We start from the raw sequence: 250,176 nt of genomic DNA, 5'->3' as shown, positions 1-250,176 counted from the left end.
AGGTGCAACATCTGCCATTAATGTCTTTTTATTCTTCTCTGTCAACTGTGCAGGAGGAGATGAGCCTTTAGAATAGTGCCAGATGGAAGAGCTATCCCCTGTAGGTTACAGCATTTCATTTTGAAAGTTTTGGTAATAATCTATAACGTGGGTTGTGGATGAGGCTGTTGACTTGCATGATGAGCTGGCTTGCTTTAGATCAGACATTTCATCACCACACTAGGTGACATCGTCAGTGGAGCCTCTGATGAAGCGATGTTGTTCTACTCCGCTTAGGATTTATACCATCTGGTCCATTATGGTAAGTCGTGTCATTTCTGGTTTTGATCTGTATCATTTATCAGAGCAGGTAAGCCATGTGGAATACTTTCATTTTTGCTAGAACCTGTATAATACACTTGTATAAAGTCCAGCTACAGAACTGTGTACAGTTCTGTTCACTGCATTACAGGAAGATGTGTTTGAACCAGAAAAGGCACAGGGGAGATTTGTAGTGATGTTATCAGGACTTGAAAAGCGATGTTATTCTACTCCGCTTGGAATTTATACTCTCCATTCCAATATGCAGAGTGCTGTTATTTCTGGTTTTGATCTGTATGGGGTCCAATTCTATATGTTTGTTGATTGAAGTGTGGGTGAAGAACCATGCTTTTAGGAATTCCCGTGTGTGTCTATATTAGGCTTGGGCTACTATGGTTACTTTGTCCCAGTTAAACTGATGGCCTTCGTTGCCTGAATATGAAGGAGAATTCATCATGCCATTTTGCTGATGGCTGATGTTCGTGTATTCTGATGGCTAGTTTCCTTCCTGTCTGTCTGAAGTAATATTTGTGGCAGTCGTTGCGTGGTATTTTGTAAACCATGTTTGTTCTGCATGTTGTGGGAATGGGGTCCTTAATCCTTGGAAGCATTTGTCATAGAATGGTTGTGGGCTTCTAAGGTTTTGGAGTAGATTTGTAGCTCGGGTTGTTGATATTCAGGTTGGTTGGCTCGCCGAGCTGGTTTGTTTGTCCGCAGACGTTTCGTTACCGTGCATGGTAACATCCTCAGTGGAGCCTCTGATGAAGCATTGGTGTGTTTTCCCGCATGGTTTTTAAACTCTGGGGTCCGTTATGATGGATTGCCTCACTTCCGGGTTCCTCTGTAGTGGAATGTATATGGGGTTGACTTCAATGTGGGCTTGTGGGCACCATGATTACTAGTGGTCTTAGGAGTCTTGTTATCAGTTCCAATATGTTCCTGATGTAGGGCAGTGTGGTCAGTGTATTAGGTCGTACTGTGTTCTCCTGTTGTTATCTGTTATGTAGGCATCTGTGGATGAAGTTGTGGGGATATCCGTTTAAGGCAAGGATCTTGTATAAGTGTTCTTCTTCTTCCTGGCATAGTTGTGGAGTGTTGCAGTGTGTCCTGGCCCATTTAAATAGTGTCCTAATGCAGCTTTATTTGTGGTCGTTGGGGTGGTCGCTGTGGAAGTTGAAGATTTCATCTGTGTGAGTTGCTTTCTGTATACTGAAGTTTAAAACTCCCCATTTGTCAGTCGTTCTACCTTAACATCCAGAAATGGAAGTTGATTGTTGGTTTTTCTGTCCCTTATGAACTTAATCCCTGCAAATATGCTGTTGATGAGGTGGTGGTTATCTTCTAGTTTGTTGTGTTTCATCATGACAACAGTGTTGTCTATGCACCGGGTTCACAGTTTAGGTTCAGTGTGGGGAAGGGTGGTGTGTTCTAGTCTTTGTACGACTGCTTCTGTGATGAGTCCTGAGGTGGGTGACCCTTTTGGTGTAACATTGATCTGTGTGTATATTTGACCATTAAAGACAAAGTGTGTGGTGAGGCAGAGGTCTAGTAATTTAAGTATGTTGTCCTTGCTGATGGAGTTGCTGGTCTGCGTTACTGTTTCCTTGAGTAATGTGGCCACAGTTTCTTTGGCTAGCAGGATGTCAATTGATGTGAATAAAGCTGTGACGTCAAAGGATACCACAATCTCGTTGTCGCTGATTTTTATGTTCTTGGGGGTATCAAGGAAATCTTGGGTTGAGTGGATAGAATGAGGTAATCCATCTGCTGCGTGTTTCAATCTCTGTTGTAGGTCCTCGGTCAATTTGTGTGACAGTGTGCCTGGTAGGGGGACAATGGATCTAAGAGAGATATCTGGCTTATGTACTTTAGGCGGTCCATGGAAGCAGGGCGGGGGGGGGGGGGTGTGCGGTGTTTGTGCCTTCTGGTTTCATTCTCATGAAGCCTGTCTTGGTTATCAGTGTGCATTCTTCAGTTGCTTCAATGTCTGGTGATCTTGTGACTGAGATTTGGTGTTGGATCTATTGCCACTTGTTGGTAAGTGGTTGTATCTGCAAGCAATGTCTGTGTTTTCTTAGCATAGATGATGGGAACTGCAGATGCTGGAGAATCCAAGATAACAAAGTGTGGAGCTGGATGAACACAGCAGGCCAAGCAGCGCTCCTAAGATGCTGCTTGGCCTTTCTTAACATAGTCTGGTTTGTTCATAATGATAATTCACAAGGAAAGAAGAAACCAACAATCAACTCCTTCATGCAGAGAGTGGTGTGTATGGGTTCATGAAGGGTAGGTCATTTTTAACTAATTTGGTGGAATTCTTTGAGGACTTTACTTGCACAGTGGACAATGGGGAACCTGTGGATGTGGTGTATCTGGATTTCCAGATGGCATTTGACAAGGTGCCACACCAAAGGCTGCTACATAACATAAAGTTGCACAGTATTACAAGTAATGTATTGGCATGGATGGTTGACCAGTAGAAAGCAAAGAGTAGGGGTAAATGGGTGTTTTTCTGGTTGGCGGTCAGCGATCCCTCAGGGATCAGTGTTGGGACCTCAATTGTTTACAATTTACATCGATGACTTGGAATTGGGGACTAAGTGTGGTGTCAAAATTTGTAGATGACACTAAGGTGAGTGGTAGAGCAAAGTGTGCAGAAGACACAGTCTGCAGAGGGATATAGATAGTCTCAGTGAGTGGGCAAAGGTCTGGCAGATGGAGTACAGTGTTGATAAGTGTGAGGTCATCCATTTTGGTAGGAATTACAGCAAAATGGACCATGTTTTAAATGATAAAAAATTGTACCACGCTGCTGTGCAGAGGGACTTGGGTGTCCTTGTGCATGAATCGCTGAAAGTGGGATTGCAGGTGCAGCCGGTAATTAAAAAGGCAAATGGAGGGATGGAGTTTAAAAACAGGGAGGCTATGCTGCAGCTGTACAGGGTCCTGGTGAGGCCACACCTGGACCACTGTGTGCAGTTCTGGTCTCCTTACTTGAGAAGAGATATACTAGCACTGGATGGGGTGCAGAGGAGATTCACTCAGTTGATTGCCGAGTTGAGAGGGTTGGATTATGAGGAAAGACTGAGTCGACTGGGATTATACTGATTGGAATTCAGAAGAATGACGGGAGATCTCATAGAACCATATAAGATTATGAAGGGAATAGATAAGGTGGAGGCAGGGAGGTTGTTTCCGCTATCAGGTGAAACCAGGACTAGAGGGCATTGCCCCAAAATAAAAGGAAGCAGATGTAGGACTGGGGTCAGGAGGAACTTCTTCACCCAAAGGGTTGTGAATCTGTGGAATTCCCTGCCCAGTGAAGTGGTTGAAGCTATCTCACTGAATGTTTTTAAGGCAAGGCTACATAAATTTTTGAACAGTAAAGGAATTAAGGGTTATGGTGAATGGGTGGGTAACTGGAGCTGAGTCTCAAAGATCATCCATGATCTTACTAAATGGTAGGGCAGGCTCGAGGGGCCAGATGGCCTACTTCTGCTCCTAATTCTTGTGTTCTTATGTGTATGAAATGGGCTGCCAGAGAAAGTGATTGAGCCAGGTACAATAACAACATTCAAATGTACATGATGGGACAGGTTTAATTCATAGTTCGGAAAATCACTACAGTGTGGAAATAGGCCCTTGGCCCAACAAGTTCACACCAACCCTCATAGGGTTCCATCCCTGTGTAACCTACAGAACCTACATATGCCTGAACACTATGGGCAACTTAGCATGGCCAATCCACCCAGCCTGCACATCTTTGGACTGTGGGAGGAAATTGGAGCACCCGGAGGAAATCTACGCAGACACGGGGAGAATGTGCAAACTCCACACAGACAATGACCCAAGGGTGGAATTGAACTCAGGCGCTGTGAGGCTGCAGTGCTAACCACTGAGCCACCGTGCTGACCCTTTCAGTTTTAGAGGGATATGAACGAAATGTAGGCAACTGGAACTAGCTGAGTGGGCACTATGGTCAGTATGGAGCAGTTTGTGCCAAAGTGCCTGTTTCCATGCTGTATTACTCTATGACTCTAATTTTATTCTATAGTTTCTAACCACCAGGAAAGCATCCATGTGGCTAGTGAAACATTAACAAGCAAAGTCTTATAATTGCAGTGCTTGCATGAAGAAAGTGAAGGGGGAGAATCGGGATTAGATTAAAATAGAATTGGAGGAGGAAATAAAGCACCCTGTGCCCTGTGGTGCCCACCTCTCCCTAAACTCTCCAGTTTATGTCAGGAGGGCCTGTTAAGCTCATCTAATCAGGGAACTCACATTCTTGTTACAATCGCTACATCCCTACCCACTATGTAAGCCTGTTCTTTTTCTGCGTAGCCTCTCCTGGGATGTTTTCACACTGGATCTGGTTCCCCCGACTCAACTTTGGATACAGGTAGCATGTACTAGACTGTATCCTGCTTCTTGCACCCGGAGTGTCCCGAAAGAAATGCATTCTTTTCTTCAAGCAATAAAGGCACAAGGCTGCAACATCCACCAGACTCATACCAGTCTCCAAGGCTTCTTCAACACTTAGATGAAGGAGGAGAACCCACAGGTTCCAACAGGGGCCGGGCATGCTTTGCTGCCGTCCCATTTGCGAGTTTGTTCAGGACCACCTCACCAACTGAATTTTGCAAATCACAGGACCTGACCTCGTGTTGACCACGCCTCTTATCCATGTAGAACTATTGCCACGGTTTTGGCACCAAACTTTAACCCCTGGAGTGAGCTGCCTCTCACTTACGGGAGTCTTCTGTCCAGCATTGGCATTCCTGATACTGCTTCAACTCCCACCCTGGGCTGGGAAGATCAGATTTAACTTGGAGCGGAGTCTACTCCCCATTAGTAACATTGCTGAAGCTATCCCTGTAGTTGCATGAAGTGTGGTCTGATGATCAAACAAGAACCAAAACAGTTTCGTGTCAAGTGAAGCTATAGGCTTTTTCTTTAAGCCTGCCTTCGAAGCTTGGCTTGCTCTTTCCACTGAATATTGGACAGTAGATAGTATTAAACTGTCCTTATATGCCAAATGCCATTCGAGTTTAAGAAATACTCCAGTTCCCTGATGGTAAATGATGATCTGTTAACCAACACTTCTGGGAGCCCGTGCCTTGCAAAAGATGCTCGCAGCTTTTATATCGTCATGTCAGTGTTAGACGAATGAACTCTCTGCATGTCCAACCACTTTCGGGGGGCCTCGACAATGTCTAAGAGCATAGATTCCATGAAAGGATCAACAATGTCGACGAATGTATAACCAAGCCCAGAGTTTACCCAACCATTCCCAAGAATGTGGGAGATCCCCTGGTGTTAATTTTGTCCTTCCTGGCACTCTGGGGCACTTCCCCACTAATGCCACTATGCTTTCATCCAATCCTGGCCACCAAACATAACTTCTCACTAACATCTTCATTTGGTCACTCCTGGAAGACCCTGGAGTTTAGCCAAAATCCGATAGTGACCTTTGCTCAGGACAATCGCTGTTGGTTTCCATAATGAAATGCCACCCTCTGTGGTGATCTGGTCTTGCCCTGTCCAGGAAGATTTCTATTCTGGATGTGATGGCACTTTTGCCCCCCCATCACCACCAGCTGTTTCAGTTTTTCCCAGACCAGATCTTTTTGTGTTCACAGTCTGATATTGTCAGCAGTGACTGGAAGGGTGTCCAGGAAGGTTAAAACCATTACAGACTCTTCTAGTGGCATTACCACCAGTGGTTTATGCGCCAGTGGGAGGCAGCTTAAGGCATCTGCATTGACCACTTGGCCTCCCAGATGGTGTTCCAACTTGTAATTGCACACATTTAGAATAAGGGCCAAATAACAAATTTATAACAAATTTATGTCCGTAAAGATATTGATGGAACTTCCTTACACCAAAGATAACTGTCAAACCTTCCTGCTCTAGCTGGACATATTTGCACTGTGCATCAGCCAAAATCTAGCAAGCAGGGAGTTAGGTCAGCAGCTAAAAAGCAGGACTACCAGTTAGTAATCTCAGGATTACTACCCATGTCACAGGCTAGTGAGGCGAGGAACAGAGTGAGAGTGCAGTTGAACACGTGGTGACAGAGCTGATGTAGGGAGGAAGGGCTTTAGATATATGGATCCTAGGGATGTCTTCTGGGGAAGGTGTGACCTTGAGGACAGGTTGCGCCTGAACTGGAGGGGAACCAATATCTGGGCAGGAGGTTTGCTAGAGCACTTCGGAAGGGTTTAAACTGGTGTGCCAACAGGCAATGGATAGCAGTTCAGTAAGTGCAGGGACTGGGGATAAAAGAGAGATATGCATAGGGCAGAGTAAGAGCAGGCAGAGGGAAGTTGCAGGGCTCAGACAGACTATCCACATTAGACAGTGCATTTACTTCAATGCGAGAGGTCTAACTGGTGGGGCAGATAAACTAACAGCTGGACTACTGCATGGAATTATGAGGTTATTGCTATTACAGAGACATGGTTAAAGGAGGGACAGGACTGGCAGCTTAAAATTCCAGGATATCACCATTTTAGAAGGAACAAAAATGGAAACAAAAGGGGTGGGGGAGTTGCATTGCTGGTTAGGGATCACATCACGGCTGTGTTGAGGGAGGACACATTGGAGAGATCTTGCAGTGATGCATTATGGGTGGAGCTCAGGAATAGAAAGGGTGAAATCACAATGTTGGCAGTTATCTACAGACCTCCCAACAGCCCTCGGGTGACAGAGGAGCAGATATGTAGTCAGATACCGGAAAGGTGAAAAAAGCAGGGTAGATGTCGCGGGTGACTTCAACTTTTGCTCTTATTGTACTGGGACTCCCTTAGAGCCTGGCTTATTCAGATGGAGAGCAATTTGTTAGATGTGTCTGGGACAGTTTTTTGAGACAGTATGTTGACAATCCAACCTGAGAAGAGGCCATATTAGACTTGGTACAAGGGAATGAGCCAGGACAGGTGATCAATATTTCAGTAGGAGAGCATTTTGGGCTTAATGATCATAATTCCATAAGGTTTCAAATAGTCATGGACAAGGGCAACAGTAGCCCTCCGGTGAGGCCAATTAGCTTAGATTAGATTCCCTACAGTGTGGAAACCAGTCCTTTGGCCCAACAAGTCCACACCGCCCCTTGATATATCCCACCCAGACCCATCCCCCTATAACTCTCACACCCCTGAATACTACAGGCAATTTAGCATGGCCAATCCATCTAGCCTGCACATTTTTGGACTGTGGGAAGAAACCGGAGCACCTGGTGGAAACCCACGCAGACATGAGGAGAATGTGTAAATTCCGCACAGACAGTCGTCCGAGGCTAGAATTGAACCCGGGTCCCAGGTGCTGTGAGGCTGCAGTGCTAACCACTGAGCTACTGTGCATCCACATTAGACAGCAACTGGAGAATGTGGATTGGGAACAGCTAATTGAGAGCAAATCTAGGTCTGGCATGTGGGAGGCTTTTAAAGACCAGTTGATTAAAGTGCAGGACATGCACGTCCCTGCACAGCTTAAGAATAGGAATGGCAGGATTCAGGAACCATGGATGACTAGGGAAATTGTAAACTTAGTCAAAAGGAAAACGGATGCATATGATAGGTCTAGGCAGCCACAAATTAGTGAAGCCATTGATGAGTATAGAGAAAGTAGGAAGGAACTTAAATGCAGAATTAGCAGTCTAAAAGGGGCTAAAATGTCTTTAGCAAACTGGGTCAAGGAAAATCCCAAGGCTTTTTATGCATATATTAAAAGGAAGAGGGTAGCAAGGGAAAGAGTAGACAAAAGTGGAGAGTTACATGTAGAGCCACAGGAAGTGGGGGAGATCCTTAATAAGTACTGTGTATCGATGTTCACCAAGGAGAAGGGCATGACTGGTGTTGAGGTCAAGGCTGTGCGTGTGAATGCTCTAGAGAATGTCAATATATTGAAGTAGGAAGTTTTTGGTATACTAAATCGCATTAAGATAGACAAGTCCCTGGGACCAGATGGGATCTATCGCAGGTTACTGTGAGAGGCAAGGCAAGAAATAGCTAGGGAATTAACAGATATCTTCATATCCTCTTTGCCCACAGGCAAAGTTCCAGAGGACTCGCAATTAGCCAATGTTGTTCCCTTGTTTAAGATTAAGAAAGGAAGCAGGGATAATCCAGGAAATTATAGGCCACTGAGCCTGACATCCGTTGTGGGGAAGCTCTGAGAAGATACTGAGGGACAAGGTCGATGTACATTTGGAAGAAAATGACAGGCAGCATGGTCTTGTATGGGGCAGGTTATGTCTCACCAAACTGATTGAATTTTATGAAGAGGTGACAAAGATAATTGATAAGGGAAAGACTGTGGATATAGTTTATATGGACTTTAGTAAGGGATTTGGTAAAGGCCCGCATAGCAGATTTGTACAAAAACTAAAATTACATGGGATTTGGGATGGGCTGGCTAGATGGGTGCAAAACTAGTTTGGTCATAGAAGACCGAGAGTAGCAGTGGGAGACCAATAACTTGTGATGTTTTTCAGAATGGAGACCAATAACTAGTGATGCTCCACAGGGATCAGTCTTAAGTCCTCTGTTGTTTGTAGTACATAAAAACAATCTGGGGAAAAATGTGGGAGGTCTGATTAGCAAATTTGCAGATGACATGAAGATTGGTAGAGTTGCTGATAGTGCCAACGATTGTGAAAAGATACAACAGAATATCGGCTACTTGGGCACAGAAATGGCAGGTGGAGTTTAATCTAGACAAATGCGAGGTGATGCATTTTGAGGGATCAAATTTCAGTGTAAATTGTACTGTAACTGGCAGAACCCTTGAGAACATTAACGTACAGATGGATCTGGGTATGCAGGTCCACAGTTCCTTAAAAGTGGCAACACAGGTGGCCAAGCCGATTAAGAAGGCATATGGCATGCTCAACTGCATTGCCCCGGGCATGGAGTACAAGAGTTCACTAACCATGTTGCAGCTATGTAAAAACCTTATTTGGAATATTGGTTGCAGTGTTGGTCACCACGTTACCAGAAAGATGCGAAAGCTTTGGAAAGAGTGCAGAGAACGTTTACCAGGATGTTAGATAACAAAGTGTGGAGCTGGATGAACACTGCAGGCCAAGCAGCACCTTAGGAGCACAAAAGCTGACGTTTTGGGCCGAGACCCTTCATCAGAAAAGGGGGATGGGGAGAGGGTTCTGAAATAAATAGGGAGAGAGGGGGAGGCGAATCGAAGATGGATAGAGGAGAAGATAGGTGGAGAGGAGACAGATAAGTTAAAGGGGCAGGGATAGAGCCTGTAGAGGTGAGTATGGGGGGGAGGTAGGGAGGAGATAAGGTCAGTCTGGGGAGGACGGACAGGTCAAGGGAGTGGGATGAGGTTAGTCAGTAGGAAATGGAGGTGCGGCTTGAGGTGGGAGGAGGGGATAGCTGAGAGGAAGAACAGGTTAGGGAGGCGGGAACGAGCTGGGCTGGTTTTGGGATGCAGTGGGGGGAGGGGAGAGGGGAGATTTTGAAGCTTGTGAAATCCACATTGATACCATTGGGCTGCAGGGTTCCCAAGCAGAATATGAGTTGCTGTTCCTGCAACCTTTGGGTGGCATCATTGTGGCACTGCAGGAGGCCCAGGACAGGCATGTCATCTGAGGAATTGGAGGGGTAGTTGAAATAGTTTGTGACTGGAAGGTGCAGTTGTTTATTGTGAACTGAGCAGAGGTGTTCTGCAAGGCGGTCCCCAAGCCTCTGCTCGATTTCCCCAATGTAGAGGGAGCCACACCGGGTACAGCGGATGCAGAATACCACATTGGCAGATATGCAGGTGAACATCTGCTTGATGTGGAAAGTCTTCTTGGGGCCTGGGATGGGGGTCAGGGAGGAGGTATGGGGGCAGGTGTAGCACTTCCTGCAGTTGCAGGGGAAAGTGCCAGGTGTGGTGGGGTTGGATGAGAGTATGGAGCAGACAAGGGAGTCACAGAGAGAGTGGTCCCTCCGGAAAGCAGACAAGGGTGGGGAAGGAAAAATGTTTTTGGTGGTGGGGTCGGATTATCGATGGCGGAATTGTCGGAAGATGATGCATTGGATCCAGAGGTCGGTGGGGTGGTATGTGATGATGAGGGGTATTCTCTTTTGGCTGTTATTGCAGGGATGGGGTGTGAGGGATGAGTTGCGGGAAATGCGTCTCTGTAGCCCAATTAAGTCACTTGGGGTAGCTGGAACACACATCTTTCCCTTCTGAGGCATTTGCCCCCTTGGACAATGTCTATGGACTGTATATCTAAGTTTTCCAAGTGCTCTTTATTGGTCTTCCTTGTTATTAGCATATCATTCAGGTAATTGGCAATCTGGATAGACCTTCCTCTTTCTGAAGAAGGGTCTCGGCCCGAAATGTCAAACTTTCCCGCTGCTTGGCTTGTGTTCATCCAGCTCTACACCTTGTTATTTCAGACTTTGTAAAATGTTCTTCATCATCCGCTGAAAAATGGCACAGACTGATAGTACCCCAAATGGCAGCCATGTATATTGGTTCAACACCTTATGGGTACTAATTGTCACATACTTCTGGGAATCCTCATCTAACCACAGTTGCAGGTACACATTGCTCATATCCAACTTCATGAAGCACAATCACCACCTCACCCCACCCACCCACCAGTTTTGCATACAAGTCCTCTGTGTGAGGGATTGAGTATTTATGCAAGCATGAGTAATAGTTTACTGTTTGTTTAAAAGCTAAACTGAGCCATCGGGCTTCACAGTCAGTATGACTGGTGCTGCTGCAAACCGCACAGGTTTGACGATTCCCTCACTTTCCAGCCATCTGCTTTCTGCCCTTACTTTTCTACAAAAACAATGGCAGTAAGCAGGCCTCGCTGAATTCTGGAATTGAATTAGAATTAGAATCCCTACAGCAGGGAAACAGGCCCTTCGACCCAACAAGACCACACCGAACCTCAGAACATTCCCACCCAGACCCATCCCCCTTATAACCCACCTAAGCTACACATCCCTGAACACTATGGGCAATTTAGCATGGCCAATCCACCTACCCTGCACATCTTTGGTCTGTGGGAGGAAACTGGAGCACCAGGAGAAAACCCACACAGACACGGGGAGAATGTGCAAACTCCAAACAGTCACTTAAGCTGGAATTGAACCTGGGTCCCTGGTGCTGTGAGGTGATGGTCAGAACCTGGCATTTGTGTGGTACAAATGTCACTTGCCAGCCCAAGCCTGGATATTGTCCAGATAGTTTCATGTGAACACAGACCATTTCAATATCTGAGGAGTGACAAATGGTGGTGAACATTGTGCACTTACTGGCGAACATGCCAACTTCTGACCTGATGACAGAGGTGTCACGGATGAAGCAGCAGAAGATGGTTGGGCCAAGGACACTACCCTGAGGAACTCCAGCAGAGATGTCCTGTTGCTGAGATGATTGACCTCCAACAACCATGACCATCTTCCTATGTGGAAAGTATGACTCCAACCATCAGAGTTTGCCCCCAGTACCCACTGATTCCAGTTTTGCTAGGGCTCCTCGATGCCACACTCGGTCGTACATAGCCTTGATGTCAAAAGCTGTCACACACTCACCTCACTGAGCAGGTTATGGCTGAGCAGTTCCAGATAGTGGAATCAAGGGTTATGGGGATAAGGCAGGAACAGGATACTGATTGTGGATGATCAGCCATGATCATAATGAATGGTGGTGCTGGCTCGAAGGACCGAATGGCCTACTCCAGCACCTATTGTCTATTGTTTCCTTGTCCATGTTTAACCTGAAGCCATGAGACTTCATGAGGTCCAGAGTCAATGTGGAGGACTCTCAGAGCAACTCACTCCCAACTGTATACCACAGTGCTGCCACCTTGCTGGGTCTGTCCTTCCGCTAGGATAGAACATATCCTGAGATGGTGATATGGGTGTCTGGGATATTGTCTATATGGTTTGATTCCATGAGTATGGCTATATCAGGCTGTTCCTTGACTGGTCTGTGAGACAACTTTCCCAAATTTTGGCAATAGCCCCCAGATGTTAGTGAGGATGACTTTGCAGGGTCAGCAGGACTGTTTCCACCATCTTTTCCAATGCTTTACTCAATGCCAGGTGATCAGTCTAGTTTCATTTCTACCACTAAAGAACCCTTTATTAACATGCACATAATATTGGATACTGGGCCAGGTTACTTCAAGCCAGCTTTCAGAGTGAGCAGAACCTCTGAATTCCCGTTTATATCTGTCTCAGCCACAGCTCATATTCTGAGGTCCATCTGGCCAATTCTGTTATAATCACTACGGGTATCTACCTGACAACATGGAATATTGCCCAGATATGTCCTGTCCACAAAGAAGCAGTAATAATCCTACCTGACCAATTACCACCCAATCAGCCTACTCAATTATCTGTAAAGTAACAGAAAGGGTAGTTGACAATGGATCAACACTTGCCTAACAATTACTGCTCAATGAAGCTCAGTTTAGGTTCTGCCAGGGCCACATTCCTGACTTCAATTTTTCCAGGTTTGCACCATAGCAACACAGTTGAATGGAGGTGAGAGTGACTGTCCTTGACAGCAGGGCAGAATTTGACAGTATTCCATCAAGGAGTCCTAGCAAACCTAGTGTTAAATGGGAATCGGGGGAACTCTTTGCTGGCTGGAGTCATTCCTGGTTTCCTGGAATCAAAGAAAGATGGTGGTGGTCAATCATCTCAGTCAAGATATCACTGCAAGTGTTCCTCAGGAAAGCATCCTACAACCATACTACAGAGGGCTGTCATTGTTGGGTTAACTATGTTCAAGGCTGAGTTAGACAGATTTTTAAATCAGCAGGGGAGTCAAGTGTTATGGGGAAAAGGTAGGAAAGTGGAGTTGATGATCATCAGATCAGCCATGATTTTACTCAATGGGCTGAAGAGACTACCTCTACTACTAAATCTTGTGGTCTTATGGTACCCATCTTCAGCTGCATCACTAATGACACTCCCTCCTTCTTAACATCAGAAGTGAATAAACTAATTAATGATTGCATAATGTGCAGCACCATTCAACATCACTCAAATACTGAAGTAGCCATTGTTCCAATGCCGCCAAACCCAGACAATATCTAGACTTAGACAGATAAATGGAAAGTAATGGTGCAAGTATCAGATACAACAAAAGAGAATCTAACCACCCTCTCCTTGACAATCGTGGCATTATTATGCCTGAATCCCCTCCACCAAGATCCTGAGGGTTACTATTGATAAAAAAAATGAATTGGACTAGCCATATAAATACTGTGGTGACAGGAGCAGATCAGAGGCTAGGAATTCCTTGGCATGTAACTCAGATCCTATTTCTCCAACACTTGTCCACCACTAACAAAGCACAAGTCAAGAAGCGGAATACCATTCAGGATTAGCCTTCCATTCACCAACTTCAACACAGATGCAGAGACCCAGCAATACTGAGATGTGTTACAGCAACTCATCTGACTCCTTAACAGCACCGCCTACAAGTTGCCCTCCAAGTCAAACTCATTCTTATTCTAACTATATTGCAGTTTCTGGTCTTTTCAGCAAAATCCTGCAACTCCCCATCCTAACAGCACTGAATACCTACACCTCCAAGTGGTTCAAGAAGCTCACCTGTCAAGGGCAATTAGACAGATTGGCAATAAATACTGGCCTAACCAACAATGCCTACATCCCAGGAATGAATTTTTAAAAATGTACTCCAAGTCTCTCTAGATACTGATAGGAGTAGAAAAACAATTCTGTTCAGTATTTCTTTGCATATCATATGATCAGGAATTTCAGGTGTGAAATATGATCAATTTTTGTAACATTTGATAACTTCTCAATGTTGCTCCCTACAATACCAGAAACAATAAGGGACACCACCAAAATCTGCAAAACTGCTCTGTAAACTACCTTCCAATCTCAAAAATTACACCATTACCATTACACTTTGCTCGAAACCAATTTTTATTCCAACCTGCCAAATATCCCAATTCTTTAAACTCAAGACACATGGCAAGAAACTTCCAAGTAGTCTTAGCAATACCTCATAACCAGAAGATTTTTCAGCAGAAATTTATTCTAGAAAGCCCTTTCAAAAATACAAAAGAACACGTGAGTTTTAGTTGCAAGGGTGGTTTAAAATCTCTCTCATGGGAGTTCGAATTTTGCCAAGAATTGGACAATAATAAACCAAGGGATTCAAGATATTATGGAGACTGAGGACATTTCTGCTTGGTGCTATTGTCCCCTATTATACACCGTGGTCCTATCTCAGGTTAATTACTGCAACCAAAGAATACCATACAAAAACAGAAATTGCTGGTGAAACCCAGCAAGTCTAGCCGCATCTGTGACAAGAAAGTAGAGTTAACGTTTCAAGGCTGGTGACTCTTCATCCACAGTGGGATGAGAGACAAATGAGACTAGGTCAGATTGGAATATTTGGTCAGCATGGACAAGTTGGACTGAAGGGTCTATTTCCTGTATCTATGGTTCTAAAACCTTCTTCAATATCCCACAATCCAAACTGAGGAACTGCTGATTTCACTCAAAAAAAACATTAAAACATCAGTGAAACCTCAAAATGGAGGACAAATTTTAAACCATAGATTCACATGACAGCACTTTAATTGTTTTGTCCAATTACATCAGGTTTAATGTATTCTCTATTGCTTATTATTTTTGCTGAAGATTGGAGAATATTTAGTGCTGGTGCTCTCAAAGTTCCCATTAATGAGTGTCAAGTAAGTGCTGGTAGCCAAATAGACACCATTGGTAAGCCCAACAGTTACTGTCAAAATTACATACGTAGGGGTTGCTGCTGAGAGTGTAGGAATATTGTTCTGTTCATGTCATTTGCTAAGGATATCAGGATTTGAGCAACAAAATTAATTAGGCCTCTATTTTATTCCCCCAACCCAGTCAGTCATCTAGCCTTTATCAGTGCTGCAGTACCAGTGCTTCTGCTGTTAAATTTGGTACAGAAGCAGCAATGTATTGTCTCTAGATTATAAATTTTCAAATATGGTGCATTACAAACTGCAGTCTTCAAAGCTCGTTCATAAACAAAGGTTTATTTCACAAAGGAGACTGCAACATTAGATACAAGCTACCAAAAAAGCCAAAGTACAGCATAGGCAGTTAAGATTACAGATTATCCAATTTTCCTGTGCCTCTAGGAGCCTAAATACCTGCATTCTGTACAACAGCCAAACTTGAGAAATTGTATCTGGCCCTTTAACTCACAAACCTGTTATTGCTGAGATAAATAAAACTAACCTACAAAACACAAGTCAGAATCTCTCTAAGATTAAGATACTTGTACTGAATAGAGGACCCCATTTAAAAAAAGATTTTTTGGTGTTTGCATGTCTTCAACACCCAATGGGATTGGGTATCTATGCAGGCAAGTCTCAAACTGAGGTATGGCATTTTTCAAAGAGAGCCAATTGCCTCCATAATGGGTAGAAAACCCTGGGTGTAGCCAGCATCATACACTTTCACAACCACAGACAAAAAGTTCTTACAAGAATGAGAAAGTACAAAGGTGGAAAAGTTTGAGAGTTCTTGTAGATGATCCCATGAGTAGAGAGATATAGCACCATTTGTGGGTTGTAGAGATACCAAATCCACTGATGTGATTTATTAGCACACCACCAAATGCTAGCCTTGGCCATTCTGCTTCCTGCTGTTCTGGTCTTTTACAGTACAGTTGATGCAGATATAGTCCTCCTTTTCTGCTGTTTCGGAGGAGACACCCACACAGATCTGGTGGAACCACTGGTTGCAGCTGCCATCACACTGGACCCAGTCAACCTATGCAAAAAAGGGAGACACTGTTTAATACCAATATCATTACAACTCTACTTCATTGTTCCAATAATGTGTTTTATGAATCAAGAGTTTAAAATCGCAAGATAAGAGGTTTTCATCCGTAAATAAATAGATTATTGCTCTGGCACTTCACAGTTCCCTCAAGTTACTTTTCAGGATTTCGACGTGAATTTACTGATGCCGATTAACAAGGGACCCATTCCCAAAGGGACTGTGTGTGTCTGTGAGAGCGCGCGCAAGAGAGAGCGAGCGCGAGCGCACACGCAAGCGCGAGAGAGAGAGAGCCCACAAAGAACAAGAGGCATAAATTGGTTGAAATCAGCTCACACATCTCTTCCATTTTGTGATCCACAAGATCAGGTCCAGGGGAATGGTTAAAATTTATGCGTAAAGTCTGCACAAAGTTCATTACAAGGTCACCCCTCAGCCTCCAATGCTCCAGGGAAATTTGCCCCAACCTATTCAGCCTATCCCTATGCTCAAACACTAATCCCAGCAATACCCTTGTAAATTTGTTCTGAGCCCTTTCTGAACAGCATCTTTCCTTCAGCAGGGAAACCAGAACTGAACCCAGTTTTCTATAAGTAGCTTCACCAATATCCTGGGCCGCCACATGACATCCCAACTACTACACTCAGTCACTGATTAATGGAAGCAAATATGCCAAATGCCTTCTTCACTACCTTATCTACCTGCGTCTCCAGGATCAAGGAACTGCGCACCTGCACCCCGAGGTGTCTCTGTTCAGCAACATGTCACAGGACCCTACGATTAACTGTATAAGTCCTGTCCTGGGTTCTTGCCAAAATGCAACACTTCACATTTATCTAAATTAAACTCCCTCTGGCACTCCTCAGCCCACTGGCCTATTTGATCAACGTTCTGTTGTACTCTTAAATACCACATGCTAAGAATGTCTGTGCAGAGTCTGCAGTCACCCAAGAGTGGAATTGAACCCATCTCTCTAGGACTGAGGCAGTAGTGCTAACTGTGCTACCCTTTGTAGCATACTTCAATGCTGATCTATAAAGAGAGGTGTTTCTTTAGATAGACAATGCATCACTCAAATTCTGAAGCCAAATAGGCAGCAGCGTGCTGAACTATTTACCTCAAACTGTAAGTAAAGGAGTTGAAGACTCACAGTAAATATGTCACTGTAGACAACAGACAGCAGGAAAAAGTGTAAACCAACCATTTCCCTTGTGAATTTTGGGCATCTTCGGTAAATATGTCAGTAATTTACAATGATTGAAATCTTCCGTATGTGTCAAAAAAAGGAATTCTTCGTAATGCCTTCCAATGTAATGTTCTACCATAGGTTCTACAGAAAAGTTGCTGACACTTAAAACCTATATTGTTCAGTTTATATAGTATTGTTACCCAGTGTTTGCTGCACTAAACTGGGCTGAACAACCAGTTTTGCAGACAGACTCCACAGTTAACTTACCTGAGGACTCAAGTCGCAGAAACAAAATTATATTCCTGTTTTCTGTATATGGTGACACAGGATAAATGGATGGAGGGGGCAAAGCAAAAAACCTTAACCTTTAATTCCTCATCCAATCTTGTGACATGAAATTGCAAGTCAATTATTGTAGTTTGTCTTGATTCCTGGCAGTAGAGAGCTGCAAAGGTTTACTACACAAGAATTTGGCCCATTATAACTGCCAACTCAGAGCTACGCAAAACTAACCCTAACTGGTCCACAGCTTTGAATCTTATGTTTCAAATATTTCCCTATATTTTCGTTGAAATATATAGGTGACTACGAAACCATGGATGCAAAGAGCTGGGAAGAAGGTGACAATCTGACAAACTAAGGTCATCGGAAAACAGAAGAAAACAGATTTAGAAAGGGAAGTTTATATGAAAATCAAAATCTATTTAATTTTCGATTAGCACCAGCTGCAACGTTGAGGGCATGTCACCTCATGTAGGGAATACTTAGAAATGTCTGGAAAAAAGGAGAGGTAAACACCATGAGGTGTGGTGATCCATGTCAAAACATGGAAGATATTTAGCTCGAGGAAAATTAGGACTTGGGTGTTGAATTCAAAAGGAGAACTACAAAGCTGGTCATTTCCAGCTTACCTGAACCAGGTATATTGTGCATACAGCTAAATTGATGAGAAAAATAAATGCAACTCTGTAGGTTTCCATTTCATGTAACAGCAGCAATACAAGGTCATGAAGGACTTATGTGACTGGAATTGGACTTTAAAACCAGTAAATGTGAGTGAGTACGAGAGAGAGAAAAAAAAAGCACGCGGGGGGGGGGGGGGGAGGAGAGAAGAGAGCACGAGGGGGGGGAGAAGAGAGCGCGGGGGGGGAGAAGAGAGCGCGGGGGGGGGAGAAGAGAGCGCGGGGGGGGGAGAAGAGAGCGCGCGGGGGGGAAGAGAGCGCGGGGGGGGGGAAGAGAGCGCGGGGGGGGGGGAAGAGAGCGCGGGGGGGGGAGAAGAGAGCGCGGGGGGGGGAGAAGAGAGCGCGGGGGGGGGAGAAGAGAGCGCGGGGGGGGAGAAGAGAGCGCGGGGGGGGAGAAGAGAGCGCGGGGGGGGAGAAGAGAGCGCGGGGGGGGAGAAGAGAGCGCGGGGGGGGGAGAAGAGAGCGCGGGGGGGGGAGAAGAGAGCGCGGGGGGGGGAGAAGAGAGCGCGGGGGGGGGAGAAGAGAGCGCGGGGGGGGGAGAAGAGAGCGCGGGGGGGGGAGAAGAGAGCGCGGGGGGGGGAGAAGAGAGCGCGGGGGGGGAGAAGAGAGCGCGGGGGGGGAGAAGAGAGCGCGGGGGGGGAGAAGAGAGCGCGGGGGGGGGAGAAGAGAGCGCGGGGGGGGAGAAGAGAGCGCGGGGGGGGAGAAGAGAGCGCGGGGGGGGAGAAGAGAGCGCGGGGGGGGAGAAGAGAGCGCGGGGGGGGGGGAGAAGAGAGCGCGGGGGGGGGAGAAGAGAGCGCGGGGGGGGGGAGAAGAGAGCGCGGGGGGGGGAGAAGAGAGCGCGGGGGGGGGAGAAGAGAGCGCGGGGGGGGGAGAAGAGAGCGCGGGGGGGGGAGAAGAGAGCGCGGGGGGGGGAGAAGAGAGCGCGGGGGGGGGAGAAGAGAGCGCGGGGGGGGGAGAAGAGAGCGCGGTGGGGGGAGAAGAGAGCGCGGGGGGGGGGAGAAGAGAGCGCGGGGGGGGGAGAAGAGAGCGCGGGGGGGGGAGAAGAGAGCGCGGGGGGGGGAGAAGAGAGCGCGGGGGGGGAGAAGAGAGCGCGGGGGGGGGAGAAGAGAGCGCGGGGGGGGGAGAAGAGAGCGCGGGGGGGGGAGAAGAGAGCGCGGGGGGGGGAGAAGAGAGCGCGGGGGGGGGAGAAGAGAGCGCGGGGGGGGGAGAAGAGAGCGCGAGGGGGGGGAGAAGAGAGCGCGGGGGGGGGGAGAAGAGAGCGCGAGGGCGGGGGAGAAGAGAGCGCGAGGGCGGGGGAGAAGAGAGCGCGAGGGCGGGGAGAAGAGAGCGCGAGGGGTGGGAGAAGAGAGCGCGAGGGGTGGGAGAAGAGAGCGCGAGGGGGGGGAGAAGAGAGCGCGAGGGGGGGGAGAAGAGAGCGCGAGGGGGGGGAGAAGAGAGCGCGAGGGGGGGGAGAAGAGAGCGCGAGGGAGGGGAGAAGAGAGCGCGAGGGGGGGGAGAAGAGAGCGCGAGGGGGGGGAGAAGAGAGCGCGAGGGGGGGGAGAAGAGAGCGCGAGGGGGGGGAGAAGAGAGCGCGAGGGGGGGGAGAAGAGAGCGCGAGGGGGGGGAGAAGAGAGCACGAGGGGGGGGAGAAGAGAGCGCGAGGGGGGGGAGAAGAGAGCGCGGGGGGGGGAGAAGAGAGCGCGAGGGGGGGGAGAAGAGAGCGCGAGGGGGGGGAGAAGAGAGCGCGAGGGGGGGGAGAAGAGAGCGCGAGGGGGGGGAGAAGAGAGCGCGAGGGGGGGGAGAAGAGAGCGCGAGGGGGGGAGAAGAGAGCGCGAGGGGGGGGAGAAGAGAGCGCGAGGGGGGGGGAGAAGAGAGCGCGAGGGGGGGGGAGAAGAGAGCGCGAGGGGGGGGGAGAAGAGAGCGCGAGGGGGGGGAGAAGAGAGCGCGAGGGGGGGGAGAAGAGAGCGCGAGGGGGGGGAGAAGAGAGCGCAAGGGGGGGGAGAAGCACGCGGGAAGAAGAGGTACGAGAGTAAGCGTAATAAGCTTATTACACTTAATATCATAACAATGAAGTCAGTACTAAAAGATGAAAATAAATACACCAAAAGCAAGGCAAGTAAATTAATTGAGTAAAATAATTGAACAAAAAAGTAAAATTAAGTTGTCTGAACACCAAGGTACGGAGCAGCAGCCAACAAAGGCTGAATCAGCAGCAAATTTTGAGTTGTGCAACATCAGGTGGTTAAGGTGCAAACAGTTACATAGAAACGTACAGGCAGTAGACCATTCATTCCATCAAACCTGCTTTGCCATTCCATATGATCACGGCTGATCATCCAATTTGGCACCCTGTTGCCACTTTACTCGCCCCATACACCTTGATCCCTTTCGTCCTAATAATTATATCCAACTCCTTCTTTAAAGCTTTCAACATTTTGGCTGCAACCACTTTCTGTGGCAGTGAATTCCATGGGCTCACCACTCTTCCTCTAAATCCAGCAAGGATCCGGTATCCTTAAGGCTGTGACCTCCAGCTCCGGAACATCAGCAAATGACATCAGGAACATTTTTGCTGCGTTTAGCCTGTATAGTCTCATTAGAATTTTACAGGTTCTTTTAAATCCTCTCCTCATTCTTCTAAACTCCAGTGAACATAGCCCTAACTAATCAAGTCTCTCTTCATACATCATCCTGCTATCCCAGCAAACAATCTGGGAAACATTTGTTGCACTCCCTCCATAGCCAAAACATTCTTCCTCAAATACGATGACCGAAACTACACACAATACTCCACGTGATCTCACCAGACTCCTAATACAATTGTATCAAAATACCCCAACTACAGTGTTAGAATCCTCTCACTGTGAACGCCAACAGGGCATTTGCTTTCTTCACTGCCTGCTGCATCTGCATGCTTACTTTCAGTGGCTGGCGTACAAGGACACACAGGTATTGTTGTACTTCTCCTTTCCATATCCATCACCATTTTGATTATAATCTGCCATTCAGTTTTTGCTAACAAAATGGATAACCTAACATTTATCAACCTTATATTTCAACTGCCATGCATTTGCCCACTCAACTTGTCCAAATTACACCAAATAATCTCTACATTCCTCTCAGCTCACCCTCCCAGCTAGCTTTGTGTCACCTACAAACTTGGAGATACAAGCGAGCGTTTCATTAATTGGCAACTACAGGATCCAGGTGTATGTGGGTTAATCAAATATTTCAATTGATCAAGAAATCCACATGCTCACATGTAAAAATACACACAAAGTACTGAAAACGTAATGCAGGGGAACACACACTGTTCTACTTTATTTACATCATAAATCACTTTATTAATGCAACTTGATCTTAAAACAAAAAACTTATTGGCAGACAAAAAAAATTGGGAACAAAAACAAAGTTCCTGGAAAAGCTCAGCAGGTCTGGCAACATCTGTGGAGGAGAAAACAGTTAACATTTCGGGTCCAGTGATACTGCCTCAGAACGGCAGACAGCCTTCTCACTCGCACCCTCAACTTATTACTTGGATATTGAGACAATACAGTAAACTTCTGACATTTCAGGTGCATAAGTTTTGCAAGTTTATAGAGACTGCCAGTTAAAACAAAGTTTGTTGTATTACATTTAGTTCCCTCATCAAAATCATTAGTAGACATTGTAAATAGATGGGGTCAAACCACTGGTCCTTGCACTACCCTACTAATCGTTGGCTACCACTCAAATAATAAACCATTTATTCATACTGTGAATTTTGTCTGAGCCAAACTGATCTCCATCCATGTCAGTTACTTTCTCCAATCCCATGCACTTTAAATTTACATGTTGATCTGTTATGTGGGGCCTTATTAAAAACCTTCTGAAAGTTATGTTAACCACATCCACTTTATCAACTCTACTAATCACAACCTTGAAAATTCCAGTTTTGGGGAGCAAATATGAAGGGAAGTTACAGAATAAGAATAATAGGGTTGTAATTGGATGGGATTTTAACTTTTCAAACATTGAGACTGCCATAGTATTAAGGGTTTGGATGGGGAGGAATTGTTAAGTATACTCAGGAAAAAACATAAATGCCCCTACCAGAGAAAAGGGCAAAACTCAAATCTCCCCTTGGGAAATAAGGTAGGACAGGTGACTAAGCTCTTAGTGGGCAAGAAAAAGGAAGAGGCGTATGCTAGTTACATACAGCTGGGATCAAATGCATCCCTTGAGGAGCAGAGAGGGTGGAGGAGTACACAAGGGAAATCAGGAGAACAAAAAGGGGATGAGATAGCTTTGGCAAATAAGGCAAAGAAGAATCCGAAGAGATTTTACCAGTACGTTAAGGACAAAAGAGTATCTGGAGAGAGAATAGAGCCCTTTAAAGATCAACAAGGTTGTATATGTATGGAGCCACAGGAGAACAGAGAGATTCTAGAATGTTTCTCATCAATATTTACCATGGAGAAAGCTAGGGACCTTGGGGAAATAAATTGTGGTGTCTTGATGTCTTAAAATGCATAAAAGGTAGATAAATCCCCAGAACCTGATCAAGCTTATCTCAGGACATTTAGGAAGCTAGGAAAGAAATTGCCCTTTCCACTGCCCTGGTGACATGTCCATACTTGGCTTCCTCCACTGTCAGAATGAGGCCAAACAGAAGCTGGAGGAACAACGCCTCATATTTCTCCTTGGGAGCTTACAGCCCAATGGCGTGAACACTGACTTTACCAGCTTCAAAATCTATCCTCCCACAACCTCTCCATTTTCTGACTCGCCCATCTGCTCCATCCTTCCCACTGACCAGCCACAATAACACCATCGCTACCTGCACCATCAGCTTCAATATCTCTCCTCCCCCAATGTGTCCATCTTCCAATTCACCTATCCGCACCACCATTCCCACTGACTAAGACCCCCTACCTGCAGGCACCTATCTCTAACTCACTTACCCTCCCCACAATACCCCTTTATTTCTGGGCTCCCCTCCCCGGTCCTGATGAAGGGATTTGGCCCAAAACATTGACTTTCCTACTCCTCAGATGCTTTCTGACTAACTATGCTTTTTCAGCTCCACATTTATTGACTCTAGCTTCCAGCATCTGCAGTCCTTTTTGTCTCCAAGAAATTGTGGGGCCTGTGACAAAGGTAACTTACGGCCACAAGTGAGATGCTGGAAACTGGAGGGTGGCTAATGATGCACCATTATTTAAGAAAGGCTACAAGGAAAAGTCAGGAAACTACAGACCAGTGAGCCTAACATCAGTGGTGGGTATATTGTTGGAAGAGATTGAGACACAGGATCTACAAGCATTTGGAAAGGCAACAAATTAGGATAGTCAGCATGGATTTTTGTGGGGTAAATTCTCTCTCATTTGATGGAGTTTATTGAAGAGGTAACCAAAAAGATAGAGGAGGGTAATGCAGTTGATGTCGTCTACATGGACTTTAGCAAGGCCTTCGACAAGGTACCGCACGGTAGACTAGTAAGGTTAGATCACGTGGGATCCAGAAGTGAGCTAACCAGTTGGATACAAAATTGGCTTGACGATAGCAGTCTAGAAGATGGTAGAGACGGTTGTTTCTCAGACTGGAGGCCTGACAGCAGTAATATGCCACAAAGCTTGGTGCTGGGTCCACTGATAAATGTTATAAAAACATAAATATTAAAAAATGTTACAAATATAAACCATTTAAATGAGATTGTAGGAAGCATGGTTAGCAAGACTGCAAATAACACCTGCAAATGACACCAAAATTGGTGATATAGTGGACAATGAAGGTCGTCATCTAAGAGTACAATAGGATCTTGATCAAATGGGCTAGTGACCCAGGAATGCCTGATGGAATTTAATGCAAATGAATGTGAGGTGTTGCATTTTGGTAAGACAAAGCATGGCAGGGTTTGCACATTAATGGTAGTGCCCTGGGAAGTGTTGTCAAACAGAGACACCTAGGGATGCACAGTTCCTTAAAAGTGACATCACAGTTAAGTTGATAAAGGTGGCTTGCTCTCAGGCGTTACAGCATCGAGTCTGGGAGTTCAGGTGTCATCTTCCAGCTGTACAAGACATTGGTGGGGCTACATTTGCAGTAACGCATACTATTCTGGTTTCCCTGCTATAGGACGGATGTTACTAAACTGGAAAAAGGGTGCAAATATAAGTTACAAGCATGTTACTGAAACTGGAAGGTTTGAGTTACAAGAAAAGGTTGGTTAGGCCAGGACTTTTGCCCCCTGGAGTGTTGGAGGCTGAAGGGTGACCTTACAGACATTTATAAAATCACAAGGGGCAAAGATAAGGTGAATATACAAGGTCTTTTCACCATGGTAGGGGAGTCCAAAACCAGAAGGCATGCGCTTAAAGGGAGAGGGGCAAGATTTAAAAGGAATTGGAGCTTCAAGTTTTTCCACATAGAAGGTGGTGTGCATATGAAACTAGCAGCCAAATAAAAAGTGGTAGAAGCGGATAACATTTAAAGACATTCAGACACATACATAAATAGGAAAGGTTTAGAGGCATATGGGCCAAATGCAAACAAATGGGACTAGTTCAGTTTAGGAAACCTGGTTGGCATGGGTGGGTTGGCCAAAGAGTCTGTTTCCATGCTGTATACCTCTATGACTCCATAACAGTAGATTTGTCAAGTCGATTTCCATCTTGTGGATCCACGATAACTCTGTCCAACCTACTGCTATTTTTCAAGTACTGTGCTATGAAATCATTCGTAACGAACTTTCACATTTCCCCCACCACTGATGTCAGGCTATGCAGAAGATGATTGCATATTTTCTCTCAACCTCTTTTTTCCATTAGTGGGGTTACATTAGCTACCCTCCAATACATAGGAACTGTTTCAGAGTCTATAGAATATTGAGAGATGGCCACCAATGCATCCACTATTGCGAGGGCTACTTCCTTAAGTACTATGGGATATAGATTATCTCGGCCCTGGGGATTTATTGGCCTTTAATCCCATTAATTTCCCTACAAATTAACATCGCTTCCCTACATATACCAATTTCCTTCAGTTCCTCACTCTCACTAGACCCTGCTTTCCCTATCATTTTTGGCATGCATTTTTCTCTTGTGAAGGCAAAGCCAAACATTTATTGATTCCTCCTCCTGCTCCTGCTCGGCCTGCTGTGTTCATCCAGCTCTACACCTTGTTATCTCATGTAGTTAACTAGTCTGCCAATTGTGTTCCACATTATAGCCTCTCGTTTTTGAAAGAGACTTGCATTTGTCCTCATTAAACTTTTTCAAAAACGCAAATTACGTTTCAAGCATAAATGCACATACATAACAAATAAGATGGACAATCTAAAAGCTTAAATTCAGCACAAATTGATTTAGTAGGTGTAAAGATATCTGGCTATAATTTGGTCATGGGGAGCCAATTCTAAAAGGAAGCAGAAGCAGTGAGCAACTAAGTTTGCAAGCAGCACGGGCATTGAAAAATCAACAAATAACACCACAGCAGAAGGAGAGTTGATGAGGTACAAGCTGCAGTTAAATATAGATTCCAACTATGACAAATTGGATCAAGCAATTCATTAAATTTTTTTTTAAATGCTCAGTTGATTATTTAGACCGGATTAGATTCCCTACAGTGTGGAAACAGGTCCTTCGGCCCAAGAAGTCCACACTGCCCCTTGAAGCATCCCACCCAGACCCATCCCCATATAACCCACCCACCCCTGAATACTACAGGCAATTCAGCATGGCCAATGAACATAGTCTGCACATCTTTGGACTGTGGGAGGAAACCCACGCAGACACGGGGAGAATGTGCAAACTCCACACAGTCACCCGAGGCTGGAATCAAACCCAGGTCTCTGGCACTGTGAGGCTGCAGTGCTAACCACTGAGCCACCGTGCTGCCCCTTATATCTATTAAATTATACCTATAATTTAAATATATGATACAAGCTTGGATCAAGTCACCATAGCCTTACCAGACGATAGGGCTGCTCTCATTACAGAAACACGATTGGTGAGGATTTATTCTGAGGGCGACCACACCTCAGGCAAGGGGAGAGGTTGAGAAGGAGTGCCCTTCATGGTAACCTTAGCCAGTACAGGAATTGAACCCATACTGTTGGCATCATACTGTTTCACAAACCAATTGTCCAACCTATTTGGTGGTGTGCTCCAACTACAGCACGTTATGAATTCAGGCATAATCCTGCATAACCTGATTTGTACTAAGTGGGACTTTTAGAGGAACTGCGACTCAAAGAACAGAAGTAATAGATGTGAACTAGGATGTGTCCAACCTTTCCACACAAGCAGTCACACATGATTTTCTTTTCCTTAAGGAGCCAAAATGAACAATTTCAGAAAGACATAGTTTGATATGATATCAAACATGAAATTCAAATCAGAAGTTGAGGCATAAACATAAATCCCTTCAACAAGAAACTCAAAGTAATTTAAAAACTGAGTAATCAATTATGACCATTAAGGATAAAAGTAAAAGTATAAAAAAAAACTTTTGTTGTTTTTTACTTAAAAACCAGCGTTACAGAGCTAGGCCTGACATCAAACCCCAAATCACTGGGCAAACAAAAAAGGACTAAAATTCACATTAAGAGTTGGCTTCAAATCACAGGAACCATGTTTTCACATCTGGTGGAGCACACCGAGCTGGCCTTGGTGGAACTCATATGAGAGTTAGGTTCAGAAACAGGAGAACTACCCATGTTGAAAGGCAGCCTATGTCGGTGTGTTTTGGGGGGTGGGGGGGGGGGAAGAGACATTTTAGCAAGTGATCTCATTGAAACATAGAAGATACTTAAGGGGTCTCTGAGGGTAAATGCTGAGGAGTTATTTGCCCTCATGGGAGTGCTCAGGACCAGACTGAATCATCTCAGAATTAAGGGCACCAATTTTAGATTCAGATGACAAGGAATTTCTTCTCTCAAAGCGTTGACCGTCTTTGGAACTCCTTGCCACAGAGAGCTGGTTTCTTTTCTGGTGGTGGTGGTGGTTGGGGGCGGTGGGGGGGGGGGCAGGGGGTATGGTGAGGGAAGACTCCTTGTACACATTTAAGTCTGAGATAGAATGTAGGAAAGTGGATGAGGGGAATATCGGATCAACCATGATCATTTTGAGTGGCGGAGCAGGCTTGTGGGGCCAAATGGCCTACTCCTGTTTATATTTCTTATGGTCTCACGGAAGCAGAAACTTGTATCTGTATGCACGTGTACACTCACTGACTCATCACTCTCACGCACAGACATTTTCACTTATACTTGACAGCAGTTTTGCAAGGTTGAAAGCTTAACTTCTCCACCTACTGCATTTCTCTGCACTCTCAGACCTTTTCCTGACCAGCTCATGACAGACCCTTGCAGACTTGCCATCCGTGTTCTGGAAACTAAACAAAAAGTTGCAAATACTGGAAATCAAACGTAAACAGAAACTGATGGAAAATTCAACAGGTTTGAGTTTAATTCATTTGTGGGACACGGGCATTACTGGCAGGCGAGCATTTATTGCCTGTCCCTATTTTGCCATGAGAAGGTCGTGGTGAGCTACGTTCTTGAACCACAACAGTCCATCTGTGGGAGATAAAGCCCACAATGCTCTGAGGGAGGGAATTCCAGCACCAATGAAAGGATAGTGATATACTTCTCAGTCAGCTATGAGTTTGGTTTGGAAGGGAACTTGCTGGTGGTGGTATTCCTATTTTATCGCTTCCTATTTATCTGCTGCCCTTGTCCTTTTAAACAAAAGTGGCTGTGGGTTTGGCATTTCTACAATGCAGCTTATAGATAGTACATACTGCTGCATCTGAATGTTGGTGGCGGAAGGAGTGAATGCTTTTGGATGTCGAATGTTTTTGGATGTCAATCAAGGGGGCTGCTTTGTCCTGGATGGCGTCAAGCTTCTTTAGCTGGAGCTGTTGGAGCTGCACCCATCCAGGCAGTGGGGAGTATTCCAACACACACTTGACTTTTGCCTTGCATTTGGTGGACAGAATCTGGGGAGTCAGAAGGAGAGTTACTCGCCGCAAATTCCTAGCTTCTGACCTGCTCTTACCACCTGTGTTTACGTGGCAAGTCCAGGGGAGTTCCTGATCAATAGTAACACCCCAAGGATATTGATAGTGGAGGATTCATTGACAGAGTGTGGAAGCAGGCTATTCAGCCCATCGAGTCCATACTGCCTCTCCAAAGAGCATACTACCCAGACCCACCCCAGTACCCTATTCCTGTAGCCTTGCATTTCCCATGGCTAATCCAGCAAGCATGCACATCCCCTGAACACTGTGCAATTCAGCCAATCCAACTAACTTGCGCATCTTTGAACTGCGGAAGGAATCTGGAGCACGCAGACAGAGCGAGAATGTGCAAACTCTACACAGGCAGTTGCCTGAGGCTGGCATCAAATCTGGGTCCTAGTGCTGTGAGGTAGTAGTGCTAACCACTAAGACACCGTACCATGATGGTGACACCACTGAATGTCAAGGGGCGGTAATTAGATGGTTTCTTATTGGAGATGGTCATTGCCTGGCATGAATGTTACTTGCCATCTGTCAGCCCAAGCCTGGATATCGTCCAGATCTTGTTGCATTTGAACATGGACTGCTTCATTATGGACCGAAACTCTGGAACCTAAAGTTGCCTGTCTTGTGCTAGCCTTAAGAAGAACTCCTCATGTCTGGGAAAGAAACTGGTATATATTGTAGTACAATGAGTGAAATATTACAGTCCGTATCAGAATAGTGATTTGGGTACAAATAGGCAAAGTAAATCAGGAAGACGTAGAGTTCAACAATGAACCTTGGCAAAGCAGCAATAATAAAAAAAAAACTTTTCTCTGGTTGGAATCCTAAAAAGAAAAATGGTTGTGGTTGTTGAAGATCAATCATCTCAGGCCCAGGACATTCCTGCATCAGTTCCTTGGAACAGTGTCCTAGGCCCGGAGAATCATACAGTTGTGAACAAGTCCTTCAAGTCTATTGAGTCTATTCTGCCAAAAATTCACAATTTACACCCGTCCCACTTAACAGCACCAGGCCCATAGCCTTGAATGTTATGACATTTCATGTGCTTATCCAAGTAGTTTTTAAAGGTGGTGAGGTTAGTTGCCTCAACTACCCTCCCAGTGCATTCCAGACTCTTATCACCATCTGGATGAAAGAACTTTTCTTCAAGTCCTCTCCAAACTGACCTCTTACCTTAAAATTATGTACCAAATTATTAAGCCTACAACTGAGGACCACTGCTGCTTTCTATCCATCCTGTCCAATTCCCCTCAAACTTATACACCTCTACCAGGTTTCCCATCAACCTTCCCTGCTCCAAGGAAAACAACTTGAGCTTATCCAGCTTCCCCCCCATAGCTCAGAAACTCCACCCACAGCATTATCCTGATGAATCTCTTCTGCACCCCTTTAGTTCAATCACATCCTTCCGCAAGTCGAGAAGATATAGGGGCAGAATTAGCACATTTGGTACATCACATCTGCCCATCATTCAATCATAGCTGATGTATTTCTCAACCCCTTTTCCCCCGCTTTCTCCCAGTAACCCTTAATACACGTACCAATCAAGAACCACCTGGCTCTATCTTAAATGCCCTCAATGACTTGGCTTCCCCAGCCCTCTGTGGCAACGAGATCCACAGATTCATTACCTCCACATCTAAGTTCTAAAGGGTCTAAAGGGTCTCCCTTCACTCTGAGGCTGCGGCCCTGGGTCTTAATCTCTCTGACTAGTGAAACTTATAGAAGATGTTTCCAATCAGATCACCCCTCATCCTTGTAAACTCCATTGAGTACAGACCTAACACTCCTTGTATAACAAGGCTTTCATTCATGGGATCATTCTTGTATACATGCTCTGGACCATCTCCAAAAGCCAACACATCCTTCCTTAGATATGGGACGCAAAACTATTCTCAATATTCCAAATGCAGTCTGACCAGAGCCTTATAGCCTCAGCAGTATACATCCGTTCTGGTATTCAAGCCCTTTCTAAATAAATGTTAACACTGCATTTGCCTTCCTAATTGCCAACCGAAACTCCACGTTCACCTAAACAGAATCCAGAGCTAGAACTACCAAGCCCATTTGAGTTTCAGATTTTTGAAGCCTTTCCCAGTTTAGAAACTAGTCTACACCTCTATTCTTCCTACCAAGATGCACAACTTCACATTTTCCCCACACTGTATTCTATCTGAAACTTCATTGCCCACTCTCCTACCCTGTCCAAGTCCTTCTGCAGACCCCCCTGTTTCTGAAATGCTCCCTGTCCGTCCACCCATCTTTGTGCCATCTGCAAACTTAGCAATAATGCCCTTAGTTCTTTAGTCCAGATCATTAATGTATAACACAAACAGTTGTGGTCCTAACACTGACTCGAGGAACTCGACTAATTATCAGCTGTCAGCCTCACAAAGATACCTTTATCGCCACTCTTTGCCTTCTGCCAATCAACCAATTCTCTATACATGCCAATACCTTACCCAAAAGCCTTTGGGCTCTTAACTTACTTAGCAGCCTTCTGTGCCATTCCAGAAATCCAAATAGAACATGTCTACTGACTCTCTTTTGTCTAACTTGCTCGTTACATCCTTAAAGGATTCTATCATATTTGTCGAGCGTGACTTCCTTTTGACAAATCTGTGCTGGCTCTGCCCATTTTACCATGCACTTCAGTACTCCGCAATCTCGATAAATGTATATTAAAATCCTACTAACAACCAACATCAGCTCAATGGTTTCTTGTATTCTGCCTCCCTTCCTTCTTAAACAGGGGTATTACATGACACATTTTCCACTCCTCCGGGACCCTCCTTGACTCCAGTGATTCCTGAAAGATCACCACCAATGCCTTCACAATTCTCTCAGCAATCTCCTCCAGACATCTGTGTGTAGTTCAGACATTTCAGCTTCTCTAGATAGCACATTCTCGTCAGCAATGGCCACCACACTCACCTCTGCTCTCAACTCGTAATTCTGGTATGCGTCTTCCATGAAAACTGATGCAGAGTACGTATTCCGTTCATCTGCCAATTCTTTGTTCCGTTACAACTTCTCCAGCCTCATTTTCCAATGGTCCAATGTCCATTCTTGCCTTTCTCTTACCTTTTAGTTATCTATAAAAACTCTTGCCGTCTTCTTTTATTTAATCTCCCCACTTATTAATTTATCAGTTATCCTCTTCTCATCTTTAAAGGCTTCACAACATTGTATTCTTTATCTTTGGCTTTCATGCTGAACCTGATTTCTTGTCAGTCATGGCTTCCTCATCCTTTCCTTAGTCTGTTTCTTCTTCCTTGGGAGAAATTCCTGCTGTGCCTCCTGATTTACTCCCAGAAACTCCTGCCATTGCTGCTTCACCATTTTCCCTGCTAGGTTTGCCTTACAATCAATTCTGGCCTGCTCCTGTTTCACATCTTTGTAGTTACTTTAATGCAACTCTAATGCTATTACATCAGACTCCAGCTTCTCCCTCTGAAGCTACAGGATGAATTCTACCACATCATGCTCACTGACCTTCACCACCTTATCAAGTTTGTTTCAATATACATCAATTCCAAGATTGCCTGTACCCTAGTAGGCTCTATCACGATCTGCTCCAAGAAAAAAAACAAACAAACAATCACGTGGCCATTCCATGACTTCCTTTTCTAGAGATCTGCTATACCAATCTGATTCTGCCAGTCCACCTACATTCTGAAGTCGCCAGTGATTGTTGCAAAAGTGCCTTTCATATATGCCTTTTCTAACTCCTGATTTATTTTCTTCCCCACAGTCTGACTGTTGCTGTGTATGGGAGGCGTGTGTTTGTCTGTCATGTATATAAATGATTTGGATGAGAATTTAAGAGGCACGGTTAGTAAGTTTGTAGATGCCACCAAAACTGATGGTATAGTTGACAGTGAAGAAGGCTATCCAAGATTACAAAAGATCTTGACCAATTGGGCCAAAGGGCTGAGAAATGGCAGATGGAGTTTAATTTGAATAAATGCGAGGTATTTCATTTTGGTATAACAAAAAAGCCCAGCTCTTATACATTTAATTATAGGGACCTGGGTAGTGTTGTCGAATAGAGAGACCAAAAGGTTCAAGTACACAGTTCTTTGAAAGTTTCATCCCGGGAGACAGGGTGGTTAAGGTGGTGTTTAGCATGCTTGCCTTCATTGCTCAGACCACTGAGTATAGGACTTGGGACTTAGAAAAGATTTACCAGGATATTGCCAGACCTGGTGGGTTTGAGTATTAAGGTAAGGCTAGATAGGCTGGGACTTAGGAGGTTGAGGGGTGACCTTGCAAACTTTAAAAATAAAGAATGAGGGGCACAGATAAGGTGAATAGCAAAGGCCTTTTCCCTAAGGTGGGGGAGTTCAAGACTAGAGGGTGAATTTTTAAGGTGACAGGAGAAAGATTTAAAAGACACCTGAAGGGCAACATTTCCACAGAGTGGTTTGTATATGGGGTTGATTGCCTGAGGTACACACAGGTACATTTATTTCAGAATCCCCTTCCCCTTCCCCATTTCTGAAGAAGGGTCCCAACCCAAAACGTCAAGCTTTCCTGCTCCTCTGATGCTGCCTGGCCTGCTGTGTTCATCCAGCTTCACAGTGATACCTCAGATTCTCCAACATCGGCAGTTTCTACTATCTACATGCAGGTACAGTTATATTTAAAAGACATTTGGATAGGTATATGAACAGGAAAGGTTGAGGGGGGATTTGGGCTAAATGCAGGCAAGAGGGAATAGTTTAGTTTGGGAAATTTGGTTGGCATGGACAAGTTGGGCTGAAGAGTCCGTTTCCGTGCTGTATGACTCTATAATTCTTATAACTTCCATCAAGGTCGTCTTTTTTGTGATTCCTCAACTCTATCCACACTGATTCTACATCTTACAATTTTATTACTTCTTGGTCAATTTTTGTTTAAACTAACATGGCAACACCATCCCTTCTGCCCATCCTTTTGCTTTAGTACCACATAATCTTGGATATTTAGTTTCAGACCCTATACCCTTGTAGTCACACCTGTGATACCTGCAGCATTTTACCTGCCAATTTCAGCCTGAGCTGCAAGCTCATTTACCTTGCTTTGTATATAGCGTGCATTTAAGTACAACAAATTCAATCGTTCATTGACTGCCCCCCCTTCTCATAGGTTTCCACTTATCTGCTGTGCCTGTAGTTAGATTCCTGATTCTTTCTATACTCTCTGTCTTAATACTTGTTCTGGAAATACTCGTTTCGCTCATGTGAGTAGGTGTCACTGGCCGCAGTCCCTTGAGGAATAGTGCCCTCATCAGCTTTCAAAACAGAATACTAAATCGGTGAGCAGGACCTCAAGGAACTCCTGCACTATCCATTTGTTCCTCTTTGACAGACTGATGCTCTCCCATTCCCTGGAGCTGTGGTGTGACTTCCCCTCTAAACTTGCTGTCCATGTAACTCTCAGTCTTGTGAATGTGCCAGTGTCTCTCCATCTGCCACTCAAGCTCCAAACCCAGAGCTCAAATTTCTACAGTGCACACATGATCATTTTAGATGCTGGTGGGGTCCATGGACTGGATATATATGACAGGTCATACATTCCACTTGACTACCCTTGCCTGCCACAATTTAAACTTGTACAGTCTTACTGGCTAACTTTTCTAATTATCTAGTCTAAAAGACAGTCCCCTTTTCTTATTCTGGCCGTTACTTATTGCTCGTGAAGTTACTTCTCAGTTGATTTTTTGCTTATCTCCAAGTGATTTTAATACTTTTAAATAAATGCTATCTAGGCTTAATCATGAAAGGTAGTGCCTTACTAGTCAATCAGCTGGCTCTTTTCCTGTGATGTCACTCCTTTTTTATTTTTCCTATTTATTTCAATCTGAAAGCAATTTATTACAAAAATAGTTAAATTAGCAACTATTACCAATGAGTTTTTGGTTTTCCTGTGATATCACTATTTTGTGATGAGCCCCAATACTGGACTTCAATTTATCCTGTTGAAAAGATCTCACAAACTATGAATCGAAAATGAAACAGCACCTCTTCCCCTCTGCACCAAATTTTCCTCACTGCTTCAAATTTCCATAAACACACTCACTCAGCCTGTGCCTCAATCAGATGTGATCTTTCCTAGTTGCTTATGAGAAGTTTACATCTTCTTCAGCACCCTCAAAGTGCAGATATACATTGATGATTACACTGTTAAGTTTCATTCCCGACTCTTTAGACAACAACGCAGTCTGTGCACATGCCACGAGCTTGGAGATGTGCTAATGTCAAGACTAACGCAGATCTTATAAAATCATGACAGACACAAAAGGTGAGTAGCCATGGTCTGTTCCCCTGGATAGGGGAGTCTAAAACTACTAAGAGGGAAAAAAATTGAAGGGACCAGAGGGGCACCTTTTTTCCCCCCCACAATGGAGGGTGGTATGTATATGGAATGAGCTGCTAGAGGAAGTGGTAGAGATCCAGGTACAAATACAACATTTAAAAGACATTTGGACAGATGATACGTGGAAAGGAAAGGATTAAAAGGATATGGGTCAGATGCAGGCAAAAGAGACCTGTTCAGTTTAAGAAACCTGGTTGATATGGATGAATTGGGTCAATGACTCTAATTAATGACCATCCCTAAAGATAGAATCAGACTATCAAAAACATTTTTAAAAAATCATGGCTGAATCATCATGGGCATTAGCACTGACTAGAATCTGAATAAATAAATAACATGAATAAATAAATAACTTATAAATAAATAAACAATTTATAAATAAATAGATAGATAGATAAATACCATAGTTACAAGAACAGATCAGAGGTTTGGATTTCTCTGCTGAGTACCTCACATTGTGAACTTAAAAATCTCTTCATGATCTAGAAACGGAAAATCAAGAGTTTGATGGGAATATTCCTTACTTGTCAGGATGACTGCAGCCACAACAATGCTCAAAGTCTTGGCATAACCAAGAATAAACTAACCCATTTGCGTGGCATCACCTACACCACCTCAAAAATATAAAAGTGCACAGTAGCCAAAATTCAGACACTGAGCATTGACTTCTAGTCTTCTTTACACTCGGGGGGTGGCGTCAGGGGATTGAAGAATTGCAAATATTACACTCATTTAAACTTTGGCAGTGTAGCTTGCGTCCAGATACAATTGTACATTTTGAGACTCCTGGACCCTGCAGGGACCCTCACAACATTTAATAACTGTAGAACTATTCTGATGAACACTTGAAATGTCACAGCATACAAGGCTACGAGCCAATTACTGGAAAATGGGATTTATAACATAGAGCCAAAATAGTGTGGAGCTGGAAGAACACAGCAGGCCAAGCAGCAGAGGAGCAGGAAAGTTGACGTTTAGGGTCAGGACCCTTCTTCAGAAATGGGGAGGGGGAAGGAAGCTGGGAAATAAACAGAGAGGGGGGGTGGGGCTAAGGCTAGGGAAGATAGGTGGGATGCTGAAACACGAATAGAAATTGCTAGAGAAATTCAGTAGATCTGGCAGCATCTGCACAAAGAAGGCAGGGTCAACATAATGGGTCCGGTGACCCTCCTTCAGAGCTCAGAATTCTAATGAAGGGTCACTGGACCCCAAACGTTGACTCTGTTTTCTCCCCACAGATGCTGCTAGACCAGCTGGGTTTCTCTAGCAATTTCTATTTTTGTAGCCTGGCCCCTAGTCAGGTCTTCAACATCTACTCTATTAAATAATTCCCAAGGCACAACAGAAACTTCTGTTTCATAGCTCAATTCATTTACTGAATCTTTATGCAGATTGAAGTCACCTATGATCAGTGTTGCACACAGTGCAGGTTTCTATTATTTCATGTCTAAACTTTGGCAGTGTAGCTTGCTTCCAGATACAATAGTCTACCACTACTGTTTGGTGGTTTATAAATAACTCCAACTAGCGTGTTGCACCTTGCTGTTTATTAGTTCCACCTAAACAGATTCCACATATTGTTCTTCAAATCAGAGATCCTTCCTTCTGATCAAACTGACCCACCTCACATTATTAGCACAACAGCACCTCCCTTTCTTTATGGTCTTTCCTTCCTGAACACAGAGTTTCTTTGAATATTCAGTTCCCAGCTCTTCTGCTTTCTGTTCCTCTCATAGCTTCCTTCCAATTTGGGTTACCCCTCAGGTTATCATCTCCTATCATGTGAGTTTAAACCAGCCTTAGTAGACCCAGCAATTCTCCCTGTGAGGAAACAGTTCCACCCTGTTAAAATGTAACTGACCTAGCTGCCCTAGAACTGGCCCTAAAGCTTCAGAAATCTGATACCCTCCCTCCTACACCAGTTCTCCAGCTATGTGTTCCTACGTTCACTAACACATAGCACTAGGAGCAATCCGAAGATTAAAAACAAGCATCTTGAGCAGTAATTTTCTTCCTGACAAATTCTACTTTGAGGACTTTATCCCTCTTCCCACCTATGTCATTAGTATAAATGTGGACCACAACTTCTGATTTATCCCCTTTTCAGAGGGAGTTCCTGCAGCTGCCCTGTCTTATTCATTTGGTTTCCTTATTCACTGGTAGACTAGTTAGTAAGTTTAGATTACATGGGATCAAGGGAGATCTAGTCAATTAGGTACAAAATTGGCTTGATGGTAGAACACAGAGGGTGGTAGTAGGCAGTGTGCCGCAAGAACTGGTGGTGGGTCCACTGTTGTTTGTCATTAATATAAATAATTTGGATGAGAACATAGGAAGCATGGTTAGTAAGTTTGTACAGAACACCAAATTTGGCAGTATAGCAGACAGTGAAATAGATTATCTAAGAGTATGAGATCTTCCTCAATTGGGCCAGTGGAACGAGGAAGAGCAGAAGAGTTTAATACAGACAAATGTGAGGTGTTGCATTTTAGTAAAACATACCAGGGCAGGACTTACAGTTAATAGTAGGGCCATGTGGAGTGTTGTCAAACAGAAAGACCTGAGGGTGCTGATACATAGTTCCTTGAACGTGGTACCACAAATAGAAAGGATGGTGAAGGTGGTGTATGGCATGCTTGCCTTCAATCAGTCAGAGCTTTGAGTACAAGAGTTGGGAGGTCATATTACAATCGGCACAAGACATTAGTAAAGCCACTTCTGCAGGATTGCCTACAATGCTGGTTGCCCTACTATAGGAAAGATGTTTTTAAACTGGTAAGAGCAGAAAGAAAAGATTTACAACAACATATTATTGAGACTGGAAGGTATGGATTAGAAAAAGCTGGATAGGCTGGGACCTTTTTCCCTTGGAGGCTGAGGGGCAACCTTGTCCAGGTTTGCAACATCATGAAGAGCTTGGCTAAGGTGACTAGCGAAGGTCTTTTCCCCTGGGTAGGGGAGTCCAAAAACTAAGGTGAGAGAGGAAAGATTTAAAAGGGATCTGAGGGGCAATGTTTTAAACACAGAGGGTGATTGTGTATGTGGAATGAGCTCTCAGAGGAAGTGGTAGACGGGGGTAAAATTCCAACAAAAGAGACATTTGGACAGATACATAGATAGGAGCGGTTTAGAACAAAACACAGGCAAATTGGACTAGCTCAGTTTAGGAGACCTGGTCAGCTTGGATGAGTTCGGCCAATAAGCCTGTTTCTAGGCTGATTAATTCCAAGACTCTTGGGACATGGGCATTGCTGGCTGACCAGCATTTACTGCCCTGTCCTTAGGTGCCTGAGAAGGTGGTGTTGAACTGCTTTCTTGAATCCTGGAGTCACATTTCATGCGGCAGAAATATCTGTCTTTATGCCATTATCTGTCATTATGAAATCGCCTATCACACTGCCCTTCCATTCTTCCTGCTTCACTTTTGAATGGTACAGATCAGATACCCTTGGTGACTTGTTATTAGCTATATTCCCTTGAGGAAGCATTGCTTATGTTATTTTCCAAAATAGAATACCCATTAACAAGATAAGAATTTGGGGCGGGTGGTGGTGGTTGGGGGTGGGGTGGAAATGGAGGGAGGAAGAGTCTCCTGTATTACATGTCTGGTTTTCTTGGATTACATGATAATCTTCCATTTCCTCACTGCCAAAATGTTTTTAATTATCAATGTAATCTCCTCCCTAATGCGCTACCCATATAGTCCTCTACCTTTCAGAACCACAATAGTTACACCCGTCACTGCTCAAATTTCAAAACCCAGATCTGTATAACTAGTAACACTTCTGGGGCACGCAACATGGCCACGTCTTCACATATAATGCAGGATGTACACTCAACCTATCCCTATAGGCTTGCTGTCCCATCAGTCCGAAAACTATTTGTTACCCCTAACTTGCTATAAAAACTTTATTTTCCTTTGGTTTTACCTTATTATTTTACTTAGATTTCAGGAAGAAATGCTACCACAAAAGGGTAAGATTAAATAAAGTCAAAGCAGCTGCCCTTATTTTAAAATTGTACCCCCCCCCACCCAATTTTAAACTATTTAGATCAGGTCCCTAACAGCAGCTTGTCACCAATTAATAAACTTGAGTTGTGTGTGACATTTCATTGGATTTTCCCCCCACATATTGTCTCTCTCAGCACTGTCTAGAATGAAGCTATTCCCACTCCAATTTGTTTTTTTTAAAAAAAAACTTGTTGCCTCCTATCTCAGTGCTACGGTCAGAACGAGACCGCTTCATTCTGCGCTCGTTTGTTTTTGCTGCTCCTCTCAGAGCTGCATTCAGCATGAAGCCAAACATCTAACTTCTGAAGCACTATTAGGTCTTTTAAATTGTATTGCTTTTACTTTCCTTCATTTTATACTGGACATTTTCTTATCTCTTAAAGCCTACTTCCTACAGTTGATTGTGTCTTTGATGCTGCATTCTGTTATTACTGGGTGGGGTTATTTTACGCTGGTAGGCAATTAAATTCCTATTCCCTTCATTAAAGAAAACCTTGTATTTAGCTCCTCCAGTTTGGCTCAGACTATATTTTAATTGAAGTGTTCTACTACAAGAACTATTTTCAGATGATACTTCATATTTTTGAACAGTCTGTTTACAATAGCCACTACAAATCATGTGACCTGGAACATTCTGAGCCAGATTGTCCTGGATGTTTAGCAAATAATAAAACATTCATAGCCAGCCAGGAAATTCTGAGGAAGGGTCACCAGACCCGAAACACGAACTGATTTTTCTTCACAGATACTGCCGGATCTGCTGAGCTTTTCCAGCAACTTCTGTTTTTGTTCAGGAAATTCGCATATCCCTTTAAGAATAGGGGGGAAGAAAGATCAAAGAAGTTGGAGAACTGTAGCATTCCAGCCAAATTGTCTTTCTGGTTCATCGTAAACAAAAGAAACATTCAAAGTGTTGCATCAAAAGTTGAATGCAAAATGGATCTCATCGATTGTATTATGAATGGCCTCTTATGCAAACTAGATAGGAGGAGGTTGAATGTGTCAAACAGCAAACAGGATAAACAATCAATGCACCACACTTTTGGAAAAAAAAGTTCTTTGAAACTGTATAAGTCACATGGAGGAAGTCAGTTTCTTGTTTACTTTAACAATAACAGATTGTAGAGATGGAGTTCTTTTAGAGTCCATCAGGAAAGCAGTTAAACCAGCTGCTAACCAAGGTACTTCCAATAGCAATGCCTTGAAAGTGGGAGACAGATTCTGCCCAATCTGATTGAACTTCTGACCCACACGAAAACCAACTTCCTGGCAACGTGACAACCAGAAATCTCAAACTTCTGCTCTAAAATTGGTGCTGCTGGCTTGAAGGGCCGAATGGCCTATTCCTGCACCTATTGTCCAAATTAAATTCACTTCAATTAAAACATGTCTGGGATAAATAACACTGATTTTCAAAGCTGATGAAAAAGTTTGACGAAAATATGTAAATTGGACAATCATTGAGGGTAAAAAAATTCACATGAACACCAAGAAAACACAAGTTCTTATCACTTCCATCTAGAAGGACAAGGGCAGACATATGGGAAAACATCACCACCTCCAAGTCACTCACCATCCTGACTTGGAAATATAATCGCCATTCCTTCACTGTTGCTGGGTCAAAATCCTGGAATTCCCTCCCTCATGGCACTGTGGATCAACCCACAGCAGGAGGACTGCAGCTGTTCAAGAAGGCAGCTCACCACCACCTTCTCAAGGGCAACTAGGGATGGGTAAGAAATGCTGACCAGCCAGCAACACCCACATCCCACAAATGAATAGAAAAAAGAAATCTGTGCAAAGACTGTGTCAAGAGATAGCATTAATATGGGTGGACCTATAAAGCAACAAATTGGTAGAAAACATCAGATTACTCAGAAGGAGTAATCTGCAGGCCCACATTGCAGTTTTGGTGTTAGGCAGATTAGAGGAATGTAACAAGCAGGATACAGTAACAATTGCAGATTTTAATCTATACTTTAGATAAACTTAATTTGCAGTAATAGTTTTGAGGAAGGTTCGTGGAATGCATGAAAGAGCTTGCTAAATCAAAACGGTGAGAAAGCATGCAAAGAACAGTAAGATCCATGTAGCTTTATGTAATTAAATTAACTAATCATCTTAAAAAGGAACCTCCAGGGAAATTTGATCATAATAATGAATTTATGCTGGTTTTGAGAGAGATTTAAGTTCAAAAATTTGAACACAGCAAACAGAGGTACAGGGAGTGAACTGGCCAAGGCAGATCACAAAACTAGGCTGATACAGAATGCAACTCCCCTAGTTCTAGAAGAGCCCCAAAGTTGTGGAAAGCAGCAAATATAAAACTTGAGAAATGGAGACAGGGAAATATAAAAAATTAATTGTTTAAGTGGCTTGAAATCAGTAGTAGGGAAATGGTTGAATCTATTGTGAGTAATTCATTAATGGGGAGCTTTGAAAAGAACAAAATACAGGAACATAGGAATAGGAGTAGGTCATTCAGCATCTCGAACCTGTTCCATCATTCAGTGAGATCATGAGTGATCTGTGGGCTAACTCCATATACCTAGCTTTTGGTCTATATACCTTGTACCTTGTTTAACGAAAATTTATCTCTGATAATTCAACAGTTGCTTGTGGAAGAGAGTTTCAAACCTCTGCCACCCTTTCTATGCAGAAGTACTTCCTAATACAGATTGATAGAGTCTACTCCCATTTCAGTAAAGTATATGATGTTTGCAAATACGCTAAAGTTTTTTTTGGAGGATATAATTGTGAGCACAGAAAACTGAAAGCTACTGAATGTAATTACTTTAGATTTTAAAAGCGCAACACAAAAATAGGGCTAGATAACAGTGTGGAGCTGGATGAACACAGCAGGCCAAGCAGCATCTCAGGAGCACAAACACTGACGTTTCAGGCCTAGACCCTTCATCAGAGACTCTGATGAAGGGTCTAGGCCCGAAACGTCAGCTTTTGTGCTCCTGAGATGCTGCTTGGCCTGCTGTGTTCATCCAGCTCCACACTTTATCATCTTGGATTCTACAGCATCTGCAGTTCCCATTATCACAAAAATAGGGCTCACAGGATTCATAGTAATATATTTCTATTGACTGAGTTTGGCTAACTGCAGTTAGTAATGTTCTGATGTGTCTGCTACCCTTGTCCTTCTAGATAGAAATGGTCATGAATTGGATGGTGCTGTCCAAGAAACCTTGGTGAATGTGCGCAGTGCATGTTGCAAATAGCTTACATGCCTCCTACTGAAAGTTAGTGGTGGGGAGATTGAATCTTTGAGGATATGGTGCCAGTCAAGTGGGGTGCCTTACTTTCAACAGTGTCGAGCATTTTAGGTGTTGTTGGAACAGCACCCATCCAGGCAAATTAGGAGTATTCCATTACACTCCTACTTGTGACTTGTAGATGGTGGATAGGCTTTGAGGAATCAGGAGGGGAGATACTTGCTATAAGATTCTCTGACTCTGACCTGCTCTTTTAGCGACAGTATTAGTATGGTGAGTCCAGTTCAGTTTCTGGTCAACAGTAGGCCCAGAACAACCAACTTTCTTTGTGTCAGGTGTGATTACAAACAAGATTTTTAGGCAAGAGGCAGAGAACTTGGAGGAGGAGGGAAAAATATCTTCACCCAGAGGATGGTGGGGATCTGGAACTCACTACCTATAGGATGGTAAAGGGAGAAAACCTCATAACATTTTAGTATTTAGATATCCACATGCAGCACCAAAGGCATACAACGCCATAGACCAAGAACAGGAAAATGGAATTAGCATAATTAGGTGGTTGCTTTTGATTGGTGTGTATGAGATGAACTGAAGGGTCTTTTTCCACACTGTATATTTCTACGTCTCTATAGCCAGCCATTGAGTGCCTACTGTGAAGTCTTTTGGTGTTATTTTTCCAATTCACCCTAGCCAACTTGTTTCACATATCTCAGCTTCCTTTGTTCAGATTCAAGACTCTGATTTCAGAAGGAACTATCATATTATAGTATTTCCCAAAGGCTCATTTATAGCAAAGTTATTAATTAGCCCTTTATCATTACAGAACACAATTCAAAATAGGTAGATCCCTAGGCAGCTCCTTAACATACTGTTCAAAGCGAGTTTTGAGAAGATTTATAGCTCAGGTTGAGGTTCTGGATGTGAGTTTGCTCGCTGAGCTGGAAGGTTAGTTTTCAGGTGTTTCGTCACCATTCTGGGTAACATCAGTGAGCCTCTGACAAAGCCTTCGGGCCAATTTTAGCGTATTGCACCCATAGGTGCTAGCGAGTTTTGAGAAGATTGAGGAGATTGCGAAGAGGCTTCGTCGGAGGCTCACTGATGACGAAACATCTGAAAACTAACCTTCCAGCTCAGCAAGCAAACTCACATCCAGAATACTGTTCAAAGAAACCCATATCATACAGGAATTCATCCTACACAGCATCAAACCTGGTCAGCCTAGTCTATATGTAAACGAAAGGGACATAATATTATTCTATTATCCATGTTCCATCCGTCTTTAATTTCCAGATTTACAGCATGCCCAAAACTAGTACTTCAGTTTTGTATTTATTAATAACTTCAACCAACGTTTGCTTGCCTTTGCTGTTTTAAATTCCACCAACACTGACTTTACATCTTAATCCTTTGATCAAGATCTTCTCTACGTTATCAATCATGTGTGCTGCCCCACCTGCTCTAATCATTTTGTCTATCCTTCCCAAACACAGAATGTGCTTTGATATAGTGCTCCAAATCTCTGGTATCCTTAGCCATGTCTGAGTAAATGGCAATTAAATCACATCCATTTACCTTAATTTGTGTATGGGATTCGCTGATTTACAAACATCCAACTTGTGAATATTTGTACTTAGGACTGCAATCCCATAAAAGGGAAGTAATTTTAAAGATCTGACATACAAACATTTCTTGTACTTATGAACGGCTACTTTATATCATCTTGCATTGTGTTCTGACTTGCAGTAAAAATCTTTTTACAAACTGATTCATGAACGCCATCCAGGGACTGCCTATGGTTAAATCAATAATTTTGCATGCTACATGCATTCAGACAAAGTATCTTCACCTCAGCACTTTGAGACATTTTGATCTTATTTGGTGCTGGTCATTGCTTCATTGTCTTTTTGTTTTTCTTACTTCGTTTTTTATCTGTACTAACCTCTCTTGAATCGGAGTTCAGCCGGAGGTTCCCACCCCGCTGCAGATTTAGTTGAAGCTCTCTAGTCCCAAGGCCTCAGAAATCTGCCCCCTACCTCCAGTTTCCAGGCATGTCTTCAAATGCTCAATTTGTCCTGTTTCTATGCTCTTGGTATTGGTAGTAATCTTGAGATTATTGTTTTGGAGGGCCCACTTTTCAATCACCTTCCTAGCTCCCATAAATCTGCTTTCAGGACTTCATTACCCTACTTCCCAGGACATTGGTACCAAAATGGACCATAACACAACCTCCTGATATTCATCCTCCCTCAGGAAAAGATGCGACATCATGATTCTGGCACTAGGGTGGCAACCTGAGACCCTGGAGTCATGTTTACAGCTGCAGAAATGCTCATCTGTTCTTCTAAGATGTAGATGAGTAGGATGTTCATGTCAGAGCTTCTTTACTTTGCCTTTTCTTCTGTTCCTCCTTTTTCTTTTTCTCTTCTTCTCTCCCCTCAGCACTAGAGCTGGCAGCAAGTCCAGAGAAGTGAGCCCTCGTGCCCTGGAATACCACAAGCAGTGAGGCTTGTTACAGTGCAGAGAAGAGCCCTGCAGCAGCGCATCTGGAAGCAGCCCAGAGCACCGCACAGGCAGTGAGCACGAGCCAGTGACACGAGCAGCAGGAGCCTGGGGCGGCCAGTCGGTAAGGGAGCAGGTGATGGAGGGGCTGTGTTCCCAGAGTGATGGAGGAGCGAGGTACGAATCTCGGTTGCTGCCGAGTGCTGATGAGCAGCAGACTGGAGCCTGCAGCAATGCAGGACAATTGCTGGGCTAGGGCCTGGTGCCACATGCTGAGCTGCTGTTATTGGACTGTAATTTAAAATCTTTTCAACTATGTTGTAACTACCTCTGAAAGTAATGCTTATGCTTCCCTTCAATCCTCATTGTGTAAGACCACTTTTTTAAAAAAAGTCTAAGATTTGTACCTTGGTACTTGTAGGTGGTGCCAATAAAAGGCAGCCACTGCAAAATCTTTTCAATACACTGCTATACTTCTATGTTGTTGTACAAGTGACAATAAAGGATATTCTATTCTATATTAGTAGTGCCCTTACTCTCTTCTGCTGTTTAGCTGAGCTGCTTCGATGCTAGTTATTTGCACTCCTGTGAAAACCCACGGCCCTCACCAGTAAAACCAATAACCAACAATCTAATAGTCTGCTGCAGACGAACAGTAACTTCAACTCTCCTTGGGTTTTGGAACTCGAGCTCAAGTTTGCGCAGACAGTGACTCGATGTGCAGGTCTGCACATCTCGGACATTCATGGCTACCCACAGTTCATAACGCTAGCCAATCTGCTCTGCCATATTTTAATAGTATTTTGTTGGAAGTAGAATAGATTATAGTTTACCAGTTAGTCCCCAAAAGTTGCTTCTGTCACAGAAGAAAAGAAATTAAGAAATGCACTCCTTTCCAACTTCAACTAACTCACCATGAATTAACCTCAACCCTCTGCTTAAAATCTGAACTCTGCTTGCAAACAGCAAGATGTCTGTATTTCTACTCTTTGGAACTACAGACAAGAACTAGACTGAACTGGTTTACCAAATCAGCTACCCTCCAAGTTAAGGAAAAACAAGGTGTAGAGCTGGATGAATACAGCAGGCCAAGCAGCATCATAACAACAGGAAGGCTGATGTTTCGGGCCTAGACCCTCCACTTCTGATGAATGGTCTAGGCCCAAACCGTCAGCCTTCCTGCTCCTATGATGCTGTTCAGCCTGCTGCGTTCATCCAGCTCTACACCTTGTTATCTCGGATTCTCCAGCATCTGCAGTTCCTATCATCTCGGATACAATTTTAACCCTGCAAGTAAAGGTTGTTTGCGCTGACCAAGACCTAGAAGAACAATTTTTTCTGGTACTGCCTCCAAAGCATGAATTAGAACAGTATCAATATATCTTTATTGTTGCTGGTTAAGATACTTGAACTCTCCCAAGCAGGACCTGCACCACTAGAACTGTAATGGTCCAAGAGAGTAGTTCTCTCCTGACTGCTCAAGGACATTTAAGGACATGCTATAACCAGTGAGTCTGTCAATTTTTTAAAAATTCACTATTGGGTTGAGGCCGTCGCTAGCTAGGCAGCACTAATTGCCCATCCCTAATTGCCAGAGAGCAGTTCAGAGTCAACCACATTGCTGAGAGTCTGGAGTCATAAGTAGGCCAGACCAGGTAAGGATGGCCGTTTCCTTATTAGTGAATCCAGATGTTTTTTTTGACAAATCGACAGTGGATTCATGGTCATCTTTAGATTTTTAATTCCAGATATTTTGCAGAATATCAAATTCCACCATCTGCCATGGCAGGATTTGAACCTGGCCCCCAGAACATTATCTGGGTCTCCAGATTAACAGTCCAGCAATAACACCACTAGGCCATCACCTCCACATTTCCCATAAAAGGACAATCTAGAAGATTAAACATGCAAATACAGTTCACAGAGTTGATGGTAATATATTAGTATGAATGGAAATTGATTAAAACAGATAGGAAGAGGTGAGTGGGGATAAATGGGCTTCTTGAGTTGACAATTTGTAAAACTAAAGTGCTACGATCATTGCTGGGTTTCAGTTATTGACCTTCTATATTAATGACTTAATCAAACAATAGCGTATCCAATATTTCTGATGATACAAAGCGAACTTAAAACTTAAGTAAACAGGTTACAAAGAGATACAGACAGATTACGAGAGTTGGTAAAGCAACCGATGGAGAATAGTGTGGCAATATAAGGTTATTCATTTCAGAAACCTATACATGTTGCTACTCAGTCCTTTAGTATACTCATACAGACGCAAGATTGATGTGTTGGTACAGAAGTTGATTAGGAAAGCAAACAGCATGTTTTATGTTGCCCTGGCATTAGAGAACAAAAAATAAAGTTTTGCTATAGTTGTTGAAGTTTTATTTATCATTTGTGGGATGTGGGTATCGCTCACTGGTCAGCATATATTGCACGTCCCTGGTTGCCCTTGAGAAGGTGGCGGTGAGCGGTCTTCTTGAATTGCTGCAGTCCACCTGTTGTCATTTGACCCACAATGCCACTGGGGAGGGACTTCCAGAATATTAACCCAGTGACAGGTATATTTCCAAATCAGGAATGGTGGATGGCTTGGAGGGAAACTTGAAGGTGGTGGTGTTCCTATATATCTGCTGCCCTTGTCCTTCTAGGTGGAAATGGTTGTGCATTTGGAAGTTGCCATCTAAGGATCTTTGGTGAATTTGCAGTACTTGGGAGTACTGTGTGAATGCATGGGTAAATTCAAACAATCTTCACTAGGCTGATGAAAGAATTACATAGAATGTTCAAGCAGTTTGGGCCTACACTCTTTGGAAATTCTTTTGAAACAAAATTTTGAAAGGGCTTGACAGGGTAGATGCTGACAGTAAGTTTCAATTCTAAGGAGAATTGAAAAGGAGAAAGAAAGAAAAATGGTCAGTTTCTTCTGAGAATTGCTAGTCTTTCAAATCCTCTACCCCAGAGAGCAGTGAAGGCTGGATCACTGAATATATTCAAGGTTGGATTCGAAAGATTTCTATCTACAAGGAACCGTAAAGTGGAACTCAAGTCACAGTAGTACTAAGAGAAGCAGGACCCTTTAGGAGCATTAATATACAGAGGGATCCAAGTCCACAGCTCCACGAAAGTGGCAAAGTAAGGGGACAATTGGTAAAGGCAACATGGGGCATGCTTACTGCCATTGGCCAGGTCACAGAGTATAAACGTTTGCAAGTCGTGTTGCTGTGGTATAAGATTTTAGCGAGGCCACATTTGGAGTATCATGTGCAGTTCTGATCGCCACACTATAAAAAGGAGGCTTTGGAGGGGGTGCAAAACAGGTTTACCAGGACACGTGGAACAGTCCCTCTTCCGCACCTACACAGGCCCCAAACCCCACCTCTTCCTCCGGTACATTGATGACTGTATCGGCGCCGCCTCTTGCTCCCCAGAGGAGCTCGAACAGTTCATCCACTTCACCAACACCTTCCACCCCAACCTTCAGTTCACCTGGACCATCTCCAGCACATCCCTCACCTTCCTGGACCTCTCAGTCTCCATCTCAGGCAACCAGCTTGTAACTGATGTCCATTTCAAGCCCACCGACTCCCACAGCTACCTAGAATACACCTCCTCCCACCCACCCTCCTGCAAAAATTCCATCCCCTATTCCCAATTCCTCCGCCTCCGCCGCATCTGTTCCCACGATAAGACATTCCACTCCCACACATCCCAGATGTCCAAGTTCTTCAAGGACCGCAACTTTCCCCCCACGGTGATCGAGAACGCCCTTGACCGCGTCTCCCGCATTTCCCGCGACACATCCCTCACACCCCACCCCCGCCACAAGAGGATCCCCCTCGTTCTCGCACACCACCCCACCAACCTCCGGATACAACGCATTATCCTCCGACACTTCCGCCATTTACAATCCGACTCCACCACCCAAGACATTTTTCCATCCCCTCCCCTGTCTGCTTTCCGGAGAGACCACTCTCTCCATGACTCCCTTGTTCGCTCCACACTGCCCTCCAAACCCACCACACCCGGCACCTTCCCCTGCAACCGCAGGAAATGCTACACTTGTCCCCACACCTCCTCCCTCACCCCCATCCCAGGCCCCAAGATGACATTCCACATTAAGCAGAGGTTCACCTGCACATCTGCCAATGTGGTATACTGCATCCACTGTACCCGGTGCGGCTTCCTCTACATTGGGGAAACCAAGCGGAGGCTTGGGGACCGCTTTGCAGAACACCTCCGCTCAGTTTGCAACAAACAACTGCACCTCCCAGTCGCAAACCATTTCCACTCCCCCTCCCATTCTCTTGATGACATGTCCATCATGGGCCTCCTGCACTGCCACAATGATGCCACCCGAAGGTTGCAGGAACAGCAACTCATATTCCGCCTGGGAACCCTGCAGCCATATGGTATCAATGTGGACTTCACCAGTTTCAAAATCTCCCCTTCCCCCACTGCATCCCTAAACCAGCCCAGTTCATCCCCTCCCCCCAATGCACCACACAACCAGCCCAGCTCTTCCCCCCCACCCACTGCATCCCAAAACCAGTCCAACCTGTCTCTGCCTCCCTAACCGGTTCTTCCTCTCACCCAACCCTTCCTCCCACCCCAAGCCGCACCCCCAGCTACCTACTAACCTCATCCCACCTCCTTGACCTGTCCGTCTTCCCTGGACTGACCTATCCCCTCCCTACCTCCCCACCTACATTTTCTCCACCTATCTTCTTTACTCTCCATCTTCGGTCCGCCTCCCCCTCTCTCCCTATTTATTCCAGTTCCCTCCCCCCATTCCCCTCTCTGATGAAGGGTCTAGGCCCGAAACGTCAGCTTTTGTGCTCCTGAAATGCTGCTTGGCCTGCTGTGTTCATCCAGCCTCACATCTTATTATCTTGGAATCTCCAGCATCTGCAGTTCCCATTATCTCTTTACCAGGACATTGCCTGGATTGGCATGTATTACCTATAAGGAAAGGTTGGGCATAGATTTAAGATGAGAGGTGGGAAAGTTAAAAGGAGATGTGCGAGGAAAAGTTTTTTTTAAAAACAGTGGCAGGTGTCCTGAACATGCTGCCAGAAGTGTTAAAAGCAGACATGTTAGCAAGGTTTAAAAGGCATTTAGACAGACTGTACGCAAGCAGATGGAATTAGTTTAGACTGCCATCATGGTTGGCACAGACATAGGCTGAAGTGCCTGTTCCTGTCCAATGCTGTTCAATGCAATCAGGTCAGCCAGGATCTTACTGAATGGCAGTACAGGAACAATGGGCTGAATATGCTACACCTGCTCCCATTTTCCATATCACTCTGCTTTATTTTCAATATTTGGTCTCCCTACTGTCTTCCTCATCTGGTCTCAAACAGGCAACTTCTCTGGCACTAGTCTAAAGGGTGAAATTGTTATCACTTGCCCCAGTCACAATATCGCATCTCCACTGGCTGTAGAGCTGGATTTTGCAGTTTCTATGGCCACTCAAGATAAAAAAACCATACAAACAGATATTCAGAACCGTGATCAGAAGCTTCGCCATACCGTTTTTGAAGAAGCATGCAAGAGAAAGAAAGATAGATAGAGAGCAGAGAGAGTTATGGATGAAATTTCAGAATTGAGGACTTTGGAAGCTTCAAGACATGACCACTACTGGCACAGTAATTAAAAAATCGGGGATGTTCATGGAGGAGTGCTCATTTTGGGGAGGAGTGAAGCTAGAACAGATTCTGCAGTTAGGAGCGAGGTGATGAAAGCATTTGACAAAAGGAGAATTTTAGCATCAGGCACTGTTCAACTGGGGCCAACGTGGCACTTGGAAGAAGCTGGGATAAAGACAGTCAAGCTTGGGAATAGTTAAAAGTTACATAGGGTAAGAAATGGCAAGCTGGTTAGGAGTGCATTAGAATTAGTCATATTTAGGAAAACAGGGAAAGAAACTTCATAGAAGAAAGAATGAGGCTTCTTTCAAATTTGCTTCTTTTAAGCAATTTTATATCTTTTGATGTCAGGCAATAATGAAGTTAAATGGCTTGTATCTGAAAATCCAACAATTAGGATTTTGTATGGACAATTCTGCAGATTTGTGATTGATGCAATCAGAAACAAATACAAATTCAAACATCACCCACCATTTCCTGTACTTTATTCTGCTAAATATAGCCCTTTCAATTAAAATATTCAAAAGCTATTATGCACCTCATTATAGTCCAACGTAGAAGAATAACCGTATGAATACTGAATACTGACCTCATCCCCCTCTGGCTGCTGGCAGCTTTCTGCCGGGCAGATTGCATCTTCATCTTCAGAGTCCTCTGGCTCAGAGTATGGAGGCTCCATGATCACTGACAGTGCCTCATGAGGCTGCAGAAATTCCAAATACTTTTCTGCTTCTATTCTCACCAAACTTAAATTTTTTGTTCTTTCCTGGTTTAATTTGACATTTCCCTTTTTTGGATTGTTTAGTTTTTTCAATTTTTCTCTCTTTTCACCCACTGAACCATCTTTTTCAAGCCGTCTCTTCTTTTTCTCACAGTTTCCTTCTCCTTTCATTGGCTTTAAACAGCAACCTTCACCCTAAAACAAAAAAAGACAGTCAGTTCAATTTACTCCATTATACAGGAAAAGTCTGCTAAGTTTTCAGATCCTTCATGGTATTATTGTGCATGTGTACTTGATGGCTCATGGGTTCTTGTGGAAAACTAATCTCATGTATTCTCTCTGCTGTTTAAACAAAATTAAATCCACAAAACTTTGGTCACAAAGACTTTATTTTACAACTATTTATGATTTCAGAAATAATAATTCAACAGGAATTAAGTCAACATGTTCACCGTAATTCAACATGTAACAGGTTTTTGAATTTCTCATTGTTTTAAACCAGGCCCTAAATTCTAAAACCTAATTAAATTTAAATCTGATGGTTTTGACAACCTAGAACCAATCCTATTGTAAGAAAGTAATAAGTCACAAAGGGCATAGAAGAAGAGGGCTTTTGAAAATTGGTGAGTGAGCGAACTGTCATCTGAACGTAAGTGAAACTGGCTCTCACAGAAATCTTTAAGCTCTCAGAGCAAGCACCACCTAAGGTACTGCAGCACCCTTAGCTAGTATTCCTGACACAAGAATTCAACAGAGAAAGGTGTTCCTGACTGGAATACTGCAGAGAAGGCATAGAACATTCTGGAAGACTCATCCTGGCTGTAATTTCAACAGACTAAGTTTTAATCTTTTTTCTGATTAATTTGATTTATATAAGTGAGACTGTTACTGATTGAAACAGCATACCATTAGAATTTTGTTTTATTTGCGAAGAGTTAGCATTAAGGTGGTAATTGTTTGGTTTGCTCGTAGTTCTGTTAATTTCACAGAAACACAGAATCCTTACAGCGTGGAAGCAGGCCTTTTAGCCCAACAAGTCCACACCGACCCTCAGAGCATCCCACCCAGACCCATCCCCCTATAGCGCCCCTAATCTACACATCCCTGAACACTATGGATAATTTAGCATGGCCAATCCACCTAGCCTGCACATCTCTTAATTGAGAGAGGAAACCAGAGCATCTGGAGGAAACCCACACAGACAGACATGGTCAGAATGTGCAACCTCCACACAGACAGTCGCCCAAGACTGGAATCAAACCCAGGTCTTTGTTCACTCGGAGTTAGATAAATAAATTGTTACTTGTTGCTTATAAAGTGCACATCAGGGATTTCTTTCATTTAACCATGCCTTTGTCACAAATTGGGGGGAGAGAGACAGGTTATACCACTTTTCACACTTTCTTTAACAGATCACAAGACGAGGCAGGCTTCTCTGGGTGTTTCAGTTTTAATTGAGAGAGGAGGGTGACACCCCTCAAACAAGAGAATCAATATTTCATCTCCAAGATAGCTCAGATATCAAAATACTTGGTTTAACTACATTGCTCCAACATTTTGATATTAATGAGACCTGGATGTGTAAACCTGACTCTCAGAGATAGGATTCCTCCTAACTGGCCTGAGAAAATCAGGGGCAACAATCTCTTAGGGTGGACTCAAGCATTTCTTCCAGCCATGAGTTCCATAAGATGCCATGACTTCAGTTCCCTTCATAGCCTATCCAGTCTTGACTGAGAAGGGGTGGTGGTCACTCCTAATGGGAAGATGCATCACTATCAAGAAAACAGGAACTCTACTAGAATATATTTTTCTATAAAGGCAAAATACTACATGCGCTGGAAATCTGAAATGAAACAGAAAACAGTGAAGATATTCAACAGATTTGGCATAGCATCTGTGGAGATAGAAACAGAGTTGATGTTCTGAGTCCAATTACTCTTCCTCAGAATTCAGTTTCAATGAAGCATCATGGGACTGGAAATATAAATAATATCTTTTTAGGAATTTGGTTTGAAGACTAAAAAAATGCAGATGATAAACGCAGACAGCCAAAACCAAAAATCACAGCAGCATCAGATGACCTCTAGGATGCTCCACATCTTTTCATAATCTCTTGGTTTCCTCAAAAGCTTGGATGAAGCTGCCACCGAGTTCATCTAATCTAGAAAAAAAACGTCATCTGCAGTATGTGATACTCATTCATACACAATTGTCAAACACACTTCAAAATATATGCACACTTTTACAGGTATATTTTGACAGTATTTATACATTAAATAACCAAATATGGTGCTCTGATAGAGTCATTGATGCTCTGATACTGGGTTTTTGCAGTTCCATACCTCTGCTGTAGAAGCACAGGTCTCTGCAAGACACTGCATGACCTCCACTGGTTTGCAACTCAGCAGTTCAGATCGCTGCTGGTGGCTTTCCACTACAGGGTACTGGGCTGCACAGGAGATCTGGTAAATGTGCTGCATCTCAGGCAGTGACACCTGCAGTAAAAGAGCCTCCATGATCAGCTCATCAAGTTGGGACCTCACATCATCAGACAGGCACAATCCTGCAAAAGCATACATTTAGAAGATTAAATTTACTAACCAGAATTTAGTTTCCATAATAATTCTGATCATTACATCTTCTATGAAGAACTTTCTCATTAAAGGACATTAAGCAGCATTTGTGGCTGATATTACATCTTAATACAAAGACAGCAATCAAAACAATAGTGAATTTCTGGTATTCATTGAGGAATTAGTTTATAGATTGTCTTGGAGACAATAGGAACTGCAGATGCTGGAAGCTAAAGTCAATTAATGTGGAGCTGGAATAGTACAGCTGGTCAGACAACATCCCATGAGCAGGAAAGTCAACTTTTCGTGCTGAAACCCTTTGTCAGGACTGGGGGGTGGGGGTAGGGATGCCCAGAAATAAACTTGGTGGGGGGGGGGGGGGGGGAGGTGGTGGGGGGAAGAAAGAGTAGGTGAGATGGAGACTGATGGATGCAGGTAGGGGGTTACTGTGGTTGGTCAGTGGGATGGGTGAAACAGATAGGTGAATCAGAAGATGGACAGGTGGGGGACGATAGATTTTGAAGCTGGTGAAGTCAGTATTCGGGCCATTTTGCTGTAAGCTCCCAAGGCAAAATATGAGGTGCTATTCCGAGTTCACATTTGGCCTCACTCTCTGGACAGAGGAGGAAGCCAATGATGGCCATCTCACCATGGGAGTGGGGGGGGGGGAGGTAAGTGGGTAGCAACCATAGTTCAGGTTGGCTGGTGCGTGCAGAATGCAGATGCTCCACAAACTGGTCCCCAAGTCTGCTTTTGGTTTCCTCAATAAAGACGGGACCACACTGGGAGTAACACCTGCCCCTGCACCACCCCTCTCACCTCCGTCCATGGCCCCAAATAATCCTTCCAAATCCGGCAGAGATTCACCTGAACTTCATTTAACCTCATCTATCGTATCTGTTGCTCCCAATGTGGTCTCTTCTATATCCAGGGAGTCAAATTCAGACTCGGGGACCAGTTTGTGGAGCATCTGCACTCTGCACGCACCAACCAACTCGACCTTCAGGCTGCCACCTACGTTAGCTCACCCTCCCACTCCCCTGGTGATGTGTCCACCCATGGCCTCCTCCACTGTCACAGTGATGCCAAATGTAACCTGGAGGAACAACACCTCACATTTCGCCTTGGGAGCTTACAGCCCAATGACCTGAATATAGTTTTTTAAATTCATTTGTGGTATAAGGGTGTCACCAGCTAGACAACATTTACTGCTCATCCTGAATTGCCCAGAAGGTAGTTGACTCTCAACTACATTGCTGTGGGTCTGGAGTCACATGTAGGCCAGATCAGGTAAGGACGGCAATTTCCTTCCCTAAAGGCACTAGTGAACCAGATCTTAACTTCACGAGCTTCAATGTCTCTCTCCTCCCCCAGCCTGTCCACCTTGGCTCCACCCTTCCCACTGACCAACCACAAAAACCCCCTACCTGCATTCATCTATCTCCATCTCACCTACCCTCCCGCAGCCCCACCCCTCACTATTACTTTCTGGGCTCCTCCCACCAACCCAGTCCCGAAGGAGGGTTTTGGCCCTAAACATTGACTTTCCTGCTCTTCAAATGAGGTCTGACTGGCTGTGCTTTTCCAGTTGAGCAGTTCAGAAGGATAAAAGGAGATCTAATTGAAATTACAAGATGTTAAGGGAATTGACAAATTAGACATATAGTGGATGTTTCCTCGTGTGGGGCAATCAAGAACAAAGGGTCTAGTTTTGAGATGAGGAGTATCAGATTTAAAATCGAGAAGGAGAAATTACCTCACTCAGGTGTAACTTGTGGAATTCACTACCAGTCTGCAGTGGATGCTGGGAAATTGAGTAAGTTTGAAGTGGTAGTCAGATTTTATTAGTAATGGGTCATAGGATTATGGAGAATGAGCAGGGAAAGAGAGGCTGTGATTATATAAAATAGCAGAGCAGGATCCAAAAGCTGAATTGCCTACTCGTTCTCCTAGTTCTTAGATTCCAGGCAAGTTCCACACATCTAACATTAATGCCATTTCTCTCTCCACAGTCCTGCTGAGTTTCTTCAGCATTCTGCTTGAGATTCCAGCAACCACAGTGTTTTGCCTTTCATTTAATGTCCTGGTGACACTGGTTCAAATCTTACTACAGTAATTGGTGGCACCTGAATTCAAATTCAAAACAACCCAAAATAAAATTTAATGATGACCATGAAACTATTGTTCAATCTTCATAAAGTGCACCTAGTTCCCACTTGTCCTTTTGGGAAGGAAATATGTCATCTATATCTCATCAAGACTCTAAACCAACAACAATGAACAGCCTGAAAATGAATTAGAAATGCACTCTGTCGTATCAAAGTACTTAGAAGTCTCAAAAAACACGGCGGGGGGGGGGGGGAAATCGAAAAGGACCACCTGAGATCAGAAAAAGATAACGTCAGTCCTGTGGACCATATAAAGTCCTTCACAAAAGCATCTAGGGGCTAGTGCCAAAATCTGGACAGCTGTCACACAGACTAGTCAACTATTAGCCTGAAAAGTCACTCATCGAATCATATCTTCTAGATCATGTCCCAAACAACACCATCATCCCTGGTATATTCTATCCCACCAGCAGAGGTTGTGACACAGTAGTATACAGTCAAAGATTTGCCTTCAGTCTTCAACATTGACTCTGGATATCAGGGCGGCACGGTGGCTTGGTGGTTAGCACTGCTGCCTCATAGCACCAGGGACTCAGGTTCAATTCCAGCCTTAGGCAACCGTGTGGAGTTTACACGTTCTCCCTGTGTCTGCGAGGGTTTCCTACAGGTGCTCTGGTTTCCTCCCACAGTCCAAAGATGTGCAGGCTAGATGGATTGGCCATGCTAAATTGCCTGTAGTGTTCAGCGATATGTAGAATAGGTGGGTTATAGGGGGAAAATTGGTCTGGGCAGGATGCTCCGAGTGCCAGTGTGGACTTGTTGGGCCAAAGGGCCTGTTTCCACACTGTAGGGACTCTATGAATGTGGGTAAATTGTTGGGGGTGATTTTTTAAAAAAAAATGGGATTTTGACATTTAGAGAGGCAATAATTGAGTAGGAATAGTCAGCATGGTTTTGTGGGAGGAAAAACCTGAGTCTTTTTCAGGAAGTTAGCAAAAAGATTGATGAGTGCAGAGCAGTAAATGTTGTTTACTTGAACTTTACTAAAGTCTTCGACAAGGTTCAGCAAGACAGACTAACAAGTAACATTAGGTCACATGGGATTCTGGGTGAGCTTGCCAGTTGTATACTAACTAACTAAATGGCAGGAAACTGAGTGGTGATGGAGGGGTGTTTTCAGGCTGGAGGCCTGTCACCAGTGGTGTCCTACATGGCTTCATTATGGGTCCTTTTCGGTTTGACACTTACACAAATTATTTGGAGGTGAACACAGAAGGCATGGTTGGTAAGTTTGTGATCAACACCAAAATTGATGGCACAGTAGACAGTGAAGAAGGCTTTTTTTAAAGATTACAAAAGGATCTTGACCTGTCAGCTGTAACATGGCAGATGGAGTTCAATCTGGATAAATGCGAGGTATTGCATTTTGGGACAGCAAAGAGTGGTAGGGCTTGTACAATTAATGGTAGGGCATTGGGTAGTGTTGTAGAGGGGCCTAGAGGTTCAGGTACCTAATTGTTGAAAGTTTGTGTCACATATAGACAGGATGGTCAAAAAAGGTAATAAATATGCTGGCCTTCATTGCACAGTCCTTTTGAGTGCAGGAGATGGAAAGTCACGTTGAGGGTGTACAGGACACAAAGAGGCCTCTTCAGGAATACTTTGTCCAGTTCTAGTCACCTGGTTATAGGAAGGATATCATTAAGCTGAGGAGGGCTCACAAAAGATTTACCAGGATGTTGCCAGGTATGGAAGGCTTGAGTTATAAAGAAAGGCTGGATAGGCTAGGACTTTTTCCACTGGAGCCTAAAGAGTATAAGAAGTGACCATATACAGGTTAAAATCATGAGGGATCCAGATAGTGTTAATGGTAGAGATAATGGGAACTGCAGATGCTGGACAATGAGATAACAAAAAACGTAGAGCTGGATGAACACAGCAGGCCAAGCAGCATCTCAGGGGCACAAAAACTGACGTTTAGGGCTTGGATATCTCTTCCCTAGGATAGAGGATTTCAAGACAAGGGGGCACAATTTTAAGGTGAGAGAAAAAAGATTTAAAAAAAGACATGAGGCAACATTTTTACACAGAGGTTGGCTTGTGTGAGGAATGAACTTCCTAAGGAAATAATGGATGTGGGCACAATTATAATGCTTAAGACAGACTTGGACAAGTACATGAATAGGAAAGGTTTGTAGGAATATGGGCCAGGAGCAGGTAGGTGGCACTGGCTTAGTTTCAAATGATGCTTAGCATGGGCACAAGGGTCTGTTTCCATGCTGTATGACTCTGTCAAGTCTCATAACATCAGGCCAAACACTGGCAAAAATACCTGCTGCTGGTATAAATACACTACTTATAGTAAACACAGAAAATGGAAAGGGTATAAAATATACAGAGTGGGAGATTCGAAGTTCATCAACGAGACTGGTAGTACCGTTAGATCTAAGCTGATAGTGTTCCAAAAGGAATAGTGGTGGGAGGTGATGGATCTGAGTTGACACAAGGGCTATTAAGGAATACAAGGTTGACTGGGGCAAAATGGGGCATAAGGCACTGTGGAAGGTGGGCACAGGCTAACATGAATGAGGAGTGAGGGTGTGAGAGAGATTTTTCTGTTTTAAATCTTCACTTTTAACTTTGAAAACAATGCTGAAGTCCCAAGACAGATTTTCTACCCAGGCAGTCTCTGGAACTAGGTGGCCTTCTCTGGCCCAATTCTTAACAGATGCCCCTGATGAAACACCATTTTCAACAGTCAACTTGGGAACAAAAAACAGAGCCACAGCGTCTGGTATTAAGTGAGGGCCAAATGATAAGATCAGTTAGGTCTGCAGGTGACAAAGCACAGAGAAGACTTGCAATAACTTAGAGATAGACTAGCAACAGCCAGTGTGAAATTTGGAATGAAGTGAATATCAGCAAAGCCAAAGTCATTTCATCCCATAATCTCTTCCAATACATATCCAATGTTGATGTTGTACATAGCTAGTACTTTCAAGGTGCATTTTTGAAGATTTTGGTCTCATAAACACGGTATTTAATTTTTTTTTAAAAATCAGCATGGTACCTTCCAAGCTGTTGGTAGTTCTGCATGCAAAGCTTAATAGGAACACCACTCTTTGCCCTTTTTATATATGTTTTCAGTTTGCACTCCACTTTATATTCTACCTTATTTCATATTGTATTCTATAACTCGTGTCGTAAATCTCAAGTTTTATCTTAACCTTTATTTTCATTGCCATCCAACTGGCTCTAGCTTTGAATGCTTACCTTTTCTCCAATGACATTTGCTTGGCTTGCACTCAAAGTATCTATTGAGTGGGGAGCAGGTTCAAGATACCAAACTGCCTACTCCTGGTCCAATTTCTTACGGTCTCACGTTTTCAGAGACCAAAAAACTCACATTTTTGCATTAACCCAGTAAATAAGTTGAATGCATTTTCAGTAACAAAATGCTGCACTTGCATCAGTAGACATCCGTAACTTTTCACCTCAAATGTATGTTTTACTTGCATTGTAAATCAACACGATCAAGCAATTAAGCCATGTACAAGTTTAATATACATACTATGTTCAGCATGGCATGTGATAAACAGAAATTAATCCTCCAACAAAATGAAGAACAAAACTGTTGTGCAACTACAACTGTCAGCATCTGCTAAATAACTGCACTAAAATAGGGAAATATGTGTTGTTGAACAATTAGTGCAAGATCAAAAGAGAAAAGATTCACCCTGAAAATGATACCCAAGATCAATTGCAACAGGGACTAGCTGCTGCTCTGATCGTAAGGATCATGTATCCAAATGGATCCTAAAAAAAGGATCAAGCTCATCACCAGAGGTGCAAAGAGTATATGTGCACGTAAGTGAACTAAATAAAACCCTAAAACCAAAGACTTCAAACCAACATTATAGCAACTTTATGGAATGAAATGTTGCATCTGGACATGAGGATTGCTCAGAGACCACTAAGGAACCGCAATGCAAAAGTTACAGTGGCAAAATAATGGATACCCATTGCGTCATATTGGCAAAATGAATGAAGGCCCTTAAGTTAAAAAGTCAGAATGTGAAAGGCATGATTCACAATGGCACTAACCTGCACGGTCAACAAAAGTCTATGGCAACCTTTTAAATACAAAGCCATGCAAGTGATGAGCATCAAGTTCCCTGCAGGGGACCTCTGTGCATAAAACAATTGACATTTTTATGATAACAGTGTGAAGCTGGACGAACACAGCAGGCCAAGCAAAGTTTGACATTTCGGGTTGAGACCCTTCTTCAGAAATGGGGGAGGGTAAAGGGATGGGGTTGCTGAAATAAATAGGGAGATGGGGGAGGCAGCTAGGAGATGGATAAAGGAGAAGATAGGGTGAGAGGAGAGAGACAGGTCAAAGAGGCAGGGTTAGAGCAAGTGAAGGCGAATGTAGGTGGGGAGTTAGGGAGGGAATAGGTCGGTCCAGGGAGTAGGGGCCGGTCAAGGAGGTGGGATGAGGTTAGTGGGAAGAAGACGGGGGTGGGGCTCAAGGTGGGAGGAATGGTTAGGGAAATGGAGGCTACCTGGGCTGGTTTTGGGATGTGGTCGGGAGAGGGGAGATTTTGAAGCTTGTGAAGTCCACATTGATACCCTTGGGCAGCAAAGTTCCCAAGTGAAATATGAAATGCTTTTCCTGCATCTTTAGGGTGGCATCATTGTGGCAATGCAGGAGGCCCAGGATGGACATGTTGTCCAAGGAGTTGGGGGTGGAGTTCAAAAATGGTTCATAACTGGGAGGTGTAGTTTGTTGCAACCTGAGCGTAGGTGTTCTGCAAAGTGGTCCCCAAGCCTCCACTAGGTTTCACCGATGTAGAAGAGGCCACAACGGGAACAGCAGATACAGTATATCACATTAACAGATGAGCAGGTGAACATCTGCTTGGATGTGAAAAGTCTTTTTAGGGCCTGGGACGGAGGTGAGCATGGAGGTATAGGCGCAAGTGTAGCACTTACTTCCGTTGCAGGGAAAAGTGCCGGGGGTGGTGGAGTTGGAGGGGAGTGCGACGTGGACAAGAGAGTCATGGAGAGGGAGTGGTCCCGAACATCCCAGATGTCCTCCGTTTTAAAAACGCATCTGCCGCATATGCTCCCAAGAGGCGGCATTCCTCTCCCGAACATCCCAGATGCCCTTTTTCAAAAACTCCAGTCCCACCACCCCTGGCACTTTTCCCTACAACCGAAGCAAGTGCTACACCTGCCCCTGTACCTTCCCCCTCAACCCCATCCCAGGCCCTATGAAGACTTTTCACATCAAACAGATGCCCACCCGCACATCTGTTAATGTGATATACTGTACCCACTGTTCCCATTGTGGCCTCCTCTACATCGGGGAAACCAAGTGGAGGCTTGGGGACCGCTTTGCAGAACACCTACACTCAGTTCGCAACAAACAACTATACCTCCCAGGTGCAAACCATTTCAGCTAACTCCTCCGCTCCTCCCCCCCACCCCCCCCCCCTCTGATGACATGTCCATTCTGGGCCCTCTGCTTTGCCACAATGATGCCACCCGAAAGATGCAGCAACAGCAGCTCATATTTCGCTTGGGAATCCTGCAGCCCAAGGGTATCAAGGTGGACTTCACAAGCCTCAAAATCTCCCCTCTCCTGACCACATCCCAAAACCAGCTCAGCTAGCCCCCGCCTCCCTAATCATTCCTCCCACCTCAAGCCCAACCTCCATATTCTTCCCACTAGCCTCATCCCGCTTCCTTGTATTGTCCATCTTCCCTGGGGCCTATCCTCTCCCTAACTCCCCATCTACATTCACCTTCACTGGCTCTAACCCAGCCTCTTTAACCTGTCTCTCTCCTCTCACTCTATCTTCTCCTTTATCCATCTTCTATCCCCCTCCCCGTCTCCCTATTTCAGAATCCCCTTCCCCTCCCCCATTCCTGAAGAAGGGTTTCGACCCGAAATATCAAACTTTCCTGCTTCTCTGATGCTGATTGGCCTGCTGTGTTCATTCAGCTTCACACCGTGTTATCTCAGATTCTCCAGCATTGGCAGTTCCTACTATCTCTGCGACATTTTTGGGAGCATTTTTGTAGACTTCAAAGATTTAACTGTGGACAGAGTACAAAATGTGAAAGCTATTTTAATGTGACAAGAAACACAACATGGATAATTTATATGTTTTTAATCAGAGAAAAAGAATGGGATGTTAATACTCCCAGTTATTTACCAGCAACTGAAGAAGCTCAAATGAACATTTTGATCCTATCTTCCTCAGGTGAGGAAAGCTTCAGGTTGATAAGCTTACAGATACTCCATCACAGCTAAAAAAATGCTGCTATACTATTTCTCCACGTGGAGATACCACTGGATGCAGATAGTGTACACTCTATCATTCTTCCTGTTCATGATACTGTATACAGCTACCTTTTATTTGCCTGGGTTTGGCAGTGATGCAACCACACATGAACTGAAGAAACATTAACAGAATTACAGCTTAGCTGGCAGCTTATTGTTGCCATCCACTCAAAAGGATACTAGTGGTTTTGTATACCATCTAGGTATGCTCACCAAACAATGCTAGTTGCATGAAACCCACAACTAGAAATCAAACTTTAGATCTACTCTTTGAAAGCCTTGTAAAGAAAGGCATTTCTCATTGCCATTGTCGTCACCACCACCACCAATCTGGTACCCATTACAGGTGTATCTAATTAGCACACCCTTATAAACTTCCCAGGCTGGAAGTAAGACAGGAAAAATAGCATTTTTCAAACAAAATTTTTTAAGATGGAACACTTATGACTGCAGCCACAGAATGTGAATGAGAGATGCGACATTGTGTTAACAAGATGTGTTAACAAGTGAGAATATAACCCAAATACAAACCTTGAGCTGGAATGCAGGTCTGCCATGGAGGTCTGTATCTTACAATCTTCTCCTTTTCAAATGGATTGGTATTACAAACTGCAGTAATAAGCTCACTCTCATTGCCAGAATTCACCTGAATAGATAAGAGTCTTGTGTGATACATAAGAAAATTAGCTTTCAACTAAGTGGATTAGTGAAGGCAGAAGATAAAGAGAACCAATATTAAAAGCAGAAAGTGAGGGAAAGCTCAGGCCTGGGAGCATCCAAACGACAACATATTAGACTTGGAATGTTATTGCTGCTTTGCTCTTTGCAGCTGTTATCAAACCTATTGAGCATCTTTGCAATTTGTTTTTGTTCCAGATTTTCAGCGTTGTAGCGATTTACATTTAAGAGAAAGAAGTGGTCAATCACACCATATAATCTGACAGCAGTTAAAATTAGGTTAGCTAACAGTTTTGATGAAAAGTATGTGAAAAGTTAACTTTTTTCCCCCCTGCAAATGCCACCCCAACTCATGGTGGGAGAAGGGGTAGGCAAAGGAGGGGCAAAAGGAAACAAAGTTGCAGAGGTAGCCCACAATTCCACAGACAAATGGATATACCAATGCAATGAAATTTAAACAGAAAATTTAAAACATCAAGAATTGCACAATATATAATCAATTAAGATTATGCTCATGTAGACAGGACCCAGAAAACTCCATCTGTCCATTTTGTACAAGCAATGTGCATTGAGGAACTTTGTTTCAATTTTGCGTGGAGGCCCATACAAAGGTTGCTAATTTAAGTGAGGTTTCCTCTTCAAATGGCACTCTATGGTACCAAGTTGTTCATTTACAAATTCTTATGTGCCTTCCCTCTTAATATCAATTACTTTTCTCCACTAACAATTTTACCCACTCCCAACTCTGATGTGAATCTATACTGAATAACCATTTGAATGCATTGCATCATCTCATTTCTTTCTATCATAGAACAGTACAGTACAAAAGCAATCCATTCAACCCAGTGAGCCTTTCTGAAGAGGAATGCAGTAAAGTCCTCAACCACCTCGCCCTCTCCCACCTAAGTCTTTGATATGCAATGAAAATTTTGTTTTTCATTTTCAAAGCCAATTTCTGCATGCCTTCCTCAAGTCTAGCTACTAGCTACCAAGGTTTTCCCCTTGAATCATACAACAGCACTTTTAAACCACTGTATGGCTCACTATTTGCTGAACATTTCCTTCTGCAACTCAACTCTTTAAAAATAAATCAGGCTGTCCAAAACTTCAAAACTGCTCTCTTTGGGACATCTTTTTTCTTTTGTCTGAATAAGTTTTCTTCCCTCAAGTGTGTGCAGAACCACAGTTCTACGGTTACCAGCTACCATATCTTATTTTGTCTAAAATACTTTCTTCACAGATGAGCCTAATTTACAAATATTGACACAAATTCACGTTCATTCATACATTTCAAGAAAATATAGCTGAACAAAGAACACAAACAAGAACAGAGACACAGACAATAATTGTGTTGCCTCTACTCCTGCTATGAGTGAGCCAAACAAGTTTGGATAGGATCCAAACTGGCATATTCTAGGCATTTTTTAAAATCAACCTCATCAGTTAGGAGTTCTGGAGTAGATGGGACTTGAACCCATACTTTCTGCCTCAAAGACTCCACAAGAGTCCCTCACTGGCTTATACTGTGATTCAACTAGTCAGCGCTTTAACCTGGTGATCTTCTGGAACGTGTCTCTTTGTGGTCCAGGGGTCACATCCTTACTTCTGACCTGAAAGGCTTGGAATCAAGTACGACCTGCTCAGAGGTGTTTAAAGAGTTTGAGAAGATTTATCATAACATGTCTGAATTGGTTGATTAAAAATATCTATAATTCCTCTGTTGTTCATATCTTTCCACAACACAAGAAAAATTTATCCTTTGACAGAGAATTCCCCTGATCACCTTAAATTCCTACAAATCTCATCTCTGAATAAAGTTTCACATTTTGATGTTTGTTCAGTCCTACCAGGGCATTTCTGAATTTTTTCAATCGTCCTAATCGGCATGCATCTTTCGCAAACACACTCAAGATCAAATAATCAGCCAGCTTTGGGGTTCCATCTTTGTATTGGAGTATGTGCAGTATCTAGTCTTATCAAAATTAAGTAGAACTGCATCAAGATTATTTTCAAGCAAAACGCAGATCTTTAAATTTAATTAACACCAAGTTATAGAAGTTACTGTAAAAAGAAATAGAAATAAGTATTATTTTCGAGGAAAGAGATAGCCTAACTTCAAAGTATTTCCTTTAGTCCAGTCTTACCTCCAAGTTACCTTCAGCCACTCGTTTCTCTAGTTCAGTGGCAGCCATTTGTTTTGTCATTCCTTGCCATGCCTGGATTGCTACTTGTGATGTTATTTGGGCCAAGCGGAATTCATCTCTGCTAAGAAGCTGCTCTGTCCGATGTTGCCAGTTCACAGCTCGTTCAAAAACATAATTTAGTGCTTCACCTTCTGGCAGTCTGACAGGAATCTTTTGTACTGTTGTGAGCAATGGGAGGATTTGCTCTAAAGATGGTTTTTCTGATCGCTGACAAAGTGGACAGAGCCAGGGTAGCTCCCCATGGTGAGCATTCACCATTGAGACACAGCTGCTATGGAACCAGTCTTTGCAAAGCTCACACTGCAGCATGGAGCCAGTTGCAGTCTTCTGACAAACACAGACCTTTGTTTCCACGCAGTCCACATCAGAGAGAAATTTCATGGAATTTGCTGTTTGGAGGGAGCGGAATGACTCCATTTCCTTTAGTCTGGCTTCATTGAACGATGCCACCTATAAAACAAAAATAAATAATCTCGCTATCATTTTCTGACAATAAGACGATTTCTCATTGAATTGTCACCACCGTCAGGTTTACATCAATTACTTATCGCTTCGCAACACTAGAACTGATTCCCTGATATAAAGCAACACAATAACACAATATAATTGACTTTTTTTTCCTGGGTACCAGCTGTAAATGAAAGGAATCTGATGATATTGATATAGTGTTAAATGCAACTCAACACATCAGAAACCAAGGTAACAGTATAGAGCTGGATGAACACAGCAGGCCAAGCATCAGAGGAGCACAAAAGCTGACGCTAAGATGCTGCTTGGCCTGCTGTCTTCATCCAGCTCCACACTTTGTTATCTTGGATTCTCCAGCATCTGCAGTTCCCATTATCTCTGATACATCAGAAACCAAAAGTAGTTTACAAAACATTCATCTTAGTTCATCAGTACTGGAGCCACATTCAAAACTAATCTCATTATTTTGCTTTGTTTCCAGAATATTGTACCTTCATCCACTTCAAAGATAAGTCCAATAATCCCTTCAAAGAATCATTGGTGGTAAAGTATTCCAAACTCCAACAATACTGTGCAAGAAATTTTTGCAAAGCTTACAATGGGCTCTGATTATTTTAAATCACTAAGAGGAAACAGTGAAAAGCTATCAAACTCTTCAGACATTTGAAATCCTATTTCTTTGGACCCTGTTTCACATACATTTGATATATATGAAACCTCATCTTAAGTTGCTCTGCTTGAAGTCTTTCCACTTCAACAATGCCGACACAATGGCGTTGGTATGCACACAAGATAGGACCTTCTGGTTTAGTGTCTATCTTACATAGTTTTCTCACTCATGCATGATCCTAGTGAAGCCACTTGATAAAGTATCTCTTTCTATAACAGAGTGCTCAATACTTATGGACTGCTAAAAAATCTAGCCAACTAACCTATTAGATAAAATTTACTTCCACTATCTTCCTCATACTCATACGATATGTATTTGTAAAACTGAAAATTCCACAGGACTTCACTCTTCCAGGGAATTAACCACTTGAACTTTTGGGGGTCTCAATCTACATCATCCTCCTTCCCATTTCTGTGACCACAACCATTCCTTGTTTATTTCTCCCAATGTTTATCATCTCACATTTTGTTGTGATGCAAGATATTTAATCAAATTCCTTCTGAAAATTAAAGGAACATTTGGGCTATCTTTTTACTTTTATGATTTTAAAAACTGGGAGCTAAATGAGAAAGAACTGTTATTAAAACCAGCATTTGAAAGAATGGCTGCAGTTTGGAAAGCAAGTAACCTGATACCCATGGCAGGCACTGTAAACAACAGGAGGCAGACTCGGAAATATGGTCTGTTGCCAGTTCGTTTACAGAAAGCCTACAGGGCAAGAACCAAAAAAACTGCAGATGCTGTAAATCAGAAACAAAAACAGAAATTGCCGGAAAAACTCTGCAGGTCTGGCAGCATCTGTGGAGAGAAAGCAGAGTTAACATTTCAGTTAGAGTGACCCTTCTACAGAACCTCAGTTGTAATGAAGGGTCACTTGAGCTGAAGCATTAAGCCTATAGGTTCATTGGCTAGTATTGGGAAGGAGGAATTTGAAGGCAGAAAGATCAAATTAAACAGCAGACCTGGCACAAATGCCTTCTTATGACTGAATATTAACTGGCTGAAGCTTATTCTGTTCAGAATGATGAAAAGTCAATAAAACCAAAATCTATAAAACAAGAGGAAATGAAACAGAGAAGAAATCATAGGTAGCAAGGTTCTGAAGCTTCACTGGACTCGAAACGTTAACTCTGCCTTCTTTCCATAGATTCTGCCAGGCTGCTAAGTTTCTTTCGGAATTTCTGATTTTGTTTCAGACTTCCAGGCATTATTTATTTATTACACAATGCGCTCAATGGTTAGCACTGCTGCCTCATAGTGCTAGAGACCAGGGTTTGGTTCCACCCGGGGGGCGACTGTCTGTGTGGAGTTTCCATAGTCTCCGCGTGCTCCGGTTTTCTCCCACAGTCCAGGCATGTGCTGGTTAGGTGGATTAGCAGGGGGAAAGGAAGAGTTACAGGGATAGGCTGGGGAGTTGAGTCCGAGTGGGCTGTTCTTCAGAGGGATGGTGCTGACCTGATGGGTCCACTGGCCTGTTTCCACACCCTGGGATTCCATGATTCTAATATGCATTATAGATATGTTGGTTATAATTTTTCAAAACACGTGTGTTTCCAGGGAAGTTCCTTCAGATTGGAACAGAGGCAATGTAACTCCTTTGTTCAAAAAGGGAAGGATAGGAGAATGCATGAAATTACAGCCCAGTTAGATTCACATCTGTCAAAGAAAAATAATAAAAGCTATTGTTAAAGTCACTACAACAAGGTATTTGGATAAGTTCAAAGATAATGAAGCATATTCAATATGATTTTGTCAAAGGGATATCACATATTTAAATAATTTATTGGACCTCTTTAGAACAGTAACTTGCACTATAGATAAAGGGAAACCAGTAGATGGACTGTACTTAGATTTCCGGAAGGCACGTGATTTTGTGTTGCATCAAAAATTACTGAGAAGATAAAAGCTCTGGTATAGAGGGTTAACACATTGGCTAGCTATAGAAAGCAGTGAACAGGAGTAAACTGGTCTTTTTCAGGCTGGCAGAATGTCATGAGTCATGTGTCACAGCATCAGCATGGGGAATGCAACTCTTTACAATTTATATAAATGGTTTTAATGAAGGGACCAAAGGTACAATAGCTAAATTTGCTGATGACTTAAAGACAGGTAGGAAATTGAGTTGAAGAGGGCAAAACGAGCCTACAAGGGATAGAGATACGTTAAGCGAGCGAAGATCTGGCAAATGGAGTACAACTGTGGAAAAGTGTAAATTTGTCCATTTTGACAGAATTTTTAAAAAAATCTGAATGTTGAGAGTTGCAGGGCTCAGATGTCAAGCCCCTTTCACTAGATTGTCTCCTACATTCCTTCTTACTCACCACCTCATCCCGAATGACTTTTTATACCACAGTGCCACGATCAGACAAGTCATCCAACCTGCAGTCTTTTATTTCATCCAGACAATCTAAAAGATACTCAGTCCAGTTGGGCAACTGCAAAGGTTTAGGCTGCAGCCTTCTGGATTCCCTTTCCTACTTCATTTGTTGTCATATTTCACTGTCCCAGAACAATGATAAAAATCAGACAACCCCACCCTATGTGGTGCGACTGCCTCTGATAGGAGCAATGTAGATAATTTTCACCCTCCCTAATGGGTTGTTGTATCAGTAGTTCAGACTCTAGCTCAAATTCCGAGTCAAAGCTGCTCAAACTTACTGCAAATGTGCTTGGACCAAACTGGTATTCAGGAACATTCATATGCTAGAATCGTAGTCCATCACCTATCCTGAAATCCTTAATGTGTTTTGAGGAGCTACTTAATTATTTGATTCGATTTTATATTTAGCTAATGTCATTATGTATTTTATTAACCTTACCACCATTTGATATGCTATGTTGAACCTTACAACAGAATTTACTTACTGTGTACTCAACAAATAACCAGTTTCTTGTAGCCAAGTAAAGTTAAATCCCGAGCCTAAATAAAATGCAATGCAAAAAATCAACAAACACCTTTTTCCCTTCCCTTATATCCCCTAAGCACTTAACTCTGGAATGGTATTGTAGGTTGCTTTAAAGTTGGCTAATTTTATTAGCTCCTAAATTACAAGGCCTATCTGGCTGACTTAATGAGTATCCAGTTTCAGCTGCTAATCAAGCTGCTCTCTCACACTTTATCTTATCACCAATCACCCTGCCACAGTTGCCTGTGTCTGTGACAGTATCAGTATGTATTACTATCAGACGGCTTTCTGGAAACATGGCCAATCTTCACGTTGTGCATATCCTCCATCGCATTTTTATGGCACTGTAACCTCACCGAAAGAAACAGACTGAATAAACAACTTTTAGCCGGTGACAAGTGGTATTCCGCAAGGGTCAGTGTTGGGACCGCAACTTTTCACTTTTATACATTAATCTAGATGAAGGAATTGTGGGCATTCTGGCCAAATTTGCAGACGATACAAAGGCAGTACTGGGGAGGCTGCAGAAGGATTTGGACAGGTTAGGAGTGGGAAAAGATGTGGCAGATGGAATACAATGTGGGAAAGTGTGAGGTCATGCACTTTTGGTAAGAAGAATAAAAGCATGAACTATTGTCTAAACGGGGAGAAAATGCAAAAGTCTGAAATACAAAAGAGACTTGGAAATTCTAGTCACGTTAAACTTGCAGGAGGAGACAGTGGTCAGGAAGGCAAATGCAATGTTGGCATTTATTTTGAGAGGACTTGAAATATAAAAGCAGGGGTGCACTACCGATGCTCTTTAAGGCTTTGGTCAGGCTACATTTGGAGTATTGTGTGCAGTTTTGGGCCCCATATATCAGGAAGGATGTACTGGCCCTGGAGCGGGGGCAATGGACATTCATGAGAATGGTCCCAGGAATGGAAAGCTTAACATGAGGAACCTTTGAGGACTGAGTCTATACTCTATGGAGCTTGGAAAGATGACGGGGGGATCTAATCGAACCTTACAGAATACTAAATAGCCTGAGCCAAGTGGATGTTGGGAAGATTCTTCCATTGGTAGGAGAGACTAGGACTCGAGGGCACAGCCTCACAGTAAAGGGAAGACCTTATAGAGCAGAGATAAGGAGAAATTTCTTCAGCCAGAGAGCGGTGAATCAATGGAATTCACTGCCACAGAAAGCTGTGGAGACCAAGTAATTGAGCACATTTAAGACTGAGATGGACAGGTTCTTGATGATCAAGGGTTATGGGGAGAAAGCGGGAGAATGGGAGTGAAGAACTTATCAGCCATGACTGAATGGCAGAGCAGACTCAAAAAGGGCCAAATGGCCTAATTTCTGCTCTTTTATCTTTTGGTCTAAATCTAATTCCAAGTCTGAACATCAACAACGTGCTATGGAGCACCAGAAGAAACATAACTTTATTCCAGCACAATCCGTAACATCACATAGGCTATCCCCTATTCTATCATGACCATCAAGCCTGGAGGTGTTCCAAGACTGCTAGAAGAGGGGAAGAGGACATGCTAGGAGCAGCCACAAAACAGAGATCGTAAGAACTGCCAGTGCTGAAGTCAGAGATACCACAGTGTGCAGCTGGAGGAACACAGTAGACCAGGTAACAGAGGAACAGGAAAGTTGACGTTTTGGGTCAGGACCGTTCTTCAGGAATGGGGCAGGGCCAAACTGGGATGGCCTGAATGTAGACAGGAGTCCAGTTCCATAAGCAGGTACTGAGAAAGGCAATGTGGCTTTGGTGCCTGGTTTGCTTCAGAATGTGGTCAAGCAGTTTCACGGCTGAAGAGATTACCAGAGGGTTGCAGTGGGAGAGATCCACTGAGGTCTGTCTGGGGGAGGAGGATAACTTCAAGGTGGGCATCCTCAGAAGAGGATGCTTCGCAGTGGAGTTATAATTCACTCAGAGGTAATAAGAGCTACCAATGCTGGAGTCAGAGATAACATCAGCGTAGGGCTGGAGCAGCACAGCAGGCCAGGCAGCGGAGGAGCAAGAAAGTTGACATTTCAGGTCGGGACCCTTCTTCAGCAGATAATTCAGGCTGCTTGGAGCTTGCGAGTAACTCACTTGCAAATTCCCCAAAGCCTGTCCACATTCTACAAAGCACAAGTCAGGACTGTGATGGATTACTCTCCTTTTGTCTGAATGATTGCAGCTCTAGCACTCAAGACTTTGATACCATCCAGGCCTAGCAGTTGTTTGATTAAAACCACATGGTCAAACATTCATTCTTTCCACCAATGCTCAGTAACAGTTGTGCACAATTTATAAGATGCACTGAAGTAATAAACCAAAGCTCCTGAGACAGCACTTCCAAAACCATAACATAACCATTGCTATCTACAAGTATAAGGGCAGCAAATACATGGGAACACCATCACGTGCACATTCCCCCTAAGCAACTAAGCATTCTGATTCAGAAATATACCAATTTTTCTAGTGTTTCGAAATGAAGATGGTGGATCTCCCTTCCTAATGATATTGTGATGTGCCTACACCAAACAGATTTCAGCAACTCAAGAATGTAGCTCACTCACATTTTCTCAAGAACAACCAGGAATGGGCAATATATGCTGGCAAGCCAGGAATGTCCACATTCCATAAATAATAAAAAATTACTCCAGCTAATGTGCCTTACTGGACAAGTCGGATATCAGAATTAAACTAGGATTCAAATATCATACAGTTAACTTTTGCAGTTGATTAATGTGGTGGTTGCCATAAGTATAGTCATAACCGGCAGAAGTTCTTTAAGAACATACCTTTATCATACAAAAGAAATAAAATGTTGCAATCTGTTTTGAGTGGCATTTTCGGTCCTTTTTTTTGAAATGAAGATAGTTTGAGACAGAGATAAAGAACAGCCTGTTCCAATTCAATAAAGTAACCTGCTTGGCAGGCCTTGGGCTTTTTTAAAGTAACGTTGGAGCAGTAGAAACAGTACTAGTCGGTGCAGTACAGCTCCCACAGAACCAAGGTTTTAGTTTAACTTTCAGTAATTGCTGGGGTTTGGAAGTTAGCTGTGGAAGATATTGCTCTTTCCCTGTTGCAGCTAAAAAGCTTGCATTCTTTCTCTCTGATTAATAGATTATGTTTCACACGATTCTGACTGATTTTGCCTTAACCGGGGCGGGGGGGGGGGTTTATGGGACATTACTATATTGGAACATACTATATTGCTGCTTGGCAGTTATTAATCCATCATTCTGTTAGGTTTTCAACTAGAGATAGTTACAACAATTCCTTTTCTTTTTGTTCATATTTTAACTAAAGGGTAAGAATACAGTGTGTTTTGCTAAAAGCCAAATAGTGTAACCAACTGAATTACATCTGAAACACAACATCTTAAACACAACATCTTAAACTTGCCTTTAAATAGGATTTAAAAAGTTCCGGTCTAGGCCACTTCCTTGAAGGCGGGGGGGGGGGGGGGGGGGAGGCATGGAGGAGGAGGAGGAGGAGAGAAAGGGTGGTCTTGTCCATAACAAAACAAACAAAATATAGAAGACAGAAAGATCTTCACATCAAAACAATGTTTCAACCCATTTCACAATATCTTCTGTAAAATGGGTTTAATCACAGAGAAATATCACCATCACAATTAACACCGGCAGAGGGGATGCCAGTGACCAGCAGCCTGGTGCAGTGCATGGTGGCAGTGAGACAGTGGAAGGTGGCAGTGCCAGTGGAGTGCGGCAGCATACATTGGTCAGACCACGTGGAAGGCCTCTCTGCTGGTCTGGTATGGACAGAAACTGCAATATTTGACTTTCAGTCTTTTCTGACTTTCTGACCTATGACTATTCCATGTATAGCTTTAATGTAACTTTCTCTCCCCTGTTTCTCTACTTCGTAAATAAGGACTGCACCTTGGTATGCTATACTCGAGATAACGCTGTGTTAGTGACATCATCACACTAACTACTCTTATAACTGAAGGTGGTGTACATACGTACCTTAGGACCTAAGATGGCACTGCAAATGATGACATAGCAATTTTTTCACTGTACTCTTGAGACTGCTGGAATAAAACTAATTCAATTAAATTTTAAAAAAAAAATTCAAGTTATTTGGCTCCAACTACAGAGACAATTTTAAAGTTCTTTTAGGAGTCCTCTAACACTGGTCAGTCAATTCTTTTGCTCTAAACCTTTTCAGCTCTGATGACAAAGATTTTCATGCCACCTTTCGTGCCTGAATTCTCATGCCTTGGAAACTCTTTGGTAGAAACTACTTCTGCTGAGGGGAAAGGTTATCTGCTTTGAACTGAAAAGAAAACTTAGTTCTGCTAGGATAAAACAACCTCTTTTGAAGTCAATGGAGTCGTTTTCAATTAAAACTTTGAACCTTCTATTACGAAGTGGAAACCAAACTAACTGCTAATAATGTTTACTCTGTTAGTCATAATCCAAACAGTGTAAATAGTTTATCCATTAACACTACTTCAGTAACTTTCTTTTTTTTTGATACAGATGTATTTAGGTCACTGTTCCAAATGGACCCCCAACCTTTTAAAAGGATCTTCACAAAACTGATCCACGACGTATTATCACAGAATCAACTCTGGATCAATGGAGAGTGCAGGAGGACATGCCAGGAGCAACATTAGGCATACCTGAAAATGAGGTATCAACTTGGTGAAGCTACAAACAGGACTGCTTGCATGCCAAACAGCAAGCGATTGACAAAGCTAAGCAATTCCACAATCAACAGATGAAATCCAAACTCTGCAGTCTCACTGAACAATACTCGAGAGATGGTGGCACCACAAATAATCCCAACATCAATAAATGGAAGGGCCCAATACATCAGGGTTAAAAAGAGTGCAGCAAATTTCAGCCAGATGTGCCGAGTCGACGATCCATCTTTGCCTTGCAGAGAACTTCAGCATCACAGGTACTCACCTTCAACCAATTCAGTTCACTCCACACAATATCAAGAAATTGGTGAAAGGCACCTGACACTGCAAAGCTTATGGGCCCTGACAACTTTCTCACAGTAGTACCAAAGATATGTGCTCCAAAACCTGCAGCACCTCTAACTAAGCCATTCCACTTCAGCTACAACATTAGCATCTACCAGACAACATTGAAAATTGCCTAGGTAATTCCTGTACAGCAAAAGCAGGACAAATCTAACATAGCCAATTATTGCCCCTCGGTCTATTCTCAATCGTGAGTAAAATGACAGATTGGGTTGTCAAAATGCTATCAAGCATCTCTGGTTTAGCAATAATGTGTTCACTGATGCCCAGTTTGGGTTCTGCCAAGGTCACACAGTTCCTAACCTCATTACAGACTTGGTTCAAATATGGACAAAACAGCTGAATTCAAGAGGTTTCCTCAGAGTGACTGCCTTTGAAACCATTTGACCCAGAGTTGTATCCAGGAGACCTAGCAAAACCTGAGACAATGGGAATCAAGGGGAAAAACACTCAACTGGTTTGAGTTTAACCTGGCACAAAGAAGATTGTTATGATTTTTGCAGGTCAGCCATCTCAGTTCCAGGATATCACTACAGAAGTTCCTCAAGGTTGCGTCCTCTGTGCAATCATCTTCAGCTGCTTCGTCAATGACCAAACCTTTATCAGGTCAGAGCTGGAAGTATTTGCTGATATTTGCAACTTGTTTAGCAACATTCATGACTCCTTAGATACTAACATTTTCAGAACCATCTCCAATTTAATCATATCCTTTCTAATAGCAGACCAACCAGATCTGTACACAGTAAATGATCTGGATGAGAACATGGTCAGCAAGTTTGTGGATGAAACCAAAATTGGTTACAAAGTTTACAGTAAAGGAAGTTTTCTAAATTTACAAAGGGATCTTGATTAAATGGGTCAATTGGCTGAAGAAGTGGCAGATGGAGTTTAATCTGGATAGATGTAAGGAATTGCGTTTTGGGACAACAAACAAAGGTAGGGCTTATACAATTATTAGTAGGGCCTTGGGCAGTATTAGAGAACAGAGGGACTTAGGATGCAGGTACATCAATCTTTGAAGTTTGCATCATGTGTAGACAGGGTGGTTACAAAGGCATTTGGCCTACTTGCCTTCATTGCTCAGTCCTTTGAGTATAGGATTTGGGGAGCCATGTTGAGGCTGTACAGGTCATTGATGAGGCCTCTTCTGGAGTACTGTGCCCAGTTCTAGTTGCCCAGTTACAGGAAAGATATTATCAAGCTGGAGAGAGGTTAGAAGATGATTTACCAGGATGTTGCTGGGTATGGAAGGTTCGAGTTATAAACAAAGGCTGAATAGACTGGGACCCCCCCCCACCCCCGCCGTCACTGGAGCATAGGAGGTTGAGAGGTGATCTGACAGAATTTGATAAAATAATGAGGGGTAGAGATAGTTAGTGGTAGTTGTCTTTTCCCTAGGATGGGACATTTCAAGACTTGGCGCATTTTTAAGGTGAGAGGAGAGAGAATTAAAGACTTTTTTTTACACGGAGGGAGGTTAGCACGTGGAATTAACTTTCTGATGAAGTGGTGGATGCAGGTACAATTACAACATTTAAAAGAAATTTGGATAAAACACCTGAATAGGAAAGGTTCGGAGGGATTATGGGCCAGGAACAGACAGGTGGGACTAACTTAGTTAGATATTGATTGATTGGATTGAAGGGTCTGTTTCTGAGTTGTATGACTCTACTCCAAAATTCTAATGTCCTCTACTGCCTCAACATAACATCCTAATTCCTTTATTCAAATGTCTGAGCAAAGAAGGCAAGTGTGCTAAATGCTTTCTAAATTACCTTACTACGTGATGCAAACTCGAAAAAATTACATTCCTGAAACTCAGTCTGTTTTACAACATTACCCCCCCAAGGCCCCAATTATAGTTGTACAAATTTTGCTCGTTTGTTTCACCAAAACTGAATACCTCGCATTTATCCAAATTAAACTCCATCTGCCACTCTTCAGCCCATTGACCCAACTGATCAAGATCTCTTTTCAATCTTAAATGACCTTTTTCACTGTTCACCTGTACCACCAATTTTGATGTCATCCGTAAACATACTAACCATGCCTTCTATATTCTCATCTAAATCATTTATATAAATGACAAAAGTATGCAGCCAGCACCAATCCCTGTGGAACACCATCACCTGCAAATTTCTCTCCAAGTCACTCACCATCCTGACTTGTAAATAAATCACTGTTCCTTCAACATTGCCTGTTGAATGCTGGACCTCCTTTCCTAATGGCATTGTATCTCTACCTACAGCCTATAGACGGATGTAGACTAGAATGCAGCTCGAATGCAACTAGGGATGGGCAATAAATACTGGTCCAGCCAGCAATTCCCCTGTCTCTTGAATGAAGAGAAAAGTTATTTGTGCAAGTATGAAGAGGCAAGATTGGTGAGCTAGTTCCACAGACAAATTATCCACACACACGATTTAGAGACAGAGCGACCAACTTGCTTCAAAATACTACAAACTTTATAGTCAGTCAGTTACATTTTGTTAGTACAACATCAATCACATTGACTCATTACCCAGGTTAACTTACACTTTGTAGCTTTGGAACTTTCCCTTTTCCATTCTGTGAACTTTCTTTTGATTTCTTCATTTTCTTTCTGAATCCAGTTGCACAAATGTCTGACCTGGGACACAGTGCCTAAAACAATAAAAATCCTAAATTTACCAAGAACATTTGGGAAGAGTAGAAAATGTCAAAGTTTGTTTCTCTATGAATACTACTGAATGAATCAATTAATCAAAAGATCCTCTGATACTGCATCATCATAGGAGCACGTAACTTGGGAACAAGAATAGTCATTAGAGATACAAGATCCACAATCTGGAAATTAAGGCGAATAGATGATCTTCAGTAGAGTAATGTGTTCGTCCTATCAGATATGGCACATTAGGGAGAATTTCAATGTTCCTGACAATTTTGTCTGCAGGAAGTGTGTTTGGCTGCGAATCCTATTGGATCACATACATTGGATGGAGTAGTATTTGGAGGCAATGAGGAATTTACAGGAGCCAGGGACTGTGATGAATGGTAGTTTCAGGAAGGTAGCAAAACCACAGGTTCGGTAGGGTAGGTGAGTTAACTCCAGGAGGAGGAGGCAGGAAGTGGAAGAGTCTGTGGTAGCCATCTCCATCTCAAGCAAGTATGCTGTTTTGGAATCCATTTGGTTATGGGACTCTCAGGGGAATACAGCACGTTTCTAGTACCAAACCAGGATTCAGGTTCCAAACAATTAATTGTTGTAGGGGACTCCCCTGACTGGAAGCACAAGCAGACATTGCCGTGGCCGAAAACGATACATTAGAAAGATTTGTTGCGTCCCTGGTACAACAGTCAAGGATGTCTTGGAGAGGGTGCGGAATATTCCCAACGGGCAAACTGACCAGCAGGAAGTTGTTCTACACATCGGTACCAATGACACAGGAAGAGAAAAAAGGACAAGGTTCTGAGGAGAGAACTTACAAAATTAGGCAGAATGTTGAAAAGTAGGTCGAGGGGAGTAATGTCTAGATTACTGCCAGTGCCACGTGCCAGTGAATAAGAACTGAAGGAGAACACAGGTGAATGAGTGGCCGAGGAAACAAAGATGATAGGTGTAGGAGAAGGCCATTTGGCTCTTCAAGCCTGCTCCACCATTCTTCACAATCACGGCCGGTTGTCCAACTCAATAGCCTAATACTGCTTTCTCTCCATTACCTTTGATCCCATTCGTCCCAAGTGCTACATCAAGTCGCCTCTTGTATACATTCAATGTTTGTGCATCAACTACATCCTGTGGTAATGAATTCCACAGCTCACCACTCCTTGGATGAAGAAATATTTCCTCATTTCCGTCCTAAATAGTCTACACCAAATCCTCATACTGTGACCCCTGGTTCTGGACAAACCCACCATTGGGAACATCCTCCCTGCACCTACACTGTCCAACCTCAATAGAATTTTATAAGTCTCTCTGAGAAGCCTCCTCATTTGTCTAAATTCTAGCAAAAACAAACCCAACCTAGTCAATCTCTCCTCATACTTCAGACCCACCACCCACAGAACAAGCCTGGTAAACCTTCACTGCACTCCCAAGAGCAAGAGCATCCTTCCTCAGAAAACAGGAGAAAGATACACATTTTTGTTCCATTGGAATCTTCTCTGCGGTAGAAGTGGCCTGTATATGAAGGATTGGACTAAAGTACTGACAGGAGATTTGCTACAGCTACTCAAGAGGACTGAAACTAGCAGCAGGGCTGAACAGGAAACCGGGAAAGAGAGCGAGAGAGTGACAGCCCCAAAGAGATCGTGAGAAAAGAAATCAGCCTGAGGCTGATGCAGTTGAGAAAAGGAGAACACAGTCAAGGCAGGAAACGAGGCAGAGAACGAGGTAAGACTGATAAGTTTAACTGCATTTATTTTAGTTAAAGATGCCAACCAGGTAAGGCAGTCAGGGTAATGGTAGGGAACATGGGACTGGGATATCACCGCTAATACAGAAATTTGACTGAAGTATGGACAGGACTGGCAGCTTAAAATGTTCCTAGATGTAATAGGAAGGATAGAACAGGGACAAGAAAGTTAAGGGAGTGGTGTTTTTGGTTAGTGATAGTGATACCATTACAGCCGCGCTTAGGGAAGATATTCTGGGAGTACACCCAGTAAAGCTGTGTGTGTGGAACTGTGAAGCAAGAAAAGGGATGATCACCTAATTGGAATTGTACTATAGACCCTCCCAATAGTCAGCAGGAAATTAAGAATCAAGTTTGTAAGGAGAATTTAGTCATCTGTAAGACTAATAAGGTTGTAATAGTAGGAGATTTTAACTTTCCCACCAGACTGGGACTGCCGTTAGGGTTAAGGGCTTGGGTGGAGAAGAATTTGTTAAGTATGCACAAGAAAATGTTCTTATTCAGTATGTGGATGTGCATACCAGAGAAGAAGCAAAATTTGATCACTTGGGAAGTAAGGCAGAGCAAGTGACTGAGGTGCCAGTGGGGGAGCACTTTGGAGCCAGTGATCATTAGTTTTAAAATAGCAGTGGAAAAAATGGACCTGATCTGAAAGTTAAAGTTCTAAATTGGAGGATGGCCAATTTTCACAGTATTAGGCAGGAACTTTCAAAAGTTGATTGAGAGTGGATATTCACAGGTAATGGGATGGGTGGACAGCTGGAAGTCTTCAAAAACAAGGTAACAAAAGTCCAGAGACAGTGTGTTCATGTTAATGTGAAGGGCAATGGTGGATGACAAGAGAAATTGACAGTCTGGTCAAGAAAAAGGAGGAAGCATGTGTCAGGTATAGTCAACAGGTCAAGTGAATCCCTGGAAGAGTATAAGGGCAGTAGAAATATACTTAAGAGGGAAATCAGAACTTGGGAAAATAAATAATGTTACCTTAGGAAGTGTACATATTATAAAAGGAGTCGGGTCAGGCACCTTAACGCACAAAAGGTTTATAAATCCCCAGGACTTGATCAGGTGGACACCAGAACTCTGTGGGAAAGTAGGAAGTGATTGCTGGGCTCCTTGCTGAAATATTTATATCAATTGCCACAGGAGAGTACCAGAAGACTGGTGGTTGTCTAACAAGGTGCCATTATTTCAGAAAAATTCTAAGCAAAAGCCAAATAACCTAGATCGGTGAGGCTGATGTCAGTGGTGGGCAAGCTGTTGGAGGTGATTCTGGGGGACAGGATTAACATGTACTTGGAAAGGCAAGGACTGATTAGGGATAGCCAACATTGCCTTTGCTGACGAATCATGTCTCACTAACTTTTTTGAGTTTTTTGAAGTGTTGATGAAGGCGGACGAAGGCAGAGAGGTGGTTGTTGTCTATATGGACTTCAGTAAAGGGCTCAAAAGGTTTCCACACACTAGACTGGTTAGCAAGGTCAGGCCACATGGAATACATGGAGAGCTAGCCACTTGGGTGCAAAACTGCCTTGACAGCAGATGATGGTGAAGGTTGCTTTTCAGACTGTAGACCTATGACTAGCAGTCTGTCGCTAGGATCGGTGCTGACTCCATTGCTTTTTGTCATTAATATACATGATTTGAATTTGAATGCAGGAAGTACAGTTTGCTAGTCTGCAGATGAAACCAAAATTGGAGGAGCAGTGGACAGTGAAGATTACCTCAGAATACAAGACTTTGATCAGTTAGCCAAATGGGTCAAGGGGGTGGCAGATGGAATTTAATTTAGATCAATGAGACATGCTGCATTTTGGTAGGGCAAATCAGGGAAGAACTTATACACATATTAGTAATGTCCTGAAGAGTGTTGTTGAACAAAGATATCTTGGAGTGCAGGTTCATACTTCCTTGAATGTGAAGTCACAGGTAGACAGGGTAGTGATGTGGCATTTGGTATGCTTACCTTTATTGGTCAGTGTACTGAACACAGGAGTTGGGATGTCATGGTGCAGCTGCTTAGGGCACTGGTCAGGCCACTTTTGGTATACTGCATTCAGTTCTGGTCTCCTTGCTATAGAAAAATGTCATTAAACTTGAAAGGGTTCAGAAAAGATTTACAAAGGCTGTTGCCAGGGTTGGAGGAAATGAGCTGTAGGGAGAGGCCGAGTAGACTGGGGCGATTTTCCCAAAACGTGTTGGAGGCTGAGGAATGACCATATAGAAGTTTATAAAATCATGAGGGGCATGGATAGAGTGAACAGCCAAAGTCTCTTCCCCAGGGTAGGGGAGTCCAAAACAAGACGGCATAGGTTTAAGCTGAAAGGGGAAAAAGATTTAAAAGGGACCTAAGGGACAACATTTTCATGCTGAGGGTAGTGTATACATGGAATGAGTTACCAGACGAGTTGATGGAGGCTGGTACAATTACAACATTTAAAAGGCATCTGGTTGGGTATATAAACACAAAAAGGTTTAGAGGGATATGGGCCAAATGCTGGCAAATGCCACTAGATTAATTTTGGATATCTGGTTAGCATGCACAAGTTGGACCAAAGGATCCGTTTTTGCGCTATACATCTCTATGAATCCATGCATATGGCTTAAAATCATGGCTAATTTGGCGTGGTCTCATCTTTACTTTCCCATCTTCATCCCATCTCAACTTCTCTATCGAAAAGTCGTTTAACTTCCCTTGAATACTTTTAAAGATCTTGCCTCTGGGAACAGAATTACCCACTAATGAAATTTCTTATTGCTCTTAAATTATAGTTCTGAATATTTAGGTCTGTTGGCTCTCGTAATAGCTAAGACTCTAGAATTCCTGAAGCTGTGTGGTTTGAAAACCTTCAGTAAAACATACACATATCCCTCACTTTATCAGTTAGCATATTCACAGTTGCAATCTGTTTTGAGCATTATACCTTACTGACAATGACTTGCATCAGCTTAAATATTTCCAACTAATTGCTTATTAATCACGTATGTAATGGTGAAAAGAAATCGCTGAAAGTGATGGGGCATAGTTTGGGTGCTAATGTTTTAAGAATATTTTCTGCATGCCACAACTTTACAATTATCCATCTCAAGCCCTCCATCCCTAACTCTGCTCAGGAAAACTCATGCACACAATGAAGGTAACATAACACTCAATGCTATCATAGCATTCAACTTTTCAACAACTTCTGTCCTGAAACGTTTGGAAACATCCACGATTTACAATTGCTTTCTCTTTTCTGACAGTCTGTTAACTGCTGTTTAATTCCACAATATGCACTCATCCACCACACACAATACTTTCCCACTAAGGATTTAGACCTTCCCAATGTTCATTTGTAAATGTAGACAAAACAGAAATTACATAATTAGTATGAATATAATACCCAGTGACTTGAGTGACTCCAATTGGAACACGGCCAGCAAAGGTTTGGGTAGAATGAAATTCAGGTCAGGCAAAGGTTTGACCATAAATGGATTCAGATCTGCCAGTTTGGAAAGTTGAAATTCTGTTCTGACATCAGGGTTTGAGAAGAACAAGATTAAATCTTCCAATCTTGCTTATATATTAGGGATGGTGCCGAAGGGGTGTAAAATTGCAAATGCTATATCGTTCCTTACAAAATGGTGCAAATATAAACACAGCAACCACAGCCAGCTCGTTTAACTTCAAAGCAGCACAAAAGCTCTTAAAACTGATCATTCAGGACAAAGATAACAGTCATTTAGGAAAGTGTAGTTTAATTAAAAGAAAATCAAAACAGTATTGCTGAAGGCATGTCAAGTTTAGTGAATTGAGTATTTTTGATTAATTAACAGGGAGGATTGGTGAGTGGAATGTGGCAATTTCCATAGACCTACAAAAGACAGGTTTATCCCAAAATGAAGCCCATGAAATAAAAAGGGGCAATGGCAACATGCGTATAAAGTTGGATGAGTGACAAGGAAGAGAAAATAGTAGTCAACATTTTTGGATTGGTGGAAAATCTGCAAAGGAGTTTCTGAGGGGCTAAGTCCTAAAGCTGCTAAGTTTTTCTCATAAGTGGCCTATACCTGGATATACAGAACACAACAACAAAACTTGAAATATTGTGAATTGCAAAGGAAAGTGACAGATTGCAAGAGGACATAAACAGCTGGAATAGGCAAACTTTTGGCAGGTAAAATTTAACACAAGTAGTAGGCAGTGATGCCATTTTAGAAAAAAAGAACAAGAATGAGGAATATAAAACAAATCGTGTAATTTAAAGAAAGAGACAGACAAATAACTCTACAACGGCTGGTATCCTGTACCAATTCACCCTTTATTCATACATACATAGCGCGCGACACAACCTAGACGCTTACGGTCAGTTCCAAGAGTGAGCAGAACCCCTTACACTCCCATTTGTGTCAGTCAACCAGAATTTAGACTGGACCAGGTTAACAGCTCCAATCATGGAACTCTTTCTAGGAGTTGGCTGACCTCATTCCAACTACAACAAGTACTGGAACATAGGCCTGTTCTTTTTTTCTGTAGTTTCTCCTAGGACGTTTTTGCACCAGATCCAGTGCAGCATATACCGGGCCACAGTCTGCCTCTGGCGCCCAAAGCATTTTGGCCAAACCTAACATCTTCAGAATGTAAAGTAGTCATGGCTGTGACATCCACTGTATCTATCTCATCCTCAGGTTTCTTCAATACCATGTGGTGGGCTCTGACAGCAGCCTTGCTGAATATTCTGATAGGCCAAGTATGTTTTGCTCCTATTCAGTTTGCAATATCACAAACTTTCGTATGGTCCATGTGCTTGTTCAGGACTGCCTCGCCTACCTGAGGTTTGTATGTCATGGGACCGGACTTTGCATTGACCATATCTCTTAACCAGGCAGGGCTTTCCTGTGGTTTCAATACCAAACTTCGTCTCCTGAAGTAAACTGCTTCTCTCACTTAGTCTTGCGCCAGACAGTGGCACTCCTAATGCCCCAGGTCCGGGAAGATCAGATTTAACCTGGTGCTGAGTTGTCTCCCTATTATTAACAACTCTGCTGGAGCTAGCACTGTAGTTGATTGAGGAGTGGTGTTGAGTGAAGCTGTAGGCGGTTTCATCAAGCGTGCCTCCCAAGTTCTACTCTTTTTCAACAAGACCACTGGACGACAGATGGTATGGGGCTGTTCATACACAAATGCCATTCAACTCCAGGAAATACTCAAATTTTCTGGCAAATGGTCACTGTCTGTGACCAACACCTGAGTCCACGTATTGCAAAAGGTGCTTGTAACTTTTCAATCGGGTCCCCATGTTTGATAAATGAACTCAATACATGTCCATCCACTTTGAATGGGTGTCCACAATAACTAAAATCATACTGTCCATGAAAGGGTAATCGAGTCCATGGTTTACCAGGCCATTTCGACAAATGTGGGGGAGCTGCCAGTAGCAATTTTTATCCTTGCGGTGCTCTGAGCATTCCCCACCAACACGGCTATGGCAACATCCAATACTAGACACCAAACATAACTTATCATTTTGAAAATGTCTGGATGATGCTGGTGGAGTTCAGCCAGTACCTGACAGTGCCCTTTGCTCCAGCCAATCACTCTTGCTCTCCATAAGATGCTGTCCTCTATGGTGAGCTGGTCTTGTCAAGTCCAGAAAGATTTTAATACTGGATGTGATGGCCCTTTTGCTTCACCCATCACCACCAGCTGTTTTGTTTCACCAGGACAGGATCTTTTTGTGCCCACAGTCTGATATTGTCAGCGTTGACTGGAAATGAGTCCAGAGGCAGCACCATTGTGGGTGTATCCTCCAGTGGGAGGCAGCTAAAGGCATCTACATTTTCCACATGGCCTTGCAGTGTTCCAAATTATTATTGTGCAAATTTAAATTGACAGCCTACTGCTGAATTCGAAGCAATGGGCAGCATGGGCCTATTATCGTTAAGTAGCTCTAACAGGAATCTGTGGTTCATTACAAATTTCCACCAATACCTTTATGGATGTAACTTTCTCACACCAGAGATGACCACCAAACCGTCCTTCTCTATCTCAGCACATCTTTGTTATCAGCCAAAATCTGGGAAGCATATGCTATTGGGCATTCCTTTCCATTCAGCTACTGGTGAGGCAAGACTACCCCAATCCCAATGGGGAGGCATTGCATGTCAGCGTTACATCTCGCTTGGGATCATAGCGTGCCAACACAGACAACAAAGCTGCTTCTTCACTTGCCTAAAGGCTATATCTTGCATCGGAGGCCATTTCCAAGGCTGACCCTTTCTCAATAGCAAACGTAAGGGTGCCAGGAAGGAGGCCAGGTTACGTATGAATTTTGTGTAATAATTCACCAAACCAAGGCAAGATCAAAACTCTGGTACAGACATGGGGAGCAGGTGCACTTTTGATCACCATTATTTACCTTCTAATGGGTGTAACCTGGTCTTTTCAACTCTGTAGCCCAAGTGGGGTGCCTGTAACACACATTTTTCCCCCTCCCAAAGTGTAAACCCACCTTGGAGAAACATCTAAAGGACTATGTCCAAGTTCTCCAAGTGCTCCTTATTGGTTTTCCCCTATGTTAGAACGTCATCTAGATAAATGTCAACCTGGGGTAAACCTGGAAAAATGTTCTCCTACATCTACTGGAAAATGACAGTTCGATGACCTCCCAAAGGGCAGTCTTGAATATTGGTACAAACCCTTATGGCTTCCCTGTAGTATACTTCTGAGAATCTCATCTGATCGACTGAGTTATCATGTGTACTGAAGTACAGTGAAAAGCTTTGTTTAAGAGTGGTACACGCAGATCATAGTAAACGAGGATGTACAGATCAGAAGGACTATAGACAGGGGTACAGGTTATGTTGAACAGGGTGCGCACTAAGGGAGACCAACATTAGCAAGATCGTTTATTATTTGATGATAGAGAGTCCATTCATCAATAATGGCTGGGAAGAAGCTGTCCCGGAATCTTCTCGCGGCATTTTCAGGCTTTTGTATCTTCTGCCTGATGGAAGAGGTTGTAGGTGGTCATTAGCGGCATGCAATGTGTCATTGATGATGGCTGCCTTTCTGTGGCAGTGATCACATAAATGGAGTCTGTAGATGGAAGGCTGGCTTCTGTGATGGTCTGAACTATGCACACCACCTTCTCTAGTTTCTTACGGTCCTGACACAGCAGTTGCTATACCAGACTGTGATGCACGTGGACAGTATGCTTTTAATGGTGCATTTGTACAAGGTGGTGAGGGACTTCATGGATGTGCCAAATTTCCTGAACAGCCTGAGGAAGAGGTGTTATTGTGCCTTCTTGGCTGTTGCACCTATGTAGGCAATCCAGGACAGGTTGTTGGTTATCAGAGGGACTTGGCACTCTCCACCCTCTCAAGCTCAGTTCTACTGATGCAGATAGGGGCGTGTTCTCCTCCTTCCTTTCTGAAGTCAACGTTCAGTCCTTTTGTTTTGTCAACACAGGCTGTTTTCACTGCACCATGTCACCAAGCCCTCTATCTGCCTTCTGTATTTTGACTCATCGCTGTTAGTAATCCATCCCACTACAGTGGTGCTGTCAGTGAACACAGATGGCATTCATTTGGAATTTGGCAACAGTCGTGGGTGTTCAGGGAGTACAGTAGGCAGCTGAGGACACATCCTTGGGGGCCTCCAGTGTTGAGCAACTGCAGATATGCACAATTCATGTCCAGCTTCATGAAGAACAAACCCCCTCCCCAGCCAGTTTTATATAGAACTCCTCTATACAAAGCATTGGGTATTTATCCAGTTGCAAGAAGTGGTTTATTGTTTATTTAAAAGCCCCACAAAAGGCGATCCAACCCTTGAGTTTCACAACTGGCACGACTGGTGCTGCCCGTTCCATAAAGTGCACAAGGTTTGATTATTCCTTTGCTTTCTAGCCTCCTGATTTCAGTCTCTACTTTCGCACCTAAGGCAAATGACACCTGGTGGGCCTTGCAGAATCATTTCCTGGTCAATACGTAGATGGTCTTGGTCCCTTTGATAGTCCCTAGGCCTTCCTGCAAAACTGCAGAATTTAATTAGGACTTCACTCAGGCAGCCATTTTCTAATCAAAAAAAATTGAGCCATTCAAGTTAAATCTTTCTCAACCAAATTCACCCCGTCAAACTTCAGCCACAGCCTCTTACTACAATCAGCAGTAACTGAGCCAGCTGTTTCTCATAAGAGATCGGAACCGAACTTGAACCCAATCTGTAGGAGGTTCCCCATTATATATTCTCAGCTTGGTCAAAGTCTTAAACAACTTGGACCAGGATAACAGTCCCAATCAGGGAACTTGTATTCTATGAAACCCACCTGGCTGACCTCACTCCAATGAGCAGAGACACTTGCGGCTTGGTTGCATAAATTGATGATGATGGCAGGGCAGGTTGTGAAAGTAACCAGGAAAGAATACACAGCCTTTTGGGGGATAGTACGCAGAACATTTGGAAATTACAATGAACCACCATACAAGACTGGCTTAGTCAAAGCTCTTATATTGTATCCAGTTCAATCTACCACGCTTTCAGGCACGTTCAGAGAAGATTTATTAGAATGAGCGGAGAAGCTGGGTTGTTTCATTACAGCTGAGGAAATCTGATCCAGTTATTCAAAATCATGAGGAGTCTGGACAGAGCAGTTACAAGATTTGTTCTCATTGGTGGAGGGATAGGAGGGTCTAGATTCAAGATCAGGTGATAAAAAAACAAAGGCGACATGAAGGAACCAGTGAGTATCTTTGATTTAGAATGAACCACCTAAGAGGGCAGCAGATGCAGATTCTACCATAGCTTCTGAAACAGAATACTTACTTGGAAGTGAGACAATTTGCAGGGATATGGGCCTAAGGCAGGATAATGGGCATTAAGACAGGACACAGGTTCGGGCAGGTGAAATTCAGGTCAGGTGAGGAAGGATGGGATTTCAGGTCAGGAGGAAGGTTGACTCAATTGTGAGAGAGATTAAACGTGTTGTTTCTGCAGGTAAGGATGAATAGTGGGATCTTGCAGGAGCAGAAATTCACAAGATTTTGTAGCAGAAGTTTATCATTAACCAGAGACTGCAAAGATGGCAGTTAGCACAACCAGAAACATTCTTTCTGCAGACAAGGACATGGTAGAGATAAGGGTGTTGTAGCAGAGGCTTATTTCTGCAAACCTGACAATTCGCACGAACAGCAGATCTAGTGCTCTTTAAGATAGCCAAATAAGGATTGCAGTAAAAAAAAGGGAATGGGGTCTTCGGCCGGCAGAAAAGGGAACAATAAACAAGGGCTGTCAGACAGGACGGGGAAATGATAGGATAAGACCAATGGGAGCAGGGAGGCGTGATTCTGCAACTTGTAAATTGTATAAGAATGTTTAACCTTCTTTATGTGTGCGCCTGTCTAGCAGACGCCCTTTCTTGCAAGATCGTACAGAATAAAATTGTCTTGTTTCCAAGGCTTTGTCTCAGGCTGAATTTGTGAGCAGGGACTGTTTCTCAAAATTGGGGGCTCGTCCAGGATCCGACACTCCGACCATTCGACACTCGTGGGACGACGGGGAAGGCGTGCCTTGCCGAATTTGGCGATCTCCAACTCCCTTGTTTGTTGTTTACGGTTTGGGCGAGTGCGATCCGGACTGGGAGACCCTGGAAACAAGACGGGTAGATGCAGCGGGTCCGGTCGGGTAACTATTGTGCACAAGACCCGGGTCAGGAAAGGTCTTAAAAGATCTGTCCGGGTGACCAGGGGAGCAGCGGTATTTGCTGCAGGTATTGCCGCGGGGACATACGGGAAGTACGGGGAAGAGTTGTAAAGACCAGGTAACTCCATGCACGGACCAAGGTAAGAAAACTGATCTTAAGTATTGCCTTGGTGGTCGGGGATGTACGGAAAGTACGGGGAATTGGCGAAATATAACAAGTATATAATTGGCTTGATTAATCGGACGAGTAAGGTGTCTGCCTGATGAGCACCCAGCCTTAGACCGGTTGTTAAGAGGGGAAATCCCCCACGCGAAGGTCAGGACCCTGAAGTGGGTGTGGAAGGCGGCGCCATCGAATCTCGACATTAATTAAATTAGCAACAATGGGAGTTGCCTGAGTAGCGATCGATCTGCAAATAACGTCAAAGTGGAATATATTCAGCCCGACAGCCCTTTGGGGAGAATGTTGGGCAGTTGAGAATACGGCTCCCGGATGCGGGAGAAAGACAAGACTACAATGATAAATTATTGTTGTTTTGTTTGGTCTAGAGAAAGCATTAAGGTACCTGATATTTTTTGGCCCAAATATGGGTCCGATGAGGATTGGTTGTGTCAAGAATTAAATATATACATCAATCGGAAAGAACCAGTCAGATTATGCAGCTTGTTGGATAGGAGGTGCGAAGGTAGGACTATATCCTATGAGTGCAGAAGGATCAGGGGGAGGGCAGGGCAAGGAAGAACAAGGAAACCACAATGGGATCCCCTAACATGTTTGCCGCCTCCCTACAGCCAGCCCATGGCCCCAGAACAAACCCCAACACCTGAAAAAGAGCCAGACTCTGAGGTAAAAGATGCACAACCTAGGGGGCCCAGAATTACACGATCTACCACACGTAAAGGAGGGGCAGAAACAAAGGAAAAGGAAAAATTATACCCTTTAAGGGAGGTCCCGATTGGGGTTGGTGAAATTGGGTATATGAACGCTCCCTTAACCAGTAGGGAGGTTAGGATCTTTAAGAAAGAAATGAAAACTTTAATAGAGGATCCGGTCGGACTGGCCGAACAGTTAGATCAATTCCTAGGACCCAATTTATATACCTGGGGAGAACTGATGGCAATTCTAGGAACTCTATTTTCGGGGGAAGAATGAGGTATGATCAGGAGGGCGGCCTTACAGGAGTGGAAAAAAAAGGCACCCAGCGGGACCAAACGTAGTCCCGGCAGATCAGAAATTCCCGAATGCCGACCCTCACTGGGATAATAATAGAACAAACGATAAGAGAATCAATGCGGGATCTGAGGGAAATGGTAATATTGGGAATTAAAGAGGCAGCACCCAGATCGCAGAATTTTGCTAAAGCCTTCGAAGTATGACAGGAGAAGGAAGGATGAAACTCCTTCTACATTTCTTCAAAGGCTCAAGGAGGCCACAAGGAAGTATTTGGGGATGGATCCCGATGATTCGGTAGCTCAGGGACTTTTAAAAGTCCAGTTTGTAACTAAATCGTGGCCGGACATACAAAAGAAATTACAGAAAATACGAAGGCAGAGAGAAACACAAAAAGAAAGGGCAGATACTAGACGAGGGAGACGACAGGCAGGATGTTACCGTCGTGGAAGAGTGGCACATTTTAAGCGGGAATGCCCAGAGTTAACACGGGAAAGGGAAACGGTCTCCCTAATGGCCCTCAATGAGGATTAGGGGAGTCAGGGGTTCCTTCCTCCTAAGGCCCATCGAGAACCCTTGATAAACTTAAAGGTGGGATCTGAAGGGGAGGAGGCAGTATTCTTGGTGGACGCCGGTGCGGCACGGGCATCCCTAAGTTTTATACCTACTAGTGTTAAATTGACTAACGAGGATCTCAGGGTTTCCGGAGTAAAAGGCGAAGGATTCCCAGTGCCTATTTTTGAGCCAACCCCAATTAGAAACGATGATAAGGAAGTAACAGGGCAGTTACTATGCATTCCCGACATTTACTGGGTAGGGATTTGATTATATTGCTGGGCTTAAAAATTGGGGGTAGAGAATCGTGCTGTAGCTGTAACAATGGCTATGTTAACGCCTAGGGAAGAACAACAAATCAGTCCTGATGTGTGGGCGAGAGCTGATAACGCAGGGCACCCAACTGTTAGCCCATTGGTAATCACACTGACTCAAAGATGAGACGGTTCGGGTTAAACAATACCCTATATCCTCTCTCTTTATGAAATGATGTTTGGACTACCTTTCTTGGGTGGAAAAGGGGAATTACCAACTGTAGAGTTCAATGATAAAGTTTTTAAAGAACCATACTGTGGCGCTCGGTTCTTCTTTGTCTGTCCTTAGGAAAAAGGGTCTGTTGACCCAAAAACCTCCACTAGAGTTCGCAGTACATCGGATACGACCGGGTGATTGGGTCTTCATCAAAACGTGGAAAGATACCAAACTACACCCAAGCTGGGAGGGACCGTTCCTGACCCTCCTGACTACTGAAACAGCCGTCCGTACTGCTGAAAAAGGGTGGAGTCATCACACTCGTGTTAAGGGTCCGGTGGACGCTCCTTCCCCTCCGGCCGAGTGGCAAGCTCATCCTACAGGCAACCCTTTGAAAGTCAAACTGAGCAGAAAGAATGAACTGAATTGCTATGAGAAACTTTAAGTATTGGTTAAAAATTTTTTGGATTGTAAGCGTTGCGCGAACCCATGCCTCCTGGGTACTTAAAGGATTAGGGAATAGACAGGTAGGAGGGAGTTGAGAAGCTGAAATGAGCAGGCAGCTTTATGTTGTTACGACAATATTGGCGCTAGTTGCCAAGGGGGTTGGGAAGAGTCATTTTACTGCGTTATGTCACAATTATGCTAGAGTAACAGGGCGTACAGACTGTTGGGTATGCGCTGCGATCCCACACCATGGAGAATCTGGAATCCCTCTCACAGTAGTACCATTTAAAAATAGAGAGGTGTACGAGGTACACCAATTTGACTTGGGCTCAAATGATACAAAATGGACATCTGAAAGGGGTGATTATAAATTCGCGGGATGGTTCCCACGACCAGCTCTGAAAACCTCGGGTGCAATCGATGGCCTCAGGGTTTCCCCACCGAAAGGAGTAGTCAATACTACTTGTTTTTGCAATCAGAATGCCAGCGCACCCTTCCAGTTAGGAAACTCATCTTGTGTCACCACCAGCCAAGCTACTGGCACAAATGTACCCCACATATTGAACGGGACATATTGGATATGTGGCCTAGAGGCCTATCCCTTTATCCCTAGGGAAAGGTACATTCGGGGGACCGAATGCATAGGAAGCGTAGAAATGATGATTTTGATCTAACACTGCCTCAAAGTCAGAATGGCTGGAGTGGCTGCTGCTAACTCACCTACTTAATTCCCCATCTGAGGCTGTTAGATAAAACCCCAGAAATAACTCAGAATGAGCAGGGAAAGAAGCGGAGACCCCGAGAAGTAACTGAAGGGGATCGCTTTCTCTGGACTTTAATACCTATGTATGGGACCGCCCGAGCAGGAAGAGAAATACAAAAGTTGGCACCTTCCCTGGAGGAGTTGGCCAACAATACTGCTGATGCATTGGCCGAGACTCAATCCCAAGTGGTGGCCATAATGACTGAAATGATTGCCGCCAGACTAATGATTCTCCAGAATAGGATGACTCTAGATTATATTCCGGCAGAGAAAGGTGGCACCTGTGTCCTAATCGGGAAAGAATGTTGTACATACATACCTGACATTTCCCATAACATTACTGCTATCTCCCAACACGTACGAGACAAAAATCGCCAAAATAAGGGAGGCCGGTAACCGATACCGGAATGAAAAAGGCTGGGAATGGGGGAGTTGGGAATTACCTGGTTGGGGAGAGTGGTTGGTTAATTTGGCCATTTATGGATTATTGATATTAACGGGTCTGGTGGTGGGGTTTAATGTCCTCAAATGGATACGGAACCAATTAATGACGTCTCTAGGGGAACGAACCCTAGTACACCACCAGATGCTTTTACAATCAGCAGATGGTATGCAAAGAGAAAGTCAAAGAATGCTTCTAGAGTTCGAAAAACGAAGATCACAAAGAGTGATTTAAGGGGTAACCGTGTACAAGATTGTGAACCTCAACGCCAGCAAACGGAAGGGGGCAGAGAATGGGAAAATGAATTTTAAAAAAAAGGGGGCTTAATTAGTGCAGAAGCAACAGTTTGAGAAAAAGAAAAAAGGGGGAATTGTGAGAGATTAAACGTGTTGTTTCTGCAGGTAAGGATGAATAGTGGGATCTTGCAGGAGCAGAAATTCACAAGATTTTGTAGCAGAAGTTTATCATTAACCAGAGGCTGCAAAGATGGCAGTTAGCACAACCAGAAACATTCTTTCTGCAGACAAGGACATGGTAGAGATAAGGGTGTTGTAGCAGAGGCTTATTTCTGCAAACCTGACAATTCGCACGAACAGCAGATCTAGTGCTCTTTAAGATAGCCAAATAAGGATTGCAGTAAAAAAAGGGAATGGGGTCTTCGGCCGGCAGAAAAGGGAACAATAAACAAGGGCTGTCAAACAGGACGGGGAAATGATAGGATAAGACCAATGGGAGCAGGGAGGCATGATTCTGCAACTTGTAAATTGTATAAGAATGTTTAACCTTCTTTGTGTGTGCGCCTGTCTAGCAGACACCCTTTCTTGCAAGATCGTACAGAATAAAATTGTCTTGTTTCCAAGGCTTTGTCTCAGGCTGAATTTGTGAGCAGGGACTGTTTCTCACAACTGGAACAAAGTCAAGCACCAATTTGAGAAGTACTGAAACAGGTCAGGATGTATTTAGGTAGTATTTAGATGTACAGTTGCAATGCCAAGGCATACAAGGCTATGTGCCAAGTGCTGGCAAATGGGATTAAAATAGTTAGGTGCTTGTCTTTCATTATCAGCATGGACTCAATGGGGTCAAAGAACTTTTTCTGTGCAATGCTCTATGACTCTATGCAAATGCAATTGTACAGTATCATTAATACGCTTACCTCATAAAGGGAGCAGGTGGAGTTCTTTCTTAGAAAAGTTTTAGCTGCACATTCTCTCCAGCTCTCAACATCTGCAAGAAGGGACTCAAGTTGAGGAAGTGGATCCAAACGTACTGGGATTGCACGGCCACGTGTAACAAGTTCTATCAACGTTTCCACTGGAGGGTGCTCATCAGAACTCTTAACAATAAATATGAAAAGAAAATAAAGTCCAGATAGAACACAAAATGCTCAAAGTATTCGACTTGCGAAGTTTGTCCACATTTATAAAAATATGTGTGCTGCACACATATTTTAAGTTTTGGTGTTTAGTAGTTGTTTAAGTATCATTGAAAATGAAGTGCCTTTCTGCAGAATCAAAATACTACATTGAGATAGAGAGTCACAAGTCCGTCCTCATCATGATATCTCATGAACAACTATAATTATGGTTTTGCTCAAGGTAAATCAGAGGTCTCACTGTTTTGAACCATTACAAAAACATGGGAAATTATGCTACGTAGGGGATAACAAAACAGATACTCCCAGTGACAGAAACCTAAACCCATTTTTAATCAGATGATATTGCAGGATTTTTACTGATGTTTTGCAGATTAACCACCAGATTAACTGGCCACCCAGACAGATGCAGTTGTGAAGGCAGCATATGGTGTGTTAGCTTTCAATAATAAAAGGGATCGAGTTCACGAGCTGTGAAGTTATGCTCCAGCTATACAAAAGCCTGGTTCAGCCACATCTGGAATAGTGTGTCCAGTTCTGGTCGCCTCATAACAGGACGGATCTGGAGGCATCGGAAAAGGTGCACTGGAGATTTACCAAGATGTTGCCTGGCATGGAAGGAAGGTCTTACGAGGAAAGGTTGAGCGAACTAGGGCTTTTCTCTTTAGAATGACAAAAGATGAGAGGTGACTTGATAGAGGTGTTCAAAATGATCAGAGGTGTAGATAGTGTAGACACCCAGGGACGTTTTCCTAGGGTGGAGATAGCCATTATGAGGGGGCATAGTTTTAAACTGAGTGGAGGCAGATATAGGGGAGACGTCAGAGGCAGTTCTTTACTCAGTGATTGGGGAGTGGAATGCATTGCCAGGCAAGGTAGTGGAGTCAGCCTCATTAGGGACATTTAAGCGGCTATTAGACAGGCATATGGATGATAGTATAAGGTAGGGGTGGAGTTTAGATAGACTTTAGAATTAGGGTAAAAGTTCGGCACAACATTGTGGACCAAAGAGCCTGTACTGTTCTATATTCTATGTTCTAGCTGTGCAACCATCATTTAATCAGTGAAAGCATAAATGCATGACATTTAGTAAGCAAACAGGTCTACGTTTGCTTAATTTTAATACCTTGCCATTTTTTAAAAGATAAAGTACCTTGCAAAGATGTTTTGCATGATTTACTCACTTACAGGTAGACAGTATTTAGCTGATGTAAAATAGAATATAATTGCTGTTAATAGCACAAAGGAGTGGGTCCACATGGTAAGACTGAAGCAGGTTCTAAAATTAGATATACTGGATTAGCGCATCTGAAATTTTAGCAGCATAGGAGTTGGAGGCTTTATTGTGAAAACGGAAACTGAAGTTTGGAACAGCTAGAGACTGAGTGTGAAGTTTAATTCAATGGTAACGAGAGTGAAAAAGACTCCATGGGAGGATCCCTGCTCTGGCTTATGACTCTTGGGATCTCTGAACACTAGTATTGCGTCTCATAACTGATATCTGTATGCATTCACGTCAAACACCCTCATAAACATGTGCATGGAAAACCTAAACACCAAGAAATAAAAGGACTGAGAAACAGAATGCACAGTTTGAAGCTGTTTTATGAAAGAAGCAAATACGAGAGGAGGAAAACCTTTTCACAAGTGACCAAGGTTTAGAATCAGCATCTGCACATGTAGAGGAGCACTGGAAGATTATTTCAATTGAAACAATGGGCAGGGGAACAGGCAGGAGTTAAGCACCAAGATAAAATGCTCAGAGTCAAAACAGGTTAGACTGAATAGACTCCTTCTATAATTCTGTGTTGCTATGATTGACCTCTTGTAGCCACATTACTCACATAGCTAGTACAGTTCAGCTTCTGGTCAGTAGTAATCCCATGCAACAAGAGAAATGCCACTGACTGTCAAAACAAGATGGTTAGGTCCTTTCTTGTTCCAGATGGTCACTGCTTGATGCTCAATGATGAGTCACGTTTGTGCCACAGATCAGCAAAAGTCTGAATGTTGTCCAGATCATGCTGTATAACACCACAGATTACTGCAATTTCTGTACAGTCACAGCTGGAGTTGAAAAGCCTGGCTTCTGACCATGCGATATCACTGATGAAACATAGATGATTGGGCATACACACATCTGAGGAGCTCTTGCAACGATGCCCTGGGATTGAGATGATTTGATTTCCAACAACCAGCCTATCTTCTTTTGTGGTTAGGTATGACTCCAAAATTATGGGGAGCTTGCCCCCGATTCCCGTGGAAGCCAATTTTGTTACTGCTCCTTGGTACTACATCTGGCCAAAACTGCCTTCATGTCAAAGGAAGTTACTTGGATCTTGCCACTAGAGATCAGCACTTGTTGTCCATGCCTAAAACAAGGCTGTAATTACGTCAGGAGCCAAGTGGCACTAGTGGTACGAAAACTGAGCATTACCACGTAGCCACTTGAAAGCAGTCAGCCACCCCTCCCATCAGATTGATGGTGCAGTGATTGGCCAGATTAGATTTGTCTTGCCTGTTGTGGAAAGGACATAACAGACAAATTTCACATTGCTAAATAGATGCCACTTTTGTAGGTGCACTGACACCAGTTGGCTCATGGCACAGTTGGTCCTGGAATACAAATCTTCAGTGCTTTTGCCAGAAAGCTCCCATAGGCCCTAACGCTTTCACAGTGTCCAAAGCCTTCAGCCAGTTCTCAATGTCATGAAGTGAATCAAATTGGCTGAAGGTTGACGACCGTGGTGCTCGATGCTGCATTGCTTCAGCAGTAGACTATGATAGATTATCCACATGGCACTTCTACACAAGTTGCTTGCACATACTTCAGCCTATTACAGTTATGTGCTTGGCCCCAAGATCATTGAAGATGGAACCTGAAAATCCTGTGAGTTTTAAAACTGTCCACCACCATTCATAACTGAAAGTGATAGGACTACAAAACTTGGGATCTGATTCATTTGTCAACTCTGATTTCTCTCCACAGATGCTGCCAGACCTGCTGAGCTTTTCCAGCAATTTCCGTTTTTGGTTTCTGCTTTCTAGCATCTGCAGTTTCAGTTTTTGTTTAGTGTCAAACTCAATAGTTGTGGGAATGCTTATCCTGAATACATCTTTCCCACATTATTCTCCTTTAACAGCTTGTTGTCCCCTCCCGCAACCTATTGTGATCTCTTTTTATCCTCCTCAAACCAACCTTCTCACTTGAGCTATATATTGTAAATAAACTTGAATATTGTTCTCTTTATTTAAAATCCTTAGTTGTAAATTAGCTGATGGCAAAGCAGTTATCTTGGCAGCACAATGGTAATTATAGTCTGTTAACAGCTAATCTCTGCTCCTTGCTCGCTCATCCTCCATCAATTCCAATATATACTACCCCCAACTACGCAATTCCTTATCTTGTAAATTCTACTTTTATTTTATCTTTTGCATCACTATCAAGTGACTTTTGGAACAGTCTCAAAATTATCTAATCAATTTTTTAAAACGCTAAATAAGTTTATCAAGCATAATTTCCCCCTTTTCAAAACAAGCGTTCTGATCATACATTTTCAAAGCTTATTACAGGTTCCAGAATAGATTCTAGCACTTCCCCAAGGACTGATGGCCTAACCTCCTCCTTCCTTCCGGAAGCATGGATACATTTATCTGCAATTACACTAGGATAATTTGAGAATCTAGGGAATGTAAAAAAACAAAACCACTAAATTCATGATAAGGCAGTTCTCTCTTTTAGAGCCCTAGGATGTGGGTAATCAGGTCTGGGGATCTGTTAGCTTTTAGGTTCTTGTTTCTATACTAGATTTTCTCTAACAATATTCACTATACTACAATTAGTTTCTCCTACCTATTAGTCCATGTTACTTTCAAGCATGTAAATTGTGTCTTCTACGTTGAAGACAAAATACTCGTTCAATGTCTCCACCACTTCCCCATGGTAATCTCTCCAGTCTCCATTTTTAAGGAATTGTTTACTGTAGTTACTCTCACTTTTACAAACTTTTAAAAACTCTTACAAACTGTGGAGCCAGAGAAGGAGGTTACAAAGAAGGGAGGAAGCTGATTCCATGGAAAGATTTGAAATCAAGAATGATCATTTAAAATTCAAGACATGATCAGACCCACTACCAATTCAGATAAGTATACAGAGAGCGACTGAACAGAATGTGATGCAGTTAGGACCGAGGCAGAAAATGACTGGGGACATGACAGAAATTAAAAAAGGTACTCAAAATACAGAGAACTTATGAATAGCTCAAATGGGAGAATGAAATGCTGGATACAAGATATGGGAGCACTGAAATTGATAAAACAAAGTAGGCAGCAGCAGCACAGAAAAAGGAAAAAAACACACTGACAATAATTTAGGCCACCCTACCAACGGAAGAATCTCACCCTGAACACAAACTAGTTACTTACAAATTGTGAATACCACTTATCTGCTCAGTGCCTTTAGTGGCATTCCTCTGTATCCTATTTTACTACATACATTCTTAAAACACTCAAATGCCTGCCAGCGTTAAAATGAAAGGACAGAGGGATCTCATGCAAACTTTTTTTTTGCTGGTATTTGCTAATTTGAGGACCTGTGTTCTGTACTTTGATGATAGTGAATAACCATGCAAACCTCAAAACAAAAAAAAGGGAAATGCCAAACAGATCTGGTAGTATCTGTGGAGACAGAAACAAAACTAACATTTGACATAACTAGTGAAAGGTCACAGAATTAAAATATTAACTCTTTCACTCTCCACAAATATTGTTAGACAGCAAAGAATTTCTTGCATGTTCTGCTTTTACTTCAGATTTTGTAGCACCTGTTTTGCTTTGAATATCAGTCTTAAATTTGGTATGGACTGCATTAAGGCAAACCATAACTTTCAGACCAAGAATAAGCAGACAGATAGGAAATGGACTTTTACAAATGCAAGTCTGTGAAGGCATTAAAATGCAGGTTCAACTTTCAGTACAGGATTGAAATGATGCTAAGTAGAGGGCTGAACATGTTGACATTAGGACTGAATGTCAGTTATGATTGCAATAGATAATACAAATGTAAGAACAATGTTGGAGTCAGATGCAGTAAATACTACTGTATTAGGCAGCACTATGGCTTTGGTTAGCACTGCTGCCTCACAGTGCCAGGGACCCAGGTTCAATTACAACCTTGGGCAACTGTGTAGAGTTAGGGCATTCCCTAGTGTCTATGTGGTTTCCTCCAACTACTCCGGTTTGCTCCCAGTCCAAAGATGTGCAGGTTGCATGGATTGGTCATGCTAAATTGTCCAGTGTCCAAGGACATGCTGACTAGATGGATTAGACATGGAAAATGCATGGCTACAAGTATAGCGTAAGCTTTTGGGGGTGGGGAGGTGTTGCTGTTCAGATGGTTGATGTGGACTCAATGGACTGAATGGCCTGCTTCTCCAATGTGGAGATTCTATGGAATGGAAACAGTGTATTTCAATGAATGAACAATTATGTACGTTGCAGTGTTATAATGCAAACAACTCCTTTCTCATACTCAACTGCTGCAGTGTTTGTTACCTATCATTTCTTCATTTATACTGAGCAACTGAACCAGTTTTAGGTCAGGTGCAAAAAAGTGTACATGTATACTTTTTTGATTAAAGTATGACACATCAAACCCTATTTTCATTCTAAGGTAACCTGAAAAATCTCCACTTCTTCAAGCCAGCTTCGAGCCTTCTGTACAGCTTCCTTCAGAACAATGACATTAGGCAAATATGCAGGAATAGCTCCCCCTTCTTCCAATGCAGCCAACAGGTTTGTCAGAGTGTGTGGAGGTCTGCAGAAATCAAAAGATACTGGTTTTAAAAAAAAGTCAGTCAATCTAATTCACACTATTGAGTGTTTTTGTGTAATATTTAACAACTGTCTCCAATATGTACATATGCATGTTACATTAAGTATAATGTTCAGGAAGAATAAATATGTCTGAAAAACATCTTTGTTTGAATGGACTTAACAATTCAACAGAGTTTTTAAAAAAATTCTCTTGCTTTACTTTGTGTGTGGACATTCATCTTGCTCAATGCACTATAGTTAGTTTGCCTTCAAGAGACCTTGTTGTTTTTCCAGAAGTCACTCAAAAGGTGACACCTAAACCACACTGTCTCATTCAAACTTTTAACCTCTTCAGTTGGTCCAAGCTATTAGTGATGTATACATGGCTGAATGCTTTTACGTGAAAAATTGATAACTGGTTCTCGGTAATTTTACTAACAAGCAAAATTTTAAAAAGTAAGAAGTGGGTTTGCGGGGTCAACATTTAAATATACCCAACTCTACCAGTGCCTACCGATCTCAGCCAAAACCCTAAGAGTATAATTGCAATTACCATAAAACACTCTGCTGAATTGATCAAAGTATAGAAATATTATCATCTTGCAACTATTTGTCTTAAGAACTAAACTCATTCAAATCTCCTCTGAAAAACATATTACATCATGTTTAACAATATTACAATGATAACTAAAGGTGCTTTTTTTTTGTCAACAAGACAGGTATCATAAATTGGGAATTTTTCAAATTCATCATCTCATTCTAATCCTGGAAATATCCACCTACCCTATTTTGAACCTAGAAGGCTAGAAGCACACTAGAGATCAGTCCAGCACTTCCAGAGACAGGTCAGACGGAGCCAAGGATAGGATCATGGCAGATGCAAGTTAATCCAGGTAAGAGTGAGGTGGTGCGTTTTAGTGGTTTACTAGAGGAGAGATTTACACAATGAATGGTAGGTCCCTTGGGAGTACTGTGGAACAAAGGGACCTTGGTATACACGTCCATAGATCCCTGAAGGTGTCAGTGCAGGGTAGTGAACAAAGCATATGGGATGCTTGCAAATATCTCCATTCACGAGACTACTGGCCCAGATGCAGCCCTTATCAATCACAAGTCCCTTCATGCAGCCACGCACCCCTTCACTCTCTCATCCAATCCACCACACAATGCATAGTTCATAGCAACGGTATTCACTGTACTGAGCCAATCATTCATCATTGAAATGCACCTGAAATTGGCAACATAACTTAATACCCTTTGAAAATCACTCACCTCAATCTCAAAAATGTTAAATCAGAGCCATTGGTATTATCATCAACGGCAAAAGGCCACTTTACATCTCTGTAGAATCATACAGCATAAAAACAGGCCCTTTAGTCCACCATGTTCATACCATCCAACACACACCAAAAATTGTACTAACACCATTTACCTGCACTTGACCCATGCCCTACACTTCCTTGGCATTTTAAGTAGTCATCCTGATGTTTCTTAAATGTTGCAAGAGTACTTGCCTCCACCACCCTTTTGGGTGGCACATTCCGTATTTCGATTACCTTCTGGGTGAAAACACTTTGTCAGATTCTTTTTAAACCACTTACTCCTCACTTAAGCTAATGCCCTCTACAACATATTTAACATGGGAAAGGATGCTCCTGATCTACACTTCTCAATTTTGTCTAGCTCAAATCAATACCCCGTCAGTCTTCTCATCTCCAGGGAAAACAAACCCAACCTATCCAATCTCACATCATAACTGGGACTTTCTGTTCCAAGTGACATCCTGCTGAATTTCCTCTGCATCCTCTCCAGTGCAATCACGTCCTTTCGACAGTGTGGCAACCATAACATGCACACAGTATTCCAGCTCTGGCTCAACCAATGCTGTACGAAGTTGCAACAAGACTTCCCTACTCGTATATTCGATGCCCTGGCTAATGAGCTGGATGAGGGAACCAGACATGATAATGCCAAGTTTACTGATGGCAAAACTGGGCAGGATTGAGAGTTGAGAGTAGGATGCAAGGAGGATTTTGACAAGTTGAGTGTGTGGGCAATCACATGGCAGATACATTGCATTGTGGCTCAGTATGAGCTTGTATATTTTCGGGTTTAAAAAAGGTACAACAAGCAATTAGAAGGCAAATACTCTGCTGGCTTTTATTTGTAAAAGGATTTGAGTTCAGAAGTAGGGATGTGTAACTGCAGTTATACAGGGCCTTGGTGAGTCCAGGCTTGGAGTATCCTGCAGGGGGAAGTGTATGCTAAAAGTTAATGTACACACTGGTACCAACGAAACAAAAAAGCAGGCATCAAGGTCCTATGGTCAGGTCTTCACAAGTTAAGGAGAAAATGAGTGTCACCTGTTTGAGAGATGTAGCTCTTACTTGTTGAATAGGTATTTACTGCCTCAGAGCTGGCCTCAACTCCCAAGGAACCCAAAGCCCTCCCCTCCTGCTTCATGCCTAAAAGGCACATACTGATTCTTGTACATCTGAAGGAAGGGGCTCAAGGGGTGATTTGAGGAATACTCATTTAAATTATTGTAACGTTAAGATAGCAACAGCAGTAAAAGGTGGAATATGCTGCACAATTATAGAATATTAGGCAGTATGAGAGAAGGGAAGTGTTCCACATTAGGCAGCAGCAGACTAAGAAATAGTAATTTATAAGGTGGGTTCAGAATACAAGAAAAATGCAAATTATAGTAGTTGCCCATTTATGAATGCATGGGATGTAGTGAATAGGGAGTTACTCGCAGATTGTTATGTGGAATTATTAATACAGTGATTATAAGTGGTAAGACAGGGAAAACAAATCTAAAATCCCCAAGCATAATCAAAAGAGATAGCAGTTAAGAAGAAAAGTTTTCTTGTGACAAACATCTGATGGATAAAATAACAAAGTACCAGGATGAATACCTAAGATTCAGAGAAGTGGAAAAACAAACAAAACAGTAACAAAGAGAATGAAGTGAGGTGTATAAACAGTACTGGTAAAAGTGGGAAAAGGAAGATAGCCAGAATAGGGATTCTAGCACATAGGGAGAGAGACATTATTAACTATTGAATGGACACTTTACTTCTGTCGTTACCAAAGAACAAAATGCTGTGCAGATCTTGGTGGTAACCTCAGACAATGTGAGGATTGAACTTCCTATACTGCTGGTGTCACTCTGCATTGCAAAACAGCAATCCACCCAACACAGCCGCTCCGTCAAGACTCAAGGTGTTATATGTTTAAACTGGTCAACCAACTGGTCACCTCTTGCACTTCTGAACTCCTGGGTCTACTGCATCCTCCTCTTTAGCTGGCTGCAATTTCCAGTTGTTCTTAGAAACCATCCGGAAAACAAATGGGCTCTCCATGTGTGCTACCTTGTTTCCCCATTTGTTTTCTCAAATGTTATGTTGATTTTAAGATCTCCCATGATTACTGGCTTGGCCTTCTGACAAGCTCTCCTTATTTATTCCTTTCTTTCCACCATAGTAGTTCAGTACTGTTATGGTGCCTGTACACAACTCTCGCAAGTGACCTCTTTCTAGGTTTGTTCCTCATTTATACCCCAGCTGTTTCCACATTTTGGTTTTCTGAACTAAGGTAATATCTATGTATTGTGCTAATAGTGTATTGTCCCTCACTTCACCATTTCCTCATTTCCTGGTCTCCCTAAGTGTCCTGTATCACTCCATGTACACATGCTGTCACATCTCCATAATGGCTACCAGATTATCCTTGCTCTGTTAATTTTTTTTTCAAATCTCTTTAGTTTTATTCCTTTGTTCCTCTTATAACCTCTAATCTTAATTGTTGACTTATTCTTAGGTTTGAAATCTGTCTAACTCTGTGATTGTATCATTTCCTGATTATTGACTGTTCTTTGACCTTGACTCCTCTTTAAATTAGCTTGAAAGACTGAAGAACCTGAGACTGTTCTTCTTGGAAGAATGGTGAGAGAACAGTGACAGAAGTATTCAAAAATCATGAAGGGTCTGGATAAAAGTAGAGAGGAAACTGTTCTCATTAATAAAAGCACTAAGAATGAAATTTAAGATATCTAGCAAAAACAGTAAGGAGACATATGCAACAGCTTTTACAGGCAGCGAGTGAATGTAAGAACATAAGAAAGAAGCAAGAGTAGGCCATTCAGCACCTGGTCACCATGCAGCCATGGTTTCTGTAATGGTAATTAAATCACATCCATATATCATGGACTCTTATTTATGCATTTAAACTATGCAGTTTGTTACATGTGCTGTTTCACTCAGGTAGGGAGGCCTTAAAAACTTTGCCTTTTTGATACCATTCTACTTTCTAAATGCATTCGATGATCAAATTTTGCTCTACAGTCTTGTGGTCTGCCTAGCAGCCATTCAATTTCTTGTTATCAACAACACCTGTTCCAAAGATAATGGGAACTGCAGATGCTGGAGATTCCAAGATAACAAAATGTGAGGCTGGATGAACACAGCAGGCCAAGCAGCATCTCAGGAGCACAAAAGCTGACGTTTCGGGCCTAGACCCTTCATCAGAGAGGGGGATGGGGGGAGGGAACTGGAATAAATAGGGAGAGAGGGGGAGGCGGACCGAAGATGGAGAGTAAAGAAGATAGGTGGAGAGGGTGTAGGTGGGGAGATAGGGAGGGGATAGGTCAGTCCAGGGAAGACGGACAGGTCAAGGAGGTGGGATGAGGTTAGTAGGTAGCTGGGGGTGCGGCTTGGGGTGGGAGGAAGGGATGGGTGAGAGGAAGAACCGGTTAGGGAGGCAGAGACAGGTTGGACTGGTTTTGGGATGCAGTGGGTGGGGGGGAAGAGCTGGGCTGGTTGTGTGGTGCAGTGGGGGGAGGGAATGAACTGGGCTGGTTTAGGGATGCAGTGGGGGAAGGGGAGATTTTGAAACTGGTGAAGTCCACATTGATACCATATGGCTGCAGGGTTCCCAGGCGGAATATGAGTTGCTGTTCCTGCAACCTTCGGGTGGCATCATTGTGGCAGTGCAGGAGGCCCATGATGGACATGTCGTCAAGAGAATGGGAGGGGGAGTGGAAATGGTTTGCGACTGGGAGGTGCAGTTGTTTGTTGCGAACTGAGCGGAGGTGTTCTGCAAAGCTTTGCAGAACACCTCCGCTCAGTTCGCAACAAACAACTGCACCTCCCAGTCGCAAACCATTTCCACTCCCCCTCCCATTCTCTTGACGACATGTCCATCATGGGCCTCCTGCACTGCCACAATGATGCCACCCGAAGGTTGCAGGAACAGCAACTCATATTCCGCCTGGGAACCCTGCAGCCATATGGTATCAATGTGGACTTCACCAGTTTCAAAATCTCCCCTTCCCCCACTGCATCCCTAAACCAGCCCAGTTCATCCCCTCCCCCCACTGCACCACACAACCAGCCCAGCTCTTCCCCCCCACCCACTGCATCCCAAAACCAGTCCAACCTGTCTCTGCCTCCCTAACCGGTTCTTCCTCTCACCCATCCCTTCCTCCCACCCCAAGCCGCACCCCCAGCTACCTACTAACCTCATCCCACCTCCTTGACCTGTCCGTCTTCCCTGGACTGACCTATCCCCTCCCTATCTCCCCACCTACACCCTCTCCACCTATCTTCTTTACTCTCCATCTTCGGTCCGCCTCCCCCTCTCTCCCTATTTATTCCAGTTCCCTCCCCCCATCCCCCTCTCTGATGAAGGGTCTAGGCCCGAAACGTCAGCTTTTGTGCTCCTGAGATGCTGCTTGGCCTGCTGTGTTCATCCAGCCTCACATTTTGTTACACCTGTTCCAAATTTGGGTTACCCCTTAAGTTCTCAAACTGACTACTTTAAACCCACCCTCAACCCAACAACACTACCAAATCTCCCTGAGAGAATATTAGTTCCATTCCCATTAACAAGTAACTCCATACTTGCAGAGGTCCCAACTGCCCCAGAACAGTCCCAGTTCCTCAAATCCCTTGCCCTCACTCCTCCACCAGTTCTCCAACCATGTATTCAATCGATCAATCTTCCTCTTCTTATGCTCACTAACACATAACACTAGGAGTAATCCTGAGTTATTGGTTCTCCTTTAAGTTTTCCTCTTAACTCAACGGAACTTGCCTACAGGACTTCATCCCTCTTACCAATGTGGCTGGTAAATGGACTTCAGTAAGGCATTTGATAACGTTCCCCATGGTAGGCTCATTCAGAAGGTCATGAGGAATGGGATACAGGGGAACTTAGCTGCTTGGATACAGAATTGGCTGGCCAACAGAAGACAGCGAGTGGTAGTAGAAGGAAAATATTCTGCCTGGAAGTCAGTGGTGAGTGGGGTTCCACAGGGCTCTGTCCTTGGGCCTCGACTGTTTGCAATTTTTATTAATGACTTGGATGAGGGGATTGAAGGATGGGTCAGCAAGTTTGCAGATGACACAAAGGTCGGAGGTGTCGTTGACAGTGTAGAGGGCTGATGTAGGCTGCAGCGGGACATTGACAGGATGCAAAGATGGGCTGAGAGGTGGCAGATGGAGTTCAACCTGGATAAATTCGAGGTGATGCATTTTGGAAGGTCGAATTTGAAAGCTGAGTACAGGATTAAGGATAGGATTTTTGGCAGCGTGGAGGAACAGAGGGATCTTGGTGTGCAGATACATAGATCCCTTAAAATGGCCACCCAAGTGGACAGGGTTGTTAAGAAAGCATATGGTGTTTTGGCTTTCATTAACAGGGGGATTGAGTTTAAGAGTCGTGAGATCTTGTTGCAGCTCTATAAAACTTTGGTTAGACCGCACTTGGAATACTGCGTCCAGTTCTGGGCGCCGTATTATAGGAAAGATGTGGATGCTTTGGAGAGGGTTCAGAGGTGGTTTACCAGGATGCTGCCTGGACTGGAGGGCTTATCTTATGAAGAGAGGTTGACTGAGCTCGGTCTCTTTTCATTGGAGAAAAGGAGGAGGAGAGGGGACCTCATTGAGGTATACAAGATAATGAGAGGCATAGATAGAGTTGATAGCCAGAGACTATTTCCCAGGGCAGAAATGGCTAGCACGAGGGGTCATAGTTTTAAGCTGGTTGGTGGAAAGTATAGAGGGGATGTCAGAGGCAGGTTCTTTACGCAGAGAGTTGTGAGAGCATGGAATGCGTTGCCAGCAGCAGTTGTGGAAGCAAGGTCATTGGGGTCATTTAAGAGACTGCTGGACATGTATATGGTCACAGAAATTTGAGGGTGCATACATGAGGATCAATGGTCGGCACAACATTGTGGGCTGAAGGGCCTGTTCTGTGCTGTACTGTTCTATGTTCTATGTTCTATAAATGCAGACCACAATTTCTGGTTAACTGGCCCCCAAACCCACCAGCAAAAAAAAACGATGTCTTACTGTTGCCCAATGACATCCTTAACCCTGGCACCAAGGAGGCAATACATCATCTTGAGGTGGAGTGGGAGCTCAGTTACAGTTAAACTGCAGTCAAGGACTGTGCACAAATTGATATTCAGTCTGCAAAAGAAAAACTGATTATCTGGGCAACTGGAAGTTGAACAACATTTATGTCATTGATCCACAGGTAGCTGAGCAGTTTATAGGTGTCAGAAGCCATCAGATCTCTTGAAAGGAAGCAGCTGTCTTTTCTGTACAGAAAAGGAAGCCAGTGTATTTTCCCTGAAAATTTTCTTGAGGGGGGGGGGGGGTTCTAGGCCCAAAACATCAGCTTTCCTGCTCCTCTGATGCTGCTTCACCTGCTGTGTTCATCCAGTTCTACACCTTGTTTTCTGTGTATTTTCCCTCATCAGTTGCTATAATTAGTGGCTGTTAACCAAGAACTCAGACTTCATAAATGTGAACCAGTTACTCTGTGCCTCCTGCCAGCAACTGCAAAAGCTGGAGGAGGAGAAAGGAACACCAAGTCTTGACAAGCAGCTCAGTGAACCCTGCGGACTGGGACCGATGAACTATTTTCCTAGCCTTTCCCTCTGTGCATGAGATTTTTTTGGAGTTTGTTTGTATGCATTTCTACAGCAATTTTACATGGGGTAAGAGTTTTAACTAGGAGAGTTACAGATCATAGAATAGATCAGAATCCCTCCAGTTTGGAAGCAGGCCAATCAGTCTTGAACCCAAACTTTTTTCATGTCCCTGTAACACTATTTCCCATGTCTAATCCACCGAACCTACAAACCCCTAGACACCATGGGCAATTTAGTATGGCCAATCCACCTAACCTGCACTTTTCTGCACTGTGGGAGGAATCCAGTGCACCCAGAGGAAAACCACACAGAAATGGGGAGAACGTGCAAACTCCACACAGACAGTTGCCTAAGGGTGGAATCGAACCGGTGTCCCTGGCACCAGTGAGTCATCATATTGCCCCCATGGCACAGATCAATGATTTGTAATTGTCTACTTTCATCAAAATCTAGTTATTTAAGTACAGAAATCTAGGTATAAAAGATAGGCGGATTGTGGAATTTTGCGTACTTTGTATATAATTTTTAACTTTTGTAATGACTCCAGGAACAGCAAGACTTGAATACCATTAAATTATGGCACTACAGTACGATATGCTTGACATTGTCAGACAATTACACAGAACTGGGTACACAATTTTGCTTTACTGAACCTAAATGGGCCAGTCAACAGCCATGTAGGAGCAAATTACTGCAGATGCTCGAATCTACACTGAAAACAAAAAATGCTGGAAATTAGAGTCTGGCAACATCCGTGGAGAGCAAGCTAATATTTCAAATCTCGATAACTCTTCAGTGAAGAGTCATCATCTGGAATCGAAATGTTAGTTTGATTTCTCTCCACAGATGCTGCCTGACCCACTGATTTCCAGAATTTCTTGTTTTCAGTTAACAGCCATACCTTGTTTAAATTTTAAAACAGGCTTGTTGACTCCCATTAGTCAAGGCATTGCACTGAGAAATTAATCAGCAAATGGCAGTTGTAAATATGTTGAAACTGGATTTATTGTCCTAGGTAACTAATTTCCTTATGCAGCCACAATCACAAAAAGATTGGCATTATTTCAAATTACTGATTTATTTACAGGCTTTCAAACTTGTTGAAGCAAATCTGTCACTGCACAGTTAACAACTGGATAATTCTTTGTATTGAAGACTTAGGCAAATATGTTCCAGAAATTAGTTTAAAATACAGAGAAAACGTTTGGAAAGTAAAGTAAATTGAAGGCGGCATGGTGGCTCAGCGGTTAGCACTGTAACTTCACAGCGCCAGGGACTTGGGTTCGATTCCAGCCTCAGGCGGCTGCCTGCGCGGAGTTTGCACATTCTCCGTGTGTCTGCGTGGGTTTCCTCCGGGTGCTCCAGTTTCCTCCCACAGTCCAAAGATGTGCTGGCTAGGTAGACTGGCCATGCTAAATTGCCCACAGTGCTCAGGGGTGTATAGGTTATCGAAGGATAGGATGTTCCAAGGGTCGATGGTCCTGTTTCCACACTGTAGGGATTCTATGAGTTTATGATACTATTTTGCAAGCTACACAGTTCACAAAAGGATAAAATACTCAGGCAACTTTGTTGCAGTAAATTCACTACAAATTGTGGATTCCTCACAGGATGGAGGCATCTGCTTAATCTTGGACTTTGCATATATAAATGTGCATGCACCAAGTATGATGCAGTAATAACCACTGACCTGGTCTTCAGCAAATTGTGAACTTTTTCTTCCAACTGTTCAGAGACCGTGAGGAGTTCCTGCAGCTGAGCCATGGCCCTTTCTACAGCTTGATGAGGTACCAAACCTACACCAGAGTCAATCAGCCGTCTCATTTCATCCAAACTGAATGAATCAGCTGAAGCATGAGCCAACTGCACTTCATCTAGCCACCGTGCTTGCTCTAAACGTTCTCGAAGATGCTGCAACTGTGGTAATTCTATGTCAAATCCAAAACTGAGATCCAGTAGTTGCTGTAGCTCAGAAGTATTGGGTCTTTCATCAGAAACAGCCTTCTCAGAGCGCTGCTGAAAATCTTCTACAGAATGTGAAAGGTCCTGTGCAGAGAGACACACAACATTTGTGCTACTTCAGTTAATAAAATCACAGCATAAAATGAAAAGTTTTTTTTAAAGACAGAACTTCCATTACAATTGCATAGGTAGTAATTTAATATCCAAAAGTTATATAAACTATCATAGGGGCTACAAAATATGAACTTTGCATTTTTTTTTACTACATAGTTCAAGAACTCCAAGAGTTACACACACCTTCAGTAAGGGAGCCTGATCAATGACACAGGGTAGAGCATACAGTTGTTTGACAAATGCTTGAAGCTCTGCAGCAGTCAGTCGGTTTTGGGATTTCCCACCACCAGAACGGTATCTGAAACATCAGAACCATAACACCTAATCTCCCAGAACAATTGCTGCACAAAAGAATACATTTCTAGTTGTTTAACTTAAGGAACAATAGACGTATAGTAATTTTATCCCAGAAAAGTATGATTTTTTTATATTAAAATATTTTATCAGAGCAATAACTTACAAGAACTGATCTTTTCAAAGTATTTTTTCTGCTAAAGATACAGCATTAAAAATGACTAGGTATGTTATAACAAGCTACCATGTTACAATATGTTTGCTCTTAATTACTGCATTCATTTGAAAGCTTTTCACGCCACTCTTTCAGAACATTTCCTGATTTCTCACCCCACCAACAGCCTGAACTAACTGCTATTTGGAAGCCTGGGGCACAAAGCAAAGTATTCAGAAGTGAAGAGAACTAGACCAATCTAAAGAAAATGTTCATTGAAAAGTTAATGATTGAGTAACAGTTATTTCTTATGGAATCCTAAAGTGAAAACTGTTGGGATACAGGACATAATCAGCATCACAATAAGTTCAAAGCATGGAAACAAAGAAAAATGGACAAATGGAACTTAAGTTGTTTTAAGTTGTGCAGAAAATGCAAAAACCCTGATTCTCCACAGCCTCACTCAATAGAATAAAAACAAAGTTGCTGGTAAAGCTCAGCAGGTCTGGCAGCATCTGTGGAAGAGGAAAAAAAAGTTAACGTTTCGGGTCCGGTGACCCTTCCTCAGAACTGGATCACCCAACCCAGAACGTTAACTATTTTCTGCCAGACCTGCTGAGCTTTTCCAGCAACTTTGTTTTTGTTCCTGATTTGCAGCATCCACAGTTCTTTTGGTTCTCACTTAATGAAATGTTTGAAATGCTGGAGAATTAAGACAATAAATTCCAATATTCAAAACATAATCAGATGAATTTGAGGAGGATTTTCAAGACCACTAGAAATATAAAGGAGTTTAGGGAGGGATTAAAAATGGCTGAAGACAAACTCTTATAGCGAGCCAGAAGTGGATGAGGAATGGAATTTACAAGATGTAAGAACACGAAGTAGATGGTGAGTTCCAGGCCTGTAGGAAATGAGAGACAGGTGCCATGAAGAAATCTAAAAGCAAGCATCATCTTAGATTTGAGGTTTTGCAGAAGACATTGGGAATAGAGTCAAAAGATGGGCGAGTGGGAGTTCAGGCAGAATAAAGGTAGAACACAGAATATTTAACACTGGGGCTTGAGTTAGTCTTAATTGAATATTTAAGAACAGTGAAAAACTGCAAATTCTTCTTATTCAAATAAAAACAAATTCCTAACATTGTCATTGGGGTGACTAAATGTGCGTGGGTGTTAAGAGACAGCTTTGAAACAGTTAAAATCTGACTTGATTAAAAGTGTGTTGTTTATCATGACAAATCATCTTTCAGACGGCAGTTTCACTATTTTGAGACTTCTGCATCTGGTAATCCGCAGAGGTTGTTAAATGCTAGAAAATACTTAACCACAACACGCCCACAGATAAATATCCATCAACAATTATCACTCTCAAGGTGCAATGTTCCATTATCTCAAATTTAAGCTGAATCAATTCATGATGGGATAACACAAGTTTCTTATAAAATCATTTGGGTTTTCTCATATCAATTCTTAACATACAAATGCGGTGCAAAAACTAGCAGCCAACGGTTCATACAATTCAGATATCAGTGAGCAAAATGGAAAGCAAAACAAAGATGCTTTTGATAAGTAAGGCATCACTTCTCTAATAAAAGGATAGTGCATTTGGCCTAGAGTATGCATGTCCCTGGAAGGACGGACTGAGAGCAGGCAACAAAATTGAATGGGGTACATCCTCTAAAATAGACTCTGCTCACGTTAACAAAAAAAGAAAAGAAAATGAACTGGAAGCGAAAACAATTCCCACTCAGGACTACTCACCCCTCAAAATGCAAGTAAAGTTCGCAATTTTACACACCTGGTTTGTCGTTTATTATTAAGTAGTTGCTGGGCAACAGAGGCACACTTTTCTGCCTCTACAATAGCTTCCCTCAGCTTTTTCAACAAATCATTTTCTGGAAATTTTTTCTTCTCTGCTTCCTCTACCATTGATTTCAAATCAGAGAGGCCTGATATGACAGAAATGATAAAGTCAAATTAATAATAAAAAGATTATTTTTAAAAAACGTGTTTTGAAAATTAGGAAATCACAATTTTCCGTACTTTGAGGAAAGGCTCAGTGATTGTTGGTCATTAATATTAAAGTTATGTCGAAACAATTCACAGCCACTGTACTCAAAAATGCTCAAATATAAAAACTAGTGCAGCAGTTTCAAAAGGATCTGAAGTTACAAATTATTTTTCAACTTGAAGTATCACAAACTTCGGCACACAATGCATAAGCAGCAACAAGCAATAAACCTCAATCCTTTTGCAACAGTCACAACAGACCTTTAGGTCAGCACACTAAAATTCTTATTATTTTACACAATCTTAATTTTATCAATGCTGTAGGTTTTGCATTTTTAAGAAGTTGTGTTTTTTCTTTCATTAGCATGGAGTGTATTTTTTTTTAAAAAGGAACAAGTGACATGGTTTTCTTGAAATATTTACTCCCCAACCTCCTTCACTCTGCAACCTTCTCTTTTTCACAAAGACTAAATTTAAACCATTACTTCTATTCGTGTCACTCGTTCTACATCTTTTTGAGAATGCTATATGGTCTCAGATAAAGAGCCTTTAATTTGCTATTTCCCGCGCTAACCTTATTCAGAGACACATTCCGACCCTTCCTGTTACATTCTGCTGGCCTTTGTCCACACCACTACACATTACTCTGAGCTTCTAAACCTACCGGCACCTGAAGTCTCTTCCCTGCCCCAATATTCTACAGCCCATCATAATTTGCCACAACAGCCAGTTTTAGTTGGAGTCCAACCTAACAGAATCCAACCTAAACTAATAGCTCACTCCATCAAGCGTACTGATGCCAGTGCTCCATGAATCAGAATCTTTTCTTGCCAAAGTACTTTTTGCACTTTACTTTTAATACCATTAACGTGCTGACATTTTGCCGATTAGTGCATGGATCACCAAAAAAAAATCTAGAATCTTTGATGTTTCATTCTAAATGGACACTAACTTATCAAAAATAGCAAACTGTTGGCTCCCATGTGGAATGTCCTCACCAAATTCATCTCCTGGAAGATATTCCTGGCATAGGCTAGAGTTTTCAAGTGTGCAGAGAATGGTATCTATTCCCCTGGCTTAACTATCTATCACTATCACACACTGCCCCACATGAATTGAAAATTGCACCATGGTTGCTTCTCCAATTTGTAATCCTGTAGATCTACTCCTCACTGCAGGGAGGAGCCAACACACAACTGGTGAACAAAGTCAGATGAATCTCTTCCATCACTACATGTCGATTTCTCATAAATGCCTGGCTTAGTCATTCAAATGGCCCCAAACAACTCAATTCCTGGTTAATTTGGGAGGGGTGACTGTTTCCTGGAACAAAGCAGATTCAACTCTGCCCCTTACTGATGCCCAGAATGTCTGCAATTCAGACACCAGGTCAGCAAACTACAGACATTTACTATAGTTAGGACTGTCCAGGATGCTACTGGATTCCTCAGATGTCAATATACAGACATACCAACAACAATCTCTACCACGTCTGTCTAATATAATTTAATTAGGCAACTTATTAACTTGCAGGGCTAAACTAATAAAAGTTTGTACTCTTTTGGTGTGGAAACAGAAGAACGACGCTCAATAGCTATGGAGGTTGAAGACTGGGGGGGGTGGGGGGGTGGTGGTGGTGGAAAGGGACACTTTTCATCACTGCATAGAATTCCTAACTTTGCAACTGGTTGACATCACACTCAGACTTAGTCTCTTCCCTTGGCATTCCCTTATACTGAGTAGGTTACAAACTCAGTTTAGTTCTATACATAATTAATGACTCACTCCCAAGATCCAGTGCTAACCCAGCTTTATGAGTAATAGCTATTCAAAACAATCACTTTCAAGTGATAGATAATTGCCAGAGTTCGGCAGTTTGTTTTTTTAAAAACTAGGCTGAACTAGCGTGTAGTTGAAAATTCTACATCGGAGTCCTTGAAGGTGAATCTAGGAAAATATACAAGTCACACTCAGAATACTCACAAATTAGTGATTTTGTCTTCTTCGAACAGCAAAAGGTAACAAACAAGTTATAAAGATAGGGCAGTCACAACAATTATCAAACATTTGATCCTTTCCCACATGATAGAAAGTGATACAGATCTGCAATCAGGCTGCACAGCCACATTATAGTTAACATCAGCGGATTATGCATGGATGGCAAGTTAAAGTACAATCACGATTCATTCTGACAAAACAGAACTACCACAAAATAGGCTAAACGAATGCAGAGCTCCACAAAGATACAAGATAAAAACAAAAACAAAGCATGCTTTTAAAAGTATCACACCTAGTCCTGTGCACTGCACCCAGCCAACACCCCCAGGGATGAATGATTTCAATTATATAGGAATACTGGAGGAAATTAAAACCTTCCAAGTGTTGCAGAAAGCAGTTGAGAGAAGAATATTCAAAACCATGAAGGGTGGACAATGCAGTTCCATTGGTGGGAGATTAGAGAACAAGAGGGCACAGGGTTTAAAGTAACTGGCAAAATAAACGATGGCAGCAGGGAAGAAAACTTTCACACTACAGGTATTTAGGAATGCACAGCCTAAGTGTGAATTACCTAGATCATTAGCTGAGAAAACAACACAGGCTACACCATTAATGCAGGGGTACAAGACTATGTGAAATACTCCTTCTGAAGGCCAGCAGAGACACAGATCCACCTAGCCGAACTCGTCCTCACCCTCAACAACTTCTCTTTTGATTCCTCCCACTTCCTATAAGGGGGTGGCCATGGGTACCCACATGGGCCCAAGCTATGCCTGCCTCTTTGTAGGTTATGTGGAACAATCCCTCTTCCGTACCTACACTGGCCCTAAACCCCACCTGTTCCTCCGTTACATTGACGACTGTATCGGCACCACCTCGTGCTCCCACGAGGAGCTTGAACAGTTCATCCACTTCACCAACACCTTTCACCCCAACCTCAAGTTCACCTGGACCATCTCCAACACCTCCGTCTCCATCTCTGGCAGCCACCTAGAAACCGATATCCATTTCAAGCCCAGCAACTCCCACAGCTACTTTGAACATATAACCTCCCACCCACATTCCTGCAAAGATGCCATCCCCTATTCCCAATTCCTTCGCCTCCACCGCATCGGTTACCAGGATGAGGCATTCCACTCCCGTACATCTCAGGTGTCCTCGTTCTTCAAGGACCGCAATATCCCTCCCCGCCCCCCTCACCCGCAGTGGTCGAGAACGCCCTCGACCATGTCTCCCGCAACTCATCGCTCACACCCCGTCCCCGCAAAAACCATCAAAAGAGAATTCCTCCACATCCTCACGTACCACCCCAACAACCTCCGGATACAACGCATCATACTCCGACACTTCCGCCATCTGCAATGCAACCCCAAAGACATTTTTCCCCTCACCACCCTTGTCTGCTTTCCAGAGGGACCATTCTCTCTGCGACTCCCTTGTCTGCTCCACACTCCCCTTCAACTCCACCACACCTGGCACTTTCCCTTGCAACCACAGGAAGTGCTACACCTGCCCCCATACCTCCTCCCTCACCCCCATCCCAGCTCCCAGGATGACTTTCCACATCAAGCAGATGTTCACCTGCACCTCTGCCAATGTGGTATACTGCATCCGCTGTGGTGTCCTCTACATTGCAGAAACCAAGCGGAGGCTTGGGGACTGCTTTGCAGAACACCTCCGCTCAGTTCGCAACAAACAACTGCACCTCCCAGTCGCGAACTATTTCAACTCCCCCTCACATTCCTTAGACAACATGTCCATCCCAGACCTCCTGCAGTGCCACAGCGATGCCACCTGAAGGTTGCAGGAACAGCAACTCATACTCCGCTTAGGAGCCCTGCACCCAATGATATCGATGTGGATCTTACAAGCTTCAAAATCTCCCCTTACCCCCACTAGCCCCACTCACCCCCTCCTCCTAACCTGTTCTTCCTCTCACCTATCTCCTCCTCCCACCTCAAGCCACACCCCCATTTCCCTCCTACTAACCTCATCCCGCCCCCTTGACCGGTCCATCCTCCCCAGATCTACTTGTCCCCTCCCCACCTACACTTACCTCTACTGGCTCCATCCCTGCCCCTTTAACTTGTCTGTTTCCTCTCCACCTATCTTCTCCTCTATTCATCTTCGATCTGCCTCCCCCTCTCTCCCTATTCATTTCAGAACCTTCTCCCCGCTCCCCCTTTTTTGATGAAACGTCAAGGCCTGAAATGTCAGCTTTTGTGCTCCTAAGATGCTGCGTGGCCTGCTGTGTTCATCCAGCTCCACACTGTGTTATCTCTTCTGCCCTGGTTCATTATCGACAATTCCCTTTAAACCTATCCCTTTCATTTCACACTCTCTGGGCTGCGTCTGCTTACCTCTTCCTCCTCCTCCTCCTCCTCCATCAGCATGATTACCACCTTTTCTAGATGCTAACTGTTCTGGACTCCTTTCTCCCTGCAGATGCTGCCAGACCTGTTAAGTTTCTCAAATACTGTGTGCAGTTTTGGGTCTCTTTATTTAAAAGATCAATAAATGAATTCGTTACGGTTCATTTTATTAGATAGTCAGATCTCGGATTCTCCAGCACCTGCAGTTCCCATTATCTGAGACATGATGGGTTGCATGGTCTTATTCTGTGCTGTATTCATTATGATTCTAATGATTTTTCATCCCATTTACCCTTGCATGACATTAATACTTGTCTTCTCATTCATTCCCAAATCCTGCAATGTAACTGAAAAGCATCTTGCCCAACCAGTATTTATTCTTCATGCAATCTTAAGCACCATTCATTTGAGCATTTCCACATCTGCTTGGAAATAGCTTATATTCCACTTGGCAGCTTCATCCCAATTGTTAAGATGGCAAATTTTACATTTAACATCTTGCCTGTGCACCACAAAGCACTGTGCCAATGGAATAATCCATAAAGAATTTCTATGCTTACTCTTCTTTTCATTATCCTTCGCTTCCAGGGCATCAGTCACTTTGGAAGACCATTCATCATACGTTGCTACATGCAATTTTAATGCACCTAGAATCGGATAGAGATCATCCAAAGCATAGCGATACCTGAATTGGAAGAGATAGGTTGAACTATTCAAACATACTATGAACATGAAAGGAAGAGAAAATACTTCAAATATACACAGAACTCATGTTCAGAAATTACCCCAGATAATTGCACAGGTAGATATTTTTTCAGTAGCTATGTTTCTGTAATATAGATATATTATTGCGAGACCATAAGGTAAGAGAGCAGAATTAGGCCATTTGGCCCGAGTTTGGTCAGCAATTCAATCACAGCTGATGTTTCTCAACCCTATTCTGTTACCTTCCTTGTCACCTCTGATCCCCTTACTAAGCAAAAACCTATTTCTATCTTAAATACACTCGATTTTGCCACAGAAGAGTGAGGCCATGAGTTCCATAGATTCACCACCCTCTGGTTTCAGGAATTCCTCCTCATCTCCATTCTAACGGTTGTTCCTTCACTCTAAGGCTGTGGCCTCGGGTACTGGTCTCTCCTACTAGTAAAAACATCACTTCCACATTGACTCCATCCATGCCTCACAGCATTCTGTAAGTTTAAATCAAATCCCACACACGTCCATCCTTCTAAACTCCATCAAATACAGACCCAGGGTCCTCAACTGCTCTTCATACAAGCCCTTCATCCCTAGAAACATCTGTGGAAGCATCTTCTGGACGTGTGACAACGACAGCACGTCCTTCCTCAGATGTGATGCCCAAAACTGCCCTCAATATTCCAAATGCAGTCTGATATCAGACCCTTATACAGCCTCAGCGGTGCATTCCTGCTCTTGCACTTTAGTCCTCTCAAAATGAATGTTAACATTGCCTTCCCAACTGCCAGCTGAACCCAAGTTAATCATCCTGAACCAGGACTCCTAGGATTCAGAAAACCCAACCCAATTGCAAAATCACAGACTTCTGGCACCATTCCTTATTTGAAGTGGAATCTACACCACTATTCTTTCAACCAAAACGCATTTCCCACATGTATCGCAAATGCCACTATTTTATCCACTCTCCTTTCCCGTCCAAGTCCTTCTGCAGCCTCCCGGCCTCCTCAACACTACCTGCCCTTCCACTGATCTTGGTGTCATCGGCAAACTTAGCAACAATGCCCCCAATTCCTTCATCCAGATTGTTAATGTGTAATGTGAATAGTTGTGGTCTCAACACCTGCAAATCGGTTATGAAGCTCTGTGGATCTCCTATAGTTAACAACTAGCATTCTGAAAAAAACCCCTTTATCCCCATTCTCTGCCTTCTGCACTGTCAGCCATACTTATCCATGCCAGTACCTTGCCCCTAACAAGGGTTCTTTTGTTATTTAGCAGTCACCTCGGCAGTACCTTGTTGAAGGCCTTTGTGAAATCCAAATAGATCACATCCAGTGGCTCTCCTTTATCTAAATTGCTCATTACTGCCTCAAGAGAAAAACTCAACACATTTGTCAGGTTAGGTCATAACTGACTATGTTATACTGACAAAGCCCTATTTTGCCATCCACTTCCATGGACTGTGTAGCCATCCACTTCCACTGACTATGCAATCTTTTCCCCTAAAGACTAAAATCTGAGGTCAAGCTAACTGGCCTAGAATTTTTCATCTTCTCTCTATAGCTCCCACCCTCCAATCTTAGCAACAGCCTTGTAAATCTTTTCTGAACCCTTTCTCATTTCACAACATCTTTCCTATGCAGGAAGACCAGAAACAAACAGTATTCTAAAAGTGGCCTCACCAATGGCTACCAATGTCCTGTACAACAGTCAAATGACATCCCAATTCCTATACTCAGTGCACTGACCATTGAAGGGAAGTGTACCAAACGCTTCATTCACCCTGTTAACCTACAACTCCACTTTCAAGGATCCCTTTGTTCGGCAACACTCCCTACGACCCTATGATTCATGTGCAAGTCCTACCCCGATTTGCCTTATCAAAATGCAACAGCTCATATTTATCAAAATTAAACTGTCACTCAGCCCACTGCTCCATTCAAGCAAGAACAAAGAACATTACAGCACAGGAACAGGCCCTTCAGCCTATGCCGATCCAGATAGCAAGTTGAGAGAAGATTTGTAGCTCAGGTTGAGTTTCTGAATGTGAGTTTGCTCGCTGAGCTGGAAGGTTAGTTTTCAGACGTTTCGTCACCACTCCAGGTAACATCAGTGAGCCTCCGAAGCAACACTGGTGTTATGTTCCGCTTTCTATTTATCTGGTTTGGTTTCCTTGGGTTGGTGATGTCATTTCCTGCATTAGTGAGGTCATTCCTTGTTCACAGGAAATGACATCACCAACCCAAGGAAACCTAACCAGATAAATAGAAAGCGGGACATTACACCAGCGCTTTGTCGGAGGCTCACTGACGTTACCTAGAATGGTGACGAAACGTCTGAAAACTAACCTTCCAGCTCAGCAAGCAAACTCACATCCAGATCTTCTATCTGCACCTGTTGCCTATTTTCCAAGGACCTGTATCCCTCTGCTCCCTGCCCATTCATGCATCTGTCTAGATACATCTTAAATAACGCTATCATGGCCGCCTCTATCAACTCTGCTGGCAACATGTTCCAGGCACCCACCACTCTCTGCGTGAAGAACTTTCCACACAAGGTTTTGTTGTAAAGTGAGAACTTTCTTCACTGTCCACTACGCCAAGGTCGATATCATCTGCAAACTTCCTGCACATATCTCAAATTCACATTAAAATCATTTGTACAAGTGACAAAAAGTAATGGACCTAGTATCAATGCTTCAAGCACACGGGACCCTAGTCTGAAAAACAATCCTCCATTTCGTGCTTTCAAGCTAGTCTTGTATCCAATTAGTTAACCCCTACATCTTGCTAACCAGTCTACTGTGGAACCTCAAACACCATTATAGAGACAACATCCACTGCTCCGCCTTCATCTATCTCCTTTGTCACATCTCAAAAAACTCCAGTCAGTGAATATAACCCGAATTTGGTCATGTTATCATTTCGAATTGCTAAGCTGCTAACAACTGCTATGCAGGAGAATTATTTGCAAGTCAGCAGCATTCTCTCATCTAAACATGATGACAGATTAGCATCAAATTAGTGATAATTTTGCAGGGTACACCTTTGTTGATGGCTGAAGAAACGAACATGCAGAGGCAGGTTCTGCCACAAAGCCTTATACGAAGGTATCAAAAGATCACCGAGTTGCTGCTCTCAGTGATGACACCAGTTTTCAATCTGCTGTACCCATTTTCCAGTATCATCATCTGACTCCAAAGTGTGCAAGTTCATGGTTTCGGCTGTGAAGTCACGCTCAAAAGAATTAAAGCTAAGCATTCCCATCCTACACATAGGAATCAAATGAACTGTGGCTGCTGTAAACCAGGAACAAAAACAAAAGTTGCTGGAAAAACTCAGCAAGTCTGGCAGCATCTGAGGAAGGGTCACCAGACTCGAAACGCTAACATTTTTCTCTTCCACAGATGCTACCAGACTTGCTGAGCTTTTCCAGCAACTTTGTTTTTGTTCCCATCCTACAAGTTAGCTGACTTCAACTACCTCACTGTACAGCAAGTCTTTTTATTACCTCTTTCTACTAACGTACCCAAGCTGGTAAAATAGTCTCTGCAATGTTTGCTAACCCCATTTCAGCAGGATGGTATACCACTAGTATAGTATAGGGACTCAGGCTTTCTGTTACACATTTGAAAAGGTAATCAAGTTTTACATTGGCACACTACTACAGTTGCCACATTGCAATAGGACAGTGTGACGGAAATCAAACATCCCAAATGTTCCTATTTCTAAAATTGTAACAGATTTTAAAATTCAATGTAACTATCTTACAACTACCCAGGATAAAGGCAAACCACATCTGCTTTCTTCAGCAAGTTAAAAAATACACCATTTATTGCAATAGTCAACTTTAACAAGCATAGTACGAGAACAGGATTTATAATTTCTTATTCATCTTGAATCTATCCTTTATAAAACTCCGACACATACACAAAGCAAAAACAGAAAACACAATAATGAAATGGAGGAGAAAGGTCAGAAGATCACAATTCTGTATCACCAGTCAAAATCTGGGTTGGTTTCACAATACTCAATTCTGCAATGATGCTCAAATGTTATCTGCACAGCGATATCAGTTTGTCAGGCAGCAGGAGCTGGGGGTCTCATTGTCTTTGGGTTTTAGAATTTTCTTTTCATTGATTTCAAATAATTTTTCTGCTGTTTCAACAAAAAATTGCAGAGAACAACTCGATAGAGAAACAGGTGAGAGAAAGAGCAATGCTGCTAACTTTAGTCGTCTCTGGCTTGTATGTAGACCCCTTCCAAAGTATATGTCAAGACTACAATGTGACTAATCAGAAGCTTGTTGCTATGCTGAGACCTCCGTAAGAAATGCCACATTGTCTGGACTCAATGATCCAACATAAAAAGTATTTTGTTAGCAAGTCAGATTCACTTGTTTTACCAAAGCTACAAATTTAAAATGGAAAGAATACAAAGAATGTCCAATTTTCTCATTTTCAGCCCCTAGTCCAAAGTAAAAAAGATGCCGTTTCTGATATCATTCAATATGTATATCTGGCACAATCTTGAAAAAAAACTTCAAAGTCTAGAAGAATACTCCGAGGACAAGAGATAGCACCACTGACTAAAATAATGGAGAGTTTTGTTCTACTATCTGAAATTACTACACATTTAATAGAAACATGCAAGATAGGAGCTGGAGACGGCCAATCAGCCCTTCAAGCTTGCTCCACCATTCTTCACAATCACTGCTGATCCTCCAACTCAACAGGCTAATCCTGCTTTCTCCCTGTAACCTTTGATCCCATTCGCCCCAAGTGCTATATCTAGTCGCCTGTTGAATACATTCAATGTTTTGTCATCAACTACTTCCTGTGGTAATGAATTCTACACGCTCACCACTCGGTGAAGAAATGTCTCATTTCCATCCTAAATTGGCTACCAAATCCTCCGATTCTGGAGGCACCCTCCATTGGGAGCAGCTCCTTGCATCTATCTTGTCTAGTCCTGAGAATTCTAATTTCTGAAATACCACCACCACCACTGCCCCACCTTCATGTGTCTGAATACAAGCGAGAAACAGTCCCAAGCTAGTCAGTCAGTCAATCTCTCCTCACACATCAGATCCACCATCACTGGAATTAGCTTGGGAAACCTTCACTGCACTCACTCAAGATCAAGAGCATCATTCCTCAAAACTGGATACCAAAATTGCGTGCAATATTTCAGGTATGGTCTCACCAAGGTCCTGTATAACTGCAACACACTGCCTGCTGCACCTGCACACTTACCTTCAGAGACTGGTGCACAAGGACATCCAGGTCCCACTGCATACTCCCCTCTCCTAACTTATAGCCATTTGGGTAGTCTTCTTGTTTTTTGCTTCCAAAGTGAATAACTTCACATTTATCCAAATTATACTGCATGCGCCATTGATTTGGCCCAACCTGTCCAAATCATGCTTAAGGATCTCTGCATCATTGTCACAGTTCACGCTCCCACCCAACTTGGTATCACATGCAAAACATGGAGGTTCCATTTTGTTCCCTCATCCAAATATGCACCAATCCTTGTGGTACCCCACACTAGTTACTGCCTGCCAATTTGAAAAGGACTCATTAATTCCTACTGTTTCCCCTCTGCCAACCAGTTTCCTATCTATCTCAATACACATGCCCCAATTCTACGTGCTTTAATCTTGCACATTAATCTCTTAGATGGGATTTTCTGCAAGTCCAAAGATACAACATTGAGTGGCTTCCCCTTGTCAACTCTACCAGTTATATGCTCATTGAACTCCAGCAGATTTGTCAAGCATGATTTCCCTTCATAAATCCATGCTGACTGTCTGATCCTGCCACTGCTTTCTAAATGCTCTGCTATAAAATCTTCGATAATGAATTTGAGAGTTTTCCCTACTACCAATACTAGGCTCACTGGTCTATAATTCCCTGTTTTCCCTCTACCTCCCTTTTTGAATATTGGAGTGACAGCAGCCACTCTAATCTGCAAGGACTGTTTCAGTCTACAGGGTCCTGGAGGATGACCAGAATTGCATCCACTATTTCTACAGCCACTTCCTTAATCTACATCCCAGAGTAGTTATCAGGCCCCGGGGATTTATTGGCCTTCAATCCCAACAGTTTTCCCAGCACCGTTTCTCTACTACTGATCTCCCTCAGTTCTTCCCTCTCACGAAATCCTGCATCCTCCAATAATTCAGCTATCTGATTTGTGCCCTCTTTACAAAAAGGCAGGACCAAAGCAGGAATTCAGTTCCTCAACCATTTCTTTGTCCCCTATTATGCATTCCCCCTGTTTGTCTGTAGGGGAATGACAGTAATCTGGGATGTAGATTATTAGGCCCGGAGGATTTATCTGCCTTCAAACCCATCAACTTTCACAGCACCATTTCTCTACTAATATTGAACTCCTTCAATTATTCCTTCTCACTAAACACTTCATTCTCCAAAGCATGAATTCAGTTGCTCAGCTATTTCTTTGTCACTCATTACACATTCTCCACTGTTTCTGTCTGTAGGGGAACTACATTTGTCTTTACCAATCTCTTGCTCTTCACGTATCTACAGAAGCTCTTAGCACCAATCTTCATTTTCCCTTCAAGCTTACTTTCAGTCTTATTTTCCCCTTCTTAAATCAATTCCTTCAACCCTCTTTGCTGAATTCTGAACTGCTCCCAATCTTTAGATTTATTACTTTCTTTGCTAATCCGTATGCTTCTTCCTTGGATCGGATACCCTTTTATTTCCTTTATAAGCTGCAGATTGGCCCTCTTACCCATTTTGTTTTTGCAACAGACTGGAATAAAAAGTTGTGGTTCCCCCATGTATTCCTCGAATGTTTGCCGTTGCCTATCCACTATCATCCCTTTAAGTAACTCTCCCCAATCTAGCAAGGCCAACTCCACCAACTCACACAGTCATAGCTTCATTTATTAAGATTCAGCACCCTAGTCTCCAAATTAACAACTCACTCTCTACCTTGACAGAATTTCATCATGTTATGGTCGCTCATCCCCAAAAGGATCTCACAACTAGAGCGACAGTGATTCCCTCTCATTCTCTAGTTGGTTCCTCCACATGTTGGTCAAGAAAACCACCCCATATTCAGTCCAGCAATTCCTTCTCTACAGCATTGTTGCTAATTTGATTTGCCCAATCTATGGGCAGATTAAAGTCATCCATGAACGCCAATATTCCCTTATCACATGCATCTCTAATTTCCTGTTTTATGCCATTCTCAACATCCAAACTGCAGTTTGGGTGTCTAGACATGACACCCACTCATGTTTTTGTCGCTTTGGTATTTCTCAACTCTATCCATACAGACTCCACATTGTCAGAGCTAGTTTCCTTTCTCACTACTGCGTTAATTTGCTCTTTAACCAGCAATGTTGCTCCACCACCTTTTCCTTTTTGCCTACCCTTCCTAAATACGGAATACCCTGAAGCATTCAGTTCCCAGGCCTGGTCACCCTGCAGCCATGTCTTTGTAATCCCAATTATATCATATCCATTTACATCTATCTGCACAATTAGCTCATCCACTTTATTGCAGATGCTCCATACATTAAGGCAGAAAGTCTTTAAAAAAAAACTTGTCCTTTTGAAAGTGCTTGACACCTTATTTTTCTGAATAGCCTTGTTTGAATCTTGCCCTTGGTTTCTCACCCTACCCTTTCTCTCACTCCCTTTTCTGGTTTTTGTTTCTGTCCTTGCTGCTTTCTGACTCTTTACATAGGTTCCCATCCCCGGCTTATTAGTTTAAACCTTCTCCAACTACTCTAGGAAACACTACCCCAGGACGTCAGTCCTGTGTTGTGCTGAGGTGCAAACTGTCTGATTTGTATAGGTGCCAGCTCCACCAGAACCAGTCCCAATGCCCTTGGAATCTGAAACCCTACTCCGACACCATCTTTGCAGCCATCCGGTATATCCTGTCATTTCTCCTCCGACTAGCATATGGCACTGGTAGTCATCCTGAGATCACTACCTTTGAGGGGCCAATTTCTCAACTTTCTCCCTAGCTCCCTGTATTCTGCCTTTACAACCTCAACCCTTTGTTTCTTAACCTTTGTCGTTTGCACCGATGTGTACCACGCCCATCAGCTGTTCACCCTCGCACTTCAGAATGTCCAATACCTGCTCAGAGAAATCCCTGACCCAAGCACCACGAAGAATGCCTGAAAAACCTTTGGGACATCCTAAACGCCCTCACATCCTGGAACATGGAAGCAAAATGTATTTAGAACTGAACTAAAGAGGAAGAAAAAACCCAAAACCATAACATCCATTAGGTATTGAAATAAGGTGGTAAACCCTTGGAACTACCTTTCACCTGCAGTTATTAATAAGATTTTTCTGGCTTCATGAGGGTATTCACCTGGCTTTTCTCAATGAGAAATCAATAACAAATAGCTTAATTGTCCATGGTTATAAATCTCTCAAAAATCTAGAGAATTTATTGATTGCCAAGACTATCTGTGTACTACTTAAGCAAACAGCAACGTTTATTCCACACAGGAATATCCTTGCATTATTTACCTTAGATGACATCTGTGTGGTGGACATGAACAGAGTTCTTTAGCATGGTGCAGACAAACCAATTGATTGGATTTACAAATGCACGAGATTGCAGACAAGAAACATGTAGTCTTGCACTTTGCACACTGTCGCTCATCATCAGGCAATAACTCGAAGTTCTCTCGCACAGATTCAATTACTCCCTAGAATAAGGAAAACAGATTAATTTGGTTTATATTCATGAGTAATATGATCTTCAGGTATTTCTAAAAGATAATAGAAAAATGGCCCATGTCAACAGTTCAGATTTTACCAAAACACCAGAATAAATCTATCTTGAAATATCTATAAAAAAATATTTTTGAACAGCTTTATATGGACAAGGAAACAATGAAACAGGTCATCCGAATGTCCCACTCAGTTTTAACTATATACTAATTCATTACATCCTGGCTTCCTACCAAGGAAATGAAAATGTACGGTGCTTGGAGAAATGCAATTATCAGAAAGACAATTTCAGCCAAAGGTTACATATGTTTCTAATACATTTGGAATTCATCCCCAACCCTGGCAAATGCCAGAAAATAAAAGCTAACTTTTCTTAAACTGAAGTACCACCCAAGATCATCTTTTGACCATGCATCTACACCAATAATATCACATGTTTCCACCTCTGTAACATTAGCAGATTCTGCCAGCTGTGGAAATGCTTATTTGTGCCTTTGATTCCCCAAACCAACCACCTCAAGGCACTGTTGGTTGCCAAACTAGTGCAAACATTGTGGTGAAAAGTAGAAAGCGAGTCTGCCCTGCCAAGAGTAAAACCAATTAGACATGGCCGGGGGGGGCGGTGGAGAGGGGAGGGGAAATGCAAGGAAAGAAAATGGAATACACAGAGATTATAACCCAAATTCTGGAACTTCATTGATTTCTAGAGGCTGTTAAAGTACCTAAGCACAGCTTGGGTAGAGCTTCATTGGAATATTGAAGGTGTTTATTGAAATAGCAAGTAACTGAAAGGTTGGGATCATTTCTACTCACAAAAGCAGTCACACAGTCTACATTTGGTCTCACCAATGTAAAGGAGACTGCAATGACAGCACCAAATACAGTGGACTAGACTGAAAGTAGTACAACCGAAATGCTGCATCACCTGAAAAATATGTTTGGGACTGCGGACAGGGAAAAGGTGAAAATGTTCAAGCAGGTGTTACACCTCTGGCAACCGAATGGCAAGGCTCCAGAGAGGAGCCAAGTAATAGAGTGATAGAAAATGGACCAGGACTTCAAGGAGGGAACAGTCCCTGGGGAATGCTGCCAGTATACTGGAGGGGAAGATGTGTTCGTTGCAGTATCCTACTGAAGATGGCAAAAGATGATCTTTTGGATGCAGACACTTGCAATCTAGTCCACTGGATTTAAACACTCACAATGCAGTCCTTTTTTACGTTAGCAAGATAAAAACAGACCAGATGGCTTTACAGTCTCTGGGACTCGATATTGAGTACCACAGCTTCAAAGTGTAACCTCTGTACTCCTTTTTCTATACAACCGCAAAGTAGCACAAACCTCCACCAACCCCCCCCCGCCCCCCGCCACAACTCCCATCCCAACTCCCTTGGCTTGTGTCAGGTTGGTTTTGGCCTCAGAGTGGACCCATTTTCTTGCTTTCACACATCTTTTACTCATCTATTTCTCTTTTACCACTATGTCACTGGGCTGTTGTGGCACAGTTGTGGTGTCCCTAGCTTTGAACCACTAAGCCTGGGTTCAAATCCCACCTGCTCCAGGCACATCGTAAGACTTCAGCACAGTCTGGCTGCCTCTGGCCCAGAATTCAGATTCAAGTCTCACCTACCTTGGAGGCATATTACTAAAAGTCTGAACAGATTGGTTCAAAATACTTAATCACATGTATACATCAGCTGAATGGTGCACTGATAACCCATACCATGGAGGTTGACAGATCAAAACCATCCTGTCTTTATATTATAAAATCAGGAGAAAGAAAAAGTTGTCTGTAAAATGCCAAAATGGATGTTTCAGCTTTTTTGATTTTGCTGGAAGCGTACTCAAGCGTTTACCTCCCCCAACTTTTCGTTGAATTTGGTTGATTAAATGCACGCAGAAGACCTTGTGGAGCAGAGGCAGAGGCAATGTGCCTACCTCTAAGCCAGAAGGTCAGCGTTCAAGATCTACTTGCCCCAAAAGGGAGAAGGGAAGGTAGTGCTGTCATAGTTATGTCACTGGGCAGTAATCCTAAACACCAGGCCAAAGCTCTGGGGTCAGAGGTTCTAATCCAAACAAAGCAGATGGTGAAATTGGAATTCAGTAAAAATCAGGAACAAAAACAGTAGCCAAACCGTGACCATGCAACTGATGTTAATTGTTGTTATGATTCACTGGGTTTGAGCAATAGAAATCAAGCGTCACTATTTCCAAAATGTCACACAAGTTATAGATGTTTCACAAAAGTACGCAAAAGATTTTCCACTTTACCCAAAATCTAGATCCAGGCTGACAAGGCACACAATCCAATTTCTGAACTGAACACTAACTACTATTTACATAGGTTTACAAACTCTAGCTATAGGTAAACAGCTATGAATCAGTGTATAACTCCACTAATTAAAACTACATTTCCTTATAAACTCCCCTTTACTCACAGATGGGGGAAGAGGGAATAAAGGTTCACACTATGCCAAGCGATTAAAAGGAAAGGAACTCAGTGGTCATTGTTCACAGTATCTGTTGAGACAATTCTTGCGTTGGTCAGAACATTGCTGTTCAGTCTTCTTTCCATGGACTGGCTTTCAAGAAGCACACCCTGTTCACTTACAAAAGGTCTCAGACTTATTAAAAGTCACAGCTAACAGCAACTGAAGAAGAAATTGACTGTTTTGCTTCACGAAGAGTGTGAATGTGCCCTAGGGTTGCTGGTGGGCTGAACAACCTCTTGCGCCTTGGTCACAGCTGCAAGCTGCTCAATTACCCATGAACCAATCACTTTGTTGGCAGCTGAAGGTCATTGTCACAGATAATGGGTCACCAGTCAGCTTTTTACAGGTAATCAAGCTTCACCTTTACACAATGCCTCAGATCCAGCTCAGTCTCCAAACTCAACTTCAATATCTGTTTGAACAAGCAGTTGTGTGAATGGCGCTTAGTATGAATATCAAGTTAGTCTATCTCAAAACATGTAGATATCCTCCAGCTCTCCTTTTAAAAGAAAGGATTTTTCATCTCAGTCCACAATTAAATATACAAAAAAACGTCTTCACCTGCCTTGGCGTTCAAAGAATATGCAATGCTATTTCAAAATGCACTTCATTACAAAACATGATAAACAAGGCTTCCAGTCATTGACTCAATCTACCCCAAATCGTAGCATTTCTTAAGTTTTTACCTCAGAGTCATAGGGTCATACAGCAAGGAAACAGGCCCTGCAGCCCAACTCGTCCACGCTGACCAGGTTTCCTAAAAAAGTGAACTAGTCCTATTTGCCTGCATTTGGCCCATATCCCTCCAAACTTTTCCCGTGTACCTTTCGAAGTGCCTCTTAAATATTTAATTGTATCCTCCTCTACCACTTCCTCTGGCAGCTCTTTTCATATGCGCAACGCCCTCTTAAAAAGTTTCCCCCAGGTCCCTTTTAAATCCTACCCCCCCCCCCCCCCCACACACACACACCTTAAACCTATGGAAGACTCCAACCTGGGGAAAAAATCTTGGTAACTGACCTAATCAATGCCCCAAATGATTTGACGAACCTATCTAAAAATGTCAGCCTTCAGCTTCCTAGGCTCCAAGGTAGTGCCCCAGCCTATCCAGTGTCTTTTTAACTCAAACCCTCCAGTCTCAGTAACATCCCTGTAAATCCTTTTCGCAGCCTTTCAACTTTAATAACACTCATCCTACAGTTCTCAGAATGCCCTCTAACAAATTATCTACCACTGATGCTAGGCTACAAGGAAAAACCATGGAACCTATCTTAAATAATGGCACATTAGCCACCTTCCAATGTTCCAGCACCTCATTTATGGCTGTTGATGATATAAACATCTCTGCTAGGGTCCCCACAATTTCTTCCCAGCTTCCCACAATGCCCTGGGATACAACTGATTAGGTCTGGCTGATTTATCTGCCTGTATGTGATCTTGTGGACTCTTCAAAACATTATTCATTTTCTAGAGTTTCCTAGCTTCCATATCTTTCTCAAATGGTAAACATTGAGAACTATTTGTTTAGGATCTCACCCATCTCCTGTGGTCCAACAAAGATAGCCTCGTTGATATTTAAGGGGCTCTCCATTAAAGGAGCCCCAAAAGTTCTCCCTTCTCTCCCTAGTTACACTTTTGCCTTTAATTTACTTGTATAATCTTTGTACTCTCCTCTACACTATCCGTCAAAGCTCTCATGTCCCCTCTTTGCCCTCATTTCCCTCTAAAGTGTACTCCTACATCGCCCATACTCCTCATGGGATTCACTTGATCCCAGCTGTCTATACTTCAAACATCTCATTCGTTTTCTTGACCAAAGCCTCAATAATCTCTAGTCATCCAGTGTTCTGTACTCCTGCCAGCCCTGTCCTTCACATTACTAGGAACATGCTGGCCCTGAACCCTCAATCTTGCTTTTGAAAGCCTCTAGCTTGCCAGACAACTGTTTACTTGGGAACAGCCTTATGGTCACTGGTCCCAAAGTGCTCCTCACGAACACCTTAGTCATTAACCCTGCCTTATCAACAGGATGTTGAGTTTTGCCCCCTCTAATAGGGCCATCTACACTGATTAAGTTGTTGTGAAAATACCAAACAAATTCCTCTCCATCCAAGCCCGTAACACTGTGGCAATCTCAATCCGTGTTTTGGAAGTTAAAATCCCTCCTATTACAACCCTATTATGTTTGCAGCTAACTGCAATGTCCCTACATATTTGCTCAATTTCCTGACGACTATTCAGGGCTTGGGGTGCTTTTGCTACAATCCCAAAGTGATCACCCCTTCTCAATTCTCAGTTCCACCGTATACCTTCAATAGTCAACCCTCGAGAATATCCTTTCTAAATACAATATACAATATCATTTTATTGTTAGGAGTACTCCAATGTAAGAGTACAATGAAAAACGTTTACGATGTCTGCCTTATGACAACATCTTAGGCATAAGTACCGAGGTACAATTCTTGGATACAACAGAGGAATAGAGGTAGCTGCTTAATTACAGAGTTGAAAGCAAGTTAAACGTAGGAAAATGTTAACATTACTGTGTTCCAAGGTAAGGATTGTGCCCTTACACTGGTCTCCATCCAGGGCTTGCTGCCTGAACACTATTCCAGGGCTGCTTCCCATGTGCTGCTGCAGGACTTCATCTAAGGAAGTAGGAACTGCAGAGATAACAAGGTGTAGAGCTGGAGGAACACAGCAGGCCAAGCAGCATCAGAAGAGCAGGAAGGCTGACGTTTTGAGCCTAGACCGTTCTTGGGCCGAAACGTCAGGCTTCTTCAAAGCACTGCTGTAGTCTTGCAGCCCACATGCTGCTCCAGGGCTCACTGCTTGCATGTTCTGGGACTCACTGGGCAGGACTACAGGCCCCAGAGCATATGGCCAAGCTGCCTATGCTGGTTCCGCCGTGGGATACGGCCCATGGTTTCTCCCAGCTGCCATGGGACTCTGTCTGCTGAGAGACCTGGCCCATGCCCACTCTGCAACTCAACTCTCCAGCAGGGAAGTGGGAGAATACATTGACGTTTTCCCTAATCAAAAGCGGAATGGCAGCTCAATGGTCAGCACTACTGCCTCACAGCACCAGGGACCCAGGTTCCATTCCAGCCTCAAGCAACTATCCATGCAAACTCCACACATTCTCAGCATCTGCGTGGGTTTCCACTGTGTGCTCCAGTTTGGACCCACAGGCCAAAGAATGTGCAAGTTAGGTGGAGTAGCTATGCTGAATTACCTATAGTGTTCAGGGATGTGTAGGTTAGATGTGTTAGCCATGCGAAATGCAGGGTTACAGGGAAAGAGTGGGCGGGTGGATCTGGGTGGGATGCTCTTTGGAGGATTGGTGCAGACTTGTTAGGGTGAATGGCCTGTTTCCACACTGTGGGGATTCTATTAAAACAAACATGCTATTTCGTCACCCTCTCTTGCTTCCCCTATCGTTCCTAAGGCATTGCTGTCCCAGAACATTGAACTGCTAGCTCTGGCCTGTCCTCAGCTGTGTTTCTGTAATTGCTATGATGTCCAGTCCCATGTTCCCATCCATACCCCGAGTTCATCTGCCTTACCTGTCAGACCTCTTGCATTGAAATAGATGCAGTGTAATTAATCAATCAGTCTTCTCTCATTCCCTGACTTTCACTTGCCCGCCTTGTCTATGTAACATACTAACTTCTATACCAACCTCAACTTTCTCTCAGCTCGTTACTGCTTAGGATCCCATCCCCCTACGATGCCAGTTTAAACACTCCGGAGCAGCTCCAGCAAATCTCGAGCGCGCGCGCAAGATAGAGCAAATATCGGGTTGTTGCAGTCATACAGGGTCTTGGGTGAAGCCAAACTGCATATTGTGCGCAGTTTTGGTCATCTGATCTGAGGAAGAACATTCTTGCTATCGAGGGAGTCCAGCAAAGGTTCATCTGGTCGAGTCCTGGAACAGTAGGACTAACATAGGAAGAAAGACTGGCTTGGCTATACTCACTACAGTTTAGAAGAATGAGGGGAGGGAATCTCAAACAAAATCCTCATAGGTCTGGACAGGTTAGATGTAAAGAATGTTACCAATGTTGGGGAAATCCAGAACAAGGGTCACAGTCTATGAATAAAGGGTACACCATTCAGGACTGAGTTGAGGAAGAATTTCTTGATTTAGGGAGTTGTGAATCTGCCACAGGAAGCTGTTGGGGCCAGTTGATTAGATAACGTCAAGAGAGAGCTGAACATGGCCCTTGTGACTAAAAGGGATCAAGGGGTATGGACAGAAAGTGGGAATGAGATACTGAGATTGCATGATCAGCCATGAACATATTGAATAGTGGTGCAAGCTAATCCTGCACCTATTTCTATGCTCCTATTCCCACTCTCACTAGCACATGACATCAGGGGCAATCAAGAGACTCCTATCCATTAGGTTCTACTTTTTTTTTAAAACCGCCCTGCTTAACTCCCTATGTTCACTCTGCAAGACCATATCCCTTTTGCTACCGAGGATCAAAGCTGAGGATCCAACTGCAGAGGGTGGGGCAGAGACCGAGGAGTCACAGTTTTGAGATCAGTCTGGGAGGGGACTATGCCAAAGAAGGTGGAGCTGGAGTCAACGCGGAGTCTGACGCAGGTGTCTTTGTTGTCCAGATATTCCAGGGATGAGGGCAGGCCTATGGATGTGGCATCCTCTGTGGATCCGTTAGTCAGTAGGCAAGCTAGGGGTTTCAGGCAAGTTGGGAGACTGGAGGTGATGTGGGTCATGACCAGCCTCTCGAAGCATTTCACAAATTTTGAAGTCAGAAGTATTGGGCAGTAGTCATTAGGGCACACTGCATGTATTTTTCCAGGTACAGAGATGATGGTGGTCTTCTTAAAGCAGATGGGGACTTGGGCTTGTAGGAGAGGTTGAAGATGTCAGTGATTACCCCCACCAGTTGGTCAGCACAGGATCAGAGTAGTCGGCCAGGGCCCCGTGCCTTACTGAGGAAGCATTTATTACTAAGCCAACCAACTTTCACATGCTCTTCCCACCTGTTACTATATTGCATCTAAATAAAGAAGATTTGTTAACTCCAGCTACAGTTTGATTTGTAATGCATCAGACTGCATCTATGGCATTTAACCCTAACTCCATCACTTGACATTGGTATAAACCATTTGATCCAACAAAAGCAGATATTTCTTTCACCCTTGATGCCAGTACCCCCTCAATAGGTCAATCAACCCTGTCAATGCAGAATTCCAAGTTAATTTCAGAATAAACACTACTGATGAACTTCAACTGCTTTAACTAGATTTAATTAAGCAGATTTCCAACATGTACTAAATTGCTGTTTTCACCTGAGCTCGTATTTTGGCCTCAACCAATAAAAAGATGTTTTTCGATCAGTACTGGGGCTGTACATCACATCATATTTAGCAATTGTAGTACAACCAGGTGTCTATTCAGATTGCCTTATACTTGTCAAGTGTTCTCACAAGATCCTCCCCATTGCCCTTTAAAACGAGAGCAGCATCTGATACTCTCAATATATCTATAATTACCTGTATTTGTGATGTAACTGATCCTGCTTCCTTTGATTAGGAATATGCATCAGCTAAGTCACTTTACTAACCCTCCTAACAACTTCTTATGGATCAATGAATTTCACTCTCAGAAGTTGAGATGTAAGATAATCAGAGGGTTAGATAGCGTGGATAGGGAGAGCCTTTTTCCGAGGATGGCGATGGCGAGCATGAGGGGGCATAGCTTGAAATTGAGGGATGAAAGTTATAGCGCAGACGTCAGAGGTAGTTTCTTTACTCAGAGTAGTAAGGGTATGGAACGGTAGTAGATTCACCAACTTTAGGTACATTTAAGTCGTCATTGGACAAGCATATGGACGTACATGGAATAGTGTAGGTTAGATGGGCTTCAGATAGATATGGCAGGTCGGCATAATAGAGGGCCAAAGGGCCTGTACTGTGCTGTAATGTTCTATGTTCATCTCGCAAAGGCAACAGTATTAATAACTCACCTCCAACTCGAAACATTAAGTGCATGAAGGTGGATAAAGCCCCGGGGCCTGATCAGGTGTACCCTGTAACTTTGTGGGAAGTGATCACTGGGGTCCTTGCTGAGATATTTGTATCATTGAGGAATGGCAGATGCAGTTCAGTTTAGATAAATGAGAGATGCTGCATTTTGGAAAAGGCAAATCAGGGCAGGGCTTAATACACTTAATGGTAAGGTCCTGGGGGGAGTCACTGAACAGACTGTGCAGATTCACAGTTCCTTGAAAGTGGAATCGCAGGTGGATTGAACAGTGAAGCAGCAATTTGGTATGCTTGCCTTTATCAGTCAGTGCATGGGGGGGCGGGGAGAAGAGAGAGAGACACGTTGCGGATGTACAGGACATTGATTAGGTCACTTTGGAATACTGTGTGCAATTCTGGTCTCCCCGCTATACGTAGCAAGGGCGTTGTGAAATTTCAACGGGTTTAGAAAAGATTTACAAGTAGGTTGCCAGGGTTGGAGGGAATGAGCTATTAGAAAAAAGGCTGAACAGGAAGGGGCTATTTCCACTGGAGTAGAAGCTGAGGGGTGAGCTTAGAGGTTTATAAAATCTTGAGGGGCATGGATAGAGTGAATAGCCAAGGTCTTTTCTCCAGGGGGAGGGCCCAAAACTAGATAGCATAGGTTTAAAAAGGTGGTGGGGAGGAAGATTTAAAAAGGGACCTCTGGGGCAGTTCCTCCCCCCCCCCCCCCAAACCCCATACAGAGGGTGGTGCGTATATGGAATGACCTGCCTGAGGAAATGGTGAAGGATGGCACAATTATAACATTTAAAAGGCATCTGGATAGGTACATAAACAGGAAGGGTTTAAGAGGGATATGGGCCAAATGCTGACAAATAGGACTAGATTTATTTGGGATATCTGGTCGGATATCTGGTCAGATATCTGGATGAGATGGACCCAAGGGTCTGTTTCCATGCCTACAGCTCTTTGATTCTTACAAGTTTATCTATCTATTCATTCGTTTTCACCTGTGAAACTTTCAAATGCTTCTATACAATCTTAAATGAACCAAAAAGTCTTTCTAGAAAAAGATGGAAATGTAATTCAATAGTCATGATTCGTTTTTCCAGTTCAAGAACTCCTCTAAACCAATTCAAATGGGTTAATGCCCAGCAGATTAATTTGTAGAATCTCTGGTAAAATAATAAAAAGGAATCTACTCCTTTGTCCCAATTCTATGAGTATTCAATGACAGCATGCTTTAATCATTGATTTTAGTAATGGTACCTCTCCCAAAATGCCGTATTTGTGCATGATAAGCAGTTTAAGTTAACTACGTAATATCTAAACTGCTTTATTTAATGAAAAATTTTGGAGTAAGTTAGAACCCTGATCAGATTATACCTTAAATCAGTAGTCCAAAATAATTTTTTAAAAAACTCGTAACATATCCAGCTTTACTCGAACTGTTCTGAGTAAGGGTCACGGGACCCGAAATGTTAACTGTTTTCTCCTGCACAGATGCTGCCAGACCTGCTGAGCTTTTCCAGCAAATTTGTTTTTGTTCTACTGTAACTAATTGTCATTAAAAGGAATTGCTTCTGGCGACTGGGTTGGGACGTACATATGTATGTATTGTATCTTGCTTGTGTCTTTGGACACCATCTACTAACTCTAGACTGAATGGTTCTTCAAAATTGCCAGAAGTATCAAAATGTGTTGGTTTGATTGGTGTTCCTACCATTTGACAAGTTTTACCATTACATTTATCAAGTCTTGGCCATGTAAAATACCTGCATTTTCCACATTTCTTTGTGATTTACTATAGGAACTTCATGTGCTATTCTCCACATGTCCTTAGAATAACTGCGGGTGCTCATCTGAATTCAGTTTTCAGTATAACAACATTAACTCCTTCTGTCTTAAGTACAGACAGCTCTCACTGAACCTATTAACACTGGATCTGCTCCCCAAGACTCCATTCATGAAAACTTCTTTTGAACTATCCTTAATTCTTACATAGTGTTTCAGCTACATATGCTTGTGATATTACTGCGACTTCTGACAATGGAATTTTGGTTAATGATTGCTCTGGTAACCACACACAGAAAAATATCCAAAACTTGATCCTGCAAACATTCTATTTCTTCAGCCTCAACTGGAGATTCCATGAACAGAAGCTTTCGCTCCCACCAATTTGAAGCCCAGGAGTAAATCAAAATCTATCTAGGACATTTTCTTCAGACCCCAACTACTTTTCCAGACAAGGTCACACTGCAACTAGACTTTGTGCTCTTTTGAACTCCAAGTCCCATCGATTTCCTTCTCAACTTCCAGCATTCTGAAAAAAATGCAATCTACCTTGTTGCAATTGAAACAAACATCACAGCCAATTTTCACTTCTACCGTCAGTATTATCAGATCTGAGAAGATTTTGGGGAATTCCCAACTAACCAGTCTTTACCCTGACTACTTGCTTAAGTTATTATTTTAGAAGGTAGTGAGTTTCTAAATCTCAGAATAATTTCTCAGTGCCATGCATACTTTTGGTTGCTAATGCTGGTATCCACTTAACAAAACGTTGTTTAACCCTTTCAAATTTAATGCATATTTACCTGGGCTCCTTCTCTAGGTTCTGGAACCTTTGCCTATCTGCCCCAGGCAACACTCAAATGCAGTCAATACAGTTTTAAGTGTGTTATACTCCAGGCAACTTTGAGAATACCTCTTCTGACAGAAGCATAAATATCCTGTACTTCATCTGATAACATACTCAATGTCAAGTCCCTTTAGCCCCCAATTTGTTTGTCTGGCCATGCTTTTCAAATGACACGAAGAATACCTCTGCACTTTTCCGCAAATTTTCATAGGGCCTGTACACACTTAAGCACTTCTTTACTAGGTCTCAAATTATCGCAAAGATTCTCCCCACCAGAACCTGCAGCAGTTTCTGAAGCCTCTCATTTCAATTGCATCATTGTAAGCTTACATTTACATTCCAATATTTAATTTTCTCTATGCATTTCTAATTCTAGTTGCCTCATATCCGTTCTTTTCAATTCCATTCCCCTTTCTCTTTCTGTCCTTCTTTAATATTTTTGGAATTCCATCTCCAGTCTTCTTCCTCCAAACTCTCACGTTCAAATTGCTTCAACTGTGACTGAATATCATTTAATTCCGATGCTTCACCTCCGGATTACCAAACCACTCATTTCCTCTAAACCCAAAATTCCACGCCATTACCTGAAGTATCTCTGCCTGGCAATGCTACCTTCAGTTTATCTATCAAACTAATCAACCTGATCTCAAAGTTGCCTTAAGACTGCCAGGTACAACTTGCAGGAAATCACTGCCATTGCCATTTTCAGTGCCACGCCTTAAATGCAGTTCAAGACCTGGCATCTTACATCATCACTTTCTTACTAATACAAATTAGTACAAGTACTCATTACTGGTGTTTCAAATTGACCTATTCCAGATGAGCCCCAAACCCTGTCTAGCTAGCATGCTAGAAATCAAGCTATTTCCAGCATTGTCATAAGATTTTTAGAAGTACAAAAATTTCCCAACTACCTGCCTTCTAGACCCACCAGCTACAGGTAAACAGTTATCAATTGTCAGTACACAGCTAATTAGAACTAATCCCTTATAAACTTCCATTACATACAATGCACAGATAGGGATAAAAGACAAGAGGGATATCAACAAAGTGATCAGTGGGAAAGCAATTTAATGATCATCGTTCACAAGGCCTGTAGAGAATTGCTTGTTATGATTCCTGCACTGGTCAGAATACTGCTTTTTGGTTCTCCCTCCACTAGTTTGCAAAAAGGCACAGTGTGGCTACCTCACTTATAAAAAGGTCTCTGACTTAAGGGTGGATGGCTCAGCGAGCTGGTTTGTCGTTCCGCAGACATTTCATTGCCCTGCTGGGTAACATTATCAGTGCAGCCTCCAATGAAGCACCGTGTTTCCTCACCTGTTATTTAAACTCTGAAGTCCATTGAGCTGGATTACCTCACTTCCAGTTTTCCTTCGCAGTGAAGTGTAAACGGGGTCTAGCTTTATGTGTTTATTCATGGCTTTTGTCGTGGAGTACCAAGTTTCTAGGAATTCCCGTGCTTGCCTCTGCTTTGCTTGTCCCAGTCAAATTGGTGGTCCTCCTTATCCATGTGGATGTAGATGAATGAGTATTGGTCATGTCTTTTTGTAGCCAAATGATGTTAGTCTACCCTTCTGGTTAATTTCCTTCCTGTTTAATCTGATGTAGTGTTTGTGACAATCTCTGCAGGAAATCTTTAGAGGAAAAATATCAGATACAAGATTCCCTGCAGAGACTTTGACTAACACTACATCAAACAAACAGGTAAGAAACTAATCACAAGGGTACACGAACATCAATTGGTTACAAAAAGACATGTCCAACACTCACTTTTCCCTATCCACATGGACAAGGAGAAACACCAATTCAACTGGGACAACATCTAGATCCTGGGACAGGCAAAGCAGAGGCAAGCACAGGAATTCCTAGAAGCCTGGTACTCCATGAAGAAAGCCAACAAACACAGAGCTAGGCCCCATACACACGCCACTGCAAAGGAAACCGGAATGGGGTAATCTAGCTCAACGGACTCCAGAGTTTAAGTAACAGGCGGGGAAACACAATGGCACTTCATTGGAGATTGCACTGATGTTACCCAGCAGGGTAATGAAACGTCTGTGGAACAAACCAGCTTGGTGAGCCAACCAACCACAACATCTACAACCTGAGCTACAAATCTACCCTAAAACCTTAGAGGTCTGACTTACAGAGAACATTACAGCACATTACAAGCCCTTCGGTCTACCATGTTGTGCCGACCTGTCATACCGATCTGAAGCCCATCTAACCTACACTATTCCATGTATGTCCATATGCTTATCCAATGACGACTTAAGTGTACCTAAAGTTGGCGAATCTACTACCGTTGCAGGCAAAGCATTCCATTCCCTTACTACTGAGTAAAGAAACTACCTCTGACATCTGTCCTTAATCTTTCACCCCTCAATTTAAAGCTATGCCCCCTCGTGCTCACCGTCACCATCCCAGGAAAGAGGCTCTCCCTATCCAACCCTCTGATTATTTTATATGTTTCAATTAAGTCACCTCTCAACCATCTCTCTAATGAAAAGAGCCTCGAGTCCCTCAGCCTTTCCTCGTAAGACCTTCCCTCCATACCAGGCAACATCCTAGTAAATCTCCTCTGCACCCTTTCCAAAGCTTCCACATCCTTCTTATAATGTGGTGACCAGAACTGTACACAATACTCCAAATGCGGCCGCACCAGAGTTTTGTACAGCTTCACCATAACCTCTTGGTTCCAGAACGCAATCCCTCTATTAATAAAAGCTAAAACACTATGCCTTCTTAACAGCCCTGTCAACCTGGGTGGCAACTTGAGGATCTGTGTACATGGATGCCGAGATCTCTCTGCTCATCGACACTTCTAAGAATCTTACCATTAGCCTTGTACTTTGCCTTCTGGTTACTCCTACCAAAGTGCATCACCTCACACTTGTCTGCATTAAACTCCATTTGCCACCTCTCAGCCCAGCTCTGCAGCTTATCTAAGTCCCTCTGCAACCTACAGCATCCTTCATCACTATCCACAACTCCACTGACCTTAGTGTCGTCTGCAAATTTACGAACCCATCCTTCTACACCCTCATCCAGGTCATTTATAAAAATGACAAACAGGAGTGGACCCAACACTGACCAGTGTGGGACACCACTAGTAACTGGTCTCCAGGATGAACATTTCCCATCAACTACCACCCTCTGCCTTCTTTGAGCAAGCCAATTTCCAATCCAAACTGCTATATCTCCCACAATTCCATTCTTCCGCATTTCATACAATAGCCTACTGTGGGGAACCTTATCGAATGCCTTTCTGAAATCCATATACACCACGTCAACCAGTTTACTCTCATCTACGTGTTTGGTCACCTTCTCAAAAGAACTCAGTAAGGTTTGTGAGGCACGACCTTCCCTTCACAAAACCGTGCTGACTATCCCAAATCAATTTATCCTTTTCTAGATGATTATAAATCCTATCCCTGATAACCTTTACCAACAACTGAGGTAAGGCTCACCAGTCTATAATTATCAGGGTGGTCTCTACTCCCCTTCTTGAACAGGGGAACCACATTTGCTATCCTCCAGTCATCTGGCACTAGTCCTGTAGACAATGACGAGTTAAAGATCAATGCCAAAGGCTCGGCAATTTCCGCCATGGCTTCCCAGAGGATAAATCCCATCCAGCCTAGGGGACTTACCTATCTTCACCCTCTGAAGGATTTCTAATACCTCTTCCTTGTGAACCTCAAATCCCACCTAGTCTAGTAGCCTGTATTTCAGTATTCTCCTCAACAACATTGTCGTTTTCTAGAGTGAATACTGTTGAAACATATTCATTTAGCACTTCCCCTACCTCCTGACTCCACACACAACTTACCACTGCTATCCTTGATTGACCCTAGTCTTACTTTCGTCATTCTTTTATTCCCTAAATACCTATAGAAAGCCTTTAGGGTTTACCCTGATCCTATCTGCCAACAACTTCTCATGTCTCCTCCTGGCTCTTCTGAGCTCTCTCTTTAGGTCTTTCCTGGCTACCTCGTAGCCCTCAAGTGCCCTATCTGAGCCTTCACATCTCATCCGAACATAAGCCTTCTTCCTCCTCTTGACCAGTGATACCACCTCCTTCGTAAACCACAGCTCCTACGCTCTACAGCTTCCTCCCTGCCTGACAGGGTACATACTTATCTAGGACACACAGGAGCTTTTCCTTGAATAAGGTCCACATTTCTAATGTGCCCAGCCCCTGCAGTTTCCTTCCCCATCCTATGCTCCCTAAATCTTGCCTAATCTCATCGTAATTGCCTTTCCCCCAGCTATAACTCTTGACCAGTGGTGTACACCTATCCCTTTCCATCACTAAAGTAAACATAACAGAATTGTGATCGCTATCACCAAAGTGCTCACCTACTTCCAAATTTAACACCTGGCCGGGCTCATTACCCAGTACCAAGTCTAATGTGGCTTCGCCCCTTGTTGGCCTATCTACATACTGTGTCAGGAAGCCCTGCTGCACACACTGGACAAAAACTGACCCATCTATAGTACTCGAACTATACTGTTCCCAGTCAATATTTGGAAAGTTGAAGTCCCCCATGACAATTACCCTGTCTCTCTCAATCCTATCGAGAATTATCTTTGCTATCCTTTCCTCTACATCTCTGGAACTATTCGGAGGCCTACAGAAAATTCCCAACAGGTTGACCTCTCCTTTCCTGTTTCTAACCTCAGCCCAAACTACCTCAGTTGACGAGTCCCCAAATCTCCTTTCTGCAACTGTAATACTGTCCTTGACCAACAATGCCACACCTCCGCCCCTTTTACCATCTTCTCTGTTCTTACTGAAACATCTAAATCCCAGAACCTGCAACAAACTTTCCTGTCCCTGCTCTAGCCAAGTCTCCGAAATGGCCACAACATCGAAGTCCCAGGTACTAACCCATGCTGCAAGTTCACCCACCTTATTCTGGACGCTCCTGGCATTGAAGTAGACACACTTCAAACCAACCTCTTGTTTGCCGGTGCCATCTTGCTTCCCTGAAACTTTATTTCAGACCACCCTACTCTCAACCTTTTCTATAGTCGAACTACAATTTTGGTGCCCATCCCCCTTATTAACGAAAGTCACAAGTTACAGGAACTGCTGAACAAAAAAGCAGCAAGCAGTTTCTTTGGGCTCAAAGTGACTTACTGCAATGAACAGAGCATGTTTCTGGTAGCTAAATAGTTTCCCTGTATCTTGTTCATAGCCCCACTGTTATTTCAGTTGCACAAGAACTAATCACATGGTTGTTGACAGGCAGTAGGCCATTGTCCGTTGTCTTTGATAACCTGTCACTAAGCAACAGGCTAATCAACTTTCAGCAGCCAACTAAAACTCCATCTACATGTAATCCCTCAATTACTGCTTGAACGAGCAGCTGCAGAAAAGACAGTTACTATGACTACCAGCTTGCATTTAAAAAAATGCAACAATCCTCCAGCCACATTTGATTTTTTTTTACAAGTACAGCTCTTCACTCACTTCAGCCCAGAATTAAACATATAGAAAATTAAAAATGGGTCGTTACATTGTAAAAGTCCATTTGGTTCACTTGGTCTGAAGCCCAACAATAACCTTCCCTCCAAAAGGCCAGAAGTGGAGATGATTGCACATGTTCAGCATCATTTACAGCTCCCTCGATACTGACAATGTCCATTTGCACGTGTACAATATCCAGGCTTGGGCTGGAAAATTGCAAGTAACATTCACACCACACAAATACCATCTCCGGAAGAAGAAAATTCACCAACATTCAATGGTGTTATTACCACTGAATCCCTCACTGTTAACATACTGGGGACTATAGGAATGGGAAACTCAACAGAACTCACCACTTAAATAGTGGCTACAACTCAACTCCTGACCTCCTAAAGCCTGTACGCCATCTATAAAGAGGTACAAATCAGAAGTGTGATGGAATACTTGATTGGATGAGTACAGCTCCAAAAACATAAGTTCAACGTCTAAGACAGCCTTTTGTTTGGCTACACATCCATTTCCTGCTCCAGTAGTATGCAATTTTCAGCAGTGAGCATCATCCACAGGATGGACTGCACTGATTGCCAAAACACCCCCAGAGCAGCCAACTTGATTGGGGCTATATCCACAAATATCCACAAATATCCACTTCCTCCATCCCAGATGCTCAGTGCACACTGCTGCTACTATCTACAAGATACATTGCAGAAATTCACCAAAGATCCTGAGACAGCACTTTTCAAGCCCACAACCACTTCCAGCTGGAAGGACAAGGTTAACAGACACATAGGAGCACTACCACCTGCAAAGATCATCTCCAATGCACCCACCATCTTGATTTGTAAATATATTGCTTTTTATTTTAAAAAAGCATCACCTGGTCAAAATGCTGGAGCTCCTTTCCTAATGACATTGTGGGTCTACCTTCAGCACATGGCCAGCAGTAGTTCAAGGTGGCAGATCACCACCACTTTCTCAAGGGCAACTAGGGATGGGCAATAAATGTTGTCCCAGCCAACCCTCCAGAATGGAAAAAACAACACCTTTTGGGGAAGGAAATCTGCCATCCTACCAGTGTTCAGCTTACAAGGGACTCCAGACCCACAACATCGCAGTTCACTCTTTACTGCCCTCTAAAGCAGTTTGAGATGAGTAACAAATGCTGTCCTAGCCAGCAATGTCCATATCCCACAAACAAATAAAAAAAACTTTAATTGACGGATGTACACCTAGTGTGCGAAGTAAACAGGCTAAAATACTTCACAGATTCAATGTAAGAAGCATCAGAATGATGTTAAAAGAACTTGATAGATTATGCTTCAATAATGCAGAGCAGTAGAGAGTCCACATCTGATGCATTGTATTAGACATCTAACTTCAGGAAGGATGTAAATGCATTGGAGCCAATTCAAAGATTTATTAGACTAAAACCTGAAATAGGTAGGTTGTCTTATGAGCAAAGGTTGGACAGCTTCAGCCAGTATCTCTTGGAGTTCAGAACACTTTCTTGCAACTTGATACAGTCAGTAACTTTAGCCGTAGATGGTGCACTCTACATTTGATCTTTCTCATGGGAAAAAAGTCTTCGCAGTGCCTCATGAAGTATCTTCTTAAATATCTGTCACTACAACTCTACTGATCTAATTTTCTTTCAGCCAATTCTATCTTCACACCCTCATTATTGTCCTTATTTAAATTTATATCACTAGTCTTAGATCCACTTCTCACTCTCTTAAAATGGAATACAAAGTTCAGTGTTAATCATCCTTACCATTTGGGGTGCCACTACAATGAGTGAACTATTTCATGCCATCTCAGTATACATTACCAGAAATATGTAGCCTGCTCTCTGGTTAGCTCCACAACATGCTACTCAAAACAACTGGTTCAAAAACACTACAAACTTATAGACTACCATTAACCACCTGATTCACCCAGTGTAGATTAAAATCACCCACGATTACTTCTCACAAACCCCAATATTTCTTCCTGTATACGAGAGCCCTGAGTGTTGTTACTGTTTGGGGCCTACAAGTTCATTACTGCATTTTTAAAAAATCTCTACCCAAACAAACTTTATATCTCAACTTTTAGAAAGAAGGTCATCTCTCACCATGTTATCCCAATTAATCATCTTTATCATCATTTTCTTACCTTCTTGTTCTTCCAAATTGTCATGTACCTCGAATATAGTCATCTCGCAATCACGTCTGTTGTTGCTACCAGATCAAAACATTTATTTCTAATTGAGCTCACAATTCAACTGTTCTGTTATTGAGCACTATATTTCAATACTTTTATTTAAAATTTACTTTTTAATTATTTTTGCATCCTGTAGCTTCATTGCTGGTACACTCTTACATTTGAAAGGTGTCCTTTCCTGCCACACATCTATTATTATGTATATGCGCTCAGTTGCATTTGTCTCATCTTCTCCCTTCAATTTATTACATCTTCCCTCACTTGATCCCTTGCACCAATAACTTGTTTTAAACCTCTTCGTATCACCCTAGCTAGACAAGATTTGTCAGAACACTGATCCAAAATTGTTCAGATGACAACTATTTCCCAGCAGCATAGCCACAGCATTCCACAGAACTGGTGGCAGCACCCTATCCAGTCAAATAAAACTAAAATACTGCAGACACTGAAGACCTGACATAAAAGCAAGTGCTGCAGAAACTGACCTGGCAGTATCTACGGACAGAAGCAGAGTTAAGATCACAAGTGCAATGACTACTTAAAGCCAATAAATACCACAATTTCTCAGCTCTGAATACTTCTGTGTAAGAGTCATAGGACTCAAAACATTAATTTAGTTCCGGTCTCCAGATACTGGCAGACCTGCTCAGTTTCTTCAGCACTTTGTGTAAAAACAAAGTATCAAAACTCATCTTCACCAACCTTTGGCCAAGCATTCACTTTTCTAACTATTTATTCTCTGCCACTTTGCATATGGATCAAGTAATAGTCAAAAGATTAATATCATCTTCGAGGTTCTGTTTCTAAATTTGGGTCTCAGATTCTCATATGTTTAAAACAGAAGTTCTTTCCTAGTCCTATGAAATTGATGTTTAGATGAAAAAACAACTGGATACTCCCCCTTAAACTTTGATTTACTCTCCAGCCCAGCACGAATATCCTGGACCCTAACATCTGACATTTAGAGATTGGGGCGAAGACCTAAAAAGTAAAATGTGATGATTTTGTATTTCATATACCTCAGCAAGTAGTGAACCACAGTACACTAGTGAGGGCACAAGTATAACTAAGCAGCATTTGCTTAGGGATAGGAGCTTGCACAAGATGGACTTAATGAGTACTCTGTCACATAACACAGGTATGACATGGCAGAGCACCAATGAGCATTTTAGCTTGCAGGTGACAAACAATAGAGACTCAGTCTGAAGACTAAGATAATTAACAGGGGTAAACAATGGTGAAGTGAAGTTGAATAATCTTTCTGATGGAAAATATTATTAAAGAGCATTTTGTTACACAAAATTTCTGCAACACTCACCATTTTGCGAACAGCTTCCCGCAATTTCTTCTCTTCCTCTATCATAATCATCATATCCTTATAGACAGCAGATGCTAAAGCTACATCGAGATCCGTCGACTTGGATGCCATCTTACAAATCATTTCATCGTGAGAGAAAACACAGTAACGATTCAAAAGGCGATAATGTTCCACACACTGTCGGCCCATTGGTAGCTGCAAGACGAAGACATTTAGCAAACAGGACATATTTTTTAAAACGCAATTTGAGAATGCATTTTGAGTTCTATTGGCAAATGTAGAAGTGAAGACAAAAAAGTTTTGGGCCAGAGGTTGGTGTTCACCATAAAATGTCAACATCTGCAGACTCCAAAGCTTTTCTGCATGTAATTTTGTAATCTTTCCTTGGTATGGTAACAAATATATTCAATTTAGTCATTATTACCTTTTCCATTGGTAGATTCAGTGAATCTTGCTTTGCATTTCATACAATTATAGAATTTCACAGAATGCCAGTGTGGAAACAGGCCATTCAGCCCATCGAGTCCACATTGACCGTCCCAAGAGCATCACACCCAGACCCACCCCCTTACCCTATCCCTGTGACCCTACACTTCCCATAGCTAACACACTGAGCCTGCTCATCCCTGGACACATTTGGCCATGCTAGATTGCCCAACCACCTAACCTGCACATCTTTGGACTATGGAACGAAATCCATGCAAACATGGGGAGAATATGCAAACTCCACACAGACAGCTGCATGAAACTGGAATCGAACCTGGGTGCCTGGTGCTGAGAGACAGTGGCACTAACCACTGAGTCACTGTGCTGTCCCAAATTTCCTCCACACATGCACCAAAATTTGCACTTACCCAGTCCATTGTGCAGAAATTCACAGCTTCAGCAAAGTTGAAGCCCTGGTTAAAACCACTGTGATAGGCTCTGGGGAATGTGATGACAAACTCTCCTGCACACTGGTTAGTTCTATAGACCTGCAGTGAGAAAAGAAATTTAATCAATTTCAACAGACTGCAATCAACACTGAAGGACAGTGCACGCCTGATTTATGCATACAATTTTTTCAGTTAATTCTCTTTACAGAAGTAATTTCTGAAACAAATTTGATAAATTAAAGCAGAATATGTCTGAGAAAGTTAAAAGGGATAATGTTTTCCACTAAATGTTGCAAAACTGAAAACTGAAATTCAACTTGATAAATTCAGTTTCATACAAAATTTCAGAAATTATTTGAATAGCCACAAACATATTATGGCAATTACTCAAGTATTTAACCCAACACAGGACTACTTTACGGTTGGTACTCTGATGTTAACTTCGATCAATAATAAGTCATATATACACATCTCTGAAAAAAAAAATCATCAATAGCTTAGACTATCTTACAGTGCTAAATCTGCCTCCATCCCCCCACCCACCACCACCGAAGGAATTTTAAATTTTTCCAAGTTTTCCTGCCTTTTTCAGAATAACCATGATAGAGAAACAAAACCGGAATACGTACAACACTATTTGCTATTACTAAGAAAATAATTATTCTGAACAGACGTGTTATTACTCAGAATATCTCCTGGGATTCAAAAGTTGCACCTATTTTAAAATAAACTGACGAAGTAGTAAATCCTGACTTAATACTTAGAAATAAAAAGGAGAACAGGGAGGTGATATTAAATACTTCCCTGGGTCTAGCTACTTAAATAGTAAAGTCTTCTGCTAGCAACACACAATTGATCTTCAACTGATAGGATGCCCAGTTCCTAATTATTAATTCTATTTTGAATTAATGAGCAATTTGGCTTTTTCCATACATTAGATAAAAAGGTTGGTCAGCAGCAACATTGTATTGTGAAAGGAAGGAATCCTATCTGGCACCTTCCTTTTCTTTGCTCATGTCGATGTTCTGTATCATAATGACAGACTTTATTCCAGTTCAACTCTCAATCCGCTGATTTGCTAGTGAAACACTATTCACCCATGCAAAATCTTTATTCAGTTCCATCATATACACTTTCAATTGTTTTTTAAACAGAAACTGTACACAATTGTCATGCAGATTTGTTCAGCAATTTTTCCAATGTTCCCTTTGTCACATTGCCAATAAAATGATAATTGAGCATCTCTGCACAATGTAGTGATCACAGGAGGAAATGACTAACAAGCATCGCAGTTATGTTGTCACCATAGCATATTTAATTATTGGCATACCAGATGCCCAGTCATTCAAAGTTTAGCTTGGCCAGTGTTTTGACAACAGCTATGAAATAAATAAACCAAAAACTTAAATAATGCAAGTTATTTTTATTCATAGAACTGACTGGGAATTTTTAGTTCTGTTAATGAAATATATCTGAAAAAACAAACTAGTAACAACCAAGAAATTACCAATGTGTAACGTTCTTACAAGAAATCCGTCATTCATACTTAGGCTAGTCCACGTGTAAATTCAGATCAAAAACAATACATTTAATCCTTTAATACTTTCAAAAAGTTCAGCAAGACAATCAACTGCATTCCAGAATATGGCCCACCATAATCTCCAAGAGAATTTAGAATGGGCAAGAAATACAGTATAGGTGGATGGCAGCCACACTTAGGCTCAAAAGTAAGTGCCAGGATAACTATAAAATGCTAATTTGCAAATTAACTACAGCGAAAGACAAAATGCAAAGCAAAAGTACATTAGAAACAGGGGAAATTCAAAAATATCTTTATTAAGAGCTGAATATGAACAGAAGAAGTGAGAAGCAGTGGAAAGGAAGATTAGTAGGCAAGTGAAAGGACAGGCTTATGCACACACACATACAAGGCAAATGTTTACAAAAGTCAAAATACAAGCGAGAGGGGAATACACTTCCTTAGAATGAGAGGGACATTTGAAATACAGAACAGCTCACAAATTTATTTATTGCATCAAAGCCACATTACAAACAAATATTAATACTGTATTTTACTGACATTTAAGGCTACTTTCAAGGAGATAAAAAAAGTACCATGCTTCCCAGCACTGCCTTATATTACTGATATACTGAAATAGTAGCTGGGCTGGTAAACATTATTGATCTGTTACAAAGAAGACCAATTTATAAACAAAAACTGATTTATTCTTTAAACAAAAATACTGCAGTCATTCATTAATGAGTATGCAAATTAATGTTGCACCTACTAGGTGTTATTTCTGCTCTGGTTATCAAGAGGAGGAGGGACAAAGCAGGCATTTAGTACGAGATTAAAATTTTCCATTATTTTATCTCAATGCACCTAAACCACTATACAATTCATTATTAGAATTAATAAACAAGAGACTGTCCAAATGTTTGTAGTACACAATTAGTCAGATTGAGGCAAGTACCACAGTTGGCAAGTTACAAGGTTAACAGGTTAGACAAACTGTCATGTATTTCTACCAGTTTTTGATCAAAGGGTACATGGAGGTGGAACTTGCAAGGTCTGCTTGGGATCAGTCCCAGGTCAGTTACTGGTTACTGTCTGCCATATTAAGTTTGAAAGGTAGACAAGAAAGTAGCTTCACAGTTTTGTTTAATATTAGGCTAACTTGAGAAGGACAAGTAGAAAGGAACAAGCAGGAGAGAGAGCTGGGTATACCACAACTTCAAGGGTTATGGGATGGGTAAAACGTTGACATAGCCAGCAAAACCCTCATCCTAAGAAAAAAAAATTTTGCCACACGCTTAGCCAAGTTGTTTTAACACACAGTTACAAATACATTTACACTGTGTCCTGTCAACGAAGCACAAAAAAAAACATATAAACCCAATTCAGCTAATTGCCAGAGACAGTAAGAACTGCCAATGCTGGAGTCCGAGATAGCAGTGTGAAGCTGGAAGAACACAGCAGGTCAGGAAGCATCCGAGGAGGAAAGCGGACATTTCGGGTTTTATCCCCCCGGAGGAAGGGTCCCAACCCAAAAACATCAGCTTTCTTGGTCCTCTGATGCTGCCTGACTGGTGTTCCTCCAGCTCCACACTTATCAGCTAATTGCCACATCATAGTTTTGATCAAAGTCAGTGCCATCAACAAAGCAACTAAAATAAACACTTACTCCACGAGAAATTGCTCACCAATGGCCCAGACAGAACTAAACTTGCACTTGGCCTCAGACTCAGAATCAGGGGTTAAGTAAAGCACTGAATTCAAGAGATAGAGTAACAGCGACAATTCTTTGGTACCAAGATAATATATGGACCAGTGAAACATCATCAAGAAACTAGCAAAAAACTGAAGACAATGGGGAAAAACACTCCCAAGTTGAAGTCATTTGAAAATGAAACATGATTGTTGTGCTTGTTGGAGGCCATTCATCTCGGCCACAGCACATTTGCTGCAGAAATTCCTCAGAGAGTAGCATCCTAGTTTCAACAATTTTCACCAGCTTCCTCAAATATCTTCTCTTCATCTTAAGGTCGGAAACAAATTCTTTGCTGATGGTTGTATAGTGTTCAGTATTGTTTGCACCTTCTCACGTAACGAAAGTAACCCATCTGCAGTAAGACCTCAATTACATTCAGCTGATACATAGGAAATAACAATTACACAATAATTATGCAGCACAAAGCAATGATCACCTGCAATATGCAAGAATCCAATCATTCCTTCTTCACATTCAATGGCATTACCATCTAGAAATCTTCCAGCATCAACATGCTGGAACAATACCAGCTACCAGAACCTTAACTGAACCAGCCAGATAAATACTGTTGTCAGAAGAGTAGGTCAGAGGCCGAGAATGTTGCAGCCAGTAGCTCACCACCTGTGCAGCACCGACAAGGCAACAAGCCAGGAATTTAATGGAATAATTGCCTGCATGAAAACAGCCAAGGTAAGCTGGTGTCTTTGGTGCTGTGTAGGAGAATCAATAGCTGGACATGATCTGGTTATGAAGGCATTGACAACAAAAAAACATTATCAACAGTGTCACTGGTCCAAAAAAACAAACAATGATAAAGAAACTGAGACTGTCAGTGATCAGCAAATGCATGTGTCATTTTAATGAAGCTATTTTAGTGATAGAAACCAGATTTTTAAGTTATACACGCGGGGTGACAGGAAAGACAAGTTCAGACTTAGGTGATGACTATACTTCTAAGAAATTTCAGGAAAAGAATGCTGGATGTACGGCTTTCATTTACCAGGGTAGATGAGTTCAAGAGGTTTTTTTCTGAGCAAGGGCACAGACTGGACTAATCCTTCAGAGGCCAGAGTTCAAATCCCACCATAGCAGCTAAGGGTATTTGAATTAATTCAAAGAATAATCCTGGAATGCAGAAAAAAATCTAAATCGGTAATCATGATCTTGAAGCTACAGAATTGTGGTTATTCTTTAATACACTTCCAAGGAGGAAAGCTGGTCGTTATGCAGATAACTCTATGATGTGAGATAATCACTTAATTAGTAGAAGAGTCAAATAAGCACTTTGGATATACCCACAACAAAAGTATGATTTGAGAATACAGATCACCACCCGCACAGGACAATTAGGAGTGGGTAATAAAATGCTGACACCACACCCCATGAACAAATTTTTAATAAATGGGCAGATGGGAGGGCCAAACATCTGACAAGGAATCATTTACATTAGGGTTTAGTGAAGTGGATATAAAGACATGGCAAAGGAGGCAAGTCTTCCAGACAAGGTGAACTCAAAGAAGGTATAAGGGGAGATAGTCCAGAACAATGTCATTCTAAGGCGATGGCACATGGGCAGATTTATTTGGGGGGGGGGACAGGGGAGGGGACGGGCTCTTTATACTTGAAGAAAAAACACAGGACTGCTGGTAGTGGATAAAAGATGTCAGAGGTTAATCACAGACATGGAGCTGTCAATGGTTTGGTAAAGCAAAACAAGACTGGGTCTAATGTCAATAGATGGTGAAATGGTGTCTCAGCAACATCATCAAGATGGTGGCAAAGTAGAGCTCCAGACCTGGAGCTTGTCTGCTCTGACTACTTTTCTTTTTCTTTTACCTCTTGTCCTGAGATTGGACAGCATTGGCAGGGGTGACAGAGATCCCAGCGCTGACCTCGTGGCAGCAGTGAGTGAGCCCAGTGTGGACCTTGAGGCAGCAAGTGAGCACTGGCAGTGAAGCGATGGCAGAAGGGCATCATGGCAACATTGACAAAGGTAGGCCCATCGGGGAGAGATGCGACTGATATTGTTGAGTCCAGTACAGACAGCTGCAAGGCACTGGAGGAAGGGCATCAGCTCTGAGGCGAAAGATGACACTTGGGAATGGTGACTTCACCGTTGGTTGGTAGTGAGGCTGTGGAGGGGGGATGGCAGCGCAAGCATCATTGATGGTGAGCTGGCTCAGATCTATAGAGTCTCTAATGATTTTTTTTTCTTATTCTTAAACTGTTCAAAATGGCACCAGATCATGACAGTGAAAAAGCTTTTCACAATGTTTATTTTTCTCATTTTAAATGGTGCATAATTCATATTCACAAAATAAAACTGGTAAGTATATGCAGGATATGATCAAGGGAGCAAAGTTCATGAGGAAGAGAAATAATTCTCAGAATGGTAGAGTGTAAAGGCTATACCAGGAATTACAACATTAAAGATGGAGCTGAAGGAGCAACTAAGATAATCAACAGCTGTATATTACTGTGGCAACTGGAAGAGTTAGTTGCAACTGCACCCGGGGGAAATTTTATTCCAAGGGCAAATGCAGAAAATGAGACTGGGATAAGGTCTAGTGCAAAGTACAGACAGCTGTGGAGACCAATAACATTCACTCATCTTTAGATAGCAAGTGTGAGGCAGAGGTGCCATGTACAAGGATAAAAGCTGATAAGATAACACTTAAAGATAGTTGGGCATGAAATCAGAGAAGATCACTTTCAAAGATCACGGAGATTGAAAATTCTGAAGGAGGAGTACGGAAAGTTTAAAAAATGATAAATTCGACAAGGCAACAATTCACACTCAAAATGTAGATAACTTTATGGAGGGTTTAAAGCATTAGAATGGAGGAATAAAAGATAAGTAATTGGCAGGGGTGGGGTGTTTTGTGGAAGGCATATTACATGATCGATGGTCGATGGGACAACGTGGCTCATCATGCCACCACGGTTTTGAAAGGGTGGGTAAAATAAACATAAAAAGGCAGGAAGTGATGTCGTCATTGCCTGTGATACAAATTTGTCAAATTAATAATATCATTCACAATGAAGCTCACGGCCGATGAGGCTAAAAAAAAACGGATAATTGTAGGAGACCGTGAAAAGATGACTCTTGATTCACTGTCATTGTCCAAAGCAACAGGGATAGGCGAAACGATCAGAACTGGAAGGATTTTAGCAAGAACAACCTCCTTTGGACATGGTGGATACAAAGATTAGGAAGAAGGGCCAATAGAACAGCTAGCATTACTTACTAAATTAGGAAGCAAGGATGCCTCCTATTGTAAAGGCGATTCAGATTTGTAATATTTGGACAGCAGGCAGAGTAGCAGTGATGGATTGGAATAGGCATTAAGCTCAACAATAGGAAAACCAAAGAACACGATGGACAAAATCAAGAGAACACAAGGACAATCAAAGAAAGCAAAACAGAAGGTGGTGCAGACTCAGGTTTAGGCAAAAAAAAAGTGCCATTAGAGGAGATTCAGATTACACACATACTAATGATTAAAAGAGTGGTCTTGTTTGTAGATAGGGAGATACTGAGATAACACAGATTTCAAACTCCCATGGTGGGGTGAAAGAGCATTCTATACACAATGGAGTCACATCTTAAAGCATCAATGAGCCAACAGTGAGGTACAGAGGGAGACTGAATAGAGTTGCTGTTTGAAGGGATTATATCTGATAATAACTTTATAAAGAGGAAAGAATACATGGAATGAAAAATGCCTTCCACTGGGAAGTTCACATCAACAAAATTCAAACAAACTGGATAAGTGTCCATAGTGATTAGTTGGTGCATAGTGTGAAGATCCTCATAGAAACTGCAATCAATGGATAGGCAGCAGTTATATTTCTTGGTGCCCTATATTCGCATGCTTCCAAGTTAAACAGAACTACTAAACTTTAAGGACAATATTGAAATATTGCATAAAAGGTTTTAATTTGGAAGCAAAAACATGTGTGACTGTGAACTATTGTGCACAACTGAGACATGCCGTTTCCCTAATAAGAGACCAGCATTTCAATATCACTATCATTAGGGATCCGTCAAATCCACTAACTTCAATCAATTCAGGAACTCCCAACGGTATACAACAGCTAGTCTGTATAGATGTTGAACAAATTATATATTGTACTTTTAAAAGCAAAGGGCACAAGAAACAACAGCTTCCCTACCTGTGGCAGAGGTTCAAGTCCCACCTGCTCCAGCTTGTGCCATAACATGCCTGTACAGGTTGACTGAGTATATCTAAATTTGTTCAATAAATCTCAAAATCTGGCCATCTTTCAACAACAACTTTGAGGTGTGGCACATCTTCAGATATCTGAGTACGCAGTTTTAAAATTCAAGATTGAATACAGCAAAGACACTTGTCCAAAATGAGCGATGCACAAGTGGATGCAGAAATGCAACTGGTCAAATTTCATACTTTGTCCCCACTGTTTGAGGCTTTTGATTACCATGTACCTGGAGACAACCTAATGCTGAAGAAAAGTTTTGCTGACAAACGTATGTTTAAACGGAAGGGTTGGGAAGATATTTTCATTCAGAAACATAGCTATTTCTATTTATTTGGATAATGGATATTTTATGCAGCAATATCAAAAGACCTTTTTAAGTCTCAAATATTAGCTGTATATCAATACAAGTGGATATTCAAGTTTCAATATATGGTATCTACTAGTTTTATAGATTATTCTATATTGTGAGCTCCAGCCAGAAGGTGGTCCACCATATCTAAACACGTTAGGAAATGAGGCAACACAAAAGATTAAATCAAGCATCAGGTGACAACTACGTTAGAAAATCTTTAGCAGAAGCCCTAAAAAAGTTTACAAACTAATTTATTCACAAGTATTTCATTTTTCTGAAATACTAACTACAACCTGCTCTAAGCCTCGTGAAGATTCTGAGGAAGGGTCATTGGACCTGAAATGTTAACACTGAATTTTTTTCTTCAGAGATGCTGCCAGATCTGCTGAGCTTTTCCAGCAACTTGTTTTGCTCCTGATTCACAACATCTGCCGTTATTTCGCTTTCTATATTGTGTAGATTAATACTTTGCCAAAATAAAGACTACCACATGCTATAAATAAGATGCTAGTTATCAAATTATTTCAAAACAAAGCAAATATTTATTAAAAATAAGTGATCAAAAAATTGCAAATTCATTTTGTACTATAGGCTACTTTAAAAAGTTAGCTTATTGAGCAATATTTGCATCGCCTATAGATAGGTCAAAAATACTGAAATTTCTGTTGCTTCTTTGCTCAGGTGCCAGACTGCACACTGTATAGCTCTGAACTGGGCTGTTTTGCAACTAAGCACAAGGTCTCGAGATGAGGCTTGGGGGCCGCTCTGTGGAATACCTACACTCAGTCTGCAACAACCAACTACAACTCCCAGTCGCGAACCAGATCAACTCCTCCCCCCACCCCAAGCACCATCATACTGGGCCTCCTGCATTGCCACAATAACGCCACCCAAAAGATGCAGGAACAGCATCTCATTTCCCTCCCCTGACCACACCCCAAAACCAGCCCAAACTAGTCCTCACCTCCCTAATCATTCCTCCCACCTCAAGCCCCACCCCCATCTTCTACCCACTAACCTCTTCCCGCCTCCTTGACCTGTCCATCCTCCCTGGACTGACCTATCCCCTCCATAGCTCCCCACCTACATTCACCTTCACTGGCTCTAACCCTGCCTCTTTGACCTGTGACTCCTCTCACCCAGTCTTCTCCTTTATCCATCTTGTATCCGCCTCCCCGTCTCCCTATTTAAGAATCTCCTTCCCTTCTCCTCCCCCATTTCTGAAGAAGGGTCTCAATCCAAAACGTCAAACTTTCCTGCTCCTCTGATGCTGCTTGGCCTGCTGTGTTCATCCAGCTTCACAGTTATCGCTTGAGATCAAGTGGGATGTAGCTTCAACTATTTCATTGATGGATCTTAACCTTGAAGGATACAAATTTCAAAACATCCTTGCATTTGGAAAAGGTAAGATTATACATCAAAAATTGAAATCATGCTATTTCAATTTTGCTGCGCTTCAAATTATTGTACACCAATGAGCTTGATTGTCAGTTACTGACAAAGATCTACATCGTTCATTCCAAATTTTCAAGGATGGCAACACCAAAGCTGAATTAGGGTAAATAGAGCAAATCTGGAGTGCAAAGCAGTTAGACACTAAGAGCAAACCAGTGCAAAAGCAGAGTCCAAAAGAACAAGCGTATTACATTTTAAAGCAGCATATAGGAGAAGACAAGAGAATTAACATTTAATAAGTCCTTTTCAAGCCTTCAGAGTGTCCCAAACCACTTCACAACCAATTAAATATTTTTGAAACCAGTCACTTAATACAGTCAGTACATTTGGAAAATGAAACTCATTTAGAGATGGGTCAAAAGAGCACCTGAACAACATGTTGAATGCAGATCAAATAGTTTCAGGTATTCCCCCCCCCCCCACTACAAACACAGTCGAAACAAAAAAAAAGGTACAGCAAAAAAATTCTTGCCTTTCATTTCATAATATACTGGTGGAAAACATTAAAACGAGTCTTCATTTTATTGAAAATGAAATGTGAATATTATAGCTTTACTGTTGAATATTGCCACTATTTGGAGTTGGAGTGGGGGGGGGAGTGCAAATCCTAAGTACTGTAGGAACAACATCTTTGTTAACTTCAAAGAAATACTATAGTAATGTATAAAAGGGAGTGTTAATTCAGTCAGGTTATCTACTCTGCCAAAAGAATAAATTATGCATAGTAAGTACTGTAATGAAAATTATCCAACATATCTTATTTAATGGATATAAGAATATACTGCAATATTCAATAACTCAAAAGAAGTTGCCAACTGTTCTCAACTTTGCTGGGATTTTCCAACACCATGGCTTTTCTCCCCCGCCCCCCCCAAAAATCCTCTAAAGTCATATTCCTCAAACAAGCAAGTCCATGTTGTAAATCCATTTTTTTAAAAGCTTTACACTAAATGGACAATGCTAGGTGCATTACTGGTAATCCCTCATTAAAATATAAAATCTAAGTTTGAAATCAGGGCCTCGGGGCTCCAAGGAGATCTGCAATACGTACTGGCACTCCGTGAGCCATCAGAGTGTTAGGGTTCATGATGGTGACCAGCTGATGCAGAAGGTCAGGCTGGGATTCAAACAGCTCAGGCGCCAGTCTCTTCATAACATTCTCCAGCTGTTCTGCCACGTATGCTGGTGCTCCATACCATGTCTTAGGTTCTCCCCTAATTAGTTTTAAAAGAAAGTTAGAATCCATGAACTTGAGGTTATCAAGCACTGTTTATGGAAAACTGATCAAAGCTACATAAGCAAGCTCTACCAGGAGTATTTTATTAAATAACTGACAGGTGACAGTAGGTATAAAAAAAATTTTCTAAGAGCAACGTATAATTTCCATCCTATGTTCACAACACTAGCTATATGTAGGAGCATACCCAGTTTAGCCCATGGCCAAAAATAGTTTAAAAAATCTGTAATATACAGTTGTCAATATCTGTAGAGATAAGTGATAAGGCAACGGTACAGGCAGTGCCCCTCAGAACTGCAAACTGAAAAAACAAATAATCATTATTTTTTTTTAAAAAATCAGAAAAAAGGGACACAAGAGAACAGAAATGCTTATCAAGAAAGGCAAACACTTAGGAGGTTACTCAGTCTTACACATTAAACATTCATGTTTAATCAGAAAAACAATTGCATTCTCACAGCAATTTTTTCTGATTTCAGTAATGAGTTATTTAATTTTCCAACTCTCATGGCTTCTGCCTTTAGGGTGCATTTCTATAAGGTATTATAATTCAGGATTATACTGGCTCAGGATCTGCAAACATATTGGAGCAACAAATCAACAGGCCATGGAATAATCAGTGAACAAAGACACATCAAGCTACAGCAAAGGAAGCAAGTCAACAGTCAGTTCAGCTATGTTGAGTGTCAAGAGTAAGGCAAGTCTGGATGGTCTTTAATACTAGGAGTGTAATAGGGAAGACTGCTAAGTTCATGGCATCTATTGACAATTGGAAGTATGATTAATGTTGCCATCACAGAAACATAGTTGAGGGAAGGCTGGACTGGCAACTCAACATTCCAGGTATAAGATCTTTAGGCAAGACAGAGGAGGGTGTAAAAAGGGTGGTAGTGTAGCACTATTGATTAAATCAGTCATATACCGCAAAAAGGACAGATAATATCCAAGATAATAAAATGTGAGGCTGGATGAACACAGCAGGCCAAGCAGCATCTCAGGAGCACAAAAGCTGACGTTTCGGGCCTAGACCATATCCAAGGTGATCCTGAAATAAGGTTTTGTGGGTAGAATTTAGGAATCTTAAGTTGGCAGCCACTTTACTGGGCATGTACTATCGGCCCTTAAAGAATCAGCAGGAAGTTGAGGAGCAAATACATAGACAGTTCACGATAGTGTATTACTATACTATTCGGATGATTATACTAGATTTCAACTTTCCCAATATAAATTGGAATAGTCATACTGTTGGAGAGTTAAGGTTTTAGAGGGTGTAGATTTTCTGAAACGTATCTAGGTCAGTTTTTTGTATCAATATGTAGAAGGCCCAACAAGGGATATGTCTGTGCTGGATCTGGTTCTGGGGAAAGAAGTTGGGCAAGTATTTGATGCGGCAGTGGTGGAACATTTTTGCAATAGCAACCAAAATATACTAAAATTCCAATTTGTTCTGGGCAAGGGAAAAAAAATGGCCTGTAAAAGATGGCTGTAGATTTTTGGGGTGGGGAAATTTATTGAAATAAAACAGGATCTGTTCACAGTTGGCTGGGAATAGCTCCTTGTGGGAAAATCTACAGCAGGACAGTGGCAGGAGTGCATTCAAAAGATCCAACATGCATCTTTTAGAGGAACTGTAACAGCAATAATTTCAGAGAACCCTATAATGTCTAGGAGAGTTCAGGACTGGATGGGAAAGAGAAGGGCTTTTAGCAAATCCAAAGGGAGCAATTCAGCTGCTCTCCCAGAAGAATACAAGAATTGCAGGAGGGAACACAAGAAAGCAATTTAGAAGAGCAAAAACAGGGCACGAGAAAGGACTTGCAAACAGAATAAGTGAGAACCTTAAGATATTTTATAAAGAGAACAAGTTAACCAGGGAAAAAGTAGCACCCGTTAGGGACCAAGGAGTCAACCAGCGGGCTAAGCCACAGTAGCAAGGGTGTTGATGAATATTTCCCTTCAGTCTTCACTCTGGAAAAGGAGAACATAGGTACGAGATTCCAAGAAAACAGGCTATGAGGAACTTGGACACTTTGACACGGAAATGGGGATGTTTGGAGGCTCTGCCAGGCTTAAAAAAAATGGACAAGCTCCCAAATGAATTGCATCCCAGGCTGTTGTGGGACGTGAGGCAGGAAACTGCAGGGGTTCCGTCCACAAATTTTTAATTCCTCTCTGGACATGCGGGAGGTGGAATCTTATAAAATTATAGCCCAATAAGTCTCACATCAGTGGCAGGGAAACTATTGGGAGAAAATTCTGAAGGAGCGATAGTACACACTGGGAAAGCCATGCAAAGTCATGTCTGATAAATCTTAGAATTTTTTGAAAATGTGATCAAGTGTGTACATGAGGGTAGTTCTATTGATGTGGTTTATATGGATTCTAGCAAAGATTATAACAAGGTGCCACATGGGAAACAGAAGATTAAAACACATGGAATGGAGGGAATCTTGGCGAGATGGATCAGAAATTGGCTCAGTAATAAAACACAAAAAGGGTAGTGGTAGAAGGCTGTTTGAGTGACTGGTGTCCAGCAGTGTACCACAAGGATCAGTACTGAAACCCTCATTGTTTGCTACAGATGAAAGTGTGCAGGGCATGTTAAGCAAATTTACAGGTGACATCAAGCTTGGTAGAGTGGTTAATAGAGAAGATGATGGTTGTAGGTTACAGGAAGACAGATGGGCAGACAAGTAGTAGCATATGGTACTTAACCCTGACAAGGGTGAGGTGATGCACGTTAGCAGAAGAAACACGATGAGGGGAGTATTTAATGGATGGCAGCACATTGAGTAGCTTAGAGGAACAGAGGGATCTTGGGGTAACGGTTCAAAGGTCCCTGAAGTCAGCAGAGCACATAAATAGGATAGTTGAGAAGGCACACGAAACACTTGCATTCAGTAGTCACGGCACAGAGTATATCAGCAAGGTAATGTTGGAGTTGTACAGAGTATTGGTATAGAGAGGGGGCAAGCAGTTTGAAAGTGGAGGGCCACAACTGGAGTACTGTGAGCTGTTCTGATCACCTCGTCTACAGGTAGATATGAGAGCACCAGAGAGCAGACAGAAGGTTCACTCACATGTTGCCTGATATGAATAAACTGACAGACTAGACAGGCTTGGATTATTTTCTTTAAGAGGAGAGAACACCGAGGGGGGGAAAAACAAGGGTGCATGATAGAGGTGCATAACTTTAGGAGGGGGATGGACAGGGTAAATAGAACAATGTTCTCTGTGGTTGTGGCGTCAATCATGAGAGGGCACAGTATTAGGGCAAGGGTCAGGAGATTCAGACAGGATTTGGGAAAAAAATAATCTTTTTCACTCAGCAGGTGGTGGGAATCTGGAAATGCCTTCCTAGGCAAGAAGTAGAGGCCAGAAACCTTATAACCTTTAAAGAATATCTGAATGAGCACTTGAGATAGCAGAACATTTAGCGACATTGGACAAGTATATGAAATTAGGATTCGCACACCTTTAGTGGCGGTTGTCAGAGCAAACTCAATAGACCAAAAGGTCTTTTCTGACTGTACGAATCTATGAATTGTGGTTCCTCACTACAGAAATGAAGCAAGGGTGTGTGCACAAAGCCAAAAAGACCGAGACAGTCTGTGCAAGAGACTGAGCTTGAACAAGACAGTGAGAACAGAAAAAGCATTCATGTGAAAAAAAAGAGTGCAAGAAACAGCATGCAGAAGACAGGATGGGCACAGAAGAGGGAGACAGCATAAGCAAAGAGAGGAAAAGCTAGAATAAACAACACAACAGAAAGTGATAGAGAGGGAGAGCAAGAGAAAAAGACACAAAGAAAGAAAGGAGGCGTGAAGGGGGAAAAGAGAGAGGGAAGGAGAAAGAGGAAGAGACATTGCGGGGGTGGGGAGTGGGAGTTGGAGAGAGGGGGCAAGCAGTTTGAGAGTGGAGGGCCACAATGACTAGGTTTAGTAATGGATCTCCTACAACCCGCGCCATTATTAGTGTACTGGAAGTAAATATACAGAACTGAGAAAATTAATTCACTGAGGTTTCCGATGCCGCTTCCGTTGGGAACTATAACTGATGTCACCAACAGACCACAAGACAACCTATCCTTGCTAAAACTCTGGTACCCAACGCAAACTGGTGCAAATGGATGCTGCAAAGCTGTATCGGAAGCAAGCAAATTCTGTGACCTGTCAGCAATCAATAGTTGTATGAATAGAGCAATTTACTACCAATTTAACTTACTGTTAAAGGGTAGCCAATGACATTGACCACAACTAAGTAAAATAAAGAATATTCAACTCCTTAAAACAATCCCTTTAAAACTGAGTGTAAGCATAACAGTTGAACTATCTGAACTGATCTCCCGATCTTTCAATCCACTAACCACAATATCTATTGACCAGTCTTCAAACATGCTCAACAGTAAAATACCCACACCTCTGTAGTGTAGGGGATTCCAAAGATTTAAAATCCTTTGAGCTGAGAAATTTCCCATTGTAATTCTCCCTCTCTTGTTCCTTCCTTCTCTGAAATTCTAGTTTACCTAGTCAGGCAAAATGATTTTCCAGCATCAACTAATCAGCTTCCCCAAAAGCTCTGATGTTTCACCTCTCGTTTCATTAATATGTAGGTTTATGCTACTTTCTTTCCAAAGATAACAATTTCATCCCAGAATCCAGCCAGTAAACCAATGCTGCAGTCACCCCAAGGCAGATAAATATATCCTTCCATTGGTAAAAAGACCAAAACCTTTAACAGTTCTCCAGATTGGTCAAACCAAAATTCTAAATATAGTATTTAATTTCGCTTAAGACTTATGAATATATAAATTAGGAGTATGATTAGACCAATCAGCCCTATGAGCCTGATGCACTGTTCATTAAGATTCAGGAGGGTAGTTAATAGTTGCAGCGTTTGTAGCCTTTAACCTGGTCCTGGTAGATTGTCTCAGAATTTTAAGGGGCACAAATAGGGTAAACAGAAAGAAACTTTTCCCCTTGATGGAGGGATCAATGACCAGAGGGGACAGATTTATGGCAAGGAGCAGAAGGTTTTTAGATGTGAGAAAGTTTTTCTACCCAGAGGATGGCAGGAATCTGGAACTCACTGCCTGCAAAGATGGCTGAGGCAGAAACCCTCCTAACATTTCAGTTCTATTTTAGATGTAAATTTAGGAACAGGACATACAAAGGCTACGGGCCAAGTGCTGGAAAATTGGATTAGAATCATTAGGTGGTTATTTTTGAGTGGTGTAGACGCAAATAGCCAGATGGCCTTTTTCTATGCTGTAGATCTCTACAACTCTTGTTTAAGGTGGTCCTTGTCTGGCATTTTTGTAGCACAAATACTACTTGCCACTAATCAGCCCAAGCCTGGATGCTGTCCAGACCTTGATGCCCATGGACACAGTTGATTAGTTATGAGATACTGCGCAGTGTTCAGCACAATTGCGATCATCATCAGCAAATACTCCCACTTCTTACCTAGGTTAGAGGGAAGGCCACTGACAAAGCAGGTGCATGTGGCTGGACCTAGGAGATATTTTCTAATCAACATTCAGGAGATGTTACTGCAAACCCTCTGGAAAAGATGGGTATTCAAACTGGGCCTCCTGGTCCAAAGTCAAAGTCAAGGACACCCATCACTGCACAACAAGTACCCCCTTGTTTAGGCCTAGGATAGCATCCTGAATCTCATGCAGTGATTTTCTAGGGTTGAGATGATTGACATCCAGTAACTGCAGCCACCTTTCAGCTAGGTACGGCTTCAAGCAGAGAGTTTCCCCTCAAATTCCCAATGACTTCAGGTTTGCCGGAGTTTTTTGATGCCATACTAAATCAAGGACAGTCGCTTTCATCCTTATCTGGAGTTCAGCTCTTTCATCCATTTTTGGACCAAGGTTGTAATATGATCAAGAGCCAAGTGACCTTAAACTTGGTGGAACCCAATCCAAGTGCCTGGTTATTCCCATGCAACAACCTTTTGATAGCACTGTTGATAACCACATCCATTTCTTTACTAATTTAAGTGGTCAGTAATTGAATTTGTCCTGCTTCTTGCGAAAAAAACAAACCTGGGAAAATTTGCATTTTATCAGATAAACATCAGTTTGGTACCCATACTGAACACCCCTATTCCTTCAGTCAGAAGGTACTCCACCTTCCGCTTGTCAACACATTCTGCTTGCCAATGTTCTGTGGCAATCAACTGGTACTGATTTCATTGTCTGGCAATGGTCCAAGTTATTACAATTTAAAGTTTTGCAATTTTAGATCAATTTCCAAAATCCAAGTCATTTTACAGAGCAACACAGCAGTGGTCCTGACAATGACCTTCGCAGAGAGCTCTTGTTGTCTACCATTTCCAAGTCCAAAGCAAATTTACCATAATACACTGCTGGTTCCCATTCTGCAGCCAGACCTGTGGTCCTATCCATGTCTGTCTTTTTTTGGGTGGGGGTGGTGGTGGTGGGAGCTGTGGTTGGGGAAATACAATAAAGTGGGCCAAGGAGCACAGGGACCCTTGCCCCTCATTCCACGCAATCTCCGGCTGTCTTCACGCTCCCCCAACCTCCACCCCCAAATCTCTTCCACATCCGGATCACACTCCATCTCTACCCCTCTTCCTGGATCCCAATTCTTTGAATTTCCCTCTCCCTCCCAGGTCCCAAATCTTTCTACACACTCACCATCCCAAACTCTCACCTCCACCTTCCCATACTTATAATGTCCAATTCTTTGAGTGGGAACAAGTTCTCCCCATCTATTCTTCCAGCCCACTCATGATTTTCAAAACCAATCGACCAACCCTCCTCTCTCCCTTCTGTTCAAGGAGAATAATCCCTACATCAATCTATCCTCATTACTGAACTTTCTCATTCCTGGAATCATCCTTGTAAATCATTTCTGCACTCTGTACAATGCATTCATGCCTTTACTATAATGTGGCTACTAGAACTGAACACAATACTCCAGCTAACAAGTGTCTTGCACAGGTTCAACATCACCTCTTTGTTCTTTTACTCTCTACCCCATTAATAAATCTGGCAACACTATGCTTTATTAACTGCTCTCTCCAACTGTCCTGCTACTTTCAATGATTATGCACGTGTAAACCCAGATCCATCTGCACCTTTAGAACTGTACACCCTATTTTGTTTCTTTTAAATGTTCTTCCAACAGAGTGCATTGTCTTACATTTCTCTGCACTGAAGCTTATCTGTCCATTCTACCAACTTGTCAATGTCCTTTTGGCGTCCCACACTGTCAGGTGTCAAGAGTTTACAATTCTTCCAACTTTAGAGTAATAAACCAGTGTTGGCTCTCTAAACCAAATTTCTCCAAACCTGATGATTTTTCCATGATTATAGATTTCAAAACCTTGTGCACAACTGATGGATGATAGCTGCTAATTTCCCCATTTAAACAACAAATGTAAAACTTCCAGAATGCTCCTTAAAAATTCAAATGCATCCAACTCATCTAGCCTGTTAGCTACAACCCTAACTAAGAATTATGAAACAGAATGCTTCAAGTGAATAAGTCAAGAAAAATGAAGCACAGCTTTCAACTGGCTTTGCATCTGAAGAACATTGATGACAAAATGACATTCAAGGACATATGACAAAATTCTTCTTCCAAATTACCCACAGGGGTTCAATTAGGTTTGTCACTGCATGTTTTCATGCACCCTAGTTATAACACACGCTATTTTAGTTAGTGATGTTAGCAGTGGTTAACACTGGATTTAAAATACCACACTGCCTGGCTTCTGCATTTGATCACCGCTTATGCGCATTTTTCTAAGCAATGTTAAATATCCAGAATTAACTTCAACTCTAATATGCCACTTGGTTATGCAGTTGTAAAAATGAGATAAATCTAAGAGATCTTTATCTCTCTCTCTATAAAATATATCCACACACACCATCCTGCCTTTCAGTGTTTTCTTGGCAAATACGGCAGGTTTTTTGGTTTGGTGTCTGGATCCAAAAACAAGTGAAACAGAGTCAGGGACAAAAACTTCTGCAAAGCTCCGTTCAACACATGCCTTTGGTTAAGTAACTAAGAAAAGCAAATTGCAAACGATCGAAACATGGAAATAAAAAAAGGCAAGGATTCAGGTTGATAACATTTTATCAGAATTTATTTTCCATTCTGACAGAACGTCAACAACCTGAAATGCAAACTATATGCTCTTTTCCAGCTTCAGCTTTTAATCTTTCACATGGAACTTAGTCTTTGAGAGAGTTTTTGACAAAGTATGTATAAACGAGTTGCATGTGCTGCCTGTCTAAAACATTATTCTGAATGTATCAGCTAATGTAAATTCACAGGATATTTGAAGAGCAAAAATTTCTTCCCATTAAATCTTGGGATAATCAAGGCCTTTGTCTCAGATTAGCATGACAAACTGTTTCCAACCACTATCTCGGCCTGAATCAGAATGGTATAACCTCACTTGGCAATTTAATTTTAAAATGAGCAACCAGTTTTTTAAAATCAACAAGTCTTTCTATTTCTATATTATTCATCTTCATCTCTGCCTCAGCATATTTACAGCCACCACCTGTGGACTTGACTATTGCAATGCTCTCATTTTTCATCTTCCAAACTTTTAAGTCCTTCAAAAGTTATTATGCACATCAAGTGCACCAAATCTTCCTGAGCATATACCGAAACTGGCTCTCAGATTTTAAAAGTCTCATTTGCATATTCAATTTTGTCACAGCTTCACCCCACTTCAACTTCCCTCTAAGCCCTCAGAACTCTGCACTTCTACAATTCTGTTCACATATGGGGATCTGATTGAGACATGAGATTATTAAGGGATTGGACAATCTGGAGGCAGGAAGTATGTTTCCGTTGATGGGTGAGTCCAGAACCAGAGGACACAGTTTAAAAATAAGAGGTAGGCCATTTAGAACAGAGTTAAGGAGAAGCTTCTTCACCCAGAGAGTGGAGGATATATGGAATGCTCTGCCCCAGAAGGCAGTGGAGGCCAAGTCTCTGGATAGATTCAAGAAAGAGATAGATAGAGCTCTTAAAGATAGTGGGATCAAGGGTTATGGGGATAAGGCAGGAACAGGATACTGATTGTGGATGATCAGCCACGATCATAGTGAATGGTGGTTCTGGCTCGAAGGGCCGAATGGCCGAATGGCCCACTCCTGCACCTATTGTCTACTATATCACTAACTTTTTGCAATTTCAGTCGTATAGGCTATAAAAACTGTGGATTTCCCTCCTGAAACTTTTCCGCCTCCAAATCTTTAAAAGCGACTATTTTGATAAAAACTTGGATATCCGATCTGATGTCTCTTTTACTGCTTTCCTACACAACTGTGAATCAAATTGGGAAGTTTTACATTATAATTATCTTGTATAAATGAATAAAGTTGTTGTATTATATACTTTAGCATTAACATTATCAGGTAGGATCTAATGGAATCTGGCTACTGCTTGCAAAATTATTCCACAGGGATTCTATCAGTTCGATCATATGGTCACAGCACAGAACAGCCATTTATCATGTCAAGCCATATTGACTCATTGCACTACCTAGCTGTCCTTGTAATCCTGTAGATTTTCCAGTACCTGGACAGTTTTTATTAACCTTTATGTACCTATCTAATTCTCTTTTGAAGGTCACAACTGAATCTACCCCCACCACACCACATTCCAGATCATAACCACTTTTATGTAAACAAACATTTAGTTTGTATTGACCCTTTTGCCACTTTAAATCTATATCCTCTGGCTCTCAAGCCAACTGATAGTTTTTCACTCATCTACTTGTTGGGAATCCTTGTGGTTCTGAATATGTACATACAAGCTCTTCTTAACCTTCCCTTCTCCAAGGGGAAATAGCCAAGCTTCTTCAAAGTAACTTTATGACTTGCATCCCTAATTCCTAGAACCGTTCTTCCAACATTTCTGTGAAATGTCCAAATACTTCATCTTTCTTGAAGCATGTTGCCCAGAACGGATTGCAACACTCTGGTTGCCACCAAATCAACATTTTATGAAGGTTCATTGTAACTTTCTTATTCTTGAGAATCAAGACAAATAGTAAATTCCATAATCATATTCCAATAATTCAAATCATGCTGCATTTGCTTGCTTCCAGTCATGCAGAACTGCAATAATGTTCAGTAAATTAGTGAATTCCTTCCTAAGCCTCCTAGGATAAACACTACCAGATATCCAAGTTTAAATTGCTTAAATTTATTTCGGTAAAAAAAATTTCTATAATTAATTAAACGTGGATCTGTTGATGACATTGTAAAATTACCAAATTTGTCAAAGCACATGTATTTTCTGAAGACTGCAATTTTTGGGCAAGATTATAAAATCATAAATTTTGACCAGGGCAAACCAAAAACAGAACAACAAATTAGTTCAGGTATAATCATGATACCTTTCCCTTTCATGGGAATGTAGGGCAAACAAATCCAAACCCAGGGATTCCTGGATAAGATGGAGACAAAGCACGAAAAGCGCATACATGTTGATTTCAGAATTCAAAAATTTGTAGAATATACAAAATGTGAAACTATTGTGAACTACGAAATGGACAGCGTTTCCGAAATGGGAAGATAGATTGGTGAAATGAATCAAAAAGTGGCAGACAGAATTTAATGCAACAAAGCACAATTGATTATTTTAGATAAAGGCAATATAAACTAAAGGATACATTTTCAGAAAGGCAGAAGCAAGATTTGGATGAACATGTGCACAAATATCTTTGAAGATGGCAAGGCAGATAGCAAAAAAAAAGTTAATAAAACACATGAACCCTTATTACTAGAACCTAGGTCCCCAAATACAAAACCAAGGGTGTGCTGACAAATCTGTATAAATACTGGTTCAGCCTCATCTGACATATCTCAATTCCGAGTATCTCAATCTAGACAGCATTAGAAAAGGGTAAAGAAATTAATCACAGTGGTTCCACAGATAAGGATCTTCAGTTACACAGGTAAATTGGAGAATCTAAGTTTAAGTAGAGATTTGATAGGTGGTCAAAAATCATGAAGCACCCAGACAACAAAAAAAAATTGACAGAGAACGTTTGTTAGCAGAAGGACAGAGAACCTGAGGACACTGATTTAAGCCAAGTGACAAAGGAAGAAATGGCAAAGTAAATTTTCTTTATGTAGTTTGAACCTAGATTGCACTAAGCACAGACACCAGGAGAAGGCAGCAGAATGGGGTCAAGAAATATATCAGCCATCACTGACTGGCTCAATTCTGCTCTTGTATTTTATGGTCTTACGACACATGGGCTGAATGGCTTCAATACTGTAACCATTCTGTGATTACCTCTAACCATCTGTAGAGCAAAGACTTTCCTCATTCTAAAGTTTCTTGGGAGGTTATATCTTGACAGGCATTATTTACCTGCAACCACAAACAACATGCTAGATAAGAGGTTTTTATACTGTGCACTCCACTTGACAATTTAAGAATATTGTGAAAAAGAATTGCAGGCCAGGTGTTTCAAGCAGAAGCAATACCAGAATGCACAGCATTCAAGGGGCAAAGGTTCAAGTTCTGACGAATGCCTATGGCACCTATGCATTTTTCTTTGAAAATCAAGTTGAACCCTGATACCCAAAGTATTGAATACTTATGTTAGTGGCTCTCTCTCACCAATGCAGGTAGTTTATAGAGTAGCTCCAGTGATCTTCAATGTGCCAGCAGAAGGAGGAGAAGCACATCCCTACGTAGAGCCATGGTAATTTCATTCCACAGATATCTGCACTAACATGCGTCAAAACTGATGGCTCCAGAACAGGCATATTGTTTAAGTTCCATCCTGAATCAAAGTACTCCTGCAAGTAAAAAGACAAAAAAGTGTATTTCAGAATTGCAATGGTAACATTTAAATCAAAAAATATCCACATTTGAAAATCCTGCTCTCTCCATATTCGAGCTATTCAACTTCACAACTGCAACATCTGCTCTACATGCAATTGATATAATAATCACCATTTCTTAGTTCTAAGAATAGACCCAAACACTAACATCCAACTACTAAGTTATTTCAGCAATTAACTTGACCAAAAGGTAGAGTCCAGTGCTCATCTAACTCATCTTTCCACTTGAACCCACTATCACAATTTAAAACTGCCTTTTCAACAAGCCAGATTACGAACTCTGCAGGAACGCCATTGTAAATATCAGTGATTCATAGCCTGATCTTCATTAAATCTATGCCCTTTTACTTTCCAGCTTCAAAACAGTACTCAGTACTTTCCAATCCACATACAGCAGAATTATTCCCTTCCCAAAATGAATAACCCTGTTATTTATTCCCAATGAAGGGAGGCAGTAAACTGAAAACTTCCAAAAAACTCAGTTCTTTGATTTCAGAGGTTAGCCTGATAAATCATTTCTGCACTATTTCTGGTCTTAAACATAAGTGGCACTTTCATTGCCGGAACTAAAATATCAGTAGCATGGTACTGAGCCAAGCACAATGGGAAGAATCTTATCATAGCTTGAGCAACATGGTTTATGGCAATATTGGTGGTTGAACTGATAGGATGTCTGGCAGAGCCTGCCCAAATGTTGGAAGCATCTCAGTATCTTTCATGAAGCTGTCCAGAGGGGAGATAAGGTACGTTTCTTGGTGGGTAGGAGCAAGTTTCCAATTGAGGGGTGGTGAGAGGCATACACTCAGCTTATTAAGTGGACAAAGCTGCATCTTTAAGCTGTTGGCTTGCCATCACAGTGCTCACTCACCCAGCCAAACTGAATGATCACACCATGCCTCCCATGCATTTTGGAGTTTTGTCCTCTCAGTCAGAGATACCAGGCTCATCTCATTTCTACCATGCATTGCTGTTTAGTGTAGACATAGTTAGAAAGTTTGTCATAATTGTCAGCAGTCTTCATTTAAGTTAAGAGATGGCTTTGCTCAAACAGTCCTGACATAGCAAGTCAAGGGCTGCCTCAAACACCTGCCCAAGGTTTGTACACAGCCAGCCAGCCACTCGGAGCAGTCAGAGTGAGAGTCAGAATGCTCTCATTTAAATATCAGACAGTCCACCTCATCACTTTCTGATGAATATTGGACACTGCTTTCTGGTTAGAGCAAGAGACATGCAGGTATTACAGGAGATGAAAATGGTAGCATACCTGTTACTTTTGGTGCAGGTAGAGATGACCCGGGGAAGCAAGCAGATGGAATATTATCCAAGTTTCTGAATTAATAGGCTAGTGATAATACCACTAAGCCCATGCCTCCAATGTTATACTAATTATTTTGCAACAAAAGACAACATAGCCTTCTGTGTTCTTACCTGCATGGTGTATCTGTATCTTAACTTTGATTTATGCACAAAGGCACTGGGTTTCTCAAAGTAAATGTTTCCCACAAACTTCAATATCAGGAGCAGAAACAGCCAGTTCTGTCGAGCCTGCTCTACAATTCAATATAATCATAGCTGATAACCCAACTTTATGCCCTGTTTTCACTTTCTCCCTACATCTTTTGATCCCTTTCACCCCAAAGAGCTATATCTAACTCTTTGAAAACACCCAACACTTTTGGCATCAACCATTTTCTGTGGCAGAGAATTCCACGGGCTCCCCACTCTCTAGGTGGAGCAATTTCTCCTCCTCTCACACCTACATGGCCTACTGCATATCCTTAGACTGTGACCCCTGGTTCTGGGCTCCCCAGTCCCCAAAAACATCTTTTCTACATTTACCCTGTCTAGTTCTGTTCACATTTTATAGATTTACATGAAATCATCTCATTGAAACTTGGGGTGAATACAGTCTGAACCAATCAAGTCTCTCTTCATATAATCAGGCCTCTCTTCATATAATCAGGCATGCCATTCCAGGAATCATTATGGTAAACCTTTACTGCACTCCCTTCATAGCCAGCACATCTTTCTTTAGAGAAGGAGACCAAAACTGCTCCCAATACACCATGTGTGGTCTTTCCCAAGGTTCTGTACAACTGCATCACAACATCTAGTCCTGTACTTGAATACTCTTGCTATGAAGGCCAACATACCATTTGTCTTCTTCTTCACCACCTGATTTACATGAGGGTACTAAAATATAACGCAAGTTGTCAGGATCCAAGTACAAATTCCTGTAGTACCATTAGTCACTGGCTGCCACTCACCAGAAAATGATCCATTTATTTATATACTGTTTCCTATTGGCCAACCAGTTCTTTTTTTAAAAATCAATGTCAATATACTACCCCCAATCCCTTATGCTTTAACTTTACATGCTTGTCTCTTACATTAGGACCTTACTGAAAGCCTTCTGAAAATCCAAATAAACCACTTCGACTGGCTCCCCTTATTAACTATACCACTTACATCCTAGAACATTTCCAGTTGATTTGTCATGCATGGTTTTCCCTATAGTAAATCAATTCTGATTCTTGACCCCTAAAACCAATTCATACCTTTAGAATACAAAGTGTGGAGGTGGATGAACACAGCAGGCCAAGCAGCATCTTAGGAGCACAAAAGCTGACGTTTCGGGCCTAGACCCTTCATTCATTTTTTCTGATGAAGGGTCTAGGCCCGAAACGTCAGCTTTTGTGCTAAGATGCTGCTTGGCCTGCTGCGATCATCCAGCTTCACACTTTGTTATTTTGGATTCTCCAGCATCCGCAGTTCCCACTATCTCTCATACCTTTAGAATTCCTCCTCTATGGCATAATCACTAATTTAATTTGAGTATTGATTGGGCAAATCAAAGTCACTGATAAGTACATAGTACCTTTATTGTTTGCATCTCTAATTTCATGTTTAATGCCTTCCCAAACTTTACCACAAGAGTTTGGGGTCTATGTACAAGCCCACTATCATTTTCTGCCCCTTAGTGTTATCAAGCTCCACCCATACAGATTGCACGTTATTACAGCTAATACCCTTCTTGGTAGTAGATTAATATCCTCTTGAACCATGAATACGACACCACCTCATTTTCTTTGTCCTTTGTTCCTAAAAGCTGAATACCCCTGGAAATTCAGTTCCCATGATTGGTCAGCCTGTAGCCATGTCTCCATAATCCCAACTATATCCTACCTGGTTGACGTCTATTTTTGCCTATTCCGTGTACCTGTCAAAGATGCCTCTTCAAACATTATTATTGTACCTGCTTCTACCAACTCCTCTGGCAATGCATTCCAAGCACTTACAACCCACAGTGTAAAAGACCTGTTTCTCTCAGCTCCTTTAAACTTACTCTTTTATCTTAAGGTTATGGCCCCACTAACTGATATTTCTAATCTTGGGAGACAGACTTAGATTTTCCATTCTATCCAAGCCTCTCAATTTTGTAAATTTCTATTAGATCATCCCACATCCTTTGACGTCAAATCTCTCCTCAGCCAATATCCTCCAAACCAGGCAACATCCTGATAAACCATTTCTGTACCCTCTCCAAATTCTCCACATCCCTCATGTAGTGTGGCAACCAGAATTGTGCACAATATTCCAAAATGTAGCAGAGCTAAAGTTTTATACAGCTGCGACACGACTCCATTTTTTTTTAAACACAGTCCTTTCTGGTACTACGTGTTTTTTCCAACTCAAATTGGCTGTAATGAGATTGATGAATAGGGGAATGCTGTTTGTAAAATGCAAATTTTCACATGCGTGTATTGGCTATTTTGCAATGCCATCCCTGACACTAAGTGTTACAGTGCATGGAGGAGCACTATGTTTCCAAGAGTTTCCTTATTTACATCACATGTTCAGTTGACTCACATGCTTTACTGTGAAGTCCTTTTTAAGAGGTTATCCGTAATTTGCTTTTTTTTTTGCAAATTTTGCCGAGTTACAAAGCGACAAGAATGTTTACAAGTAGTGTCGTGGTGATAAAATTGCAAATGGCAAACATAAAAGGCTATAACACTCGAGGGGGGCACTAGATATTATAAAGCATTTTGAACGTAATGAAATAGTATGTGATATTGTTCACACAACAGTAGTCAAGGAGTCTGCGTTATGCACCACTGGAGAGAGTGCGGAAAAAAATTAAAGCAGTGTATTGCTGGATATTGTTCACCAAAAAAAAAACAAATTCTTATCTATTTATGAAGACCCCAAAAAAAAAAGCTGAAGATCCTGCAGCCGTGTCTGCCTTCAGTGTTAGTGGTGGCTGGTTTTAAAGGACTGCTGTGCTTTCCATAACGCAAGGTCATGCAGCACCATTGTGAAGACATCTCTACAGCTGATCTACAACAACTTGTTGCCAAGTGGGAAATGGAAGCTGGGGGTGAACTAGCAGCAGCAGTCCAGGATGCAGCACCACGGGAGCTTTCCACTTCTTTTATCTTCTATCCTGACGGAAGTTGAGAAGCAGTTGAAGCTCTGAGAAGATAATGATTACAATGCAGAATGCAGCAGGTTAGCAGTTTGTGGAATAAAAAGGTCTTATGTGGCACCCTTCAAACAGCTTCTTTATGAAAGAAAAATGGCAAAGCAGCAAAACCTAGATGCCTCTTTCAAGCCAACCTCCAAAAAATATAGTCAGAAGACCATGAACCCCAGCCAATCACATCTGGATTAACTATTTTTCATCCTAACCCTGCAACCACACTTGAAGGTGAGGACAAGGACCTGCAGCCCCTGTCTTAACAATCAGTAACCTCAAAACTAGGCTCCTCCCCCATCAAGTTATCTTCAAATTTGGAGGTAACAGTTAAATTTACCATATTATTTCAGTATTAGATATGAATTTAACATTTATTTAAACAGTGCTATCTTGTGTGTTAGGCTAACTACTGTATTTTTTTCAATTTTGAGTAATATTTTTGGTGGTCTGCCCCAATCCTACAATTTCTATAAACCCTGTTACTTTATTGCGTGATTTTCTACAGCACCAGGATGCACAACTATCATGTTATAGCAGAAAAGGACTGTAGTCAAAACCCTGACCAATAAAGGCAAGCATGTTATATGCCTTCTTGATCACATTATCCACTTGTGTCGTCACTTTCAGGAAACTGGGGACTTGGATGCCTAGATTCATCTGTATGTTCATGCTACTAAGCATTCTGCCATTTACTGTATCCCTCCTGCACAAGATCTTCAAATGATCTTATTTATTCCTTTGGTATTTGGTGCAACTTGTGTAAATTTTCTCCATTGCTTAAATATAAATTGCAAAGGGAAAAAGTTAATGTTGTGTGATCTAGATCCTGGTTAGTGAAGGGAACAAGAAGCTCGCCAGAAGTTTCCAGGGCTGGCAGAGGGTTGTTTTTTGCTTCAGTAGAAAGGAAGGTGGCATCTGTAGATAGCGAGAGCGAGCAACCAGTGAATCATCCATCTGAATTAGTGCAAATTGTGCACCTGATGCATTGTCATGCCACACTTGTTGCCTGGTCTGATTTTGATTATTTTCAGAATTTTCTGTTTCTATTTTAAGATTTCACTATCTGCAGTACTTTGCTGTTCTAACTAATGCCCATGTGAGGCATTTGTAAGAGGCTGACTTCAGTATAAAATGAGGAAATATTTATTACTCCAAGTGTAATTTTTTTTATATGAAGAAAGCTAAAGTCTGGTTGCATAAGATGAATGGCAAAGATGTGCTTTTTGTCTGAGTTGATTTGGAACCATAATTGCTGCTCCTTCAGTAGTACTACATATAAATTCTGGGATTCCTTAACAGATATCCTTGCGTTGTATGGGCTGAAATGGCTCAAGAAGACAGATCACCACCACTTTCTTGAGCAATTTGTGATGGGCTAGTGGGCCCAGTCAGTGACACCTATATCTAATGAACTGTTACTTAAAAATGCCCTCTAAGATGGTAGTGGTGTTTCCATCCCTGCAGTCCTTGTCATTCTAAGTGGCAGAGGGTGTAGGTTTGGAATGTGCTCTCAAGAGAGGCTGGATAAGTTAGTGCATTATCTTGATGTTGCACTATATCTGCAGTGTACATCAGTGGTGATGGGAGTGACTGGTGGTGGTGGATAGGCTGTCGATTTAAGTGGTTGCTTCGTCTTGGATGATGTCAAACTTCTTGTACTGTGCTGCATCCATCAGTTGGAGTGCATTTCATCACACTCCTGACCTGTGCCTTGTAGATAAATGGATTTTTGGGAGTTAAAATCGGTGATTTACTACAGCATTGCCAGCCTTCAAGTTGTGTGAATGTTGCTTGTTGGCTTAAGCCTGCGTATTGTCTATATCTTGTTTCATATGGACACAGTTGCTTCATAATTTGAGCAATCGTGAATGGTACTGAATATTGTGCTGTCATTAAGAAACCTCACCAGCTCGGACCCTTTTGTGATGGAGGGAAGGTCTGTGAAACAGCTCAAGATGGGCTGTACTTGGAATAATATAATACTAGAAGAACCCCTTCACTGTTTTGAGATTGAAATGATTGACATCTCAGCAGCAATAGCCATCTTTCTGCTAGGTTGCCTTCAATAATGAAGGCTGCCTCTCCTCTCTTTCCCTGCCCCCCCACTCCCCCAAAAAAATTATATTATATTCTAATTGACCAGGGCTAAGCAAAATTGAATGCAACCTTCATTCACTTCTGCTGGAGCAAACACAGTTGACGTCTGTGCCAATCATGTTAAAGCAGGGTATAGAAACATTTCAGCCTAGGTTCTCCTCCTTTCCCAGCCTAACATGTGGCCATGTTTGTGTTTGGCCACTCATGCTTCTCTCTCATTATGAAAAGGAAAGAGTTTGAGTTTTAGAGGAGGGCCTGAGGGCAGGAAAACGAGTGTGCAGAGGGAGGGAAGCGGTCTAGACAGGGGATGAGGGAAGTAGCTACCACCCATGGGATGGTCAGGTCAGATTGGCCTAGTCCAGGGGAGGGTCACACAGCCCTTGGAAGGAGGGGAGAGGGGCATTTTATGCAAAAGGTCAATATGGTAGACTACTAAGCATGTTAGTTTACTTCTTGGCAGTTGTTAGATTAATTGACATGATTAATTGCATAAAGGGAGCATTCTTGGAGAGAAGGCAACAGATTTCAGACAGGTTTTCAAAATCACAAATAAGCTACACAAAGTAGATAGAGAGAAGCTGTTTCTAATGATATAAGAAAAAATAGAACAGAGCATAATTTTAAAGTGATGTGCAACTGAAGCAATGTGATGTGATGTGTTAGGGTACAGAAATGTGGTAGAGACAGGGCCAATTAAAGCATTCAAGAGGGCACTGGACGATTTTTTTTGCATACAAATGCGTGCAGGATAATGGGAAAAAGGCTGGAAACTGGCACTAGATAATAGATAATAGAACCAGCACAGGCACAATGGGCTTAATGTCCTCACTCTGTGCTGAAATTCTGAAATGAATAACATTAAGCCTCTTAACTAATAAATGCATAGACAAACACTTATTTTATACATAGACCTGGGTGCCTGCAAACATCTGCCTTAGCATGCAAGCACACTGTTAGCACTGCAGCCTCACAGCACCAGGGACCCAGGTTTGATTTCAGCCTCGGGCAACTGTCTGTGTGGAGTTCGCATATTCTCCCCATGTCTGCGTGGGTTTCCTCCAGGTGCTCCGGTTTCCTCCAGTCCAAAGATGTGCAGGCTAGGTGGATCGGCCATGCTAAAGTGCCCACAGTGTTCAGGGGAGCATGGGTTATAGGGAGATGGGTCTGGGTGGGATGCTTCAAGGGGCGGTGTGGGCTTGTTGGGCGAAGGGCCTGTTTCCACACTGTAGGGAATCTAATCTAATCTGTTCACAACATTGGATATTTGCAGAACAGGTGAATCATTACCCACTTAACTGGATACCAACATGTCCGGTATTTGGATAATTTTGGTTCATCAGATGGCTTGACTGTTGCATGTTATTATTGAATAGTAACCGAGTTGTAATATGGGCTGGCACAAAAAAAACAAACTGCCACACATTCTGCATCTAACGGTATGCAGAAATTAAAATCATTACTATCTACTATGTCCACACAATACAGTGTAAATCTAGCTGGTACTTCCTCACCCAAATACAATTATTTAGACGATTTATTATTGATATATCTACTTTGATACCCATTTGAACCGAAATATGCCACATCAAAACTGCAGCCTAAGCCGCTCAAATTCTTTAAAAATGTCAAACTAAGCTTCAACTAATTTAACACATTTGTGTGTATGGAAATCAACAGCAGGTTCAGCTTCTAGATTAGCCACTTAGATGCTGACACCCTTTATGCCCAATTTTCTCCCAACCTCCTAAGGAAAATCTTCTTCCTTTACTCTCTAGTATGTCAAACAAGTCTTTACTCACTTGACTTTTAAAGAGCAGGCTAGCTGGTTATGTGAACTAATGTGCACTGTTCAAAAAAGGGAGAAAGCACTAGGCTCGATCTCCTTTTCTACCGCCATCAAGTCAGTACCAGCTGGGATCAAAAAAGTGATAAAAACTTTGAACCTCACCCAATTTGAGTGTTATGATTGTCTTCAGCAATTGTAGCACTTCTTACTAATGGAAATTAATCAATTCAACAGGGGAATATTGCAACTGGAGATGTCTAGAGTTCGTCTGGTTAAATTATTTCGTTCAATCTATATATAATCAGAGGCTCCACACAAGGGAAATAACAAATGTAACACAAAACTGGAAACGCTGGAGTTGAATTTCTACATGATTTTTCAGATTTCTTGCTGAAGACTGGACCGAATCCTGTATGAGTTGAACATGACTTTTTAAATAATTTCATGTGATTCTACAAATGGCCAGATATTAGGAGATTCTCTACAAAATGACAGTTATTAATAGCAAACAAATATTTATGCCAATTTAAGAACCGGAAAGAATACTCCGACCAATCTTAAAACATCTTACACATTTAATCTAGAATCTTACCTGTTCATCAGGTCGCAGTTTAATTTTGCCATTTTTGATGGGGAAGCCACTGCCAAATTCTTTTGAAGCAATGTCAGCTCCATATTCTACAGTAACATCTTCTTCAATGGTACTAACCAAGCGCCAAAACTCCTTTTCCACCAGTTCAGTTGGAACCATCTGTTTTTAAAAACAGTTGGCTTCATTCTCAAATGTACAGAGAGTGCAAAAATACCAATATAAAAGAAGTTTGATTAATTTAACTTCATTTACTTTAGTTTTCCATCATAAACTTCATTTACTGCCATGACTGAAAAATGGAACATGCTCTGTTCAAGTATGCAGTGCTCCAACCAGGAGTCAAATTGAGATCAGATGCTGAGGAGCCCTCACTTCAGTTGCAACCACAAGAAAGCTCAGTACATAAAATGACAGCTTCCATTTCCCAAAATTCTCCAGCGTCAGGGCTAAAACAAAAATGCTAACATACCAGAGATGAGGCCCTGACGGCCAGTGAAGCTTAAGACCTCAGCTTGCATCTGTAAAGCACCATGTCATTCAACTAAGAATCTTCCGGTAACCAACTAATTATCTTTAAAGAGCAGTCACCATTGTACTATAATGAAATACAAACAGGATACAGACACCTAAAAGATAGATGATCAGATGAGTGTGAAAGGAGCAATCTGCCAGATAGATAAATATTGGTCAGAACATTGAACAACACTGCTCATGGTACCAAGAAATCAGATTCAGTAAATCTTAGCTTAATATCAAACTCAAAATAAAGCTGCCTAAATTCAGCAGGCCAGGTAGCATCAGAGGAGTCGGAAAGTTGACATCTCAGGTCCTGACCCGAAATGTCAACTTTCTTCCTACTTTGATGCAGCCTGGCCTGCTGTGTTCCTCCAGCTCCACTCCACGTTATTGACTCCAGCAATTGGTAGATCTTACTATCTCTGCCTAAATTCAGAGCCAGCTTTATTTACAACAACATTTAAAAAAGAAATGTTTAACTTGAGTAGTGGACTGTAAGATGCCCACTTTTTAAAAAAGGACAACTTTTTGATTATTTGAACTGAAAAGTAAATAAAGTTACATTTTGAATGGATTTGACAACCAACTGTGAGAATATCCTTTATAAATCTGAAGCATACTCACATGAACTGGCATATTGAAGTAGTCTGATTTAAAGGCATCTGCCATTTCTCCAAATGCACGAAGTGTATAGTCCCTAGGAGCTTGTTCAAAACCAAAAGCTTCTTGAGGCTTGCTACACTCCTAGAACAAAAACAAAAAAAGTTTCCAAGCAAGCGGTGAAGTCAAGGTAGCACTCCCCTGCCACTAATTGCGATGATAGATAAACTCTTGCAATTTCACAAAAATTTTTGAAATTGCAAAACTCAATTATGTAAACACAAGATAATGCTTCAAGGCGATTCCCTTAAGATCGACAGTTCAGATAAACCAAACTACTTTTTCAAAACAATAGGTTTGACAGCTTGTAAATTGATTTCAAGTGTCTATATGGAGGCTGGAAGTAGACATATTCCTTTTCCACGTACAACCTCTTGGCCTTTTGTTATGGTTAGTTTTCCAAAGCAGTTGTCAGGAATTAACACATTTCAGATGTAAACTGCTTTCCAGATCTCCATCTTTCCTGGTTTTCCGTTTGATTTTTTAGCCATAAAATAATAGCTCATGAGTGAACGCACCTTGACCTTGATAAATAGTGTCAAAAAAACCAATGTAATGTATCTTGTTTTAAGCAGTCTACATTGAATGGAAACACTTAGAAAGAGCTAGTCATCTATTCTGGGAGACAGGTATAGCATTTAGAAGAGGAACTTCGGAGGCTGGTTAAAAACACACTTGAAAAAAGTCACATCAGGAGGTGGCAAGGTATAAAAATGGACCTTTCTGCAGTGGTGGGAGAAGGGGCAAAAATAATGAGAGATCAGGCAATATTTTGAAGATAAAATGTAATGGTGAGAAATGGAGAGAATCAAGCATTTCACACTGACAAATGTGTGCAATTGTTACCCTACATTTTGCCAATTTACAAAATCATTCATTTCCAGTGAATCTTTTGCGTGATTAGAGAGGAAATGTTTTTAAACAAGGGGTCTCCCATTAAAGACAGAGAAAGGACAGCTTCTTCTCCGAAACAAACGTTAGTACTTTCAACTGGTGGTGCATACTGGGAGTGTGGCCACTGATCTGTTCAAACTAGACAATTTCTAATTCACAAACAAACAAACAGTCACAAGAGTTAACAAGCAGAAAAGTCCCATTAGGGCCACGATTAGAACAGCCATGATCTAGTGGAATAATTATGAAAGTATGCGGGATAGAATGGTTTGATCCCACCTTCTTGAGGTAAGAAATTGCTGCTCATGTCTCTTAAATGCAAGATCTCCTGTTTTTAAACTGTTGTTTCCCAGTTCCATTTTCTCACAAATGGCAACATCCTCGCAACATCCAACCTATTAAACTCCCAACAAATTCTGTTTTTTAATCGCTAGGCCATGCCTCCCCATAAGTGTCACTAGGCAAGTAATCCATAATCCCAGGCTGACGACAAGGAGAACCCAAACATTGCAGGAGGTTACACTTCAATTGAATAAAAACAAAAATACATGAATTTAAGAAGTTAACAGACTGGTGATTGTATAACCATTGCTGTAAAACCCCCATCTAGTTCTCAAGTCCTGCAGGGAACAAAATCTGGGACACCCTTAGCTGCTCTGGCCTACACATGAATCCAGAACTGTAGCAATCTAATTGATTCCTAATGACACTCTGGGCAACGTGAGATGAGTAATAAGAATAAATGAATAACACCCACACCCCTAGAATAAAAAACCTCTCGTACTTCAAAGCTTCAATTTAAGTTGTTTTGTTCTTATTCAATTGTGTTGTAACATTGAAGATTGAAACAATACAGAAAGCAGCGAAACAGTATTCATTCTTCTGTATGATTCTCAAAGAACAGAGCAGGAGTCCAGTTACCAACCTGAGCGAGACACTTTGGGCACCTCCAATCACCTTTAGGAACATCTTGTAGGGGTGGAATTAAGCAGAAGGTGTGGTAACTGTCATCACAGCCATCACAGAGCAGAAGTCGATCCTCTTCATTGCCTTGTCCACAGATCAAGCAAACATACAGGTCCACCTACAAAAGGAACAAACATAATACAGTCTGCTTCACAGCCTCCTTCCACTATCGTGAATTAGGATTCGATGAAGTAAAGAGTTTTCTTTTCATTCCACCCTCCCATATTAATCCAGCTTTCTTGGAAATTATGTGGAATGCTCAGATCCATGTGTGACAACAAATTTCTCCTCAGAGAATGAGATTTTTCAGAACTTCCTGTTGTATTGGTTCATGGCCATTTTAAGACCATTGTTCATTGCCAAGGGAGTGCCCTTGTTTTAATAAGCGGAGAGTGTAAAATATTTTACAGTGCCTATGTTTGAAACTGCATATAATTTATTCAATCATCTCTCAGTCTTAGTTTTCCTCTGAATCAGTCTTCCCTGGTAGCTTTGCACCTTACAAAAGAGTTTTACCGAAGTCTACACAGACCTTCATTTCAAATAAGGGCAGGCAGGCTCCCAAAAAAAAATGCAAGATCACTCAGTGACAGCAGATCCCATTACTGCCAGAGGAAGGTGACAATGCATGGATTCTAAGGGAATAAAACAAAAATCTACTGAACCATTTGAAGTTGTGCCAAGATAAAACAGGACCCAGCTTTACTCTTTCAAGGGCTTTACTTTATCCCCAAAATTCAAGCACTCAATTAATATATCATAAATATTAATCATAATTTACTCCAGTATGAGAACCAACATTTTGTGGAAAATGCATATGGGCTTCTGAAGGGTAGCTTTAAGCTGTTCAAGATTCATGATCTGAAGTGAATGAAATCCTGAAGCCTTGAAAATTGAAAAAAGCCTGCAAAGTTCAATTGAGTTAAAAACATATTTGTTGGAGTGTATTGATTGATACATTATCTCATGCACCTTGGCAAAACCCATTAGTGACTTGCTTCTGCAAATTCAGTAAGACTCAATTGTATACATTGCTCAAAGTTTGAGATTATAGCTGGGTCCATTATGAATGCTCAACTGTGAATCAATCGGTCAAGAATCACATCTTCGCGACAGGACATGTAAATATTTTGCTTTTTTAAAAGAACTTATGAATCAGCAGTCTTTCATGTGGTTAGTAAAAGATTTTCCTTTCCCCCTACGTACTGAACTCTTGGTGACACGTTTTTTGAAACGGGTTTCGTAGTTTCCAAGCCTAATGATAACACTGGACAAGTTAAATTCAATATTACCACAATTTGTTACAGCTCATATTCATTTGTCACATTCATTCACACAAGGCTGTAAGTATACTTTAACAAAGGAATTTTTGTCGTTACAAAGTTTTGTAGACATGACAAGACAATAACACTAAAACCTGAATATTCAAAAGATGCACCAAGGACAAGCTAGGAAAGTAGAAGGGTAGCCATGTTAACTAAGAATAGCACTGATACATCACAGTAGGTTATTTTAGTTCAAAATCTCAGAATGTACAGTCGTTCACTTTGAGCAGGGCTGAGAAATTGTGAACAAAATGATTTGTGGTTGTGGTTTACAGGCCTCCTAACAACAACAACTGCACTGGAGAATGGAATAAAACAGAAAAAATAATTGGGGCCTGTGCAGAAAAAAAAACAAGTATGACAGTCATTGCTTGACACCATGCAAGATGAAGCTACTGAGCAGACTGGCACCCCAAATAACATTTTCAACATCCATTCCTTCTACATTACTCAGTGTTGCAGCAATGTGTATTATCTACGAGATGCCATGCAAAATTCACAGAAGCTCATCTAACCGCAGTTTCCATACTAGCTATCTCAGCCACCTAAAAATGAAGGAACTACACGCATCTAAACATTGCTCCTTAACATTCAATAGCATTTTCACTGTTGATTCTCCCACTATCATCCCAGGAGTGACCAGAAACTGAACTGGATCAGTCACAGTTACCGAGTACAAAAGCAGGCCAGAGGCCAGGAATCCTGCAGTGAGTTACTCACCTACCCATCCAAAGACTGTCCACCACTTACAAAAAAGGTAAGTCAGGTGGTGGTGAAATGCTCCACATACTGGGATGGATGCAGATCCAACAACATTCAAAAAGCTTGACACTATCTAGAACAAAGTAGCCCCCCATGACTGGCAGCACAACCACAAACATTTATACCACCATCGTACTGCAATTGGTACTCTATCTACAAGATGCAATTCACCATGGCTCCCTGTACAATATCTTGCATACCCACAATCTCTACAACCCATAAAGACATTGGCAGCACATGCACAGAAACACCACCACCTTTCTCTAAGCTTCCCGTAACACTATTCTAATGAGTTTCTTCATTGTTGCTGGGTCAAAAATCTTGAATTCCCTTTCTAACAGCATTGTGGGTGCACCTACACAGTATAGATGCAGTGGCTCAAGAAAGCAGCTCACACTAGCAATTTCCAAGGGAAATGACAATGGTCAATAAATGTTAGTGCAGCCAATGACATCCACCTCCAGTGAATGAATAAAAATGTGTTTTCAGCACAGTTTCTTAGAGAATCATGTTCTACAGCTAAGCAGAGAGCAGGCTGTACTGGACTAGGATCATGCAATGAGACAGGAATCAGAAAATACCTCAAAACAAAGGCACCCTCAAGTTGCAGAATCACTGTGATTGAATGTCACATTCAGAGATGGAGAGAAGTTTGGACAAACTAGCACTTCAACTAATGGATAACGATGAGGGCATGCAGACAGAGCCGCTAAACTAACGAGGTTAACGGCTGAGTCAATCAAGACAGTGGTAGTTGTTGAAAAAGCTAGTTCAGAATGCTCAAAATTGCAGTCATCAAAAACTGATTAAAAACCTACAGTGGTAAATACCTTTAAACATAAAACATATATTAACTGTTTTCAGAGAATATTGAACAGTCCAAAGATGGCTGCTATATTCATGTGACTGGATTCTATTGTAACCTTCCAGAAGTTCAGAAGTTGAGGTTGAGGTTAGCCAGTGCCTCACGTATGCTGGTGGTATTGGAATACTAACTCATGAAGCAAAATTCTATTGATACTTGAGACACGAAATAAAATATGCTGGAGAAATTCAAAACATCTGGGAAGAGAGACAGTTAAAACGTTTTGCCCTCCGTTTCCCCCTGCTCTTTTGGAATGCTAAAGATTACATTATAAACTGCCACACAGAGAAATATGGTCTTCAAAAGAAAATCTCTACACAGCAGGATTGCAACTTAACCCTATCTTGTCAAGGAGTTTTAATGACACTCCACTTAACCTCTACGATGGGACATGGACATTTAGTCATCTGCAATGTAAGCCTTGGTTTCAAAAACTGTCCCCTTTCCCAAAAGGGGACTTTATGATATGATTCCCAGTGCTGAGCGCAACTACCTTCTAATGCAGTTGAGGAAAGGTCACTGGACCCAAAACATTAACTCTGTTTTTCCCCTTCACAGATGCTGCCAGACCTGATCTTTTCCAGCAACTTTGTTTTTATTTCTGGATTTACAACGTCCGCAGTTCTTTCAGGTTTTACCTTATAAATCATACTACTTTGAAACAATAAGTTTGTTAAGACATCAGTACAGCTTCATGCAGCATTTACAGATGACAGCAAAACCCTCAAGTCCAGGTTACAAATGAAAAATGTCAGTCAACAACCCGTCTTCCAACCCCCTGCAAATGATCAACTTTATTCATCGGCCAATGAACTAAAAGTTACATTGAGGCAAACTTCTTCAGATGACCTTCAACAAATTTTAAGGAAGAAATATCAGGAACATCTCAACTGCACGCTACCCAATGACCGAACAAAGGAATTCCACCCTGCTAACTCAATCTTAAAAAGTACATTGATAAACTGGTTTCTCTGAACACTTTTGAGCTCAAGTTATTTCTAATTGAAGAATTAAAAAGAGGCAGACATACATGTTTGACAACACACCCGAATTGCAAACCTCACCTCCACGTGAGAAACAATTTCCAGTGTAGCTTTACAACACTGACTTGGTTAAAACCTGAGAAGGTCTACAAAGAAAAGGGGAGAAATATGGTACTGTTTAAAAAAAGGAATCAAATCTGCTTGTGGGCAGACGATAGAAAAAGGTATCAGTGATAATGGGAACTGCAGATGCTGGAGAATCCAAGATAACAAAGTGTGGAGCCGGATGAACACAGCAGGCCAAGCAGCATCTCAGGAGCACAAAAGCTGACGTTTCAGGCCTAGACCCATGTAGAAAGGTTTGTTTTAAAACTCAATATGTTTGCAACACATTCCAGAGAAAGGGAAGGATGAATCAGTGACTAACTAAGGAAGTTAAAGGGGTATTGAAACTGCAAGATATAGTATGTAATACTGCAATGTTAATTCTGGTGGGTCCGTAGATTGGAGAGAATATTGAACAGCAAACAACGATTAATAAAAGTTATTAAAAACCGAAAGAACTGCGGATGCTGAAAATCAGGAACAAAAATGTTGCTGGAAAAGCTCAAACAGGTATCGTGAAGGAGAATACAGAGTTAACGTTTCAGGTCCAGTGACCCTTCCTCAGAACACACTCCAGTGAGAAATAATAAATTGTTGATTGGTTGTATAGGTTGCATTGATGGAAAAAGTGTTTGTGAAAGCTTTTTGTCTTGAACTTATCAACAATTTCAAAAGAATACCAAATGTAAAAAGGGAATATGTTTTTATACCTCCGAACAAACTATGCTGATTGGTACATGTGTAAACCAATGCATCTACCTGAGGCCCCTTTGAGTGGCAGACATGGATTAACATATCCATCTCTATGCCATTACCGTCAAGGACAAGAGACCATGTCTGACTGAAAGAAGCCAGCATACCACAGCAGCAACAGGACCATGCACACTTAAATATTGGACAGTTTTATCAGCTTGTTAAAGTGCACAACTACAAACAAAACAGCAGAAGCTTTCTGCTATATACACTGGAGGTCACCAATCCCACAGCAACAAATCAAGTCAAAGTTTCTCACTACCATCACATCTCATCTCTGACTACCCCAGAGATCCTCAATATCATAGATGCCCACTCCTCAGCCAATTCATAATCATTCAATTTTACTGCAGAAGCAATTGCTGGCACTGTGTACAGGAAAGGCTACAGGTGCTAACATCTTTACTGTTTTCCTTGTGCACCAGAACATTTACATTACTGGCATGTGCAAGACAACACAAATATTTTGCTCTATATGCAAAAGCTTTACAAATGCAGCCTGGTCAATTACTGCTACATCAGTTTATTCTCAATCGTTGATGATAGTATCAAGCACCATTTGCTTAGCAATAACCTTTTCACTGAAGCTCAGTTTTGGTTCTACCAGGATCTCAATCCAAACTTCATTACTGCCGTAACCCAAACAGGGTCTAGAGAGCTGAATTCTAAAAGCGAGAGAGAGTGACTGCCTTTTGTCATCAATGTAGCATTTGACGGAGCATCAATGACTTTAGTTTTACTAAAGTCCCATGTGAATCAAGACTAAACTACATAACTAGCACAAAGATAGATATTTCTTAACACAAAGAATTGTGGATGCTAGAAATGTGGAAGAAAACAAATTGCTGGAAGAACTCAGGAGGTCTGGCAGCCTCTGCGGCAAGAAGCAGAATGAATGGTGAGTCTAGAAACTCTTCTTCAGCACAGTTCTGAAGATGGGTCACTAGACTTGAAACATTAACACTACAAAAGTATCATTCATTATTCCTCAGATAATGACATGGCCCACAGTCAGGCTGGGCAATTGCCAAATATACATGTCACACAAAATGCCAAAACAATAAGCATTGCCAGCTGGAGAATCTAGTCAATTCCCTTAATATTCAATGTCAATGCTATGTTGAAAATACTGAATTCATATCAGAGCCCGTAAGTTTCTCGATCACAAACTGAGCCAGCCAGCCCCATTAATACTGTAGCTCCAGTGAGTCAGCAGTCTGGATTTCAGCAGCCAGTAACAATGCGCCCAACTCCTCAAAGCATGACCACCATTTTCAAAGTAAAGCCAGCAGTGTCATCAAACACCCTTGACCTGTCTTAATGAGCACAATGCCAGGAAAGCTAGAGAAGTTAATTATCTAGCACAAGGCATCCTACTTAATCAGCACCCATTCAACAGATTACACATTCACCAAACCTCTCCACCATCAGCACATAGCAATAGCAGTGTACACCATCTACAACATGCATTGATTCATTCACCGAGGTTCCTTCCAAAGTGGTGATGTGTTACCTAATAAAATAAGAGCTATAGACACATGGGAATTAAGTCAGTGTTCGTTCAGTTACTGGGTGAACTCCCTGAAATTGCTGCCTAACTATTTATTTTAATTCACTCATGGGGTGCAGGCATCACTCGCAAGATCAGCATTTATTGCCCATCTCTAGTTGCGTGAAGTGGTGGTGGTGAGTTGCCCTCTTCAAGGGCAGTCCATGTGCTGCAGGGAGACCCGTAATGTCATTAACAAGGATGTTCCAGAATTTTGACAGAACGACAAAAGTATACATCACCATTCCTTCAAAATCAGGGTGGTGAGTGGCTTGGGGAAAAACTTACAGATGGCAATGTTCCCATGTAACTGCTGCCATTCCCATTCCTTCTAGATGGAAGTGTTTATGAGAAACAAAAATTTCACACTGAATGTCTCCAGTGCATCTTGTGAACAGTATTCAGTGCTGCTACTGGGCAGGGGCAGAGGGGACAGCGACTGCGAAAACACACGCACAACAGAACAGAGAGACAGTAACAGAGGTCTCAATCAAGTGTTATCCTGGTTGGTGTTAAGCTCCTTCAGTTTAGTTGGAACTGCACTCTGTCACACTCCTGGCTCGTGCCTTCTCAATGGCGGGCAAGCTTTGGGAAGACAGAATGAAATGCAGTATTCCTAGTCACTCACTTCCTCTTGTAGGCACTGTAATCATACAGCTAGTTTCGTTCAATTTCTGGTCAATGGTATCCTCTAGGATATTTATGATTGGATGTGGCAAGACTGCAGAACTTCAATCTGATTCACTGCTGTTGTTATATCGGTTCACTGTGCCTACTGCTTGATAGTTATGCTATTTCACATGTAAGTAGTCCTATTTTTAGCTTTGCCAGTCAATACCTGGTCCTCGCCTGGCATGGCCTCCTGCACTCTTCATTGAACCTGGGTTGATCTCTTGGTTTCATGGTCATTCATGGATGCTCAGTCTTGAATTATTTGAAGTGACTGCGCCAAACTAAACAATGTAAGGTTTTATCAATGCAAAGGAAGGACTTTGCCTCCTATTGCAAGGACTGCGTGATGGTCACTCTTACCAATAATGTTATGGACAGATGCATCTGCTGCAGGCAGACTTGGGAAGATGAGGTAGTGTTTTGCCTTCTTGGTGGTTTCCTCGCCACCAGCTGCGAATCCAGTCCAGCAGCATTATCCTTTAGGGCTAGATTAGTTCAATTTGTAGTACTACTGCAAAGCCACAGTGTCAGAGTTACACAGCATGGAAACAGACCGTTTGGTTTAACTCATTCATGGTGACCAGATATGCTAAACTGATCAAATCCCAGTTGCCAATATTTGGCCCATATCCCTGTAAACCCTTCCTTTCCATGTACCCATCCAGATGCCTTTTAAATGTTGTAATTGTACCAGCCTCCACCACCTTCTCTGGCAGCTCGGTCCATAGATGCACCATCCTCTGCATGAAAATGTTGCCCTTGAAGTCCCTTTTAAATCTTGCCATAACAACATAAACCTTCAGTGATTTACTATCACTGAAGACAATTAAAAGAACACATTCCAGTGATTCCCAAATCGAGTGAATGAATGAATATGCATTCTTGCCCCAAGACTTGGGATTTCAGACAATTCAGACTCAGCCCATCCCCAAAGTACAACTCCTTCCCACCAGCATCAGATGAAATTAACCCCTCTTTTTAGCACAAGTCTTTCAGCTTAAGTAACTATTCATTGACCCCATATTTACCTTGCATCCCAAACCCACTTACTTTCCTCTCCTCTGGAGCTGACCCCACTTAACCCCACCTCCCCCTTCAGACCCGACCCAAATAACCTCTACCCCCAGCCAAACCAGATTCTGTCCCTTATCTGCATGCTCTACCCTTCCAGGACACTAACTTGTATACTTACCTGTCAGTGACCATCAGACCTTTAAATTTCAAGTTATAGCAGCGGATTGCTATGAAAAGGGGACATAATTTCCCTTCATTTCCGTACTCAGGATTCCCTCAATCCTGAACGGAAACTAGCTTTCTTTCTTAAAGAGGGCGGACTCAGGTACGCTCAGAATAGTACCTGTTTGTTTTGGAATGAAAGACATTTTTCATTCTTAAAAACTAGGTCTAGCTGACAGTGTAACAAATACAAGAGGTCCACCAGTCCTTTGTACTACACAAGCATTAAACATTTTGAGGCAAATTATTAAGTGAAAAAGACAGTAAATCTGTACCAAGAATATTACAATGCATTACACAAAAATAGCTTGATTATACTTACTATATTCGAGGTGGTCATATTCCTGTTGTTTCTGAGTGGCCTGGCACGCTCTGAATCAGTGGAACGATTCTCACTTCCCTCTTTCTTCATTCCATGCATATTGTACTTCTCTGGATTTTAATAAAATGATACCTCATTCAGAACTAACAGAAACCTGAACAAATTCTTTATTGTATTGCTACATGAAGGGAAATGGAATACTTGTTATTTTGAATAATCAATGAATTTCCAGATCAGGGTGTATATTAGAGTACCAAATTCTACTGTTCTGCAATGAACCTCATTCTCGTATCAAATGATCACCCAAGTATGCCATTCATTTTCTATTTCATAGCCCAAATTTTATATTTGTTAAAATGAGTATTTCAGGTTTATGGTCAAATTTGCCCTGAACATGGACAGATTTTTACTGGCTGGTAACAAGGAGTTAGTGATGGATGATCTCAGGGAAGGGAGTGTCACATTTCTAAGTCAAGTCGCTAGTAAAATGGAAAAGGTGTTGCGTGTCTTAAAAAAATATTAAGATAGGCTGTGACTAGTGATGTTCCACGGGGATCAGTGCTGGGACCTGAGCTGCTTGTGGTTGACAAATGATTTGAAGGGAAATGTGGCTGGTATAATTAGTAAGTCTGTGGATGATACAAAGATTGGTGGAGTTGCAGATAGTGGAGGAGGATTTTCAGAAGATACAGCAGGTATAGACAGTTGACAACATAGCCACCAAAAAAAAAATAGAAAAACAAAAGCAGATGGATTTTAATCAGGACAAATGTGAGGTGGTGAATTTCAGAAGGTCAAGTACAGGCAGAAATTAGTGAATAGCAGGACCCTTAGGGATATCGGTATCAAGAGATCTGGGTGTGCAGGTCCCTAGATCACTAAAAGGTGGGCAGCGTTAGTAGAAAAGGTTATAAACAAAAAGAAAGGCGGCCTTTGGCATGCATGCTTTCATTGGGAGGGGCATTGAATAGAAGGATAGGCAAGTTATGCTGCAGCTTTACAGAACTTCAGTTAAGCCACACTTGGAATATTACACGCAGTTCTGGTCACCACACCACCAGAAGGATGTGGATGCTTTGCTGAGGGTACAGAAAAAAGGTTTACCAGGATGTTGCCTGGTATGGGGCATTTTAGCTAGGTTTGATAGACTGTGCTCATTTTCAGTGGAAATCAGAAGCTTGAGGGATGACCTAATAGAAGTTTATCTATGCCATTCATAATCTTTTAGAGTGGAAAATATGAGGCTTTTTCACAAGGTGGAGGATCAATTGCTAGGGGAATCAGGTTCAAGGTGTAGGGGAGGAAGTTTAAAAAGATGCGCAAGGTACATTTTTCACACAAAGGGTGGTGAGTGCCTGGAACATCCTTCCAGAGGTGGTGGTGGAAAGAGACAATAGCAGCATTCAAGCAGTATCTGGACGAATATATGAATAGGAAGGGAAGGGGGTAAACGGATCCTGTAAGTTTTAGTATAGAAGGGCAAAATGTGTTGGCACAGGTTTGCAGGGTCAAAGGGTCTGTTCATGTTCTGTATTGTTCTTTGTTCTAACTGAATGAGGCCAAACAGATGAGGCATTCTTAAACAGATTTAATTCCATTAGTTGCACTGAATTTGACCTCTATCATAAGGAATTTAAAAAGCATCCTACTTTACTGCCCCACTTAGCTCCCTCTCAGGAATTCAAAATGGGCTACAGCCAAACTGAACCTGGACCAAAAATGGTACATCAGGCTCAGTTTCTGACTTCCAAAACCACTCCAAATACCTGCATCCAGCTATCACCATCTCACCTACATTCCCCCAGCCCCACTACCCCACCACTCCCCAACTTTTATTTGTGAGCTCCTTTGCTCTTTCTCAGTCCTGATGAAGGATGTAAACCCGAAACATCAACTTTCTTGATCCTCTGATGCTGCCTGACCTGCTGTGTTCCTCCAGGTGCACACTGTATTGACCCAATCAATAAAGGCCTCCACAACATTTCTCTTGTTAACATTTTGGATCCAGTGACCCTTCCTCAGAACTGATGGTGGCTAGGAAATCATCAGTTTATAATGCAGAAAATAGGTCCCAAAATTATTGAGCTCTATGTTGAGTCTGGAGGGCTGCAGGGTACCCAAGGAGAAAATGAGGTGTTGTTCTTCCAGCTTGTGTTGAGCTTTGCTGAAGCAAGCCAGAGACAGATGTTGGCCAGGGGACAGGATGATGCATTAAAGTGGCGGGTCAATAGGTAGTTGAGGGTCTTTTTTGCAAGCAGAATGTAGATGTTCTGCAAAGCCATCACCCAGCCTATGCTGCTTGTCTGCAATGTAGAGGGGACCACGTCTTGAGCAACAAATGCAGTAGACTAGATTCTCAGAAGTGCAGGTGAAGTGTTATTTCACCTGGAAGGTATGTTGGGCCCTTGGATACTGGGGAGGGAGATAAATGGGCAGGTGTTGCACCTTCGACAGTTACAGAGGAAGGTGCGGTATAGCTGGGGGTGTCGGTAGTGAAGCAAGTGCGAACGAGGGTGTCCCAGACGGAACAGTCCCCGCAGAAGGCAGACAAGGTGGCAGAAATGGCATCTGAACCACTTCTGGTTGAGCAGCAGTGCGAGCTTGGAGCAGGAGCCTGTCAGGAAGCCGGAGAGTCACTGTTTTTGAATCTACAAAAAGCTTACCTCGTGAATAGGTGGAGGTACGCCGAGCAGGAGCAGACACAGGACTGGTGAGTGAGTAAGTGAGGTAATATATTTGTGTGGTTGCGTTACCCAAAACACTACTCCGGTAGTGTCTCCCACCCATCCTCCTCCTACCAAAAAAAGGTTCTGTGCCTTATTAGTAAGGTAGCAAGTTTATTTTTTAATCTATATTTTTAACAGTCTTGGGAATTTAGAATAATGGGAACGGAGATCAGAGCAGTTGAATGTTCCTCCTGCAGAACGTGGGAGGTAAGGGACACCACTAGTGTCCCTGCTGACTACATCTGCGGGAAGTGCACCCAACTCCAGCTCCTTGAAAACCGTGTTAGGGAACTGGAGCTGGAGCCGGAGCCGGGTGAACTTCGGATCATTCAGGAGGCAGAGGGGATTATTGAGAGGAGTTACAGGGAGGTAGTCACTCCTCAGGTACAAGAAAAGGGCAGATGGGTTACGGTCAAAGGACGGAAAGGGAACCGGCAGGTAGTGCAGTGATCCCCTGTGGCCATTCCCCTCAACAAGTAGTATACCGTTTTGGATACTGTTGGGGGGGGGGGGGGGGAGAAGAGAGACTTACCAGGGGAAAGCAGTGGGGCTCAAGTCTCTGGCACAGAGTCTGTCCCTGCTGCTCAGAAGGGAAGGGAGAAGAGGAGCAGAGCAGTAGTCATTGGGGACTCCATAGTTCGGGGGACAGATAGGAGGTTCTGTGGGGACGAGAGACACTCACAGTTGGTGTGTTGCCTCCCAGGTGCCAAGGTGCATGATGTCTCTGGTCGTGTTTTTGGGATCCTTAAGGGGGAGGGGGAGCAGCACCAAGTCGAGAGAGGAGTTGAAAACGTGGCTACAGGGATGGCGCAGGAGGGTTTTGGCATCTTGGATAATTGGGGCTCTTTCTGGGGTAGGTGGGACCTCTACAAGAGAGATGGTCTTCACCTGAACCAGAGGGGTACCAATATCCTTTTTTTTTGGGGGGGGTGGGAATTTGCTAAGGCTATTCGGGTGGGTTTAAACTAATTCAGCAGGGGGATGGGAACCAAAATTGTAGTTTGACTATAGAAAAAGGTTGAGAGTAGGGTGGTCTGAAATAAAGTTTCAGGGAAGCAAGATGGCATTGGCAAGCAAGAAGTTGGTTTGAAGTGTGTCTGCCAGGAGCGTCCGGAATAAGGTGGGTGAACTTGCAGCATGAGTTAGTACCTGGGACTTCGATGTTGTGGCCGTTTCGGAGACTTGGCTAGAGCAGGGACAGGAATGGTTGTTGCAGGTTCTGGGATTTAGATGTTTCAGTAAGAACAGAGAAGATGGTAAAAGGGGCGGAGGTGTGGCATTGTTGGTCAAGGACAGTATTACAGTTGCAGAAAGGAGGTTTGGGGACTCGTCAACTGTGTATGGGCTGAGGTTAGAAACAAGAAAGGAGAGGTCACCCTGTTGGGTGTTTTCTATAGGCCTCCGAATAGTTCCAGAGACGTAGAGGAAGGGATAGCAAAGATGATTCTCGATAGGAGAGAGAGAGAGAGGGTAGTTGTCATGGGGGACTTCAACTTTCCAAATATTGACTGGGAACACTATGGTTCGAGTACTATAGATGGGTCAGTTTTTGTCCAGTGTGTGCAGGAGGGCTTCCTGACACAGTATGTAGATAGGCCAACAAGGGGCGAAGCCATATTAGATTTGGAACTGGGTAATGAGCCCAGCCAGGTATTAGATTTGGAAGTAGGTGAGCACTTTGGTGATAGCGATCACAATTCTGTTATGTTTACTTTAGTGATGGAAAGGGATAGGTGTACACCACTGGGCAAGAGTTATAGCTGGGGGAAAGGCTGGGAGATTAGGCAAGATTTAGGGAGCATAGGATGGGGAAGGAAACTGCAGGGGATGGGCACATTAGAAATGTGGAGCTTATTCAAGGAAAAGCTCCTGTGTGTCCTAGATGCGTGTGTACCTGTCAGGCAGGGAGGAAGCTGTAGAGCGTAGGAGCTGTGGTTTACGAAGGAGGTGGAATCACTGGTCAAGGGGAAGAAGGCAACTTATGTTAGGATGAGATGTGAAGGCTCAGTTAGGGCACTTGAGGGCTACGAGGTAGCCAGGAAAGACCTAAAGAGAGAGCTCAGAAGAGCCAGGAGGAGACATGAGAAGTTGTTGGCAGATAGGATCAGGGTAAACCCTAAAGGCTTTCTATAGGTATTTAAGGAATAAAAGAATGACGAAAGTAAGACTAGGGTCAATCAAGGATAGTAGTGGTAAGTTGTTTGTGGAGTCAGAGGAGATAGGGGAAGCACTAAATGAATATTTTTCAACAGTATTCACTCTAGAAAACGACAATGTTGTTGAGGAGAATACTGAAATACAGGCTACTACACTAGGTGGGATTGAGGTTCACAAGGAAGAGGTATTAGAAATCCTACAGAGTGTGAAGATAGATAAGTCCCCTGGGCCGGATGGGATTTATCCTAGGATCCTCTGGGAAGCCAAGTAGGAGATTGCCGAGCCTTTGGCATTGATCTTTAACTCGTCATTGTCTACAGGACTAGTGCCAGATGACTGGAGGATAGCAAATGTGGTTCCCCTGTTCAAGAAGGGGAGTAGAGACAACCCTAGTAATTATAGGCCGGTGAGCCTTACCTCAGTTGTTGGTAAAGTGTTGGAAAAGGTTATCAGGGATAGGATTTATAATCACCTAGAAAAGAATAAATTGATTAGGGATAGTCAGCACGGTTTTGTGAAGGGAAGGTCATGCCTCACAAACCTTATTGAGTTCTTTGAGGTGGTGACCAAACAGGTAGATGAGAGTAAATCGGTTGGTGTGGTGTTCGATAAGGTTCCCCACAGTAGGCTATTGTACAAAATGCGGAGAAATGGAATTGTGGGAGATACAGCAGTTTGGATCGGAAATTGGCTTGCTGGAAGAAGCCAGAGGGTGGTAGTTGATGGGAAATGTACATCCTGGAGACCAGCTACTAGTGGTGTAATGCAAGGGTCGGTGCTGGGTCCACTGCTGTTTGTCATTTTTATAAATGACCTGGATGAGGGTGTAGAAGGATGGGTTCGTAAATTTGTAGACGACACTAAGGTTGGTGGAGTTGTGGATAGTGATGAAGGATGCTGTAGGTTGTAGAGAGACATAGATAAGCTGCAGAGCTGGGCTGAGAGGTGGCAAATGGAGTTTAATGCAGACAAGTGTGAGGTGATGCACTTTGGTAGGAGTAACCAGAAGGCAAAGTACAGGGTTAATGGTAAGATTCTTGGTAGTATAGATGAGCAGAGAGATCTCGGTGTCCATGTACACAGATCTTTGAAAGTTGCCACCCAGGTTGACAGGGCTGTTAAGAAGGCATACAGTGTTTTAGCTTTTATTAATAGAGGGATCGCGTTCCGGAACCAAGAGGTTATGGTGAAGCTGTACAAAACTCTGGTGCGGCCGCATTTGGAGTATTGTGTACAGTTCTGGTCACCGCATTATAAGAAGGATGTGGAAGCTTTGGAAAGGGTGCAGAGGAGATTTACTAGGATGTTGCCTGGCATGGAGGGAAGGTCTTATGAGGAAAGGCTGAGGGACTTGAGGCTGTTTTCGTTAGAGAGAAGAAGGTTGAGAGGTGACTTAATTGAAACATATAAAATAATCAGAGGGTTAGAAAGGGACAGCCTTTTTCCTAGGATGGTGACAGCGAGCACAAGGGGACATAGCTTTAAACTGAGGGGTGAAAGATATAGGACAGATGTCAGAGGTAGTTTTACTCAGTAGTAAGGGAATGGAACGCTTTGCTTGCAACGGTTGTCGATTCGCCAACTTTAGGTACATTTAAGTAGTCATTGGATGAGCATATGGACGTACATGGAGTAGTGTAGGTTAGATGGGCTTCAGATCGGTATGACAGGTCGGCACAACATCAAGGGCCGAAGGGCCTGTACTATGCTGTAACGTTCTGTTCTACGATGATCTTCTGGACATGGATGCCGGTGGGGCAGTCGGTAAGGACATGGGGAACCCTATTGCTGTTGCAGGAGGGAAGAGGAGGGCGAGGGCAGAAGTGTAGGAGATGGGTGGGTCCCAGTTGACAGCCCTGTCAACAATGGTGCTGGGGAATCCTGCCACCTGAATGGCCAGGGAACAGGATGGTGCAATCTGTCTCTGGTTTGCTTCAGTGTTCCAGCGAAGTTCAGCACAAGCTGGAAGAACAACACCTCATTTTCCTCTTGGGGACCCTGCAGCCCTCTGGACCCAATCTTGTTCAATAGCTTTAGGGCTTAAAATCTGCCATGTCCTAGCTCCCTACCCCATACACCTGGCCTTGTTATCACAGCTTGCCATTATACCACCTGTTGTTAGTCACCAGTAGTCCCCATCAACAACTATTCACCCTCCCAGCCTGATTATTAGAAACTCCTTTGCCTGTCCAACCCTCTTCTTCTGGGCTCTATCCTATCATGTACTCCCTACCCCATCCACCTCTCTATTTTCTGCTTATAAACTGACATTTTCCCAGCTACCATCAGTTCAGAGGAAGGGTCACCAGATTGAACTAATGATCTCATTAATTCTATCAAGAGAATACAACAAAAATTAAGAATCTGATAACGGGACAGAAAATACGAATGCTGAACCCTGACCATAGGAAAATGATGCTTTGAGTAATTTGGCTACAACAAAAGACGTACAACATTCTAACTTGCACCACAGCTTTTGCTAAATAGGGATATCTTAAACAACTCTTGGCAAATTCCAATTTATACATACAGAACCTGAAATATGTTCAGCAGAATAGAAACATGGAGAGTAGATTATTATAGGGGGCAATTATTTCAGTTGGTTCAACAGCTTGTGTGCAAATCAAATTAAATGCCAAAAGCATATTTAATTCCCATTCCAAAATGAGACACTCAGGTACCCATTCACTAAATCAAAAAAAAGTTTAAAAAGTAGTCACAGCACACTCTGCTACAGCTCGTAAATAATCACTAACGATCTGACTTTGAACAGAGAATTGAAGAATAATAATAGACTATTTATTCATACCACTTTCACATTTCATTGATCCACTCCTGGTTTTAGGTCGTAAGGCATGAGCATGAACCTCCATAATGTCACTCGCCTCTGTCTTTACGCATCCCACCTACCAATTAAAACAATTCAGATCTAATGTGAAACACAGAAATTTCTGCCAGTCATTCAACAATTTTGAAACTGCTAGAATTAGAAGTGGTTGAGCTTATTTTTACATGCACATCTGAACCTCAGATTTGGTTGACTCATCTGGAAACTTGTCAGTCGACTGGAGTTGAAACTTAAAACAGACAGCACCAATTTCAGAAATTTTGGGAGGCGCTTGGAATTGGAGAATTTGTACATAGGTCTTCAATTCAGTTAAGAAGACAAAGATTACACCATAGTCAAGAGCCTAGCCTGGAATGCTAGCTTGCAGTGCAGTGTGATGCCAACAGCATAGGCTCAATTCCCACATCAGCTGGGGTTACCATGAAGGGCTCTCCTAGTTATGAATCAGACCAGAGCCCGTTAAAATATTTTAAGGTAGCCTAGACCCTAATTTTTGCTTCTTTCAAAGGCAAATTTGAAGTGCCGAATCCCAGTTGCAATGCGACAATTTATTAAACACTAGCTAAAATACAAATAAAAAAGAACAAACTTAATACAACTTAACAAAATAGGTACAGTGGCTATTACTAATTCATTGTTCCAGTTTAGTAGCATCCAAAAAAATACATCCTTTGGCAAAAAGGCAAATTCAGAGATTCTCAAACGCAATTCTCCACTTTAGGACAGGAGAAAACATCAAGAGAAAATTCAGACAGCATAGCAGTGAGGAGATATTTACTGAAGCTTCCAACTCTTGAGACTCCAACAGCTTCTGATGCTATTGAAAAACCAAAATCCAAAAATCCTGATCTGAGGGAGCCAGCTACACCCATTCAGGCTGTTAAAAATCCAAGGCCACCCAAGCTATTTACTCCAGGTGGTTTGACAGAATTTGTCAGACTGTTTGTCATCTTTGCCTTGCAATCTCAAAACAAATACCAAACAGGACAAAACAATCTCTTAAAGCCACAGCATTGTCACATGCTCAGCCTCTCCATTTACCTGAAGCATGATGGTTCTCAAGTCAAACCACCAGTACCCTCTCTCCAATGAGAGCAACCCTGCAATCCAGGAGGACTGTGGCGATTTTACTTTTAGCACCTGTTTGTCATTACAGGAAACATATTTCATCACTTTATTAGGAAGATGCCAGGATTAAATAACTATTTGTCAGGAGACATTCAGATACTATTTCTAATGCAAAGTTGACTGGGAGAATTCAGAAGCGTTTTTAGAACTTGAACAGTCAAAGGTTGACTGAATGGTGACAAAGTATCAATTAAATCATTAATATGCAGCTACAAAAAATTCATTTTTTTTAAAACACAGAAGCAGAAAAGGCAACATGGAAAAACATTTGAAGACAAGAAGAGGTCATGGGAAAAGATGATAAACACCATTTCGCAATGCAAGAAAAAGTGATTTTGGGAGGTGTATCTGGACCAGATCAGGGCAAGGGCACAAATCAAATACATTACAGTACTCAAACTGGAATCGAAATGGGATAGCAAGAGAAGAACAAAAACAAATTGCTGAAAAATTTCAGCAGATCTGACAGCATCTGAGAGAAATCAGTTAACATTTCCAGCCCAGTACGCCTTCCTCAGAGCTAGTTCTGTGCAGTAGATATTTCTTGTGCAGAAGAGCAGGCATGGGCCAGAGGTAGGGAATACATGAGTGAGGAGGATCATGGTGTCATACAGCACAGAAACAGATCGTGACCCAACTTGTCAATGCCAACCAGGTTTCCTAAACTGAAATAGCCCCATTTGTCTGTGTTTGGCCTATAAACCTCGAAAAACTTTTCCTATCCATGCATCTATCCAAATTTCTTTTAAATGCTGTAATTGTAATAGCCTCTACCAGTCCCTCTGGGAGCTTGTTCCATCTACCAATCACCCTCTGAAAGTGCTGCTCCTCAGGTCCTTTTTAAGTCTTCCCCTCTCACCTTAAACTTATGCCCTTTAGATCTGGACTCCCCCAACCCGGGAAAAGACTTTGTCTATTTATCCTATCCATGCCCCTTGTGATTTTATAAACGTCTATAAAAAGGTCACTTCTCAACGTCTGACATTCCAGGAAAAACAGCTCTGGCTTATTTAGCCTCTTCCTATTGCTCAAAACCTCCAACCCTGGGAACATCTTTGTAAATCTTTTCTGAACCCTGTCAAGTTTAACAATTTTTCCTACAGCAGGTGACCAGAACTAAAACCAGTATTCCAAAAGTGGCCTAACCAATGTCCTGTACAGCCACAACACAACCTCAACTCCTACTCTCGCTGCACTAATCAGTAACAGCAGGTATACTAAATGCCTTCTTCACTATCCTATCTACCTGGGGCTCCGCTTTCAAGGAACTAGGAACCTGCATGCCATGGTCTCATTGTTCAGCAGCACATTCCAAGACCTTACCATTAAGTGTATAAGTCCTGCCCTGATTTGCTCAAAAAAAATGCAGCACCTCACAATTATCTACATTAACCTCCATCAGCCACTCCTCTGTCCATTTGCCCATCTGATTAAGATCCCACTGTACGGTGAAGTAACTTTCTTCGCTGTCCACTACAACCTCCAATTTTGCATTCATTTACAAAGTTACAAACCAAATCATTTATATAAACGGCAGAAAGCAGTAGATCCAGCACCAGTACTTGCCACACACTTGATCACGGGCCTCCAGTCTGAAAAGCAACACTCAACCACCATCCTCTGACTTCTACCTCTGAGCCAGTCCTATATCCAAGTGGCTAGTTCTCCCTGTGTTCCATGTGATCTATCCTTGTTAACCAGTCTGCCGTGAGGAACCTCATCGAACCCTGTCAAAGTTCATATAGATCACATCCACTGCTCTGCCCTCATCGATCCTTCGAAAAACTCAAACAAGTTAGTGAGATAGGATTTCCCACGCAAAAAGCCATGACGACTATCCCTAATCAGGCCCAGACTTTCCAAATACATGTAAATCCTCTCCCTCTGGATTCCCTCCAACAATTGCCGAGCACTAATAAAAAACCAAAAGAACTGCAGATGCTGTAAATCAGGAACAAAAATGAAATTGCTGGAAAAGCTCAGTAGGTCTGGCAGCATCTGTGAAGGCTAAAAAAAGTTAACATTTCAGGTCCGGTGACCCTTCCTCCGAACAGCTGTTTTACACTTCACAAATGCTGCCAGACCTGAACTTTTCTCGCAACTTGGTTTTTGCCCACCACTGATATCAGACTCACCAGTCTATAGCCCCCTGGTATTTCCTTACCAGGATTCTTAAATTGTGGCACCACGTTAGACAACCTCCAATCTTCCAGCACCTCACCTGTGGCTATCAATGATACAAATATCTCAGCAAAGGGCCCAGCAATCACTTTCCTAGATTCCCACAGAAGGTTCCACCTTTATGCATTTTAAGGCATCCAGCACCTCTTCCACTCTAATATGAAGATTTTTCAAGATGTCACTGTTTATTTCCCCATATTCTCCATCTTCCACATCCCTCTCAGTGTTTACTGTGGAAAAATGCTCACTTAGATGGCCAGATACTATGGTTTCATACATCGGCAGCCTTGTTGATCTTTAAAAGGGTCCTATTCTTTCCCTAGTTACCCCTTCGTCTTTAATGAATTTGTAGGATCTTTCGGATTTTGTAACATAAAATCCCAACTCCTGTACTCCATGCTCTGACTGAAGGCAAGTATGCCAAATGCCTCCTTCACCACCACTGACTACCTATGATGCCACTCAATATACCCACACTCCTAGGTGTCTGTTCAACACCACTCCCCAGGGCCCTTTCATTGATATGCAAGTCCTGCCCAGCTTGTCTCACCCAAAAAAAAATGCAACAGCTCACATTTATCTGAATTAAACTCCAGTTGCCATTCCTCACCCTCTCTGTCCACTATACCGCTGATTTTGGGGTCATCAGCAAACTGACTAATCATGCCTCCTGTATTCTCAAATTCAAACTTGTTGTTAGGTCCCTTTTTCAGAGACCCTCAGACTTGACACAAGAGCAAGACACTGGCCTGGTTACAAAAACAATCTTTTATTATTAAGCAAGTACAAGCTGCAGAGGATCGCTGAACACAACCCAGCACAAAGTGCCGAGTATTGTGAGCAATTCTCCCCAAACAAGGGACAGTCCCCGCTTTTATACCCTTGGAATTGGCAGATTTGTAAAACAATTATTACATCTGAGAACAGGATACAGCTTTGATCATCAAGAAGTATATGATAATGTCAGGATGCGATTTCAAATGGTGACAACTGCCTGGCTTGATGAAAGGTCACTGATCTGGCCATTTCAGCAGAAAGAGGGGCAGGCAGCGAGGGTAGAGCCATAAAGATTACAGAGCTTAATGTTTTTTATGTTTACAGATGTTTCACAACCCTACATATGTTTCACATCCAATCCTATTCGGGCAGCAAGTTGAGAGAGTGTTCGTATACCCCTGTATGAGAAAATAAGGAGCATAACAATTCATGGGGTGTTAACCCATTAACATCACACTGTCTAATCAGAGATTGGTGTCCAGAACATACACAGGAATTTTTTCTTTATTTAGCAAAGAAACATGCAAAGCTGAGTAACAACATAGGGTTGGATTCAATTATTACAGATGTTTTAAATAAGGTTTTAAAGAAGGTTCCACAATAAAATTGAGGGACACAATAAAATATACAATTTGACAGCCTATGACACTACCGCAAATGGCAAAATCCAAGCCACTATCATGAACAGGACCTTAACACCAGGAATACCCAGTTGGCAGTCCAAAACTGAATTAATGTTTTTGCCAACTCCTGTTTTTAGATTCTTGTGGAATGGTAAAGATGATGCCTGTGTTGACTGAGGAATCAAGACAGCAACAGATTCAAGTGGCACACACTCAAGTCTTGAGGTCATCTAGTGCAGATTCTGAGCTCAACTCAACCAGGCAGATCTCACTTTCTCCTGGCCAAATTACAGGCCTGAATCCCAAAGAAGCAATGCCCTCCATTCTCCAATGAATATTACCAGAAGGTGTACCCGAGGAGGATCTTATCTTCCGTAAAAGGTGTGGCAAATACGCAGATCAACACATCGTTGTTTCTCTATCATTTTCAGGTTAAGATCACCTTTGAGTAAACTGAAGATTTGTTCAAGGACTTGCCAGAAATGTGGGTTTATGGTATGAGCAAGTTTTGAACTCCACAATAGTACCTGTTCACCGAAGCAGAAGATTCTTCCCTCATCCCAATGTAATTGTAATTGAAGTAGCTACGGTTTTAATAATAGGAAGTTGCAAGGACAGTCTACAATGCAATATAGACAAGTCATGCAACTGGTCGAAAATTTGGGCAGACGTGGGTGGCATAGTGGCTCACTGCTAAGCACTGCTGCCTCTCAGCTTCAGGGGTTGAGATGCAATTCCAGTCTTGGGTGACTGTGTTGAGTTAGCACATTCTCCCTGTGTCTGTATGGGTTTACTCTGGCTCCCTCCCACAATCCAAAGGTGTGCAGGTTAGGTGGATTAGCCATGCTAAAAAACTGCACCATAGTATGTGGTGAAGCAAGGACTCATTTGGGGTAGTCAGCATGGCTGTGTGTGGGAAAGTCTGTCTCAAATTTTATTGAAGTTTTTTTTTAAAAAAGAACAAGGGGGTGATCAAGAAAGTAGATGAGGACAGCGCAGTAGATGTTATCTATGTGGACTTTAGCAAAGCCTTTGACAAGTTAGCACATGATGGATTGTTAAGTAAGGTTAAATATCATGGGATCCAGGGACAGCTGGCCATTTCAGTACAAAATTGTTTGACAGTAAAGACAGAAAGTTGTTTTTCCAGATTGGAGAACTGTGAGCAGCAGTGTGCCGCATGGAACAGTGCTGGGTTCACTGTTGGTCGTGATTTATATAAGTGATTTGGATGATAATTTAGGAGGTGGGGTTACTAAGTTTGCAGATGACACAGGGATTGGTGGTATAGCGGACAGGGAAGGAGTTTATCTGGAAATACAGTGAGATCTCGAGCAACTGGGCCAGCGGGCTGAGGAATGTCAGACGGAGTTTGATTTAGATAAATCCAGGTGTTGCAATTTGGTAAGACAAACCAAGGCAGGACTTGCAGAGTCATCAGGGGCCCTGTGGAGTGTTATAGAACAAAAAGATCTAGGGGTACAGGTTCACAGCTCCTTGAAAGTGGAATCACAGGTAGACAGGGTGGTGAAGGCAGCTTTTGGCATGCTTGCTTCCATCCAACAGGGCATTGAGTTGGGATGTCTCATCGCAGCTGTACAAGACATTGGTGATGCGTCTTTTGCAATACTAGTCGCTCTACCATAGACAGGGTATTACTAAACTAGAAAGAATGTAGAAAAAGATTTACAAGGATGATATCTGGACCAGAAGGTTTGAGTTATAAGTAGAGGCTGGACAGGCTAGTGCTTTTCTCCCTACAGCATAGGACGGTACAGGGAAATCTTAGAGGTTCATAAAATCATAAGGGGCATAGATAAGGTAGACGGAGACTCCCCATAGTAGTGGGGTCCAAAACTAAATAGCACAGGTTTAAGATGAGAGGGAAGAGATACAAAAGGGTCCAGAGGGGCAATTTATTCCACAGAGGGTGGTGAGTGTGTCTGAAATGGGCTGTCAGAGGCTAGTACAATTTTGTCATTTAGACAGATACGGAGATAAATGGGATTGGTTTAAGTTGTTTAAAATAAAACAAAAAGGGCAGTATGGACAAGTTGGGCCAAAGGGCATGTTTCCATGCTGTAAACCTCTATGACTAGAGTATCTAGGGATTTGCCAGTTAGGTGGATTAACCATAGATCTGGGGATAGGGTCTGGGTGAGATTTTTTTCGGAGATTCCATGCTGGGCCAAATGGCCTCTTTCTGCACTAATTCTATGAGTGGGTGAGGAGAGGTTGAATGCTTGGAGGGAAAGGAAGTGCAGTGCTGTGTTCATCCAGCTAAGGGGTGTGCAGCATCAGATGAGGGATAGGGATAGGGTCAATGGGATGAGTCATTACAGTCACCAAGGAGCTACAGGTTTTAATTCTTGGGCAACCAACAATTCAGGTCACTTACCTGGAACTCACTTATGGCTCAAATGTGAACATCTTCTGAGGGCTCCAGATGATCAGATGCTTACATTGAGCAGATTAGCTCCTAAAGGACACCACTACAAGATTGGTGTGAGGCAGTTGGAAGAAAGGGGAAAAAAAACCAAACATACTTGACCTCAGATCTGCAGCCAGCAGATTGGTGAGAATATCTGTCCATCCGTGACACAATCAGCAAGAGCGTTCACCACACAGGCCTTGTGGTGAATAAGCTCCACTCTGCTGTATGGGACTATCACCATGCTAAACTGGGCAGGCTTCAAACAGATCTAGCAACTAAATACTGGGCAATCATTAGGCACTGTGGGCCATCAGAAACAGAATCATATTCCAACCTCATGCATATCCCCATTCAACCATTACTATCAAGTCAGGGGATCAACTGTGGTTCAATGGACAGTGCAGGAGAGCATACAAGAGCAGAACCAGACGTAGCTGAAAATGAGGGATCAACCTAGCAAAGCCACAAATCAGAACAACTTGCAAGCCAGACAGCATTAGCAGCAAGTGAGAAAGAGCTAAACAATCCCACCACCAATGTTTCATATGCAAAGTGCTGCCACATTCAGTCATGAATGATGGTGGATATTCAACAATTCACTGGAAGAGGCAACATCACAAATAACCACATCGTCAAGTGATGGAAAAAGTCCAGCACATCAATGCAAAAGATAACGCTGAAGCTTTTGCGACATACTTCAGCCAGAAGTGACAATTAAATCATCTGCCCTGTCTCCTCCAGTGGTCCCCAGCATGAGTGTGTTAGTCTTCGGCCACTTTAGATTCTCTCCATGTGATATCAAGAAAAGCTTGGAGACACTGGATACTGTCCTGACAACATTCTAGCAATAGTGCTATAGACTTATGCTCCAAGGAATGAGCAATAAATGCTGACTTAGCCAATAATACCCATATCCCACAGGAGGCTTTAAAAAAATCTAGCTACCTCTTAAAAAACATTCAAAGAACTCTGGTTCAACCATCTTTTCATCAGTTCTACAGAAAAATATTACTCCTTGATTTAAATATCTGAATTTACTGTTTTAAATATCACCCATTTAAAAGTTGACTCCTTACGTTCTCCCATGAGAATCATTGTCTCCACATCTATCCTGTCAGTTCACAATAATAACACACTATTTTTCTTTTACTTTGGTACTAACTTTAAAATTTCCAGTTAACCACAAATGATGGGCCTACCGTTGGAATGTATTTATCTGGTATATTTTAGAATGAAATATCACCTTAAAATGTTTGCCACTGCATCTTTAATCTTTCAACTTAATTTGAAAATTCACTTTGAAAGGGGCACTGCTTTCATGACTTCAAAATTTCCCCTCAATTAAATTTTTAAAAATCTGCCCCAGATCCACTCACCTCTCCCTCAAACAATGCAAAATTCAATTACACCATGAGGTCATTAAATCAATCCCATCTCATTGTCCACTATCTGCTCTCTGGTCAGCTCCAACTACAAACATGCTGTCCCAAGTCACAAGTCGCAAGTCGCAGACATTTGCTGAACTTCCTCATTTGTGGTCCTTTTGCCAGTCTTGATATTTTCAGTTGATAGATTAAATTCATCCATCAGCATCATGTCTTTCTGACAAGCTCTCATTATTTCCTAATTTAAACTCCCAGAAGCTTTTAGGAAGCTATACAACAACCCCAAGTGACTTGCTTCTACAATTTTTCATTCCTACCCAAAAAGTGTTTCACACCTGGTTATCCGAAACTTGGGTCATCATCGCTAATGTGCTAATAGCATACTCAGCCACAGAGCTCCCCCCTCCACCTTGACCGACTATCCACGGTTGCTTAAATATCCTGCATCCTTAAATTGTTATCATCAGGATCAGGGGTCCTTATTTGTGGGATGTGGGCATCGCTGGCTGGCCAGTGTTTATTACCTAACCCAGATGCCCTTGAGAAAGTGGTGGTGAGCTACCACCTCGAATAACTGCAGACCAGCTGCTGTGGGTTAACCCACAATGCCATTAGGGATTGAATTCCAGGATTTTGACCCAGTGACAGTGGAAGAGGAGCGACATATTGCAAGTCAGGACGGTGAGCCTCTTGAGACGAACTTGATTGTGTATTCCCATGCACCTATTGCCTTGTCCTTCCAGATGGAAATGGTCACGGGCTTGGAAGGTGCCGAGTATCTCAAATTAATTTCTGCAGTGCATCTTTGAGATAGTACACACTGCTGCTACTGAGCATTGGTAGAGGGAGTGGGTGTAGTGCAAATCAACCAGGCTGTTTTGTCCTGCATGGTGTCAAGCTTGAGTGTTACTGGAGCTGCACCCATCCAGGGAAGTGGGGAGTATTCCATCACACTCCTGACTTGTGCCTTGTAGATGATGGCCAGGCTTTCAAATGGCTGTCAATGGCAGCCTCGATATCGTCAAGAGCTGACACTCAGCTCAACTCTAGAATTCAGCTCTTTTGATCATGATTGACTCCAAGCTGTAACAAGGTCAAGAGCTGAGTTGCCCTGGTGGAACCCAACCTCAGGTGTCACTAAGCAGTGTGTTCCTCAGCAGGTGTTGCTTGATAATACTGTTGATGACAAATTCCATCACTTTACCAATGATCAAGTATAGACGGATGGAGCATTAATTGGCTGGATTGGATCTGTCCTGCCTTTTGTGTGCAGGACATACCTGGACAATATTCCACATCTTCAGGTATATACCAGTGTTAACACTGTGCTTTAATTGTGTGGCTAGAGGAGCAAGTTCTGATTGAGAATAACCTACATGTTTTGTTGCACTATTACTGTGCCAACAAGTGATGGCCAGAGCTAAGCAAACCTACAAGATCAGATTTAAGCTTTGCAGTCATGCAATATCCAGCTGTGAATGGTGATAGACAAATTAAAAAAAACTCACTGGAGTAAGACGCTCCACAAATATCCCTATCCTGAATGATGGGATAGCCCAGCACATCTGTGCAAAAGGCTGAAGCATTCAGTGATTTTCAGCCAGATGTGCCGAGTGGATGATCCATCTTGGCCTCCTCCAGTCATCACAGCATTACAGATGCCAATCTTCAGCCAATTCAGTTCACTCGATACTATATTTGGGGGAGGTGATAGCCCAGTGGTATTATTGCTGAGTTTTTAATCCAAAGCCCCAGATAACATTCTGTGGACGTTTGTTTGAATCCCGCCATGGCAGATGGAGGGGTTTGAATTCAATAAAAGAAATTGTGGAATTCAGAGTCTAGTGATAACCATGAATCCATTGTCAATTGTTGGAAAAACCCATCTGGTTCACTAATGTTGCTTAGGGAAGGAAACTGCCATCCTTGTCTGGACTGCTATGGATTTAGAGTCCCATGTAATGTGGCTGACTGAACTGCTTTCTGGGCAATTCAGGACAGGCAATAAATGCTCCCTAGCCATTCACACCCTAATCCCATGAACAAATGGAAAAAGAAAGAAAAGAAATGGTTGGAGACACTGGATACTGCAAAGACTATGGGCCCTGACAACCTTCTGGGAATATCCCCACTCATTTGACCCGAATTTCTTTTTCCTCTTTAAAAAAAAACGCAAGTCTCACACACTGCCCCTTTTGACCTATGCTATACATCATTAGCTAAGTAATTTTCTTGCAAAGCTGTCATACCATTTTGCCTCTCTGATGAAGTGTCTAGGCCCGAAACGCCAGCTTTTGTGCTGAGGTGCTGCTTGGCCTGCTGCATTCTTGCAGCTTCACACTTTGTTATCTTATATCATCTTGCCTTCTAAGTTTACATTTTCTCTCTCCAAAACTTTCCTCCTTCACCACACTACATCCTAAAAAGGCCTCGTTACAGCCCGTTATTCAATTCACCGAGAAATTGGTCCCAGCACAGTTCAAGCAAAGCCTGACCTGCTAGTCAACTTTGTTCACTACTACTGGTGCCAGTGCTCCACAAAATGAAAAACCATTTCAGTCACACCAAATCTGAGCCAACATTTTATTATTTGACATCATTTACTGTCAGCTTGCTCGTAACTCAGGTAGAAACCCAGAGATTATTACACTGAAGGATCTACTTTCTAATTTAGCTCTTAACTGACAGAACTTAAACAGCAGAACCTCATTCCTAGTCCTATCAAGGTTACTGGTACCAATATGGCCATCGACAATTCAATCCCTCTCTTCCTACTCCAACTTTCTCTCAAGCTCTATGGAGACATCCTTTATCCTACCATTGAGCAGGGTGCTTGTAACTAGCCTGCAAATATTAAGTCGTCTAAAAGTCCACTGAACAAACAAAAGGTTAAATCAGTTGAAGGTTTACTGGAGGGTTGTTACAGCAAATTTGTTTATTAGGTTGAGTTTGGTCCACACATTGACAACACTGGGGAAAGGTTCAGAAGAAAATTAGAGGAAATACATCTGATGAAAGGACATTACCAGATCTACCAGCTCTGTCTAGGCATTGAAACTTGTTTTTATTTTAGATTTCTAACATTCACTTTTGTTTTGCTTCTCTACCAGCATGATTTCTAGTTCAGGGGACTCGTAATTTCTCCGTATACACATAAGTACCTGTATGTACTTTATCTAGAGCAGACTTGGACACATGCAGAAAGACGCAAGCTAAAAATCAAAATGGCCTGGACTCAAGAAGCTTGACACCATCCAGGACAAAACAGCCCACTTGTTTGGCATTATGTTTAAATGCATTCACTCCCTCCACCACCAACACACAGTAGCAGCAGTGTGTACTATCTACAAGATGCACTGCAGAAGTTCACCAAAGATCCTCAGACAGCATCCTCCAAACCCATGACCACTTCCATCTGGAAGGACAAGGGCAGCAAATACATGGGAACATCATCACCTCCAAGTTCCTCTAAGTCACTCACCATCCAAATATACTGTGCTCTTTCACTGTTGCTGGGTCAAAAACCTGGAATCCCCTCCCTCATACACAGCAGGTGGACTGCAGCAGCTCAAAAAGGCAGCTCGCTACCACCTTCAAGGGCAACTAGGGATGGGCAAGAAATGCTGGCCCACCAGTGACACCCACATCCTATAAATGAACAAATAAAGACTGCTCGACTACTGATGTCATTTCAGTTTAAAAAAGGTTGAAGAGAAAGGCACACAGTCATACTTATAAACTGCTCAGGTTGTTCTTTTATGAAATAGATAGCCGTTGCAATGCATTCTGGCTTCGTGCAAGCAAGCCTTCAAGAAGGAACTAAATCAATTTTTGGCTGGAAGAATTTTCCATTTGTATAAAGAAAGAGTGGATTAACAGATCATACATGCTCAGTGACCGTGACCCCTTCTGGATTTGATCGTCTGAGGAAGTCAGAGGCATTTTCAAGACAAACTTCCCATTGTCTTTCACCCTCAATCCCTAAGATAACATGATTGCTTTGAGTAGCAAGTATCTAATGATGACTCCTCAGCAATTATTTGTACAACAGGCTTGTAAGAACTTTTCCACTTGACCATATTACAAGCATTTACTGTGGCACGTAAACATTTAAAAACTGACTAAAATTTGACAAAAATATAGAAAGTTACAAGGGAAAAAAGGAGGAAGTTGAGATGGAATAAATATCTGAAATAACAATCTTCAGCAATATGGTCATTTGCTCAAGCATCAACCCCTTGACAGTTGTAATCGTTTTTTTTAAAAAACAAACTGTATTTGCCCATACAAGGGGAGGATTTAAATTATCAGAGCCCTGTCAGGTACAGAACAGTCAGACCTGGCAGGACCTTACCAATTCAATGTTAATTTTTTGGTAACATTGTTCTCTAGTTCTGAAGACTGTAGCATTAAATATCATTGCTGAAAATTTTATGCAGTAAAATATAGGGGTCCAGTCTAGTACTGATTTACACTAGAGGGCATAAATGATCTACACCAGGATTTGGAAAAAAGTTGACATTCTACCTCAATTATCTAGTAATTTATCCCACTGTTTGTTGAGAAGTTGTTGTATGAGCGTTTGCTACCACTAATTTAAATGTTCGGGTTCTGCTGAGGTTGTGAGCTTTTACATAAATAAGGTTTTTGACTCCAATTTGTCATGCAAATTGGAGAACTCCATTCCAATTGAACATATGAACCATTTTAAAATGACAGTTGGCATTTTTAGTTCACATTGTCATAATGCACATTTATGATTGATATCTTTAAGGATATCATAAATTAATTTACAATAAGACATTTATTACTTGAACAGCATTTTTGTTAAACAATATTGAAGAAATTCAGGTGGCTTTACTTTAAATCTCTTGCTATCCAAAATTGCATTTATAGCAGCTGAAGTGCCAATTACAATTACATGCAAATTGATAACTGGCAAAGCTGCACCCACCTCTGATCTCATGCGTTTCGCTCGTCGGGCTGGCATGCTCATTTCTGAAGAGTGCAGAGATTGTCGCTGAACAATATCATGTGGCTTGTACTCTTGGTCTTTCTCATCATTGATCAGACTTGGTTTCTGGACACACTGAAAACAATGATGTTAACCTTAGTACAAATTTAAAACTAATAAAAATTTAAGGAAAAAATTTTAACAAATTTTTAAAAATACAAAATCCATCAAGTATTCCTAGTTGCTGTTTTTAAAATTGTTTGATCAACCATGCGTACACTAGGCAAGTCAGAGTGTCGGTGTCATATATAGATCATTTGAAACCAACTTTCATTGCTGTCTTATGCTTAAAAACCAGTTGAGTAACTATGACAATCCAACAGCTCATCTGGATTATGACTATTGGCAACAGTCTCCAGATTATTTTAACCATTTGTGGTTTTCTATATCATTTGTCTAGTTTTTTGGTTGTTAATAATAACATAACCATTCCACTACCATTGTTAACCATTTAAGGAAGAAAAAATAAGCGAAACGTGTAAAGGTGAAAATGGTTAAACATGAATAAGGTATTACAAAGAAAAAGCATACAAATCATAACACTTGCCTCTTTGGCTTTATGGTAAACTGGAGTTAACTTAGATCATGCAAGTACTACAAATAAAACTCCCTCAAACAATTAGCACAAGCTACATACAGAAGCTTGATGATTATGCCGGTTGACATTTTATCTGATTTCAGCTACGAGAATTCTATTTGGTGCATACTATACTAACTATTATTAATTAGCACATTAAGGAAGGGGGCTCTGAAATAAATAGAGAGGTGGAGGCAGTGATAGAAAGTGGACAGTGGAGCAGATATGTCAGGGAGGCAGGGATGAAGCCAGTAAAGATAAGTGTAGGTAAGGAGTTGGGATGGGGGTTAGGTCAGTGAGGGAGGGAGGGACAGGTAGGTGGGAGGAAGATGGACAGGTCAAGGAGGAGGAGCCTAGTCTTGGGAGGAGGTTGGGGGTGGGGAGATTTTGAAGCTTGTGAAGTCCACATTGAGACCATTAGGTTGAAGGATTCCAAGGCAGAATAGGTGGTGCTGTTCCTCCAGTTTTCGGGTGGCATTGTCCATCCTTGGCCTCCTCCAGTGTCACAACAATGTCGTCCAGGGAATGGGACGGGAAGTTGAAATGGTTCACTACTGGGATGTGTTGCCGTTTGTTGCAAACCGAGCAGAGGTGCTCCAAAAAGTGATCTCCAAGCCTCTGCTCCTCCCAGCTCACTAACCCACTCCCACTTCCACTTCCTATCTATACTCACCTACTAGTTTCATCCCAGCCTCCTTGACTTGTCAGTTTTCCCTCCCACCTTCCTACCCCTCCCTCCCCACAGGGGAGGGGTATGGTCCAGCAACAAGAATTTAGGGAGCTAGTAACTATTGAAAGAAGGTTCCAACAAGGTTGTAATGTTTGGATTACTCCCAATACCACACACTTAACAGGCATAGGAATAGGCAGATAGAAAAGAAAGGAACTCACGGCTTGTGAGCTGGAGCAGGAGAGAGGGCTTTTGGGGAGGTTTACAGTGTTTTAAACTAATTTGGCAGGCATGTGAAGAATACAGGGTGAATGTAATGCACATACAAGTAAAGAAAACCACCAAGTCAGTCTAGAAGGCAGTGCAAATATAGACAAAAAGGCACAAAGGGAACATGGCAAGGCTAGATACAATTCATTATAATGCAAGGCAATGTGCGTGTACAGCAAATGACTTGATAGTACAGATTAATACGTAGGGACATGACACTACCACTATAAACAGAGGCATGGTTAATTAAGCAACTGGACTGGCAGTTAATATTCCAGAGTTGAATTTTTAGGTAAGATAGGAGATTTCTTTTAAAAAAAAAGGTGGTGACAAGACTTCTCAAAAGGAGACAATTACAACATTAGGGAGGAATAGTACACTGGCATTAAAAGCACAATCCAGAGCCAGTGTATCAGCATATCAGGGCCAAAAGAACAAGGGGAAAGAGTGGGCCCATAGGGGCCAAAGCGTTATTGTGTTTGGAGCTGGAAGCCATAGTTGAGATTTTAAAATGAGAACTGATGAGTCATACAGCATAGAAAGAGACCTTTTGACCCAATTCATCTATCCCGATCAGGTTTCCTAAACTGAACGAGTCCTATTTTCCTGCATTTGGTCCATATCCCTCTAAGTCTTCCCTATCCAAATGTCTTTTGAATGCTGTAACTGTACTCACTCTACATCTGGCAGTTTGTTCCATATATGGACCACTGAAAATGTTTTACATACCTTTTAAATCTTTCCCCTCTCACTTTAAATCTATGCCATCTAATTTTGGATTCCCATACCTTGGGAAAAGGACCTTGGCTATTCACCTTATCTATGTCTCTCACCATTTTAAAAACCTAGAAGGTCACTCTTCAGCATCCCACACACCAGAGGGAAAAGAAAGCTCCAGTCTATCCAGTTTCTCTTTACAACTCAAAACACTCAATTCTGAGTTACATCCTTATAAAATCAGCTTCACATCTTTCCCACTCGATAACATCGTTCCTATAGCAAGGCAAATCAGAATTGTACACAGAACTCCAAACATAGCCTTACCAATGTCTCGTGCAGCCATATCTTGACATCCCAACTCCTGAACTCAATGCTTTGACTGATGAAGGAAAGTGTTCTAAGTGCCTTCTTTACCACCCTGTGACACCATTTCCAAAGAATGATGCACCTGCACCCCTGACAGCATGTCTGACAGCATTTCTTCCAGCAATCTACCATTAACTGAATCCTGCTCTGCCTTGTCTTAGCAACATGCAACTCCTGTTTATCTGAAATGAAACACCATCTGCCAGTCCTCAGTCCACTGGCCCAGTTGATCAAGGTCCTGTTGTGCTCTTCAGTAATCTTCTTCACTGCCCATTATACCACCAAATTTGGTTTCATTGGCATACTTACTAGCCATGCCTTCTATATTCTCATCCAAAATGTTGTTTGACATTTATATAAAACTGTGTACATCGCACATTGTTTGTCACAGGCCTTCAGGCTGAATAATAGCTCCTTACAACCACACTGTCTCCTACAGTCAAGACAATTTTATATCTTATACTTTGCATCTGTATTCACAATAGAGAAAGACAATATAGGTGTAGAAGCCAGAGAGGGGAGCTGGGATATAGTTGAACAAATTCACTTTAGACAGGCAGTATTAATAGTTTTAAATCAGGCTTGAAGGTGGAAAATTCCCCAGGTCTAGATGAGATGTTTGCCTAGGGCAGTGTGGAAGGCCAAGGAGATTGCAGGAGCTCTGACAATTATTTTCAAATACTCTCTAGCCACAGAAAGACTGCCAGAGTTAATCCCCACATGGAGAGAAAAGGATTAAATCCAGGGTAGTTTGCATGGCTTTCTGAGGGGGAGATCATGTCTAAAAAATTCACTGAAGTTTGAGGAGGGGACTAGTTGTAGAGGAGGGCAGTGCGGTTGATAGGGTTGATGTGGACTTCAATCAGGCCTTTCACAAAGCCTCATATGGCAGATTGGTTGAGAAGTTAACAGTCCATGAGATCCAGGTAAACTGGATCCGACAATGGCTTAGTAGCAAGAAAGGAGTCAATTGTATAGGGTATGTGTGAGGCTAGAAGCCCACGTTCAGTGGCATAACACAGGATTTGGTGCTGAGTTCCTTGCTGTTTGTTAGGTACATTTATATGATGTGGACATCAAAGTATGAGGTTTGATCATTAAGTTTGCAGGTCAAAAAAAAAAGCTGGTGAACAAGGTAACAAGGAGAAAATCCTTGGATGATACAGACAGGTTGGTCAGATGAGCTGAACAGTGGTGGATGGATTTAATCCTGAAAAAGGATGAAGTAATGCATTCTGGGGAAAACTAACAAGGGAGTACATATTAAATGTTAGGACTGTTGGTGGTATAAAAGATCAAAAGGGACATTGGAATGCAGGTCCATAGATCCTGAAGTCTGCAGGACAGATAGATAAAGAGGTTAAGACACGAGTCACTTGCCTTTATTGAAGGCACTGAATACATGCAAAGTGGTTTCAATAGAGCTGTACATATTAGTTGGGCCACAGTTAAAGTACTGTGTGCACCACACTACAGGAAGAATGTGACTGCACCAGGAAGGGTACAGGGGAGATTTCCCCCAGATGTCACCTGGCCTGCAGTTGCTTTCCTTACAGCAGAGATGGCCAAAGAGGGACCCAAATGTGGTGGACCCAAAATGTGGTGGACAGTTTTGAGGGCCATAGACAGGCGAGAGATAGGAAGAAATCTTCTCCTTTAAAAGGGTTAGTAACCAGTGGGCACAGTTTAAAAAAGGTAACAAACTAGAGATTTAGAGGGGATTTTTTTTCCCTCCCCGCCTCATTTTTCTGGCATGTGGGCATCACAGGCTGGCCAACATTTATTGCCCACCTCTAGTGGTCCTTCAGAAAGTGATGGTGAGATGCCTTTTTGAACATGGTGTGGGTTAACACCCAATGCCATTAGGGGAAGGAACTCAAATTTTGACCCAGCGACAGTGAAAGAATAATAGATAATAAAATGTGAGGCTGGATGAACACAGCAGGCCAAGCAGCACAAAAGCTGACGTTTCGGGCCTAGACCCTTCATCAGAGAGATTCATCCTCTCTGATGAAGGGTCTAGGCCCGAAACGTCAGCTTTTGTGCTCCTGAGATGCTGCTTGGCCTGCTGTGTTCATCCAGCCTCACATTGTATTATCCTGGAATTCTCCAGCATCTGCAGTTCCCATTATCTCTGACAGTGAAAGAATGGCGATATTTCCAAGTCAGGATGAAGTGCACGTTGGAGGGGAACTTGATGCTCCTGTATCTGCTGCCTTTGTCCTTCTTGATGAAAAAGGTTGAGTTTAGAAGGTGTTGTTGAGGATCTTTGGTGAATTTCCAAACTGCATCTTGTAAATTATACACATTACTGCTACTGAGCTGAACTTTGATGTTGGAGGGAGTAGATACTTATGGATGTAGTGCCAAATCAAGCAGGCTGCTTTGTCCTGGATGATGTCAAGCTTCGAGTGTTGTTGGGGCTGCAGTCATCCAGACAAGCGGGGAGTATTCCATCACACATCTGACTCGTGCCTTGTAGATGGTGGACAGGCTGAGAGTCAGGAGGCAAGTCATTGCTACAGTATTCCTAGCTTCTGACCTGCTCTTGTAACCAGATGAGTTGAGTTGAGTTTCTGGTCAATGTTGATATTGATTGAATCACCTACGATTGGAACACCATTGAACGTCAAGGGGCAGTGCTTAGATTGTCTCTAATTGGTGATGGTCATAGTCTGGCAAGAGTGGCACAAATGTTACTTGCCACTTGTCAGCCCAAGCCTGGATACTGCCCAGATCTTGCTGCATGCAAACATGGACTGCTTCGGTATCTGAGGAGTTATGAATGGCGCTGAACATTGCACAACCAGCAAACATCCACTTCTGACTGGATGACAGAGAGGAGGTCATTGATGATGCAGCTGAAGATGGTTGGGCCAAGGGCACTACCCTGAGGAACTCCTGCAGAGGTGTCCTGGAGCTGAAATGATTGCCCCCCCCCCCACCAACCATAATCAACTTCCTACGTGTCAATGACTTGACCCATGGGACAGTTTGTCCCCAGACGCCCACCGATTCCAGTTTTGCTAGGGCTCCTTGATGCCAACATTTGAATACAGCCTTGATGTCAAGTGCTGTCACTCTCACCTCACCTTTGGAATTCAGCTCTTCTGTCCACGTTTGAACTATTGTTGCAACAAGTCAGGAGCTGATTGGTCCCTGGCAGAACCCAAACTCAGCAGGTTATGGTTGGGGAAGTGCTGTTTGATAGCACTTCCTTCACTTTACTGATGATTGAGAGCAGACTGACAGGGCAGCAATTTGCTGGGTTGGATTTGTCCTGCTTTGTGTACAGGACATATTGAGCAATTTTCCACATTACTGTGTGGATGCCAGTGCTGTAACTGTACTAGAACAGCTTGGCCAGAGGAGCAGCAAGTTCTGGAGCACGAGTCTTCAGTACTATTTCCGGATTGTTGTCAGGGCCTGTTGCCTCTGCAATATCCAGTGTGTCCAGCCCTTCCTTCATGTCAGGTGGAGTGAACTGAATTGACTTAAGACTGGTAGCTGTAATGCTGCAAACCACTGGGCACTTCTGGCTGAGGACTGCTGCAAATGCTTCAGCCACACTTTTAGCACTGATTTTCTAGGCTCTTCCATCAGTGAGGATGGAGATATTTGTGCAGCCTCCTCCACCAGTAAGTGGTTTAATTAAGGAAAGGATGCCCCCTAGAGGCTGTGGGTATCTGAAAATCACTGACGAAAAAAGCCCAAGACATTTAAAAGCTATCTGGACAAACACATGAAATGTCTGCTAACTTTGTACCAGTGTTAGAAAATGGAATTAGAAAAGCTGGAAGTGAAATGACCAGCACAGAATGAACAAAAGACATCTTTCCATGCAGTAAAAACCTGACTCTTAAAGAAACGTGTACTGATTATTAAAATGGTTCCACTTCATCTGTATACAGCAAGAATCTCCACTGAAGATACTACAATTCAGGCCAAAAAAGCAAAGAAATATTCTATAATTTTCATTAACCATTGGCAAAGCAAAGCTCATCAGAAAGCATGCAGCAAATGAAGTCAGCTTAAATGATCATTAGGGAAGAAAAAAGTGTTCAAAATAAGTTTTTTTGAAGTGAAACATTCCCAGGGAGACCAGCCATTTTCTAAGGAACCTCTGTTTGCACAAGAAATGAATGCGAAGCCAGACCCATAACGTTTAATATCACAGGCAGTTAAAATTTCACTAAAACAATTGATGAAATATTTGCATGATTAGTGAAAATAAAGTTTTGTTGGTCTGTGGTTGGTTTTATTGTACCAGCATGCACAGTAGTGGAAATTCCAGAAAACAAACAGGTGGCATATTAAATTAGAGATGGCATTACACAATGGCCCATGGTTGAATACATGCACGTTCATGGTACAGAACATAGGAGGCAAAATGAATGGCTAAACTCAAAAGAAATGAGAAAATATGCAACAACTTTTATCAAAGCATTCATAGCATTATCACCAAATACCTGAAGAGACAAAGAGGGAGGAAATATCCGCTTAGATGTCCAACAAGCTAATCAATTTGGCAATTACTAAGTACCATAAAAAAAGGAAGGAGGAAGACATGAAAAAGAAAGGTTTAAGACAGGAATTCCATAATAGAGGGTCCCAGTAGGTGAAGATCTCGCAACCAACACACTGGCAATAAGGAGATGGACACAGCGGGTGGACAGTGTGGGGTCGTGGTGAAGAAGAGAACAGACAGGCAGACCAAATGCAGAATTAAAATGCCATGACAACATGAAAAATCAACGATAAAGCGTGGGACTGGATGAACACAGCATGCCCAGCAGCATCTTAGGAGCACAAAAGCTGATGTTTCGGGCCTGGACCCTTCATCAGAAAAGTTTCTGATGAAGGGTCCAGGCCTGAAACGTCAGCTTGTGTCCTCAGACGCTGCTGGGCATGCTGTGTTCATCCAGTCCCACGCTTTATTATCTTGGATTCTCCAGCATCAGCAGTTCCCATTATCTCTGATCACAACATGGATCAGTGTTGAGGCAGCTTCACTTGGATCAGACTGCTGACTGGTTTGTGCAATCAGGACCAGTTATGCAGGCCAGAAGTTAATCAGTATAACTCACTTGCTCCTGTGCAGTTGGACAGGAAGTGTATGAACAATACAGGGCAACAGAGAAACAGTCTCTCTCTCGTGAAATAATCAAACATGGAAGACAGCTAGCTGTTGTCACCCTCAATTTTCTACAAACTATTGCCCATAACCAGTGACTTAAAAAAAGAGTGCCAACTGTCCTTTGCAGTAAAAAAAACTGAAAGATCTTTGAGCTTTTTATTTCTAAGACCAGAGGGACTTATGCAGCAAACAAAAGGGACAGATAATTCATCAAGTACATTAGACTGGTTCTACAGAACATCTTCCCCTCCACCAACACCCATTGCGTGTGTCTGTCTGTATTAGTGTCTGCATGTTGAGTTTTCAGAGTTGTCCATTGCTAATTCAGTTTTGCTTGCCTGTGGTTGGAATTTTTAAAATAAATTAAGAAAGTTATTTCTTAAGTACAGACATTTTCTGTTAACAAACAAAATCAAACTGTCTCCTCTGCAATGGGGAGATGAAAAGCAGACTGAGAGACTGCTTTGCAAACACCTAGATTCATCTGTAGAAGTGACCATGATCTTCCAAGTGCCTAACACTTCAATACCACGTTCCCATAGCAACACAGCATCTTCTCACTATCTTCAGAAGGCTGCATGAAGGCTTCTGTTAGGGTCCAGAGCACAGTGGCCGCTGGTGAGCCCGGAGCAGGGCCTGAGGGATGGCAGCAAGGTGTCTGATGAGCCCACAGCAGGACTCGAAGCAGCATCAAGGTGGCTGCATGAGCACAGGGACCTGATAATCAGCTGCTACATTGGTGGAGGCCATCGGGGACTTCAGTTGAGGTGGTTTCAGCCCACCATCTGGAGGCCTGGGATTCCTTTGGGGAACTTGTCATGTCTTCCTTTCCAGGATTGGTGACTTTAAACACTACTTAAATATAAACACTAGGTTTTACTTTGTAGACTCTATAGTAGAAACCTCACATTCAGTGGCAGAGGTGGCCTCAATTCAAAACAGCTAACCTGAGTGATGGCCAACTGGTGCAAGGCAAAGAAAAGTGGCAGTACCAAATGCACTATTCCTTCCGTATTAACAACCACAAATGATTTCACCCCCCCCCCACCAAATGACAGGTGTTATGTTAACTAGCCTGGATTCCTGCTTTCTCTCCCTTCTTGAAGACTGATTTATTAGCTGTTTAGACTGAGTTCTAGAACATGTCAAGCAAAATCTCAATATCTCTGCAACCACTTCCTTAAAAACCCTTGAATGCAGGTCATCAGGTCCACCCTTCAGTCCCAATAGTTTGTTCATTGATATGCTGCTCATGACAGACTGTTGCAAGATTATTCTTCCCATCAGTATCTCATCTGTTATCTTTGGGGTGTTTAAATAGTCTCCACCATCATGAAGATAGATGCAAAAGCAAACAAACATTGTTTTAAATCATTCCCCCATTACAGTTTCCCAACTTCATTCTCCGAGGGCGTTAGTTATCTTAGCTACATTTTTGTTATGTACTTGTAGAATCTTGTGCTTTTGTTTTAATATATCCACATGTGCCTTCACTCATTTATCTGGTTAGAAATGCTGCATACATTCACAGATGAGCCACAGCTCAAGGTACATCCCCTTTCTAGGATTCTTCTTCCTCACTGGGAGGAGTCAACCAAGGTTAACCAGGGCACTGAAGGAGAGCAGCAAATTAAAGGAAAAAATAAGTAACAATGATCAGTAGTAAGCCAGCACATTGCTGTTATTCGAATAGACAAGAAAATAAACTTTGAGGGTCACTCTCTGCAGCCTTGATCTCATTTCTGTTTGATATTGTAAACTTCCCTTCTACAATGAAGAATTTGGAGTACAGCCCTGCCTAATACACCAGTTGCGATTCAGCAGGTCACTGGTCCCAACTGGTTCAAACAAAGTCCGTCTCAACTGAATGACTGCCATTCCCCTGTACTAATGCCTGTGCCCGAGTTATGGAGGAATTTCTCCCAGGACAATCTTTGAACCATACTTTCACTCTAATCTTATTTACCCGATACACACTGCTTAAGTAGAAATCAAGGGATCACCACTTGTATGTTTCCACTTTATCATTTCGCCCTGAATTGCTTGTAATCATTCCAGAGAACCTCTTTCCTAGGCCTAGAAAGAAAAAAATACAAAACACATTACAACTATCTCTATAACTTCAGCTTCATGAACCCCAGCATTAAGCTGATGGCTCTGTTAGTTCACTTCTGTGCAAGGAGTGGCCACCATGGCACACAAGGCTTAGAAGTGAACACAGTATTCCATCATGAGAAATGGGCATGGTTCAGTAAACTGCAGTACTTCCTCACCTTGAGCAGAATACTTTAGACAGCTTGAACCTAAGTATTGGCATGAATCTACTAAATACACTACACTCACCAGATATAAAACACAGAAATGAGACTGAAGATCTGAAATAGAAACAGAAATTGCTAGAAAACAAAAATTCAGCAAGTCTGACAACATCTGTGGGGAGAAAGCAGCATTAACTTTGAATCCAGTAACTCTTCATCAGAACTATTGACCAGTGTGATGTCTGACACTTACCAGAAGACTGGCTCCAGACTGAAAGAGATTATATGGATACAGAATACGCTCATAGTGAGATCGAAGAAGTGAGCCCAATGCTTTTCCAGGTGGATATGCCATTTTGTGCGCAATCTTAGACCATCGCCGTTCTTTACAAACTATTTCAAAGCCACCTTCTTCTGCAACAAGCTGTTTAACAAAAAAGCATTAAGTGGTATACAGTCCATGCAGCATGAATAGCCAAAAAAAATCACTGGTCATTATAAACATATTCATTGGCACAAAGTATCCTGGAATTTGAAAGCTATAATATTTCAACTAGGTTAATCAAAACTTGGAACTCTTCCTCCCATCTTTCAGAAATGAAGAAGAGCAGAAAGATGCCATTCAGGACTTTGAGCCTGTTCTGTTATTCATCATGATCATGGCTGATTGCCCAACTCAATAGCCTAATCCTGCTTTCTCCAATAACTTTTGAACACATTTGCCCCAAGTGCTATATCTAGCCGCCTCTTGAATAGATTCAATGTTTTGCCATCAACCACTGCCTGCTGTAATGAATTTCACAGGCTCACCACTGAGTGAAGACATGTCTCCTCACCTCCATCCTAAAAGGTTTAGGCCAAATTCTCAGGCTGTGACACCTGGTCCTGGGCATGCACACACTATCAGAAACATCCTCCCTGCATCTACTCTATATAGTCCTGTGAAAATTTCAAGTCTGAGAGATGTCCCCCCCCATTCATCTGAACTCCAGCAAAATCAATCCTCACCAAGTCAAATCTCTCCTCATACGTCAGTTGCACCATCCCCGGAATCAGCTTGGGAGTCCATGAAAGTTTCCCTCGAAAGCAAGAGCATCCTTCCTCAGAAATGGATACCAAAATTGCACACAATATTCCAGATGTGGTTTTACCAAGGCCCTGTACAACTGCAACACATCCCTGCTACAGTACTCAACCTCTGAAGGCCAACATACCATTTGCCTTCTTTGCCTGCTGCACCTGTACACTTGCCTTCGGAGACTGGTGCACAAGGACATCCAGGTTCGACCATACACACCCCTTTCCAAATTTAAAGCCAGATAGTACTCAGCTTCCTTGTTTTTGCTTCCAAAGCAGATAACCTTACATTTATCCAAATTATACTGCATCTGCCATTGATTTGCCCACTCGCCCAACCTGTCCAGATCATGCTTACGGATCTCTGCATCCTTGTCACAGTTCACACTTCCATCCAACTTGGTATCTCATGCAAACATGGAGAGATTACACTTTATTCACTCATCCAAATCACTAATATATATTGCAAACAGCTGGGACCCCAGCACCTGTGACATCCCACTAGTTAATGTCTGCCAATTTCAAAAGGACCCATTAATTCAGAGTGTTTCCTCTCTGCCAACCTAGTTTCCTATTTATCTCAATACACATCCCCTAATCCCATACGCTTTAATTATGCACATTAATCTCTTATGCAGGACTTTATCAAACACCTTCTGAAAGTCCAAATATACATTGACTGGCTTCCCCTCATCAACTCTACCAGTTACATGTTCATTGAACTCCAGCAGATTTGTCAAGCATGATTTCCCTTCATAAATCCATGCTGACTGTCTGATCCTGCCACTGCTTTCTAAATGCTCTGCTATAAAATCTTCGATAATGAATTTGAGAGTTTTCCCTACTACCAATACTAGGCTCACTGGTCTATAATTCCCTGTTTTCCCTCTACCTCCCTTTTTGAATATTGGAGTGACAGCAGCCACTCTAATCTGCAAGGACTGTTTCAGTCTACAGGGTCCTGGAGGATGACCAGAATTGCATCCACTATTTCTACAGCCACTTCCTTAATCTACATCCCAGAGTAGTTATCAGGCCCCAGGGATTTATTGGCCTTCAATCCCAACAGTTTTCCCAGCACCGTTTCTCTACTACTGATCTCCCTCAGTTCTTCCCTCTCACGAAATCCTGCATCCTCCAATAATTCAGCTATCTGATTTGTGCCCTCTTTACAAAAAGGCAGGACCAAAGCAGGAATTCAGTTCCTCAACCATTTCTTTGTCCCCTATTATGCATTCCCCCTGTTTGTCTGTAGGGGAATGACAGTAATCTGGGATGTAGATTATTAGGCCCGGAGGATTTATCTGCCTTCAAACCCATCAACTTTCACAGCACCATTTCTCTACTAATATTGAACTCCTTCAATTATTCCTTCTCACTAAACACTTCATTCTCCAAAGCATGAATTCAGTTGCTCAGCTATTTCTTTGTCACTCATTACACATTCTCCACTGTTTCTGTCTGTAGGGGAACTACATTTGTCTTTACCAATCTCTTGCTCTTCACGTATCTACAGAAGCTCTTAGCACCAATCTTCATTTTCCCTTCAAGCTTACTTTCAGTCTTATTTTCCCCTTCTTAAATCAATTCCTTCAACCCTCTTTGCTGAATTCTGAACTGCTCCCAATCTTTAGATTTATTACTTTCTTTGCTAATCCGTATGCTTCTTCCTTGGATCGGATACCCTTTTATTTCCTTTATAAGCTGCAGATTGGCCCTCTTACCCATTTTGTTTTTGCAACAGACTGGAATAAAAAGTTGTGGTTCCCCCATGTATTCCTCGAATGTTTGCCGTTGCCTATCCACTATCATCCCTTTAAGTAACTCTCCCCAATCTAGCAAGGCCAACTCCACCAACTCACACAGTCATAGCTTCATTTATTAAGATTCAGCACCCTAGTCTCCAAATTAACAACTCACTCTCTACCTTGACAGAATTTCATCATGTTATGGTCGCTCATCCCCAAAAGGATCTCACAACTAGAGCGACAGTGATTCCCTCTCATTCTCTAGTTGGTTCCTCCACATGTTGGTCAAGAAAACCACCCCATATTCAGTCCAGCAATTCCTTCTCTACAGCATTGTTGCTAATTTGATTTGCCCAATCTATGGGCAGATTAAAGTCATCCATGAACGCCAATATTCCCTTATCACATGCATCTCTAATTTCCTGTTTTATGCCATTCTCAACATCCAAACTGCAGTTTGGGTGTCTAGACATGACACCCACTCATGTTTTTGTCGCTTTGGTATTTCTCAACTCTATCCATACAGACTCCACATTGTCAGAGCTAGTTTCCTTTCTCACTACTGCGTTAATTTGCTCTTTAACCAGCAATGTTGCTCCACCACCTTTTCCTTTTTGCCTACCCTTCCTAAATACGGAATACCCTGAAGCATTCAGTTCCCAGGCCTGGTCACCCTGCAGCCATGTCTTTGTAATCCCAATTATATCATATCCATTTACATCTATCTGCACAATTAGCTCATCCACTTTATTGCAGATGCTCCATACATTAAGGCAGAAACCCTTCAAGCCTGCCTTTTTAAATGCTGTTTGTTGAGCTCTTTTCTCAAGAAATCCATTTGGATTTTGTCTTTGGTTTTTCTGCCTATCACTTTGCAACCTTTTATTTCATTCCTTGCTGCCTTCCTGTGACTCCTTATATGGGATCCCATCCCCTTAGTATATTAGTTTAAACCCTCCCCAACCGCTCTAGCGAACACTATCCTAGGAGTCCTGGTTGGCACCCAGGTGTAACCCATTCAATTTGTACAGGTCACACCTCCCCCAGAACTGGTCCTACCTTCCCAGGAATCCAAACCCCCCCACCCCCCTCAAGACCATCTGTTCAGCCACGTGTTTGTCCAACATATATTCTGTTGTTTCTACTGACTATCACAAGGCACAGGTAGTATTCCTGAGATTACCAGATTTCTTAAATTTTCTTCCAAGCTCCCTGCATTCTGCTTTTAGGACTTTTTTTTAAAAACAGCCTGTCATTTGTACTGATGTGTACCACAACCACTGTCTATTCACCCTTCCCCTCCAGAAGGTTCTGTGCCTGCTTGGAAACATCCTTGGCCCTAGCACCAGGGAGGCAACGTACCAGCCTGGAGTCTCATTTGCCACCACAGAAATGCCTATTTATTCCCCTTACAATTGAGTCCCCTATGACTATTGACTTGTTAACCCCTCCCCTCTGCAGCAGAACAAGAGTGGGCCAACAAGTTTGGCTGCCAATGCTGGAGAGGTCATTCCCTTCAGCAGTATCCAAAACAGTATACCCGTTTTGCAGGGGAATGGTCACAGGAGATTCCTGCACTACCTGCCCATCTGGCTGGTAGTCACCAGTTTCCTTCCGGCCTGCAAAATCTGAGCCAGTGGCATGGTCATCTCTCTACACATACTATCTGTGATACTCTGCCTCACAAATGCTCCACACTGTCCCCTCCTCCAGCTCTGAAACTCAAGCTTCCAGGAGCTGAAGGCAGAGACACCTTACCTACTCACCAATCACGTACCTCCCTTGTAGTCACCTGCTGCAGAACAAGGTCACTCATTTTCCCTTGCTTGTGATCCTCTGACTTTTCTTTTGGTTATAGGAGGGGGCAACCACTAACACTAGCCTGTTCCCTGGCCAACATCTGACTCAGGTTTGCTGGAGCACTGCAGCAAACCTCAGTGCAAACTGGACAAACATCTCATTTTCCACTGGGGGGAGCCTGCAACCTTTTGGATTCAATATCAAGTTCAAAAATTTTAGGACCTCAAATCTCCCTGGTCCTAACCCCCGAGCCTACACACAAGGCCTTTTTGATCAGTGTGTAATGGCAGGTTACCTATTGCTAGTCACTAACCATCCCCATGAGTAGCCATTCACCCTCCTAGCCAGATCTTTATCAACTACCTTGTCTATCAACTGCTCTTCTCTCTCCCTTCACTCCAGTCTTTATCCTATCGTTTACTCCCTAACCCACCACCCCCCACCCAATCTTCTGTATACAAATAGACAGGTCCCTAGCTACCATCAGTACTGAGGAAGGGTCACCAGACCCAAAATGTTCACTGATTTTCTCTCTTCACAGATGCTGTCGGGCTTTTTGCTGAGCTTTTCCACTAATTTCTGCTTTTGTTCCTGAAAAGAGGGTGTCTTCCCGTGGTACTCCTTCTGGTAGTGGAGATTGCAGCAATTCAAATCTTTACCCTGACCATCAATGTCATCACAGCCTTCTCACTACAGATCTGCATCACTTACTTTTCTATTCACTACAGTCAAGTTGTATTGCTATGTATAGAACTTTCAAATTCCTCTTGACGTATTAATCAATCGACAAAGTAAGATTTTACAGCCATGGGCTGAAAGAAAAGCCAGAAACAAACACTGAAAATGGTAAAAATAGTCATTAGATTAATGCCAATTGGGGTGAGGGGAGAAAAGTTAATGTCTTTGCAGAACAAATTCCTTGAATGTGCAGGAGATGGTTTTCCAAGAGCAGCATGTTGAGGAACCAAAGAAACCAACTGTTTTATAATTAGTATTGTGCAATAAACAAGGACAAGACCACGATAATAATCTTAATGTGAAAGAACCTTTAGAGAGAACAGTAACCATAATATTCTACTTTAGCAGCAGCATTTGTATACAGCTGTTTAGAACCTACAATGAGTTGAATGAGGATCATGTTATATTGCCCAGTTTGCGGATGACAATGTTAATTGCAAAAAAAGTGTTGCAAGTATGATTGATGCTATGATGCAAAAAAAAAATTTAGATAGGCTGAATAGGCAAGAACATGACGGATAGCATACAAGTGGACAAATAAGACACAGATCTAATGGAGTTTGCTGGGCAGAGTGAAGACATGATGTCAGAGATAGAGGCAGGTGTACATTCTTGAGACATGTACTTCAACTCAATGCCAGAGACATAATATAAATCTTACCTTGTTGAGTAAAAACAAATCCAAGATCTTCCTTTCCACATGTGGAATTTTTAATGTTGAGCCCTGTAGCTCCCAGAATTTTGCTATCTGGTCAAGAAAATTGAGTTTTACTCTGGTCTGAGCCTGTGAACAGATCAGAAAGTAATTCTTTTGCTATACAGATTGCACATTGTTTTTAAAATTCCTATTGGGCAATGCATAGACTTCCAATCATACAACACAATATATACACTTTGTTACATTTGTAACAAAGATGTATACCATTTGTATACAAGGTATATAAGGCAAAGAGAATATGCATACACAAAAGTGAAGATTTATACAGCACCCATTTTTTTTTTAAGGATGGCATAAAATGCTTCAAAGCCTTGTGAACAACTGCCTTACATTGTAGAACAGACAACTTGCATACAGCACAATCCAAATTACTGCAAGAGTATATGTGACTAGGAAACTTGCACGTTTACAGAAATATTGGGCTGGGGCCAGAATTCAGGTACAGGAGTAGGGATCAGGGAACAATTTGAAAAATGATATACAAAAATCTCAATGCAGAACAAATTTTGCAGAAAAACCTGTCACACAATGCAATCAGTGCAAATAGGTATAATACCCTAATTCACAGACTAAAATGACAACATACCTCAAGTTCATTCAGTCTCTGAATTCGTGGAGTGAAGTGCAGTTTATCAACATCACAAGCGAAGGGCGGCTGCCAGTTCTGCAACAAAAGAGGAGGCTCTGATCTTCGACCTCAATTTTACCTTCTGCCTACCTACCTTTTCCCCACCCTTTCACCCATACCATGTCCTGCCTGCTCCTCTGCCCCCACCCCACTTCAACTAACCTACCCCCAGCCTCTTCAAATCCCACCTCTCCCTTCAAAGCTCCCACCTTTCAATCCCCTCTGCCAGCAACCTCATCCTCCAAACCTCTCCCTCCTCCCAGCTACCATTCTGCTGCTCTCCCACCGCTCCTTCCCCACCCCCGTTGTTATCCCACCTCTCCCCTTTCCTTCCTATCCCTCTTTCTCTTCCCCCCCCCTTCTGCTGCTATTCCACCCCTCTTTACTTCCCACCCCCCCATCCCTCTTTCTCTCCCCCACCGTACTGTCCCACCTCTCCCCTTCCCTCCCAACCCCCCTCCTACCTACCTCGCCGCCTACCTACACCACCTCCACACCTTCCTTTTCCCCTCCCTCTTCGCACACAAAGGAAGTCCCTGCTGGATCCGCCATATTGAAAACTTTACTGCCACCTCGGAAGTTTGTACAGGTGCTGATGGCCGGGACTCCGCCAACTCCCTCCCTGCGTGCATCCCGGGGAGAGAGCCCGTCCTGCGAGAGGAGCCTCACCTGTGGCGGACGGACTTTGCAGATGCCAGTTTTCTCGGCGATGGGCCGGATCTTGCTGATGAAACTGAAGGGGTCGGCGAACTCCTCCGGAGTGGGTTCGAAGACCGGGCACTCGGGCGGGGGGATGAACTCCACCGCCGGGTTCATGGTGTTGCCTGCCGGGGAACTCAGTGCGATAGCGGCCCGGCCTCGGGCGACGGTTACTGGCGGTTCCGTGTCGCGGCGCCCCGGCCTCGCGCTGTACTCAGTGTCGCGGCGCCCCGGCCTCGCGCTGCACTCACCGTCGCGGCGCCTCGGCCCCGTACCGAGCTCGGTGTCGCGGCGCCCCGGCCCTCACGCGGTATTCGGTGTCGCGGCCCCCCCCCCCGCCAGGCCTCGAGCCGATCACCAGCCCTTTTTTTTCCGTTGCTCCGTCTCGCTCTGAAACGGCGCAACACCGCCTCACACTCGGCTAGCTCCTTCCGCGCAGCAACCAGTTCGCGCGAACACACCGCCGGTGCGCCCCAACGCACAGCGCACAACCGCTGCGAAACGAGCTCTGCCCGCCCAGCATCGACACCACAACACACTGAGGGTCTGAAATCGAACCGGAGCAACCCAGTGACCGTCTGTTTATATCGAGCGCATTGATACAACACCTCAATCGTGAGGCGACGGCTGATTCCGGCACTCTTTGTTTAAAAGCCATTCTCCTCGGCGGTGATTGGCTACTGACGACCAGGGGCCCTGGCTGGGCAGTAAAGGGAGGATACAAGCAGGGACCCAGCGAGGAGCGCGAGTGTCAGCAGCCTTGGCCCACCCCCACCCCTACAGCACCCCAGTCCTCCCATACCCCATGCCTCTCACATCCCACACCTCGTTTCCAACCCCCCCCTCCATCTCTGACTTCCCCAACACCACACCTCTCCCCATCATCTCCACCCTTGCAACTCTTCCCTCCCCCACACCTCTCAAGGAAGAGGAGATTCAAAGTGAACATAGAAGAACAAGGCTGGAGAAATCATGATGGGGAACCACATAATCACAGAGGAGTTAAATGAATGCTTTGCATAAGTCTTCAGCGTAGAAGACACTCTTAGAATTCTAAAGTTACTAAATATTCAGTGAGGAAAAAATGACTGGGAAAAAAAATGCAATAACACTAGAGGAAACTACTGGTAGGGAAACTAACGGGTCTTAAAAGCTGGTAGATCCCCTCTGAAGAAGGGTCGCTGGACCAGAGACCTTTTTTCTGCTTTCTCCAATTTTTGATTTCAGTGCCTTGGGCCTTATAGGATGTACCCTAGGGTACTAGAGGAAGGAGCAACAGAGATAGTGGATTAAGGGGTAGTAATCTTTCAGGAATCCTGAGATGGTTGCAAAGTCCAGAGGATGGAAAAATTGCCAGTTCTTTCAAAAAAGGGAAGAAAACAAAGATGGGTCTGTTGTTGGGTAAATATTACAGTATTATAAAGGGTGCATTTACAATGAGCATGCAGAGTCAGCATTGCTTAATGAAGGAGAAATCATGCCTGACAAATTTGCTAGAATTCTTTGAGGAGGTAACGAACAGGAAAGATAAAGGGGAAACAGCAGATGTGATTTATTAGGAACTTTTGAAGGTATTTGGTAAGATACCACACCTTAGGGTACTTAATAACATAAGATCTCTTGGTTTTGGAAGAAGTGTTTTGGCATTGATTGAGAGTAGGCTAACTAATCGATAACAAAGAGTCAGGATAAGGATGCATTTTCAGACCGGCAACTTGTACCTAGTGTTGTGTGACAGGGATCAATGTTAGATCCACAGTTATTTATAATATATGTTAAAGATTTAATTGAGGAAGGTGAATGTACTATCACCAGTTTTGCAGATGACACAAATAGGTGGTAAGGCAAGTTGTAAAGATGGCACAGTGAGTCTGTAGAAGAATATAGACAGCTTAAGTGAGTGGGTAAAAACTTAGTAAATAGAATATAATGTGGTGAAATGTCAGGTCATGCCCTTTTGCAGGAAGAGTAGAGGAGTGAATATTATTTAAATAAAGAAAGACCACAGAAAGCTAGCTTACTGGGTATGAAGTGATTTTCTTACAGGGTGATATTGAGCAGCTTGGGCCTGTACTCCAACATATAAAATTCTTAGGGAACTTGACCCGGTAGATATGGAAAAGTTCTTTCACCTTGGTGAAGGGTCTAGGACCACGGAGCATAATCTCAGAAAATGGGGTCTCACATTTGAGATAGAGATGAGAAGACATTTCTTGTCTTGGAGAGTAATGAATCTGTGGATTTTTTTTGCCACTGAGGGCTGTTGGGATTGGGTCATTAACAATATTCAAGGCTGAGATAAACAGATTTTTAATCAGTCCGACAATCAAGGGATATGGGGAAAGGCAGGAAAGTGGAGATGAGGGTTATCAGATCAACCATGATCTCATTGAATGGTGGAGCAGACTGAATAGAATGAATGGCCTACATCTGCTTGTACATATTTTGATCTTATTTTGCATTTAAACCAGCATTTCTGTCAATCATATCATAGCAATAAATTCTTCAAGGCCTATCATAGTGTTATGTTCCTATCTTTGATAATACTGGTCAAGTTAGATCCCAGTGTGATGCTTGATTGACTCTAAGTATAATTTTATAATTTGGTTACTGTGGGGCTAGGTCACCAAATGTATTCACGTGAGGCTATGAATATACTTTTGACAAAAGAACATAAATATTACACATAATGGCGGTAAGATTAACTTCCAGCAATTAATTTAGTATGTCCAGTCTTATTAAAATTAAATCATATTATTTTACTTTTATGCCTCTTGTGTTCACCTTTATTATTTTGGCATACTTCTGTTTGTTCCCTAAAACTGCTGTTTTTTTCATCCTCAGTTTTTCTATTTCTCCAATTTCTTTGTGGATCCCATGTGACTATTCCCCAATTTATAACTGAGAGATACTATTTTGGAATTCTTCTACAATCATACTTCCCTTCGCAGTTTTCAAAACTTTTCTCTAACTTCAGTGATCAAAACCATTGATTCCATGACATTGCATCTTACTTTACAAATTCTGTAAATATCTAATTGAGGAACATCAGGGAAATACAATGAATAATATTACTTTTTTAACCATTTCAGATGGTTATTCTGGCAAACCCATGTACACGCTTATAGCTGTCAGTAAAAATACACTATAAAGTTAAGGCCCAAACTGTTTTGCCTACTTCACCTTCATAGCCACCTTTTCAAATGAGATGAAACATCTTTCTTCTCCAACCTCTGTAAATTTAGGCACTAAATATGAATATTTAGTTAAATCAAGTAACCCTCATTTGAACCAGAAACATCCTTTAAGCTATTACCTCTTCTTACTTCCCTCATTCCTTTACAATATTTCTGTCTTCATATTGTCTGAATTCTCTCTCCTTTGAGCATTAGGCTTTTTAATTTATTTTCTCTTTCATTTTCTTTATCCTATCTTCCCAATCTTTCTTTGTTTTACTTTCTCCTCACTTTCCATTTCAAGATCTCTGATTTCCATTTTTCTTCTTTTCTGTTTCATTTAATTTGTTTGTCATTTCTAACTTAGTCTTAGCTAATTCTAAATGGTCGCTCTTCAATATAATGCTTTCCTCCTTTTCTTCTAAATGTTGAGTAATCATTTTAAGCACCAATCTTTACAAGATCCTGCTTTTATTTATACCTTCAACTTATCCACTGACTCTCTTAGTATAACTTTCATGAAAGTTGTCAAATAGCCTACTGTTATAATTTCCTCCCCCAGAAAAGTCTTGGAAATAGGCAATGTCACATTGAAAGTTCAACCTGTGTAATTACTTCACAACAACACTACTGGTTTTCTCGTCAGTACCTTCACATATGTCATGGCATAGACTAAGAAGTTTGTCAAAATAATAGGTGCAAAGCCCACATGATGCTTATTGTGTCAAAACTGAGGGTTAACATAAAATAGCATAATTAATAGTTAATTAAAATGTCCACTAGAGAAGACCATAACACCATACCAAACAATATCAGAAATGATCAAAGAATGCACAACAGTTTTAACAGAAATGAAGCAGGTTTGACACCAGTTTAAAGGTTTCAAAACAAAACATCTGATTTCCTGTACTAACAGAGACAAAAGATTGAAAGCTGTAATAGTTGTAGATGCATTCATGAATGCTGGCCAGGCCTTGTTAAACTGAAATGACAAAGTGACCTTATTGAAAAATATGACGACACAGTCAAAAGCAGCTACAAGAGGATGTCTAAAATAATTTACCTCTGAAGAGATTGAATTAATTCACAGGAAAAAAAAAGTGAGCGTTGCTTACAATGTAGTAATCAAGTAACAAAAACATTCAAAGTGATTAGAAGTGGAAAATCCTGTGAGCAACCTCTTTTATGTTTTGTGATGTTCCAGGCTCACTTCTGCTCCTATTACACCCAAACTCATAGAAGCCTACAACATTGACTGCGTGGATAGGTTATAAAATGATTTTAAAGTAAATTGGTAATAAATTGTCTCAAGTGAATGAAGCAAACAGTTAGTGAATTAGTTTTATATAGTGTATTTTCACCTCCTCAGGAAACCCCAATGTGTTTTGCAGCTAGTTGATAACTGTAGTCACTATTCTAATGCAAGCAACACAACATTAAATTACACCAAGCAAGCTCTCAGAAAGAATGCCAAGATGGACTAGTTATTTTTGTGCTGTTGGTTAGGAGAGGAGTATTAACTAGGACATCAGGAGAATTTGTTTTTCCAAATATTGCCTTAGGACATTTCACATCTTCAGAACATCCCCTCCCCCCACTGCATCCCAAAACCAGCCCAGTTCGTCCCCTCCTCCCACTGCATCACAAAACCAGCCCAGCTCGTCTCCTCCGCCTACTGCATCCCAAAACCAGCCCAGCCTGTCTCCACTTCCCTAACCTGCTCTTCCTCTCACCCATCCCTTCCTCCCACCTCAAGCCGCACTTCCATTTCCTACCTACTAACCTCATCCCGCCTCCTTGACCTGTCCGTCTTCCCTGGACTGACCTATCCCCTCCCTACCTCCCCACCTATACTCTCTTCTCCACCTATCTTCTTTTCTCTCCATCGTCGGTCCACCACCCCCTCTCTCCCTATTTATTCCAGAACCCTCTCCCCATCCCCCTCTCTGATGAAGGGTCTAGGCCCGAAACGTCAGCTTTTGTGCTCCTGAGATGCTGCTTGGCCTGCTGTGTTCATCCAGCTTCACACTTTGTTATCTTACCCTCGCTTATGGTCTTTTTTTGCATTCGGGACTTTTGACCATCACTGCCTAGACCAGAATTTATTACCAATTCTTAATTGCCCTGGTGTTAATGAACTGAAATTTTGAAGTGCTACACTCTGTGTTGTGTAGGTCCTCCCACGGTGCTTTGAGGAAGCTCCAGGATTTTGACCCTGTGACAGTGAAAGAATGGTGATATACTTCCAAGATAAGATGGTGTGTGGCTTGGAGACGAACTTGCAGGCGGTGGTGTTCCAATCATTTATCACCCCTTCTAGGTATTAGAGGTTGTGGGTTTGAAAGCTGATGGCAAAGGAGCTTGAGGAGTTGCTGCAGTGCATTTTGTTACTGTGCATTGAAGATGGACTTCCACATGGCTGGCCCATAGTTTCCTGTTTTCTGCCTCTGTCCCTTCTTGAATAGAAGAGTTTATGCAGCATCTCAAGATTTGTACTCAGTACTGATTGGCTTCAGAATTTATTTGCCACTATTGAAGGACCACGATCATCCTAAAAGATTTGCCTTGAGGTGCAGAGACAGAAAGCTCCTGCTCAGGTTAGTGCCTAGGAACACCAGTAATGGTAAGAGGTATTTGGGTATTTGGCATATGCACAAAGATCATGTAAATATTTAATTGCACCGAAATTGTGTTTGCTAAAGCTGTCTTGGCAAAGGTTGGACACTCAAATTTGAAAGCTAGTTCAAGTAATAGTGACCATAAACCTGGCATAAAATGTTTCAAAAATCCATCTGGTTCACTAATGAGATATCAAGGTGTAGAGCTGGATAAAAACAGCAGGCCAAGCAGCATCATAGGAGCAGGAAAGCTGACGTTTTGGGCCGAGACCCTTCTTCAGAAATTCTGAAGAAGGGTCTAGGCCCAAAACGTCAGCTTTCCTGCTCCTATGATGCTGCTTGGCCTATTGTGTTTATCCAGCTCTACACCTTGTTAGCTCAGATTCTCTAGCATCTGCAGTTCCTACTATGTCTGGTTCACTAATGCCCTTTAGGGGGGAAAAATCTGCTCTCCTTACCTCTTCTGGCAGACAAGCAACTCCAGAAACACAGAAATGTGATGACTAACTAGAAGGTCTCTCAGTTCAAAGGCATTCGGGAATGGGCAAAAATGCTGGCCTTGCCAGTGACACCCCATTCGACGAATACAGAAATTTTAAAACATTCTTATCAACATACTTGAGAACTTCTTCACTTTAACCCTAACCCTAACCCTATCGCAGACTATCCCAGCCTATAATAGGATAACTGAAGACTCCCATTATCAATACTCAGTCGTGTTTGCAGCTCTATTATCACCACAACATCATGTTCCCTAGTGGTTAGTTGCACCTGCACCTCATCAAATCTTATTTATCACACTTCATGCACTTACACATATGCATTGTAAACATACCTCAACCTATAATCTGAAAACATCAACTTTAATGCAGTGACAAACGCAAGTATAATGCAATTAAACAAAAATACCCTTACTCACTATAGAACTCTGGACTCTCAACCAGCTTGATAACCCATCATTATGTAGAGATCTTGTGATGCTTCATTCTGCTTGGATTTTGATGGCAGTAACATGTCAAAAGCTCTTCAGCTATGTCAGATAATTGCCTTGGCAAATGCACTATCTGCTCCCTCATCAGAATCATCACCTTTTCCTTTGTTCTGATTTGCAGAAACATCTGATCCATCCACCTCCTCTTCAAAAAATTCCTCTCCCAGTTCCCAAGCGGGATTGTACATGTTTGGCAAGAACTGAAACACCCTACCTGAGTGGCACAAACAGCAGAAATTCATATTTACCGAGACAAGTATCTGCTAATTCCTTGCTGTTTTTGAGTCTTGGCCAGTATTCACTGGATCAGAGAAGTGTTACGTTACAGAAGAAAACAGGTGGCACAGTGGCTTGGTGGTTAGGACTGCAGCCTCACAGCGCCAGGAACCTTGGTTTGATTCCACCCACAGGTGACTGTCTGTGTGGAGTTTGCACATTCTCCCCGTGCCTGCGTCGGACTGCTCCTAGTGCTCTGGTTTCCTCCCACAGTCACAAAGTTGTGCAGGCTAGGTGGTTTAGTGTTCAGTGATGTGTGGTGGGGTGGGTCAGGGTGGGATGCTGAGAGTCAGTGTGGACTTGTTGGGCTGAAGGATCTGTTTCTACACTGTAGGGCATCTGTGATCTGTGAAAAATTATTTATCCCAGCATTCCTGCACCAGCTGTCTGACTGAGGATTTTGAATTAATGCAATTTTCTTGCCTTTTTCCCATATCTGTACACATTATTTCTTTTAAAATAATCATCCAATGTCCTCTTGAATGCCTCAGTTGAACCTGCCTATACCATACTCCCATTCAGGTTCCAGACCTGAAACGCTCACGAGAAGGATTTTCTCACTTCACGTTTGCTTCCTTTGCAAATCACTTTAAATTTATACCTTGTCATACTTGACCCTTTTCCAAATGGGAACAGTTTCTCCCTATCTATCAAGCCACCTCAAGATTTTAAAATCTTTTACCAAATACCCTCTTATCCTTCTTTTTCCAAGATAAGCAATCCTAAGTTCTCCAAACTATCCTCATAATTTAAGTTTCTCAACCCTGGAATTTTTCTTGCAAATTGCTTCTAAGGTGCCTTCAATGCATTTCCATAATATAGCATCCAGAGCTGTACACAGTATTCCAGCTGAGGTCTAACAAATGGCATACAGTAACAAGTGTTTTGAACTAATACACTGGCACATTTGCACCAGTTTCATGAGTTGGGTCTTTTGTGGATATCCCCTGTAAAATAAGGATCAAATCCAACAATTATTGAAGGTCGCAAACTCCTGTGATACCTGCAGGTTAGTCAGGGTGTACAAATTGGGAGAGCTCTCTGGGTCATGTACACACACTTGAAGGATTTGTTTCTGGTGATCACAGCCCAGTTGTAGAGTTAGAGAGTAAAACCCCAATTTGAATATAAATGCTTTTTGCTAACCCTAGGGAGCTCTTAGCACCACATGTACAGTCAATTGCCCTTTGTACCTATGGAAGCCCTGAGATAGCAACAAATCCCACAGTTATGACTTCTGTGTGTGTGTTGTGAATCTAACAAGTTCAACCATCAAACTCACACCTTTCTAAATAGGGCATTTGGGACCTTCCTGATTGTGATTATCAGTCTGTGATATTCAAGACTTGTCACCTATGGATCCCTTGAAAGAAGTACTAGTGAAGCAGTTCAGTGTGATGGTGACTTTCTTATAGAATGATGTTTATGACACAGTAGGAGGCCATTCACACCATTGTAACTACACCAGTCAACAAAGATCTAACTATGTTAGTTAACTTTTTTTCTGATGAAGGGTCTAGGCCCAAAACGTCAGCTTTTGTGCTCCTAAGATGCTGCTTGGCCTGCTGTGTTCATCCAGCCCCACACTTTGTTATCTTGGATTCTCCAGCCTCTGCAGTTCCCATTATCTCTAACTATGTTAATCCTGTTTTCCAGCTTTTGACCCAGAGCCTTGAACGGAGTGGTAATGCAAGTGCATATCTAAATACTGATTAAGAGTTTCTGATCAACCAACTTTCAGGCAGTGAGTTCCAGGGTTAAAGCACATTCCAAGGGGAAATCATTGTCCTCAACCCTCTTCTTCGCCTTCTACCTCTTATCTTAACTCTATGTTCCCTGTTGTTCAACCATCTACTAATGGAAAAAGTACCTTCCTATCCACCCTATCCATTCTCCTCATAATCTTATCCACCTCTATCAGGTCCCTCTCAACCTTTGCTGCCCCAAGGAAAACAACCCTAGCCTATCCAATCCTTCTTCAGACCTCAGACTCTTCAGCCCAGGCAGCTGCCTGCTATATCTTCTCTGTACCATCTCTAGCGCAGTTACATCCTTCCTGTAGTGCAGTGGCCAGAACTGCACCTAGTACTACAATTGTGACCTAACTAGTGTTTTTTTCTATCCTAGCACAATCTCCTTGCTGTTGTATCCTATGCTGTGGCCCATAAAGGCAAGTATCCCATTTGTCTTCTTAACCCGCTTATCTACCTGCCCTGCCACTTTCAAGGATCTGTGGAAATGCACACCATGGCCTCTCTGATCCTCAGTCCTTTCTAGGATCCCAATATAATTTGTTAGCACCCCCTAAGTGCGTAACCTCAGATTTCTCTGGCTTGAATTCCACTTACCATTGCTCTGCCTACCTGACTTGTCCAATGATATCCATGTGCAGATTATGGCTATCCTCCTCACTAGTTATCAGCCTATCATTTTCATGTCCCCCATGAACATCTTGACGACACCCCTTACATTTAAGTCTAAATCAATAATCTACACCACAGACAACAAGAGTGCCAGGACCAAGCCCTGTGGAACACCATCAGAAACAAACTTGGTCACTGAAACATCCTTTTACTATCAACGTCTGCTTCTTGCCACTCAGCCAGTTTCTGATACAATTTTTTTTGCCTTAGACCTCATAGACTCTTACTTACATGGCTGGTGTGTGGTGAGAAACTCTTAAAAAAACCTTGCTAAAGTCCATGTAAAACACATCAAGTAGACAGGATAGATGGGACAGAACTGTCTCCGTTGGTGGAGAGATCAATGACTGGGGGCATAAATTTAAGAAAAGTGGTGTGAGGTTTAAAGAGGATATGAGGAAAACCTTCTTCATTTAGAGGGTGCTGGAACTCAGTTCTTGTTAGCATGGCAGAGGGCAGAAACCCTCATAACATTTAAGAAGTGTTTAGATGTATACTTGTGGTGCCAAGGTGTTCAAGGCCAAGTGCTGGAAAATGGGGTTAGTAAGTTAAGGAGTTGGTACAGTCTCAATGGTCTGGAGGGCCTTTTTCTCTGCTATTGACTTGTATGACTCTACTTGCATTGCCTCATCTACACTTCTTTCAACACCTCAAAAAAATTGACCAAATTGATCAAACATGACCTTTTCTTATTGACTATCTCTATTCCTATGTCAGTCCAAATTCAGATATATTCAGTGCCTCAGAATTCTTTCTAATAATTTCCCTGCCACTGAGGTAGGCTGACTGCCTGTATGTTTCTGGTCTATCCCTTCCGCCCTTTAATAATGGGACAATTTTAACAGCCAGGCACCTCACCTGCAGTCAGAGAGGATTTAAATGTGACTGTCAGGTCCTTGGTATCTCCTCCCTCGTATCCCTCAACGACGTGGGATACATGTTATAGTCATAAGCCCCTTCAGCCCATCAAGTCTGCACCAACATTAACTACCACTAAAGGTCTGCTAATCTCAATTTCCTACACTTGTCTCATATCCTTAAATGTTATGATATTTGATGTGCTCATCCAAATATTTTTAAAGATCCCAGACTGTGCATTCCAAATTCCCACCACCATAAGTGAAAAAGCTTTTTTTCCCAAATGCCCTCTGAGTCACCTGTTCCTTATCATTGCCGCTTCGACCAAGGGGAACAACTGCTCTCTATTCACCCAGTCCATACTCTTCCTAATCTTATACTTTCAGTCTTTGCTCTGGAGGAAACAATCCAAGCCTATCCGCATAGCTCAATTTCTCCATCCCGGATAATATCCCGGTGAACCTCATTTGACCCCCCTCCAGTGTTATCACATCCTTCCTGTGGTGAGGTGACCAGAACTGCAGATAATATCTAGTTGTGGCCTGACCAATGCTTTGTACAACTCCAACATTACCTCCTTGCTCGTATATTCTATGCCATGACTGACAAAAGCAGGTGTCCCATATGCCTTCTTAACTATCATATTCATGTGGTCTGCCAACATCAGAGATCTGTGAATAATTATCCCAAAATCCCTCTGTTCCTCTGAGCTACCCAGTATGCTGCCATTCATTAAGTACTCCCTCATCTTGTTTCTTCTTCCAAAGTGCATCACCTCACACTTATCAGGGTTAAATACCATTTGCCGCTGGTCTGCCCATCTGACCAACCCGTCTATATCTCCCTTTAATTTAACAACTATCTTCTTTACTGTTAATTACTCTACCAATCTTGGTGTCATCTGCAAATTTGATTAACGATTCCCCCCCCCCCCACCTGACATTTTCATCTATATCATTTATGCATATAACAAACAATAAGGGTCCCAACACTTATCCTCATGGTACACTGCTGGACACTGACCTCCAGTCATTCAAACAGCTTTCTACCACTCTCCTTTGTGTCCTATTACTAAACCAGTTTCTGATCCGTTTCACCAAGGGTCCATCAACTCCATGTGCTTTAACCTTCTTAATCAGTCTCCCATGTGCAACCTTGTCAAAAACTTTGTTAAAATCTATACACTCTACATAAACTGAACTTCTCTCATCCATGCTCTTGATCACATCTTCAAAAAATTCTAACAAATTTGTCAGTCATGACCTCCCTCTGACAAAGCCATTCTGACAATCCTTAAATTAACCCATCCGTTTCAAATGGGTATTAACTTGCTCCTTCAGAATTTTTTCCAATAATCTCCCACCACTGACATGAAACACACTGGTCTATAATTTCCTGGTTTATCTCTAAAATCCTTCTTAACAAGTGGAGCCACATTAAACATCCTCCAGTGCTCTGGCACTTCCACTGTGGCCAGAGAGGAACTAAAAACTTGTGTCTGAGCCACTGGAGTTTCCTGCCTCACCTCCCACAGCGAGTCGAGATGTAATTCATCTGGGCCAGGGAATTTGTCTGTTTTCAAGCCCCACAAAACCTCCAATAGCTCCCCATTTCCTACATGAAACTGAAAGTTCCTCACAGTCACTTTTTGCTGAATTTTGTACGTATGTTCTCCTTTTCCAGAGTGAAGATCAAAGAGAAGTATTCATCCAACACCCTTCCAATATCCCGCAGCTTCACACACAGGTTGCCTTGTTTCATAATGGGCCCTACTCTTTCCTTGTTTAACTTCTCTAAACTGTATTTATAAAATATCTTGGGATTCTCCCAAGTCCTGTTCGAGGTCTGCTCTCATGTCCCTTTTTGCTCTTGTGAAGGAACTTTCTAAGTTCTGTCCTGCAGTTCCTGTATTTCTCTAGGGCCACAGCTGCATTGCTCCCTTTGGACTAACGAAAAGCCCTGCTCTTCTTCCTCATCCAGTCCTGAATTTTCCTAGACATCCAGTTTCTCAAAATTTATTACTCCTACATTTCCCTCTAAAAAGTACATATTGGACCTATAATCTCACCAGCTCCTTCTTGAATGACCCCATTGTTCTGCCGTAGGCTTACCCACAAGGAACTGTTCCCAGTTCCCCGATCTGGCTTTACTTTAACAAAATCTGTGCTTCCCCAATCCAAAGCTGTCTATTGCAGGTCATCTTCTTTCTTGTCCAGAACAAGTATGAATTGTACCATGTTGTGGTCACTATCACTAAAATGTTCCCCCACTGCCACATCAAACACATACTCTTCTTGCAACAGATCTAGCACTGCACCATTCCAAATTGGGCCTTCTTCATATTAATACAAAATCTCACCTCGACACATTTCAAAAAGTCTGTCCCTTCAAACCCTTAACCCTATGACACATATCATCAGCATCTGCAGATTTATCACTTTAAAGGCTGTTAACTCAGTAGTACCTCCTGTCTCTCTGTTAATTTCACTTAACATTTCAAAATGCTCCTTCCTGATGCCACCTGATATCTGCAGTCATCTTTCCCATTGTGAAGGATGACGCAAAGTATTTCAGCTCTGAAGAAAAGTCAGATCATATTCTAAACATTAATTCTGTTTCCCTCACCACTGATGCTGCTAGATCAGAGTTTCTCCAGGATTTTCAGTGTTTAACTCCAACGTTGTAAGGTAGCTGCAGTATATAAGACCATCAGATATGAGAGCAGAATTAGGCCATTGAGCCCATCGTGACTGTTCCACATTTGGTATTCAGTAATGTGTACCGGCCCCTGTTTGCCAGCATCCAGTGCTGATTGACTCTCTGTTGCCACAATCTGTTGCTGTGCCTGACCCTGGGCTATACTTGCTCTGGTTCTTTCACAGCTGCATTAGACGTAGCAAAATTGTGCAGTTTACATGACCCATTATCATGTCTGCCTGAGGTGATCTGTGAACAAGTTGCAGGAAATGATCCAATCACAATAATCCTCAACGTCCTCCCTCCTCTCCTGAGTATTGTGCTCAATGGAAAACCCCATAATTAGTGTCAGATGCACCCTGGCCTCCACCCAGTCTACCATGATTAACAACATACTGAAGGACATTTGTCAAGATAATTTCCTTTGGTTCCACCATTTCTCAATCACTATTGACATTCCCATTATCAATCTTCCTATTATGAACCTCAGTCCTCAGGCAGCCCTGCCCCATTTCCTTTTTTCTACTAATACGTGACATCAATCGTGGTCTGTCGCAGAAAAATGTCCTCCAAAGACAAAAAACAACAAACACGCACTCCAACTCCAGCAGATGGACTGTCACACCTGCTGCATGTTACTCATATGCAGTTGTGTTCTGAAAGCACCTATTTCCTGCTTGCAGCTAAAGGCACCTATTTCCTGCCTGCAGCTAACCTCATTTGTAGATGCATTTTATTCTAACAAAGTTGCCTTTTATTGAGAGATGGTAAGAATTGCCGATACTGGAGTCAGAGATAACACAGTGTGGAACTGGAGGAACACAGCATGCCAGGCAGCATCAGAGGAGCAGGAAAGTTGATGTTTTGGATCGGGACCTTTTTCTGAAGAAGATGAACACTGTGTTATCTCTGCCTTTTATTGGGCATGCCTCATACGCAGACACATGGAAAAGGGCTTCTCAACACTTGTCACCTGCAAACTTACAAGAACTAAATCTTTCATAAAACATGATACAGTGTAAAGCTTATCCACTGTCACCATGATCCTGCGCCATTTTGGATAGTTTAAGAATAAGAAAATAAAAGAGATAGCTGAAAGAGAGCCCATCAATCTGAGCCAGCTCACCATCAAAGACACCTGGGCTGCCATCCCTCCTCCATTATCTCACCATTGTCTACACCAGACCTAATCAACATTGAGGTTACCACTCTTCAGGGTCCATCTTTCACTGCTGGGCTAATTCTCCTTTGCTATCGCCTCACTGCTGCTTGCACCTGACCCACCAATGTCAGAGTCGCATCTCTTGTTGCTGTGCCAACCTCGTCAATGTCACCGTGATACCCCTCTGCCACTGCCAACGCCAGACCCAACCAACAACAAAATTACCAATCCTTAGGCACCGATCCTCAGATGCCTCAGATTTTCCTTATTTCACACTTTTACCATTAGGCATGTATCTAAGCTGTGTGGAGAGTTTTCTCCAACCTCTACACTCTTTTACAATGTCTTGAATTTGCTAGCTCTGCACAACTATTTGTCCACTCTGCTATTTCAGTATCTTTAAGTTTGAACTGGGCTGTGCATATGACATCCCTTCTGTCTGGTATGTTGCTGTACTAGAGGTTGGATTTGATGGAAATGCAATGTATGTCATTGAGGTGATAAACTCAATACACACATTGTCAAGCACAGACACAAGAATCTGGAGAGTCATTATCAGTTCTGAAGAGCAACTTTGACTTCAGAGCAATGGGTCGTAGCTACAATCAATTTGGATTTTGTTAGGTGAAAGTCCAGGAACAATTTTAACATGAGATCAACTATTATACACAACAAATCCTGAATGCTATTTAGTACCAGACTATGGTCAGGTTTTAGCAATTTCTGAAATAAATTCGAGAAAACAAGCTTCTATTTAAATTCCCTCATTTATGAAATTCCTGAAGTTTAGTGCCCTGTAGAAGCAGTACTCTTAAAATTGGTAGACCAACATTTGGAGATAACACAGTGTGGAGCTGGAGGAGCACAGCCGGCCAGGCAGCATCAGAGGAGCAGGAAAGTTGATGTTTCGGGTCGGGACCCTTCTTCAGAAACGTTCCCTGCTTTTGGCCCATATCCCTCTGAACCTTTCCTATTCATGTACAGTCAAAATATATTTTAAGTGTTGTGTCTATACCTGCATCTATCACTTCCTCTGGCAGTTCATTCTACACACGAACCACCGACCCGAAATGTCAACTTTCCTGCTCCTTTGATGCTGCCTGGCCCACTGTGCTCCTCCAGCTCCACACTGTGTTATCTCTGACTCCAGCATCAGCAGATCTTACAATCTCAGACCAACATTTGTTGGTCCTCACTGTGTACAGTCCTGGTTGCCAGTTGTTGTAGGAAGGATATAATTAAATTGGAGTGGGTTCAGAAAAGATTTACTCAGATGTCGCTGGGAGACGAGGGTTTGAGTTATAAGGAGAGGCTGGATAGGCTAGTGTGTGTTTTCACAGGACCAGAGAAGGTTGAGCATCCACAGTTACAAAGTTGTGCAGGCTAGGTGGTTTAGTGTTCAGCGATGTGTGGTTAGTTGGGTTATAGGGGGTGGGTCGGGGTGGGATGCTGAGAGTCGGTGTGGACTTGCTGGGCTGAAGGGCCTGTTTCCACACTGTAGGGAATCTGTGATCTATGAATAGCAAAGGTTTTATTCCATAAGATGAGTGAGTTAAAAACCAGGGGGCATATTTTTATGGTGAGAGGAGAAAGATTTAAAAGGGACCTGAGGGGCAACATTTTCAAACAGAGGGTGGGTTGTGTGTGGAATGAACTGCCAGAGGAAGTGATAGATGCAGGATAGTTGCAACACTTAAAATACATTTGGACAGTATATGAATTGGAAAGATTCTGAGGGATATGGGCCAAATGCAGGCAAGTGGGGCTAGTTTATTTTAGGAAACTTGATTGACATGGACCAGTTGGATCAAAGGGTCTGTTACCCTACTGTATGACTCTATGACTCTTGCTGCTTTTGCATGGGTGAACTAAGAAGGTGACCCCACTCAGTGGTTCCAGAAAAGCAATAATAGATTACACGTCAATGCCTGTGAAACAATGCATCAAGAAAGCCATTTCAGTAATCTGGCCAGTTTTGCTTTTTCCTTTTAATTAACCGTGTTCATTTGTCTTTTGTGTGAACAGGGGCTGAAAACATATGTTTTGAGTTTAAAGCATAGACATTAATTAGATTGCTGTGTTCTATAGAATCTACACAGTGTGGAAACAGGCCATTTGGCCCAACAAGCCCACACCGACCCTCCTAACCAGACACATCCCCCGACCCTTGCCCTGTAACTCTACATTTCCCCATGGCTAAATCATCTAATCTACACGTCCCTGGACACTAAGGGCAATTTAGCTCGGCCAATGCACTTCACTTGCACATCTTTGGACTGTAGGAGGAAATGAGATCACCTGGCAGAAACCCCACAGACACAGGAAGAACACACAAACTCCACAGAGGGTAGAACTGAACCCCAGTTCCTGGTACAGTGCGGCAACAGTGAGCCACCATGCTGCCCTTAACCACTATGCTGCCCTTGTTAGGTCTCAGCTTAAATACAAAACTGGTGTCTGAAATTAATTACTCAAAGAACCTGACTTTAGGAACCATTGGGGTGACTACTGGGGGTCTTCAACAAGTTAATTTTACTGTGTTACAAATAGAGGTAAAAAAGGCTGATTTGGCTCGGCTGCCTCTCTCTGTGTCGCGATGAAAACACACCCAGGGATTGTGATGGAGGAGCTGGGGATATTGACTATAAATTGTGATTGAATGACTGTGACAATGCCAGGCTGTTTCCTGTTTTTTAATCTGTAGGAAAGCTTTCCTAATTGTGGCAGAAGTGGCCTATGAATGAAGAAGACTTTCCGGGGTTTCTTGGCCAACATTACTTTTGTCGTTTCTAATGCCATTATGAGGTGATCAATTCTGCTTTTATTTATATTTTTTGCAGCGGTCTGATACTACTGAGCAGCTTGCTAGGCCATTTCAGATGGCAATCAACAGTCAACACATTGTTTTGGCTAGATTTTTTTAAGGATGGTAAATATCCTTACCTGAGGGGCATTAGTGGATCAGATAACTTTAGATTCATTGTACTGTGAAAGCTGGAAATTGGAAATAAAAACAGAAAGGACTGGAAAAACAAAACCAGAAATTGCTGGAAAGATACAGCAATTCTGGCAGTGTATGTGGAGCAAAAGCGGAGTTAATGTTTCGGGTCCAGTGTCCCATTCTGCAGAACGTTTTGGTGTGCTGTGTTCTTTTTAGTCACAGAACCTGTTGTAATCTAATTTAGTCATAGCCATGGAGAAATACAGCACAGAAACAGACTCTTCGGTCCAACTCGTCTATGTTGACCTGGTACCCTAAACTGGCCCAGTCCCATTTGCCAGCATTAGACCCACATCTCTTTAAACCCTTCCAATTCATGTACCCAAGCAGATGCCTTTTGCAAGTTGTAATTTTACCAGCTGCCACCACTTCCTCTGGCAGCTCATTTCACACATGCACCACGCTCTGCATGAGAAAGTCGCCCTTTAAGTCCCTTCTAAATATTACGTCTCTCAACTTAAACTAATGCCCTCTAGTTTTAGACTCACCTACCCTGGGGAAAAGATGTTGTCTATTCACCCTATCCATGCCCCTCATAATTTTATAAACTCCTATAAGGACACCCCGCAGCCAAGCATCTGCAGTTCCCATTATCACTGATACAATTCTTCGCTATCCTGTCTACTTGCAACTCCACTTTCAAAGAGCTACAAAACTGCACTCCAAGGTCTTTTTGTTTGGCAACGCTCCCCGGGACCTTACCATTCAGTGTATAAGATCTGCCCTGATTTACCCGACCAAAATGCAGCACCTCACATTTATCTAAATTAATATCATCTGCCACCCCTCAGCCGATTTGTCCATCTGATCAAGGTCCCGTTGCATTCTTAGGTAACCTTCTTCGCTGTCCACTGCACTACCAATTTTGGTATCATCTCAGTTTGTTTGAAAACAAAAATGCAAAGATAAAGAATATTTTGGAGTCTCATTCGTAAAACAACAAATCAAATGCCAGTCATGTATTCTGCAATTTATCTCAGCAAGCCTTGCCACAGAATTTCATCCACTTAAAACAAGCAATTTAAATTATCACAGATTTTCAAAACCAGAATAAGGTCTGTGGGGAAATATAAAATTTCAGTGAGTGGAGCTTAGTGTTAATTATGGTGACAGATTAAGATGTAATTGCTTTTTATATTGTATCTGGTTAGGGGCAAGCATCTGAATCCCCATGAACCTTTAACAGCTGTTTATCTCAACCACTGCACACATGATAGAGAGCACTATGTGGTTGTACACTGTGTATCTGCAGCTAAATTGATGACATTTATCTTTTGTTTTTTTGAAGTGCCCAGCCTTTCCAGTGCAAGCCTATTTCATTTCATCGTGGAGATTCCCTGTAAAATACAATCACAAATTTTATACATGTTAACAAAGGCGTTTTTTGCAAGTAGTCCAACAGTTTTGTTTTCCCTTACCGGATTCTACATTGTTTCCTGTTCAGTTACACACTGGCTGTAACAGGTTTGAACCCAGGAATCTAGTGGTGAAGTTGCAGTTGCACGTGTCCCAGTGATCTCACAAGCTGTGACTGTTTCTTTTGGGGTTGTGCGGGCAAATGAATGCACTCTTAAATCACATGTGAAATGTAGAGTACATCATAGCCACAACATTAGACAATGTCAGCAGCAACAACTTATATTTGTATTGCATATTAACATGACAAGAAAATGATTATGTTCTCTTTTTTTGGTGATGATGATCATCTGACAATTGTGTGGTAACTCTTGTTTGCCACTTGTCAGTCCAAGCTGATTGTTGACCAGGTCTTGCTGAATGCACCACATACTGTTCATGATGCTGAACATTGTGCAATCATTTGTAAACATACCCGCTTCTGACTTTAAATTGATGTGAAGGTCATTGATAAGTAGTTGAAGATATATAGGGTCAAAGACACTTGACTGTAGTGATGTCCTGCAGATAGGAAGCCTTCAAAATCTATTTTCCTTCTTCTAGGCATGACTCCAAACTTTGGGAGACTTTTCACCCAGATTCTCATTGACGTAATTTTTTAGGGCTCAGTGAAGATACATTTAGGCAAACACAGCTTTGATGTTAAGGGCTGTCATTCAGGGTAATGATAGCAGTCTGCTAAAGTGACTGGAGGTTGGTGTTCGGCAGTGAACCACAAGGATCAGCACTGGGACCTTATTGTTTGTTACATGTGTAAATGATATAGATGAAAATGTGAGGGGGATGTTAATTAAATCTGCAGGCGACACCAAGGTTGGTAGGGTGGTTACTCGCGAAGAAGATGGTTGTAGGTTACAGGAAGATATAGATAGTTTGGCCAGATGGTATTTAACCCTGAAAAGTGTGAGATGATGCACTGTAGAAGAATAAACAAGATGAGGGAGTATTTAATGAATGGCAGGATACTGGGTAGCTCAGAGGAACAAAGTGATTTTGGGATAATCATTCACAGATCCCTTAAGTTGGCAGAACAGATGAATATGATAGTTAAGAACGCATATGGGACACTTGTTTTCATCAGTCATGGCATAGAATATACGAGCAAGGCGGTAACGTTGGGAGTTGTACAGAGCATTGGTTCGGCCACCAGTGCTGTGTGTCAGTCTGGTCACCTCACTACGGAAAGATGTGATAGCACTTGCGGGTGTACAGAGAGAGGCTCATTAGGATAATGCTTGGGATGGAGCAATTGAGCTGTAAGAAGAGATTGGATAGGCTCAGATTGTTTTCTTTAGAGCAGAGAAGGCTGAGATGGGACATGATTGAGGTATATAAGGTTTATGAAGGGTATGGACAGGGTGAATAGAGAGTGCTGTTCCGCTTGGTTGAGAGGCCAATCACGAGACAACATAATTTTAGGATAAGAGGCAGGAGATTCAGAGTAGATTTAGAAAAAAACCTTTTTGATGAGCAGGTAGTGGGATCTGGAATGTACTGCCTTGGAAGGTAGTGGAGGCCAGAAACTTAACAACTTTTAAAAAATATTTGGATGAGCACTTTAAATGTCATAATGGTCAAGGATATAGGACAAGTGCAGGGAATTGCTTTTAGTGTGCCTTTAGTGGTAGTTATTGTCGGTGCAGACTCAATGGGCCTGTTCTGCCTATTTGACTCTGTAATATAGCTTTGTTATTAAATGAGGAAATCAGTGCAATAGTGAGGAAGGATATTTTCCCAACCAATTCTCGATCCATGCCAATATATCTATCTCATATGTTTTAATTCTATACACTAACATTTTACTTGACACCTCATCAAAAGTCTTCTGAAAAGAAAAACACACCACAATTTCTGAAGAAGGGTCTAGGCCCGAGACATCAGCTTCCCTGCTCCTCTGATGCTGCTTGGCCTGCTGTGTTCATCCAGCTTTACACCTTGTTATCTCAAATACACCATATTCACTGGTTCTTCAATGCCAATTCTATTTGTTACTTCTACAAATTACTCCAGTAGATGTATTAAGCATGATTTGCCTTTTATAAGCCCATGCTGGTTTTGTCCAATCCCGTTAATTCTTTCCAAGTAGACATAGACTCGAGAGCAGTCCCTATAGATTGGAGAGTGACAATGTAACACTACTATTTGAAAAGGAAAGGAGAGACAAAAGCAGAGAATTACAGACCAGTTAGCTGATTATCAGTAGTGCTTGGAAAGCATTAACAGGATTGGACAAAACCAGTATGGGTTTATGAAAGACAAATCATGCTTAATGTATGCTTTCGGGTGGCATGGTGGCTCAGTGGTTACAACAGCTGCCTCTCAGCACCAGGGACTCAGGTTCAATTGTGGAGTGGGGCATATGGAGTTTGCGCATTCTCCCCGTGTCTGCGTGGGTTTCCTTCGGGTGCTCCGGTTTCTTCCCACATTCCAAAGATGTGCAGGCTAGGTGGATTGGCCATTTGCCTGTAATGTTCAGGCATATGTAAATTAGAGGGTTAGGTCTGGTTGCAACGCTCTGTGTGTTGGTGTGGACTGTTGGGTTGAAGGTCCTGTTTCCATACCAAAGGGATTCTATTCTATGATTCTGTGTGTCTACTGGAGCATTTTCAGGATGTAACAAGTAGAATTGGTAAGGGAGAACCAATGCACGTGGTCTATTTGGCTTTTCAGAAGACTTTTAAAAGGTGTCACATAAGAGGATAGTGGGAAAAATTAAAGGACAAGGTATAGACATTGACATTGATTGAGAATTGGTTGACAGACAGGAAAAGAAAATAAGTGCATCATTTTCCAAGTGCCAGGTAGCGACTTGTCAAATGTCACAAGAATCAGTGCTTGGTCCTAAACCTTTCACAACATATATAAATAACATGGCTAAAGGAACAAAATGCAATATTTTCAGGTTTGTTGGTGACACACATACCAGGCAGGATTGTGAGTTTTCAGGAAGATGCAACGAGTCCTCAAGGTAGTTTAGACAAGTTGATTAAGTGAACAAATACATGGCAGATGTTGAACAAATATGAAGTTATACGCTTTGGTGTGAGAAATGGAAAGACAGAGTTATTATTTAAATAGTGATATATTGGGAAATGTAAATATACGAAGGGATTTAATGTCCTTGTACACCAGTCAATGAAAGTAGATAGGCAGATCCAGCAAGCAATTAAAAAGGCAAATGATATATTGGCCTTCATTGCAAGGGGATTTGAGTTCAAACTGCTGAAGGAGGACCAAGGCTCCAAAAGCTTGTGTTTTCAAATAAACCTGTTGGACCATCACCTGTCATTGTGTGATTTCTGACTTTGCAATTTTTCAGAGTCTTGGTGAGACCTCACCAGGAATATTGCACGCAATTTTGGTCTTTCTACCGAAGAAAAGATGTGATTACCTTAGAGGGAGTGCAGTGGGCATTTGTTAGGCTGATTATAGGAAGTGCAGGATTGTCCTGTGAGAGATTGGTTTGTCTGGGCCTGAACTCTCTGGGTTTTAGAAGAATGAGAGAGGATGTGGTTGAAACATATAAAATTCTAATAAGGTTGTACAGACTAGATGCAGGACAAAAGCTTTCCCTGATTGAGAGTCTAGAACCAGGGGTCACTGTCTCAGGATATAAGGTAGGCCATTTAGGACTGAGATGAGAAAAAACTTCTTCACTCAAAGGGTAGTGAACTTGTGGAATTCTCTGCCACAGATGGTTGTGGAGGTGAAGTTACCAAATATATTCAAGAAATAAATAGATAAATTACCAAATATTAACGGCAAGAAATGGTATAAGGAGAAAGTGGGAATATGACGGATGGCACAGTGGCTGGGGG

General features: G+C 42.4%; 1 protein-coding gene across 3 annotated transcripts; it reads right to left on the bottom strand.

The window, feature by feature from the left end:
• Positions 1-15,327: 15,327 nt before the first annotated feature.
• LOC125463014 (lysine-specific demethylase 5B-like) lies at positions 15,328-228,322 on the bottom strand. Of its 3 annotated transcripts, XM_048553627.2 has the most exons (28): positions 227,711-228,322; positions 227,000-227,077; positions 226,357-226,479; positions 220,586-220,756; positions 210,275-210,409; positions 196,754-196,850; positions 189,062-189,171; positions 180,449-180,607; positions 178,594-178,713; positions 177,454-177,612; positions 168,272-168,453; positions 156,450-156,612; positions 146,057-146,176; positions 145,203-145,397; positions 124,864-125,045; positions 116,195-116,319; positions 111,053-111,203; positions 108,988-109,102; positions 108,419-108,774; positions 106,142-106,261; positions 98,646-98,784; positions 92,751-92,930; positions 76,202-76,309; positions 64,558-65,067; positions 62,267-62,381; positions 53,045-53,265; positions 50,568-50,894; positions 15,328-16,085 (listed from the first exon to the last, which is right to left on the bottom strand). In XM_048553627.2, the coding sequence occupies exons 1-28, from the start codon at positions 227,855-227,857 to the stop codon at positions 15,933-15,935; spliced, it is 4,761 nt and encodes a 1,586-aa protein (XP_048409584.1). In that variant the 5' UTR covers positions 227,858-228,322; the 3' UTR covers positions 15,328-15,932. The 3 variants fall into 3 exon arrangements, with proteins under 3 accessions (XP_048409584.1, XP_048409588.1, XP_048409585.1); XM_048553631.2 differs by lacking the exon at positions 177,454-177,612; XM_048553628.2 differs by lacking the exon at positions 106,142-106,261 and having other exon boundaries at positions 227,711-228,320.
• Positions 228,323-250,176: the final 21,854 nt, after the last annotated feature.

This window comes from Stegostoma tigrinum, chromosome 21 (genome assembly GCF_030684315.1).
Source record: "Stegostoma tigrinum isolate sSteTig4 chromosome 21, sSteTig4.hap1, whole genome shotgun sequence".
NCBI lineage: Eukaryota > Metazoa > Chordata > Chondrichthyes > Orectolobiformes > Stegostomatidae > Stegostoma > Stegostoma tigrinum.
Note: the sequence above shows the minus strand (reverse complement) of the source record. Positions and strands in the feature narration are given on the sequence as shown.

Bases quoted from the DNA above. Each gene is read 5' to 3' on its own strand.
- LOC125463014 (XM_048553627.2), bottom strand. From the start codon at position 227,857: ATGAACCCGGCGGTGGAGTTCATCCCCCCGCCCGAGTGCCCGGTCTTC. The intron at 168,454-177,453 runs GTAAGATTCTAG...TTTTACTTGCAG, and splicing joins AACTGCGACCTGATGAACAG to GAGTACTTTGATTCAGGATG. The intron at 16,086-50,567 runs GTCAGTATTCAG...TTTTTTGCATAG, and splicing joins AGCAGCCAGAGGGGGATGAG to GTTGACTGGGTCCAGTGTGA.